Source organism: Cuculus canorus, chromosome 8 (genome assembly GCF_017976375.1).
Source record: "Cuculus canorus isolate bCucCan1 chromosome 8, bCucCan1.pri, whole genome shotgun sequence".
In the NCBI taxonomy this organism is placed as follows: Eukaryota; Metazoa; Chordata; class Aves; order Cuculiformes; family Cuculidae; genus Cuculus; species Cuculus canorus.
Genome location: NC_071408.1, coordinates 12,337,866 through 12,573,792, shown reverse-complemented (window position 1 = coordinate 12,573,792; position 235,927 = coordinate 12,337,866). Strand labels below are relative to the sequence as shown.

General features: G+C 43.5%; 8 protein-coding genes, 1 long non-coding RNA gene and 1 pseudogene across 22 annotated transcripts; 6 read left to right on the top strand and 4 right to left on the bottom strand.

Annotated features, from left to right (window-relative positions):
- The first annotated feature begins 4,592 nt into the window (after positions 1 to 4,592).
- On the top strand, positions 4,593 to 19,177 carry OLFML2B (olfactomedin like 2B). 4 transcript variants are annotated; one of them, XM_054072982.1, is made up of 9 exons: positions 4,593 to 4,856; positions 5,791 to 6,054; positions 9,343 to 9,450; positions 13,147 to 13,317; positions 14,982 to 15,210; positions 16,070 to 16,144; positions 16,244 to 16,594; positions 17,072 to 17,248; positions 17,575 to 19,177. In XM_054072982.1, exons 1-9 carry the CDS (start codon positions 4,713 to 4,715, stop codon positions 18,174 to 18,176), a joined length of 2,121 nt encoding a protein of 706 aa, XP_053928957.1. In that variant the 5' UTR covers positions 4,593 to 4,712; the 3' UTR covers positions 18,177 to 19,177. The 4 variants fall into 4 exon arrangements, with proteins under 4 accessions (XP_053928957.1, XP_053928956.1, XP_053928955.1 ...); XM_054072981.1 differs by having other exon boundaries at positions 16,067 to 16,144; XM_054072980.1 differs by having other exon boundaries at positions 4,594 to 4,856; positions 16,070 to 16,594.
- Positions 19,178 to 19,328: 151 nt separating this feature from the next.
- ATF6 (activating transcription factor 6) lies at positions 19,329 to 97,330 on the bottom strand. The gene is given in 19 exon segments (XM_054072983.1): positions 19,329 to 21,656; positions 37,155 to 37,239; positions 67,168 to 67,282; positions 72,810 to 72,874; positions 74,034 to 74,136; positions 75,034 to 75,147; positions 76,940 to 77,083; positions 85,169 to 85,260; positions 85,684 to 85,869; positions 91,155 to 91,371; positions 93,746 to 93,956; positions 94,205 to 94,304; positions 94,306 to 94,341; positions 94,832 to 94,876; positions 94,878 to 94,913; positions 95,264 to 95,362; positions 96,928 to 97,013; positions 97,115 to 97,127; positions 97,130 to 97,330. Coding segments are annotated over 19 exon segments (2,103 nt in total). The 5' UTR covers positions 97,277 to 97,330; the 3' UTR covers positions 19,329 to 21,447.
- Positions 97,331 to 97,395: 65 nt separating this feature from the next.
- Positions 97,396 to 107,996, bottom strand: SELP (selectin P). Of its 6 annotated transcripts, none has more exons than XM_009555806.2 (16): positions 107,810 to 107,940; positions 106,742 to 106,832; positions 104,252 to 104,641; positions 104,047 to 104,154; positions 103,752 to 103,934; positions 102,253 to 102,438; positions 101,348 to 101,533; positions 101,031 to 101,216; positions 100,710 to 100,895; positions 100,391 to 100,576; positions 100,072 to 100,257; positions 99,750 to 99,935; positions 98,946 to 99,131; positions 98,673 to 98,795; positions 98,254 to 98,284; positions 97,399 to 98,143 (listed from the first exon to the last, which is right to left on the bottom strand). In XM_009555806.2, the coding sequence occupies exons 1-16, from the start codon at positions 107,816 to 107,818 to the stop codon at positions 98,089 to 98,091; spliced, it is 2,478 nt and encodes an 825-aa protein (XP_009554101.2). In that variant the 5' UTR covers positions 107,819 to 107,940; the 3' UTR covers positions 97,399 to 98,088. The 6 variants fall into 6 exon arrangements, with proteins under 6 accessions (XP_053928951.1, XP_053928953.1, XP_053928948.1 ...); XM_054072974.1 differs by lacking the exon at positions 107,810 to 107,940 and adding an exon at positions 107,371 to 107,513; XM_054072976.1 differs by lacking the exon at positions 106,742 to 106,832 and having other exon boundaries at positions 97,396 to 98,143; positions 101,031 to 101,108; positions 107,810 to 107,996.
- LOC128852869 (uncharacterized) lies at positions 104,554 to 108,388 on the top strand. The gene is made up of 3 exons (XR_008450970.1): positions 104,554 to 105,449; positions 106,681 to 106,861; positions 108,030 to 108,388. It is a non-coding gene; the product is annotated as an uncharacterized LOC128852869 (long non-coding RNA).
- Positions 108,389 to 112,914: 4,526 nt separating this feature from the next.
- LOC128852886 (uncharacterized) lies at positions 112,915 to 114,870 on the bottom strand (annotated as a pseudogene).
- On the top strand, positions 113,460 to 117,326 carry HTATIP2 (HIV-1 Tat interactive protein 2). The gene is given in 8 exon segments (XM_054073175.1): positions 113,460 to 115,033; positions 115,098 to 115,160; positions 115,162 to 115,209; positions 115,313 to 115,450; positions 116,200 to 116,261; positions 116,832 to 116,950; positions 116,953 to 116,973; positions 116,976 to 117,326. Coding segments are annotated over 8 exon segments (696 nt in total). The 5' UTR covers positions 113,460 to 114,868; the 3' UTR covers positions 117,056 to 117,326.
- A 5,212-nt stretch (positions 117,327 to 122,538) lies between these two features.
- On the top strand, positions 122,539 to 135,040 carry RGS5 (regulator of G protein signaling 5). 2 transcript variants are annotated; one of them, XM_009555775.2, is made up of 5 exons: positions 122,539 to 122,691; positions 128,303 to 128,413; positions 130,297 to 130,358; positions 130,476 to 130,642; positions 131,137 to 135,040. In XM_009555775.2, the coding sequence occupies exons 1-5, from the start codon at positions 122,648 to 122,650 to the stop codon at positions 131,296 to 131,298; spliced, it is 546 nt and encodes a 181-aa protein (XP_009554070.1). In that variant the 5' UTR covers positions 122,539 to 122,647; the 3' UTR covers positions 131,299 to 135,040. The 2 variants fall into 2 exon arrangements, with proteins under 2 accessions (XP_009554070.1, XP_053929393.1); XM_054073418.1 differs by lacking the exon at positions 128,303 to 128,413 and having other exon boundaries at positions 122,552 to 122,691.
- A 784-nt stretch (positions 135,041 to 135,824) lies between these two features.
- On the bottom strand, positions 135,825 to 142,905 carry RGS4 (regulator of G protein signaling 4). Its single transcript, XM_054073414.1, is given in 7 exon segments — positions 135,825 to 137,643; positions 137,646 to 137,673; positions 137,675 to 137,704; positions 138,223 to 138,389; positions 139,074 to 139,135; positions 140,104 to 140,190; positions 142,653 to 142,905. Coding segments are annotated over 7 exon segments (609 nt in total). The 5' UTR covers positions 142,697 to 142,905; the 3' UTR covers positions 135,825 to 137,452.
- Positions 142,906 to 176,970: 34,065 nt separating this feature from the next.
- LOC104054725 (regulator of G protein signaling 18) lies at positions 176,971 to 223,579 on the top strand. 2 transcript variants are annotated; one of them, XM_054073419.1, is made up of 9 exons: positions 176,971 to 177,466; positions 178,125 to 178,225; positions 181,656 to 181,717; positions 182,689 to 182,857; positions 198,118 to 198,194; positions 199,422 to 199,588; positions 200,449 to 200,709; positions 219,572 to 219,673; positions 222,281 to 223,579. In XM_054073419.1, the coding sequence occupies exons 4-7, from the start codon at positions 182,793 to 182,795 to the stop codon at positions 200,650 to 200,652; spliced, it is 513 nt and encodes a 170-aa protein (XP_053929394.1). In that variant the 5' UTR covers positions 176,971 to 177,466; positions 178,125 to 178,225; positions 181,656 to 181,717; positions 182,689 to 182,792; the 3' UTR covers positions 200,653 to 200,709; positions 219,572 to 219,673; positions 222,281 to 223,579. The 2 variants fall into 2 exon arrangements, 1 of the variants encoding a protein (XP_053929394.1); XR_008451059.1 differs by lacking the exons at positions 198,118 to 198,194; positions 199,422 to 199,588; positions 200,449 to 200,709; positions 219,572 to 219,673; positions 222,281 to 223,579 and adding an exon at positions 185,302 to 185,439 and having other exon boundaries at positions 177,141 to 177,466.
- Positions 200,185 to 225,281, top strand: LOC104054754 (regulator of G protein signaling 1). 4 transcript variants are annotated; one of them, XM_054073416.1, is made up of 6 exons: positions 200,186 to 200,709; positions 219,572 to 219,673; positions 222,281 to 222,364; positions 222,989 to 223,050; positions 223,602 to 223,765; positions 224,533 to 225,281. In XM_054073416.1, the coding sequence occupies exons 2-6, from the start codon at positions 219,666 to 219,668 to the stop codon at positions 224,725 to 224,727; spliced, it is 513 nt and encodes a 170-aa protein (XP_053929391.1). In that variant the 5' UTR covers positions 200,186 to 200,709; positions 219,572 to 219,665; the 3' UTR covers positions 224,728 to 225,281. The 4 variants fall into 4 exon arrangements, with proteins under 4 accessions (XP_053929390.1, XP_053929391.1, XP_053929392.1 ...); XM_054073415.1 differs by lacking the exon at positions 219,572 to 219,673 and having other exon boundaries at positions 200,185 to 200,709; XM_054073417.1 differs by lacking the exon at positions 200,186 to 200,709 and having other exon boundaries at positions 209,802 to 219,673.
- The last annotated feature ends 10,646 nt before the right edge of the window (positions 225,282 to 235,927 follow it).

The window sequence follows — 235,927 nt, the reverse complement described above, 5'->3', positions numbered from 1 at the left end:
AGTCTGTGGGGGCTTTGCTGCCTCCACTGTACCGGTACCAGTGCCATCACATGGCAGGCACCCACACTGTGCAGGATACCTCAGGTGGGTGCAAAAATTCTCCGACACTAATGTCTGCTCCCAATGGGAAACTGCAAGGCCCCAAGGTGTGGCACTGCTTGGTGGAGGGGATAGCCTGGAAGCCATGAATGTCAGCAAAAATATGATTATAAAGCAGAACTTGTACAAAGCCAGGCTTTTCTTGTACTACAGTGATCTGGCCTAAGCTCAGTTTGGTGCAAACCCTCCAAAATCCAGCTTTAAGCTGCTCTCAGAAGCTCTTACCAGACTGACTAGACTTGCTTAGGAAGCCTGAGACTCAGTCCAGCCTGCTAGTCCATCTGACACTGTGCAGCTCTCCTGGCCTGCTTTGGAAAAACACTGTTTTAAATATCTTTCTCTAAAGCACTCTTGTAAATACATTTTTCATTGTTATTTTTAAGATGTATTTTTAAATATCTTCTATTCTGATGTAGACAAAGGTTCTCTGTCTCCCCAGGGCTTGCTGAAGGAGGCAAGCTGAAAGTCAGGCTTGATGCTGTCATGCCTCCCATAGGCAACATAGATTGGACAGGCTCAGAAAGTCCTGGTTTACGGGGCATGTGCCTATTCACCCAGATCTCATATGACCCACAGGCATAAACACAAGTGTCACTGCTGAGATCAGTAGCGAAGCCTCTCAAATTCCTGTGCAACTCGGGGGCACATCATGAGCTTTCCTGTCGAGTTGTGTTGCTCCATGAGATTTTTTTTTCTTCTTCAGCACATGCAGGTAGAAGAGAGTCTCCTCTGGGCACCTGCAGTGAAACTGCATAGTGGAGCTGATGCACGAGGGACTTTCACTACTTGCTGCAGTCCCTTGACAGCTGCACGGTTTCCTGCCATCCAAGTCCACCTCAATTCAAATACTTTGCTATGTCTCCTCTGGCCCTTGGCAACAGCAGAAGCATTGCCCGCATGAGCTCTTGGCTGCCGTTGGCAGCAGGCACTGAGCTGTAGAGCCCACGGGCATGATGGCATACTCTGCAACATCTGGAAGTCACAGCTAGACCAGTTTATAGTGTCTTGCAAAATCCAGCATTGGAATGCTAACAAGGAGACGTGCCTCCTGAAACTGATGTCTCTCAACAGGATGTGGCGCTGGCATCTGAGTCCACAGGACTAAAAGCCACAGGAGCTGAGGCCACAGGAAGGTGCTAGGAAGAGCTACAGCACATGCCAAGAATGTGCAAGGATCAGCCACAGCTGCTAGCTCACCTTGCTCATCTCTGGTCCAGACAACGAGGAAGATGATGTGTCCCACTGAGGATGCTAGGTATCTCTCAGCTCTTGGCCTGAAGTTAGCTGGGGTGTTTGCTGTGCAGGTGTGGGTCCCTTCCACCCTCACCACTGATACAAGAGTGGGAGGAGTGGCTGACACACCTCAGGATGGAGAAATGGGCTGGCAGGGACCTCATGCAGCTCAATGCAGGAAAGTACAAAGTAAGTCCTGCATCTGGGGAGGAACAACTCAATGCAGCAGTACATAATGGGGGCCATCCAGCTGGAAAACAGCTCTCCAAAAAAATACTCTGAGATTGCTGGTGGACACCAAGGTCAACACGAGCTAGCAATGTGCCTTTGCAGTGAAGAAGTAGAATTCTGGAGTGCATTAGCAGGACTGCTGCCAGCAAATGGAGGGAGGGATCTTTCCCCTCTGCTCGGTGCTAGTGAGCCCACACCTGGAGCGCTGTGTCTTTTTCTGAGCTCCCCAGTACAAGAGATACTTGAATGCACTGGAGCAAGTCTACTTGCTCTCTACAACTACCTGAAAGGAGGTTGTGGAGAGGAGGGAGCTGGCCTCTTCTCCCAAGTGACAGAGGACAGGACAAGAGGGAATGGCCTGAAGCTCCGCCAGGGGAGGTTCAGGTTGGATATCAGAAAAAAATTCTTCACAGTAAGAGTCATTGGCTACTGGAACAGGCTGCCCAGGGAGGTGGTCGAGTCACCTTCCCTGGAGGTGTTTAAGGAACGGGTGGATGAAGTGCTTAGGGACATGGTTTAGGGAGTGTTAGGAATGGTTGGACTCGATGATCCAATGGGTCCTTTCCAACCTTGTGATTCTGTGATTCTGTGATTCTGTGATTCTGTAAGTCCAGCGGAGGGATGCTAAGATGATGAAGGAACTGGACCACCTTTTCCGCGAGGACAGGGTGAGCTAGCTCAGACTGTTCAGCCGAGGGGCAGCTCCGGGAGAGTCTCGGGGAGGCCAGCACTGTCTTGCTGCCCACGCTGTGAACCACTTTAATTACAAAGAATTCTAACGAGTGAGAGCCCTGAGCACCCTGTTCTTCCGGGGGCGGCGCGGGGCTGCGATGCCGCGGGGTGGCGCTGCGGTCCCGCGGAGGGAACCGGCTCTCGGCCCCGAGCGCCCCCGGACAGCCGTGCCCGGGCGAGGGGAGCGCCTGGCCACCCCAGAGCCGCGGGTGGCCGTGATCGTCCTCGAAGGGCACGGTGCGCTGCCTCCCCTGGTCCTGCCACGTTCCGCATCCCCTAAAATCCCAATGAATGGCTCCCATTTGCACATAATCAATGGCACAGAGTGGGGACACTGGAGAATCCTGCTCAGGCCAGGGTCTAGGCCAGCCTTCTGCAGCAAGACAGAAAAGGCAGAGCCACACTTGCTTGCTCCACTTGCCTCCTCTATCTGTGAGTTGGTCTTGTTTTTCTCTTAAAGGAGGAATGTTGAGACTTTAGAGATGACCACAGTAAATCCAAACTGCCTGTCATGGTCTCTTCTTGCCCCCAAAGGACAGGCTTAAACTTGTCCTTAACCCAAGCTAACCACCACCAGAAAGGCATTCTTCCACTTATAAAGAAATCAGCAGAAGACGTCAGTGATATGTGAAATCCTGACATTGTCTTGAAACACTGTGGTTGATCTGTTTTCCTTCTTTTTCCAGCCTTTGAAAATGACAGAAAAAGGCTTTTAAAATTTTTAGGTGTTGCTTGCTGTGGGACCTCTCAGGGCTGCTCTCAGTGCTAACTCTGATGGTGGTACTTCTGCTTGGGCCCCAGCGTTCTGAGTCAGCTGAGATCTGCTGGAGGACCTGCAGGACATGAGCTGAGGCTCCAGGAACCCTGACCTTTCAGCCTGAGGATAGTCTGTGCTGACAGATGGAGTAGCTGCCCCTGGAGAAGCTCAGCTGTTGTCAGCACTAGGCAGTGGAAACAGAAATAAAGGAGCTAGTGCTTGAGGGACATTTTATCCTTGAGCGAGGCTGGTGGGGAAAAGATTTTAGAAATGCCTTTCCCCTCCTACTGCTTTCCAGTTGCCTAAATCTTGGCTGTCCTTGTCCTCCAGTCCTCTCTGGCTGCTCTGCCTCCTGCTCTGTTCTACTCAGGGAACCAGGGATCCCTGCCCCCTTTCTCCACAAGTTTTTCTTCCCAGGGAGGCTGGAAGAGAGAGAGGCATGATGCCATGCCACACAAAGCCTGAGGTCCTGGCCTTGGAGTCAGCAACTTCCACTGCCTCAGCTGCTTCCTTTCTCACACAAGATGTTTTCTTTGTGTCTGTCAGCTCCATCCCTGTGGTCTGTTCCTGAGAGAGAGAAATGAGACAGGAGAGCTGGAGCTCCCTTAGAAAGGTGCCTTGTCTCAGGTCCGCAGATACCAAATCTGGGTTGGTTTTGGGACACGTGCATTAAGGACTGGTGTCTTACTTCAGTGAGAGCTTCGCGTGGCCTTTTGTGCCACCCATGGTGTGTGCAGCTTCTCCCTCTGACCTGTGGGCAGGTTTTTGAGGCAAACACGAGCCTGTGACATACCTGGGGTGTGGTGCTTGCATGTCTTTGCTTGCTATTGATAAATTTATGAAGGAATCTCAGGTTTCATCATGAATTAGTGAGGCTCAGACACCCACATAGTGGAGGGTGCTGTGCTTGTGCTTTCCCTGGGAACAGCATGTCGAGGACATTTCCATTTGGCAGGAGGTGCAGAAGGATACAATACTGCCAGAGCACAGCCACTTCCCAATGGTGTCAGCCTATGTTTCAGTAGTACATGGCGGTTGGCACTCGTGGCTAGAAGCACTCTAGGCTAGAACACAAACACAAACTGCTTGTGTGACCCCAGAGCACGCAGCATTAGCAAGCTGCAGGCATGTTGTGCCATGCCGTGTCAGGATGGCTTCCCCACGACCCAAAGCACACAGAGGAAAAGAGCCAGGCTGTTACCAGAGACAGAAAAGGAGGCAAGTGAGGTACAATGATGGCTTTCCACCCCCGACGTGGCAAACTGCAGGGGTGTGACGCGTAGGTTCACTTGGTGCAGACAGGCAATGTGGGTTTTAAGGGTTGCAGCCCTCCAGAAAAGCCTCACGCGCAGGAGCTTCAGGCGACCGATGCCCAAGTGCCCTCCGACTCGAGCCTCGCCCCGGGATGAGAACCCACCGCTCCCCGCGGAGACGGCTGCCGCTCCGGGCCTGGCGGGCTGCAAGGAGCCCTCGACGCGGATGGGAAGCACCGCCCGGAGCGGCTCCGGTCCCGCCCCGCCCGCCCGGGGGCCCGGCCCGCCGCGGAGGGAGGGCGAGAGGGAGGCAGGGCCGAGGCGGGATCCCGGCCCCGCCCGCCTCCCCGCACCTGAGCGAGCAGCGGCGGCTCCGCGGCGGCTCCGGCCCCCTCCGCCGCCCGCCCATGGCTCGGCCGCTGCCGCTGCTCCTCTGCCTGGCCGCGCTAGGCGTCGGCTGCCGGGCAGGGTCTCCCCCCGCTGGCACGGCCGGGCCCTCCGTCGAGCCGCTGCAGGACGAGGCTGACAACCAGGAGAACATTCTCTCCCAGGTATCTGCTGGGAAGCGGGGCGTGCCGGGGACGCTGGGTACCTGCGGCGCGGGGCCGGGCGGTGCCAGGTCGTGCTGGGTTGCGCACGCTCGGCTCTGCTGCGCTTTGCTGGGCACTTGCCCGATGCTCGCCGGCGTTGATGGGTGAGGGCAGCTGCAGAATTTTATCACCTGGGGCACAGCGCGCTCCCTGAAGCCCAGTAAGGAGCACTTCTCAGCAGCAGTTATTTCCCAGAGGGGACTCAGAAAACAGGGAATTCATTGGGAGGAAAATTGGTGGAGCCTCTTTGTGTACTGAGGAGAGGGATCAGGATCCAGATTCTTTCCCTGCCAGCGGGATGCGGTGGAAATTTCTGTTAGATTTGGCTGATCAGACTATGTGCTATAATCTTCCCTCGGAAACGGCTAACGTAGAGACTATTGGAAACATACTGTCAGTTATTTTTGTGCTTCTGCTTTCAGAACCACTGTCTGCAAACATCTCTGAAGGAAATTCCTTGCATTGTATGGGACTAATCAGAAATACTGCTTCATTACCAGTTCATGCTGCTTATGGAATGGCTTTCAGTCACCCTTCTAGCACACCCGTACCCTATTTTCCTGTGTAAAATAAGTAAATAAAAAAGTCTTGCTCAGCATAGCAGGTGACTTATTTGGTCTACTGAACATGGAGCACTGAAAGATGGTGGATGGGGTTCATATGTAAAATTCATGTATTTAAAATTCACAGTAGCTAGGTCTATTTTACACAAAGAAGAAGGCAGTTTTTATGTCTGTTATAGGTAGGGATCAGATAGGTCATAACTCTCTAGAAAACTCCTTGGTCAGCAGAATTTGGAAGAGCCAGCCATTTTTTTCAAGGTTCAGAGTGTCCTTATCCCTTGCTGGCAAGCAGAGGCCAAAAAGTTTGCTAACTGCTGGTGACCTGTGCTCAGCTTCTAGGTGATTACGATAAAGTGAAGGCAGTGTCTGAAGGCTCCGACTGTCGGTGCAAATGCCTGGTCAGACCCCTGGGCCGTGGTGCTTGCCAAAGGATTAACGAAGGAGCTTTCAAAGCAGAGGACTTTTACACGGTGGAAACAATCACATCAGGACCCAGCTGCAAGTGTGCGTGTGTGGCCCCACCCTCAGCGCTCAATCCTTGTGAGGGAGACTTCAGGCTGAAGAAGCTGCGGGAGGCGGAGAGCAGTGACCTGAAGGTAGGAGAGCAGCTTGAATTTGGGGCTCTCTTGGCAGGAAGAGATCTTCTGAAACCATATATTTCTGAGCTTTTCCTCTAAAACTTTTTTCCTAAACTTTTTTTCTAAAAAAAATCCAATAGTTACTTTTATATCTGCATGTTTTACACAAAAATCAAGATCAGTTTACAGATTGCTTCAAGCAACTGCCAAAAGATGGTTTGGCTTTCACGGGCAGAAAGCCACTGATGTATAAGCATGAGATGTATTCCACAGTTGGCTGATGGCAGGATGAGTTTTATTGTTTTAAATGTTGACACTTTACTATTTAATATTTTATCTATTTAGTAATATGTAACTCTTTTCCAAATGTGGCAGTGTTTGTTTTAAGTACTTGTGGCTTTTACTGGATCCTTACTTTTGCTAGTTTAGTAGTTGGCACCAGACCCAGCTGAGTTTTTCAGATTGTTACCTGTGTAGAGCAGCAGAAATTTTTCCCAGAGGGCCCCTGGTATGGTCCAGGGGCCATATGGATGAGTCCCCAGAGCACTTCTAAGGTCCACTGTTGGTGGCACTCATGTGGGTGGTGATGGGATGTACCCTGGAGCAGTGCTGCTAGTCCCAACACGGGTGTGAACACAGATGGCGCACAGGGAAGTGGCCAGGCAGCCTCCTACCAGGGCCACCACAGTGGATTTATTCTAATTAATTTGGAGCTCAAGGATGTGTTTTGTCTTGTTGGACTGCAGACGGTTAGCAGCTTCTTGTCCAAGCTCCCCTGTGGCTAGAGAAGATGAACAGGCACAGGCACATCATTTCAGGGAAGGAGGAGTCTGGAGCTGCAGGACGTCTGCAGGAGAAGCCACAACGTCCCACTTGGCCTTAGATGAGGAGCTGTGAGCTCTTTGTGATTAGAGGAGGGGATACCCTGTAAGGTGACAGAGCCACCTTTGAAGTTCCTCACCCAAAGGCAGACAGAGCTCCTCCACCAGCAGTTCACATCTCTTGCCTTGTCCTCTCTGGAGCCAGTCAGCCTCCTGGAGGAGCAGAGTGGCTTGGCTAGTTGTGCCCTTGGCTGTGGCGCCTCTTCCCACTGGGGATCTGCTCAGAGCCAGCTGTGGTGTGAAAGCTTGTCCTCTAGGAACTGGCCCAGGCTTCCCTACTCATTTCACAAGAATCTATAGCCGAATGATTTCGCAAGGTTTATCCAAATATACACATGTGGGGCTTTTCTTTGCTGCAAAAGTCAAATCCCGGGAGCTGTGAAAACAGGCTTGCTCCCTCGCCAAGCACAGAGTCCCTCCTGGGGTCAGCCATGCTGGGAACAGCAACCTCTCATAGAAGAAGCAGAAGAGAACACAGCTCCAGTTCTTACATGACTCATGAGAAGCAGTTTCCACACTTTTCAGTGGGGGGCCAGGAGGGACAGGCTGAGCTACCTTGTTGCTCTTAATAGCCTCAGGGATTTTGCTTTCCTTGCTGGTCTGATAAGCATCATTCTTGCCTGGTCCAGCAGTGGGATGCCTGTGATTGTGCTCTATGTCTGTTGTGTTTTAGCAGGTTTTCCTATGCTCTGGAAAGGAAACCCTGGGTATTCTGTGGGTGGGGGAGCTGGAGGAAGTTCCCCAAAACGAGAGCCCTCCCTCACAACCAGTGGGCTGGAGGATACATCTCTGAGGGAATGGTGAGAAAGGGACAAGATAAGCCTAGGGAGGAAAAAAGTATGCTTGAGGCTCCCGAACCCAGCCGAATTGCTGTGGTGGGCATCCCAGCTGAAGGTCCTATCTTCGCCTCTAATAAAGTCCCGTGGAAATTCATAGACCATCAGACTAGGGAGAGCCGAAGTCCACAGTGGGTGAAGGGAAAGAAACCACAGGTTGGTGTGTGCATCAGTATGGTCCTTTGGGGAAGATCAGCTTGGTGTTGACTTCGAGGTAGCTAAATCTAAGATCTGTTTTTGTGACATCTCAGCATACTGCTCCTCTGCTTGTGGCCACAGCATGCAAAAAGGTCTCAAGTGCAGAGCCTGAGGAAGGACTCTGCATTCAGGAAGATTTGGAAGGTGGTTAAGTCTGCAGCCTTTGTGCATTGATGGAAATTATCCAGCCTGGAGGGAAAGTGTGTGTCTCTAGTGGCTGTCTGGCAGATTGCATGTGTTGTATTTGTTGTCTCTGTCCAGTTCATGGTGGAAAGTGGATGTGTAACCATAAAACAGTCCTTGTCTCTTAATGCTGCCATTTTGTCTGGTCCTAAAAATCTTTCCTTTGCTGTGAACTCCATGGGGAGACTGCAGAGGCTGCCGTGGAAACTCAGAGTGCTGCCAGCAGTGTTGCCTGTACTTCTCCCATGTTTATGGAGCTCTACAGACCAGTTTGTAGCTGCTGGGAGAACATGTTACTGCCATGTAGTAATTCCCATGCACTGAAAATACTTCTCAGCTCTTGGGGCTGTAAGGTCTGCAGTGCCATGCTCTACACATGGGAACATGTGGGGCTGGAAGGAGCAGGCACATGAGGAACTGGGTGCAGGGGATGGCCCAGGAGCTCTTTCCACCAGCCCCTGCCTGGGTGGGTGCTGTTCTCTGCACAGTGAGTACCAGGAACCATATGAAATGCAGAATGAGGGTAGTGCTGTCTAGATCCCCAGGACTGGTGAGCAGGGGCTGGTGCTGGGCAGGGTATGGGTATACAACCCTTCCTGCTGCAGGAATGGGGTGAATTAGATGCAGAGTATCTCTGAAATGGGTGATTGAAGGAGAAGGCAGCATCCCTCTCATAAAGCTGTTCTTCAGGGAAGCAAACTCTTAGCGGGCTGGCACTGAATTTCAGTTACTTCACTCTAGCATTTGTGAACATTTTAATTTTTTTTAACAAGTTTCTTGTTCCAGGGAAAAAGCATGGGATGGCACAAACTCAAAGTCTGATCTCAAACTTACTTTTATTTGAGCTGCCATTTACTTCTTGCTTCTTTTGTTGCCAGTCCAGTCCCTGGCAGAGTAGTTAAGCTGTTGGGCTTGTGAGGGAGCCTACCTAGAGCTGGCAAGAAGGACAGTGCTTCTCCTTGCTCTGCTTCCTAATCCCTGGCACCCAAAACATGCTCCTGGAGCTCTGCAGGTGTGGCACGTGTTGCTCTGCATGCAGCATTCTGACCGTGGCAGCAATGCAACACGGCTGTATAAGGAAAAACTTGGATTTTAATAAACTTCTTCCATTCAGATGCAAGCATTGCCCTTGACTTTTTCAGCTGTAGAAATCATGCAGGGTAATAACAAGTTCCTGAGACTGACGGTGATCTGCCTTTGCCTTGCAGCTGGCCTCTGTCATGGAGATGCTGGAGAGTGCCTTTTATGGCTTGGACCTTCTGAAGCTGCACTCAGTCACATCCAAGCTGGTGGGTCGGGTGGAAAAGCTCGAAGAGGTAAGATGAGTCCTGCTCTACTTCGAGGTTGTTGCCTTCGGTGGGACTTGCCTCAAATCAAGTTCTTGGTATATTTTGTTCTTTTAGAGCCTTATTCCTTCTGGAAGAAATGTTAACTATTTCTTTGGCTGAAACTAAGCTAGGCAGACTAGACTCTCCAGACTACAGTAGACTAGACTCTCCGCCACTCCTCTCAAGCAGTGCCCATCAGCCTCTCTTGACACTGCAGTTTCCGTAATCCCTTGTGGCCCAAACTGGATGTGGCCTCACCAGCATCTCCTTGGGGTCCGAAGGGCCTGCTGTTAAGTGTTGCCCTTGTTCAATTTTATAGCTGTGCTGGCCCAATAGTTGCTCTCAACCAGGTGCTTGTGAGCTATTTAATGTGGGAATGAGTTGTCCAGGGCTGGTGCTGGGACATGCTCATCAGGACGGCTGGTAGCCATGGAGGTAAAGTTCCTTAAGAACCAAGTTATATCTTGGCCTGTGTTTAAAAAAAGCTGAACCCTCAGCACTGCTAAAAAGCTAGATAAGCTATCTATCTTCCATTTTTTTTAGAGCAGATTTCCAGTGAAATAATTTTCATTTCCATACAATTTAATGTTTCTTTGGCTAGTACAGTGTAAGGTTTGCAGTTTATTGAGCTGCACTCAACTATGTAGCAACAGGTTGCCAGATTAAATACTGGAGTTTTCTCCCGTGGTCTGTGTCTGGAAGAGAAATTCCACATTCTTGTTGGAGTTGAGCAGTCCCGTTTGTCTGCGGCCAGGAGCCAAGAAGCAATAATTTATAAAGCCAATATTCCACTTGCAAAGTGTTTCAGGAAGGCACGGTGTGCTCCATCCTGGTGTCATGAAGGAGACAGCCGAGACAACTGTGCTTGCCTGGGAGACACTGGGTTTCCAAGCATGGTGATTGACCCAAAAGGGGGAAACAATGTTTTGAGTTCCAAAAATAACAAAGCACCGGTGTTCTCGTATGCAATCCCACCCTCTTCCTGTGCTTTAGCATATTCTCCAGTCGTTACTTAGGCTGCTGAGCCTTTGCTAATTAGGGGAGAGGAGTGTGGAAAGTGGGAGCTGTGCTGCCAACCTTGTGCTGCCTGTCCCTATTGGGAAGCTTCACCATGGTGGCACTGGTAGCCACAGGTCTGCTGGTGGGATGAGCGGTGTGGTGAGCTGCACTTGCCCAGGACAGGGGCTGCTGTGGTGAACACAACTGGTCCCATCGGGACAGGCTGGTGGTCTATTGCTGTTTAACATCCACTGTTAGTTGGATTAGGGGTGATGGAGGGGACAACCCTTGTTTTGTATCCTTTATGAATCTGTGGTTCATGATTTTATCTCACCCTGAAACTACTTAACTGAAAATGGTACTGTTAGGCATTGTCACCTTTTAATGAGTCAGACTAGAGTGACACAGCCTATCAGGTCAGTGAATGGGGAGTGCAGGTTCCTCAAAGACCTGAGGCGATAGTTGACTTGAAGGCTAAGATAAGGTAAGTGTTAGTAGTTTGGGTATTGACAAATAACACAAGTGATTACCTGTGTGTTATTCTTTGGTACCAGGATGGTCCTTTCTGCCAGCCAGTTCCTGCACAGTGGGTTCTGCATGAGTACTGCTGGTGGCACTTCTCTGGGCATGTCCTGAGGTGACCTTGCTTTTTTTCTGTTCTGCTCGCACTCTTTGCAGTGAGGCAGATGCTCGCACCTATTGCAGAAAGCTCAGTCTGGCTGAAGTAGTTTGGTCAGAGATGGAGCGTTGAAGGTGCGGGAGGGGAAAACTCACAGATTTGGGTCTTTAATTTCCCAGAAGCAGGGCTGCAGGATCGTGTAACAAGCAGCTGAAGCTGCCGACAGGCACTTGGGCAGGATGGAGGAAGATAGGAGAGGTCTTGGTTGGATGGAGATTCCTTGGTGCTGCTGAGGCAGGGCAGAGCTGGCGCAGGAAGTGCAGACAGCAGGTGTGAAATGCCTCCTGCTGCAGGCTTAGCACATAAAATCCTTTGGAGAGGAGGAGATGATGATCTCACCCTGTATCAGCCATGGGATCTGATACAATGGACAGCTTGAGATGCTGAACAAGAGCTTGGCATGGCTTCAAAGCATTGGCCTCCCAAGCGGATGTGCTTTTGGCAGCTTCTCATTGGCAAAGTAGCTGAGTGGCCTTGAGCAGCATCACAGGCTTGGCTTTGGTGGTGCCCCCTACTCAAAGGGAGGCAGATTTTATCCCTAAGCAGGTTGTAAACGGAACATTGCACAGAATAAGTGATAAGGACACAGTGCTGTTTGAATCAGCCATCCTCCCAAAAGGAGAAGGGTCTTGAAGCTGCTCCTGTTCCTGCACTGCTCCTAGGAAAGCATCATGAGATCTCTTGTTCCTTTTCTCACTACAGCAAAATGCTTGCTGAAAAGCCCCTGTGTTATTATCACTCAGCCTTAAAATTGCACGATAAAGCTGTGACTCACAATTCCTGGTTAAAGACTGGAAGTTCAGATACTCATGAAGGGGGATGGGAATTAACTGAGCTCAGCGTGGTATTTTTGCAGATATGAGAAGGAATTACGAGTTGTTTCCAGTGTAACAAGGTATTTTACACAAAGAGTGTCAGTCAAAGTAACAAAACTCCAAATACTTGGTCTGCAGAGATAGTGCCTTCTTTAGCAAGGCAGCTTCTCTGCTTTGTATTTAGCTTGCAGCTGTTGCATCAGCTGGCAATATTGAGGTCCCATATGGAGGTCATGGTGGGGTTTAGGAGAAATTAATGGCAGAACAGACTGAAAATGAAGGATCAGGGGAACCACTGCCCAGTCTCTGTGCAAAACTGCTTTGATTGATGTGCCATCTATTCAAAGCAGTTGCTATTTAAGATGTAAAAGACCAAGAAGAGACAAGCAGAGACTGCAGCAATCCCTTGGAGACAAGGTATACTTATGGATGGAGGACTGAAAAAGTCAGAGGGGTTTGCCTGCCTTGGGCTGGCCAACAAGCTGCAGCCAGCTCCCTCCCAGTCTGGGACAGCTCTCTGGGTTTCACTGGCTCTCTTTCTCTCCCCAAATTCTCCCTTTCCTCTGTGGGAGCAGAGAGCGGTGGGGAGGAGCGTTCTCTGAGTGCAGGTGCTGCATGGCCAGGCAGTAGGACAAGATGGGAAGAAGAGCCCAGCACCGTGTCCCACAGCCCCGCTTTGAGGAGTGTTTGGAGCCCTCAGACAGCTGGGAAAGCTGGTGCTTCTATAGCTCCAAACCAGACAAGTGGTATGCTGACCTTGAGGACTTGCCTTGGGGGTCCTGCAGGCAGTGGTTGGCCAGGATGGGACTCTACTAGGAAAGTGGAATTAGTAAATGGGAACTGAACTCACTATCACAGGCAAAGGATGCAAGGATGAGACTTAAGATGTCCTCTTCCTTCAATGGCGAGTATGGCCGAAGATGAGTATTGAAAAACTTAAAGACCACTCTCCTGCTTCATGGGACCTCATGGCAAAGAGAGTGGATGTGGGATGTGCATGCCAGGAATGGGGTTTCTGGGTCCCTCTGTGGTTAGGGACACCTTCTTGGCAGCTGAAGTGCCCAGCTCCGCGGAGAAGCCTGTCTGTAAGCCCAGGATGGGAGCATAGAGGTCACTGGCTCCTGGGTTGTGGTCGGGGAGCCACTGACCTTGTCTTTACGTGGGGTAAAGAGTCCTCTCTTGCATTTCTAGGGCATGTCCCGGAACTTCACACAGGAAGGCCACCAGGCAGGAGCCAATATGGAGGAGGGTCTGCAGGATCACCGGGCCAGGGAGAACTGCTCCAGCCTCCTCTCCAACAGCCTTGCTGACATTGAGGGCTCGCTGCAGCGGGATGCCGAAGCTGTCTATACCCCTACAGAGGTATGACTGCTCCAGCAAGTTGTGTGGCTTGAAGTCACTGCTGCTGTGCAAGCCAGCCCAGAGGGTGTCTTCTGGATGGGGACACCTGCCTGGGGTCAGTTTCTTCTCGACTCAGCCGACTCCTTTTCCATGCTCTGGCTCCAGCCTGCTACTCTCAGCAAAGCCCAGCTGCTGCTGAGATGTAGGAGGGAACAGGAGCAGGCTGCTTCCTGGGCCTCCCTCCTTCCTCCAGAGTTGTTGGTTTTCGAGGTCAGTGGGGGCTGTGCTGCTCGGAAAGAGTGATGTCATTTGCGGGGCCAGCTGGGAAGTGCTTGAAAGCAGAGTCTTTCATTATCAGGGCTTGGGGGCTGAGTCGCCCTTCCTCCTGAGCAATTACCCCAGCCAGCCTCTGCGCCTGGCAGGCACCAGGAAGAGGCTTGGGCATCCCACTGGCTCCAGCACCCATCTCCAGGCCACTGGGGACCCTGTGAGGTCTGCCCAGTGTGGGAATGTCCTCTGCTTGGGGCAGTGGCTTCTGTACAGCCCCAGAAAAGGGTGAGAGAGGTGCTTTATGGAGTGGCCTGCCTAGGGTGTCCTGACCCTTTTGCTGCTTTGGTGATGCAACTTATGGTGGCCTTGTGCTGCTCTGATCCATGCTGGGTAGCTACCGGAGCATCTTGCCTCTGCCCAGAGTCCCTTCTGCACATGGCGCCCCTGGCACCGAGAGCTGGCATTGTGGGTCCTCCGCAGGGGCAGGCTTCCTGAGACCTGGTGGGAAGAAGAGAGGGCTCCCACACATGCCACAGGGGTCGGCAGGTAGATGAAACCATGACTTGTCAGTGTGCCAGCACACTCTGCTCGGAAGGCTGTGCACTGCAGCACAGGGTGTCCAGCAGTGCTCCCAGCCCCTCTGTTTCCTGGGCCATAATCTGAGCAGGGGCTCTGCTGCTGCTGGAGAGGAGCCAGCCCCATCCAGGCTGGAGAGTGAAGCGTGTGCCTTTTATTTCCCCGAATGACCTCATTTCTCAATGTTCCTCTTTTCTCGCCATTGATTGCAACAGGGCTGTGAAGGAACCTGGGCCTGTCTTCTCAGCCAAATGGGCACCGCTTCAACCTTCAGGCTGTTTTTCTGATTTTCTTTAATGAGATTAAATCCTTGAGGCATGAAATACAGCAGCTGGTGGCTGCCTCTGCACAGGGTTCTCTGTTCCTGCCCCAGGAGGTTCCCAGTCCTGCTGGGAAGATGCCCTTCAGCCTATCTGCTCTGTCAAAGCTTAGTGTATGTTGTACAGTCTGTACAGATGCTGGAACTGGTCTCTGGTGTGCACGGAAGTGTCCATTGGGTGGACATGTGAGCAGTTGCAGCATGGGGTGTACCCTGCTAATGCCACCTTGGTGTCACCCCACTCTGTCCATATGTCCTGCAACCCGCAGCCTGTGCCTTATTGAGCACCAAGTGCTGTGGTTGCAGAGTGGCACCACGGTCAGGTAGAGGCAACACTGGTCTGCCAGCTGTGCTGTCTTATGAAGTGTTTCCCACAGCAGAAGAGATGGAGGGTGTTCCAGAGAAAGGAAGGAGGACAGAGCATTTTACCTGGCACTTAGTTGGTGATCCTGACTTGCCTGGTCCCCCAAAAGGTGTCTGCCTTGGCCCATCCTGTAACAACCTCCGGTGTCTCTAACAGGGCAAATATGAAGACAGATTCCTGAAAGATGAAACCATCTCGCAGCAGATCAACTCTGTTGAGTCCCTCCCAGAGCTGCACCTCTCTCCAGCAGATGAGAAGCCCAAGCAGCTTTTGCAGAGGAAACTGCACATGAGGAGCCGGTCTCCTTCCAAGCCCACCATTGTCCGAGGGGTCACCTACTACAAAGCCCAGTCCACTGAGTCAGAGAATGACATCGAGGAGCAGCGTGAGTTGGGTTTGCAGCCTTGTCTGGTGGGTTTGCTGGCTGCATCCTGTACTAAAGCCAGCATCTGTCCTGAGTCCTGCCTTTCCCCTGGGAACGTGTGGGCAAGGCATATGGAGTCACCACAGAGAGGAGGGTTTGGAGGCAGGAGGTAGGGTGATTGATACCTCACTGCAAGGCAGCATCCTGTCTTTGAGCCCTGTGCAAGAGAGCAGTGCAGTGTTGTTATTCCATGGAAAATCTCTGGTAGCTAAGGAAATAGGTCACTGCTATGTTTTAAAGCACCTGGCATCAACGCCTTTCCCGAAAGTAAATGCAGGTTTATTACTTATGTTAGTCTGGCAAATCCACCTGTCCAATGACATCCAAGGAGATTTCTGCAGTGCTCAGGATGTTGGGAGGTGGCTCAGCTGCTGACTGCCCCATGGCTCAGCAAGGTGCTGCTCAGGGCTCTGGCCACGGTGAAAGCAGGGAGCTGAACCCCCAAGGCCCAGCGGCATCTGGCAGCATGGGCAAACAAGGCAAATGCCTTTGCTGTGCAAAGCTGGCTCAGCAGCGAAGTCGGCCAGCTCAGCCATGCGGAGGCCTCAGAGATGTGGAGAAGCAAATGGCACCTGTGGTGGCTGGGGGGGTCCACATGGTGTCTGTGCTCTGGGTGAAGCACGTGCTTTGGCATCCTAGGTAGGATCTGGCTGTGTGCTCAAGCTGTCTCCATCTTGCCCCATCTCTGGCAGGGTTGAATCAGTCTGCATTACCTTCTGCTAAGCCTGAGGTGGTGGACATATGGGTGTGATGAGGTCTCACTGACTTCCTAAGGTGGGCTTGCTCTGGGGCTGATGTGTGTGCCTGTGTTTGACAGCAGATGAGCTGTTCAGTGGGGATAACACAGTGGACCTACTGATCGAAGACCAGCTCCTGAGGCCCAGCAGCTGGGCAGGTGAGAGTATGAGGAAGCCCTCCCCGGTTGAATGGCCATCCACCCGTGGCAGCAACCCCAGCACCCCACCAGCTGCTGACACTGCTGTGATGGCCACAGTGCCCCCTGCCACGTCCATGAGGCCCACACCAGACCCCACTACTGTGAGCCAGCTGACCCCTATCCCACAGACCACGACTGCTCCACCAGGGCTGGTGGAGGAGGGGACCCTGCAGCTACCAGTAGCCTTGGCCAGCACAGCGGTGGCCACAGACATGGAAAGCCTGCTCACACTTCACCCTGCTATGGCCACCACTGCCCAGACCTTGAGGGATGTGGAGATGAGCTCTGCCCTGGAGAGCAGCCCAGAAGCTTGGGGACAAGTGAGCACCCCTGCGATGCCAGTCAAGTCCACCAGCCCCACCACCCCAAAACAGGCCCTGGAGGAGGAGGACATCAGGAGCATCGTTGGTGAGTGCTTGTAGGTCCTGCACAGATCCAGCTGCACATGAGGTCTGGCTTGTGCCCACAGCGTGTCTTGCTAAGCACAGCATACCTGTATTTGGCCACGGGTTGGAGGTGTCACGGAGATGGTAGATGGATAGCACTTTACTGGGATGCCAGGTTTACTTGCTTGTTAACTCTGGAACGTACTGTAGTCTCGTGGTTTGAGGGGCTGGGCAGGGCAGAAAAACACCTCCCTGGTGAGGGACCTGAGACAGACACCAGCATCAGCTGGGGCAGGGACATGATGCGGAACTGTTTGCTGGATCTGGCCAGTGCTGCTGGGTCTCGTAAAGCTGAGCCCAAGCTGAGGCAGTGAGAGTACCTGGTGAGTGGGTAGGCAAGGGGCTAGAGTGATGGGTGATGCCTGCAGACCTGCAGCAGTAGCAGGGAGAGTGTGGCTGCCCTGCCTTGGGACTTGCGAACTTCTCTCTGCTTGTGCAGGGCGCTGCAAGGATACGCTGTCCACCATCTCGGGACCCATCACCCAGAACACTTACGGGCGCAATGAGGGGGCCTGGATGAAGGACCCCCTGGCCCAGGAGGAGCGTATCTATGTTACCAACTACTACTACGGGAACACACTGGTGGAGTTCAGGAACCTTGACAACTTCAAGCAAGGTGGGCTTATGCCATCCCCAGTGCTGTGCTGGCTGCTGCTTGGCTGGTCCAATAATTGTCCTCATTCCCTGGGATGCTGCACCACAGGGGGATGCTTTGCTTGGAGATTGTCCCCTCTTGGGCACTGGTACCGAGTGTGTGGGGTTCAGAGCACGGTTCAGGTCAGGCTGCCTGTGGTGACTGGAATTTCTTGTCACCACACCAGATGTGGCTGGGAGGGAGTGCAGGTAGGGCTAGGGGCAGAGGGTGCTGGTGGCTGCTGCGGCAGGGCCACCAACTGCAAAGAAAAGAGTGGGTCTCACCAGCAAGGTGTCTTTGCCCCACAGGGCGCTGGAGTAATTCCTACAAGCTCCCGTACAGCTGGATTGGGACAGGGCATGTTGTCTACAATGGGTCCTTCTACTACAACCGAGCCTTCACACGCAACATTATCAAGTATGACCTGAAGCAGCGGTATGTGGCTGCCTGGGCCATGCTGCATGATGTGGCCTATGAGGAGTCCACACCATGGCAGTGGCGAGGCCACTCAGAGGTGGACTTTGCCGTGGATGAGAACGGCCTGTGGGTCATCTACCCAGCCATCAGCTATGAAGGCTTCAACCAGGAGGTGATTGTGCTGAGCAAGCTGAATGCGGCTGACCTCAGCACCCAGAAAGAGACCACATGGCGGACAGGGCTACGGAAGAACTTCTACGGGAACTGCTTTGTCATCTGTGGGGTCCTGTATGCGGTCGATAGCTACAACAAGAGGAATGCAAACATCTCCTATGCCTTTGACACGCATACCAACACGCAGATCATCCCCCGACTGCTCTTTGAGAATGAGTATGCCTATACCACGCAGATAGACTATAACCCCAAGGACCGTCTGCTCTACGCCTGGGACAATGGGCACCAAGTCACCTACCATGTCATCTTTGCCTACTGAGTCAAACACACCCCTCCAGTGGGGCACTGCGAGCCAGGGACCACCAGCACCTTTTATTATTTTTATTATTATTATTATTATTATTATTATTTTGTACAAATCAAAGAGTACATGATGGTTTTTGTTTCAAGCTGTTTTTCATGGTGGATTGTAGATCGATCCCCACGCAAGAACCACCCCCTTCATCTTCGCTTGCTTCTGGTTTTCCTTCCCAAGGGAAGGGTCCCACCTTTGGAAAGACTGACATGGTTCTCCCACCTGTGGAGGAGGAGATGTAGATGCAGTCCTCCCGAAGAGGTTTTCACATAAAGAGGATCAGCGAGAGACCCAGAACCAGTGCAAGGCTGTCCTTTCTGCTGCAGGCACAAGGTCCCAGCATGATGCTGATGACTGCCTGCCCTGGTGGAGAAGGTGTGTATCCCATGGGATTATCCCATCTCTCAAGACCATCTTCCCAGCCAATTGGTGACCAGCAGGTCCTTTGGAGATACTGCTGCACAATGGGGCTGTGAGTGCAGTTCCAGCAGCCCTTGGTGCTGGCACTTATGCTGAAGACTGTCCCCTCCACCTGGGGCTCCATCCTTTGCAGCCTGCTCTGGGGGACTAGGAGTACCCTGAGCTGCAACTTGTGTCCAGAGTGAGCCAGCATTAGGAAGGGGACAACGTAAATATGTGTAGATGGCTTTTGTTTGGTCATTTTGTAACCTGAAATAGTCCCCTTTGGCATTTGCTGGATGAACACTGTTCTGCTGGGTACTGGGCTGCCTGGGTGGGGAGCTGCAGGTCTCGGGGAGACCTTGGACTGGGGAAGCTCTTGCTCCCCATCTTACTGCCGCTCTGTCTCCCATAGGGTCTCAGGCCTTATGTCCTCTCACTGCTGTGCTCGACTGGGTCCTGGCTGTTGGCCAGTGGGAGACTGTCAGAGGGCACTACCCTGGTCATTCTAGCCCGGCAGCATTTTGTATTTATCTGCTGTTAATAAATGATCAAGTACCTTTGCAGCTGTTTGGGGCTTTCTTTGGGTCTAGTTCACCATCTGGGCGTATGGAAACCCACAAAGTTTTTTTTGGGGTGGGTTCTGTTTGGTTTGGGGAGTGCCAGTGAGGGCCTTGGATGGATTCTAGGCTGCTTGGTCCTGGCACCATGGCTTGAGGGCGAGTCCTCATCCAGCCTGAAGAAGAGTTTGGCTCTGTCACAACTGCTATTACCTTCAGGTCACTGGAGCCACGCCCCCCGCTCCAGTTTCTTCTGCTTTCCCAGGCTCTAGATGAGTGGCCTGTGCACGTTGCCCCTTTCCCAGGTGCAGAAGGAGAGGGTCTGGGTGCATGTACCTTGGGCAGTGCCATTGCTGGGCCGAGCAGTTACACACTGCAGCTCAAGGGCCGGCAGAGACTCTTTTGCAAAAAAACAAACAAACAAAAAAAACCCGAACGATTTTATTGCCTTCAGTGCTGAGGACATGCTGCCACAGCAGCCCTTTCCCAATGTGTTGGACTGTGCCAAAGCTTGGCCGACACTGTCAGGTTCCCTTCCTGCCAGCAAAGGATCTCGAACAGCTGGCTACCCCTGCCTGGGGCTGTGGGGAGCTGTGTGCCTCTGCCTGGGGCGCCACTGGGGTTTTCATTTTTGACTATTCTGTGAGTTGGCCCACAGTCAGGTGGGACTAAGGCCAGGAAAACAGAACCGGTGCAAGGAGCACAGCCAAACCCCTTGCCAAGCCCGGCTGTTTCCTAGGAGTACACGTAGCAAGGGGATGGTGGGCCTGTGCATCTTGCGCTGACTACGTGGCAAAGGGCAAAGGTTTTCCATAGTGTCGCAAGGCACTTTACAGGGGTGTAATGCTCCTCAATCTCCTTCTTACCTGCTCCTAGCTGTTTGCCTTGCTGCAGGAACAACTGTTATTTCCTAACAGCTGCACACGCAAATAATAGTACACCCCCCCCCCCAGTCACTGGCTCAAACAATGAAGGAAAGGCAGTTGGTTGGCAAACTGAAGCCCATCATTATCTGTGCTAACTGCAAAGGGGAAAAAAATAATGTAACATACTGAAGTCATTAGGAAAGGCCAATGCTCTGCCGGCGTCTTGTTCTAGCTGAGCTCTGCAGTGCACTGCACACTGGAGCCCCTCAGCCTAGCTCTGGACCAGAACTTGGCTGACAAACTTGGAACCAGTTAATAGTGCTCTCATAATGGGCTTTGTAACAGCAGCAGTTGACTGCAGTAAGAGCCATGTCTAGTAGGTCAGTGCTCATGGACAACTGGGATGCTCCCCTGCTGTGCGCCAGGTAGCTGCCAAGGCAGAGAAGGAGTGTGAGTGTGAGTGTAAGCACACTTATGTCTGTATCTTTCTGTGTGTCTGTCTGCCAGAAAGAAGGTGCTGTGGGTGTGTCCCAGCAGGGCTAGTGCTGCTCTGTGAAAAGCATTAAACAGCACAGACACATTCCATCCCTCCACCCCCCTCCACTGCCTTCCAAACAAAAAAAGGTGCAAGGGAAATCCCAGCAATACAATTTTAGAAATGCACATGGTGCACTAAATCACCACCCTTGGACCAAGCCCCAGGCTTCTGACATGCAACTGTGTGGGTTGGGGAAGCCAGCAGCAGTGGGCAGGCAGCACACACAGGTGAAGATGTGCGCGTGTGTGCACTGCCTGGGAGGCAGCCCCTGGCCTCATACCGCCCACGGCACACGTATAGGAGTCCAGCCATGGGACCCCTCCTGCAGGGTGAGCCCTGGGAGGAAGACATGCTGTGTGGCAGTGCGGCTCATTCAGTTTGCAGTGCTTTAACTGGAAGTGCAGGTTCCCACTCTCTGCTAGTTGGCTGGGGCTGGACTGCCCCACAGTAGCACTGTAATCCCTGCCAACACCCACAGGAGATGTTTTTTTGTCCCCCCAAAAAAGCCACCACAATTTTGGACAGTGCATATGCAGTGCATAGCAAGGACAGCCTGTGCCAACCCTGGGCACCAGCTGCTGATTCTGACACCACAACTGGAGCAGAGTGCATCACCCACACCCCTTGCAATGGGCACTGCACACTGCATGGGTCCCCCCCAGGCCTGCATCGGTGAGGGCCCAGCTGTGCTGTGTAATCCTTGTGCAGGATGTAGCTGTTGGGTAGGGTCAGGCACAGGAATGGACTAAGTCAGGTCTGCTCTTGCTGTGCTGATGGAGGAGCCCTGGGGACCCTCCAGTGAAGGGGCTCCATCTGGCAGCACGATCTGCTGCATGCCAGAGGCATAGGCCATGCTGCTACCCTGCAGGAGCTTACTGCAGGGATTTGACAACAGCTCTCAGGGCATGGGGTGTCTCTGGGACGGAGGGAGTTCCACTGTAGAAGGTGTTGGTGTGATTTCTGTGCTGCTCTCGGAGGTATGGAGGGACAGATGAACTTTTGATGTGAAGGATCCTGGTGTCCATCACTTCACAGTCAATCTGCATCATCACCTCATAGTCCTGCCCATTGATCACATTCTCTGCAAAAGTAAGGAAAAATAATAAAAATTTAGAGTTAGTTCTGCAAGGGCTAACGGTATCAAAAGCAGACCTTTCTGGAGTAGGAGCTGGAGCGGGGGAAATCCTTTCCTTTTTGCAGCTCCACACAGTGCAGTCCCAGCTTGTGACACCTCAAGGACTTGGGCCATGCTTAGCATTCACATTTAGAAATTAACGGAAATCTTTTCTTTTCCACTTCTTCATCTATACATAATTACCAATGGTCTTTGCCTTCTATAACATCTATTATTGAACTATTTCTCTTGAGCCACTGAAGTGTAAGTGTGATTAAAGATAGCACTTATTTAAGAAAGCTGAATGTTGCACTTTTCTTTTACTGGTTTAAGAATACTGTAACTCTCCTTACATTGAGGATCGCAAGGAATTTCTTCACCAGATTATTAATGCTATCTTCTGAAAGAATTAGCTGCACCTTATTACTGTGTCAACCTGGCTGCTGACATCGTGGTGTGACATTGGATAAAGTCCAAAGACCCAGTGCAAGGGCATGCCAGGCTGCACCACCCCGGCGTGGTCCCAGATTAGGCACGTCTGCTGCTGCAGAAGTTCCTGAGCTTCTAGGCAGAGGCTGTGCACATGGCCAGCATCTGCTGCCTGGATTTAAAGGGAGGAGACTATTCCCCGTGCAGTGCACCCAGGAATGTGAGAGCAGAGATCAGATTTCCAGGCACAGCCAATGCTTGCCTTTCAGAGTCAGAAACGCTGACTTCCATCAGCAGGGTTTTCTTTCTGTGCTAAGGAGGGTGGAAGATCAGCTAATGGAAAGCGTATGGATGGGAGGAATGCAATATACATTACTAATTTTTATTGTTTTTCTGGATTAACTCTGACTCTGGATGACAGCTGACAACTGTGGCCAGACCCTCTTGTACCCTGCACCACCTGTAGAAGCCATTAGATTAAGTATGTCTGATATAGTAATGAAAAGCAGGAGCAAAATCTTGCTAATGGGGCTGAGAGCAAGGGAAATCAAAGCTCTCACCTGCGGAAATTAAATGGAAAAAAAGCTCCGTACGTGCCTCCAAGCAAAAAAGGCCTAGAGCTGTCACCTAAGTCTTTGTGCTGCTGACCCAAACACCCCAATGAGCGCTCTGTCTCTTCAGGCTGCAGTGCTGTTGTTAAAGCGCTGCCACAGATTCAGATTCTGTGTCCCTGGTCTGGGCCCTTTTAGAGGCCAACTCCCAGGTCTGTGTCACCCTTTCTCTAGTCCTTTTGATGTGCTCTCACTTCCTGTTCAGCAGGCTTGGCACCAGATGGCAGAGGAGGCTGTGTTGGTGGTGCTGCTCAGGACAGAGGCTGCACAGAGCAGCTGGGGACACACTGGAGAATCTGGGGGAGGATGTGCATAAGAGCCTAGCCTGGAGAGAACAAATTGGAACAGATTTGCTTCCTGCGATAACATTAAACTGTTTCATGATCCGGATAAGGAATAAAGAGCATACTTACAAGATTTCTGGAAGGTCCTAAACTGGAGAGATTTTAACCACCTCAGAGTATTGGATTAGATTGCAGTTTTGATAAAAGAGAGAAGCTGTCCAAATCTTCAGGATACATTTCAACCAAGGCCCAGAGCAAAGTACAACACTCAAGAGAACTGGAAAACCCAAGTACAAAGTGGAGTTGGGTAGAAGCACTGCAGAAAAAGCTTGACGACTGCAGACAATCACTGTGCATAAGCCAACAGCATGGCAGGACTAGAAATGATCAGACTGATTTCCAGAGAAACAGATTTGTCTTTGTTTCTAATGATAATGAAATATAAGCCCTGGAAGCTACCTGGTCCCTGGAAGCTACCTTGGGAGACCAGAGGGTCTTTGTGACTGGCAGTTTTCAAGGAAAGGCTGGACAATTGTCTGTCAGACAAGACCTAGGGAACCTCAACTGAGCTGTGCTGACTGTCTGCTCTTTGCTCAGGACAAAGACAAGGCAGTGCAATTTAGTCAAAGCCTTTTCAATGAGATTTGAGCTGATGTTTGCCACAGGGTAGCAATGCACACCTCCAGTCCCCATGATTCAGACAGCAGTGACAACTGTGCTGTGTTTCCTTGATGGTCAGTTTAAATAGCTACGTAGCTGGATGTGTTCATTTGTGCTATTCCTAATCCTTTGTCAGCAATTGGCAATATCTGGAGTAAAGTTGTGGGTTCTCCACAGCAACCCCACAGTCTGATGTCATCCACAGCATCGGCCAATAATTTTGCTGTATCAGATCTTTCAAAACAGATCCCCACACCTGTCAGGCTTTCTTTCCTTCCCCTTTCATGGGGCCTTCCAGCGGCACCATCATCCAGGAGACACCAGGGGAACACAAGGTAGGTTTTCCAGAGCGACCCTGATGAGCACTGAGGTAACAAGCTGCATGTGGCTGATGTCTGGAGGAGTCAGGGCATGTAATCAGTGCTTTCTTTCAATGCTCAGGTCAGTGTGTGCTGCACTGCCAGAGCATGCACCCACCACACCTCACAGGGAGGCAAAAACAGGCAGGAGTGTCTGTGAAGGCAGGACTGACAGCCCCAAGTTGCCGCCTGCTGCTGTTGCTCACTTGCTGGCTGGAAGGTCAGCATTGTCATTGAGCATTACACAGAATGTTTAATAACCCAAAGCACCACCAACACTGAATCAGTTCTAAAGTTTATTTTGTTGAATTACCTTTGACTGATGTTTTGTCGGATTACATAAGTGAAAACACAGGAACATATCTCCTATAAGGGTGTCTGGATTTATAAATAGATTTATTGCTCTTCTTTGAAGTTTAGAACGTACAACCTCTCACATGATATAGCCACAGGCTTAAAGGCTGTGATTCTGTGTACACTATTTGTTAACATGTTTAAATGCCATGCTTCAGATGCTAGAATATTTCAAATTAACAGCAAAGGTAATTGTACCAAGTGCTGCTGTTCTCTGACTGCACTTTTCTCAAAGAAGCTCTTGTGGGCTGTACCAAACTCCCAGCACGAGCTTGATCTAGGGAAACAGAAATCTAATTCCCTAGTGCTGCTCTCTAGGGTTTATGGCAGCTCCTCTTAAAACAAACAAGTTGCAAGATGCAGTTGATGAAAGCTGAAGTCTGCAGTCCAAGCGAAAAATGTTTGGAGAATAAGGCAAAGGGTAATAACTACTGTTACTACCAAAGATGATGGAAGATTATTTTCGTATTTGAAGCAGCAGACCTTCAAAATTGGCTTACTAGAAAGATCATAAAACCAAAGCTCTCCTTCTCCCCTTAATACCAACATGTATCAGTTGGTTGAATGTTCAAATACCCATCTTTGAGAGCAGGCATCTCCTTCTGTAAGAGACTTTGCCTTGGGGAAAAGGCAGAAGACAGGTGGAAGGCCTGAGACAGACAATGAACATCTGCAATAAATCAGAACAAATGGTGACGTCCACTGTCAATCTAGATTTAAACTCTGTACACGTGGCCCTATAAATGCATTCATAGGAAATGAACATGTTATTCTGGTAATTTACCCTTTCCCACTTACATACATCCTCCCTATAAAGCTTTGTTGTAGGAAAATGCCTGTCTTGAAAACCACACAGTTTGCAGAGCGGCAGAAACAGAGCTCCCCTGAAATATGTCCTGACTTTGTGAAGCGTTTCAAGACTGTGACCAAACAACAGTGAAAAGCAATGCAGCTTTCTCAAGATGTATGTGCTCATGCCTTAGGTACATCGATAGAGCCTTGTTCTACCAAATCAGCTAAGAATTTTATCTTACTCTGATCAGTCCCACAGAGTGCCAAAAAATATTCTGTGAGACCAATAAGGTACAATTCAGGGCCTAGGCTACGGAGTTGACATCTCCAATGCTCAGGCTCTTCAATAAGGCCCCAGCTGCCTTTGTAGTAGATAACCCATAATGGGTTATCCATCTACTACTGGCTGGTTTTGTATACGTGACTTGTAAAAGTGATCAGAACCTGCCCACCTCTATGCCCACTGTGCTCACTGAATACACAATTAAGCTGGTGTCAACCACATGGATTTGTACTACATGTCGTCACTTCTGATAAGATACAGGAAGGGAAATCACTTGCCCCACCTTTAATTACCTGTCTTTGTCAGCTAAAAAATCATCTCCTCCTTGTGGACGATAGCATTGAGTGAATTTGCTATCCATGGAATTTGTTTAGCTGATGGCAAATTAGGTGCCAAGGTAAGGTGCTGTGTAAGGTAATACAAAACCACCAACTTTTTATGACCATCTTTGTTGAAGAGCTACTCATGACCTCTATACTCTCCACAGCTCCTTTGAACAGGCAACTCTGCTTTGCCACACTTCATTCCAAACAGTCTCTTGCTCCTCCTGCAGCTCTTTCTTATCACACTGGCAGGAACAGAGGCAGCTTTCAACGAGCTACCCAATGAGTTCCAGCACCTGGTTGCCTTGTGCTAGCTGTGCCAAGCTGACAGTGCTAAATATTGTTTAAAGAATGATCTAACAACAAATTACCCAAATAATTTATATTGCAACCATCCCTGACCCCAAACAGAGCTTATATCTAGGGCAGCATGGAGTTCAGAAGAGTGTATGCTTCAGAAGACGATGAGGGCACCAGCTACACACAGGTCTGGGGCTGAACTGTTGAAAGGCTACAGCTGTCCCCTGACATAATTCAAGGGAGTTTCTTCACACTGTCACTTCTGCAATCTTGTGTCTAATCTACACTGAGCAGCCCTGACTGTCCTACCCAGCACATCTGGACAATGTTTCCATCTGAGGGGCTGGTATACACTACCAAATAAGTATATAAATGAAGCAGTGTTACTGTAACAGCTACAAAGACTAAAAATACACTCAGTGCAACAACACAGCAGAATTCCTTAAACGTTTACATATTCCTTTGCTAGACAGGAGTATTTGAGGCAAGGGAGAAAGCTATATTGTGCCACAAATAACTTCCCTTTTTAAAAGCAAATTCCTGCCTGGAACTATTTCCAAACAAACCAGTTGCAACAGTCTAACCTCTGTCCTCCACTGTCCACAGTCCCTGACACAGGTGAAGTAAGATCCTGGGCATTTCAAGTCTCAAGCAGGGGCCACGGTCAGAAATACTGGATCCACATAACCAAAGTCACTTTGATGACCCATTAGCTGACAGCAAAGAAACAAGGTCCCTTCCTAAGTTGTCTGAGCATTGCTGCCACAGTCTGTCCTAGAGGAATATACACAGGCATGAGGGGTAAGCAAGAAAACCGGAGGAAACAAGCTCTATGCAGCCTCCTAGGTAAATAACGGAAACATGGGTGACACTGGCACTGGTGTGGGTGAGGAGCACAATGTGCTCTTAACTTACACCACCATGTGATTTCTGGAAAAGGCAGGCGTCTGAGGGCAACATGGGCAGCAGATCTGTGCCAGATGGCACTTTTTAGCACGTGGTCCAGGCTTAGATGTCCCAGGGGGAGGCAAGGAAAATTAGCTTTTTTTCAAGAGACCATTTCCCACCTCATCTCTTCCCATCTTCTTTCATGGTGGTGTTGGGCTGACGGTTGACTTTGATGATCTTAGAGGTCCTTTCCAACCTTAATGATTCCATGATTTTATACTGCAGTCACTTTGCTCTAAGAGAAAGAGCTACAGAGGAGAGAGCCTGGAGTGGATCTACTGTGATTGCTCTTGTTTTGAAGAGTGTGCCGATGGCCATCTCAAGAAGAGAACATCAGAATCACCAGAGCTAACTTTCCCAGGCACATCATTTCAAGCTCCCTCAGGAAATTTCTCAGAAATACTGAGACATTTTTGACAGCACTGGCTGTGTATATGTGTGTTGTTGGCACGGTGTCATTGCTGCAGGATGGTCACATTTGAAACCTAAGGAGCTGTGGCAATGCTAATAACAAGGGAAAAAATGAAAACAAGATAAAGACAAAGAGCAAAGCAGTTCTGCTGCACAGAAGGCTCTCTTGGGAGTGAAGGACAGAGGCTGGAGAGAAAGCAACTCTGTTAGGGAAGCCATGACAGGCCTGCTTGGGAGGCACAAAGAGGATAAACAAACTCCCCACACAACCTGCAAATCCTGACATAACCACTTACAAGGCCAATAACCGCACACAGAAACTCTCCTGTGTACAGCCTAGAAAGGCACTCCAGCAGAGTCTTCTTTGAAGAACAAGGGCTGGAGAACTTGCCCCAGGATATCAGCAGAGAGTATAGCAGGGAGGGACCAGGAGGCATAGGCACAGTCCCTTTGGTCCCTACCATGGGTCTTACATCCTATAGATGCTGTTAGACCCAGAAAAGCTTTCCATCCCAAAGCAACATTTGTTTTTAAACAGCAGCAAGCTCCTCCTTTTCCTGCTCTGCTGGCAGACTGGTCACTCTCCTTTTCTAGCCATGGTACCTGCTTAAGGTAGGTAGTGTTCTGCACAGGCAGGAGAGAGAAGTCTTGGCAGCACAGTCCCTTCCCACCTGCACTTCTGTCACTAACAGTGACCAGCAGCAGAAGCAAAAGTCAGGGCAAGCACGTACTTTTGGTGATATGTGAAATAGTGAATAACTGCTTTCTAGCTACCTTATCTACCACTTTCATGGTTCTTCAGGTTCTGCTGTAATCATTCCCTCAACCATCAATGTCAAATTCAATAGCTGCTGTTGCAGGGAAGCTGTTAAACTCACTGTTCCACCCTGTTGCTTTTTTTCCTGCTTCTTCATTGTTCCATATATCTGTAAATACCTATGAACAAAAATGTAAAATATACTTACGATGGGGATTCAGCAGGGCTGTAAAGATGGTTCATGTTTTGTTTCCTAATTTCTCTTTAAATTATAAATAAATTATAGTGCTCTTCTTTCTTGGTGAAGTCAACACTTTCAGGGAAAGATGTGCAGTAGCTCCTCTGAGCACTAACACTTCGGCTAGAACCTGCCACAGAGTCTTTGGTCAGGAACGTTTTACCCATGCAAATTCTTTTGTATTTTTTTCACACCAAGTTTCATCTGCTAAACAGAGTTTCACTCCCTAGTAAGATCTTCCAGCCTGTGCCTGGAGATGCACGGTCATGCCCTCACCACAGACCTATGTGTGAGCTTGCCTTCTTTTAGCAGTGTCTGAAGAACTGTCTTTTTCCAAGTTCTTTGAAGAGTCAGATATGTTCTTGTGCTGAAGAGACCATCCTCATCTTCACACTCGTTATCCCTCTGAGGCTTTGATGAAGCATTATGGTAGGACGTTACTCGCTAGCTGTGCTAGCTCTTCCAACCCACCATTGTCCCCAGGCTCTCACAGATTGAGCCAACTTGTGCAAAAGTGAGACTTGATTTTTTACAGCTCCTGACGCTATTTTAAAAAAGTTTGCCTCATTTGATACTTGCCATTTTCCAGATGCTCATATAGCTTTAGTGGTTAACACTAGCACAAGAACCTTTTGCTCTCTCCTTCAACAGCACTGACTTCAACATTAAGTGCTCTTTTACACCTTGGCCTTCTATAGGCACTAGAGATTTCATGGCAGGCTTCCTCCAAAAAATGTTTTCATTAATTTTTTTATGCCTCAGGCATGCTGCTCCTCAATATCTTTTTCTGGCTTGACTTATGGTTTGACATTTAGTCTGCCAGAAATCATGCTCATTTTTCTATTCCCTCATTTGGCTACACTGTCTATTGTTTAAAAGATATCTTTTTACTTCTATGCATCTCCTTTAGCGTTTAACTTAAGGCTGCTGGATTTTTTAGGATACTTTCAAATCCTTTCAAATCTTCAAACTTTAAAAATACTAATTGTCACACCATTTGCCAGCATTTTACCCTATTGTTTGTTTGTTTTTTTTTTAGTATGTTCTCCTACTCTACTACTATTTAGCCCTTACCTTTGAACGGTAGCATGCATTTCACCATTTCAATTTGTAGGCACTGACTGATAAAATGAATTTAACTATTTGCCTTCATTTTTTTCCCAAGAGGTAGCATCACTTTTTCATTGACATGGACCTTCTCTTTCATGATGAGGGGCAGCTCAGGCTGGCAGTCATTTCAACACCCACCTTCCCCCAGAAGGCATTTGTGCTGTATAGGGATATGCCACAGTCTCTTCATCTGGGTCTACTACAGAATAAGACAGGATGGAGGCAGATGATTTACAATTGAGTGGTAGATGGCCAAAAATGTTCTTCAAACGCTCAGGATGCATTTTTCTGATGCTTTCCTACAGTAACCCTGCTACAAAGGATTAAGCCTGGAGAATACCCAGGAAGCACTTGAGGTAAGGTGTGCTGTATGAAGAGGGTCAGGAAAGGTGCAGAATGGAGGACTAGGCCTGGGATATGAGTAGAAGGCAAACGCCTCCTGCCCAGCTGGTGACAGTCTCCTTAGAGACTGCAATCCAAACACTGAAAGAGACCTGTGTTTTTATTAGTCTCTGGGTTTACTCCAGTGATGTCCTCAAGACAGAACTCATAAATGTGAACTTCCTCTACCAGCTCTGTCACTTTTTTTTAGGTTTTTACAGGCAGAGCTCATTATGGATAATTATGTTTCAGATCCCCGTGAAATAAACAACTACAAGTAATCAGAGTTGGCCTGTGTATCACATAAACATAAAACTGTGTTTGCCACCTATAATTTAACACTAGGAGGGATTATGTAACTGAATTTACAAGATTTGAAAATGTATTAAGGCAGATCAGCTGGGCTCGAGGCTAGAATTACAATGTGCTACACAAACACAGTTCTATGTAGATGAGATGGCAATTATAATCTCACAGACTGGGATGCAAATTTTCTCTTTGCTTTGCAGCACAGCTCTCAGCACAGTGAATCTTGGTGTGAGAACATGTCCAAACAGCAGTATCAGCATTCAGAACTACAAAACATCTAGAAGACAGGGTCTCTGCTTTGAGATGCATACTCATTCAGGTCTAAATTGACTTTGGCTCCTTTTGTAACTCTGTACCAGCCTCCATACTGGCAGCTAATGTAATGGATTTATTTTTTCTTCTACTTCGTGGATTTTATAGAAGTGTATCTTTTATATGGAAAAATCAATCTGGTGTAATAACTCGACACTGGGGCTGATACTAAATACGGACTGCAATTAATTTATGACTCATTCTCTTCCCTCTTCATGAACAGCTTGTTCCCAAGAAAATGCTATCTGTAGCATTGGTCCAGGCTATCCAGGGAAGACCAGCAGCACTGGGGTTTGGCCTGCCCTATTACACAAAACCCAAGAGATATTCTTTTTTGTGTCAATGAAGGGTCAAAAAGGCACAGAAGATCCTCTGAAATCATCTTCCTATTCTATTGAATACATAAAAATAGGCTACTAAATAGCAATTTAGGTAAATAGCCTGTTATGAAAAGTCACTGGGGAGTAAGTCTTATGATTTCATTTCTTGATCATTTCCTGTCCAACTAAATAAACATGAACTCAAGTGACACAGATTCTATTACTTTCATGCACAGATTCTTGACTGATTTCTTTCATACTTTTTCAAACAATTTAATCTTCTTCTTCCTGTCAAACACAACACATACTAACAGACAATGGTTGGGAAGAGCAATGTCTCTCAAAGACAACAAAATCTTTTCTCTTTTAATAGAAGTCGAATCTAGGCAATGATCGATTCTGACGTTCAAAGACATGACAGAAAGTGCGAGAGGAGTGTCCTGTTTTGATAAATTGCACTTTTACATCACTTTGAAAAGAGAACAAGAGTGAGAATAGATGCATCTTACAGTATGACTAAAATCTGTCATTAAAATTCCTTGATAAAATATCTTCTGCTGTGATTTTAATCCCGACCTCTACAACATAACTTTACATGAGCACAAGAGCTGAAGTACATCTGTGACACTAGCAAACCATCCCAGCTACGGCAGAACCACAGTAATGTGACATGCTGCTTTGTCTATGACTGCACACAGGACACGGCAGACTCTCTCTGTTTCTCAGTCCAGGCTCAGCTGTTGCGGTGAGATCTAACCAGCACAGCTTATCATAGCTCTGATTTTTTCCTTGTTGGGCTTCCTCAAACTACTTTTATTCCTCAACTGGCAGCTCAAGAAGCAGAAGGGTGGCATTTCCAGAACAGTTTGCAGACTTACAGTATAGGGACATTCTCAGATGTATTTTCCTACATCCTGGTTTAGAGGTTTTGACACTTTGAAGGACTCTTAATGACCTTCTGAAGAAATCTTAGGAGTCACCCTTCTTGCATCTCACAGATCAGTTGTAAATCCTACATACACAACTTTCAGAGCCTTATGCTCATACTCTATAGCTTGCAAGGCAGTTCTAAGCTCTCAGCAGTATCTGCTAAACCCAGAGACAAAAGTGGAAGCAGTTAAGAGAAGTATCTCTACAGATAATGATTCTGTAGCCAAGAGAGGAGTCCTCTGTACCTACTTAAGGGGCATGAGCTTCTCAGTGTGGAGGTCAAGGATAGCAGCTGTGAGACGGAGCCACAGGGACTAGGATTTGGATTCTAACATGAAGAGAAAAACAGTTAAGAGACAGCTGGGGCCATCAGTCTCTTGGAAACTGGTCTGAAGCTATTCAAAGTGAGAGAGAAGGCTATCCAAAATGTTAAGCAGCAATCTTCAGAGAAGTCAACTGCCCTAACCGGTTTTTGTTTAGACCTTCCTCACTGGCTGACTAGGAGTTCTGCTTCTTGCTCCAAAAGACGGAAATGACATTTTTTGTTTGCTTGACCTTGAAAGACAGAGGAAGTTGGACGCTTTATTTATTCAGCCCCAAGATATGGGAACTTAAAGAACATTGTCACTTCCCAAATAAATTTTGTTTTTATTTTCCTTCTCAGCCTGTGTGGGTTCTGGTTGCTTTATGGATTTCAGTTTGCTACCAGCCTTGGACATCTGTAAGTGACTTTTGCACGTGGCTGTCAGTTGAAAGAACATTCGTTGTAGCTGCATGCAAATAATTACGCAGCTTGATGGCAGAAATTCCTCCAGTTTTGATCAAAAAGCCTTACCACTAGATCTGTTATTGACCAAGAGAACGTATGTTATTTCAGAACACTTTTGAAGTCTGTTACATCAGTATGATGATGGATGCTAGGAAAGCAGGCTGAGGGAAGTGGCAGTGATCAGGAGCTGGCCGAGACAACAGAGCACACAGACTTTGCAAAACATTCAAATTTCTGCTTTTAGAAGACTATTTTGCTGTTGTGCTTCATTTAAAAAAACCCCAATATTTAAGAGACCAGGGCTCCTTAAGAACCAGGAACATGCAAATTATAGAGAGTCAGGCATACAAATGACTCTCTCAAAGGCAGACTGAAGACAAGTCCTGTTGTGTGAAATTATAGTAAAGACCTATCCAGAATATTTGTGCAAAATTCAAAACTAACTCTGACATGACTGCCAGTACCCAGAAAATGAGCCTCAGATCTCACCAGTAGCTTCCCCATCAGGTCTCTCACTTTTGTTTGGCTGACAGTGCAGGTAGCAAACCTCAATTTAGAGAGAGCAAGTGATGGAAGGACTTTCACGTATTGAACTATGAATGGGGAACTATTTTGCACAGGGATCCTAAGAGGAAAAAAGGCCTTTCTGGTCTTTGTACCACTACTAAGACCATTAGTACTCATGGAGAGTACTCACCCACACAGACGTTTACAGCTGCTCCTGCCAAGAGAAAGTACAAGCTACGAAAGTACTTAGCCTAATCCTAGGGAGAAATACATTAATGAAAGTGTCTTCTTGGCCTAAATGCTGAATGCTGTTTCCTACACTGAATAACTGTACATATGTTCTCACTTGTGTGTGCTGCGAGGACAGGACTACTGGTGGTGTGTGCTGTGCTGCAGGTGTCCTGCAAAGACAAAAGGCTTGCGCTTGGGGTAGGAAGAGTGGCTTAACTATGCTGCACTCTACAGATTATTTTGATCTACAGTTCGGTGTTATAACCCACTGCATTTTTTACAGCAGTTAAGTAAATACAAGGCTAATGGCAGATGTTTGCATTTAAACATCAAGAAAAGCATCACCTATATGTCAATTTGGAATCGGTGTAATGATCCAACAAGACTGAATTAAAATAAAAGCAAATTTAGGAATGAAATCTACTGGAGACTTAACTGGTCTCAAGCACATAGTTAGATTTCTAAAATAATAGCTTCAATCCAGCATAACAAACATGACTCACTTAAAAACAAAAGCCAGAATTTAACTGTAAATTGCAGTTAGCTTTCATTCCCATGAGAAACTGCACAATATTTCTTGGAATAACTTCTCAATAAAGCAACACCAAAGGTGCCCCCAAAACTGTGTACAGTGGGACTAGTACTAGCAAATTCTGCATGTTTCCCTCTAGCCTTAGCAATCCTAAAGCCCTTAGGTCTCATCAGATTTTCTGTGAGTACTACTTGTGTCTGCAAATGGTGGGGCTTTGTCATTGCAGAAGCAGGTCTAAACATGGACACGGCTGGCTGCAGGGGCAGATCCAGTAGGGAAATAGGCAAATGGTAAAGGGCTGTAAGCACATCCAGGAAGGACACAAATGGAGGAGCTGGCAGCAAGTAGTACCTGTAAATTGGGGGGTGGTCCAGCACACTTGGAAAGAGGCTTAGAACAGTGTAGGGGAGAAGAAATTTGAAAGAGGGTAGGGATTAACACGTACTAACATGTAACAAATTACTATATTTTAAAAAATCCACAAAAATATTTAACATACTTTAATAATTAAATATATTCCTACACACTTGCACAGAAACCCTAAGTGGAGACTTCGCTGGCTTATCCTCATGCTCACAGAGGTGCATGGGCAATTTAGGCTGTCCAGAAGGAGCACACAGGAGAAAGTCACAGAGTAATGGCCATTTTTACTCTCTTCTAGCATCTCACAACTAAATAGTTTTTCATCAAGCTTTCATCTTGAAAATATTAAGGTAGTGTTATCATGTTGTACACTACTGTTCTCTTAAATTTCCATTGTACTAAATGCAGACATGTGCACATACGTGTGCCCATCTTCTACAAAATTTTCTGTAGAGATTTGCCATTAGCTGCAAAGTTCGAGCACTGCCACTGGCCGGACTTAACCCAAGTCTTCCCTCCAAGAAAAAGTCTCCAAACTGTACATTTTATTCTGCTTTGTATATTGTTGAAAACTGCCAGACCAATCTTGCAGAACCATATCATTAACCTCCATGCACAGTCATATAGGACAGTGACTGAACTCCTTTTACTTCCTAAACTTTGTCCATACCTGTTCTCTGACCTGGCAGCTGGTAGTGGGAATGGCTCAAGCCAGCTAAAGAGAGTCAGTAGCAGAGCTCAGAAGGCACTCAAGCAATCAAAGTGCATTCATGACAGTCATGCTGTGAAGACTATCCAAGCAGTTCAAATGGTTCTCAACTGAACAGCATGCTGTTTCATGTTTGGAAACAGTGTCATGGATAAACTTTAGTACACAGACAAATAAAGATCCTGCAGAAGAAAACAAGTGAGAAAGTTCCCAAAAAGTTTCTAAGCAAAGGCCACTTCACTTGCACTCTTCTTCATTTCCCCTTCCAGGGCTACAGCAGCAAAAAGGACTGGCAAGTGGCAGTGGAAAATGTTTCCCTTCTTACACAGATAAATGGCTGAGGCACGAGAAAAGGCAGGAGGGGACCAGGTCTTCCACTGAAGCTTTTGCCCACTTCTCCCAGGTAGACTCAGCCTATTCTAGCAGCCAGTACTCTGCAGGTGGACCAAGAATTAAGGTGGGCTTAAAAGAAGAGCAGACAGCTGGGAGGAAAGCTTTGTTGTCAGCTAACTTCCAGATGCTTGTTCAGGATGTGCTCAGTTGCTGCAGAAGCATAAGAGAGCGGAGAAACAATGTTCTCAAAGGAGAAAAATTAATTATTCTCCAGTCAGAACTTTTCAGGTAATCATTTCCTCCAGGAAACCTACTAATTATCAAATTAAAAAATCAAGTCAAGTTACCTACTAGCTCTTGCGTATCTTGTATTATTTTTCCTAACACCTGTCTGAGTGTCACAGAGCAGGCAGTATTTGATGCCACTGTTTACTTAATGCTATCTTTGAGTCTCATCTATTTCAACATCTCTGCCCAAACCCCTGGACATTTTTTTTTATTTCCTGCATTAAGCTGATGTTCTGAATAAAAATCCCAAAGAACTGAAGTAACTTCACAATGTTTCATTATTAACAAAGGATAAGATTTGTTATGTATTCATTATAATTTCACAATGTTTCATTATTAACAAAGGATAAGATTTGTAACTGGCTTCTGACCTGTATTTTCCAAATTATATTTACTCCAACAACTGAAAAATTCCTTCAAATGAAACAAGACTCGGTAACATGTTAAGAAGAAATACTTCGTAATTTATAAATACAGTTTGGTCTCCAAGTGGTAAAGTGCCCTTTTGCATATGGTAATTCAGCTTAGCCAGAAATGGACTTTTCTAATGGACATGAAGTCCATTACAAAAAAATAGACTTTCAGACAGATAAATGCCACAAATAATTATGATACATCTAATGAAAATTCCCCTAAGATAGCTGCTTATAGATTATCACACTCAACTTAGTGTACTGTGTGAGAAAATGTAACTATCAAAATGTTGAAAATCTGAACTGATTTTCTTTTTTTCTTAGTTTATGGAAATTTGCATTGCCAAATACTAGTTTTGGCTTGAATTTAAGGAAAAAATTGGGTGTATGATTCATTTGTACTGTAAAATGCGTGAGTCTTTAAAAAGAAATTATGGTACAGATACATTCAGAAAATAATGTTACAGGGTTCGCTATGCGTTTCATGACTGTGACAGTGCTCCTGTGCTCCAAACACGTCCCAGCTTGGCAGTTCCTCACCATATCATTAACAATATATTTATACAGTTCATGTCTTGTCTCTCATGTGGGGCTAAAATGGGGACAAGGAAAATTTCTATTCACTAATAAGCCCATGCCCTTAGCACAAAGTTGTTTCCTCTGCTGTCCTGCAGCACTGCAACATGATTATTATTAATCCTGACCACGAAGGTCCCACTCACACTGAGTGTTGTATAACAAAGTTGTAAACAGCTGAGGAAGCCAATGGAAGACAGTCAGCATACTAACAAACCAGCAAGGCCAAGGAATTTGCCCTGCTAAGCAGGCACAGGAGGAACTGAAATAAGAAGAGGACAGTCTCCACACTCTTTGTAGCCACCAAGCTAAAGCAGCTAGATTGCATTCAAGGGGTGCATAAATCACCAGGACTGGGTGGCAACACCCCTGAGTCCTTGAAGGAGCTAGAATGAAATACTGCAGAACAGCTGGACAAGTCACACAGCCTCCTGTTACCCTCTCAGTGACCAGGTGCTGGTGATTTGCCAGAATCCAAGCTCCAGTGGGGAACCTAGCAACTACAGCCCAGTAACCACCAGTTTGATTTCTTTTTCAATGCTATGACAGACATTTGACCCAAGTTTCCACATACAAGTCAACAACATCTATTTGAAATTATGCTTGTCATTCTCTCTCATTTTTAGGACTTACCATTGATGCTTACAGCTGGCAAAACTATTGACATCTTTGGTCTTCTGGTCTTGTTATGTGTAGTGGCTGGCAATAACAGGTGGTCCTGGAAATAGGGAAAAAGATGTGTTAATTCTACCCTGTTTTACAGGCATTCCATATAAAACTATTCAGGACCGTTTAGTAAATTCAAGTTGTTGGGGAGTCTTCCAAAAGTCACAGCAATTGCTCATGTTGTGTAATGCAGAAGAAATCTCTTGCATGCAGCAGAATATAAAAAAGCCTTGATCATGCATAAAGAGATGGAAACTACAATTAGGCTCTCATTCAAGAGAGTACTTACGTATATGATTAAAATAATTTAACTTGACTTCAATGATATTTAAACATGGTTAAGGGCTTTGCTGAAATGGAGCCTCTGCTTGCAGTGCCGTCTGCTATCTTGCTGTATCTATTTCAAACTCTACACCACATGCCTCGTGCAGTAGGACTCTATCAGTCAGCGTTATGATGGAGTGTGAAATATGAGCTCTACAAGAAAACCTACAAGGGAGATTTCATGGCAAAGCTGTGAGTAGCTTATCTTTGCTGAGAGGTGGCTGGGTGCTGCCATAACACAGCAGTGTTCAAACTAACTATCCTGGGGTTTAGCAGGGGAAGATGCATCTACAGGAGACCTGACCTGCAAGGAAAAGTGCAGCCTTTCTTCAGTTTTTTTTTGCTGTTAGTGAACTCAAACTGCTCAACTTGCAGCCGGGAAATTACAGTTCTTTCCTTATCAACAGGAATAACAGAATATAAAGTGCCAGTCCAGGCACTTTATATTGTCCCATACCGTTGGACCACGCTGATCTTGATGGACCAAAGAAAGACCACTAAGGCTCAGGTAAGCTTTCCATGCCTTTCAACGCTTAGCTTCCCCGACAGAAAGTTGCTTCACTGTACCATCTCAGTACACAATGGGCATTGTCATATTTGCTCTCTCTTAATAATGAGGTGCAAAAGATAATGCTTATACAATTGATGATTGAGTTTATGTTTCTAACTCAGGCTCCAAGAGAAACAAAAGCAAACAGTAACTACAGGCCCCAAAGAATGAATGGAAAGGTTTACATTCCCAGTCCCAGTTTATATTTATATGCTCACCCCTCTCAATCCCAAATCCAATTCCAGTGTCTCTGGGAAGAACAAAAGCCAGCAGGTGCCACCATGTCAAACATGTGGAGACCAATTCATTAAGGAGTTTTTGCAACTGTCCTCAAACCAGATTTGAACATTTGCCTTTCACTTTGCAAGATCCAGTTATCTATCTTACATAGTTAAAAAGCAGAAACAAGTTCAATCCTCTCATCTCACATCATCTGAGGGTATTTTACAAACCCAGCACTAGGAAGCTTAACATTTTTTTTTTTTTTGTTTCCTGGTTTAACAGTCAGAACAGGCACACAAACACCTCATGCTTTTGCCCAAGGTTATCTTTTTGACAGACTGAATGAGACTTCCTTAGGACACTGTTCGAAACATCTTAATGTCAGGGTAACTATATTTTCCCTGTATATCAAAACAGTACATTGTTATGCCTAAGATTCAGGGGACTGAGTTACAAAGTTAGGTGTTAAATATCAAGATATTCTGTAGATACAATGCAACAACATCACTTTTTCCCCACCAAAAAGTCCCCCCAAAAACAAATGACTGATCACAAGAAGAAAACATTACATCAGCAATGACTGTAATTAAAAACATCCTGGTACCAACATCATAAAACCACTCTGGTATAATTCTCAGACTACATGTGTAATCCCCATTTCATTTACGAACCACTGAGATTAAGAGAACACTTAGTAAGACAATGAACTTTACAGAAAAAAATGTTCTTGAAATTCAGTGTTCCAAAGGGAATAGGCCAAAGATAAGATATTCATTAAAACCACATTTTGTGACATGTCCTTGTCATGACTTAACAACTATTTTTAACATCACTTAAAAAATCCTCATCCTGGCTTTTTTTTTTCCCAACCCTACTGAGAGTCCACAACATCATTACTTAGCAAAACACAAGTACTGCATAGATGATCATCTGTGAATCATTACAATTAACTGCTTTTTTTTGCTAACATATATGAAGATTGATCCACTGACGCTGGCTTAATTTTGCTTTTTTTTTTTTTTTTTGCTTTACTTACTGTATGTAAAAATTACACTCAGAATACCTCCTTACAAATAAAAGGCAGTGTTATGACAGAAATGCTGCATTTCTGGATAGCAACAAAATAGGTAAAAAATCCTCAGATACCTCCTATATCATCACCTTCTTTGTTGCACCACAGGAGGTTCAGATTGGACTTTCAGAAACAGTTTTTCACCCAGAGCTTGGTGCAACGCTGGAACAGGTCAGCAGAATGGCACAACAATCTCTGTCCTTGGAGATTTCCAAGGCCCAGTTATACAAAGCCATGGCTGCCCTTATCTACTGTCAGCAACAGTTACAATTAAGGTTGGGCTTGGCACCAACAATGACTTTCTCTGCCTGTTTCGATGATCCTAATGATCTGCAGTCCATTAGACAAGATATTGGAAGTACCAACTTCTCATGAGACTCCTATGTAATTACAGCGGCAGCACAAACACCTTAGACCTGGCCTTTACAAGCTCTGCATCTTCTCCATCATGGTTAAAATCAAAAACTTGGATCGGCCTGACACTGCAGTTAAAAAATTTCATTTGCATGACTGCAACGAAGCCAAGCGAAACACTAACACTGTTGGGCAGGTTCAGATTCCACCAAACTGAGCTGCTGGAAAAGTATACTTTTATTCTAAACCTTGTACTGAATATTAGATGTAAAATTCACCTTTCTTAGTTCTGCCTCACCTAGAAGTCTTTTTTACTTAAATACCGGGAATTAGATTTAATCACAATTAATTTTAGACTTCTGTGAATGATATTTCAAGATCTGCAGAGAAGTAATGAGCTATGTGCTCTCCTTCCTCATAACTCTGGCTTAAAACAAAAACACCAAGTCATATTTTAGTAGATCAGTCAACTGAAGTGGGTAATTCCAACAGGTGCTCTACACTAAGATAGCATGGGAGATGACAGGAGCTACAGAGATTACTGCAGCTCTCCAGCGACTATCATGAGAATGAGATCTAGTTCAGATCTGTCAACCAACACCCAAGCAGCTGAAGCTGTATTACATGAATCCCACCCAGACAGTCATCTTTCCCTGACTAAGAGAAATAAAAGGAGCATTGTTGTCTAAATCACAACTACAGTCACTCAAGATCAAAGGAATATAAGACAACAACAGATACATAAAATGCCAATATTATAATTCAATCTAACCTAACAAAGCGAACTTATTTTATACAAATCATAGCAGGCCCAACACATTCTGCTCAGCCATGCAAAATCCTGTCAGAGACAGAAACAGATATGATAAAAACTTTGATACGTATTATACATACATTGTTACTAGCGATCCCTCCAAACACAACCCAACATGATCAACTCACTAGGTTTGAAAGAAATTGCATAGAAAAACATTTTCAATGAAGCTGCTCTACTACCTAAGACATTAAAATTAACTCCTCATAATTACCCTCAATCTACATTGAAGGCAAAAGCAGCAGCAGGTGCTGCAGAGGACTAGAAATATTTTGCCTATGGTTTAGTCACCTACAATATTCACAAGCCTAAATTTTCAACTATTTTACAACACTTCTTTTTGAAGGCAATACTTAATTACTTACATGCAACATAAATAAGTGTACAGAGTAATAATTAGGAAAAAAGTAGACATTTAGAAACACTGTTAGAATGCCCTATACTGTTCTGAAGTATGCTGAATTGCATCCCAGAGGGCTGTGTGATGTAATTACTCAACCCTCATTTTAAACAATAGACAAAAACTAAATCTGAAATTAAAATGCTGTTTATGAAATTAACACATAGTATAAAACCAATAAAGAATAAAAACAAATCTTGCAAGTAGGCATCCGGCCTGTGAGCATGAATGTCAACCAGAGGCAGAATAAATCATAACTATTACCCAACGATGGATGGCCTTGGTGTTACACTGTGCTCCTGGCAACTGGTGTTAGGGCCCACCTCGACCTGCACAGAGGAAAAGTGAGGGGGAAAAGGGTTCTTTGGATACCTGTGTAGCAAATCGGAGACCGGCAATTCTCCTAGAGCAAATTCAAATGCAGAATTTATTTTGGTCACAGCCAAAATCACAAAACATACCAGGATGTACTCCGAGTCACAACTTCTCAAAGCTGCTAAAACAGATCCCAATCTGTTCAGGTCACAATCCGACACCTTGATAACAACTGAGGTCACTAAACAAACTGCAACACAACTCAGATTCGATTCGATAAACCATAGTGCTAAGAAAAAAGAAAGCATAATAAGATACATAAGAAAGAGAGAAAGAATTAGCAAGAGAAAAGGAAAACAGTCACCACTCCAGTGGGGAACGGTGGTTCTTCATGAATATGTGGTCCATCTGGCAGAAATTCCTCAACAGTGATTCTTTGGGAGCACGTGGTCCTGAAGCTCCTCCTCTCATTGTTAACAGAATGAGAGACACACAAATAGGAGTAGAGAAACATTGTTGCAGAACTTGGGTATTCAAGGCTCTGCAATCAGACAATGTTTGTGATACAACAAATACAAGTAAAGAAGCCAGTCTTTACACTTGGTTTGGGCCAAGATTTGCACCTAGATAAGATGATAATTTAAATAGATGATGCAGACCTGAGACTGCTGGCAGAATGACTGGAAAAATATCAGCCTGGAAAGACAATATTTCAAATGAGACCCTGGCTTCAGCATTCCCATTCTGCTTTTGATCATTGCTACAGTAAAGTGATCTTGAAGCCAGATGAGATGAACAGACAGATAAATACAGGTATAGATACAATTACTTGCATTACCTTGATTTAATAAGTTGGGATACAGAAACACATTTTTTTCCTGAGGGTTAATTCTGAAGCTGTTACTTGTTAAACTTCTGATTAATAATCACATTTATTAAAAACCCTTGCCACCACAAAACATTCAGGACACTATATGACTAGAGTATAATTACCAGAGTTCTAAACACTTAGAAATCAGGTGAGGCACTATAGAATTAATTTCCTCACTGAATCTTTTTACTCTGCTGGTTAATTCAGCGCCTGCTGATCTGCTTCTGAACATAAGATTGGCATTGTCAGGGCTCTAAACGGATTCAGCTTTGGAGCCCCATGTATCTCTAACCCCCAAAGCCAACTGGAAATGGAAATACTATTCCACTCTGCTAGAATACTCCAAAAGTGGCTGGTTCTGCCACTTCAGCCTGAGTCTCATGACATGTGGTTTGGTTTTCAAAGTCCCTACTACACAGATGCATGAAAACTTTTGGGCATCTTTGCTTTCGTTTAAAAAAAAATGAAATAATTGTTTCTACCTCTCATAGTTAAAGGACATAAAGAAAACATTATCACTGCATACCATGAAGTTTCATTAAAAAGACAGGAAACACAGTAGTCAAGAGTCTGTTTGATTTTTTATTTTTTAAAAAAGAAAAGCTATCGTCATTTCATAAGCCAGACTCTTGGCTTTTAAATTATTAGAATTGGCAATATTGCTTGCTTTGGCTTTTGCAATGCATGTCCTGTCAGGAACACTGCACTCAGCAACTGAGGCCTCCCTGGAAAGCAGTATGCTCCCTCACTACAAGCAATCGGTGGAGCTCCTCCTCCATTTCTATGCGTGTGAAAGAAACAGGAAGGAATTAATCCTTGCAGCATGCTCATAATGGAGGAAAATATTACCAGCGCTACAGGGATAGCTGAGAGGAGATGTGCATGCATTTGAGGATATTTGAGAGACACGAGACACAAAAGAAAAACTTTCCGAAACCTCCATGGCTCTGCACTCTCAGGTTGAGTGGTTTTTCCTTCTATTCCTGAGATTACTTACCTGTTAAATCCCCTAGATTTCACTTAGCTTCTTAGCTGCTATGCTTACATATGGATATTTTTCAAAAGCCTATTCTAGTGTCTTGGGCAAAAGCATTACTTACTAGAAAATAATTAATGTAACTTGATTTAAATGTGTTTTGTTACAGTGCATTTAACACATCTACTTATGTGGATAGTTCATCACCCTACTGAAGGGCAAGCCCCGCTCTGACCCTTCCCACAAAGTACCCTGTGAAGTACATATGTGATCCATGTGGCAGCTGTGACTCCACTCCTGCAAGACAGACTCTATTTCACTTCTCACAAAGACTTCATCAAGATGTCAAAATGAGACCCACTCTTCATTAAGAGACCCACCTCTGACGAACTAGGGATAATCTTTTTGAAAAAAAGCGATATTTGTTACTTTACAGGAATAAAAGCTTTAAGGAGAGTGGATTAAAATACCAAAGGATAAACTTAATGTGCTGTTCTCATAATTTGCCTTGATGAGATTTGATCTCTATCATTGCCTTGGAGACCAGCTATGTGCTAGAATATTGCAACCAACAAAGACAGCTGTCAGAGCAGAGGAGGCAGTGCCAGGCGCCTGGGGATGCCAAAGGGTACTCTGTCCAGGCAGCTTCAGAAGACTTCTTACAGCAAATAAACACTGTCACCGAGCCTTTTTTAATCTCTGTTCATGACTAAGCGATCTTCCAGGGCCTCAATCTTTTCCAGCCTGAATCTTCATGCTGTGATTCTAGGACTGCATTACAACCACTGCCAATACACCCCACTGAAGTGCTAGCAGCCTCCCAGTGTTGCTAGGGGTACCATTTCGCTTTAATAGCACTACTTTTGGTGGCATACAATATGTACTGACAGCTTAAAAGTTTACCTATTAACTATCCAGCCACATCTAGTGATCTCAAAATGAAGCAGACAAAAAACAAGTGGTTTTTTGACCATAATAAACTGTGCAACAAATCTATGTATTGCCTTTCAAACCTAATTTTTTTAACGTCTTCAGGAATTTTGGCTCACTGAGATGACACTGGACCTTCTTTACAGGTGTGCTTTTGGCCATACAAAGAGTGTTAAACAAAAAATGCACTTTCACAGGCCCAAAAAGCTGCATGGAACTTCAGAGCCCTCTGAGGAGCTGGACGTTATAAAACACTGGGCTGACAGAGCCCACAAGCCGGTTTTTCTTTCATAAACCAGGTTTCACACTTTCTGAAAATTACAAAATAATTGTTTCAGGCTGTCTGGCAGTTGTCAGAGATGTGATGTTTCTGTCCTGCTCTCCTACGCAGGCCACCATTCCTGCGCTGAGCAGTATCATAGCCTTCAGCATGCGCCTCTTAACTGGGAAATGGTACCTTGAAGCTGGAACTTCATTTTCAGGATAGCCAGGGCTGAATATCAGCAGTTTTCAGGACACATAAGGAGGCTGCTCTCCAGGGACCAGAACTTACTGCAATGCACTCATGGTCTAGGGGCTGATTCTCATTTACACCAGCAGCTCCAGGCACAGATTACAGTGTAAATGAGAATCAGATCTTGGCATATCTGTTTCTGGTTTATTCTGTCAGTATGAAGAGGACATGCAGGAAAGTTTACAAATTCATAGAGGATATGGCTGGATAATTTCACTACTGATTTGGTTGGGTGATGGCAACCACATGGTGTATTGAGGATACAGCACATTGGATACAGCATGTGTCCGTCTGAAAACACAGGAAGTTCCTGCAACATTGCTTTTGCAACCAGTGGACATTAAACAGGGCAGTAACTGCAGAGGGGAGGGTGCCTCAAACTACCACTATCCTACCATTTCAGTCTGATCCCTGTATTTGAAAAGCATGGGGAGAGTTTTAAGAGCAGAAAAAGGTGAGGAAACCAATTAAAACCTCTACACAAAATCTGTGACTCATAGCCACATTACTTCTTATACCATAAATTGTAAGCTGCCTTGTAGAAAGCTGATGTCTTTTTTGCTTTCATTTTTATTTTTTTTTAATAAAGGTAGACATTATGAATCCAAGTGGATTTACTCATCCCATGATGGATCCTTACAGGGAATCCATGACATGCAAAGATGAGTATGGGAGTGACTGAAAGATGAGATGAAGACTGCAAGGAATCCACAGAAAAGCCACAATAAAAATTCACAAGGTCTCAGCCTCTCTGTACTGGCTCTTGACAGCTCACCCTGGGAGGCCCCAGTAGCTTTACTACTTTCGGTTTAACAATAATCACTTAACTGAATTTGAAAGACGACAAGCTCTGCATATATTAAACTTGAGGCTAGCCAGCATATATTAACACAGTATGATTTTGCAGTATACTAAGAGTGTTTGTAATGAAGAATTCGATTCCCAATCCCTAATCACAGAATTTAAGTACTTCTCTAAGTTTTAAGCCTGTATTAAGGAGAAGACTCAAACTATCCCAATACAGAAAAGCTCCCAGAAGTGACGGGAATAGGGTTTCTTTTTCTACTTTTATTTTGGCTGAAAGTGCTCTTATTCACACCAATGCTGTTCCAATCCCAGTGTTTCTGTGCACAGCTGTTTTTTACAGTCTATACTTTACCCACAGCAACTAAGTGATGAGATACACTTTTTATTTATGCATTATACCAGAAATAGCTCAATCCTAGTCCATAAAATGTCTTGTAGTGTAAGACTACATCTTTCTGACATTCCCAGACATATTTGTATAAACAGCACCTAACTGCACTCTGGAACACTTTCTGATCACTGTCCCTGCAGAAGAGAGACTTGCTATCCAGTTTAGTTCCCACACAAGAGACCTTTTAATGAAGGATATAGTGATTTTTACTGTCAACTGTGCTACTACCAGATGTGATATGGCCTGGAGTCCAAAACTAAACTAACTGGAAAACACCACTCTGAGTCAGGGAGCCTTGTGAAAATCCCACAGACCTCAGAGGAATGGAAAGTCCATTGTCACAAGCCTCTTTTGAAGGAGTTTCTTCCATTTCCTCCAATGCAGCACTGCTGCTTGTGTATGAGCAGGATTCAGCTTAGGAGGTCAGCACTAAGCAGTTTCTCAGTGTAAGGGAGAACAAACAACAAAGGAGCTCTTTTGGATTAAGAACCAAAAAGGTTATGGAGGCTACTAAGGATATGGAGACCTGCTGTTGACTGTGTCCTTCTCAGCAGTTCACAGACAGAGACATCAAAAAAACGTAAAGCAGAAAGTACTTTTTGTCCCTTCTGCTTTTGGACTGAATTTATGTTACATCGCCTTAAGAACCAAAACAACTCAATGAAACAGAGGCTACATTAAAGTGACCTGGTTTAGATTTTTAAGTGGACTGCAAGTGTCTCAGGCTTAGACCTTTATTCAGATCATCTCTCCAGCTCTTGACTCCCAAAAGATCCAAAACCTAACAGCAGTCACCATATAATAGTATTTTAGAACAACAACAAAAAAATCCCTCCAGGTGTAAAAGCAAAGGGTCCAGGTTCACAATGACTTGAGGCACATTAAACTTTCCTGCTGCTGAAGATGCTCATGATTTCCTCTTCCTGCCTGTCTTGGGCTGGGCATTCCAGCTGCTGCGTGAGAGCTGTTGCTGACCTACTCTGATTCCAAGGAAAGCCAGCTTGTATTGCTAAGATGAAAACAAGCAGTGTGTACAGACAGCACACTTTCTCCTACCTGTCTTCCAGCCACTCATAATTTTCAATTACTGTTCTAGGGATTTTCTAACAAAGATATTACTTCTATATATTTAGTAGCTATAATAGATTTCTTTTCCATGAACTTTCCCGGTCCTCCCTTGAATCCACATAAACTTATAATACCTACAATGCATTTTGGCAAGAACCTCCATAAGTCTGCTTCTATCGTGTGAAATGTTTCTTTTCCTTGGGTTGAATCCATGTCCTCCTACCTTAATTTGCTGCCCTTTGTTTCATTTGGTATCCTATCCCGTTCCCTCTAGGCAGAACATCAAGGTTACAAATGAGAAAGCAAGAATAAAAATGCAAGAAAATTGCAGTACTCCATCAGGGTTTAGAAGACCAACACAACAGCTTTTTAGTATATAAGAGATTACAATGCAGAGAATTACTTAGATGCACCAAAGGCAGCTGCAAAGCAGATATGTATCATATAAAGGTGGAAAAAATTTATATACTATTCAGCTTTTCTCTTTTCATGGTTTACACTCCCTTTATTCAACTTCCAAGGCCGAAGAGGAGAAATTATGTCTCAAGATAACACTGAAATATGCTAGTAATTCATTATTTATTAGTCACACATGACAATCTACTCAGTGGCCTCTGAGACAGAATCTTGTCTCCCTTCAGAAATCCAAATACAAGCACAGTTCCCAAAGACATCTAATCTTCCATCCTACTAAAACATCTACCTCCATCCTGTTAACAAAGCGACACTAGCTGCAAAATTCCTCTGCACATCCCCTATTCTGGAATTTCCCAAGATGAACCTGCCTCATTTCCACTCAAGCTTTCTGAGTTTTGCTTTTGACTTGTAACACATACTAAACAAGAGGCACTAAATACATCAGCTTTCCCCTGTGAATAGGGTATACTCCAGGAAATGACAGTTAGGAGAAACTTGAGTGTTCATATGTTAATTAGGCACACCATGAGCCACAGCAAAGCCAGACTGATTGCAATGGAGAGAGAAATAAAGTGCCTTCACTTCAATCACAACTGTACTCTTCCTTGTAGTTTTGTCTTTTTTCCCTTTGTATAGGCAAGGAAAAATAAGGTCACGTGAACAAGGAGAGCATGGACAGAGACTGGACAGAAATCCAGCCAATTAAACTTGTCTGCAGAACTGCTTTGCAAGGCCTGAAAGTAAAGAACAATGCATGCATTTGCTATGATGTAATTTTGGTTTGCCGCAGATTAAAAAAATTCCTAAACGCAAAATAAGAGGATGTGAAGAACAGAAGTCTATGTTTAGGTAAACAGTTTTGGTTAAAATTGTATAAGAAGATTTTTAAGGACTTGAAAATGTTCTGATAATTTGCGCGTTATTTGTGGAAATTAGTTGAACTTCAAGATAAACTGGAGAAGATAAGCATATGAATAGTTGACTCAGTTCTGCACTTCTGTGAAGAGAAGAAGAATCCCAGCATCCCAGCTTCTACTGGTGGGAAGCCCTCCTGTTATGTTTGATGAGGATCAGATTTTCTTCCAAACGCTCTCTCAATCAAAAAATTAAAGAAGTTGGCCCAAAAATATTTGAAATTCTTCTCTGCCATTTTTCTGTCCTTCCCATGGGCTATATAAGCACAGAAATACAGTTCATCTGTAACTCCCAGTCAATTATCTTTGTAGATTTTAAAAAAACTGTAAGACCCAAAAGGAACAAATTGTTTTATTACTACTACCCATAAAAAGAAATTCCCCTCCTCCTCTAATTCACTGCAGCCGAGCTCTGCTTTTTACACAGCATCTGCAGGCTATTAGTTTTGCAATTGCAATCTGTAATTGCAAAAACATGTAATTTAGGTAGGGCATGTGAATAAGGTCCAGTAAAACCAAAAAGGCACACATTCTCTACTTCTCTAACAAAAATTTAACCCACGGTTTCTATATTGCCTTGCAAGACTTGAGTCTTCTATGCATGAGAAATTTTGGATTCCCAGAATTAATACCCGGCAGGAGACTGTCCCCAAAGAGCACACACAATACAAACTGGAGTGAGGTATATTATTAGGAATAAACACTTTTTTTCCACTGTTCTGCCTTTGCAGCCCTGCCACATAAGCAGAGAGCAAACCAACACAGAAAACCAATCTGGTTTCATGGCCACACTCCTTGGATCCTGTGGGGATTTCCAGAGCAAGCTCGAATATGTTGATGGAGTGAGAGCGGCCCTGGGAGATGGACACTCTTATGCTTGATGGAACAAAACCACGGGATGAGGAGGCAAGAATTCAGTACACACAACGAATCACATGGAGTATCGTGACATTGCTTAGATAAGTGTTTTAAATATGTAGCCGCTAGCTTTTAGAATGGGAAAGTTATCACTTATTGTGAAACTTGCCTTGCCTGCTGATAGTAGTGGGAAAGTACTAAAATGCTATGTTAACAGTAAATAGGCACATGATCAGCTAGTTGATTGGTTTATAGGTATATGCTAACAATTGCGATTGGACATAAGTTTTAGAGTTACTATATGATTCATATCAAGAAAAATACAAAAGGACTTGGGCTGAGAATAAAGTTGTCTCACTCTGCTTCCCAGAATGAGTCTGTGCAATTAGAAGATGCAACAAATGGCCCCCCGCTATGTGAGGCTTGAAGGCTAGCTGCCGATCCGATCCGGTTACATCAGACTCCAGTGATTTGCCACTGAAAGGAAGCAGATTTTGTGTGCGCACATCAATACCTCTTGAAAGGAGAGAGGTAAGCAGCTGGGAACTATGGGGTCACATTTGACAAAGGAACAAAAAGATGTCTTAGAAGTTTTTATAAGGACCCGAAACAACAAGCAAGAAAGTAGATGAGGAAGACCTACAAAAGACTCTTGCCTGGGCATGTAGGAATGACCCGTCTATAAATATTAAAAATGTTTATGACCCAGACAAGTGGGATCAAATTTGGGTCTAACTATGGGACAGCGCTACTTGCAGTGATAAGGCAGCTGCAAATTTATTGCTGCGTTGGCGAGTCATATTTGAGATTTTAAAATTGCACAAAGGACTGCAGGAAAATACAGAGGATGGAGCAACTGCTCCTACAGTCCCATCAGCTTCTCTATTGACTTGATTGTTGTCACTGAACCTCATAATGAAGCAAAAACCATATCCTGCTCCTAATACCTTTGCAGTATTACTACCTGATAAACTCAATGAAGATCTGGATAATTCTTTCAATCGAGGTCCTATTGATCCAGGAAAACAACTGGATTTATATCCTCCAGACCCACATGATAAATGTGCATGCATAAAGAAAGGTGCTAGACAAGCAGGAGACACAGGAATACTAAAAGCTTTTCTGGTTATCTATGCGCCAGATCAGGACCCGTGTTGGGAAGCTCTGTTGTACAACCTTATCAAAGACATAAGGCGTGCAGTAACAGACCATAGCCTTGGGGCTCCATATACTATTCATCTCATACAATCCCTTTGTGATACTTTAGTATTTACTCCCCAGCCTCTAAATTGGCTGCACTTGCCCCTGCACTCCCAGACGGGGATGATGACAATCCCTTTGATCTGGGTCTGGTAGACCCCAAGAAGGAGCTTGATTTATTTCCATCCTGCCTCAGGGAGAAAGTGCAGTGGCAGGGGAAACTTGAACTGTTATAAGCTTTTCCTGTGGAAAATGGGATGCCAGTCCTCGCTAGGAAACCAATTAGTTATAAAGTGATAGAACAGCAATGAAGCTGGTGAAGGGACTGGAGAACAAGTTTTACAAGAAATGGCTGAGGGAGCTGGGGTTGTTTGGTCTTGAGAAGAGGAGCATAAGGGGAGACCTTATTGCCCTCTACAACTGAGACGAGGTTGTAGAGAGGAGGGCGCTGGCCTCTTCTCCCAAGTGACAGGACAAGGGAGAATGGCCTCAAGCTGTGCCAGGGGAGGTTCAGATTAGATATCAGAAAAAAAATTTTCACAGAAAGCGTCATCGGGCACTGGAACAGCTGCTGCCCAAGGAGGTGGTTGAGTCACCATCCCTGGAGGTATTTAAAAGATGGGGAGACGAGGTGCTCAGGGACACGGTTTAGTGGCAGATAGGAATGGCTGGATTCAATGATCCAAGAGGTCTTTTCCAACCTGGTGATTCTATGATAGAGGAGATTCGAAAAGCTGTAAAAGAGAAGGTACCAACTGCGCCACTGCCAAGCTGCCAGTGCTCGCCCCGGGCCACCTGGCCAAGGTGGGGCACCGTCCCTGCCCAGAGTGTAGCTATAGCAGCCCTGGATAATTTGCAACACCCACAGAACAGTCCTTTGCGACAGAAGGACTGCGACAACTAATAGCTATAGTATTGAAGGCGTTTAGAAAAGTCCCTGATGCTGGGACTCATGTACAGTCTTTCGTTAATATTTGACAAGGAGCTACAGAACCATACATGAGCTTTTCAGACAAACTACAAAAAGCTCTAAATAAGCAGGTAGACAATACTGCCGCTAGAGAAACTTTGCTTAAACAAATAGACTCAGAGAATGTAAACGTAGACTGCCAGAAAATTTTACTGCCTTTAAAGAATAGAAACCCATCACAATGCAGTTCAGCTCATCCTTACCACAGTTAAGGGCCCCTTAGGAAACAAACTAAGCGCACTGTTAATTGGACGATCATCTGTCACAAAGCAAGGATTGTTTCACTGGGACCGACTGCTGCAGAACAAAGGGAAACAGCACACGAAGTCCAAAATAAAATTGTGCAAGCAGCATTAGCTGTAGGATGAAAAATTGCAGAAGACAAAATACAAGAAACTCCACCTTGGAGATATTTAGGATGGAAAACCTCCGACTACCTGATTCGACCACGATCAGTGACTCTGCGAATGGACATAAAAACTTTAAATGATCTCCAAAAATTTTAAGGATCAACTAGGTTCGCCCTTTCTACAGAAGACTTGCATCCTCTTTTTAAACTTTTAGAGTGAGATATAGGCTTAACATATGCAAGGACGCTTACTCCTCCCATGCGAGCTGCCCTTAAAAAAGTTGTTGAAAAATTAACTGGTCAGGCAGTTCAAAGGCAAAAATTGAATCATCCTATTAACCTTCTTGTTCTTTATTTTATTTTTCAACCTTAGGACCTGTTGGCACAATGGATACCACAGGATGCAGATCCATTAGTAGTTGTGGAGTGGGTATTTTTATCCCATAACTTTGGAAGAACTGTCACCACTGCTATTGATATGATTACAGTGGTCATTCAGAAGGGAAGGGAACGCTTCATGTTTTAAGATGGCACACAGCCTGATGTTATTTATTTATCAATTGACACTAAAAAATTAACCTTTTTGACTCACCAATCTTTTGTTTTTCAGTGTCCCCTGGCAGACTACACCGGACAGATAAGTATTCATCTTCCAGGTCACAGAGTCCTACAATTCTTGAACTCTCTCTCTCTATTACCTGTCTCTCATTTAAGCTTTACTCCAATACCTGATGCTCTCACAGTATTTACTGATGGCTCGGGTAAAACAGGGTGTGCCATGATACATTTTTTCAACAATGGGAAGTCTAACATATCACCAGTATTCCCCGTTCACAACAGGTCAAGCAATTATTGAGCAAGCTCATAGTACTCTCAAGAACAAGCTGCAGAAACAAAAAAGGGGGAACCTAGGGTTATCCCCACAGAAACGCATAGTAAAAGCCTGCTATGTATTGAATGTTTTAAATTGCTGGATGGAGGAAGGACCTCCTATATATTGACACTTTGGTTCACAGAACCAACCTAAAAGGTCAAGATAAGGCTCAAGTTATTGTTAAAAACTGCAGACGAATCAATGGGAAGGACCTTTTCCTTTAATAACTTGGGGTAGAGGATATGCTTGTGTTTCTAAAGATTCCAGCCCAAGAGGGATGCCTGCTCGATGGGTCAGGCTTTCATTGTCACAATCATCGCCATCATTAATGATGTGATAATGGCCACACCGCTATGGATTCCGCCTCAACCGAAAGCTAATATATAGGTAACTGTAGCCAATCAAACAGGACAGGACACACTGTGCCTATCACTATCCAATCTGGGAATCCTTTTACTACCTGCTTGGTAGGACAAACTGTCGACAACTGGTCTGTTCCCTCTGACAGATGGCAATTTGTAAACAACACCACTACTGCTATAGTTGATCAGTTCAGTAATTGGGCTGGATGGCTTCCAAAAATGAATATTGAACCACAAGAATTAGATTTATTAGGATCTGTGAAAATGGATTACTGAGCGATTTTAAATTACACAGAATTGTGGGCCTTATTTAAAGGATCAAGACCAGAGGACATAGATCACAAACCTCATACAATCCAGTGGGTAAATGTTACATTCTCTGTATATAGAAATGCCACTACATGGTGCAACCATACTCCCGCAAATCTAACATTATCTAGTAGATACCTGCACAAGTTGCCTCCTGGATTTTTTTTTAAGCTGAGGAGATCGCGCTTGGCCTGGTTTCCTCTCTCATGTATGTGGGGGGGGGGGGCACGTAACATCAGAAGACTAACACTATTGACACGCAATACCTCCATGATTGAAATTCATAGAAAACATCACAAATGTTTTACACATGCCTACCACTCCGATTGTAACAATAATACAAAGTTTTGGAACACTGGTGAAATTGTAGTGGTATCTTTATTTGCACCACTAGTGGCTGTGGGTAAATCTTTGGGGATGCTAAATAAGCTTATTTGTTGACTAGCAAAACAGACTAATATTACTTCCCTAGCACTGAGTGGATTATTGTTAGATGCTGATTTCTGCTAGACATGCTACACTTCAAAATAGAGCTGCCACAGATTTTTTGCTATTAGAGCAAGGTCACAGATGCCAAGATTTTGATGGACTTTGTTGCATGAATTTATCTGCTCATTCAGAGTCTATCCATAAGAGCATCGATAGTCTACAAGACGATGGTTTGTCATCATCTACAGCAAGATGATGGTTTTCTTTATAAACACAGAAGGAGAAGATGTGGGGATTTCCAGAGCAAGCTCAAATATGTCAATGGAGCGAGAGCAGCCCTGGGAGAAGGACTTTGTTATGCTTGATGGAACAAAACCGTGGGAAGAGGAGGCAAGAATTCAATACACACAACAAAGTGCACAGAGCATTGTGACACTGCTTAGATAAGTATTTTAAACAGGATCCAGTATCAAGAGATGGACTAGATTGTAAATCCTGATTTCTCTCTAGATCAGATTCCCCATGAAACAGAAGCTGGATGGATAAAAAGAGATTTATGTCAGGCTTTCTCCAAACGCTGCATCAACACAACACTGTGGTTCAAAATCCATTTGCTAATATGGCTGTGTTCTGCTTTCTCTTCCAGCTGAATTCAAAAGACAGTGAAGTACGAGAAGACACTGATCGCAATTCATGGTGAGATATCCATCCTTAGAGATCCACAGCCAACTTCATACAGTGCCGACAACCTTCCTTCACACAGGAGGTTAGACCAGAGGGTTCTTCTAACCAGCATTTCTAAGATCCATAAGGACTTCGACTCAAATTTGGAAAAGCCCGTCAAGGTTATACTTCTACCTTACCCTTTCCCTGCCTTACTAACCTGCAGACCACTCACGAAAAGACCGTATGAGAAAGGTGTTAATAGCAATCAGGACTGCACAGGAGAATGTTTAGGAATAGCTACAAAAGTCCATGAAAATCTGTGACTGAACTTTTGTAGCAAATAAAGGCAAGGACTCCATTTGGGGGTGACAAACAAAATTGCTTTAATGTGAAAAGGCAAAGGCTTATATAGTCCCTCTCTACCCAGCTAACAGCTACCCTGGTGAATTTCCACTTAGCAATGACTAATGCTGCAGCTGTGGTCATTATCTTCATATTGTGGTTTTCTACTTGGAGTTTCGTGTTCTTTTAATGATTCCAAGGTCTTCTAGCAAGCCTCAGGGCCTCAGCCGCTGGCTCTGTACTTGCTGGCGATACCACGGGTATGCTAAGGCATTGGCCGCTTGTGTTAGCATATGCGTGGTAGCGGAATCTTTTAAGCTCACAAACTCTCCTCTGCCAAAACACTTTCAAAGCAGAAGAAAGCATCCTTTCTTACGGAGGAAAAATGCCCACACATGCAGGTAGTCAGAAACACATATGAACTCTAAAATCCTAACCAGAAACACCTGTTGAGTCCAGATTTAAACTGTTTAAAATCAAGGCAGTTAATTTGATCAGTGTGTTCAAACCTACGACACATATGGAGCAAGAACCAGCCCTGGCTTGAAATCGTTGTCATTTTGCCTTCTGCAGCAACAGAAATAATTTACTTATAATTTACTCCTACTGAATCTCCACACTGTGCAAGATAGTTGCAAGGCAAGAAGTAGACCATCTGCAGTTGTCAGTGCAGCAGACTCATCTTGGACAGCTCAGCCAAAGAGCCAGAATTTAAACACAGATGCAGGATTCAGTCTGAAGGACAACTTTTATAAATTGGATCCAAAAGATGTTCTTGTGAAAAGCACAACTGTACTTATTACTGGTGTACAGGTGACTATACATTTGAAGTTTTGGATAAAAATACTGCCAGACTGCAAAACTCTGTTTTATAGAAGCTGCTAATTATTCTAAGAATTATGCACCTGGTCTGTGATACTGTACATAAGGACCAAACTGTTCACTAGCCTGAGTACTGAATGCAAGCAGATGCATTCTTAAGCTCAACATCTTGCATGGGGTTTATCTTAAAACATATTTTAGTGTCTGCAAAAAGAACATACATGTCCTTTGCAGCCAGGATGTCAGGTATTGGATTCAAATCTGGTTTGAGGGAACAAAATGACATTTGGCCAACAGCAACTTACATTTCACAGTCACCATGACTTTTTCCCTTTCTTGATCCATCCGTTGATCCGTGATTGTTGCGAACTGGCTGGCAATATGTTCACTGGGGAGGTTAACACATACAGAGAACTGAACAAAAATATTGAAAGCAACGAGTGGCAAAAAAACAGGAATAGTTTTCAAGGCTAATGACAGGAGAGAACAAAGTAATAGTCTGAATTAAATTCTAGGGCAAAATCAACGAAAGCCGAGGGTGCTCCTCTCTATTCTCCCTGTCCAGACAGCTGTAGCTTGCTGCTGTTTGCCCCTGACTGGCAGTGGCAGCCTGATTCTAATCTGCAGCCACAGAGATGCTGCTTCCAAGAGTGCAGTAGATTAGGAACAGGAATTTAGCAACAAATCTTTCTAATTGTGGAAGTTGTGTCAGCCACACAGACGTATATTAGAAGGATGGAAAGTCTCTGTTAGAAATACAAGCTATCTTTCAACTTTCTGGAAAAAGCAACCGACGATCAGTTAAGTCTCTGAGGACACTCTCCTCCTGCCCTGCATCCTTCAGCCTTATATGCTCAAGGTGCATGAATGTATCTCAGCTTCTCTAAGGGTAATTCCTCTTCACCTAGATGGAGGCGCAACCTCCCAGTAATGGCAAGATACAATGCTTTAGGTCACAGGCAGAAAGATGTTTTATAAATACAGACAATACTTTCAGTAAACTGCCGTTGACCAGGTTATAAAAATTTAAGTCGCATTCGCATTGTCAGTATCTGCTGGGTAAAGTGGCCTAAGAAACCCATAGCCAACTCTACAGATCTATTATTTTCCCTCCTCTGATTTCACTACAAAAAAATGTTTTTCCCCCTACTTCCACATTCTCCTGAAGTTGAATAAAAACATGCCTTCATATAAATATAAATTTCCCACAATGCAAATGCCACTGTGAAAATCACAAAATAAAGCAGCATGAGAGATACGGAAAGATACAACCAGATAACAAGGAAACAAATGCTCTTCTCAGTCAGCAGCGAGACTGCATTTTTGCCTGAATCTCTCAGATTTACCCAGAGGTTTGCAATGACTTCAGCTCAGACTTGGGTGGGTCTCTGTATGACTTGGCAGCAGGGACAGGCAAAGTTCCTAGGCCACTGACAGCTGAATGGTGGTCTGGCACACTCAGGCCAGGAACAGTGCTCCAAATGCAAGCTGCCTTTTGTTTTTCCCAAAATCCCAAATTCCCAAAATCCAAAATCCAATTCAGCCCGCTGCATCTTGGTATTAAAACCGCATTGACTCTGAACTCATTGTTCAGAGTCAATGCGGTTTTAATACCAAGATGCAGCGGGCTGAATTCAAATTTGACGGCAGTGTTTTAATCTGTGCAATGTGTATTGCATTACAGATCCTTGATGGAAAGATATTTCTCGTTCTGCAAATCCTAGGACATCTGTATGGCTAAGGATTCAGAAACTATTCATAGTTTCTTCTAATTAAAGAGATATTCAATATTCAATGTTAAAGAAATTGTCACTTCTGTTATTAATAACCTTATTTAAAACAAAAGACTACGAAGATGAAGTTTCCTTTCATTTCTTTGCCTGCGGGTTTGCATAACTCATAACTACCCCAGCCTGATGACTTCCTCTCTTCACATTTGTAGCTAAGTTTTACTACTAAATCTCAACTCTGAGTCCATTTTTTTTCGTAAGCGTCTGCTCCATTTGAATTTGCTGAGGAAGACGTAAATCAGTTCTAGAAACAGACTTCCTCTATAAAGGAAAAAATGTCTATAGTACCTAACGTTTTTTGCCCAGAAAAGAAACCTCTAATCTAAACAAGAAAACAACACAGTGGATGAGAAGTTCAACGTAAGCCAGCATGTGCACTTGCAGCCCAGAAAGCCAAACATATCCCATGCTACAACAAAAGTGTGACCAGCAGGTCGAGGAAGGTGATTCTGCCCCTCTACTTTACCCTCATGAGACCTCCTCTGGAATATTGTGTCCAGTTCTGGAGTCCTCAGCACAGGAAGGACAAGGATCTTCTAGAGTGAGTCCAGAGGAAGGCCATGAAGATCAACGGGATGGAGCACTTCCCATATGAGGACAGGCTGACAGAGTTGGGTTTTTCAGCCTAGAGAAGGGAAGGCTCTGGGAAGGAAGACCTTATAGTTGCCTTTCAGTACTGAAAGAGAGCCTACAAGAATGCTGTGGAGGGGCATTTTGTCAGGGAGTGCAGTGACAGGATGAGAGGGAATAGTTTTAAGCTGCAAGAAGGGAGATTTAGGCTAAATCTTAGGAAGAAATGTTTTCCTTTGAGGAGGGTGAGGCACTGGCACAAGTTGCCCAGAGAAGTCCCGGATGTCCCATCCCTGCAGGTGTTCACGGCCAGGTTGGATGAGGCTGTGAGCAACATGATGCAGTGGGAGGTGTCCCTTCACACAGCAGGGGAGTTGGAACTAGATGATCTTCAAGGTATCTTCTGACCCAACCATTCTATGATTCTATGAAAATGGTCTTAAAAGTCACAAATAAGTTACATGATTAACACAAAAAGGATCTTGGATGCCTGATACTGAGGATTCTTCCTTAACCACTCCTCATCTACCTTACAGAAGTGCATTTCAGAATGGCTGGGCATATCCTACATATGGCTGAGCAATCTGACCTCCATGGCTGCCAGAAATGGGAGGGTTCTGTCCTCGCACCTCTGCCAACCTCTGGAAAGCCAGACTCTTCTGCAAGTCCTTCGAACTCTTCAGGCTGTTTTTCTACCAATACAATAAAACAGCTCAAGGATGGATCCGACAAGAGCATGCACAATCAAGGAAATTCACAACAGGAACTAACATTTCTAGTGCTGGTTAATTGGCTCACTGATCGTAAAAGAGTCCAGGAAGCTGCTCAGGTAGCTAGGGAAGGGAAGAAATCATCCAATTTTATACAGTGTAAGTGCACAACTTAATAATCACTTATGCAAAACAATGCTTACTATGCAAATCAGACTCCAAGGGCAGAGGCCCATGGAATTTAACAGACAGGCCATTTCCTAGGAGTCTCATGGTGCACATGCTGTTTGAGTTGTTCACGTGTCCGGCCTGCCCCCCCCCCCCCCAGCTTTGCCTTCACTTGATAAGTATGTTCTACTGCCAGAATTATTCACAGGCACATTTGAATGTTCGTGATCCAAACATAAAGAGGATTTCCTGAACAGTGGTTTCCAGAATGAAAGACAGTTTCCATCAACTATGCTGGCAAAACTGCATTTTATCTAACTACACAGTTAGGAGCAAGCCAGACCAGGCATGAAGCAAAATAATCTAATTTTCAGACCCATCTTTCCACTTCAACTATCAGAAAAAGAAGCCCATTCTAACGGAAGTTGGCATGCAAGTATATTTTAAGAGAATTAAATGGTGAGAAGCTGCTTTGGACATGGGTATAACACACCTGTAAGGTTTTATCACAGCATTTAGCCATAGACTCATCCTGATGCTGTGATAAAACACAGTGAAAAAAGACTGCATTCTGGGGAAAAGGTCCTACTGCTTTTCAGGATTCATAGAGAGGAAACTTAGGTGCCAAAAAACATCTCCTAACATTTCTTAGCCCTTTATGAGAAGCAAGTGAATTTCTGCAGCTACTAGTCTGTCTGTCCACTAGCCATCCCATAGACAGGCCAAAAGCAACCACGAGTCCCAAAAGCACAGTTTTATGTTCCACTCTGAAACAATTTTAAAGGCAACTACAAGTTTCAAAGCCAGTTTAAAGATAAAAACGTACAGTTAATTTTATCATACTTGTCCTAGGAGTGCAAGTGATTTAAAAATAAAACCTGGAAGCCAAAAGTGTTCTGTTTGGTCCAGTGGGAGAGGATGATAATCTGTACACACCCATAATAGCACCTGGGCTCTTACTTCATAAAATAAGCTTTGTGTGCTGTCCAACTAAAAATCTGGCAAGAGGAATAATTCAAAAGTGTAAACAAATAATTTCTTCTGACCCGAATCAACTCTGAAAGTGTGCCTAAGATTTTAAATAATGCTTTTAAATGTAATACTACAATAATTAACATTCGCTGAAAGGTACGATTTCTATTGTGGACACAAACATCACATAATGAAACCAAAAACATCTAAATTCTGCCCATTTTAGTTTTATAAAGACTCTGTCCAGGGCTGTCAGATACAAAACTGAAAATGAACAGAAATAAAAATCAGTAATCTGCAGCTGTGAAAGCATTAAGTTCAACTAAGAAACCAAGCACAGTTATTCTGAAATAATCTGTGCGTATATTATCATTCAAAGCAAATGCAATACCATGAAGGCAATTTTTTCATACAGAAGCTCATTCCTACCAAACACAGCCTTACTGGCTACTGCAGCTGCAGCATTGAAGGTATCATTCACGTTCTATACAGCCAGGGCTCAGTCAGCATCAATTCCATAATTAAATACTGCTACAGTCCATAAGCAAGAGTCCATCATTCCATTCTGGGAACCATTCAGAATAATCTTAGGCAATTTTTTTTTAGTTAATACCATGCTATCATTAAAAAAGGCATTATTATGTGGCATTATTAAAATATTATTAATGCATTATTAAACTTGGGTTATTTCCTGAAGGAAAGGAAGCTTTTCAGAGTTTGCATTACCCCTGTCTGCTCTGCTTTAAGGCACATTACTTGTTTGTGGATGAGCTTGTGTTCCTGCTCATTTTGTTTTCACCAACTGTCTGTTCCCTCTTAATACTGCTGTCACTTCCTTTACTGAGACTATTCCCACTTTATAATTACATCTTCCTCCCACACTTCCTAATTACACTTCTCTAGTCTACATCCACACCAATCTCATAAGCAGTGGGTCTTTTACAGAGGCTTTCCAAAACCAATAATCTTTCTCTGTTTCTTGTGCACAATTCTTCATGCTGCATGCTTGACAGACATTTGAAATACATGTATGCTACTGGTCATGTCTGTCTGCAAACAGTTTAGGTTTTGGAGACATTTTTTGCAGTACGTTTTATTTTCACTATAATTATCTATAGTGTATATTGTCCTTCCAAATACTAGTTTAAAAAAAAACCAAAGTACTTGCTAGGTCTGTGACATATAAAGCTGAAAGAAATTCAGTGATGGAATTAATATGACTCATGAAGTTCCAGCAACCATACAGAAGACAAACGAACAAGACCATACACACAAAACTCAAGGGTATCTTTTGCTCTATGCCAGACATTCAAGTGACTTTTCTGTCCTTGCATACACATCTGTCCTCAACATCGCATTCATTCTCAATTTTATTTAAAGGTCAGTGGGGTTGAAAGGGATCCAAAGGAGATACAGATCACAATGACTAATACTTTGCTTCTAAAATGTCTTGGAGAGCTAGGAACAGAACAGACATTTCCAAAGGAAACAAATCCCAACTTGATGCCACACACATTGCCTCCCTCCTCAGAAAGGTGTTTTGCATGCTTGTTCAGTCCTTCCTAAGCACTGTTTGGCTGAACCAAACAGCTGCTACCCAGAAGAGGCTACACTGTAGCTGGTACCTGGCTGCTCCTCTTTGGCTTTCTGAAACTATGAATAGAAGTTGCCTCGTCGCTTGGCTCCTTCTCTTCTCCACTGAGCGTGCTTGCCTGGAATCTGCCCCTCTGAAGCACAGACAGAACCGCCTACTTCTTTACTCCTGAAAGTATGTTCTCACACAGGAACAAAAATTTTAGACAATGCAGAGTTACAACAGTAAGAAATAGCTAAGCAATCAGAGGCTTTGCTGGAAGATACTATAAGGTGTTGGTAGAGATACTTTTTAAAGAACTGCTGGCCTCTATCTGCAAACCTAAAAAAAAACTTATTTTGAGCTTCCTATTACCTAAACTCAGAGCTCTGTTGTCATATGCACGTATTCTGACAAATCCAGGATTAATGTAAGACCATTCATGCTTTACAGTCCAATACTTTTAGTTTTACATTATTAATTTCTCTGTGGAGTTTTTTAGACTACACAAGAACAGTTCTAAGATGTTACCAAAAGCAACATCATCCCCAACTGAGTATTTGTAAGACCACAAAAAACCCTTCTTCCCACCATTTCCTTGTACCTTTGACAGCCAGCTCTCCCTGCTCCCCACTTACGAGAAATATTCCACAACAGGAAGGATGACAGTTAGAGAAAGACCAGAAAGAAAACCTGCTTCACGCTTTTCATAGGAATACCAGGGCTCCAAGAGGCAAAAATTCTTTGGCACAGATTGAATCCACAGTTCAGGCAGAAAACAGTGAATTTGTAACAAAGAATGCAACAGGTCAGACTGCATTTTCACTAGTGACACCTGGATGGAAACAGGAGTGTTTCATAATGGATTTTCACATTTGAACGTCAAATGCAGCCATAATTTGACAGAAGCTGGACTGCTGAGCTTCAGGGCATGCTGAAGCATAGTCATGCACACTGTTTGCTTTCTCAAACTTTCCTAGGGCGGCAAAGGTTGGCCTCACAGAGAAGACAGACTAAAGGGTGACCTCTGCTTTGAAATTGATGGGTGGTTTTATCATGGATATTATGTCCTTACCTTCAATTATTCTCAGCATCTATACACAATATAGCACAAGATCTTAAAATTCTAGGATCCTGGGATAAAGTAATTTTTCCCTCTCAATAGCTAAGTTCAGGTTCCTCAAGGAGGAACTTGCAGCAGTTGCAAACCCACAGGGCTCAACATATAAGTCATCTACTGCGTCTTTAGCAGCAGCAGAATTATGTGATTCTAATTATTGTGTTTTCTCTGAAAGGAAGACCAAATTACACATCCCAGACTACAGAAATCTGCAACCAAAGTCAAGAGCAGTAAACATCATGTTCAGTAAAAGCCACCTTTTGTCAAGCGTAACAAAATAGGAGAAAAGAATACATTAAAACAGAATTTCCAGCTATGAAACATCACCTGAAGTTTTGCCTTTTTGTAGTTTTGTTACTTTTCCAAAGTAAATTGCAATGGATTTGTTTCCTCCAAAAATTTACTTAATTACCTTTCAAACTAAGCTACCTAGTCAAGTAATTTTAGAAACAATGTCAAGGTCTGAATGCTCCATGGCAAAACAGCTGGAAGACAGAACTGCTTGGATGCCAGGCTTACAAGAGAGCTGCAGTGGCAGCCAGGTGTCTATCTCCCTACTGATGGAGCACATTACATCAACTAACTTGAATTTTGCAGCCATGCTTGGCTGGGGTTTTAGAACAGATTAAGCAGACTTGGTATCAAAGAGCAGAAATCAAAGGTGTTGGCAGAGCAACAGACTCAGCTCTGCCTCTCAGACCTGGGAAAAACAGGGGGAAGGTTCAACGCCAACTGGAAACTCCAAGGTGCTTCAGTAGAGCTCAAGCCATTGTATCCTTTTCACAGAAGCATAGCAACTTGTTCTCGGTATCTGCTGCACAGACCTCTCAGCTCTGAATGTGTCCCCAAAACCCATCCAAACCTAGCCAACCTTGAGGCAAGCTGCAAAGACATAACTTCTAAGTGCTGAAGCACTTGGGGACAAGCAACAGGCTCCAGGTACAGAATCATAGAATGGTTTAGGTTGGAAAAGACCTTTCAGATCATCAAGTCCAACCATAGGTACATATCCTACTGAGAATGCACATCACATTACATTACCAGATGTCAGTTTCTGCAAGGCTAAATGTAGGCTGAAAACAACAGCTTTCTAAAAGTTATGCAGCAAGACAAAAGTAAAAGTAACAAGTTAACATCTCAAGAAATAAATGGTAGGAGCCCTGCCTACAAGGGAGGTTGGCTGCCAAGGCCCGGCAGAGCTGGCAGACAACACTGTCTCAGTTCAAGAATTCTTTACTCTGCTATCAGTTACATATTTCTTGTTTTAAAATGAAGTTACAGATTCCCTGGCAACAGCAGAAAATTAACTTGCCTAGGGTCCCAGATTGAAAGCCTAGCGTCTTGTATGTAGTGTAGGGAGGCTCTGCAAAGGGATCTGAACAGGCTGGACTGCTGGGCCGAGACCAATGGCATGAGGTTTAACAAGGCCAAATGCCGGGTCCTGCACTTGGGGCACAACAACCCTATGCAGCGCTACAGACTGGGGGAAGAATGGCTGGAGAGCTGCACGGAAGAGAAAGACCTGGGGGTGCTGGTTGACAGCCGACTGAACATGAGCCAGCAGTGTGCCCAGGTGGCCAAGAAGGCCAACGGCATCTTGGCTTGTATCAGAAATGGGGTCACCAGCAGGTCCAGGGAGGTTATTCTCCCTCTGTACTCGGCACTGGTGAGACCGCACCTTGAATACTGTGTTCAGTTCTGGACCCCTCACCACAAGAAGGATGTTGAGGCTCTGGAGCGCGTCCAGAGAAGAGCAACAAAACTGGTGAGGGGGCTGGAGAACAAGTCTTATGAGGAGCGGCTGAGAGAGCTGGGGTTGTTTAGCCTGGAGAAGAGGAGGCTGAGGGGAGACCTTATTACTCTCTACAACTACCTGAAAGGAGGTTGTGGAGAGGAGGGAGCTGGCCTCTTCTCCCAAGTGACAGGGGACAGGACTAGAGGGAATGGCCTGAAGCTCCGTCAGGGGAGGTTCAGGTTGGATATCAGAAAAAAATTCTTCACAGTAAGAGTCATTGGGTACTGGAACAGGCTGCCCAGGGAGGTGGTCGAGTCACCTTCCCTGGAGGTGTTTAAGGAACGGGTGGATGAAGTGCTTAGGGACATGGTTTAGGGAGTGTTAGGAATGGTTGGACTCGATGATCCAATGGGTCCTTTCCAACCTTGTGATTCTGTGATTCTGTATGGACTCAGTTGATCCAAATACTACTTTATTTCCCTCTCTCTCTCTCTCTCCCCTCCCTAAAAAAAAAAAAAAATTAAACTCCAACTGCAAGTGTACAAACACCCAAGCCTTCCATGGCAAAAGAAAGAAAATAAAGTTGAAAAGACCATAAGAAATTTGGTCTTACTGGTACTAAGCATCATCATCAGATGACAACACATATTGGTTTTGCCCCCCCACCTTGCACCTTTGAAGCCCTGGCGAAGTCCCACTACACGAGCGGCATGGGCAGCGCTAGTAAATACCATTTTTTAGAAAATCCAAGGAACTTAAGGCACAACTTCTGCAGTGTAAGTGAGAAAACACACACAAAAAAAATGTATTACATTTCAGCCCATGCATCCAGGAGAGATGCTGGAATATACGACACTGCACACAGAGGAGAAAGCATGTGAAAAGAGGATCCCAGAGACATCATATGGAAGGGATCTCTAGAGATCCTTAAGTCCTTAGAGCAGGATCATCACTGATACCAGAGCCATCCACTCCCTGGGACTCTCAGCTGCATGATTCCTATTTGTTTGCATACACCTTTTAATAGCTTATTAAGTGCCTGTGAGTGTCTGCATGGCAAACACTCAGAGAAGAGAACAAAACCTGTCATCTCCAGGCCTTGCTTTCTAACTTGGACAAGAGAGCAAGCAACATGAGTGAACTGTCCCATTACACTGAGGAGGAAATCAGTCCCATCCCTCAACTCCTAATCAAGAGTGAAAAGAGAATTGTGATCCAAAGAAAATTAATTCAGTGGTCCTCCCACGAAGGTGAAAGGGCACCTCCCTGGCTGGGGCCCTGCTGACGGCATCTCTTGGGCTGTGCAGGAGTCCTTTCTTCTGTGCTCACAAAAGAATCCAAGGAAGCCATTTAGAAGTGCCTCGGGCAGAGCTTGTCACTAGATCAGGCCTCCTCTGTTAAAATAATAAATAAGGTAATACATAAAACTGCCTTTGATTTGTGGACAGAAATACCAACAGCTTTGCAACCAAAATTTGTAATCTTCATAGATTGTTTAAAAAAGTCCCCACACCTCTCTTTGCAATAAGGCAAAGCCAAGCAGTAAGGATTCCATGGCACAAGACACACTCTGCTTTCAAGAACAGCTCTGCAAGTCCAAATGAGAGACGACAACTTCAAGGTCATTTATCTGACAGTGTAAACAGAACCTATGTACTATTACATGCTTTCAGATAGACTACAGCAACAGCTGAAAGTAAACTAGACAAGCACTATTCCATTTTTTGTTCTGAGTTTGCAGAAAAACTTTTATAATCAATTCTCCACTCTCTTATACTCATCCTCAGGATATGCGGGGCCTGGTGCCAGCTGTATTTTGTGTTGCTAGCTGAAAGAACAGCAGAACATGCCAAGTGTTCAATAACAAAATTCCAGCCTCGTGACACAATTCAGTAATCCCAAAGACTGGAAACTAACTTCATATTTCTACTCAGCATAAAACCCTAATCCTAACAAGAGCACCACTATTTATATTTTGCCTGACTCTTTCTGAAGACATGCATCTCAAACTAAGAAAGTTATCATAGACCAGGTCAAGCAGGGATGTATTACCTATGTAAATATGGTATCTACAGACTGGTAGAATTACAACACCACATAAACTACTAAAACTACTCATCTGTGTGCTTTTACACAGAACGGGTTGTAGCTGGATGAGCTGTTGTACTAGTAACTACTGGTTTCCCACCACCTTGGAATCCCTCTCAGGACACTCCTGTGTTGAGGAAACAAAAGCAGGGTCCTAGGAAAAACCATGGCTGGGCCTAAGCACGCATATAACAATTCTCATCTAATATCACAACTGCAAAACAGCAAGGCATGAGGCTTAGCAAGCCAAGACCCCAGGTTCAGGCCAGGAACAGATATGCATCATAGACATGTCTAAGGACCCCATCAAGACCGCTGCAAAAGGGAAGGAATAAACTCTCCCAGTCCTCAGTTGGTGTTTCAACCACTGTTTGCCTTGATCATTTCAATCACTTTCAATCACAGCTTCTCACCACTGCAGCTGTCCTGGCTTTGACATCACTCAGCCTTGCAGTACATAAAGTGCCACTGAACGTCTTGAATTCCATTTTAAAATAGCTTTTACTGCCACTAATTGCACTGCAGATGTGAGCGTGTGCCTGACAAAGCTGTAGCACAAGCCTATGCTGAGTCTCAGCATAGATAGCAGAACTGCTCATCTGTCGTGACTTACAAGTCACAAAACAAGAAAAAATTTGTGCCAGTGCAAAGTCCTGTATAGCCGCAATATGAAACACATGAAACTGCAAATGCAAGTGTTTTAGGGGTAGACAGAAATAATATTATGTTAAGCTAGTAAAAATAATTTGTGGACAGGGTACATATATTTGTGTACCCAGAAGTACAGAGAGTTTACCCACCTACTGAATAAATATCCCGTTAACTATTCTGACTATTGGACTGGTATCATGCATAAGTCTTTAACCACAAGGTTCGTGCAGTTTTGTGCTGTCTTGTCCTGGCACTTCAATATTTTCTGCAAAGCTCTCTTACGTAAATGTGATGGGTATATTTTGCAAAGACCATCACTCAGCAATATTATTGTAAAGGATATACAGAAGAATGACTTATAAAGACAAAAATTTAGCTTCGACCTTGACTAGGTCACCTTTTGTATTACAAGAAAAGACGGTCAGTGTTAGAAGTGGTCTTATGGATACATATAAAATGCCAGTATTGAACTACTGCACTCACTCTGCGAAATGACACCACGTAGAATGTATCTTCTCTTCTGCGAATAGCTTCAAAAAAATCTTGATAGCTCCTTGGAGAGGCATAGTACACTTGCAGCTCATTTCCTGAGTTCTTGCTGAAATAAAGAAGGGAAGAAGGTAATTATTCTAGACAAGAAAGCTAACTTCAGGGAGACCTGCTTTTCAAAAGAACAGAAGCTCTTCATCCACTGAGGAAAGCCTGAGGGACATTGAACACTGGTGAAGACAGTAAAATTACTGAGTATTTTTTGAAAGTTCAAAGTGATTTAAAGGTCTTGCTGCAGGAAACTTTGAGGCTTGATTTTATTAATGCATTTCAGCTTGCAAAAACCTGCTTGCTAGCTCAAGAGAAAAAAAGTTTCAAAAGTGTCTGAAAAATTAGTGTCTGAAAAATTGTTATGGTTTCTGAAAATAGATTCTGGCAAATTTTAGAATGAAATATCATTCCAAAATAGAATTTAGGGTTTTTTTTATTGCTAAAGATCCAAACTACTCAAATTGAAATAAGTGCAAAGTTTAGCAGAAACAGAGCTTTTCGCTTACTATCAAGTGACAACCCCACCTTCCCTCTCACCCATCACTTTTTTTTTTGGCATCTCTTTGGCCAACTGAAAGATTTGTTACTGGTTTTCAATTTAGACAGTTTAGCAAAAATAAGATATTCACATAATTCTGGCTTACCTTTTTCACAATTCTCATCTTAAATATATGAGACACGAGGAAAAGACTGTCTAAAATATTCTAAGCAAAAACAATGGTAAGTTACATAATCATGGTATTCATGCACTGCTTATCTTGGAAAGGTGAGAAATTCCCAGCACATATTGCTATCATGTATACTTCCCTAGCCCCATTAAAAAAAATAACATGTTTAATCAAATCAGAAAGCTGCACTTAGACAAACCATTAGCTGGACCTTCAACCACTCATTTTAATTCTTTCCCACTTTAATAGTACAGTGACTGTTTGCAGTATTTGTGGCAAAACAAGACCAAGCTACTCCTCCCAATCTGTCTTTTGCTGACACAGATTTTAAACAGTGGTGGCTCACTTAAGACAATTTTGGTTCTAAAATACGCATAACTATATGCACCCAAAAAAGGTACAAATCTATTAAGTGATTTTCCAGAGCAGCAGTAATAGTTGACTGTCATTATTTCCTCTCCTACCGCTAATACAGGCCCTACTGCAGTCAAAGGACTGCAGCTGCCAAGCCAGTTGCCCTTTAACAGGATTGGGGGTGTAAATCCTGGGGGATCAAGAGCAGGCAGTTCTACCTTCTATATCCTTTTTAGCAGAACTATCCAAGCGAGGAATCAGATCACATCCTTCACACACAGGAAACAGACTGGAGCTAATTTGAGCTTAATTACTCGTTCATAAAAACACATAAGCCCACCAAACTTATTGAGATTCAGTACTGAAGTTCTACTGTGATAAAAGGCATCACACCCACACACTGCTCAATAAAACACATCCTGAAAATTGAAACAGTTCCCACAGATCCGTTTGCTCGCCCACGCTCGAGAAGACACAGCTAGACCTAAAAAATAGCCTTTTATAATTCTAAATCCAGCCATGGGAGAAAGTTGTTCCAAAGCCCTAGGAAACCACTGGGCCTTTACAAAGTTTTCCTGGGTCCATGGAACAAGTCTATCACCATTTTAGAGTACCCACTACAGACTGTCCATGAAAGAGAGGGAGGAACTAAGATCGGAAAACAAGTGCAAAGCTACCAGTTGTTTTAGTAATACATTACAATATTGCAAGAAAGCATCATATTAAATTGTGTATATTAAAAGTTTGAAGGGCACTCTTTTATGAACCACAGAGTACTAGGATGTTGCACATACGCTTGTTTTAAGAAGGAAAGAGGTTGTGGACTCGGTGCTTTATGCACCAAGAACCACAATTTTAATAGTGCAAAACTTAGAAACAAAAAAATGCTCTTGAATGATTAACAAAAGCTTCAGGGCCACCTACAAACACATCAAGTATCAGAAAACCTAAAAGTAGTTTAGTTTTAGTTTTTGATTTTACCCATTTGTAGAGACAATGCTAGTTCATTAACAGTTCTCCACAGGCAATGCCACAGGGATAGCATCAATGACAAAATTGAATATATAGCACCTTTCCTACCTTCAAATCAGTGAGGCACAAGTGCTGCAGAAAGGGTCTGAGGTGCTGGCAGGCATGCGGAATGCAAGCCAGCAGGGCATCTTGGGGACAACTGAATACTGGGCTGCATTACAGTCAGGTCCTGGAGCACAGGATGTACAAAGAGAGATAGGAGACACAGGGAATTGGGCTTGTTCAGCCTGCAGAAGAGGCTGAGGGCACTTCTGCAATTCTGAGCTTCCTAATGGGGGTTACAAAGGGAAATGAAGACAGTCTTTCCTGATAAGAAACACAGAGTAAACCTTACGTTAAACCTTCTTTGAGTAGGAGGTTGGACTAGAGATCTCCAAAGGTTCTTTACAACCTAAACTACCCTGTGATTCTATGATTTCATGGAGCGTGTAACAGCTGATGGCTCTGTGAGGGACTGGAAATCTGTTCTATGTTCTTAGCAGTTCCAGGACAGTCACAGCATGCAGCTGTGACTCACTAGTCCTGCTCATTTAAACACCACTCATCCAAAAAGGTGATACTGTGATATTGCAGACCGTTTCTAATAGTCCAACCCCTTTTTCTCTTTCCTGTAGAACTAAAAAAGCCTTTTTCATTTTTTATTTATTAGTCAAGACATACCAGAATTTGGCAGCCTGGTTCCATAACATTTGCCTTCAGCTTGCTATTTTCTCCTAGGCTGATCATGCTTTCAAAATGGCAATGCAAATAGGAAGGTCACAGTGTCATGCTTTCAACAGCAATCTTTCAGGTGTTTTTGTCAACAAAAAGTCTACTTTACAGTTCATTCTGCTTGCTACTCTTGTCACTTCAAAGCAGAGAACCTTTGAAAAGCTGTCACAGAGAATTCAGGAGAGAATTTATGTTACCTTCTTAAACTTTTATCTCCAGTTCTTCCTGTACTCAGGGAAGAGAACAGGGTAGGTATATGGGATGGGGAGGCAGGAAGAATCTGAGAATTCTAATGTTCTAATCATTAAGGACAATCTGGAGATGAAGACAAACAATGCAAATAAGATGCTACGACACTTCAGCTTTGTCAAAATATTTTGGTAATAGGTATAATGACTTAATGACTCTAGTCTTGAACACAGTAATAGAAACCTTGCTCTTACCAGACTCTTTGAAACCTCCTTATGAACTACTGATGTTCCTCCAAATATTTCCAAGATAATTCCCCCTTTTTTATTCCCTAAAGATTCAAATCTGTTTAGGAGGGGACTCTGCGGAGTGAAGTAAAGGTTTTCTTAAGACTCATTGGTAGAAAGCCCCCAGAAGAACAGACCTGTGATACAGGGGTTTGTTTAAATGTAGTTTGAATCACTGGAAGCAGTTATTTGCCAAGGGACACAAATCATAGAATCACAGAATAGTTTGGGTTGGGAGGGACCTTAAAGATCATCTAGTCCCAACCCCCCTGCCATGGGCAGGAACATCCCACTAGATCAGGCTGTCGTAGGCCCCATCCAACCTGGCCCTGAACACACCTCCAGGGAACGGGCAACCACAACTTCCCTGGGCAACCTGTTCCAGTATCTCACCACTGTCACGGTGAAGAAATTTTTCAAGCCTAAATTTACCCCTTTCCAGTTTATACCCATTCCCCCTCGTTCTATCACTACAAGCGTTTGTGAACAGTTCCTCTCCAGCTTTCTTGTAGGCCCCTTTCACATACTGGAAGGTTGCTATAAGGCCTCCTCGGTGCCTTCTCTTCTCCAGGCTGAACAACCCCAAACTCAGTCTGTCCTCATGGGAGGTGCTCCAGCCCTCGGATCCATCTTTGTAGCCCTCCTCTGGACCCGTTCCAACAGCTCCATATCCTTCCTATGTTGGCGATTCCAGACCTGGACACTGTACTCCAGGTAGGCTCTCACAAGAGAGGAATAGAGAATCAGAATCGCCTCCCTGGTCCTGCTGGCCACGCTCCTTTTGATGCAGCCCAGGATACGCTTGGCCTTCTAGGCTGCGAGCACATATTGCTGGCTCACGTCAAGCTTCTCATCAACCAGCACCCCTAAGTCCTTCTCTGCAGGGCAGCTCTCAATCACATCATCTCCCATCATGTACTGAAATCGGGGACTGCCCTGACCCAGGTGTAGGATCTTGCTCTTGGCCTTGTTGAACCTCATGAGATTCACACAGGCCCACTTCTCCAGCCTGTCCAGGTGCTTCTGGATGACATCCCATCCTTCCAGTGTGGCAACTGCACCGCTCAGCTTGGTGTCATCTGCAAACTTGCTGAGGGTGCACTCAATCTCACTGTCAATATCATTGATAAAGATATTAAAACAGCACTGGTCCCAGTACAGACGCCTGAGGGACACCACTTGTCACAGATCTCCATCTGGACATTGAGCCACTGACCACTACTCTTTGAATACAACCATCCAACCAGTTTCTTATCCACTGAATAGTCCACCCATCAAATCCACATCTCTCCAATTTAGAGAGAAGGATGTTGTGGGGGACCATATCAAAGGCTTTACAGAAGTCCAGACATATCACATCCGTTGGTTTACCCTTGTCCACAGCTGCAGTTACTCCACCATAGAAAGCCCCTAGGATGGTCATAAAGGATTTGCCCCTGGTGAAGCCGTGCTGGCTGCCATTAATCACCTCCATGTGCTTTAGCATAGCTTCTACGAGGACCTGTTCCATGACCTTCCCAGGCACAGAGGTGAGGCTGACAGGGCGGTAGTTCCCAGGGTCATCTTTTCTACCCTTTTGAAAAACAGGCACAACGTTGCCCTTCTTCCAGTCACCAGGGACTTCTCCTGATTGCCATAACTTTTCAAATACCATGAAGAATGGCTCAGCTACCACATCAGCCAATTCCCTCATGACTCTGGGATGCATCTCATCAGGTTTCATAGACATATATGTTTCAGGTTCCTCAGGTGGTCACGAACCTGAGCCTCCTCTACCATGGGAAGGGGTTTACCCCAAGGTCACTATCTTGTTGTCCCACCACGCAGGAGGGGTGAGGAGAGCGGTTATCAGTGAAGACTGAGGCAAAAAAGTTGTTAAATACCTCAGCCTTCTCCTTGTCTGTTGATACAAGGTCACCATTTTCACTCATCAGTAGGGGTACGTTCTCTTTAACCTTCCTCTTCTGACTGACATACCTGTATAAGTCCTTCTTGTTAGTCTTCACCTCCCTCGCCATATTCAGCTCCAGCTGCTCCTTGGCCTTCCTGACCTCATCCCTACACGACTGGGCAGCATCCCTATACATTTTCTAGGTTACCTGTCCCTGTTTGCACTGCCTGTGCAGTTCCCTCTTCTTCTCTAGTTCGACTGGCAGGTCTCAATTCAGCCATGCTGGTCTCTTCCCTCTCCTGCCTGATTTTCTACATAAGGGGGCCAATAAATGCAGCTAGCACCTGGCCTATGAATCCTGACAACAAGGTGAAAACTGCCATTTTCTAGCAGGTGTTTGTGAAAAAACTAGGTTAAGTAGAAAGCAAAAACAAAGCAGTTGTTCCCCCTTACCTGAGGCTGGTGTCTGTGTAAGGCATGGCCATTAGCTGAGAATCTGCCTTCTCACTGAGAGAGCTCTGAAATAGGAAGAAAACAAAAAGATGACACAAAGTGTCAATAACCATTTGGTTGGTTTAGCACTACAGGTAAAACGTGAAGTACATCTAAAGCAGAAAGTGAATGTTAAGAGGTTGCAAAGATTAATCAGTGCCCTGAATGATAAATATGTTTTTTTCACTGGTGAAACATGAACAACTGAAATGTCCACTGTTTAAGCTGGAAACAGAAAACCCCGAGCTTTTTTAATACAGCCAAATTTGAAGGCACACAGTCAGAGACAAAGAAGGGATGCTATCACCACACAGTAGTTGCTCATATTTGTCATCCAAGTGCAAAATTTGCTCAGTGATGTCAGTTTTGCAGAATTCTTCTGAAGTCATATCCACTTTACACTACTGTCAAAATATACTACCCACAAAAACACTCCTGTTACTTTGAAACACTAAAAGCACCTGAACTTGCCCTGCTGAAATGTTCTACCATTCTCCTTTGGACACCAGCGGGATGAATCTTAAGTTTAGTATTTAATGATTTTTGTCTAGGATAGTGTGGTATTTCCCATGTTGTTAAATCAAATTCTTTTTAAGGCTGTTACTTAAACTAATAAAACAATTTAAAAAATCACAGCCTTAATTTCATCATCTCTATTGTATGCCATATAAATGAAAGGGATTTTAAAAAGTGAAAAAAGTATGAGAACAAATCTCATAATTCTGTAGTTTTACAAAAAAAATTATCCCCCTATCAAAAACATGAAAAAACAAAATAGAAATATTTAAACAAAACCAGTTGGCCCTTGTTCAGATGAATATGCTGTATGTTACGTTTCTCATATGTATGTTACATTAGTCAACTGTTTATTCTTATTCTTACACAAGTTTATACGGAAGTTGTTAAAGCCTTTTCAGAAAGCACTGAATGCATTTTGATGACTGCTAAAAGAAAATAAAAATCTTCAGCTTGAAATCAAGAGCAGTAATGGAAGAGCTTTGAGAACATAATAATTAACTAAACCTAGCAATTTAAAAAGGGAAATGTTTACGTTAGGCACCCTAATTACAGGCACCATTGCTACTTTGTCTATAATGACAAATGCAGACAAGTAAGAGAATATTTGGTTATGTTGTCTGAAATTATCTTCTCATTCTATTGACTTACCAGTATAAACCTGCCTACCTGCATAACCCGTGCTTTCTGCTGTTGGGTATTTGATAATCTTCTAGACCTTGTTCGTTCAACTTCATGTCTATGTACCCATCCTCGAAGTTCATGATTCAGCCTAGGAAAACCCACAGCATTAATAGATGTTTCAAAGAACAATGGCAGAATTTTTTGATTTAGAAAGCAGTTTAACTAGCTACTATAAAGACACTGCAGATTACTACTCTTTTACTTTATGATAACTTATTTCAATAATGGAGTAAGAAAATATAACTGTAAGATTAAATTTATGAGGGAATTTGTGAAATGTCTATAAATTATTTGGATCATGGATGTTTCAATATAAAGCAGACGCAGTACTCTCTTTTGCTCAATGAACAGTAATTCTGAAATTAGTGGAAGGACTACTGAAATTTGAAATCAAAAGTCGATCAATTCAAGACAAAATATTGGATAAGAAGACTGAAATATGGCAAATAGATCTGAGAGAAACAATGGACAAAGCATAATGAAGATAAGGTTAGTGATGCTCTCATATCTTCAGAAAAAGTGGAGCTAGGTGTTTTCTAATGCTTAGTAAAGCACATTTGCAACATTAGGTAAGGCTACTTGTAGCGGAAGCTGAACTGTAGGACACCACCCTTTACATACTTCAGATGGAACAGGCTTTTAGCTGGATTTGATTTCCTTATTCTACTTCTACAAATGAAATGATTTCTCTTTCAAGTCATGAAAAATCTCCAGGCAATCAGAAAATTGTTATGCAGTTATTGCTAAATTACCAGTGTGAAAACTGAGTGAAAATCATCACTAAAGACATCAAAAGAAGACAAAGATCTAAGTCAATCTCCAGTTTCCATGGTAGTAGACACTGGACAGTGCAGACAGAGCCACTGGTGAATGCTACAAATGGACATCACCCAGAGCTGACTGTCCAGCAGCACTCACCTGACACACAATTCATATTTAAACTCCTAATAGAAGCATAAATGCTCAGATAAAGTAGTTTGCTCACCTGAGTGACTCTGTCCTGTTGATCAGGGGCTGACAAGGTGGGGGTGAAATATATAACAGTGGTTCTTTTGAGACTATCATCAGTGCTTTGTTATCAGATACAGAGTGATCATATCTGGGGAAAAAAATAAAGATGACATCAAGAAATCCCTTAAAATACCTTTTAATGAACCTTTGATCAAATCCACAGATTAAGCACAACCATCTGCAAACACACAAAGATCACACCTACTCAATAAAGGTTTATATCAAATATCCAGTATTTTCAGTCAATTCCCCAAACGGGTCTAACACCACCTAACAGACAGTTGAGCATGGACAGATATTGGATCTCTTCCCAAACAGTCCAGACACAGAAAGAAAACGAAACCTTTAAAATATTCCTCATAAGATGTAAATTATGAGACTTTTGCAGAGGCAACTTCCTCTTTCATTCTAGAGTCATGCAAGATTTGCTAAAGAAATAATAAATTTATTAGCCATTAAAACCATTTAGAAGTAAAGACCATTAGCTATATGGCAATGGAGCAGCCACAAACCATAACACAAGCGAGTGGAGATCATTTACATCTCTGACAGTCTCTAAAATTTAGCTTGGCTTCAATAAAAAGTGAAAAAATTGTATTTCAACACAAAAATCCACAGCACTCCCAGCAACAAAGCAAACGCTAATATTAATGTCTCATGGTTATCTGTACCTCCTGAGGGGTTAACTACTTATCACCAAACACCTGTGATAATTTCCTGTCTTGATAGGGTAACAGCCTTAGTCCTATTAGTTTTGACAGAGACCTTTAGTACCTAAACCTCAATGCCTTTCTGAGAAATCAGCTGTAAGAGCTTCTGAAAGCTTTATTCACATTACCCTTCCTTTCCCAGCTTTCCCTTCATCTTCATGTCTGATAGTCCTGTTTACTGCATCTAGAACTGATAAAGGAGAATAGGCAGCAAAGAGCTCATTGGTGGCTGAAAACCAAGGAGAAAGAATAAAAGAAAAGGAGGAGGTACAGGCACTAGAATATCCTCCTAAGAGGACCACTCTACTACTACATGGCAGAAGTCATGGTCTGAAAGTCATGGTCTTTGTGTCCTATGTGATACAAAGACCTCACCATGGTTACAACCATAAATTGTTCTTGATTTATTGTCTTCTTTCTGCATGGCAAAATACATTAGGACTTTCTGCACATCTGTGCCTGGCTTTGTTCAACCAGCCAAAACACTACACTGGAAATGGACAATTTGATGAAATAAATCTTGTAAGGGGAATACATGAGTTGGATTAGCCAAACTTCAATCTGGAGACAGTTATACGTTCACTTATGCACTGAATGCTAGAGATCTAGGAAGCTTGAAATTAATTAGATAATTAAGTAATGGGTAAGCATAAGGATAGACTCAGAAATTTCCAAAAAAGTACAGTGCTAAGCTCAGTTATGTTCCCAGTCATGAACTTCCCTGGTCTTCTCTTGAGCAACTTTGAAGATAAATACTCCAGCTTAAAAATTAAGAAAAGTAACATGACAAATATCATAATTATGCAAACTAAAATAAGATCACAGGAAAAAAAGTCAAAACAGATGAAGACATACATTTGTTTATACGCTCTGTTCCATCAAACTCTCCCTAACACCATACAGGAAGACAAAACTAGCCACGTGTACTGAAGCTTTAAGTACTGGGCAATTTTGAGGATGAAACATATTCATTTGAAAAGCAACTTAGTAAACTTGGTTGAATAACAAAGCAAAACAGACTAGCTTTCAAAACACTGTGCTTGTAAGTGCAGTTGCTCTATAAAAGCAGCAATAACACTGACCGAAAAGGTCAGCAAATGGAAGGGCAATGAGGTTTAACAGCACCATTGCCTTCTGCCACTGAAAACGTGTTAAAGATTCTCATCTCACCTATTAGCCTTTCCAGGAATGACAGCACCAGGTACTTTCTGAGCTGTGCTGGACTCCTGGCTAGCTGAGAACTCCAGAAGATTTCTGGTCCAGTGGCTGGCACTCGCAATAGAATCAACTTCATTGGGATCCTTTTCAAATGCACTGGAAAACATAACAGACATATATAAATGGTCTGCAAGGCACTTTACTGTAAGATGTTACATATGCAGGTGTATAACTTTCTGGCTACTGCTACGTCACAAGGTTAAGGTTCATGCCATAGTTTGAATACAATATGTAAGGAAAATATAGCTACCAAGTACTGTGCAGCTGAGGGCTTGGAATATTATGCCAGGCATCTAACAAAAACCTACAAAAACGTATGAATGTTCAATTCTAAATGGATTTAGAGATATTGGCAGGGCTGACAACCCTATCTACATGGCAGCAGCGGGACATGGTCCCAGCTACCCAGCCATCCCAGTCTGTGCTTGCACTGAGGACCACTTGGAAACAAGCAACTAATACTAACATTAATAACAGAGAAAGGCAAGAACTATCAAGTAGGGCAGACTAAATACTCCACAATTAAGCAGAGCGCACAGAGACATAGTCATATAATAATCCTCTCTCTCTTGCCAACACACGTCCACTCCTGTTAGCAGTAACCCAGGTCTCCCTGTGAGTAATTGTGTCACGTTCTGCAGAACCACTGGAGCTAGGCAATTCCAGATCCAGGCTGATGTTGCTTGGATGGCCTCCTCTCCTTCATGTTTCCAGATAGCAGTACAGAATCAGGGCAGCAGAAATGCTACAAGCTCTGTTTTCACTAGTGACAGTGGGCAGAAAAGTATTTAAGTTTCCTTACTGTGTATGGACACTAGCATCCAAATGTCTCACTGCAGAGCATAGAAAGCCGTATGGTTTATTCAACAGCCTCACAGACCAGGCAACACCAGGCTATCCAATTTCACAGAAACAATCTCCACTATCTACTGTATTTTATGACATGATGTTTCTCCTCTTCCAATGAAAGCATCAGCACTGGTAACAGAATCTCAAGCCCAGAACCAGAGTTCAAAACTAAGGCCGATGCTTAAAGGGATGCCATATGTCCCAGCTGGAAGTCACTCATCTGTGAAATGTCCCTACTTTACCCAATTCGAAGCCATGACAGTTAGAAGTACGGAATTTATTAATGAAACCAAGAACATCCATCAGAAGTTCTGAAAGTCGTTAACTGTCCAGCAAACCACTTCCCCACACAGCCCAAAGTGTATCAGCCATCCAATGTGTTGATGGACCTCTCAAGTCAGACATTTTATCCTGTCCTACTTCTCTCCTTTCCTATTCAAAATGACACACCGAACCAGAGAAACTATCCATGTAATTTTTAGTTAAACCTGACAAAATCCTAACCAGTAGAATCATAATAAATCTGCATTTTCCATGATGGTTCCTCCTTCCTATTTGCCTTGCTCTGCAAAGGTGATTCTTGTTATTTCAGGTTCCAGCTTGGCGAGATCTCCTACTTTGAGATGAAGCACCACATGCAACAACATACTACTCCAGCTGACTCTAAACAAAAGCAGAGAAATCCAAACCAGGTCCATCAAGGATAAAGATCAGCACTGCTTTGCAATCAGAGCTAATCTTTAGGTTTTGTAATTTAGTTGTTTTAGCTGTACAGCCACTCAAAATCACAAACACCTTATCTGATTATATCAGCTTGAATAGAGAGTAAATGTTTATTTTTACTCTTCTCATGCTTAAAAAGATCTTGATCATTTCATCAAAATTAAAATTTCACTTTTGGCAGCAGATAAGTATAAGATGTTTCAAACTTAAAGAAGGTATCTTCAGCAGCAGCAAAAGACAAAGGAGGTGGTGAACAGAGTATGTTCGCCATACCCGTGCCTTCTACTTCTGAGAACATAGGCACCAACCTGAGGACAAAATATGGTATTATTCATAGTATATATTGCAATGCCCTTTCCTTTATCAGGATTGTTATTTTCCACAAAATGATTCTTCAGGACTAGCAGCAATTTCTGCCTTCAGGTACATGGGCTACATTTGCCTCCCCTTTTACCATTAACTTTTTTAGGATCTTGGAGATTACCAAAAGCTTCCCTCTCAAAGTCTCAAATATATCTAAAAAAATAAAATATTTTCCCCTTCCTCACTCCTTTGGTTTGTGGCAAACCTTTTCCTTTGTTTTTGACCAAAAACCAAACAAACTTTCAGTTTGGGTGAGGAAAACCCAGTTGAAATACTGCTCTGCCCCCATCTTGTAGTTACTCAGGGAGTTCTGTTAGTTTTTTCCCTCATCTCAACAGAAGATGATGTTGTTCTGTTGAATCATTTCTTCCCCTCTCTTTCTCTCATAAGAGGTCACTTGTGGAGTTTGTCTGTAAATAGGGCTCCATCTTCAGGTAACAGATAGGAGAGGACATGTAGGTAATGGTCTATATCCTCTTGACTTCTCACTCTCAAAGACCTTTCCTTGCCAAGTGGGCACATGAGAGTATGACATAGGATATCAAAAATATTCCTCTTTCGATATCTTAAATTGAAATTGGTGGGAATAGCATGACTTAGGAACAAAGAACACCTTTAGCAGCTGGGGTGAAGGATGGATCTCTCCTACAGAACTACATCTGGAAAAACCTGTCCACATGAGGCATACTGAACTAGGTAGGACAGCAATAATCCAAGCTGGAACAGAGCTCTACAGAGCAGTTCCCAACAACACAACACTGAAGATGAATGCAATATTGAGCATTTAGAACCATCAGGTAGCAAAGGCTAAAACCAGTGAAAAAGAAAGGTACACGATCCCATTCAGAGGCAAAAAAGCTTCTGAAAAATCTGTTTTCAGCTAAGATCGCAATAGTTGCTTAAAAAAAATAGTTTTAATATGATAGACGGCAAAGGCATGGCCAATTCTTTCATTCTGTTAGGCTACAAGATGAGAACTTGGAAAAGAGCAAGAACTTTGACATATCTGCCCTAAGCAAGTCCTACTACTTGCAGGAATTAAGTTACTGCCCTACATTAAAAGTCAAGAAAGGTGAAGGTGAGAAATAGCTTTACTGGACAAGATGAGGACACTTTTACTGGACACTTAAAAGCCGGAAACTTTTCTCTTTGGCCACACTTATATACCTGGGGTGTCTACCAAGGCTTTGCAACCTGCATTTGGGTGTCCCAGATACTGTGAGCACTAAAGTGTTTTCACACAGCCAAACACCCTGTCCAAGCTGGCTGAGCCATTGGCTTGTTTAAGATGCAAAATCGGATCCAAGGGAAAAAAGAAAGAACTGCTAAGTACTTCATGCAGTTGTTTGTTCAGAAGTGTAGATAAATCTGATTATAGGAGAGAAAGAAAAGCAACACCCCTGTCATGGTTTGTCCAGGCATTCAAGAGCACCTGATATTTTAGCTTTAGCTGTATTTTTACTTCTTTGGTTTAAATGTCAGTTTGATAAGCGTGAAAGCAATTCTTGCCAGGAACCCAAACTAAATTTCTTTTGTACTTCTAGCTGAACAAACTCTGTGCACTTTGAGTTTTGAATACTGACATTTAAGTTGTACAGTAATTTGCAGACAAAGGCCAAGATGATATAAAGTTTTCTGGAGACAGTACTATCTCTGAAAATGAGCTAGGATGTTTCCAATAGGCTAAAGTTGACATTGCAAGGAGACACCAACACAGGACCTTGTCCTCTTCCTAACTGATTTCAGACAAAGCTGCCACAGGGCCAAACATTCTCTGGAAAGTATTTCTCTCTTCCAATTCCTGATGAGGGCACCATTTGCTGACAGCAAGGCATCACCTTCTGCTAGGTTGCTCCAGAGCTACCCTCTGCAAGTGCAAAGCTCGTAAGAGCAGTCCAGCCTCTTTCCGCTGAGGAAATCAACTCAAACTAGGATGATATCTTTTTCTGTCTTATCTTGTGCTTTCTTTAAAAGGCAATTTATTTTTCAGAAAAGAAAGGAAGAAAGCAAGTATCAACATCCAAAACATTCATTTTTGCTTACAAAACTATATATTAATTGGAAGTTTTTACTGCCAAAGCTTGGGCAGTCATGATGCAAGCGGTCTCAACTGCCATGTTCATTCCGGGTAAAAGCTTTCTGTATCTCACTCCCAGCCCAGCAGATAACACAGAGAAAAGAGTATATTATCAGCAAGCGCATCTGGCATTCTGTGCAGGCTCTGCAACTGCACCAGCAGGACAAAGCAAGCCAGGCTGAGGCACAACTCTGCCAGGATCAACACGTGACTGTGATCAGAAAAGGAAGGAGGAAGGAATCACACTTCCTGCTCCTGCAGGTGTAGTTTGTAAGAAAATCAAAGCTATTGAATTTTGTTCAAGCACGAACCCATCAAGAGAAATCTGGAACCCAAATCCAAGCCAAATCCACCAACCTGTCCTCTTCCTCTCAGTTTCTCTATCTCTCTCTCTCTCTCTTCAAGCAGAAACTACAACACAAGACCAAAGTTGTGCTACAGAAGGAGGTAGCTTTGGCCCCCTCCAACAGAAATGTACACTCAACTCAGCATTGAAGTGTGTTCTTTCAGTGTCATGAACATTAAACTAAGTTTCTCATATCAGAACTGTTAAAAGCCACAAAAGTCTTCCAGACCTTCTGCTGTTTTCACTGAAACACTCACTGGGCTCCAGATTTCCTTGGGAGCCAGAAGGAGCTGGCTAATATGCCACTGTTGCACGCCTCTTGCACTCATCAAATACTTGTTTCTTCCCATTTCATCAGTTCACGTCTACTAGTGTGTAAAAAATTAATTGCCCTTTGACTGCCATCATTTCTATGTATGTTTGTTAGCTTCAGCAGTTGGCACTAGTTTAGACAACACTATCCAACCTGCAGCTGGAGGAAATCATGGGCCACAGCTACAATGCCTAATGCTCACCGTTCAGCACCACTCCCAAATCAGGCACTAGCTCAGCTGCGAGGTAGCAAAGGACAAGCAAGGAGCTTGGCCATGGAGCTCTTCCTCCATTACACTACAAGGCATCAGTGATTTCAATTAGCCTGGATGTCTTTGTACCACAATGGACTGAGGAAGGAGCGCACACACACAATCAGAACTGTTAAAGCAAGAGGAAAAAAAAAAAAAAAAAAAGATGACGTGTTTCAGTTGCAAGTCACTGTCCTTTTTTAGGCAGGTGCCAGACATGTGGCTTTAGTCACCTTAATACGTATTACTCAAGAGGATATTTGGTGTGTTTTCAAACATGCCATGACAATGCTGAATCTCACAATTGAGCTTGCCTCCTAGAGCAGCATGGTGGTGAGATCTAGACCATACTGAGACTCCACCAATATTTACAAACAGTTATCTTGGCTCAATACCAGCTTCCCTACCAGACTTCCATCCTCAGTCCACTATTCCCATGTTCAATGTCACAGATTACCCACACACAGAGTGTATTTGTCAGCATGAAAAAATCTCTCAGCAGAATAACGTTATCTGCTAGACTTGTTTGCCAAGAACTGCCACATCCCAGACTGCTTCTCATTTCACAATCTTAAAACAGCAGAACAGCAGAGGCTTAGAGTCCTCTGTGAAGCGCCACAAACATCTCACCACTTACATACACGGTCTACAAGACTTAAAACCAATAAACAAGATTATGCGTGAGCCAGTGCTAGTACAACACTTACCCACTAATGCAGAAGAAAATATAGAACTAACCACAGAGTCAACTCTCTAGATGCCTTTTTGTAGGATGCTGAATGCCCAAGCCCTGCATTGCATCTCTACCAACCTGCTGCTGGCCACGGAGGGTTTGTAGGACTGCCTGCCCTTCAGCTTCACATCCCTGTCCCCAAACCGCTCTACCGCTTCCATATCTTCTCCAATTTGATGGAAATAGGCAGCTAAAGCCTATGTATCTGTTCTTCTGTTTATCTCTAGCCTTCAAAGTATCCTATCACTTCCAATTAGCAAACTGAGAAGCATTTTACAGTAAGGCCAGCTATGGGAATTTCTGTCTGCTACAGAATTTAGGGGGTGAAAATCCTACATTTTTTGGGGGGAGGAGGTCGCTCTCCCTCACTGGTTTTAAACAATAAAATATTCACTGTGAAGACATTTGAACCAAAACACCATGTGCCTGAATGCTGTCATACCTCCATGCAGGTGTGCAAGTAAAATAATTTCCTACATAAAAGTAATGGCAACACTTTCACAAAGTTTCAAATCAGATTTATCTCCAGCTGACCACTGCCTAGAAATCAGATATCCCACAAACACCTGCATTTTGGGAAAAAAAGTACTTTTGCTGAACTATAAGCTAGCATGGATATTGTAACAAAAAATTATTTATTTCTGTAAGAAGTTGCAGGAACTGAAAAACATCATGTGTATCGGAAGCTTCTGTCATTAAGGACTAAGCAGAACAGCAATTACGACAATCACATTTGCGGAGCTATATTTTGTCACATTTTGTGACACCTCTATAAAAGGAAGGAGTGAAATCTTAGGTGACAGTTTGTATATCCCACATTCTGGGCCTTCCAAAAAGTATTGCACAATCAACATTCATGCCACCTTGCTACAGTCTAGTTTAATTGCAGTGCAAGCATTTATTCTGCAAGGAAGAAAAAAAAAAGCAAAAAGAGTAATTCCCTGCAAATTTGCCATTACATCCCTCCTCACCACCTAAATTCAGTACTGATGCAGACCACTCAGCTCAGTCATGACAATTACACTGGCTTGCTCAACCAGACACCCAAGAATTTTTTTGCTTTATTTTATTAAACAAAAAATCAGGCCAAAAAGCTAACCCTGCCACAGTTGTATAGTCACTGATTATTGTAAAGATATGAACATAAACTGACCTTTCAGTCTACTTTGAGAGCTGTTTCTTGCTGTCAAGCTGAACCCTTACCCATTCCTGGCAGTAAAGAAGCTGACACAAGAACTCTAGAGACTGTAGTAAAAGACTTCCCAAGCCTCTCAAAACTAACAAGAGCTTCATGCATTCCAACTGTAATGTGGATGCAACTAAAATTTCTCCCAGCTTCAGAAAGATTACTGGTTCTATTAGTACTCACGAAGTGTCTCTCAAATGAATGGTAATGTTTACAAATGGAGATGGGATGTACAAATCAGTTGCTTAGCACCTGGAAGCTGATTTTTCTGTCTGATAGTCAAGAATCCCAATACAAATCCTAAATGCACTAATGAATGGTCTAACTTCAAATAAACTACATCGAAGTAAAATTATCAGTTCTATTTATTTCACTGCATGAGACAAGCAATATTTGCACTTACTGCAAATACTTCAAAATTTCAGCTTTAGCAAATTTTCTAATATTATTAAAAATACAAACACCAACACTATAAAAGTTTATCATAGTCAGAAACAAAGTCTTCTTCCAGATTTATCCCATCCTATTCCTTTACTTTGACTGGAGTTTTGAGGACCAATTGAGACACTGCTGACTGGGAATCACCTGAAATATCTTCCCTTTTTGAAAAAGTGAACAGCTTCATATAAAAGGTCTTTATGTTCCAAAGTCAGGTTAAATAGACAGATATGAGCAAGATGTGCCCCTTTTTAGTCTCTTCTCTTCCACAGTGTCTGGGAAGTAATGCAGCATTTCATTCCTGCTCTCTGGTTCCTGTGCCCCACCCATACAGTTCAAACAAGAGAGGTTTTTGATTACCACATCAACAAATCAGGGAGAGAGAATAACTTTTTCATCAGACCTAGAAGTCAAGTAATACAGGGCTTACACTGTAAAAAGGAAGACTGCAGCAAGACACATCTAATGGACAGGATTGCAAAGCACTGGAACAAACAGTGCTGTTTCCTGCACTGGATACTAGAAGCAGCTTAAACCCACAGGTATTGAGATTAGCACAGGTTCAAACAAGCAGGTGAGCTCACAAGCTCTGTGACTTTCTCTCTAAAAAGAGTTCTCAACACAGCTCCTTCAGGTATAACTGGAGCAGACGAACTGCTGTACACTGCATTAACAAAAAGCCAAGCCAAGAGAAATTAGAAGCACAAGATTTAGGTCTTGTTGCCAGAAGGATTCGAAAAGGAACCATTACACAAAGGAGTCTCCCCTTGCACAAGAAGAAAGAAAAGGATGGAAGTCAGGTTCCAAGCTGACTTTAAGACACAGCACTGATTGCATTAAAGATTCAAACTAAAATCACAGGACAGCACACTGCTATGCAAAGAGGAATCCTAGGTATCTTACCCCAATGGACCATAATTCAACATTATGAAAGTCAGTATCACCATCACACACAAGGCCCTTCTCTTTGGCGATGATACTTTGAGCTTCTGATTCTAGACAGGAAAAATAGGGAAGACATGAAATAAAAAAGGGGCACAGACATGCAAAGGTGTTTCAGAAGCTAAATACATCAAATTATGTTTGCTTTTCAGATTTACATTTGCCTAATTATGTATGAATACAGGCCAGGAGTACTTAAAAATAAAACTCTTTTATTTGTACAGTATATTCAGCTTCTATTCAGTCTAACCATTCAGTCAAATCTTCAGAAGTATCATGAAATAAGGAATTAAAAGTCAACAAGGCAATGCAACAGCTGCCGTGACCTAGAATTGGTAAAAGTCCTCCTCAGAGTGGGAGGTTGGACTAGAAAGCCCGAAAGGTCTTCCAGTCAACATTTCTGTGGTTCTGTTCAAATGTCTTCCACCTGAGTAACTGACTTCATATAAAGTCGTATATTCTTCACAATCTCTTACCTCTAATACTACTTCATCCAGCTGCCTCTTCAATGTGCTGTTTTCTTTCTTGAGTTTCTCGTTCTCCAATAAGGCTGCTTCCAGCCTCGCCTCCAGTCCCAACATATATTCTTTCTTTTTCTTCCGTGACTGAAAAGCTGACTCCCTGTTTTTGATCATGCGCTGCTGTCTTCTCAAGACGCTAACCTAGAAAATACAAAGGCTTGTTAATGATCTGCATGTTAAGAGTCTCTATTCCATGCATAATTTCTGCTCCACTACTTTTTTAAAAGTCTGCATGAATAACTCCCTGCACTCTGCTTCAAATGAAGTGAAATGTTCAGCACAGAGGCAACTAGTAATACATCTCCGAGAGTTACAGCACGTGGATAATGAAAAAACAGGTGCTATCCTGCCTGTTTTCTCCTGCATTCTCAACCTTCTCCTACATGTAGGAGACACAATGTATATTCAAGCAGTAGTTTGACTCGATCAAACAAATCACAAAGACAGAAAATACATACCCAGAGGTCTGCAAGGTGTCAAGAATATCTGTCCCCTTCACTTTACCATGCCCGATTTTATAGGCTCCAATGAGTCTTAGCTTTTCTCAACTGGTAAGTCTCATGCTTTTTTAGCCTGTCCTGTATGGAAGCCATTTCCACACTTGATTACACCTGTTCCTGCACATTTTCCAGCTCTGCTATACAGTTTTTTCAGATGTTGAATGCTGTTGCTGACTTCAGATTGCACATTCTATGCATATGAAGCATTTCTATCACAGTTTAAATGCAGACTCTCGGTGCATCTATTTTAATTTAGATCAGGAGCATAGCACATCACAGAACAGTTACTGAGAGAGCACACAAAGTGGATTCCTTCCCGATGAAGCTAAACCAGAAAATATACTCCAATGTATTCAGTCTGCCAGACCAGACTGGGACAGATCAAAGCAACCCCCCTCATTCTCGAACAGTCTTGACTCTGATTTGTTTCCCAAGCAGGAATAGTCTATCTTTTTACCACTTACTCATTTCGTGGTTTATACTGAGTAGGATGATCTAGACTGAAAGCATCTTGCTGCTGACAATGATAATCAATACTGCAGAGCTATACAAAACTACTTGACATTTCAAGTTTACACACTACTCTGTTGATTTCCTTCTCACAGATTAGGAACAGCAACTCTGTGTTTATTAAAAACAGAAGACATTTACCACATTATAAGACTACATGGTAACATGGACATGCCATAATGATGTTTACACTGAAAGAGAAATGCATGTTGTCATCTCACACAGATTGCATTCACCAACACATGCGCTGGAGTAACCTTCATCTATTAGATCATGAAAGCTAAAGGAAAAAAACATGAGAACTATTCTAGAAGTATCAGTCTAGGAAAAAAAATTAACAAGTTACAGAGCAGTAACAAACACAGTGTGCTCCCATCAAGGTCTGGCTGTTTAAAGAACCCTAACCATAGCTTTCCGGCTCTCTCCCTGTACACGCTTACTGACAGACAATATGTTGCTCTAGCACTTTGTTGTTTGCAAGAAAAATTTGCTACAGACTGTTTGAAGTTATTTTTCATGATACTGCAGTCTGATGACAAAACCGGTAACAGAATATTCATCTCTTGGGCTGAATCCATGTTCATCTAATTGCTTGATATAAAGATAATTTACTATACCTCTAGTCAGCTGCCACAAAAGTCTGTGAAAGTGAAGCTGTTTGTACTTACTCTTGTTTCTCTCTTTAGGAGACAGTGGAAAAGGAAAAAAAATTAAAACATTTTCATTAACAACAAATTCAGGTCAAAGCTTTGTAAGTACTGCAATACTTGACATACGAAAAAGCCTACAGCTATAAAAATTTTGGAAAAAAAAAAAAAAAAGACTCAGGCTAGCCAAGGACTGCAGTGTATAGCACACACCGATTTAGGGCGAGGATCACTTCAGCTGTCCAGAGATGAAATAATAAAGCATGAGTTTTATGCAGCAGCTTTGGTTTGAGTTGTGCAATATTCCAAACAAGTAGTTACATTCCTATTTTTCAAAAGAGGTTTTGTATCATGAAGTTAAATAGAAAAGACCAAATTGTTTACATCCATTCTTGTTTGAAGACCAGGTCAGGATTATTTGCTACAGGACAGCTTTTGACTAAGTGCCTGGGACCTCTGGCAAATCTACCTGCTTCTGCGGAGAAAACAGAGTTAAAAACACCAGTGAACTCTCATATGCTAAGAGTACATCCTAAGGTACATCTATCGCTCTTTCAGACACGGCCAGCTATGTTTCATATGGTATTAATCTAGATTGAACTTTTTTACTAAGGTTCCCCAAGAGCTGTCAGTAACAGCAACTCTTCACAGTCCAAATCAAGGTACGCTCTGTAATAATTGCATTTCAGTCTACACCACACCAGTTTCACTTCCACTCATTTCTTAAGCTTGCTTAAATGAAACCAAACTATTCATGTCCTTGAGTTATTTTGTTTTAGTTGACAGTCCCTAAAACAGCTTAGGGTCCTTAGTCAACTCTCCAGCACTTTCCTGGCTTTTTTTGGGGAATAACCCACAACTGCACACCTGATCCTACCTAAATCTGACACAGGAAATGGAAAGAGTTGTGTGCATGAAATAGTGCAACAATGCTTAAATCTGGAAGGAGTATGGCACTAAGCATTACATAGCTGGCTTGGCATCAAGACAAACATGTCCCTTGCTTGAGCATTTCAATAATCAGAAGATAGAGGGGAACTAATTTATAGTGTCCGACTGCTTAAGCAACATTCCTTTGCACAAGTGCTGAACAAAGATTAAATGTAGCAAGCACCTCTGCTAGCTTCTTTTGCAGCCTTCCTCTTTGTAGGTTGCATGGTATTAATTTACCATTCCAGATAGTAAATTCCAGTTCTCAGAAAACAGATCCATAAAGGAAACACGCTAGCATTAAAATAAAACATTAATCAGTGATGCAACTTTTGCTTTTCAACTTTAAAAGCAACACCCCCACTAAAACACACAAGATGTTTTAAGTATGGAGAAGTGAAACGTTAATTGCAAAACCTTGCTTCACACAGTACTAACTAGATTCAGATTGCCATCTATCTTCAGAGTCTTTACAGAGTCATGCACTTTACAAATAAACACTGCTACCTCAAACCAGTCTTCCAAAACAAACTCAGTTCTGAACAAAATTTAACCTCCACTCCAACGCAAGCTGTATTTCTAGTGTGAGGTGGTAAGAATGTGTCTCACACTCCAGAGTTTTTGGTCCACACGCTGGGTAAGACAAAGAGTTGAAAGTGCAAACAATTTCAACTTTATGTTGGCTAGCCTCTTACCTCAGCTTATGAAAGCTGCTGTCTTTGAAGATGTACCTTCAAGGCCCTATAGGGAAAAGCTAAACTAGATTCCCTCACACACCTACCATTTATGCTCTTATATCATTTAATTGCAACAGGAAAGTTCATCTGTTTTTTTTTTTTACCTAAGGGCCTCTTTCCTTCAACCGAAAGAGTGGTTTGCTTAGGCAGCATTTCTTTTGTCCACTTTCCTAGTGGAAAAGTTCTTAACCAGTTTCCTAGTGAAGAGTGGCCATATTGAAAGCCTAGCACTTCCCCACAGGTGGCAAGCTGTGTAAACATGCACACCATAGGGTCCCACGTGTATCGCTTCCTATGAGCCAGTCTCAGTGTAAACCATTCGAAGGGCTGAGTGTTAAGCTAAAAATTTATCCCTCCTAAGCCTAAAAGAAAGTCCTGCAGTATTTCTTCTTCTTCATCTGTTCAGATGAATAAACAAAAACATGTTACAGAGGTCAAATGGCAGCTACATCTGTGCAGCTTTGAGCCCCACATATGGCATCTATGACAGTGGCACAATGTTTCGACCCTGCTGGTGCCACTTGTATCCCAAAACATTTGTTCTTTTCCAAAGTGCTATTTCACCAGCATGTGCCAAAGAGCAATTGCAACTTTTTTTCATGTTTCAATAAACACAGGCAAGACACTTAAGTGTTTAGGCAGATACTAAGTCAACTGCCTCCCTGAAACAGCCACAGGTGGAATTACCCACACAACCATTGTTCAAAACAAACAGCCATTCATTACCCCAGCTACATATTTGACTACTCTCACTGACGTACATGTTAACTTCTTGACGTGATATGAAATGTAAGGAAAATAAGGGGGGTTTGTCAATTAAATCTTACATTCAGACAATGGTGTCATGCTAGTCCTGATTACAGGGAGTCACAAACCTAATGACTGCTGATAGGTCTCTTCAGTCTGGCAATGCATAGCAGGCAACTATCATTTAAAAATGCAGCGCTCTTAACTGGTTTGCCTACTAACAGACCTCCGTTAGCATCTTGCAAATTCATGGTTAGGTTTGCATCGCACTCTGGCTGCTGAATTACTCATAACAAATAATTTTTCTTTTAAAAATGCAGCCTGCACACAAACACAAATAGTGAGGAAAATTTAGCATTAAGCATGAGTGGCAATTCTCAGACACTAGGAAACTGTACAATATCCCTCTAAGGAGTCCAGAAGGCACACGCCTTTAAGAAAGTGTTCTGTGCTGCTAATAAGCAAGTGACTATACTGTAAAATTTCTTGTGAAGGGACATAAATGTTTTCCTCTCACACTGAGAAATACAGTAGGATTCTTGGTTCATGACAATTGTTCTTAGAATACCACACTGGAGAATGACACCCTGAGAGATTAAAAGCCACAGAGAAGAAGCTTTGGTACTTTCCACAACAAAATGCAATCAAAGGAGCTCCAAACTACTAGGAACTAAATCAAGTTAATACCCAGCTTGCCAGCTAGTTAAGCTGTCAAAGCTGAAGAGAGGGAGGGAAAGTCCCACACATCAGAAGCTATTTCAGTTTGCACCTACTGCCTGTTGAGAGCTTATCCCTCTTCTATTCATTCAGTATACAATCAAAAGGGAGCCTAAAGAGATCAGGATCATATGAAACTCAATACCTGAAGTTTCTAAAAATCAGGAGTAAAATCTGGGAGATAAAAGGGATGGAAAAAGAATCAAGCCTACTGCTGACATTTCCAATTCATCTACTTCCAAAGGAATGTTTTTATTCTACAGATCACGGAAATGGTTTAGCACTAATGAAAAATCAGATACATCAAATCTTCTTGTATGTGAGAGAGTTCTAGCCATTGAGAACTTGCAGCTGAGAAGACGAGCAAAGGAAAAAAACCTATATATATCAGCACTGTCTTCTGCCACAACATTTGCATACTTGACCTGCAACTCCAGGCAGGCCAGCACATATCAAGCTCTGCCAAGCTGCTGAATTCCTGATTTACTGTTAGAAATCCTACTAGATGAATTCAACTACAGCTCTGTCTTCCTCAGACTCTAAAGTGACCTGGTTCTTCCATTATATGCCACCTGCAGGTAACTGAAAATTGTTTCCAAGCTTTGTTTATTACCTATCATCACACAGTCAGAACTTACATCCAGCCCTGTTGCTGGTGTGGTACTTTGAAGCAAGGGCCTAGTTACTGGTATTTTGGTAGTTGTTGAGCCGTTTCCAGGAGCTGGAGACAATACGTTCACCATATTATTATGAAGCTGTTGGTCCTCCAGTTGACAGCAATGACTGGCTTGGGATGCAGGAAGCACCCCAGAAGCCTGGAGCTGCACCACAGTGCGCTGGGGGGAGCACAATAGACTGACCTAGAACACAAGAACAAACAGGAGCGCTCAGCATCAATTTTTTCACATTAAAATATTCCACAGCACAGGAATGAAAGAAGAGAGAAATAGCTCAAAATTCTGCAGGGATCTTAATCCTCACTGCAAACAAGAACTACATATATTAAAAGAATCCAATAAAACAAGCTCTCTCCCAAAGGCTCATGAAATTTAATGTAAGTCAACACTTGTTAGAAACATTTCACATTACAGTATTGCTAGCACTTTAGGGCAACTTTTTCAAAGAACTTAGCCAGCTAACCTCAATCCTCCTTCTCCCTTTTGTCCATCCTGACTTTATTACTGTATTCAACAGAAAAACTTACCACATAGAAATGACTTATACTATAAAAACCAATTCAGAAACAGCATAAAGAGAGTCAATGAGAGAGAAAAACGCAAGCTATATTTTCAAAACATAAGTTAAAGCTTTAATTCACTCTAAGAGAAGACCAGTTATTTTAAAAAATCTCATGCAAGATATTTCATACATAAGCTGAACAGAGGTTAAAGAAAAGCAAACGGAAAAAAAATAGGTAATTTTGACAGTTTGAAACAGAGTCAAAACCACCTACTTCCAAGAAATTTCAGTCCAACAACTATATTTAACTCAAGCAGGTGCTCGAGTAATATTTTGTTGTCTGAAAACACTCGAATGTCTCTAATCCATTGAAACAGGATGTCCTCGCCAGCTTTCAGAAACAGCATGTTTCAGCTCAGCATTCCAACCAGAAGGCGTGACAATGTATTACAGCATTTACCCAATCTTCTGGAAGCTGAAATATGAAGTAATTTACCTAGTGCCAAGATCTTTTATGTACAACGTGTAGGATTAGATCTCATTTTTTTCCAGATACAATTTTGAAGACAGCATAAATTAGTACTACCCAAATTAAGAACCTCAATTGCTGAATTTGAGATTACTTCAACAGGGTTTTTTTAATGCATAAAGTATGCGATGCTCTAAGATGATAGTTTTTTTCTTTAAGCTTTCATGAAAGGGACTGTAAAAATATCATTCCTCATGTTCTTTTGAAAACAATAGCATATTTCAAACTGGTAGCTCCAGGGGATCTTTATTAACATAAAATATCCTTATGGGTTTGGTTATGGAAGTGGCACTAAAGAATTTTTAAACACACCATCAGTCAAAGTAAATACGCAGCACAGCCATACTTCACCAAAAGTATTTACTCTATAGTGCCTCACAGAAACTACTCTCTGACTTTTTCTTCAGGGAAAAAGAGAAGCCGATCCTCACAAAAAGCCCATATCCCCGACACTCCTTATTCCAGATGGTATTTTATCAGTTGGAACACCAGAAGGAATAAGAATTAGGTCATGCTGACTGTGCTGACCTGTGTTTTAAGCAACCCAATAACCTTAGGCACGTTGTAACAAATCAGCATCTCCAGCTTTGGCTTAACTCTGGACTGAGGAGTAATGAGTAATATAGACAAATTTTTCACTATTGCAATAATTTCTAGATACAAGCCCTTATATTTGACTCCTTTTTCTTCCACACCTCAGTGCCCGTACAGTCAGCCGCAAGAGTCTGCAGCCATCAACTGGCAGAAAATGAGTCAACTACACTTGGCAATTTCAGCAATGAAAGTAACATCTCTGCTGCCTAGCTGAAGAGTAAAAGAATGTTTGGGATTCAGGAATGAAAGCTCAAGCTACTTCAAAAAATCTGTTACAGGGCAACAGGAGGAATAAAGAATTACCATGGACAGGAAATCACTTGCCTCTTGTTAACATCAGTTTGCAGCTGTAGGTCACTACTCTAACATCCGACAAGGCTCTTCTAGCTGATTTCACAACATCCTACTTAATGCTGTTTAGTGAGATGAAAAGCCATAAACTCACGTTCCCACCATCCTGTGACAATTTCATGTGAATTAAAAAAAAAAGCTTTTATCACTCCTTATAAGCTTTAAAGTTTCATTCAAGTAATCCTAAGTGATTCTGCTGGATCTTCCTTTGGTTACAACGATAGTACTGTCACCACCTTATGCACCACTTGCCATTACAAGTGGAGCAAGGGTCCCTAGACATCCTTCCAAATCAGCAGTATGATCTCTCCACAACTGCTAGTGCTCTGTATAGTCTCTTTGGTTGTACTGTCTTCCATTCCACACCACGCTCAGGTGAGTGCTTTTTCTCATGACTACATAAGACGAGGAATAAGGCCATATTTTCAGCCTAAGCTTTTCAGCAAAGCATGGGAGGACCAGTCTTTACTTTCTTATCCTTCCAGCTTCGTCTGCCAAAGCTAACTTCATTCTAGCAACTATCCCAAACAGATACAGTGTTCACCCCCAAGATCTCGCCCAGTCAAAAAGATTCACTTACTTTTATCGGGTGCTGGCTGGATGTTAACAACCGGCTGATGCTTTGGTAGCGGCACAAGCGTGGGAAGAGTCTGAATAATGATGGTTTTAGCTGGGATACCAACACTAGTCTGAGACTCAGGTAGAGCAGGCAAAAGGGGTTTGGGTTGTATCAAAGGCCTAGATGCTGTCTGACCACATCTCTTCAAGGTCCTTGCAGAATGATTTGCTAGGAAAGAAAAAGGAGTCCGATTTGGACCAGAAGTTATAAAATACAGAATTCAAGCAGTAATAACATGGTGTGGTTTTGGGGTTTTTTTTGTTTCACCTAACTACAATATTTGTTTAAAATAGACATATCTGATCACAATCTCAATCAGAAACGAAAGGTATATACTAATATCTGTTAGTTAAGCATCTGCATGCGAGACAACACACATACGATCTGGAGGAAATTAAAGTTATTTAATCTTTCACACCAGTATCGAGAAAGTGATGCTGACAGCAGGCTTCTTCCCCCTCCATTTCCTTCAGGAACACAGGGCTTCTGTAGCTCTTGTCTGTAGAGGGAGATAGGAGGACATCTGGGAGCTACAGCTGAGGTCCACATCATCCTGCAGACAGAAAGTACATGTGATTAATGCTTCAGAAAACACATAAAAGTGCCTACTAGCAGTTCAGACTACAACAACCTTCCATCACATCTCTGTTGCTGCTTCAGCAAACAGGAGAAAGATTTTGTTCTGCAGTTTTATTCTGGTTAATGCTAAGTACTACTGAAAAAGAAGTACCTCTCCCCTATAAGCAGAATGAAATGGGGCAAAGACCAGCAACTGCTAGACTTCAGAAGATATTCTGTTTAACAAGCAGATCCATACACACAACCTGAGGAGAGAGAACTGAACATGCTCTTTTTAGAATGGGCCACCAGCAGGAGTGGAATGAAAAGATCAAAGGAAGTTGTTTTTGTAAGGGCTGGAAAAATAATGCTGTTTCCTCTTATGCCTGAAGCTGGTCAGACAGTAAATCATTAGGCTTTTTGTTTGTCACAGCTGGTTCTAAATGACTGCTGCTACTCAGTGTCACATGGAGGCTTCTGCATACAGGCACATTCTGCACTGGAGACTCCACAGATGATGGGGAAGGGAGCCGAGCAATTTGAAGTGGATGGTGATAAGGGTTCCATCTTCAACACTTGTATCTGAAAGAAGCAGGTAAAAAAAAATTAATGCACAAGCATTTAACAACAAAGATCAGCAAAGAACACACTGCTTTGTACAGCTATTTAATCCTGAAGCAAGGCACAGCAGAAAATATAGCAGATTCAAGACACTAAACCAGTTTAGCTTGTAGGGCAGTCCTCACCAGCTGTACCCATCCTACAGAAACACGGCATGACTTCTCACCACAGAGCTAAACACTGCAGAACATCAAACAGTTCCACATAAGTTACCTCTATCCTAAAGTTATAACAGCTTGCTCTTGTGGACTGGGGGAGGGAGGGGGTGGGGAACAGTCACACATGCAAAATACAACAGTTAAATTACCAGCATGAGCGTGGCCTGTAATATTCCAAAGATTGGAGTCCCAAGACATCAAATCCAAATCAAAATGAAAGTTATAGAGATCACTTGCCTGAAATGACAGTTTAGAAAAAGAAACAATACAAAAAGACAATACATATTGAAACCATCAAACACTATGTGTATATGATTACAGCTCCGGAAAACAAAGCAAAACTATCACTTCAGTTGCTTTAAGGTATAAGATAAAAGCCCTTAAAAGGGAAATTCTCAACTAGAATACACGATACAAGGCTTCTTTTAAAACTTAGAGCTGTAGGAAAGGAGAATACCGCCTAAGACACAAGTAATACTGTTATCAGCAAAGTGAAAGTTCTAAGCCCAGTCACTGGACCCACCTTATATAAAACCCAAGTTTTAGGAACTTGTTGACATCTTTCTCCTTTCATCTTAATTGAAAGACTTACTTAATGCCCTTCAATCGTCAGATCTCAAACCACTTTATAAATAAAGCAGTGTCAGTTCAGTTTACAGGCAAGGAAACAGAGACACACACAAGGACTTGATTTGCTTAAGAACTGATGAATAGCATTGTATTAGGTACCCTATACTTGAATAAACCGTTACCATCATCTTCTAAAGCCAGGGACACTAGTTACCTTTTCCAACAGAAAAAACAGAAATTAAAATCACTTCATGTACATCATTTATTGTACGACCTTAAAACACTGATCAAGCTTTTGCTCATGCAACTGTAAGTCAGTTCGCTACTGAAACATAACAACTTATGAGCATTTTGTCTGAAAAAATTAAATATTACCTACCCAATTTACACAGCAAGATTTTCTGCTGAAAAACATCCTGAAATGTATCACTCCTTATGTTCTCCACTTGACTCACAAAACGAGGCTCAGTAAAGTCCGCCAGACTTCACAGAAATTACTATTTGCAAACTACGACAAACAAAAATCTTACCAGAGCATACTTATAGGAAGGAAAACCAAATCCCACAGCCTGAGCTGTGCAGCAGGAGCCTCCACATAGCTAACTAACGCTGAGCTGCAGATGACCAATGCCTGCCCTTGTACAATGCAGTGGTTCCCAGATCTTCTCTAGCACCAGGCTCCACAATGCCTGTAGAAATGCTTTTAGTTACCTGAGGTTTATGCTGGATACCCAGGGGCTGTGCTGAAGGCGAGTTAGGACACAGTGAGAAGTAGAAAGAACAGAGGGTAGAGAAGCCATGACCAGAACCACCCTGGGCCAGAAAAAGCGGTATATATGGCGGGAGAGTGAAAACATAGGGATTAATGCATGAGGCTGCAGACAAAGGATTTAGGAGAAATCTGAAAACAGATAAGAAACCAGAAAGCCATCTCATGCGCCAGATGAAGAAGCACAGCACAAATGGACAAAGGTATAGCATATGCATGCTTCTCCACACCTCTCTCCCAGAAACCCAGAAACGAGCCCTCCCGCCAGCCCTACCCCACAGGGGCGCTGCCTTCACCCACCAATAAGGCCGCTCTCCTGTACCCTCGACGTTTCGGGTCGGGCTCTGAGAGCGACGAGTCCTGAGCAGACGACCCCATCCAGCCCCTCGACGCTAGGGGGCGGCCAGGGGAAGCACGGGCCCCCTGCCCGGTGTCCGACCGGCCTCCCCCGCCCCGTACTCACGTCGGGCTCGGGCTCGTCCTCGGGGCCCGCCGCATCTCCGCAGGCGAGCCCAAGCAGCTCGTCCAGCTCCTCGCCCAGCACCGCTTCTACGGGAGGGAGAGACAGCGGCTTCAGCGCCAGCGCAGTCAGAGGGCGCGGGCGCGGCCGCGGCCCCGGCCCCGGCCCCGGCCCCGGCCCCGGCCCTCACCCCAGTCAAGGCCGCTCCCCCGGAGCCGGCAGAAGCCCCCGCCGGCTCCCAGTCGGCCTCCTCGGCCACCGCCGCCATCGTTTCCACTTTCCTCCCGAAATCCACGTCTAGTTCCGGGCAGCGCCCCGCCCCGCGGTACGGCGGCTGCCAGCGAACATGCATTGTCCCGCGGCCGCTCCGCACCTCTGGCCCCACCCCCAGGCACGCGGAGGCGGCTCAGCCCGAGCAGGAGGCAGCTCCGCGAGGGGGTGGTGCAGAACGGCAGAACGGGCACTCTCGCCAGCGGCGCGCGCGGGGAGGAGAAGCTTCCGTTACAAAAAGTGCAATATCTTTTATTTAAGCTGAAGTAAAGTTTCGTGTAAGTAATTGTGTTCTTTGAAAGTTAAACAGAATGTTCTTCTGATAGCGTGTTTTCTTCTAAAACGGTGTTTTTTCCACACACTGTTCATTCTTTGAAGATGATAACATCTTGTGTGAAGTGCAATCCGCGCTGAACAGATATGTCTGTTTTCTAATTGCCTCTGTTTGCAGTATTTCTCTATCTCTAAGTCAAGGCAGAGCAGAGAGCTGAAGCCAACTCCAAACAAGCAAGAGTTTCCGCTGTTGCGAAGTTTCATAACATTAAAATTAGACCTTGGAAAGCAATAGAATATGCATAAGATTTCTGGGAAAATTTATACATAGTCACGTCAGTGGGAAATATGTTCTGTAACCAGCTTTTCTTCTCCTTGCACATGATGGAGATCACTCCTGCGTGTTGCCCAGGCCTGATAAAGGATGCTTGCTTTCTAAAACTCCAAAACAAGTCTGGGAGAGTTTTACCATTATTTCTGGTAGCGGAGACATGGTGTGTCTGGGCCGTGACCGCTCCCTCCTCCTTATTGGGTGACCCCACCTGGGGGCACGTGACCCCCAGCAGAAGCTGAGATGAATGCTGGAATGGAGAGTGCAAGGTGTTGGGACCGTCTTGCACCTTACAGGTTGGAGTCGTAAGCTGCATTGGTGAAGATACCTGGCGATCCTAAGTCACTGGGAAACAGACGGTAGGGAGTCACCTCGGGGAGAGGGCTCACACTGCCTATAGATCAGCCTCAGGTGGGCAGGGGCAGAGTAGTCCTCTTGCAGAGCACAGCTCTCACCTGGTAGGGTTCAGTAGCTTCTTCTTCTCCTCTGTTAATGGCATGAAAATGTCCGCATGGGTAGTGCAGATAGAAAAGAAAGAACCAGAACAGTTAGTGAAGGATTTGAGTGAGAAGCTGCAGCAGCATCATCTGAAATGGAACCAAGTTTGACAACCAGAGGGTGGAATGGGAAGAGGAAACTGAAACAATTGCCTTCTGCCCCTTGCAATTAAAGTGTTTTTCTGGCTCTACTCTCCAAACCTGGCTGTTGACACAGCTGGACAGACTGCCAAGGAGGTGCTGCCAGACCAAAGTGACTTGCAGCAAATAAAATACACAGTCACACTGATAAACTCTACTGATCATCCCACCCTCCCCATGGACTGTAACCCCATGGTCTGAGAGCCCCTGGCCAAAGAGACAGTGGGCTCCTGTACCTCTGTTGCTGAGCCGCTTGACGAGGATGGCAATGAGCGTCCCTGAGAGCACAACACCAACTACTGCCAGAGCCGTGCCGCTGCTGTAAGCCAGGACTTGCTTTAAGAACGGGGCGCTGTACTCTGAAATAAACCGACAAACCCACAATTTAGGAAGTTACCACAAGGACTTCATGGCACCCAAGCTGCTGGGGTAGTCCTCACCACATTCAAGATGTGCTGCAGGAAGTTGGACACCCCGCAGTGCTACAGGAACAGGGGGTCCCACTGTACCTGCACACAGAGGGGGATGCCTGGTCCAGTTCCCTGTGGCTGTGCAGAAGAGCACCTCTGCTCCCATCCGAACAAACCCCTCCTCACAGGAAAACACGCATGTGGCATTGTATGTAAAGTTCCCATACACGTGAGAGCAGCTCAGCTTGCCTCTGCTGGGGGGGTCCAGCACCGGGCAGCTGATGGCTGGAGATAAAGCATAGTGGTAGCATCAGTAGGACAGGACTGATGATGGTGGGATAGGGATGTGTTGTGGGCTATGAAGCCAGAGGATGAGCTGTCATGGACTAGGGGTAGTAAGGGATAGGGATGTGTGGGCTATGAAGCCAGAGGATGAGCTGCCATGGACTAGGGATAGTAAGGGAAAGGGGATGCGGGGGAAAGCAGTCTGCGACAACAGAGCACTTGCAGACACCTATAACACTTGGACTAGATGATCTTGGAGGTCTTTTACAGACTTAATGATTCTATACTTGATTGTATGCAATCAGAAGATCTACCTTTGCATCGCAGGGTATCCCCAGTCCAGGTCCCCATGGCCATGCACTCATGGCTCTCTGACCCCTGTCAGCACAAACCCCATCTGGCAGGACAATGCACACACTGAGCCATAGTCCCCATGGAGGTGGGAGCAGGCAGCCTAGCAGCACCCTTGGGGGTGGCTGAGCATTTGATGGCTACAAGGGTGAAGAGGCATGCTTTGAATAGGAGCCTGGAAGGGTACACTGTTGGAATCAAAAGACTGGGGACATCGTAGTGGCATCCCAAGGTCAATGACACCCCGAGCTCTAGCAGTGGTTCTACCTTCACAATGTGGGGCATCTCCAGTCCAGGTCCCTGTGGCCGTGCACTCAGGGCTCTCCATTCCCATCAGTGCAAACCCCATCTGGCAGGAGAAGGTACATGTGGAGCCAAAGTTGAAGTTCCCGTGGAGGTGGGAGCAGTTCAGTTCTCCCCGATCTGGAGCACTGAGCACTGGGCAGGCAATAGCTGCAGGGATAGACATACACTTCAAGAAGAAGCTTGGGGACTACATGGCTAAATGGTTGGGACAAGATGACCAAGACAGCAGAGAACAGCCCAGGGTCCACCCCACAGCCAGTGACACCTTGAGTAGCTGGTCTACCTTTGCATTGTGGGGCATCCCCAGTCCAGGTCCCTGTGGCTGTGCACTCACGGTTCTCTGGCCCCATCAGTGCAAACCCTGTCTGGCAGGAGAAGGTACATGTGGAGCCAAAGGTGAAGTATCCATGGAGGTGGGAGCAGTTCAGCTCTCCTCGGTCTGGAGCACTGAGCACTGGGCAGGTGATAGCTGCAGGGTAAACACGCACACTTCAAGCAGAAGCCTGTGGACTATGAAGCTAAACCAAGATGAGAGAATCAAGACACTGGAGAACATCCCAGGGTCATCCTGAGACCTGTAGTGCCTCAAGCAGCAACTCTACCTTCACATCGTGGAGCATCCCCAGACCAGGTCCCTGTGGCCGTGCACTCACGGCTCTCTGGCCCCATCAGCAGAAACCCTGTCTGGCAGGTGAAGGCACATGTAGAGCCAAAGGCAAAGTCCATGTGGAGGTGGGAGCAGTTCATCTGTCCTCGGTCTGGAGCACTGAGCACCGGGCAAGTAATGGCTGTAGAGGTAGACACACAATCCAAGCAGGAGCCTGGGGACTGCGAGGCTAAACTGCTGGAACCAAGAAGCTGGGATGACACTAGAATATTCCCCAAGATCAGTGACACCCCGAGCTCTAGCAGTGGTTCTACCTTCACAGCATGGTGTGTTTCCACTCCATGTCCCTGTGGCCATGCACTCACGACTCTCTGACCCCACTAGTGCAAACCCAGTCTGGCAGGAGAAGGTGCATGTGGAGCCAAAGGCAAAATCCCCATGGAGGTGGGAGCAGTTCAGCTCTCCCCGATCTGGGGCACTGAGCGCTGGGCAGGTAATGGCTGCAAGGATAGAGATATACTTCAGGCAGAAGCCTGGAGGCTACGAGGCTAAACTGTTGGAATGAAAGGACCAAGACCCCTGAGAACATCACGGGGTCAGCTCAAGGCCTCTGACACCTTGAGCAGCAACTTTACCTTCGCAGTGTGGGGAGTCCCCAGTCCAGGTCCCTGTGGCTGTGCACTCACGGCTTTCCGGACCCATCAGTGCAAACCCTGTCCGGCAGGAAAAGGCACATGTGGAGCCAAAGCTGAAGTCCCAGTGGAGGTGGGAGCAGTTCAGCTGTCCTTGGTCTGGCACGCTGAGCACTGGGCAGGTGATTGCTGTGGAGCAAAAAGGCACACTTCAAGCAGGAGCTTGGGGACTGGACTAAACTGCTGGGACCAAGAGACTGGGGAACATCATAGTTTCACTCCACAGCTAGTGACACCCTGAGCTCCAGCAGCAGCTCTACCTTCACAGCGTGGGGTATCTCCTGTCCAGGTCCTTGTGGCTGTGCACTCACGGTTCTGTGGCCCCATCAATGCAAACCCAGTCTGGCAGAGGAAGGTACATGTGGAGCCAAAGGTGAAATCCCCATGGAGGTGGGAGCAGTTCAGCTCTCCCCAGTCTGGGGCACTGAGCACTGGGCAGGTAATGGCTGCAACAGGAAAGCAAGTCTCAGACACTGGATAGATTAGGTTAAACCTAGTGATTAGGGCTGAATCAAAATCAAACAAAACCAAATCTATGGTGATGTCTTTAATTTACCTCTCTCACCCAGACAGGTTTCACGGTACAATGATTTTTCTGGCACACGAGTGATTTCCGGGGAGGAGGTGGGAAGGGGAGGGGGAAGCTGTTGCTGTTCTGCCAGAGCCCTGTTTGTCCTCTGCACTACCCCAGGATGCAGCCCCTGACACAAAGGACCATGGCTGCTGCAGTCCTACTTGCCTCCTTCCCTGGAAGGGAGCAGAGACTTGGCTCCATTCTTGTCACAGCAGCAGAGGGAAGGACACTCAGATGGTCTTTGGGCCGAAGTGGTCCAGGATAGGATGACTGTGATGGCTATAGTGGTTGTGTGCCAGCCTCTCCAGGCTGTGCTTTGCTGCATGCTAGGGCAGCACCCAGCATCTGCTGGGGCAAGTGGCTCCACTGCCTGCGGGACATCAAACATTACCACCACCCAGCCTGGGTGAAACAGACCCATTCCCTACACCTTCTCTTTTCAGACTGACACCAAACACTTTCCTTGGTAGACTATTCCTTTCATAGCTAGTTTACAGGCCAGACTAGTTTCCCCCAGAATCCCCAGAGGTGTCTTTCAGGGCCCCAAACCCCAGAGCTGAGGCATGCCCCACAAGGCAGCCCACGCTCTACCTTTGCAGCGTGGAGGGGGCCCGGTCCAGACACCGCCAGCTGTGCACTGCAGCCTCTGTGCTCCCGTCAGCTCAAAGCCCTCCTGGCAGGAGAAGGCACATGTGGAATTGAAGGTGAAGATGCCAAGTGGGTGGGAGCAATTGACTTGGCCGTTTTCCGGGGCAGCCAGCTGGGGACATATGACAGCTGCAGGCAGAGACATGGTAGGGTGCATGAGGTCATGGCGGGCAGCCTTGTCCCTCACAGTGATCACAGCACTGTTAGCTACACAGCAGCAGAAACCTCTGCTCTTTTTCGGAGTTAACCCAACTGACACTTGCTGATTCCACTTCGTTATCAGCAAAGGTGACCAACTGACTCATCTGATTCTTCACAAAAATTACATCAGTCATACATACAGTCAGCAGAAAAAAGCAATGAGTTGAGAAAGCAAGCCTTTGGAAACTTGAAAAGCCTGGAGTAGGCAGGTTCAGACCAGCTTGCCTGCGAGGACTTCCACAAAACTAGGAGCCAGCTCCTGACCCCGCCATGGCTGGGGATGCTGGCCATGGGGGACACACATCACACCTCCATGCCCATTTTCCTTAACTGCAGAAAGCTTTGCTGGTCTCAGCTGTCTAAAACAAGGACTGGGTTGGACCACAGGCCAACCCAGCGCAGGCATCAGCAGCAGCACTAACTTCAAGGAAGTGTTTTTTAAAATACATATACACAGAGATCCTGCCCACACCCTGACCCCTCCCTGCTGGGTTTCCCAATACTGAGGGTCCCCATTTGTGTCCTGTGTCCACTTCAGTCATTGACTTATCCCATCGAACCATGCAGTGGCACAGGGAAGGTTGGAGCAGGCCTCTAAAACCCTGCAAAAAAGCCCAGCACTCCTCTGGGGCACCCAGGGCCTGGCTGCAAACCCTCAAGCTGCTGACAGGAAGACTTTCTCTGTCCCTGCAGTGTAACATACCGCAGCTTTCTCTCCTTTGCAGCTTCCTGCCCTGTTCTGTCCCTCTCAGCTCATATCTAACCTCATCTCATGAGTCCTTACCCCTGCTCAAGGGGGCCCAGCCCAGGTTCCCCTGGGCACAGAATGGCAGCCCCTCTTCACTCTTCTCTGATGACACCCAAGATACAGAACATCTTCCTACGGTGGATCAGGGTGGGCTCAGGCAGGTGTAGATGGTGCCACTAGGGTGATGGAGGTGCCAAGACACTGTCTTGGCCTTAGAGCATGCTTAGAGCATGCAGGGTGCTTGTGTGTGGGTGGGATTCAGGACAGCAAACGAGTACTGGGCAGATGGGGAGAGCAGGGGGCTTATCCAGAGCTCACAGAACCCTTGCCCATGGCAGCCTCACTGGGGAACTGCTCCCCACATACACCACCAGGAGGTGCTTCCCCAAAGGGCCAGGGCACTGCTTGTCTGAGCAGTGCTGGGCATGCAGGGCTGGCCCCATAAAAGTCTCAGAGCTGCATCCCTGAGACCTATAGTCCTTGCAGGCCCTACCTGTGCACATGGGTGTGTCTGCTGACCACTGCTGGGAAGCCAGGCACCGCAGTGTGCCCTCCCCTTGTTGCTTGAACCCCTCCTGGCACCTGAACACACAGGTGGAGTTGTAGCTGAAGTCTCCGTAGGGATGGCTGCAGTTCATGTGCATTCCCTTGGGCTCGAGCTTGGTGCACTGCACAACTGGGAGAGACATGGCACCACCAGCCCATTAGGAGCATAACGAACTTGCCTGCTTTGCCACTGAGAGTCAGGCTCTCCAGGAGCGAGGGAGTGATGGGAATGGTTGGCTCACCGTCCTCACACTCACGGCCATGGAAGCCGGGGTAGCACTCGCAGCGGTAGCTCCCAATGGTCTCCACACACTCGCCATGCTGGCTGCACAGGAGGGGCTGGCAGGAAGCTGCACACACAGAAGATGGTCATCAGGAGCCACTGGCCACACTGCCAAGGTCCCTAGCCCACCTGATCCAGGTCCTTGTTGTGGTCTCCCTGCTTACCCAGGTAGCACAATGCCTTTTTCCTCCGGTTGCAGGGCTCATCATTCCACTTGCCTGACTCCCGCTGTCGCTTGATATAGATCTCCACGCAGTCCTGGTTGGAGCGGCGGTTGTTGGGCTCCCCAGCTGCCCAGTTCTCTGCCTCTTTTGTCAGCACTTTCTTGGTGCCCACCCAGGTCCAGGTGCCACCCAGTTTGCGGATGCCTATCCAGTAGTAGCGCCCATGGAAGGGCAGGCTCTTGTTGAGGTACTCGATCTCCTGCTTGTTCTGGATTGCCACCAGGTCAGTGAAGAAAGTCTGGCAGTAGTTCCTGGCCTGCTCCCACACGTAGTCCCCTTGATTACTGTAGTGGTACGTCCAGGCACCCACCTCCACCTGTGTCACCACACCTTTCAGAGAGGATGAGGTACAGGATTGGGAAAGTGAGGTCTGGGATGGAGTCCTTTGGGTGGGCTAGGGATGGAAATAGCGCTAAGAGATGCCAGTGACCAGCTGTGGGAAGGGTAAGTGTGTGTGAGAATGGGGCTCTAAGAGTGCACAGTGATGTGGGTGGATTAGGTGTGGCAGAAGGAGCTACCGTGAGACAGTGGGGGAAATGGGATGAAGTCTGAGACAAAGGTCAGCACGGGGTGGGGCAGTTAGAGCACAGGTGGCAAAAGAGCCCCAAACAGTGATGTCAACCTCTCCTCCAGCACAACAGGTGAAAGCCCAGCCCCACAGCCCCGTTCTCCTGCACAGAAATGTTTCCCAATGGGGACAAACCAACATCCAGATTGTTTCTTAAACATTGTTCCTACCTGGAGTGCAGAAGTGTACCACTTCTGTATTCTTGCTTTACACTTCTACGTGAGAGTCAGCTCGGAGCAAGGGACAGCAACGAGCCTGCCCTCACCCCAAAAGCATTTGGATCCTGAGCCACCCATCTAAGACAGAGATGGTCTGAAGACTCTTGTAAACTCAGTACTGCAAAACATCTTGCAAAAGTCAGGTTCACATCCTGGCCACGCCTACCAGGCAGGGCAAAGCCAGAGATTAACTGGAACCCACACCCAGAAGTAAAGGTCACTTTGCTGAAACCCTACTCTTATTTACAGCATTTCAAACCACAACTTGATGCAATCAAAGGATTTTAGCCACCAAAAAAGAAAAGGATTCCTCCCTCCTCTCCAGAAGCAGACAACTCCACAACTGCAGAAGGTGAGATAGGGATCAGAGTTTGTTCCAAACAACCAGCCCTGCGTCTCAGGAGAGTGTATCACACTGTGGTCATGCAGGCAAAAGTCTGGGCATTGCCAATTACGTGCAAATCTAGGGCTCCCCAGTCTAATTAGGGCTCTGATTTTGTCAATAATTACACATTTTTCTAAGCAAAATTCCCATAATTTGTCTGTTTTCCCTTGTGAAAGAGCGAACTATCCACTTTATTCCACAAAACTGAAGCCAAGGAAAATATGGCCTTCAACAACAGCCCTCCTGTTCACCCCTTGGGAATTTGGGGCTGCAAGACAGAAGCTCAGAGCACCTCCTGGGAGCCTGCCCCATCCTCAGCTCCCACCACCTGCCTTTCAGCCCTTGCTACCTCCCCAGCACAGCTCAGGGCAGCCACCCCCTTACTCTCATACTTCCCATCCCCAGACTGAGAGGGACTATGGGAGCCCATTTGCTACATGCTGTCCTGCCTCTTTCCTCCAGCTCCACCAGCAACCTCTCGGTAGCATAGTTCATGGTTCCTTCCCTTCAGCTGTGTGTTACGTTTCCCTGCCCCACCTGGAGCTGAACCCGTTTGCCTGTGTTTTGACACCTCAGCTCTCCTGGCAACTCCTAATGCCTCCCTCCAGGGAGGTGCTCATCACCCACTGCGCTTGGGGTACCTTTGCATTTTTGTTTTCACCTCAGAGGTAAATTTAAGGCTTCTCCTTACACTTCAGCTTTTGCATTTGTTCCTTAGCTCAGTCACAAAAGGTTCTTTGGAAACCAACCAGGCTCATGAAGGATCTCTAGGGTCAGACCAGGCACTGGCAGTTTTTGCTCTGTGCAATGCCAATGCATGAAGGATATATCCTACGTGCATCAAACCCAAATTAGGTACTGATTTCTTCTCTTGATATCAATTAACAGCTTTTAACTCTGCATGATGCTGTTCCCAACTCTTGCACCTGTGGGTCCTGAGAGTAGAGCTGCTGCTGCCTTAGTCCAGTTTATAGTACAATGCGCTGCATGCTACATTTGGGGAACCAGAAACCCCCATGAACCCTACGTGTGGCCTGGCCCTGCCTGGGAGGGCATGGTCCTGTTTCAGGTCTGGCTGGAGGGAGCTGGCTCAGGCAGGTGCAGACCCCTCCCAGCCAAAAAAGATCCAATCCTGGGGCTGGCAGTCATGGGTGCGTAACTGATAAGTTCCCAAAATAACATTGCTGCCCTTTTCCAGTTTCCCAGCCCTGGAGGCTCCTCAGCAGCTGTGTCATGCTGGGCTTACTTGAGTGGCTTACCCCATGTGATGGCAGCGATGCCCAAATAGCAGATGCCACGAGATCCCAGAGCCCATGTCCTCCCAGCAGACCACAGTGCCTCAGCAGTACCCTGCATGCCAGAGAGGGAGCTCTGAGCAGGTACATTCCACAGGGACTCATGCACCCAGCCATGCACCCACACCACCATCACGCAGTCCTGGTAGCCACACGGGCACATTGCTTCTGCCAGCTTGCATGCAGGCATGCATGCTGCTGCTGGCCAGGTATGGCTCTGCTGCAGAAAGGGTCTCTCCAGTAAGGCAGTTTTGGGGCTGCTGTGCCCACAGCACAGATGAGCACTGGGGGAGGCTGTTACAGTAGTGTTACTCAGAGGCAGTTACAGCCTCTGAGTGCAGGGCATGCCCTGTGTCCCCCAACCATCCCTGCCCACCTGGGGCTGGCATTGTCTCTGCAGCAGCAATGCCCCGTGCACTTGGCATAGCCTTGCTGCCTGGAGCAGTCTCTCTCCAGGGCAGCCTGGGTCCATCCCACAGGTCCCCGGCACTGGGACTAGTTCCTGGCAGTGCCGTCCCATAGTCTTGCCCTCTCCTAACCCCCTTTGCAGAGCCCAGTCCTGACTCATCCCCAAGGAAAGAAGTGAGACCTACCATGTTGGTGCTGCAGATGCACCTTGCTCAGCTGCCGACAGCTTGGAGCTGTCTCGCCCTTGGTGGGCAGCAGTGCTTACACTTCCTCTGAGCATGCAGAGCATCGTTCCCTGCCCTTGGCTTCTTCCCGTCCCACCCCAGCCCTGCTGCCAGACCACATCCTGCCCTGTTCCCCCGCCTCCCCAGCTGCAGGGTTCTCCTACCCAAAGAGACCCTGCTTCCAGCTCCAGGCTGGAGGGTAACAGCAAGTTCTGTCCTGGCCATGGCCCTGACAAGACTCAGCTTGTCACCTGCCCCATAGCATGGCAGTCAGGTGCATCCCCATGCTGCCATGGGAGCCAACCCTTAATGAGCCAGGCTTGCCTGAGACCCCCAGGAGGTGTAGAAGGGTTCTGCTCCAGCCCCCAGTGCCCAAAGTGTGGATATCTTTCCAACTCACCATGCCCATGTTGCAGTGCCCACGCTGGTGGTAGGGGGTGGAGGAGGGATAAGGGGTGATGAGCTCCCAGACAGGCTGAATGGGAGCGTGGCTCACAGCCTCCCAGATCCTGCACCAGATGCTCTCCTCGCTCGCAGGCTATTTGCTCTGGCCGTGAATCTTCACATACCATTTATAAACAATCACTTACACAATGTATTTTCCTGTCTTTGCCTTTAAGCCTCCATGAGAAAGGTTGAAGAACATGCCAGAGGAACTTCCCCCGAGTTGGTAATATCCTTTATGAACTTCCACCAATGCTTCAGAACCATCTCATTGTGCCCACGTTCCCTTGGATCATTCTCAAACCATCATAAATCTTTCCTTGTCCCATTCTGCTTCTAAGGAAATCTGCCTTGGCAGGAATTACTCTGCTAACTTCCAGCTAAAGCCAAAGTGAGAGCCACTGCAGGTCACATGGATTTTCCATATCCAGAGAAACTGATGCTGCTCCAAGGGGACTCATGCTAGACAAAAGGAAGAGCCCATCCCACAAAAGCCATAACCCACTACAATGACTTTATACTTGGCCAATGTAAATTAAACTCAGTTCCTGTCTCTGGATACCTTCTTGCAAAATGTTTTACTGTAATTGTCTGTTTTCATGGAATTGCTGAGGATAAGCCTGTATGTCCAGTAATTCATGAGCACTTTCTAGCAGCGCACGTGCAGAGGGTACACAGTTATGGCAAGGGAAGAAGCAGCCAGGATGGCAGAGAGGCTGAGGAGCTGCTGCTGAGGCAGTAGAGCCAAATGCTGAGGGTTTCATTCCCAATCATGGCAGACCCACTGGGATTCAGAGGGGTGCTCGAGAGTGCATGGCCCTGGAGGGGAGCAGGCTGTACCTCTTCCATTTTCACTTCTGCTGAGACCTGACATGGTAGGGCAGAGCAGTAGAAAAAAATATTCCCACCTTTATTTTTGTAACTACAAAAATTTTCCGGTATTGTTTTAAAAACAGAAGCAAGATGGCTGAGACCCACAAATTGCCAATGCAAAGGGCAGAACACGTACAAGTTCAAAGCTGTTTGTGGAGTGCAGGTATCCCATGCCTGTAGGTACCTGGGCTTTAAGACGTGATCCTGCACAGCAGGACCAGTACCGAGGGTTGCTTTACAGGTAGTGGAAAAATGTACATATGATGGGAGGATGAGAAGATTTGAATCAGCTCTGCAGCTCTCCTGGGAGTCTCAGGTGGTTTCCAAGGCTGGCTACCCAGGAAGGACTAAGGATGCTGCAGGTCACATACTCCCTGTTGGGTTCCCGCTGCCCTGTTTACCAAGAAAGGGCCCGTTCCAGCCTTACAGGCTGAGCAGCATAGAGATTTCCTAGGTGGTGGGATGGTAAATTCTGTCACTCTGGCTACCCCTCCAAGGGCTCAGCACAAACTGCAAGCCAGCACTTTGCTCAGTATGGACTAGAGGGAGCAGGTACAAATACACTCTCCTATGTCACCTCCTCACTGTCCCTCTGGACTCTTCAGGGATCTGGAGTGGAAATCTGCCTCCTTTGCTGTGCCCTGGTCCTGAGCCACAGACAGAGGTCTCCTCTGAGAACCCTGCTGTGGACTGTTTCAGTGGGGAAGGGGGCACAGGTGCTGCACTCCCACCTGGAGACCACTGCCAAGGGTGCTGTATAGGCGGCCAGGTTGGACAACTCACCCACAGGCTGTGACCACAAGGCTCACTGGGGGAAGCAGCTGAGCGGCTGCAGCCATCACTGCCTGCTCAAACTGATGCTTTGTGCCCTCTCCGCATGCCTCAGCCATGCTGTGGGCAGGGGGTCATGCGCAGGGTTAGGGTGTGATGCCTGCACAAGTATCCTGATAGTGCTGGGAGCATCCAGGTGTGGATGGGACCCACGGTGCCAGGGGCTGTACATGTTGCAAGGTGGGCACTGGCAGAGCTGGGCAGATGCCCCAGATCTAAAACTTTGCAGAACCCCAGGGCCAAGTCCAGACTGTGCTCCACAATATGACCCCAGGGAGTGCACAGGACCTGGTAGAGTGAGATCCTGGGGAAAAGTGGTGCAAGGGGCAATCCCATCACCACCACACCCCTACCCCATGCAGAGCAACACTTGTGTTGTTCTGGGCAGAGGCTCCCGCCCCACAACAGCATAGCCTGTTCTGCTCCTTGTGCAATGTCCCCCAGAAAACCACAGAGGAACCAAGACACCCTGACACAGTTTGCCTGCCGCAGCTGCCACTGGCAATACAGCAGGCATCTTCCTGGGGAGCCTTCCTTGCCCTAGCCACCAGGCAGTGCTCAGCAGCCCACAGCTAACAGGCATCTGGCAGCCCCCTGGCAGGAATGTGGCATGGTCCATGCCACCCTGCCATGGTGTAGCCTGGCTGCTGCCATCCTGGTTACCAAGGTGGTTCTCACTGAGACTTTAGAAGCACCTCCTGAGTGTGGGTGGGGGATGGCTCCTCCTCACCACAGGTGCCCAAGGGATGTTTGATCCAAAGGGTGCCCCTGAGCTGCAGGGTGCATTTGGGCATCTCCCAGCACAACTCCTGGCCTGCAGCCCAAGCAGCTGTACACTTGTCTGGCAGCCCTGGAGGAAAGCAGCAGCTGGTAGAATCTTTCTCACAATTTGAGTTTTTGGCCACAGGAAGATTCATTATCCGAGTGCCATCCTGGCTTGGAGGGGGTGAGATAGTTGCAAGGATGAGCCAGGACCAGAAGGACAGGGATGCTATCAAGACAGTCCATGGGCTATGCTCTCCCCACCCAAACCTAAAGGGATCTCATGGTGCTGGGGCAGTCCTGGGTATGGGATATGGGGATAGTTTTGAGCAAATCATTACTGCACACCCTACCCCGTCCCTTTCAGAGATGTTTCTTTGATTTCAGCTGTAGGACAGCTTTCTGCTTCATGCCTTTCCCCTGCTACATGGGTGATGGAAACCCTTTTCACTGGGCACTGCTGCAAGATGGGTACCCCTTGTCTGTACTGCCTGCCAGCTCCCTGGTGCCTGGCAGCAGCAACATGTGCATGACAGATAAGAGTTCACCAAACAGGATGCTGTGGGTGTAGATAATATTGAAGTTATCTCACTGCTTGTGTGGTAGGGAGTAAACAAGTGGCTCTGCCCACCCAGGGAATCCTGGGCAGAGCCTCCGCCATGCCAGTGAGCCGGGGCACAGGGTGGATATGGAGTGCTGGGGTGCAGCTCTGGGGATGTGCTGCACCAGGGGAAGCCCCACAGCCATGCAGGCAGCCCTTGTCCTAAGTGAGAGCAGAACCACCTACCCTGCAGAGCTGATCTTGGGAACTATGATTGCTCTGCCTGAACCCTGCCCAGCTTCCCACTGCTCTGTGCACCCCTGGAAGGCCAGGATGGACCACTGACCCACCTGGCCCTCTCTTGATGGCACCAATCTTCCCAGCATGAAAGCAATATCCAGAGCTGTCATGCTGACTTGGTGCAGCGGCAACCCCAGCAGTGGAGGCACAGGCAGCTAATAGAGCAGGTCACTGGCATCCCAGACAACACCAGTGCTTTTGTCACATATTTAGTTTAATGCAGAATTGTCTATCTCATAAAACAAGCCCAGAGACAGAGTCCTCTGTTTGTCACTTCCATCATCCCATATGCTCTATTGCCTGCTCCCCTCCCATTTGGCTTTTTGCAGCAAGGGCTCTGTTGTCCCCTGCTCTCTGGTCAGAGCTGCTGCAGCACTCTCAGGGCCAGTGGATGAACAAACTTAGCACCAAAAGCCATGTTTTCAGGCAGAGCCAGCCCCCGTGGAACAAACAATGTTCTCTCTTGAGCCAGGAAATCCTGTGGCATCCCCCCAGCAGGCACTGACCCCAGCTGTGCTTTCCCCGAGAAGCATTCTTGAGGACATTCTTCATCTTCTGGCAGGCCAAGGCTGAGCCATCCTCTCCTCTTCCTTTTCTCTCTGCCTCAGCGCAGCCAGCAGTTTGATGCCTTGTCTTCTGGGATTTCGGTTATCTTTCTGCTCCAAGGAGCTACTGTGTCCTGTGACTTGCCAGTCTATTTCAATTGCTGATTTTGGCACATTGTGCATTTTCAGGTCTTTTTTAAGTCTCAGCCACTTTGTTTTTGTGGATCTACAAACTACCTTGTCCACCCTCCCTGTGCTGTTGCAATCTGCTTTGCACTGTGCAGCATCTCCCAGCTGTGTGACCCTGGGGATGGGGTAGCCCCCGTGCGAATCACTGCCATCATCTGCGAATCATCTGGCCATCCAGGGCAGAGGATCAGTGGTGCTAGCTAAAGTTGCCTTTCTTCAACAGTCCTGACTTTTGGGGCAAGACCCTGCAAAAAAAACCTCAAACAAACAGGCTATTATAAAATAACGGGAAGGATATTCCTAACTATTTGTTATCAATTTTGAAATGAGCTCCTCCTCCTCTGACCTCTCACACCTCTGCTTTAACAGCAAGCTGGTTACAAACACCAATTTATCTGTGCTTCAGCCATGGGTACAGGTATACAGGCTCTCTCCCAGCTGAGCAGCAAAAGCAAAGGTCTTTTCTGTGCTCTTCTGCTAGGAAATGGCAAAGCAACTTAGGGAGTGCTTTCCTAGCTTATTTTTATTTTTATTTATCCTTAAAAAGAAAGCACTGTTTTGCAGAGGCAAAAACAGGTGCAAAACCACCAAAAAGGTGCGCTCACCAACCCCAGAGGATGCAAGGTCGGATTCTTCCTCCATCCGACCCCGCTGTTCTGCTGAGGACTCAGCTGGCCAGCCCATGCTGGGATTGTATTTGGCTCCTCAGGGGAAAGTAGTGTGTGGGGTGTGACTCCCCAAGCTGCCTGGTCTCAACTGCATCTGCCAGTCCTCCTCTGCCACTATCACACCATCGTCACTGGCTTCCTGATGCCCAGTACAGCTAGAATCCCGCTTTTTGCTCCATGGATGTGGATGTCCTTGGCAGAGGCGTGGGGCTGGGAGCAATGTCCATCCTAATTGACACCAGCATGGGCAGTGTGCAGAGCTGCACAAGCTGTGGTACCCATTCCCTTTGTTGCAGGGGTGCCATGGGGATGCCATGGGGGTGCCAGGGGCTACCATGATGTGTCCACTGGCTCACGGGGCTTTGCTCTCCACAACGAGCTGGAGGAGCCCTGCCCCAGGGAAGTCCATGATGAACACCCCCCAGCACATGGGCTGCTTGCTCCAGCATTGCAGGTGCAGGTAGCAGCAGGGGTTCATGAAGCAGGCCACCTTCTCAGGGCAGGTGAGAAATCCACTGTCAGAGCAGAAGGTGAGGTACATGGTTGTGGGGTCTCTGCTAGCTGCCTTCTCCAGATGCCCCCAGGCCCAGGCCCACTTGCACTCCAGCAAGAGCACATTCCAGGCATTGCTGATGCTCAGCTGCTCACAGGAGATGCCCAGCACCTCCTGTACCAGCGCCTCCAGCAACACGATCTTCCCCTGGACCTGGCTCAGCATTGGCACCTATTCCCGGCACCACACAGAGACGGCCCTGTCCCTCTTCCAGCAAGCAGCAGTGCAGCTGGGTGGCAAAGCCAGGTTGGCAGAAGATGGGCAGCTCCCCCTTGATGCGCATGAGCACGGACTCACTGGGGTAGGTGTGGAGGAAGTGCAAGGTGTGGTGCAGAACCCCCCACAGGCTGGCCTGCTGGAAAGTCGTGGAGCTCACCTTACACCAGCTTGCAGTGCACATCCAGGAAGTGGATGCCAGCTGCCAACTAGGCCTCCAGACCCCTTCTCTGACCTAGCAGATTCTGGTCACCAAACAGGCTGGGGCAGTCATGGGTGCCAGGAATGGAGAGGCAGGAGAAGGGCAGGGTATTAGGGAGTCTCACCGTCCAGTTGGGACAGAAAGATGCTGGCTGGGGTGTACGTTGCACACCTCCATGCCACCAGGACAGTGGATGCCTCAGTGCCTGGCTGGCACCACCAAGCCTTGCTGCAAAGAAAGAGGGCCCATGAGTGGCAGGAATCCTGCATGGCCCCAGGCATCCCCACCATGCCCTGCACCCCACAGGCGTTCCTGCCAATACCTCATGCTGTTGTACTGGTTATATTGTACTGTTGCTCTCCCGCTCAAGCAGTTCCCTGTGCTCCTTGCCCAGCCCAGGCTGTGCCATCCTGCTGCCCTCAAACTCTGGCATATTCCATCCTCCCCCTCCTGCATCCACTTGAGTTTGCCTGTAGCAGTGGGATGCAGCCTGCCAGAAGAGATGAGTAGCCGTGGGTGCTGGCAGCATGCTGGCAGGTGAAGCAAGATGCTGGCCATTAATCCAGGATGGTCACAATGTGCATCCTGCCTCACACATGGCACGTGTGCCGGGCGTTCATCCTCAGCCCTTGGCCAAGGAGAGCGCTTGCTGCACCAGAAAACTGCCTGGTTGATCCTAAAAGCAGCTATTCAGACCTCTGCACTTCCCTTCCCTGGAATGAGGACAAACGGGATCAGGGTGCCCTGGGGCCTCTTGACGCTGCCTGTGGAAGCGGCTGTGCAGGGTGCCCAGGGGCCCACTCCAGAACCATGCACCAGGTTGACTCCCATGGGACCTGCTCCCTCCCCTGCGAGTGATGACTGCCATTGTTCCTGTCAGACGGACAACATCCAGGCAGGGATCTGAAGTGGGGTGGGAAGTGGGTAGGAGGGGTGACCCCTGCCCGGCGGTGACTCTCGCTGCTCGGGGGGGGCATGGCACCAGCGCACACCGAGCCTGTGGCTGTAGGGGAAGAGCCGCTGCGCAGGTCACAGACCTCCCTTCCAGCAAAGAAGGGGAGCACAGAGACCCTCCGGGAACGCATTCTGCCGTGGGCTCCGCCACGGCAAGGACACCAGGAGGAGGGACACCAACAGCCGTCTTTCCTTGCGTCTTTTTCCACAAGGCACTCCGGAGGAGCCGCCTGCTCGGGGGGCAGAGAGCCCCTGCATCCTCCCCAGGCAGCCACCCGCAGACCCTAGCTCGCCCCACTCGCGTTTGACTCGTGCCCGCCCGCGCCCCGCGGCGCCCGGCCCGGCTCTCCCGGGGCGGAGGAGTGGTGCCGTTCCCTCGGCATGGCGGCAGCAGGCGGCGGCGGTGGGTCATGCTTCGTGCTGGGCGCCTCGGGGCAGACGGGTCGGGCGCTGCTGCGGGAGCTGCTGGCGCGACGGCTCTTCGCCAGGGTGACGCTGGTCGGGCGGCGCCGGCTGAGCCTGGGCGAGAAGGAGGAAGCGGCCGTGGTGCGGGGGACCCGGGGCGCGTGGGCGCCGGGGCTGGCGCGCTAACCCCCTGGCGTCCCCGCAGGAGCAGGCGGTGGTGGACTTCGAAGCTGCTGAGGCGAGCACGGCCGCCGCCTTCCAGGGACACAGATGTCGGCTTCTGCTGCAGGGCAACCACCAGGGCCGAGGCTGGCGCGGTGAGTGGGGCGGTGCAGGGGGGCAGCGGTCCTGTTTGGCTGCCGCTCTGACTGCCCCGCTCACCGCCACGCTCGCCCGTGTCTCCTCTTTCTTCACCCGCAGGCCGGCTTTGTCCGCGTGGACCAGGACTACGTCGTGCAGGCAGCGGAGCTTGCGCGGGCGGGGGGCTGCAGGCACTTTGTCCTGCAGTCCTCGTGGGGGGTGAACCAGCACAGTCGCTTCTTCTACCGTCGCGTGAAGGTGAGGGGGCAGCCGGGGTGGGCACCTGGTGTGCGCGCGGGAGTTGCAAAATGCTGATGTGTTCGAGAGGTCTCCAGAGATGCCAATGGCTCTGGGGCTTCTAGTGGCGCTGGGGCACAAGCAGACAAGGGAAAGGAGCTGGGTGGACAGCTGTGCAACTGGCTTCATCCGAAGTAGTGTGACACCTGCATGCGGTGTCCATCTCCATCTTCAAATGACAGAAGGACCTGCTGGAGTCTCCAGCCCAACCCTGGCTCCACAGTTCAAAGTTGGGATGGCTTCACAGCTAGGTGGGGAGGCACAGGGGTGCGTCCAGTTAAGATGTGAACTCTCCAGGGGTCTTGGGTGGCACCATGCCAGTTGCAAAAGTTTTCTTCCGCATGTGTTGTGTGCTGCAGCCCCCAGCATCTGCAGGGCTGCTGTTGGCCAGTGTCTTGTGCTGGAACCCCCAGGCTGGACGTGGTGTCCAGATGCTGCCTCTGGAGTGTCCAGTTGCAGTTAGCATGATGGTTGCAAGAGTGCGCTGCTGACTTACTGTCACTATGTCCGCTGTGGACACTCACCCTGGTGCTGCCTTTTCCTGGAGAGCTGTTGCTGCCCAGACGGTGCCTGGCCTGTACCAGCTTTGCCTTGGCATTAGTGTCATCCTGCCCATAGCTCAGCAACTCTCTCATGCCAGTTCACAGAGTGGCAGGGATGTTGTCCCAGTTATCCTTGTCTCCTTTCTTCCTGCCCAACTGTTCTGACAGGGAGAAGTGGAGAACCTGGTTCAGGCTGTTGGTTTTTATCGTTGTACCATTTTCTGTCCAGCGTGAGTAGCAGTGAAGGAGGCAGGGCACAAGACTTGGGTGGAGGGTTTGCCAGGGCAGAGGGCTGGGAGATGGAGAAAGGGAGGAAGAATGCTTAAGGGGAGGGAAGTAGAGAAAACCACCAGGTGCAAACATAGCTCGTGTCCCAGCACACTGCTCCCCAGTGCTGCAGCTACAGCATCCCATGGCCCATCTCAACGCTAGTGGCATGTGCCAAGCAAGGAGAAGAGGCTTGGGTAAGAGCAGAGTTTGGGAGGCACAGCTCAAAGCTTATCTACTGCACAGACCTTGACCTTGTGGTGGGGGAACACTCACTGGTATCCTATCAGCCGTAGTATGCTCTTGCTGCTTGGGAAAAACTGCCATCCTGCTTTTGGTAGCTCGTGCGAGGAAAGGAGTTTAGTGTCCTAGGGCTCGACTCAGTCACATGTTGGGACCCTGACAAAGCCCTATGTCCCCCATGTGGGTTCAGAAAGCTGGGCTGGGCCCCCAATTTCAGCTTGGATGGCCCAGTCTCTGGCTTTGCCTCGGGGACGGTTTCAGCCGACCCAACTTGCCTCCTCATCCTGCAGGGTGCTGCTGTGCAAACGCCAGGAGTCCCAGCCTGTGGAGTGGGTGGCCCAGCAGTTTCTGAGTGTTGTGGAACGGGTCTTCCCCACTGCTTACTCGGTGCCTGTTGAAATGGTAGCCAGGCTATGGTGGCCAGCGTGCTGCATCAGGTGAAGGAAGGTGGAAAGTGCTGGAGAACGGGACGATCCATGAGCTGGGAAAGGCAGTGCCACAGCAGGGCACGTAGAGCAAAAGGAAAGGCAGGAAAAGAGCTTGATTTGCCCTTCAGATGCTCTTCTGGGTCAAGCATCGATGCACGTGTGGGAGAGGAACGGGATACTTGCATGGCTGATGTGGAGATAGAGGTGCAGTTCTTTGCATTCTGTCAAGTGATCAAAAAATGCAGGTACTGGCTGGTGGGTATGGAGAAACAGTCCTGCTCTGCTGCCTTGATCCAGCATGCTATCTGGGTAAAAATGGTGTAATCAGACAATTTCTTGAATTCAGCCTTAAATAAAATCCTATGACTGGTCTGTTTTGTTGATTTTGTGTTGGAATTGTGTTTGTCTCCTGCACATTGCCAACCCAACAACATCTGTTCAGATTGTCTTTTGGTGACACTTTGAGGAATGCATCAGGCAGATGGCCTTGCTGTAGATGACAGAGGAAAACAGAGACAGGGAGCAGCTACGGATGCTGATGCTGTGTCCCACAGAGCACATGGTGGCACAGTGCTGCTTGGGATTGCACAGCTCCTGGAAGCTCAGAGCAGTTAGTTACTGATACCTTCACTTGGCCTGCAGTAGGTCTCTGCAAACGCACAGCTTGTGCCTTGTCCTTGCTGATCCTGCTCTGTGTGCAGAGAGGCTGCTTTAGGATACTGCTGTTCCAGATACAGGCTGTTCACTTTAGTACCTATAGTAGCATAAACGCACGCAGATCTCAAGTTGACTTGAAAATGCCTGTCACTGCTGACTCCTCTGGGCTTCCTTATGGACTATTAAGTGAAGCAGAGCTCAGCCCTGTTTCCAGAGGTACTCTGTGTATGCAAGAGGTGAGGCTACCCATGCACACAGTCTCAGGATGGGCTTGCTTCTGCCCTGTGCTGCCTGGTGCTGGAAGGGGAGCAGTTTTTCCTGCTGTGGGCACAGAGCAGGCACAAGGAGCAGTGCCATGGCCCCCAGCCCATTCTCAGGCCTTGTGCTAGGGGGTCGAGAACTCCACAGCTGGGTTGCGGGACTTACGTGACTCCCAAATTCCAGCTGGCCAGAGTCCCAGTGCTGCAGATAATGCTGCTTTTCCAGGGCTTTCTCCTCTTAGACCTCATCCGTGGCTCCTGTGTCAGTGACTTGGATGCAGCAAGCAGATGGAAACAGGATCCCATGTCTCCTTTCTTCTACACAAGCATTTTAATCATCAGGCTGGACCTCAGAATCTTGGTGGAGGCAGTGGGGTGGGTGTAACCCCACACTGTGTGTTACTCAAGTTTACTCCTGAACCATGCAGAGGGCTTAGTTCAAAGGTAAAAAATGAGGGGCCATGGAGCCATAGTTTACTTGTTCAAACTGTCCTGGTAAGAGCAAAAGCAGTAACTTTCAAGTAATATTTAATGGCAAAAGGGAATGAGGAGTACACTGGCCTTAAAAAAGGTGATGTGCTTGTACAGGGAAATGAACACATGAAGTGCCAACACCTTGAAAGAAGTGAAAATTGCATACATATAGGAGAGTAAAAGAATATAAACTCTGGAAAGGTGCAAGTGAAAGGCAGGCCACAGGAGGTTTGAGGAAGGCATCCTAAAGGGGAAGCATAAAAATTAATCATGACTGTGTGAGAAGCAGAAAGGTCTTCAGAGAGCCATCGGGACAGGATGTGATGATGCTGTATGAGAAGGAAAGGGGTATAATGGAAAAGCCTGGTGACTTACTTGCTTTAGCCTTTGCTGTGAAGGAACTCACACTAGGTTCATTCCTTAGGGGACATGCATTTGCATGATCCAAGGCACTAGGGAGAGAAAGATTTTTAAGCGCCATTTTTAGAATACATGGTTAAAAATCTACCAGCAGGAGTGCTCAGATGAACTGCCAAATACTTGCCTGGGTGAGGAATTACAGTGATCTCTCTACCAAAAAGGTCAATGTTGTTAAAAATTATGCTAATTTTTAAAAAGTTCTGGTGGGAACCAGGAAACTGCAAAGCAGCAAGGCTGCCTTCTATAAAAAGCAAATTGTCAGAAAGAATAATAAAGTCTTGAAATAACAGAGCCCAGGATAGATCGGGTGTAATGGGAGATTCCATGGTGGTTTTTGAAGGGGGCACTTGCAAGGCACAAACCTAGAGCACTCTTGGAGGAAACCAGTCATTGTATACACCAGACAATCTGGTCCTTGGAGTACACTTGTGTCTCCAAAAAGCTCTCCCAGAAGGGCTCTTAAAGAAATTAAGCTGTCATGGGAAGAAAAGGAAGATCTGGGTAGCTTCTTATTGGAAATATTTTCTTAGCACTCTGAAGTCTGGAGGTACACAAACCAAACATTTCTTACTGGACAATGATCGGTGGAAAATAGAAAGCAATTTCTGATGTAACCATTGTTTCTGCTCAAAGGTATATGGTTTTCTTTTCACTGTTTCAGATAAGTCACTGCTAAAATGCACAACTACAATTCCAACACCACAGTGTACGCTTCCTTATGACCCTCTTTCATGAAGCTTCATCACATTTTGGACCTCAGTTTCCCAACCTTGCTCTGTGTGTTCATTAAACCCCCACTTTAGGGCTGTGGAAGAGTATAGAGCATTGGTCACTGAAATATGGCAGAGCCACAGGACTAGGGGATTTGCTCACCTGGGACTTAAAGTAGGTAAAAGTCCTTACGGGACAGACCCAGTTCCTCCTAGATGTCTCATGGGGCAAAGCTCTGGGCTCCTCTAGGCAGCAGGAAGTCTAGCATAGCTGGAGCCATACCGCTGGCGTGCCTGGAGAGGCTGTCTGCTTTCCAGAGGTGCGTGGCCCTGGATGCAGCTGGATGAAGAGCACGTAAGAGTGCTTGGTGTCTGCTGGACAGCCTTCACACAAATTGCCTGATCCTACAGATCTGAGTTCTCCTGGGTTTTCCTATGCTGACTTTATTACTGAGGATTAGTGAGAAAAAATAACTGCATTCCCAATGGGTCGGCAGCTGAGTGCGAAGCTGCAGGGGTTTACCATGCGGTCCCATGGCCCCCACTGCCCTTCCCAGTCCCAGACCTGTGAGAACCTCCAGCATTTCTTGCCCACCCGTCACTGCACTGCTCTTCTCTGTGCTAGGGGATGCCCAGCCTGCAAAGTATCGTGCAAACAGCACCTCATCTTCAAAGCTTTTCAAAGCAGCCATAGAGCTGACAGGCGCTGCACTGGCACTTGGGATACCCTGTTGACATCCCTTCTGGCAAACTAATAGCCCTGACAACTCTGTCCTGACGCAACTGGCATAAGCCCAACAGACCCCACAGTGCTTGCCAGGCTAAGCTGCTAGGAGATGGGTATTTGGGCTCTGGGCTATCCCCAAAATGGGGCAAGACACTTTCATGCCAATAACGAAGCCTCCCCTCAAGTTGTCTGTATAAAGGGGCAAAATGACAGCAAACTGCCAAGGAGTGAAGTAACCCATCCTCTGTGGCTCCTGTTGTTTCCTTCCCACCTCTGTGAGGCACAAGGAGGACTGGTGGCATGCCAATGCCATGGCAGAAGGAAGGGGCAGCCCCGTCTGGTCTTGCACGCCAGCTTGGGTGCATCTGAGACTGTCTAATCAGCACAAACCCAGGGAAAGGTCATTCAAGCAGCTCATCCTCTGAAATTTTAGAATGTAAATTTTTTTCATTCAGTTTCCATTACAAACCAGTAAAAAGCTAACCCAGGCTCCCAAGGGAGGCATGGTTTCTGTTAATAGCAGACTTCTAGCTTTTTTTTTTTTCAGTTACTGCAACTTGCACACTGAAATGCAGACTCTGGTTTACTGCAAAAATCCCAGAACAGCAGGAGACAGGATTGCAAAAACCAGTCCAAATTCCATCCAGGAGCCAGAGCCAGGCCACACCTTCTGACACTGCACAGGAAGAGGGAAAAAGAAGGAAGAAGGCTGAGTTTAAATATATCCCCAGGTTTAGGGAGACAGGTGGGGCTCGGTCACAGGAATTGAGGCCATTAGTGTCCTTCGGCATCCTGGACAGCCAGGTTGGGAGCAAGGTCCTCCTATCCCTAGGCTGTCGAGCTGTGGGTGTTAAAGCACTCGATGCACATTTTCAAAGTCACCCAGGCAATTTGCAGTCAAGAGACAAGCATGTGTGCCGATTTTCAAGGTGACACTGAAAATCAACCATCTTGAGCAAGGATGCCTTGGGGATGCCCTGCCTGGGGTAGAGCAAGAGGTAGAGGCAGAGCAGAGCCACACACCCTCTGTGTATCTGTGCTGGAATGGGTATAATGGCACTCGTGTGGGGTGGCAAAGACCCTAGTGAGTGTAAGTTCTGCTACAGAAACTGCAAAAAAAGTTGGTGCTGAGATCCCCATAGTCACCCCATGTATGTTTGAGGGCTTTCCCCTTCTTCTGGCTCTAGTCTGGACATGCAGAGCCAGGCAATGAGCTATGTCCAGGTAACCCTGCTGAGAATGGGCTGTCACATCCCACTTGGAAGCCAGGAGGGAAATGTTTGGGATGGCTGTCATTACAACTCTCCACTCCAAGCACTGCTAAGCACTATTAAGAGTGACTCCACTGCACCTGCTGGCTGCAGCTCATCCTCCCCGTGAGCAGCTATGGGGACCCACCAAGTCTGGACTTCAGCTACAGGGCCCCTCAGAGCTGTGTTTGCCATGATTTGCCACTCAGCAATCAGCTTCACTCTTGGGTTGCACCTGCACTGTGTTGAGGTGTCTGACTGAGGCTGGGAGGAACTTGTGCCGTGGATGTCATGACCGTAGGCAGGCACTGGCTGTGCATTGGTGAGCAATCAGAGCTATTACCCGAGCAAACAGAAACACCATGGTCCAGTGCAGCACCCAAGCTTTAGGTGAGCAAGGGGCTGTGCCCCAGTGGGTCAGCAATGGGGCAGAGCCATACAGGGGGAGACAGGGACCAGTCTCTGTGAAGCCCTGCATCCCAAGTTACAGGGGGCTCTGTGCTCTACTGTTCTGAAAGGGAATAGAAAAAGGGTCCAAGCTTTCCATACAATAATTCTGTACTGGAATCCTTTTTTGCGTTATTGAAGCATCACTGTCAGATAAAACTGGAACATTTGCTATAGTTAATATTTCTTTTTTTATGCTTACATAAAAATGAATTTGTTCTAGAACAAAAGTCACCGTTACTCACCAGCTCATAACTGTGGATATTTTTATGTTAGCCACAGCTTTTGAATCAATGGCAAGACTTCTTTGAACCACTTTTATTTTGATGAAAGTGACATTTTTCATTTAAAAACCTTACTTGAATGAAACATTTTTACCTGGCTCTTCTAAACACTGAGCTGGAGCCTGATGCATCAATCAGGAAACCCTGTGGTCTTCCTGAAAGCCCCCTCAACAGCAGATTGGTCCTTCCAATTTGATTACTTGATCTCACCGCAGGAAAAAACACATTTCCCCCCATGTGAGCCTAGAGAGAAGAAAACAAAATCCAGAAGCTGCTGGGGCCAAGGCCAGCTGCGGCAGGATGGACGGCATTGGTTACAGCACTGGCAAGGGTCCAGACCTCGGTGCTATATAGGAGGGCGAGGGGGGGAGCCAGGCTACAGACTGTTGCTGCCTGCTTTAGCTGTTGCTCACCCTTCTTACAGCTGAGGAAAACTACAGCCTACCAAGATGTGCAAAGGATTAGCAGCGCTGCCCCACACATGCCTGGAGAGGTGAAGAAGGGCCAGCCGGCGTGGGATGCTGGGGGCTGAGAGGCTCCTTCCTCTGGCATAGGCCCCACGATGGGCTTATTTCATGGGACTAGGATTGCCCAGCTCTGAAATGGGAAGGGATGGAGGGATTGCTGGTTGGGGCTCAGGCAGGATGCTACAAAGTGACTGGGGCACTGTGGGAGAACAAGCACTGATCTAGCCCCAAACCTCCCTATCTGGTTTGGGAACCTCTCTGCTGGGTAAGTCCAGGCTTCCCTAAACCCAGCCCTTAAGCTCAATAGCTGTGTGGACCTGGAGCACGAGTGCATTTTCCTTAGACCTTAATGTTGCAAAACACGGTGAGGGAGGAAATAAGTAGGAAAGCAGTTGCCTTTTTGAGGCAAAAACATCTTTGGCTCCAAAGTGTCTCAAAATCCTCTTTAACTGCCTGCACCTCCTTCACACACTGATTAGCCAGCCCTGGCCCCTCTCATGAGGGCAGGTCAGGTCTGTGCAGAGCACCCCCTCTGCCCCAGTCATGGTGCCCATATTTGTCCTTACCCTCATCTGCCCCAACATGTGCCTCAAAGTCTGCCTGCAGTCATGGTAGTGCTTCCCAGGCTGCTCTCACCTCTAAGACCCCAGCAGGCTCCAGTCCTCGGCCGTTACTACCTCGACCAGAACCTGCCCACTTCTGTGGGAGCTGGAGCTGGTATGAAGTGGAGGGGTCTCCCTGTGGCAGTGGGATTCTGGATCCTTCCCTTAAGGAGGAAACTTTACATATTAATTGCCCAGTGGGGATTTACTTGCAAGTGCAAATACCTTTAGTGCTGTTTTTTCAGATGAGAGCAAGGGTGGCATTCACTGCCCTGGGGGTAGCTCCAGGAGAAGAATCCCTTCATCAACTCAACCTGTGCCACGTGAGGCTGATGCCACTTGCCTGAAACCAAGGCAAATTCCCATTACAGGCGCAAATGGGAATGTGGGACTGACAGTTTCTTTGTTTGAAATGTGCCCCTCAGCCATCCTCATTGCATACCTTGCCTGGTCTCCTGCAGCCTCTTGCACCATGGGCAGCTGAGCAGCACTCTTAAAGATGTATGTAGGTGAACCACCCATTTCTGCTCTGCAATCGTCTTTATTGTCACTCTGCTACTTTCTAATAGTAAATTAATTTTTCATTACTGCTACACTGATGGTTTCATTGACCTTTGCTATACTCTCAACACCTCACTCTCAAAATGCTGCTTTGCTTACAGTTCACCATTTTATACTTAGGGCAGGGTTTGTCCCTTGTGAATCATTTTGTATTGCTTAACAAGGAATTTCAACAGCAGCTTCATTGCCAGTTTCATGAGAGCTCCTGCCATTCCTCACAACTGGTCCCCAAGTGTTGTACTTGGGTAGTGCAACACTGGCTCCTTGAACATTAACCAGTTCTCTGGATGGATGTGATATATTTAACAGCATGGTCCCAGTCCACATTCCCCTAGGGCTCACCTTTCCTCACCACTGAGGAAAACTTCATGTCCCCTACGCGTTGTGTCCTACCTTTCCCACGCTGTCTTCCATGAGATGACCTTTCCTGCTGCAGCTGCCTGGGGTCTGGAGAGCCCATCCAAGGTCTCTGACAGACCCGAGAGGCCCGTTGACTCTTTCCAAAGCTTGTGCTCCCTGGCCTCTTCAGAAGGGGGTGATATGTTTGAAGGAATCACTTCGTACTGCCTGAGCTGACTTGACTCCTCTCCAATAGACCATATTTGTCCATATATCCACCATGGCTTTCTGATACAGTTGTGGCTGACATGCCCATACAGCACCACACTTGCAGTGTTTTATAGCTCCTGGAGCCATTTTATCCCCCCTGAAGTAGGTTTTTTTTTCCCCCTCAAAGGGCAGGTTACCTCCAGCACTTTGCTGCCTTGGGCACAGCAGTAGCTTTAGCATTCACCTTTAACTTCTAGCTTCTTCTTTTGTTTTGTTTTCAAAGCTGGAGTCACTCCTGACCTTCCCCAGCAGCCTTCTAGCTCTCAATGTGTTTTACAGAGCCCATATTTTCTTTTAATGCTTCTTGGAAGCCTATTTTCGCAGACAACTTGCTTGCTCCCACGTGTTCTCACATTTTAACCTTCCTACAGTTTTATGATTCTCTTGCTTTTTTTCTCCACTCCGACTGTAGGCTTTGGGGTTTTTAAAGATCCCTTTTTGTTTATCACTGACGTTTTAACCCTGCTGTTTAGCCTTTGCTGAAGTCTAAATTGAAAGCTTGTAATACTATTTTCTGGAGGATGCAAGTTATTTCTAAATAGGCCTTCCCTCCCACAAGCCTGCCAACCGCTCAGTCTGTTTGGCTGTCCTTTCAACAAGCTTTCTCTGCTGCAGCCTCCCGTATTTCAATAGGCCAGGACTGCTCGAGGTGGGGAGGTTCTTGCTGCTGTCCCCGTATAGGGCTTCAGCAGAGATGGCCCATCAACAACCCTATAGGACAGAGCCAGTCGGAATGGAGTCACCCAGTGAGCTCTGTTGGGAGCTGCAGGTGGTAGAGCTGCAAGATAGGCATAACGTTGATCTAGGAGACTAGGCTGGGGAGAAGCTCACCTGCAGCACGACCACTTTTTAAGCTCAGACCTCAGGAAGTGGCCCGGGGTCTGAGCTTCAATGGAGGCAAGATGTGGGACTCAGCTGTGACTGATCAGGAACATTAAGGCCCATTAGTGACCTCTGAGCCTGACAAATGCTGTCCTTAAGTCGGTGGGAAAGAGAACAAGATTTTGCACCAGGTCTGAGAGTTATTCAGGGCAGTGCTTCCTGCTGTGTGAAGCTGACATTGATTGCATCCAAATCTTGCACTTGTGTTGGCCCCACCTGTGCCAGAGTAGTGAGGTCCCCAGGTCTTGCTTGGACAGCAACAGTCTTGGTCCTATCTTCCCACCTCCTTAGGCCATCGTGTGTTAGATCTCAGTGCCCCTGCTCCCAGCACATTCAGTGTTTTCCCCTCTCTTGTTCGAGACCCTCTGTCCTCACTGCAGAGGTTGGGAAGTCTCTTTCCCCTTGCTCTTCACCCCTGCTCCTGCCAGATGAAAACCTCATAATCAGGCACGTGGTCCAATTGCCTGGAGGCACAGCTGTGCCCTGGCTGGGCCCTGGTAGTGGGTGCTGCCAAAGCAGCATCACAGGTTCTGCCCTCCCAAGCATGTGGTGGTGTCAGGGAGAGGGACGAGGTGGCAGATGGCATTTCTGCTCAGCCCCTCTTTGAGAGGTGTTCCCCAAGGTCTCCTTCCCTGCAGGACGCAGTGGCCACAAGCACAGACATCTGGGAAAGCAGAGCTGGGCCAGGGGGAAGCTGTCATACCCCACCAGTTTTCCTGGGGCACCGTCTGCACCCACCTGTTGCTTCAGTGCTAATGAGGCTGCAGCTCCTGTTGCCTTCACCTGCTCTTCCTTGCTGCAGTTGGGCCATCCATGTAGGCTGGGACTGTGCTGTGAGAGTGCCAGCCTGTGGAGCTCACAGGAGAGCCAGCCCTAGGCTCTAGGCATCAGGAGACAGCTCTGCCTTGGAGCATGTATCCACATTTTATTTATTCATTAGAGGGACTGGAATGGACTGTGCACAGCAACATCCCTGTCCTAGAGACATCTCAGTGCAGGGAGCATGAGGACCTCATCACCCTTGACCCAAGATCCTGCTCTTTCCAGGCAAAGTTCAACTTGTCTTGGAAACATGAGCAACGGAATCTGTTCCTGTAGCTGCTGACATTTTCCATGAAAACAGTTGGATTACTGGGTCTGCTCTGACAGCTGTACATGGGCTGCAGGTGGTCCATGCTGACCCAGATTGGCTGCTCACTCCAGCTGGCCCTGCTGACTCCTCCTGCGCTACCAGCATTGGTCTTGCTGGCCCCTGCCTGCTCCCATGCAAGGGTGGCTGTTGGAAGCAGGTTTCTGCAGCAGAAGTGGGAAGCAGCTGGGAGGGGAACAGTGCCTGACTGGGTCTCGAAAAGTCACCCATGTAGGGTGGCAGGTGGGCAAAGAAAAAGAAAGAAATAAATAAAGAAAGTTTTACAAGGAGGGAAAAAAATGAAGGAATGGAAATAAAAGAGCAGACATAGCAAGGGAGTAATTGTCCACAGAGGGCTTGTGAAAATAAACAGCAAAGAGAAGCGCAATGAGCCCTGAAGTTGAGGAGCTGCAGTCTGGCTTTGGTGGGCATCCTGTAGCAAAGACACTTAGCTCAGCCTGTGGGGAAGTGGTGTGTCCCCTTGTGCTCGTCCACCTTCTATGCCAGTTAGTCTGGAAGTCACCAAATGTTGCTGTGCCAGGGAAGAATACTGGCCTGCAAAGATGGGGTTGGGAAAGTCCATATGCACTCCTTTATTCATCCAGTCTTGTGCAGTCCACTTTAGTTTTCTCTGCAAAATGACAGCTTGCTCATGCTACCAACAGTGAGCTGCAGCAGAGGGGAGTCTCCATGGTGGCTTTGTATGCTTAGGACCATATTGCAAGTTGTATTGCACAAGAGGGAATATTATGGGAGACATCTGGACCTGCTGTTAAGGCCCAGGCCCTCTTGTCTATGTATAAAAATAGATGAAGGGTGGAACTCCTCTGACAGTCAGACTACTTCACCTCCTGAAACCCTTCTTCCCCCTCTGCCCAGGGAAAGCAGCACCTAGAAGTTACCTGTTTCCAAGACCCTTACCTTTGCAGACATGAGGCTTGTATATTACTTAGGAGTGAGCAGAGAATGTGCAAACACTAGCAGGAAGTGTGGTGGGCTCTGTCAGCATGCATTGCTGGTGGTCCCCAAGAGAGCAATAGAAGAATAACATAATCCTAATAAGAGATCCTAGAAAGGAGGAAGCCCCTGGCTGTGAATGCTTGGGAAGGTCAAGGGTGGGCACAGAGCCCAATGAAGAATGTTTCATCCTGATTTTGGCAAGTATAGCAGTGTGTGCTAATGTATGTGTTAACAATAGCATCCCCCAGGACAGGGAGGATTTTGGCTGCTTGGTGCCAGGGTGTGGGGCTGCACTGTGCATCATTGGAGACAGAGGCAGTGACATCAAAAAGCTCAGGGGACAGCAACACACCAGTGTCCTGCTTCCTCTCACTGCAGACCAGGACCTGGGAAGGGCACCCTCTTTCAGAGGCCGTTGGTGTTGTGGGGCTGGTGGGTGCAATGCAGGATGGGGCTCAGCATGGAGCAGGCACCACCGTGCAACTCAGCCCAGCCTTCTCTCGAAGGGAGCTCCTTCATCTCCTAGCCAGCATTTCCTCGGGGCACATCACTATAGAAACTGAGTGCTGCACACACATCCCCTAATTCATCCTCAGAGGAGCCCCTCAGTTCCACTGATAGAATTATCCCAGCTACAGATGGGGACGAAGCAAAGAGAATGAGATCAAGAGCTGCTGCTAATTCTGAGTGCCCAGCTTGAATGCATCGAACAGGCACCTTTACAACATTAGGATCCATTTGCCTGTAATTAATTACACAGCTTTCTACCTTGCCAGCAGCAGTGCTAGGGTTTATGTCAAAGTCTGCGCCAGGGTCCATGTAGGAGCAGAGCAGGGTTCAACCCTGCTGCCCTATCCCTCCACCTGACCTGCCTCTGTTCACCCCCTCCTGCAGGGCCAAGGAGATCAAGACCAAGCTGGGCACACTGCTGCAGAAGCCTGACTCGGTCATTGACTTTGTCATCCCCTACCCAGAAAAGCTGGAGAAGCCACCCAAGGCCCAAAAGTGAGTACCATTCATGCTCAAGTGGCCATGTCACTACTAAAACCAGGAGAGGCGCATGCCCACTCTTTACAAGGGTCGGACTTCTATTTCCACTTTAAATCATGACTTATTATTTTACACCAATCCCTCTCCCCATGTTCTCCTTCGGGCCATGCAATGTTACACTAAACTGGTAACCAAGGGATCGCTAAAACCCCCAAACAAGCCCCCAAACCAAGCCCAATGTGCAGATGACCATACTGCTTATCTTGACATGAGCCCATAGAGAACTGCAGTCAATTTGTTGGCTGCAGTCTGCAGGGATGCTTGCCAGCACAGTGCCTGCCTGCTGCAGTGCTGCCCTACAAGAGCTGCCCAGGGCAGGCAGAACCCCAAAAGACAACAGATTTTGCATGCAGCCACCGATGTGCCTTGGATGCCTCTATGAAGGAGACATATTTGCCCCCATTAGCTGTCCCTGCCAAAAGCTGGAGAACATTTTCACTCCTCACTGGCTGGAGGAGTTGTTTTCTCCTGCGTGGCACTGTTGTGCATCTTCGGTATCACCCATCAGCATCTCACTCACAGTTAATATCATCCCTGGGACATTCAGCTAATGGGAAAGTGAATTTAGCAGATTCCAGGAAATCTGGAATGCATTTGGTCACTGCAGTAATGCTCCCCCTCACCTGGAGGGCAGGGACACACCTAGAAGGAACATGAAGGCAGGGGGAGCTTTTGATCCTTCCTAGCAAGTGCAAATGCAATTTGAGGTCCAGAAAGCAAATAATAAGAGCTCCCATCAAGGTCGTTACTGCTGGGTGCTAGTGGTTTGATGACAAGTGAGGGCTGCATATCTAGCCTGAGCAAGCCTTGCATTTCTGCCCTTCTCCTCTTCCCCCAGGAACCACCTGGGCAGGATCACCTGCACTTTCAGCAGCCCCACCACTGAAGAACAAGGCCCCCAGGAGCAGCAGGTTGTCCTGCCTCCTTCTCCTTCCCTCTCTCCAGGGATGCTCTGCTCACGCTGAGGGTTTCAGCCCTGACATGTACCTCAGTGGCAGCAGAACAAGACTGAGCTGCAGCTCTGACTGCAAGGAGTGGGGATGGTCTGCAGCAAGCTCAGCAGCATGGATGTACTTCCTTTCTCCTCCAGCATTAGGCACTGTCTCTGGCAGGCAGCAGGGAGTGCAGGAGGCCTTGTGCCCCTATGGCCACTCGGTCAAACTCCTTGGAGCTTGAAAACCCCGCAAAACCACAACTAATAAAAACACCCAACCCTTTTTAGTCACATTACAGGCAAAGCATTTTTTTAAAAAAATGAGGAAAAGCCATGCACATGAAAACAGAAAGTTTTCACTGGGGAATGAGGGAGCTGAGGTTGGCATCCTGCCCCACTGCGGAGTGTAGGAATGGGGTGGGCAAGCTGTGGGAGTGGAAGGGTGCTGATTCCAGGCCCAGCAGTATAGGGCTGGCAGGATCTGGCCCCCTCTGCCCCTCCCCAGCCAGGAGCATCCTTCCCCATCCGAGCAGAAAAATATAAGGAAGCTTTCCAGCTGCCTGCAGAGCTTCTACTCTGCCCTCCCATACATAGGCGCTGAGGCAAGGAAGGGACCCACAGGTGTAGAGGGACTTGCTTTGTGGTTCAGCCACATCTCTGCTCAAAACACCAGAGAATTAAAGTCCTCACCACCCCTAGCCCTTGGCTCTTCCTGTCATGAGTATGCTCATGCAGTGATACAGCACCATCTCCATTGCTTGACAATTACCTGTGTTCTACAACACTTTCCACAGCTCGTTACTCTGTTCCTCCCCATTTTTAAAGGAATTATTTAAAAACCTGGATCTCTGGTGGAAACCGTCAGATGAACATGAACTACCTGGGCTTTCTTTACTCCTTTCAGGCCAACACCAGAGGAGGCTTTGCAGTGGCGTGATTCCCTGGAGAAGCTCCTGCAAAATCCCTGTAAGTTCACATCCCTCTGTGGTTGTGTTCTCCTTGTCCCATCCCCACACTGGTGCTCAGTAAGGGCTCAGCCACTGGGACCCCCTGGCATACAGTGAGGGCACATCCCCCCTGCAGATGGGCTTGCCAGCTTCCACAGCTTCCTGCGCTCTGAGTTCAGTGAGGAGAATGCTGAGTTTTGGGTGGCCTGTGAGGACTACAAGAAAACCAAGTCCCCTGTGAAGATGGCAGAGAAGGCAAAGAAGATTTACGAGGAGTTCATCCAGACCGAGGCACCCAAAGAGGTCAGTGGCTGCAGGGCAGGAGACGGTGGGAGGAAGGATGAGACTACTGCCCAGGTGGCCTCCATCCCAAAGGAGGGTGATGGCTCAGGGGCTTAGAGGACTGTACTCTCTGCAAGGGGCAGCCACATCCCTGTAGGCTGCTTTCCCATCCTTCAAAGCCCTAGTGGCTCTGTTTGAGCTCTCAGCCTCTTCTGAGCTTCTTCCTACCATGGGTACCTCCAGCATTCATCTGCACTTCTCTGCCCACAGGGGGATTATGTTAATCGTAAGAGATGACAAGGTAGCCCTCTCTCCAGAGTTACCTCTGCTGCAGGATAGACCTCATCCTTCATTGCAGATTTACCACCAATAATTCCCCCAGATAAATGAACCTATTTCAGTCTCTCCCCATAGCCTCTGTGTGGTTGTTGTTGGGACAGGGCAAGTGAAGGGAGTTACCATCACCCACCCCACAGAGAGGCAGGGTCCCCATCACTCTTACACTCCCATTGCAGGTGAACATCGACCACTTCACTAAGGCTGTGACCGTGAAGAACCTGGTGGAACCATCGCCAAGCAGCTTTGACACGGCCCAGAAGAGGATCTTTGTCCTGATGGAGAAAGACTCGCTGCCCAGATTTGTGCGGTCGGAGTTTTATCAGGAGTTAATCAAGTAGCAACGTGGTAGGGCTGTGCAAAGCATTCCCTGTGAGTGGCCACACTGCTTCTTTCTAAACACCTGCCCCCTCTCTTGCAGCTTATTTGCTTCCTTATACCACTCTAGAAGAGCACCCAGGGGTGTTGCTAAACATCTACCGCTGTTCTTTAGACTGTCAGATGCCCTGATGTTTCCTCTTACAGTCTCTTTCCCACAAAAGACCAATTAGCAGAAACCTCTGGTGATCCTGGGTTTGGGACCTGGAAGGGTGGTGGAGCAACCCCAGCTCTTCAGTGACCAGAAGCACCTCAGGCAGCTGGTATGTCCCTGGCACTGTGGGACTCAGCATTAGTCAGAGGCTCTGAGGTGATGCCTCTGCCATCTTAGGATATGACAACATTTCTCTGGTTTTTTTCCCCATATTGATGGTTTTGTCCAGGCTCCTGGACTCCTCCTGGCTTCCCAGGGTGTTGCTGAGGCTGCATGGGGTGCCCTGTGGGTGCCCCCCTCCCTGGCCAAGACCAGCATGACTGTAGCCCTGGGATGCTGGGTAAGGCATGCCCACTGCGAGATCGGCATCACCTTGTTTTCAGAAGCAGCAGACACAGTGACAGCTCTATGGCAGAGATGGCTGTAGGGCAGATCCAGGATCAGTACATCCATGTGCTGCACTGCGCAGCTGGCTGTCACAAGGGGTGGGCAGAGCAAGCGTGTAGCACCACTTCACCAGTGACTCCACTTGGAGTCAGCTGTGACATACCCCGTTTGCTTCACACTAAAGACATTAAAGAGGATAAAACAAGATCTGTTTGTTCAAAACACTGAGACTGTTTAGCAACCCAGACCTCCTGCTCACTCAAACCACATGCATGATGTACTGAGCTCACAGTCTGCAGCCTGTGCCCATGTCCCTACTGCCTATGTGCAGCCCTCAGCAGTACTGGTGGCTGGTGGTGGGCTTGGATTTGCAGCTTTGGGGGTGTTGCCACAGTGGTTTCTTGCTCCAATTGCTTCCCTCTGCAGTAAATACGCCAAAGCAATCCTTCTATACAAACTCAATTGAGGGGCATTGATTAGAGCAGGGAGGAAAATCCAGCTGGGGAGGTAAAAGCTGCAATTGCATTTGTTGAGATCCAACCAAAAAATCCAAACCAGACCTTGTAAACCAGACCCAAACACAAAACCGTTATTGAACATGTGAAAAATAAACCTCTGTCTTCTTGAAGAGGTGGCAAACTCTGCTGAGTTTGTGTAATCTGCCTCTTGCTCTCCTGGCTCCTCTTGTCTGTCCAGGACGTGTGTTGCCATAAAGCTGTCTCTTAAAAAGGACAGCTCATTTCAAATGATTCAAAGCCAGCCAACTGCTTGCTAGCAGAATAAATCATGGGACAAGGGCATACATGAAAGGTGGCTGGGGTCTCATTTCAGCCTTGAGGTGAATACAATGAACTCCTGCTCCATGGGGCCTGGACATTTCATTCCTGCAGCATCCACAGCACCATGGCTTGCAATGAGCACATTGCGGGGATCGACCTGCCCAGCCGGCAACCCAAGAGATGTGGGCAAAATAACAAGCAACCGTGCTCCCAACAGGTATCTCAGACCAACTGCCTCCCTCAGACTGCTCAGCCTCAATTGCAAGTCATGAGACTCCATCTGAACATAAACAGTGGATTTGCCAGCCTCTTCAAGACATTTAAAATCTGATCAAAACCCCACTGGCCCCAAATATTTACATGTTGTCATGGTGATGAAGAAAAATATATCATGAGCTGTAGAAAGTGGGCTGCGTTCTCCAGGCAGGGATGGGGACGCAGGGGAAGGATGAAGGCCATCAGAAATATGACTTTTTCTAACTCTGGAGCAAACAGCCTGGGAAAGTCAGTGCTGTAGGAGCGGGTGTGATGTTCATGGGGCATACCCCTGGGGTGAGCATGGGGGAAGGTGGCTTGCGCGGGCCCAAAGAGCCGCAAGGGAGTCCATGAGCAACCAAAAGGGTGCAGGATCCCCTGGCAATGTCCACTGCCCAGAACCAGTGGGCAACAAGGGGGAGCCAGGAACAGCACTGGGCACAGGAGGGGGCCTTGGCCAGCCTTTCTGCTGCAGGATGCTCCCACCATGTCTACCCCTGCATACTCCCTGCATCCTCTTAAAGTCTCTGTGCACTGATGTCAGAATAACTGGGTTCAGCATGTTTAAGCTCCCTGCTCACAGTATGACTCACAGAAATGCAAAACCAATCAGGTTTCGCTCATGAAAAAGCCCAGATCTTTCATTTTTTTCTTAATCCTTTGCCAGCTATTTCCAGATACCCTCACATGTTTCACAGATAAATGCCAACACTGGGATGCTTCTGAAGGCTGGCTTGCTAGGTGCAGTCACAAGCTGAAATGTCACTAGTTGCAGTGATGTGTAGGGCAGAGAGTAGCTGTCTAGGTATGTACGTGCCAAAAAGAGAGGTGGAGGCTGGATTCAGGAGAGATGAAACAGCTTTATTAAAAATCTCTCCCAGGCTCATTTCTGCTAAAATGCTGGAAGGCCACTTTAGGGGGTGATGAACAGGTGTCAGTGAGCTCTCAGGTGGACATAAAAAGTGGCCCCTGCAGTGTTTTGGAACTCTTGGGAAGTTGTGTTTGTGTAGAAGGGTTGTTTGGCTAATAAGTTGGCAGGCTTACCCCCAAAAAGCAGCAAAGCCTGTACCCACCTCACAGCCAAGCTTTCTGCAGGCTCAGTGGTATTTACTGTTGAGCTGATATCAGCCATCGTATTTCTGGTAGGAAATACTCCATGTATTTTATCACTCTTACTCTCATGAAATTTGGCATACTTATGAGCACTACACATGTGACATTGTACATCTGTATTCCTTCAGGCATTTACAACTATACACACACACATATATACATACTCCTAATGTGGGCATCTGGATCCTCAGTGGGTCAGAGAGTCAAAAAGCAGAATTTTTGGATAGTGTGCTTGGGGTCTGTTGCAGAGATGAATATGCATGGGTTTATTGCAGTCCCAGACCTCATTCAGGGAAACCTTGGCCATCCACATGAGAGAACATGAAGGTGCATCTTCCCAAACACCATCTGAAATCACCTTGTGCCTGTGGTCGCTGGGTGCCCACAGCCCTAGTGCATCCTGGAGCCGAAGCCAGTGCAGGAGGCAAGTCTCATGCTCCTTGATGGACACCTCATGCTGCAGCCAGGGTCCCCAGGCACTAGGCACTGCTTCTGTGTGTCCCTGGTGCCTGCTCCCACAATGCAGCCATGCAGAGGAGGGCTCCCTCCAGCTACAACCTTCAATTAACAGTGAAGAAACATTTTGCTGTGGCATTTTGTGTTACTTCAATGACGCAGACCCTTGCACCTTACCAGCCATGGTGTGGAATTGCCCATCTCTCCTCTGCATGTCAAGGCAGGGCTCTGCTGGTGCTGCCCAGTCCAAGCCCAGAAGGACTGCTGAAGCCTACAAGTCAGTTGGTGGGAGATACCCACTGGCTCATGGAGGACTAGGCTTGTCTAAGCACTCCCCGTTCCTGGTCACTCCTTGGAGGGTGTTGAGTGCTGTGGCTAAGGGCTGGAGGAGGGATTGGCTCCTCACAACCATGGGCTGCAGGTTTTCAATCTGATATTCTCCATGTGATTTCCGTTAGAGATCTTCACACGGGATGATGTGCACTGAGGAACTGGTTGCTTTAACTTGTATTCTTGTACCACTCAGTAATCCACACATAAACGTGTATTTCTGCTACTGTCTCAATGGACTACTTTTTTGTCTCTTTGCACCAAAGGCACAGCATTTCCTTACCCTCTGCAGAGAACTCCCAAAACTTGTGCCAAAGCCTTGGCAAGAAAAAAGGCCTCTGAGAGCCTCTGCTGGCAACAGATGTTATGGTTTTCTCAGAAACTGAGAAGGCAATAGAACTGTCACCCAGGATGCTGGTCCAGAGGAAACTCACTGGAGCAAGGGTGGCATAGGCACCCCTCCTCCCCATGCCCTTCCCCCAACCCCTCCCCCGAGTCCTGTCACACAGTACTGCCTTTGGCTTCAGCTCACAAGAGTTGGCTCCACTCCTGTGGCAGCCAGAGTGCCTCTGCAAGGACAGGGGCTGAGCAAGAACCAGCCCTACTCAGTCCAGGCCATGTGCTCTGCACTTGCAATGGTTTGGGCCAGGGACGGGTTGAGGTCCAGTGACGAGATGCTCCTTTACATTCCCCCATTCAAGGCTGTCCAGGGGGCCTCATGCTCACCTCAGCCCCTTAGCCATGATGGGTTATCCCGTGCTGAGCTCACTGTCCAGGCACAGCATGGACCCCAAAAAAGCCAGCTTCCCCAGATCCTGGTACTGAGGGGTAACTGAAGAGGATACATCTGTTTCATCTTTCCATAATTTAAATAATCTCTGAGTGGAAGCCATTTGTAAAATGACTTTTTAGAGTACCCTTGGCCAATGAATTGCATCTCCATACATTTTCTTGGTTCACAGAATGGCATTTTAGAAGGTACTAAGCAAACATTTTATTTATAATGTATTCATCATTATTTAAATACCAATACAGTTTTTTTGCAGAGTTATCAAGTGTTCCTAGTACCAGGGCAACCTAAAACATAGCCACATGCTTAGCCATGTTCAGAGCTTTTAGCAAGCCTCTCCATGTCTCAGCTGAACATGCAGGGATGGTGTAAGTACAATCTAATAAATACAAAATAAAGCAAATGTCAAAATAGATAATTGTCTGTGCATCTAGACACGCCTGCTGGAGAACTGCAGCCTCCTCCTGCTATGTCAAAAACCCCAATGTGAGAACTGTTGACTGGACTGGGATGCAGAGTGAGGAATACACGGTTGTCAGAGCATCATATCCAACTGAGGAGAGACTGAGGGTAGGGGAAAGTTTCACTGACAGCCATTGGACTTCTCAGAGTGGGCTGTCCCAGCTGGCTGGTAGTGAGACCCAGTACTGCAGCCCTAGGCACCAAGCCCTGCATCTGTTCCTCGTGCCTCCAGCTGCAGGTCAGTGTCAGTCCCAAAGTCTCCATGTCTAACTGCAGTGATTAAAAAGCAAGCTGCCTTCTGGCAAAGTCTGGACCAGTAATGACATTGACACATTCCTGCTACCATTTTCAGGAGGAAAGTGAGTCATGCTACTACTGAAATACAAAACCCATATAAATAAAATTAAAAGAAAAAAAGACATTTTTCAAGTATTCCCAGGCAGGAGTGGGAGTACTTGTACCTCCCCAGCTGTGGTGGTAGTGTTCCTATTCCATCACAACCTGCTCCATACAAGCCAGGGCAGGCGAACTTGAATTCAGATGGCACTCCCAGAGTCAGTAATACACATTTGCCTCTCTGTGAGAGAAGGAACATGTTTCTGTTCTCTTAGCTATGGTATTTAACCTGGAAGCATGAAGGACACAATAAATGACATATGAAATAATGGAACCTCTCCCCCCTAAACAGCTCTGTACAGCCCTAAGAAAGGTCCCTGGCCAGCACAAACCTAGATGCTACAGAGGGAGAAGTGGCCAGAAGGGACAGCTTCCCTGCAATTGTGGCTGTGATGATTGAGAGAGGCTGTTTGTCTGAAAAGATTTGATTTCCCTTCAAAAAAGAGAAGGAAGTCTTCCTATGTCCGGTGACCATAATGCAGCACAGCCTGAGTTCTGAACAAATGCTACCGAGCCTAGATATTTGGGAGCTTTACAAACAGCTACGGATGAGAGCAAGTCCTTTCCAGCTAAGCTTTTGCCCATGAGAAAGCGGAGATCACAGTCCCCAACACTTCCCTGGGCTGCTTCTTTCCCCTGCTTCTTGCTAGGTGTCATACTGCAGCACTGGGCCCTCGGTGGGGACCACTGGGTCTGAGTGAGTGTTCTCCTACTGCCCTTGCAGGGCTTGCCAGAAATGCAGAGGAGACGTAATGATTCCATCCAGCTTTTCTGTCAGACAGACTCCAGGGCTTCTACACCAATGGAGTCAGAGGAGGGTTTGCTTACACAAACTGAACCTGGCTTGGGTTACAAATGCTGGCTGTTGCATGACATGGGATACAACTAGGACATTAGACAGCTCTTGGAGACAGCTTTGTTGCTTCATGACAATGAATGCTTTTGCTGCTATATATTATTGCAAGAGCCCAACCTGCTCCTGGCTTGCTGCAGGTTCAGGCACACTGAGAAATGATGTTGGAGTTGCAGTCTAAGGTGTGAGCATGGCTTCTTTTGCAGTTTTTGGGCCCGCAGCCAGCACCAGGTGGGCTGACCAAGTTGAGGTAGTAGGGGGACTTGAGGAAACGGCGGTAAGAATCCTTTTCCATGAGGGTAAATATTTTTCTCTGAGCCTCATCAAAGCAGTCAGTGTAGGCTCCAGGATATTGTGGCTTGTACTTCTCTCGTGTGCACGAATCCAGGTTCACCTATAGGTCAAAAGGACAGTGTAAGTAGAATCTGTCAGAAGTGGCTAGCAGAAGTAAGGGAAAGTCCAAGCATCTATCCACCAAGTGTGCGTCAGCTGTCTTTGGTGAGCAGTTGTTTGAAATGGCTGTTCATAGCCTTGGCAGAATCTGTGCAGCTGCATACGATCTGTCATACAAACTGTAGAGGAGACTGACACATATTCATCTGGGATGTGGACAGCCAGGAACCTCAAACAGCTGTATGGGAAGCAGCTGGGAACACTGGGAATCATAGTCCTCTCAGTCTTCCCCCATTTGAGTGTGCACATGGGATGGCCACGTGGTTGTAGCTAAACCAACTTTCTCTCTATCAAAGTTTAATACAAAAGCAATAAAAATGACACCATTACCTTGATAATTATCAGAGAAGCAGCACTCTTCAACATTTGTGAAACTACTGATCTCTACTTTCCTGTGCTGCTGGCCTGGTGCAGAATTTAGGGCTATACCTTCACCCAAGAAATGTTCTGTGCACATACCTCTTTTGTTGCCTGCACTGAGATGAACTCATCATAGATCTTTCTGGCCTTGGGGCTGAGCTTGGCTGGTGACTTGGTTTTCTTGTAGTCTTCGCAGGTGATCCAGAATTCGATGTTTTCCTCACTGTACTCAGATTTGAGAAAAGCACGGAAAGCAGCCAGTCCTCCTATAGATTATTTAGAGGAAAACCAGATCAGGTAAGTGTGTTGGTTCCTGGTTCCATAACTGTGAACCTCAGCAAACAGCAATTCCAGGTTCGCCTTCTCAGAGCTGAATGAACATCTCCCCTGGGTCTAGCAGTGGGGGTGGCTGCCTGCCTCCACAGCCATCACTCCTGCATACTGAGGGAGGCTGGAATTCAGATAGGCCCCATGGGAATGTCACACATGGGTCCTCAGCTGGTTGCTCACCCACTGTGACCTTCAATGTTGCACAACTCGTGTTCCCAGGAGGCCCTGAGGAGACATCCAACATGCACCACAGAGTCTCAGGCCATGGGAACAGTGAGAAGGAAACCTCAAGGACATTAGTGTAGCCTGGAACTGATGGAAAGAATGAAGTCTCCCATGGGCTCAGCTGCAAAGAGTTTTCCAGTTTTCGGTTCTCGTTTAACCCACTGTTCGTGTGCTGCAATCTTGCCCTCCCCTTTCACTGAACCTAAGACAAAGCCTCACCCATGATACATTGGGATTGTGCCTTGGATATGACCAAGAGGACCACCTTTCTCAGAGGTCTGTGTGAGGCCAAAAGTACTAGTGTGTGGTGTCAAGGGATAACATCCCATGTCCTGTCCAGGGTCTGCTCACAGCACACATATGCTGCAGGCAGCAGAAGGGCCCTCTTTACTTACTGTCATTATGGATCAAGTTTTCCAAAGAGACTGCCCACTTTCTGACTTCTTCTTGGCTAAGTCTATAAAGAGACAAAGGGAGAAACATAGGGACAATTCAAGGGGAGTACACGAACGACAAATCTGTTTTTTTGCTTAGCACCATTAGAAATTTTTCTTCTGAATGTTAGACCATAAAAAAGAGACAAAGAAAGAAATGTGTGCTTGCTTTATAGACACCCCTGTGGATTCCAGATCTAATCTACAGACATTCCAGTTTGCAATTCCTGTCACCAGCCATAGGCTGGAAAGGAGTTTTCCTGGAAAAAATTGTTGGGCTCTTTGTGTTTATTTTTTGACTGGCTGCATCTCTTACTGGGGCATGGAGCTGGGATCTCTCTTAAGGGTCCTGTCAGCTAACTCCAAAGGGCTTATTTCTTTAGCCTGTCATGGGTAGCAGTAGCTATATGGAAGAGAGAGGAACATGGGAACTAGAAACACATGGGAATGTGGGAAACATCCTGCATTCAATCCTCCTACCAAGCCAGAATGTCATAGGGCTCACCTATTCCAGGAACATAACTTCGCCTTTGGAGTTCTCCTTGGACAGGATACCATTTATTTGCACCTCAGTGAGAGCAGTCATACCCTGACAGGCTGCTCTCCATTTTCTGTGCACACCTCTATGCAGCTGTGTGGCCCATTGCACAAATCCAAAGAGTCAGTGATGCTGATTCTGCAATATATTAAGTCGCACAGGGTCTTGTGATAGCATTATTCCACTGTGCAGGAGCCTGAACAAGTCTTTCCATGTGCGCATGCATATATTGAATCATGGAAGTGCTGGCAGAAAGGAAGCTCTATTTCAGCCTTCTTCATGGAAAGGGACTATCAATACCTGAGGATTATTGCCACACTAGATTCAAACACAGATGTTCAGGAGGTACTGGGAAACAGCAGAAGAAACAGTAAAGAAGTTCATCTCAGTGAATGAGTAAACAACACTTTGCAGCCAGCCCGGGCTTAACTACATGGCAGCATCTGTTCTTACCTCTCCTTCTTGTCCTGGGAAGAGCTGTAGTCACAGGATTCTGACCTCTGCAGAAAGAAGCCCAGACGATGCTTCATATCTTTGGCACTGGAAGAAACAATTCAAGAATGACATTAAGATAATGCCTTACAACTCCCTCTGCAACTCCTCACTCACAATAAGCACTTTCACCATTACTCAGTGACACGAATGCAGGTCCCTGCTGGTGATACAGTGCTGACTTTCCACTCTTCACATAACACACATTTCTGTTGCTAGACATATACAGCAAAGTCAAAGAATTTTTCATATTCAACAGTACCATTTTCTTGCTGAGAAGGTCATTAGTCTTGAGGCAGGCCTGGTAAAGAGGGAGAAGCTGCTATTTTCCTACTCTTTATCTATAGTTAAAATATTGTGATAGAAAGGCATCACTGTGTTGTATGTGTCTTCCTTCTCCCTAAACTGATTTGCTCAGCTATCAGTGTTCGGTTCTTATATCCTTACTAATGCTTTCCTGCAGACCTTGCCATTTCCTGACCTCACCACCCAGCTACAGGAACAGTGGCGTAATGCCAGGCCACCTCACCAAGCAGCTGCCCATGGCAAAGGGAAGGGAGGAAGCAAAAGGCTAGGCACAGGACCATGGGGTGAAATCAAGAGATGAGCCAGGAGCTTTACCACAACCAGCCCATGCTGACTGCAAGCTGCTGCCTTCCTCCATGGAAAGCAGCTATGAGAATACATGCTTAATTTTGTTCTGCTTCCCAGTGGGCTCAGGACAACTGCTGCTTGACAACAGCATCTAGATAAGCAGTTGATATTTCCCTCAGCATATCTCTGGATTTCCTTCCAGTTTAAGGACGAGGGAGGCAGGCAAATCAGTCCTGCTTGCTCACAGACGCAAGCTCTCTCCTACTGCAGGGTGCAATGACAGCATAAGCAGGAAATTATTCTCCTGCTCCTCAGATCAGGGTCTGGAAAAAAGCAGCAAGTTGTGCTGCAGGGATGAGCTCTAATAGCTGCTCAGACTCCCAGCACTCCTCTTTGCTCCAGCCAGAGCACCTGTCAGCAGTCCTAGCCATATCTTGTCTCACTGCTTTCTTGTGATCATAAATGTTTCCTTAACAACTCCGGCACTAAGGAGAGAGCAAAGGAAGCTCATAGCTTGGAGTGGAGTGTGTGAGACCAGGGCCAAGCCCCAGGCTCTGCCCAGGCAGATAGAGGCTGCTCTGTGCTGCCATGCTATGTGCCCCCAGAAGGAGACTGCTTGGGTCTGCAGGAAGGCAGCAGCAGGAGAAAACAAAGTACTGTGGTTTGCAGTTAGTCCCAGAGGTTTCTAGGAGAGAATGATTTTCTTGAGAATCCTGGACAGAGTTGGTAAATAATTTGAAATTCCTTTTCATTTTTTCAAATGTTATTTTCTTATCTCCGCCAAATGTTCATGCAAACTAAGGGGGAGGTTGTTAATATTTTTTCCTGACATTTTCAGCCCTCATTTTCATATCCACTATGTGCAGGGAGCAGGCTGAGTCTCAGTTTGTACTTTGCCAACCCTCTGCCATAGCACAGCCACTGGGAAGCAGCCTCAGGAGAGCTCCTGAGTGCATGAGTGCCCAGGAAGGTAGCACTACACCATCAGACGTACAAATTTGCACAGGCTGGATAGGCAGGGAGGTTTGTGGGGTTGATGCCATTCTACAGGCCTCATAGTATCTGGAAGGGAGGGACATCTTCACAAGAGGGCTTGTGGCCAACTTACAGGCATACAGAACCGCTCATGCTGGGCTGTGGGGCAGGCCATGCTGCTGAGGGCATGCTTGGGGGCGCACAGACTCCACTCTGCCAGGACTGGGATACCTGGCTGGTACTGCACACCAGGATGCAGCCAGATCCTGCACCCATGGCAGGGGTACAGCTCAGCCCATCCTGACTGGCACCATCCAGTGCAGGTATGGCAGACTAACTCCACATTGGCCCCAGAGTGCTGTGCACCAGAGTACAGGCTGTCCTGGTCCCTCACCATCAGTACACACCCAGGCTGATACCACACTGGCTGGTGCTGCACCCAGAGCTGCAGTGCCCTGAGCTGGCTCACATCCCTTCCTTGCCTGCTGGCAACTGAGTCTCTGGTCCTGCCAGGCAGGGTTTCTGCATCTGGTATGCATTTTGAGAAACGAATGTCAAATTTTTGATACCTTGTTTGCCTTGCGTTGTCCTCAGGAGATCAAGAAAAGAAAATTCAGCAGAGAAAGAGGATTCAAAGAAGAAAAAGGGTGCAAAGCTTGCAGCAATGGCAGATGGCAGGAACAGCAAAATGCTAAAAGCTGCTTGTTTTGCTGTTTGGAAGGATGGGTTTAGAGTTCCCATAGGTCCTACAAAATCTTTATGCAATTCTGCTTCTGATTAACAGAAAAAAAATTAAATCCTGTAAGCAATCATTTGTATCTCATCTTACAAAAGAATCGGAGCCAAATCTCTATGCAATTCTGCTTCAGACACAAAGTGTAATACATCAGCATATCTCCAGACTAAGAAGACTATTAACAGATACTTAGAAAAAACAGTACCTTTTTAAGCAAGTGGCTGGCAGTGCAGCAAGTCCCTTGCACATCTTGCTGTAAGGTCGGTCCTGTATTCCAGGAAAAACAACAACACAAGAGGAGATATGGGCTGCGTGAGAGTCCTTCACCGCCTGCAGAATTCAGTCTTGTTTCTAAAGCCAGCTGCGCTGCTTTGGCTCTGTTTTATAGCCTAGCCCAGCCAGCCCAGCAGCATTCAGTGACCCAGTCAGAAGTCAGCACAGCGTCAGCAACCATCCCCTTTTTGCCCACCCAAGAGGAAGAGGGTGATGTATAAGATAAGACAAAGGAGTAAGTGGGATTGAAAACCTTACCAGAAATGAAGCTTGGTGTCTGGCTGCAGAGGTGTGTGCTTTTAAAAGGGCGCAAAAACCTTCAGGGGCTTTCCTCTATTGCAAATAGTGGAACGGTGCAGATAAAAGCTGGAGGAGATTTTCAGGGGTGGTGAAAAGGGTCAGAGAATCATTTCTGAGAAGTGAGATGAGCTTTGCTGGTTCCTCTGTTCATTTCCCCCTTCTATTTAAAGCAACCTGGGGAAAACAAGGGACAAGAATTTTAAAACAAAAGGACCCCATAATCCGAACAAATGCAGAAACCAGAGCTATAAGGAAAGAAGAAGGAAAGAAGAAGGTAAATTTACCAGGAAACTACCAGACTGTCCTCTTTTGTTCTAGAGACAGTGGATATATGCCTTTAGTGAGGTTGAAATAAAAAAGCTCTGAGTGGCATATCACTATTGAAATATAAAGCATGTGCATCCTGGCACACACAGATATTTGGGTACAGCTCAAGTACATGTGTAGGAAAAACACATGTATGACACAGCTGCCTTAGGTATATAGGTATCACATTGCTTCTTCATCTGACTTTGTCCTTAATCAAAAGGCAGACCTTGGAACTCACCAGTCCCTGAGTCCCCAGGGGAAGATGATTAATTAAAACAATAGGCATAACTGTGTCTGCCTAGAGAGGACTTTGTGGAAGCATTGAGGCTATCTGTGCTAAAGGATGAATCCGTGAAACACCTGGCTGTGGGGTTCGGTGGTGACACCTGGCTCTGCTGTAGTTCCATGGGACAGCAGAATGACTCTAGCTATACCACTTGGCTCTTGGAAGGTGCAGAAGGCAGCTGTCCCTCTGGAGAGAGGGAATTGTTTGATATTTATTGAGTCATTGCTCAGCACAGCCTGTACCATCATTATAAAAGAGAGGCAAGGTATGTGCAGATGGACATACGCATGGTCTGCTCCACTTGAAGTCTTGCTCCTGCTATGAATTAAAGAAGCTTCAGTTCAGCAGCAGCAGTCTTTCTGCCTACACTACCCACTGCTGTGTTCCCTCTCCCCAAAGACCTTTAAATACTTTGCCCGTGGCCTGCAGAAGTCACAGCTTTTCCCTCCTGTGTCCCTAGCGCCTACAACCAGCAGTACAGAAGACCCAAATGCCAGAGTAGTTTAGCTGCCTTGGCATACGGCATGGTCTTGGATTGTTAACTGTGCTGAAAAACAATGCTCTAATTAGCTTTATAATGCTTTTGTATGAATGTGACTATCCTGTTGCCAAACCAGAGGCAACATGCCTGCAAGTCCTGCACTGTTTGGACCAACAATCCATTCCAGGGCAGTGTAAAACTTCAGCGGAGTGAATCCCCTAGTGGTTTTAGTGTTGGTGAATTTACAGTGCTTGGGTGGATATGTAGGAAGTGACTGAGCACTTGCAGAATTGGTGCCAAAGCTCTCTGATATCTTCTCTTTGGGAGGAGAGAAGCCAAAGGGCAGAATATGGCCAAGGCGAAAACTTTAACAAATTAATTATTAATTTCTAAATATTTTAATTAATTAATTTAATTTTAATCTCAGTCTTGTGCAATGCCAATGCTGTTCATGAGCAACTGCAGCACATTCATCCCAGCTCTTCAAGAATTCAGCCAGACAATGTGGTCAAGGTGTGTGTAAGCTCTCACCCTGACCCCAACTGCAGCAGCCAGAGCCTGACCTCCTGGCTTAGGAAGCTCCCAAAGGCTACTTGCTAGGGCAGGGAACCTCTGTACAGAATACAGAAATTCTCCAGTTTCTCTGCAGATTGATGTGTAACCAGATTTAGGACTGTCACACTGCACTGTGGATTGTAAGCATATTTGCTGCGCAGCTTTAATGACCCTCAAATGAATGCTGATGCTGTCAACATCAAATCACCTTCTGGATATTCCAACTTCTGTGTGAATAGGGTGGGATAAGAAATTTCTAACTCTGGCATCACAACAGCCATCCTGAAGAGATTTACAATTAAGACCATTTTCCCTGGACTGGGCACGCGGATACCCAGAAATGGTGCAGCTGAAGTTTCCCATTTTCCAGTACATGAACATACACTGATTCAATCTGGCCCCCATGAGAGGAGATTGCATTTGTGTACTGTTTCTCCTCTAAACTGTGTTTCCCAGCTGTTGCAGATCAGTATCCTCTTAGCTTCCCATCTCTTATCCTCATAGTCAGGCCTCTTCTTCCATGGCACAGACTGTGCTGTGCTCAACATCAAAATCTCCTCCTCATTGCCAAATAGAGAAGTGGCAGCTCATACCACTTTTGTGCCTGTCACATCACTTCTGGCTCACTTCACCTGCGGCACAGGAAAATTAGCAGTGAGAATGGGCTGGGAGTGCAAGGCTGGGAGTAGGGGAGTGTCTGGCCAATACATCTCTTGGCTCTGAAGTGCTTTGAAGGTACCCAGGGGTTCACAACAGACAGCTCAATAGTAAACATCTGCAGTTCCCACTGTGCTATCCCTCACCCCTCACCCACTTGTCCCTGCTGCATCCTCTACCCTGCCTCTCCAAGCAGCTGGAGGCAAGGCTATGCAACGAAGCTTTTCCCCCCACCATTACTGCTAGGGAAAAACATCACGTGTGCTCACCCCCATATGCAAGTACATGTGGCATGTATCCCTCTGCTCAGCACATCCAGGCTGTGGGAGGAAGAAGGGACCATGGGGAATGCTGGTTCAGCGATCATTACACAGAACTGAGCTACCACAGGCTTGCCCTCCTGACAGCACGGAGTATACTATGGAATGCATGAGTGCATGAGGAAGAAAGCTGCTTTGCATCACTGGAAATGAATGGCATGACATGGGAGCTGTGAGGATGTGTTACTGGGACAGAGCCTCTCCTGTCACTGCTCCCTTCCCCGGTCTGCCTTGCAGAGGTTAACAGTGTCCTGCTTTTCCTCCTCCTCCTTATGCAAAGCCAGCCAAGTGCCTTGTGACCATGTTAGCAAATTGCCTGGGTGCCCATCTTTCTCATAGGCAGAGCACTGCCCATCTTTCTTATAGGCATCCCCACCCAGTGCATTTCTGGCCACTGACCTGCTCTGCAGACAGCACTGGTGAGGGGCCGGAGCAGATGGTACACCCTTGAGAAGAACTAACCTGAGTGGCACTGGTCCCCAAGGCCCCAGGCTGCAGAAGCGCTGCAGGAGCAGCTGCCTCAGAGCTGAGCCTTTCTAAGGGGAGAGGGCCTGGAGTTGTGCTGAACTCACTGATTTGCTTCTCACCAAAGCACTCTGCACTAAATCTCTTCCAGTGCAACCTCCCACTATTGATTTCCACACCAGTACATCTGTTAGTGGGCAAGATTTCCTTCCAGTAATGAGGTCTGCATCCTTCTCCACACACTTGTGTGCTTTGATTGAGTCACAGCTAATGAGCTGGGAGCAGAGAGCCTTGGAAGGATGGTTTGGATCAATCAGCTTAGTGTGTGCCTGCGCCTGCACCTACCACTGCATGCAGCCACATTTCCTGTTCCAGGGCAGTGACTATGGCCTGACCTCTCTAAAGGACAAATGCAGAGGCCATGCTAGTCCCCATAGGGTTGTCTTGTCAGCACTGGGATTCCCAGAAATGCTGTCCCATAGCATACACTGAGGAAATCATTCTTTCCCATGTCTCTGCAATGTACAGTGTGACTTCATGCGTGACCACAGCCATGACCCTTACAACCAGCCTTGTGGGGCAGCCTTTTAACTCTGACAAAAAGGATGACTTATTGTTCTTCCACGGAGTTGATTTGCTGCTCACACAGAATCCTTATCAAGTGGATGTACCTCCAGGGTGACCCAGTCACCTTTCTGCTTCTCTTGGGTGAGGCAAAGACAAACTTTTACACAGCTTTGTTTTGTTGTCATAGATTCTTACTCGGCCTCCTACTTCCTGAAATGATGCTCTGTTAGAGCAGTCATCTGGCAGGTCGCTCAGCTCTGACTTCACACAACTCATGTAACCAAACATACAATTTGTACAGACTTCCCATGGTCTGCCATGTTTTCTACTTATGTATGCAGCTATAACATCAGGAGATTTTTGTGATTTCTAAGTGCTTGGGAGTTCATAAAAATTTGGAGGGTTTTGGTAGGGTTTTTCTTTGCTTCACCCTTCATCTTGTGGGCTGACTGCTTCTCCTGTTACTACCTACAAGAAAATATTTCATCTTGTATCAAATGAATAATTTTTTTCAGCTCAAATTTTTTTCTCCTGGTTTGAGTTTGCTGAAGAAATAATTGTGGGTTGTTTTTTGTTTCATTATTGTTCTTGTTTGTGGGCACCAGACAACAGAAAAAGTTATAACTTGAGTAATTTTCTGTCCAGTTTCCCAAATTGCTATCTTATTACCCATTTTGATTACCATCCCCCTAAACATTTCTTCTCAACCACTAAGAAAGTTTTCGGTAACACTGGGCCACAAACCAAGCCAACACATGCCCGTTCACTGATGCTTTCCCAACACTAAAATCACTCTGAAATGTATCATTTAGCCACTTTTCATCCATTTAACACGGTTCCTATGACATTTTAAGTCAAATATTGGTAGCAAGTCATATTCATTTATAATTCTATTTCACCACCACAACCCCCTCATAAAAGCACTATTAAGCTCATTAGAAAAGGCCTGCTTTTCCATTATATCACCTCAGCTGGTATCAACTGTATCACCACCTTTTCAAATGAGCCTGCTATTGTCCATACTGGTAATGCTCCTGCACTCATCAAAAGGCTAATAGCTCTGTGACTACACAGCTCACCCCCTCTCAGAGCACGGCTTTCTTCCAGTCTCCTTTTATTCTACAACACATTAAAATAGAACACTTTTTGTCCTGAGAGCTCTGTAGCCCATTTCTCCAAGAATCTCAGTGCAAGCCAGAGCTGTGCAGCCCCCAGGTAGGGGCACACTCACTGGACCTTTGCCAGGGACACTGACTGGACACCTGCACTTTATCTCAGCTCTTCCTCTGGAAGTCTTCCAGTGCCAGACCCCAACACTGCCTTTGCCTTTTCTGTCTCTGGGGTGTGAAGCAGCTGGTTTTGTCCTGTCTACATGTTGCCAGCCCCTCCTCAGCCCACACATCCTGGCTGACACACAGCACCCAAGAACTGGGTGCTGCTCCCACTAAGCAAAGGTGGCTTTAGTGAGACACACACTGTAGATTTCTTACAGTGCATGATTTCACCCTTGACAGCAACCAGGTCTAAGTAGTTTTGTTGGAAAACGTTAATTTAGCTGAAGAATCAGGGCTCAATTAAAATAAAATTAAAATTATAGGTTATGTATATTCTATTTAGCATTTGATATATATTGTGTTTAGCATTTAATTTTGTTGATCTTTATAGTTAAGTATGTGCAGACTTTGTGTCTGTCTCTGCAGACAGTGACGGTTTTCTCACAAACCACATATAACCTTCACAAATATGATATTAAGGAGTGCTTAGAAAGTATGTACTAACAACCTTATCTGAGCAGAGCCTACACTTTTACTAATGACCTTATCTGAACACAGCCTACATTTGTGAAGGCCAGAAGCATACCAAGGGTAGTCAAGTGAAAATAAGGAAATGCTGGTGTCCACACAAATGATGAGACAATCCTCAAATACATATGCATGAAGAAATGATGTAATCTGTTGAATATACATTAGATTGCGAAACACTTAAGGGTTAAATTGCGGACGAGCCGGGATGGTCTTGGAACCTGATTTGGGTGTGCATACCCCTGGTTCCCGGGGCCTCGAAATAAAGCACCACATATAACCTTCCTGGAATGGTTATGTGTTTGTCTCTACGCCAACAGTTTCACTCCATATTTTGACCTGATATATAACGTAACAGGAATTTAGCTGCTGTTTATTTAATGGACACAACTCTGTGTTCCTTCATGTTCTTCTTTGCAAACTCTTTGCACTTACTATTTGAAGCTTACTGAGACACCTCCTAATGATATAGGAACTGTGGTGGGCAATGGTGGCACAGCTCAGTTTGGCCTCTGTGGGCCTACCATTGTATCAACTAACAGTCAGTGGTTTGTGCACACCTCACCTGGAAATTTCTCAATTTCTCGCTTGTGGGCTGATTGCTTTATCTGAACATGCCCTAAGGTACAGGGGAGGAGAAGGCATAAAGGAAGAGGGCCGAAGCATCAGAAATTGAAATGCCTTTATGTGCAGTGTAAAATAAAAATGCTCCTGACGTCTTCTGCACTTTAGCAACCCAGCTGTACAGTGATTTCTTTTCTATGGGTTTGAAAAGTCCAACTTTTTAATGCTATTGAGCTATCTTCTGCCTAGGCAATTACTAGAGGATGATTCATAGAATCATAGAATCACCAGGTTGGAAAGGACCCACTGGATCATCGAGTCCAACCATTCCTAACACTCCCTTAAACCTTGTCCTTAAGCACTTCATCCATCCGTTCCTTAAACACCTCCAGGGAAGGCAACTCAACCACCTCCCTGGGCAGCCAGTTCCAGTGCCCGATGACTCTTTCCCTGAAGAACTTTTTTCTGATATCCAGACTGAACCTCCCCTGGCGGACTGTCAGGCCATTCCCCCTTGTCCTGTCCTCTGTCACTTGGGAGAAGAGGCCAGCTCCCTCCTCTCCACAACCTCCTTTCAGGTAGTTGTAGAGAGTAATAAGGTCTCCCCTCAGCCTCCTCTTCTCCAGGCTAAACAACTCCAGCTCCCTCAGCTGCTCCTCATAAGACTTGTTCTCCATGCCCCTCACCAGCTTTGTTGCTCTTCTCTGGACATGCTCCAGAGCCTCAACATCCTTCTTGTGGTGAGGGGCCCATAACTGAACACAGTACTCAAGGTGCAGTGTCATCAGTGCAGAGTGCAGAGGGAGAATAACCTCCCTGGACCTGCTGGTCACATCGTACTGTCTTAACCTTAGATGGACCTTCCTTCCTTCCTTCCTTCCTTCCTTCCTTCCTTCCTTCCTTCCTTCCTTCCTTCCTTCCTTCCTTCCTTCCTTCCTTCCTTCCTTCCTTCCTTCCTTCCTTCCTTCCTTCCTTCCTTCCTTCCTTCCTTCCTTCCTTCCTTCCTTCCTTCCTTCCTTCCTTCCTTCCCTCTTATCTTTCCAGTGGCAGATCAGCAGGATTAGAGCTGCCATACCAAAAGGGCCCATGCAGGGGAAAAACCATCTACAGCTTTATTCAGAAATGCGAAGCCCAGGGGACATTTAGTTTATTGGGTGGTGGCTCAAGATCCAAAGTACCTTGCTTTACTGCTCTGCTCACAGTTTAGTTGTTTAATTCTCTAAGTCCACTTACAAAAGGAAGCTGGAAGCAGCAAGTATCCCTCGATGTCTGCCTCAAGGCTATGGCAGTTATTTAAAAGACAATGTCTGACAAGTCTGTGGATGAGGTGGCAGAGCATCATGATTGCAGGCTAAAGAAATACAAAAGCAAGGACAAGCACCTACAGCAGAGAAACAACATTTGTTAGAAAGCACAGTGTGATGCCAGCCTGCTACATACAATAGCTGAGTTGACTGCAGGTAGAAATGCCCTTGATGTGGTGGCAGACTGAAGGGCAATTCTAAAAGGTTCCAGTTATTCGATGGATCAGTCATCCCAGCAAGTTTAGAAATCACAAAAAGGAATCAGCAAAAGGCACTGCACTGAAAAAAATTGATGCTAGCCTGAAGTTCCTCAAGCTCTGTCTTGGAGGTGAATTGGACAGAATGAAACTGCAAGTGGCAAACATCCAGTGTAATAAAGATGTGGAATTACTACACTGGGAAAAAAGTCACTTTCTGCAGAGGTGAGTTCTGTTTTGCCAAGACCTCTTTCTATTTAAAATTTACCTTGCAACATTGCTGAAAATTCCAGCAGACCTGAGCTACAGACCTGAGCCAGCAGTGTGCCCAGGTGGCCAAGAAGGCCAAGAACAACTTGGCTAGTGTTAGAAACAGCCTGACCAGCAGGGCCAGGGAAATGATTCTGCCTCTGTACTCAGTACTGGTGAGGCCGCACCTCGAACACTATGTTCAGTTTTGGGTCCCTCACTACAAGAAAGACTTTGAGGTCCTGGAGTGTGTCCAGAGAAGAGCAGCGAAGCTCATGAAGGGGCTGGAGAACAAGTCTTACGGGGAGTGACTGAGGGAACTGATGTTGTTTAGCGAACAGAAGAGGAGGTTAAGGGGAGCCTTTGGCACTGTCTACAACTACCTGAAAGGAGGTTGTAGAGAGGTGGGTGTTGGTCTCTTCACCCAAGTGGTAGGCAATAGGATGAGAGGGAATGGCCTCAAGTTGATTCACGGGAGGTTCAAATTGGATGTTGGAAAAGCTTCTTCACTGAAAGTGTTATCAAGCACTGGAACAGGCTGCCCAGGGGAGTGGTTGAGTTACCATCCCTGGAGGTATTTAAAAGACGGGTAGATTAAGTGCTTAGGGATGTGACTTGGTAGAGGACAGGTACGGTTGGACTTAGTGATCTCAAAAGTTTTTTCCAACCTAGGTTTTCTATGATTCTATGAAAGTACCTGAAACAAAATACAGCAAGGTGCATGCCCTCGACACAAACAGGAATTTCTTATTGATGGGGTCACTGGAAGAGGGTGACAAGGAAACCAGTGCATGATCTGGCTGTAGATAGTACAGATTCTTCAGAAACCACAACACACACTAATGTTGTGTGAGCCGGTGCTAGATAAGAGTATCCTCCTCATTCTCAGCATGGATCAAAGGGTACTCTGATATCCATGATCTTTAAACTGAGAGTTCATGGTCTGAGTCAAGGGGTCCGGACTTGCTCCCCAGGCAAGAAAGTTCATGTGGTGGCATGTGTCTGAGGTGAGCGGGTGTCTGGTGAACCAGACAGCAAATCTGAGGGTACCAGACAGGCCTGGCTCACATGTGAGCTCTCCTGTAACTCACAAGGTAGATCATCAGGGAATGCGAGCTGCAAGCTCCAACCTGAAGTCCGAGTAACAATCAAAACAGGGTTTGTGCAGACGTGTGGGCTACTCAGCTGTCCCACCAGGAGACACAGCGGAGCTCAACTCAACAGAGTGTCAACTCTCACTAGCTCAACTTTTGCTGGCTGCAGGTCCAGCCCCACTCACAGAGAGAGTTCTACACCTTAGGGGAAACCTTATGGATGTGACTAAATTACCTCCAGAAAAGAAATACAGCATGATAACGAAAAGGAGACAAGTACAAGCAGTAAGAAAAGCAGGGCCAGGGAGCCCAGTTTGCTTGCTCTTGGTCACAGCTAGCCCAGTCAAAGTAACTATTTACAAGCAGCAGCAAACGATGGAGCATGGCTTTCCACCACCTGCTCACTACAGGAAACACAGTGGCAAGAACACTGTTTTTATAACCCTGATGGTGTCCATAGCTATGCCATTCCCTCAGGTGGTATTTCTTCAGCCTGTGCCCCGCCACTGCCCACTGGGGCAAGCCCAGAGGCAGAGCACTGCCCTGTTCGATGGCAGAGGATGACAGCCTTGTAGTGTGGTGCGTTGGTGGGCCCAGCTCAGAAGGGTGCTTGGAGATGAGGTGGTGCTGGGGCCTTCATGGGGGGCAGAGACCTCCAGGCCACCATGTCGTAGCTGCCACATGCTGGGAGATGGAGCCTCACTCATGGCCATTCCCCACCTGTCAGAGCTTTCACTGCTCTTCCTCCAGCAAACATGACCCTGAAGCTCAAGCCACATTGTGTACCATTCTGCTGAATGGCACCTGGCCACCCACTGTTGTGGTGGAGGAAAAGGCTCTGTGTCTCTTGCTGGTGGGCCCTGGTGGGGAGCCAAGGCCATTGCCCTCCCTCAGCCTGTGCCCCACACTGGAAATGGGCCTGGGAAAAGAACAAATATCTCCTTTCACCAGAGAATCACCTAGGCAAAACCCAATGGAAGTGATCTGTCTGGACTTCTGTAAAGCCTTTGACATAGTCCCCACAATACCCTCTCTAAATTGGAGAGAGATGAATTTGATGGGTGGACTGTTCAGTGGATAAGAAATTGGTTGGATGGTTGCATTCAGAGAGTGGTGGTGAGAGAGTTCAATGTCAAGATGGAGATCTGTGACAAGTGGTGTTCCTCAGGGGTCTGTACTGGGACCAGTGCTGTTTAATATCTTCATCAATGATACAGACAGCAAGATTGAGTGCACCCTCAGCGAGTTTGCGGATGACACCAAGCTGAGTGGTGCAGTTGCCACACTGGAAGGACGGGATGTCATCCAGAAGCACCTGGACAGGCTGGAGAAGTGGGCCTGTGTGAATCTCATGAGGTTCAACAAGGCCAAGTGCAAGATCCTACACCTGGGTCAGGGCAGTCCCCGATTTCAGTACATGATGGGAGATGATGTGATTGAGAGCTGCCCTGCAGAGAAGGACTTAGGGGTGCTGGTTGATGGGAAGCTTGACGTGAGCCAGCAATATGTGCTCGCAGCCTAGAAGGCCAACCGTATCCTGGGCTGCATCAAAAGAAGCGTGGCCAGCAGGACCAGGGAGGCGATTCTGATTCTCTATTCCTTTCTTGTGAGAGCCTACCTGGAGTACAGTGTCCAGTTCTGGAATCCTCAACACGGGAAGGATATGGAGCTGTTGGAATGGGTCCAGAGGAGGGCCACAAAGATGATTAGAGGGCTGGAGTACCTCCCATATGAGGACAGGCTGAGAGAGTTGGGGTTGTTCAGCCTGGAGAAGAGAAGGCACCGAGGAGACCTTATAGCAACCTTCCAGTACCTGAAGGGGCTACAAGAAGGTTGGAGAGGCACTGTTTATAAAGGCTTGTAGTGAGAGGATGAGGGGAAATGGCTATAAATTGGAGGGGAAAAGATTTAGACTAGACATAAGGAGGAATTACTTCACAACGAGGGTGATGAGGCACTGGAACAGGTTGCCCAGGGAAGCTGTGGATGCCCCATCCCTGGAGGTGTTCAAGGCCAGGTTGGATGGGGCCTTAAGCAGCCTAGTCTAGTGGGAGATGTCCCTGCCCATGGCAGGGGGGTTGGAATGAGATGATGTTTAAGGTCCCTTCCAACTCTCAAACATTCTATGGTTCTATGATTCTATTATTCTATGATCTTACTGATTTTTTTTCAGACCTGAAAAATGTATTGTTCTGTATATTGCTACTCCAAACTGAACCAAACCCAAGCAAGCCCCTCTCACCCGGGCCGCATTTTTGGGGAAGGAAGAAGGGAGGAAAGGAGGATGCCTGCCACAGAAGGGTGTACACAGCACTTGCATACAACTCTCTTGGATATATCTGATTGGAAAACACTTGGGATGTTCATTTCCAAGCGGGGCTGTTTGTGTTCTTTTTTAAAGGAAAGGAGAAAGGACATGTCAGAATTTTTCCAATAGAGGGAGTAGCGGGACAGATGTGGCCTTTGCAGTGTCAGCTCCATCACCTAGATTTGGTGGCTACCACAACATCAAAATTACTTGAAGTTTTATGTTTATCAAATTGACAGTGTAACCTTATAAATGATTACCCAGTTTTACTCAACAGAGAGAGACTAGAATAGCTTGCTTCCTGGTGTGCACATTAAAAGTGCAATTATCCTCTCTTTTGCGGAACTGTTTTTGGCAAGCTTTGCAAAACTTATTTTTGTGATTCCAATTATTCTAGCTGTGACAGAGAAAGTCAGATGAGAAATGCAGGAGCAGCAGACTGGACCTGATGAGAATCTGTTTTAGATGCTGTTATGAAAACCAGAGCTTGCCAAGGTCAACACTTGCAAAAGTCAAGGACTGTGTCAAATCAAAACCGTAATAACGAAGCACATCATGATTCAACCTAAAAGCCAGACAAATCTGAGAAATGGATAGTGCCCAAATGGCAAGGTCTTTTGTCATGACATGACACCAAAATTGACCGTGAGGAATCCATAAAATGCATACTGCTGCCTGGAGTGCAAAATGAAGAGTGGGTTCAGTTAGTTACTACGTTGCTGCTCATATCTGCTGCAACTCAAAATGTCACCAGTTTTAGCAAGATCACATAGCCTCTAATTCAATCTCTTGGGAAAAAAACAGGTTATAATGCGGGGGAATCGCTCTGGGTTTCTGTAAGATAGAAATAAATGCAGTAGTGTGTGACTCCAGTAGGATATTTTGAGCAGAATTTATAGTACATTCCTGCCTTAAACATTTCCTGTGAATATCACACTAAAACCCCACATTTTAAATTGCATGTGAGTTTCCTAGGTGAGCACTTTGGAAGCTGGTCATTAAACCACAATTGCTAATGAGCACTGATGTCAGTGCTATACACTTGTGGAGAGCTAGTTGTAAACATTGAGGGGTTTAACCAAGAAACCAGCTTCCTGTAGATTAACAGTGGCAGTGCTGTATGCAGTATGTAAATAGAACTAATCAGAGATGTCAGCCATGTAACTATGGGGTGGGCAGGAAACGAATACAGCTGAGAACTTTGCAGACTCACTTTTTTTATTTTGACCTTTCTAAAGACCAAATAAATTAATTTAGTTTAGCAGGGATGTAAACATTTTCTACAGCAGAAGTTCTGCAGAAACCAAAAAGATTCCCAAGCCTGCAACGAGCTTAACTTTTCATCATGGATGACTTACAAAACTCTTTTGAGATCTGTCCTGACTGACAGGATCTACAGACCCCAAATACAAAGCGCTAGGTTCCTATGGTCAGGAATCCATATCTGAAGCAATGCAATTTTGTTTCCTTCCTTTTAAACAGCAGCAAAAAAAAGGGGGTTTCCTAATGTGAACTATGCATAGGCAATATCATGCACCTGTTCCACTAACTCTGAAGTATCCCACATGCCAAGGTCTTCCACTAGGATGAATCTTTTCAGTGCACCACTAAAGAAATGAACTGAAGTACCAGGCTGCAAGCTCCTCTACTTGAGATTTAAATTAAAACTATTTTCCTTTGGCATTGCTTCATGATGATTTTTTTTTTTAATCTGAAGATAAAAAAAGCAACCATATATTAGGTCATATAATTATTAAACTACAGGTCTAATTCTGGTTCCCAATAAGGATTAAACAAGATAAATATTGAGGAGTGATAAATTCTCAATGTTAGCGAAGAACAGCAGAATTATTTATTAAAGACAAATTAATTCAAAACATGTAATTTTAATTATCCACTCTTCAGCTTTCCACAGGAAAAAGAAAGAGAAATGTGAAAATACATCTTTTCAGCCCAGGCTCTTCAGTGAAGTTTATTTCCACGCTTTTTCTTCACAGGACAGTGAAGAGACTGTGTTGTTGTTTTCTTTCTTCTGACAAAGGTGAACATCACTTCTCTTCAGCAGAAACTAAAGCAAACATAACTCCACAAAAGTCATGCTGGTGACATTGGGTTTGAATAAGAAGAATGGTGGAGCTCGGTTGTGGAGAAGCCCGGGCAATGCTAGAATATGAGCGTGGACATGAAGGAGGCAAAGTTTACTCTGAACTGGGCAAGTAAAAAAAAAATAGCTCCTACATGTGTTTTGAATCAGACCTCCAGTATCCATAACTGGCTCATCTAACACAAGACCACTTCAATCACTCAGGAATCTGAACAAGAACTATTGCACCCATCCTTGAACTGTCATCCGCAGAGGACTTGTGGTCCTAAGAATGTAATACAAGAATCAAAGGAAATGCCGCCTTGGATAATCTCAGATGTGGAGCCACAAAGATACATAATGGACCTGGACACATCAAGTACATTGAGATGCAGGGTACCATTTCTGATCACTGGAGAGACAAGCTAGCTCAGAAGACAAGCATGGCTCTGAAAGGAGTTGTACTGTTCGGCATTATCATGGTATAAATTGACTGCCATCATGTACAAAGTGCTTGATATTCCGTAAGTACAGTGTTTATCTTATTTGTGTTTCGTAGGAAATTACAAGCCTCTTTTGAGGGTAGTACTGATCGATTGTGTCTCCTCATTTTGTGAAATAATGCTGCAGCCCCAGTCAGTCCTGCTAAACTCCACCCACAAATCCCTCACATGAGATTGCCACCTAGCCCGATTTCATGGGCTTGTCCCACCTGCAAGTATTTGCCAGGCATGGACCCTGGTTTGTTACAAAGCACACTAGATGCCCATAAAAACATGCCAAACATGCCATTAGCCAGCAAGTCCTCCCTGGGCATTGTATATTCTCTCTCTCTATCACTGAGACAGCCTTATGCCATAATCACACTGCACTCTCTATTTGCCCCCACTCCGTGAAATGGGTCCTACCTTTTTGCTGTCATCAGACCCTTGGCCCATGAGCACCAGCATGTTGGGGTTCCTGTGGAGGGAAGGCCAGGCTGAGGAATAGGATGGAGCCATGGTGGCAAGAAATGGGAAAGTCTGAGGTCATGAGAGCTGGAAAGAAGGAGAGCAGGAGGGCAAAAAGTGGTCAATGACGTACAGAGAAGGCAGGAAGCTATGTGAGGAGGGGCCCCAGAGAGTAGCTGTGGGAAGGAGGAGGACACATCTCATGGCATCTGATCAAGACGATCCTTTGGAACAGTGTCTGGCAGCCAAGGATCTCCAGGGAGACTTGGCTGTCTCTGGAGGGAGGACGTGCATGCACTAAGTGGCCTTGCTGCCCTGCAAGGAAAGTCACAGAGCTGAAACCAGTGCTCTAGTGCTTTGGGACAGTGTGGTGGAATCGCTGGGAGCTGTGCCGGGCATAGGCCTCCAGCATGAACCTTCTGCTCGGCATCATCCTGAACTGTCTTTATGATATTATGTTTGAGATTCATAAAGGAGAATCACTTAAGTACTGAGTAATAGCAGCTAAAATAGTGCAAATATAACAATGAGACATGAATTTACAAAGAGGAGCAAGAAAGCCCAGAAGCTCCTCATAGTCATTATACACTCCCATAGCTTTCAGATGTGCTTTCAACAGCAAATGTTGTTGTTGTTTGTTAGGTCGAGAATGAAATTGCCTAAGACAGCATCAGATGCCTGGAAGCCTTCATATTAGAGTGACTTCTTTTTGCTCCCTGTCTCTTCAACATTCCCCACTGCTATCCACCCAGTAATCCTGCTTCCTTCAACTAAAATATGTGGGCCTTAGTTGTCAACAGGTGTGCAGAGCATCTGGTAAGGTATCACCTTGCACTGGAAGAGAACACAGTGGTCATCTGTCATTCTCTACGTCAACATTAAGCTTCAATGAGGCATTTTTTCCTTGTAAGAGACAGACACTGCCAAAAACAGCTATGGCTCTTTTTGGGCTCACCCTCAGTTGGGGTACTGCAATTTCTGCCCTCTGCAGAGGGTCTGCCCCCTCTCATGTGGGCTAGTGCATCTGCAGATCAACCTTTGAATAAGCACTACAAATTTGTAAAAAATTTAAGAACTTGCTGATGAAAGAATGACAGAAGGCTCAGAAGGGAAAACAGCCAAGAACTCAGACTACTGTCACACCTGGATCTCTGGTGCTCACACTCCTTTGGATGGTGAGGCAGGTACTCTTGATTGCACAGTGGCCCAGCTTCAGAAGGAAGGGGGGGACAAAGACAGAAATCTAGTTGCACTTCACCTGACTAGCTGCCCATGTACCTCTTGTAAACTGCAGGAACTCTGAGTTTAAGCCTTATCATAAGCAAATAGGCCATTGCCCCTTCAGAGTTCAGCCTTCTGAATCAAAGGGCCAGGATGACACCCTGTCCTGGTGCTGTCTCTCACCTGTCTTGCAAGCACACTGGCTCTAACTGTGCTCACCATGGAGCCCTGCACAGACCCTGAGCAATCTCTGCCCAGCTGTGAGGCTAATGCAGAGGAAGTTGATAATTTAAACTCTCCCATTCATTCTAGAGGCTTTTGGGGGTGCTTACCTTTCTTATTCTCATAGATGAGGGCTCCAGGGAATCTACCTTGAAGTCTGAAATGTATTTAGAGTGACAGGCAGCTGATGCACAACAGGGTCAAAGGCAGTTAGGGATAGAGAGAGGCATAGCTCACCCCTCCCCATGGCTGAAATAAAGTGTTTGAACTGTCCCTTCTCTGCTCTTGCTCACGTTCCTGCTCCCTCTGTGATTCATATTATGCAACTGATTGACTTTGCAAGATATGAGAACAAAGTGTTTCCTTGCCCTGGTCCCAGATGTGCATTAAGTGGTTTAGATTGGAAGGTTGAAGCAGAAATCAAAGCAAGCCCTCAAGCCTGGTTTCTCTACTAATCACTGGTGCTCATCCTTGTTACACTGAGCCACTCTATGCTACTGTAATCTAAATGCACCATCATGGGCATGTTTCCATTGGTCTGAAGAGCTGTTCTCTTACAGCTTCCCTATGAGGATTGTGATGTACTCTGTATCCAGAAAAGTCTGTGCTCCAAACGAATCTTCTTTTTGAGGGTTAATGAGAAATGCTTGAAGCAACTCTTGAAGCAGCCTGTGATTGATGAGTTATGAAGGAAGTAAGCCAGAAGGCACAGAAGCCAGCTGTCTTGCCATCTGCATTCCAATTACAAAAAGTAACAAAAGTAATGGAGAAAGGAATGGGACCAAGGACATCACCTGCTCAAGCAATGCCATAACACCTGAATGCGTGGCTCAAGGTATTTCTCATGATAGCTCAGACTGCTCCTGCTCAAGATCTCACTGTCAGATCTCACTGTCCTAGGACCAGCATAATTCCATCTTAGCATCTTTGGCCTGGTGCCCCATCCCCAGAGGCATTGGTCTGTCAAAATACTTCATGCCACGATGCTCATACTTGGAGTGAACAGATCCTGTCAACAGATGACACCCACAACATGTACTTTCATAGCCAAGGTACAACAACGTGATAGTGCTGAGCTGAACAGTTAGCCCACTGCATGAAATCTGGTGTTGACTTGGAGAGGTTTCTGTTTCTGTTTTTCTCCATTTTCCTGCTGTGGATTGCCTTTACTTATGAATCCTGCAGAATAGAGACTGAACCCCACTGTGCTGTTTTACTGCTTTTAAAATTCTCAAATATTGCCACTTTGTCCAAATCACATCAGTTCTGTAGGGAGGCAGCTTAGGCTCTGTGAGCAGAAAGACCAAAGTGGGCTCAAATTTTAAAAGAAAATAGCTCTAAAATCCTGCTCATCATTCTTTTGGATTAGTCACGCAAGGCATCATGTACCAGAGGCTGGAAGGGGAATGGGGACAGGTTTAAGAGTGGAAGGATTATTCCCCCCCTCCCCCCCGGCTTCAATTTCCCTTTTTATATATTTATGGACCTGTTCAGGAGAGAGTGAGGGGAAGATATCCCACAGCCTGAGATCAACAGAGCCTTACAGCAAAACATTCAGTCTAACAATATCTGCTTGATATCACAACAGAAAAAGAGCACAACCTGACCTGAACCTCAAACTGACCTATAGTACATGATTAGGTGTTATTATGTAGGAACATGGAAGTCCCTAGCCAAGAATCCATCCAGTTTTTATCCAGCCCTATTCAGCATTCTGCTGCTGCTAATGTATTTTCACAAAACCTGTTTCAGTACTGGTGCTGAATCAAGACTTTCTCAAACAGCCTCCACTGCTGAATTAACTAGTCCAACTCTTGAGAGTTTACAATCCAGTGAAGAAAATACTTCATTAGCTACAAGTACATCAGATCAGACCTCCAAGCAGCTTGTGGGGGAGACACACTCTGCCTTTCTACTCAGTCCAGAATCTCCAAACATTCAGCCATGGAAGAACAGTGCTGAATCTGGTATGTACAGTGCTCAGAAGCAGTGTAAATACAGACTTGGCAATGAGGGAAAAGCATGGAGAATTGTAACGTGAAAAATCCTATGGGCATAAAAGATTCCACTGCCCTGTGTATACTAACGCAAGCAGCCAATGCCTTAGTATAACTGTGGTATCACCAGCAGGCACAGAACCAGCGGCCGAGGCCCTGAAACTTGCTAGAAGACCTTGGAATCTTAAAAGAATGCGTAACTCCAAGTAGAAAACCAAAACACGAAGATAAGGACCACAGCTGCAGCATTAGTCATTGCTAAGTGGAAATTGGGGTAGCTGTTAGCTGGGTAGAGAGGGACTATGTAAGCCTTTGCCTTTTCACATTAAAGTGATTTCGTTTGTCACCCCCAAATGGAGTCCATGCCTTTATTCGCTACACAATCCTGCTCAGGGAAAGAAGGGAGGAAGACCAGAGTGTGCTATCCACATAGACAGCCTGCTGCAGATCAGCACACAATGCATTGATGAAATCCACTGCTTGGTTAAACAGATAAAGTTTTTTCCCAGGAGGCAAAAGGCCACCAGCCTGGCACCAATATACAGTGAGAAGCAGGGCTAGAACTATGCAGCTGAAAGCATGGAACAACAGGTAGATGTGAACTTGTGACAGCTTGGGGGAAAATCAGAGGCAGCTGAGATGCAGCAGCAGAATTAGTTTTGCAAGACAAACAAGAAAGATGACACACTGCAGGAGAGGAGCAACAGAGACCAAAGAACAAAAGACCTGGAAGTACAGACAGGAGAACAGCAAAGCCTGGTGTTACTGGAAAAATGGAAGGGAAAGTTTGCTGAGGGCCGAGCAAGGTGTAGGAGATGCAGAAAGCCAGACACATCAGCTTGAAGCTGTACTCAGTGCCCTTCTTGCTACCAGCAGCGTGGGCCTAAACTTTTCAGATTTGAGAATGATCTGCTTCTCCTAGTCTGGGCATGTTTGTTTTCCTAGTGGTTGTCAGGAAATGCAATGGTATGTGAATTCCTTCAACATCAATGCCATTCTCTGGCACGTGGGGTCCTCTGCTGAAGACTTGTGTGTGCTGTGACCTTACCAGAGCACGGGACTTCTGGTCATGCCATCAACATATTATTCAAATTTACAAGCAGGAATGTCATCCCTCGAACCCAGTTCTGGGAAGAGTGCTCAACACTATCAACATAGGTCACTCCTTTAATCCTTATTCTGTTGTTTTTCCCTCATTGTTCACCTACACATATTTCAATTCAGACTTCACTTCAGCCTTGATATTTCTGTTACAAACCTCTTATGTCTGTATTTGTTGGACAATCAATACACTCTCCATCATTCAGATATTCAGTCTAATGAATGTCCAACCAAGAGGTTGGAAGATGGGCATTCCTCTTCAAGAAGCTGTGGGCCAGCTGGAGAGAGCCCAGATCACAGACCTATAAGGCAAGATAGAAGAACGAGGGTTTATTCACTCTAAAAGTTAACAGACCAAAGGGATGCAGGGTAGTGATACATGATGTACCTAAATGCCACATCCATAAAAGGCTCCAGTTACAGACAGAAAACCAATAAACTGTTCAGTGTGTCTATGCTGGTTAAGGACAAGAAATATTTCTCCTGAATTACAGTCAGTAGGGACCAGGTTAAACAGCAGACAAGATTTTTCCATCTGTAAGATCATGAAATACTAGACTGGATCACTTGGAGGAGGCCAAGCTCAGCTTCATCATTAAAACTATTCACTTTTTTTTTTTTTTTTTTTTTTTTTTGAGCCAAATGGATTTTCACCTACTCTGCAACCTTAGAGAAAAGGAAGTTGATTTTATGGCTAGAGAAAGCAGCACACAGTGACCAGTCCCAAGGGAAAATATGCTATCAGTGTTTCTGAGTTTCCAGTTAATTGTGTTTACTGAAGGATACATAACGTTAGAGTGTCTTGAGCCTTGGCCAAGTTTGTAAAAGTAAATAAAGTCAATTCCAGTCTAATGTTAGAAAACTGACCGTTCGATTATTTCTGAGCTCATTTCTTTCAGCAGTCAGGACAAATCCTGATGTGTATGATGTGAAATAAGGAGAATTGTACTCATACCTTATTATTTCAACAAATAAACGTGTTTGACTGTGGTAGTTAGTAGGCATCTCTCCTCAAGATGACAGGCCACAAGACAGAAGAGCAACTTCTTCCTTCTACGGCTTGTCTGGTGACGCATTTGCAGCTCATCAGACTTTCAGTCACTTTCCCAGGAAGACCCACTGCAAAACAGGCTGTGTTAGGAAGCAGCAGAACAGGAGATGTTCCATAAGTGGGGACAAGCCAGCAGATAAGGATGACCCTAGCACAGGCTGTGCCTTCACTGAGGGGCATCATCCTGCAGCACTGGAGCAGGGCAGGTTGTACACGGACCAACTAATGGTCCGTCTTTGACCTCCTCAGGAAGAGCTGCTCAGTGCTGCTCATCCAAGAGAGGAAGGCAACCTTTGAATGTTGCCCAGTTCCTCTCTGGTCCTTTTACAGCCTTAGCTCTCTACTGCCTCTCTTTCTCCCTGGCTGTGTGGTGTCAGCTGGGGTTTTGCTCACTCCTCTGATGCTTTATTAGCACAACTTGCAAATTGTTCACAACAATCCTAAAAAAATCTTTTCTGCCCAGTGCAGTCCCATTAGCCAGAAAGTCTCACTTCACAATCTCTAATGATTGAAACCGCAAAGCCATTCATCATGGTACATCTTCTCTGCCTGTGAGTAAAAGTCAGTTAGTGTTTTCAGCTTTGGTCTGCAATAGCCCTGGCTAATTCTTGCTTCTTTATGCCATCAGGAAATCATCTACAATAACGACTTCTTTGGATGTCTAGTACTGTGTTGAGGTGAATTTCAGGCTCTCTAAATAATTTTCCTCTCTGTGTACCAAAAGCCTTAACCTGGAGGCACATTTTGCTGACAGAAATTCTGAGATTATTTAGGTTTTCAACATGTAATTTTTTTAAATTTAATTTTTATTTTTTATGCTCAAGAGAATAATTATTATTTTTCCTACCAAACCTATTTCCTGTCTTAAACACCTGAAACTAATTTTCTTAATCCCATCTTAGTAAAGGAAAAAACTCTTGAAAGAGCAAATGCTCCAAAAGGTCTGTGGGATGTGACCTGATGATCGACCCAGTCCCAAGCATGTGCAAAAAATGCAGGTGTTCCTGTGGCCATCAGTGAGTTCTGGTAGCCTGTTGCCCCTGGAGGCCCTTGCCATGACTGGGCACTGTCATACAGGTCTGGCCTAGGCTTTCTTTGAAGTGTCTGGCTGCAGCCATGCCCAGAACCACGTTTGTGAGAGGCTTGAATCAGAACGCTGTTGCACTCAGAAGCAAATCAGCTTCAAACACAAGCTGCTGGGAGTTTACATGAATTTTGTTTCCATTAGTCAGTGTTAGGATGCAATAAGGCAATAAAACTTGATTACTGTGTAATAATTGTATTAGAGCTTGCAAGCTTTAAATTAAAATAGAGTGATGTTTGTAAATGAAAAGTTAAATACTAGTGCTTTCTATCCTATTGATATTTTAATTTGAAGTACAGATATTACTCAGTGCAAATTAAAATTAAATAGCTTTTTTATTAAATTATTTAATTGCCTGGCCATTTTTAATTAAAGGATAAGAAATTCAATTATTAAATACAATCATATGTACTTAGGTTCATTCCTAGTCAGCAATGAATCTACATATTTGCTTAGATTTAATTTATCATATATATTTTCTAACCATAGCCTGAGAGAATGGGCTTGAGAAGGAGGAGGCAGAATGTGGGCCTCCTCCAGCAATGGCTGTCAGTCGTCTGCTGATAATGGCCTCTATTTTTCAGCAAGAGCCTCAGAGAATGGGCAACTTTTCTTCTGCCAGTGTGATATGACACACATTTTCTTTGGATGTTGCCTCTGCACTTTCTCCCAAGAGAAAAAGTCCCATCTTTCCTTAAGAACTCCAGAAACAGCTCCTGAACAGAGATGTCCAGCCTGCAGTGAGGTGGTACCTCTCCATTTGGATAGTGGGAGAAGACGTGGTTCACATCACACCTCTACCTCAACCACAGTGAGAAGTGCCTTGTACAGTAGGTTTTCCACACCACTTTCTGAGAGTAGTGTGAATGGCATCCCCGAGCACCTTGCTTAAAAATGGTGGCTGAGATTTCCTACCTTACTTGTCAGTGTCCCCCCTTCCACACAGTGTGAATACACAGAGCTGTGGATTTAACAAGTCCTTCCATTTGTAAATCTTCCCTCCCTGGCTGTTCATACTGTATCATTTGCCTCAAAGAATCCATGGAATAATTTCTGGTTTGTGGCTTGTCTACAAGCAGAAATGTGGGCTGGCCTTTGATTTCCATGGCATCCTTTCTGGTACCTTGTGGGGTAAGCCAGGTCCCTAGTGCTCTGGCAAGTATGTTTTCTACCATCCACAGCTTCTGACTATGTGGGGCTTACCTTGGGAAGCAACACAAGGGGCATACATAAAATCTGAGTCAGCTTTGGGGAGAACGCACACTGCTTAGATGCGACTGAACATGTGAAGAGTGAAGTGTTCATTTTGCTCACCCCTGATGCAGCCTAGGAAGCAGCCTGGTAAATTCACTCAGCCTGGCTTCAGCCCAGCTCACACCGTTAGAAAAGTATTAGCTGAACTTAATGGGAAAATCAACAGAGAGGAGCTGGTGCAGTTGTTGGGACAACGCAGTGTTTCTCGCTGGCAGAAGCCCAGGCTAATGGAGGGTTTCCAGCATACAGAGCAGCCTCCAAATGAAGGCTTCATTGGTGGTTGAAGCCACTCATATTATTACAAACACTTGTAATAAAGCATGAAAAATACAAGAGCCCAAGACTGTGACATGGAGGGCAGAAATGATCTCATCTGTCTCAGAAAATAAATCCAAGCTCCTTTACTCTCTTCCTTACATTGAACCCTTCTGCTCCTATCTGGCCTGCAGACACTACTCAGATGCTAATTCCCAGGACAAGCACTAAGACCAGGAGGAATCTATTTTCTAACAAAAGGCAATACTTCTGCATCCCCTGGCGGCTGGGAACACCTTTCCAGCCTCCTACCCTCTGTGCAGGTTGGACACTGTGTGGACACTAGAATGGACTTGACTGCCCACTGCTGGTGTGCACAACACAGCCCTGCCAGCAGCAAAACATCTGCTTTGGTGAATGCTTTATATTTTGATTCTGCTTTAACTTTAGCTAAATTACCATCTATGATTTCTGTTCAACAGCTGCTCCCTAAAACATGCTTCTCTGCTGATTACTCAGACACAGAAGCAGCATCTGTAGCACCTGGTCCAGGGCAGAGCTGTGTACTTTCCCCCCTCATAATAAGGAACTGCAATCCCTGGAAAGTGTGTCTTAGAGCAAACTGGCAGGGGGTACTCAATCGCTATGCTGGATGGAGCCAAAGATCAATGGAGTTTGTGCTGCTTGTTGCACTACAATTTTCTAGTTCACTGGGGACAATTTGATAACTTGTTTGCATTGGGGGAGACTCTTGAGTACTTCAGTGAGTTCAGAATCACAGAGTAACTGATTCTGGAAGGGAGTCAGGACTCATCTGGTCCAACACTGACACAAAGAAAGGACGGCTTTGGCATCCCGTATTCTTTCAATCGATCAGGTGGCATTTGGTCCCACTAAAAGGAAATATCAATGAAACGTGTTAGGAAGGACCTAGAAGTACTTCGTCTTAAATCAAGAAATCTTCCTCCCTGCACATACCAGCAAAATGTGTGCCAGCACCTCATCCAGTTAGCCATGCCATTACCCTGGTAATTATCCAACTAAGAGCTTTGCAAAGCCACACTGTCAGTTCAGATGACACTGGATCACTTCACCTCACACTTGTTTACAATGTTGATCACTAGGGCCGAAGACAGGAGCTTGTGCACATCCATCACCCATACCTGTATTCCCGAAGTTCACAGCTGCTAATGCAGGGAGAAAAAAATTTCAGGATAAAAATTCTGATATCTACTAAGGAAGCATAAGGCATAGCACGACTGCCATTGCTTGCCAGCAACTTAGATTCAAGAGTTGAGACCTGTGTTGGCCTGGCTGTGTCAAGAAATACCATAGAACAGTCTCACATCTATCATGTATGATCTTAGGATGCACCAGCTAGTCTGTTGAAGCAGGAGGTATTCAAGCAAGGGTGGATGAGCATCCTCTCCCACCTAGGAAGGAAATGATTATCAAACTACAGCTTCCCTGGCACATTCTGAGCATGGCCAGGCTCAAAGCCAAGAGTTTTTCCTTTCTTGTACTGGTTTTGTGTAATTTTACAGTTAAAGTGTTAAAATATGATCAAAATCGTGCTTAGCTAAAGTGAAACTCAACGTGAGCTTAACTGCCCTCAAGTGATGACTTGCAGAAAGTGTAGATCAAAACCTAGCCTGAACAGAAGCACGTTTTACAGGAGCCTGAGTGAAATTTCAGAGATGCTCACCTGTGCGCAAGAGGCAACCTCTTGTAGGCTCAAGCCTGGGGTTTTACTTTGAAGTGTCTGCCCTGACTCTGCCTCAAGGGCTTGCTGGATCCCTGTTAACAGCTCTGCTCAGATAACCATCACAGTCACTCTGCTAAATGAATACAGCATGACAAGCACAAAGACAAAGCAGTGACAAATGATTCTTCAACAGCCAGGGAAGGACCCAAGCTCACAGTCCATCTGGATTTTGCAATGGAGATTATGCAGTTTACTGCACACACTTGGTTAATAATGATCCCAGGTGCTAACATCAAGAAAGCAGTTGTGTATTTTGCCACGTCAGCACAGCACAGCCACAAAAAATAAAATTGAACTTAGATTGGCCAATTCTGTGAAAGATAATAAAAAAAAATCTCTCTGCAAATACAACAGCAACAAAAGGATGCCCAAAGAGAATCTCCATGCTTTACTGGATGCAGGGGGAACATTAGTGACCAATGATGAGGATAAGGCTGAGGTACTTAAAGCCTTCTTTGCCTCAGTCTTTAATAGTAAGATGTTCTTTGGGTACTCAGCCTCCTGAGCCAGAAGACAGAGAGGGAGAACAGAACAAAGCTTCCATGATCCACGAGGAAATGATTAAAGAACGGCTTGGCCAATTAGACAATCACAAGTCTATTTGGGCCAGATGGGATCCAGCCAAGGCTATTAAGGGAGTGGTGGCAGTACTTGCCAACTCCCTTTTCCATCATCTACCAGGCTGACTGGGGAAGTTCCTCTTCACTAGAGGCTGGAAGATGTTACACCCAATTACAAGAAGGGCCAGAGGGAGGATCCAGGAAACTACAGGCTTGTCAGTCTGACCTCAGTCCCAGGGAAGATCATGGAACAGGTCATCTTGGGCGCTATCACACAGCACATGCAAGATAACCAGGTGGTCAGACCCAGTCAGCATGGGTTTGTGAAAGGCAGATCCTGCTAAACTAACCTGGTTACCTTCTATTACAAGGAGACCCACTTGATGGATGAGGGAAAGGCTATGGATATAGTGTACTTGGACTTCAGTAAAGCCTTTGACACCATTTCTCACAGTATCCTACTTGAGAAACTGGCTTCCACTGGACTGGACAGGCATGCCCTTTGCTGGGTAAAAATCTGTCTGGATTGCTGGGCCCAAAGAGTGGCGGTGAATGGAGTTAAATCCAGTTGGAGGCCAATCACAGATGGTGCTCCCCACGGCTCAGTGGTGGGTCCAGTTCTGTTCAATATCTTTATCAATGACCTGGATGAGGGGACTGAATGTGCCCTTAGTAAGATCATGGATGACACTAAGCTGGGAGGAAGTGTTGATCTGCTTGAGGGTAGGGAGGCTCTGCAAAGGAATCTGAACAGGCTGGATCAATGGGCTGAGGTCAATGGGATGAGGTTTAATAAGGCCAAAGTGCAGAGTCCTGCACTTGAGACACAACAACCCTGTGCAGCCCTACGGGATTGGGGAAGAGTGGCCAGAAAGATGCCTGGCGGAGAAAGATGTGGGGGTGTTGGTTGACAGCTGACTGAACATGAGCCAGCAGTGTGCCCAGGTGGCCAAGAAGGCCAAGAACAACTTGGCTAGTGTTAGAAACAGCCTGACCAGCAGGGCCAGGGAAATGATTCTGCCTCTGTACTCAGTACTGGTGAGGCCGCACCTCGAACACTATGTTCCAGTTTTGGGTCCCTCACTACAAGAAAGGACTTTGAGGTCCTGGAGTGTGTCCAGAGAAGAGCAGTGAAGCTCATGAAGGGGCTGGAGAACAAGTCTTACGGGGAGTGACTGAGGGAACTGATGTTGTTTAGCGAACAGAAGAGGAGGTTAAGGGGAGCCTTTGGCACTGTCTACAACTACTTGAAAGGAGGTTGTAGAGAGGTGGGTGTTGGTCTCTTCACCCAAGTGGTAGGCAATAGGATGAGAGGGAATGGCCTCAAGTTGATTCACGGGAGGTTCAAATTGGATGTTGGAAAAGCTTCTTCACTGAAAGTGTTATCAAGCACTGGAACAGGCTGCCCAGGGGGGTGGTTGAGTTACCATCCCTGGAGGTATTTAAAAGACGGGTAGATTAAGTGCTTAGGGATGTGACTTGGTAGAGGACAGGTACGGTTGGACTTGGTGATCTCAAAAGTTTTTTCCAACCTAGGTTTTCTATGATTCTATGAAAGTACCTGAAACAAAATACAGCAAGGTGCATGCCCTCGACACAAACAGGAATTTTCTTATTGATGGGGTCACTGGAAGAGGGTGACAAGGAAACCAGTGCATGATCTGGCCTGTAGATAGTACAGATTCTTCAGAAACCACAACACACACTAATGTTGTGTGAGCCGGTGCTAGATAAGAGTATCCTCCTCATTCTCAGCATGGATCAAAGGGTACTCTGATATCCATGATCTTTAAACTGAGAGTTCATGGTCTGAGTCAAGGGGTCCGGACTTGCTCCCCAGGCAAGAAAGTTCATGTGGTGGCATGTGTCTGAGGTGAGCGGGTTGTCTGGTGAACCAGACAGCAAATCTGAGGGTACCAGACAGGCCTGGCTCACATGTGAGCTCTCCTGTAACTCACAAGGTAGATCATCAGGGAATGCGAGCTGCAAGCTCCAACCTGAAGTCCGAGTAACAATCAAAACAGGGTTTGTGCAGACGTGTGGGCTACTCAGCTGTCCCACCAGGAGACACAGCGGAGCTCAACTCAACAGAGTGTCAACTCTCACTAGCTCAACTTTTGCTGGCTGCAGGTCCAGCCCCACTCACAGAGAGAGTTCTACACCTTAGGGGAAACCTTATGGATGTGACTAAATTACCTCCAGAAAAGAAATACAGCATGATAACGAAAAGGAGACAAGTACAAGCAGTAAGAAAAGCAGGGCCAGGGAGCCCAGTTTGCTTGCTCTTGGTCACAGCTAGCCCAGTCAAAGTAACTATTTACAAGCAGCAGCAAACGATGGAGCATGGCTTTCCACCACCTGCTCACTACAGGAAACACAGTGGCAAGAACACTGTTTTTATAACCCTGATGGTGTCCCATAGCTATGCCATTCCCTCAGGTGGTATTTCTTCAGCCTGTGCCCCGCCACTGCCCACTGGGGCCAAGCCCAGAGGCAGAGCACTGCCCTGTTCGATGGCAGAGGATGACAGCCTTGTAGTGTGGTGCGTTGGTGGGCCCAGCTCAGAAGGGTGCTTGGAGATGAGGTGGTGCTGGGGCCTTCATGGGGGGCAGAGACCTCAGGCCACCATGTCGTAGCTGCCACATGCTGGGAGATGGAGCCTCACTCATGGCCATTCCCCACCTGTCAGAGCTTTCACTGCTCTTCCTCCAGCAAACATGACCCTGAAGCTCAAGCCACATTGTGTACCATTCTGCTGAATGGCACCTGGCCACCCACTGTTGTGGTGGAGGAAAAGGCTCTGTGTCTCTTGCTGGTGGGCCCTGGTGGGGAGCCAAGGCCATTGCCCTCCCTCAGCCTGTGCCCCACACTGGAAATGGGGCCTGGGAAAAGAACAAATATTCTCCTTTCACCAGAGAATCACCTAGGCAAAACCCAATGGAGTGATCTGTCTGGACTTCTGTAAAGCCTTGACATAGTCCCCACAATACCCTCTCTAAATTGGAGAGAGATGAATTTGATGGGTGGACTGTTCAGTGGATAAGAAATTGGTTGGATGGTTGCATTCAGAGAGTGGTTGGTGAGAGAGTTCAATGTCAAGATGGAGATCTGTGACAAGTGGTGTTTCCTCAGGGGTCTGTACTGGGACCAGTGCTGTTTAATATCTTCATCAATGATACAGACAGCAAGATTGAGTGCACCCTCAGCGAGGTTTGCGGATGACACCAAGCTGAGTGGTGCAGTTGCCCACACTGGAAGGACGGGATGTCATCCAGAAGCACCTGGACAGGCTGGAGAAGTGGGCCTGTGTGAATCCATGAGGTTCAACAAGGCCAAGTGCAAGATCCTACACCTGGGTCAGGGCAGTCCCCGATTTCAGTACATGATGGGAGATGATGTGATTGAGAGCTGCCCTGCAGAGAAGGGACTTAGGGGTGCTGGTTGATGGGAAGCTGACGTGAGCCAGCAATATGTGCTCGCAGCCTTAGAAGGCCAACCGTATCCTGGGCTGCATCAAAGAAGCGTGGCCAGCAGGACCAGGGAGGCGATTCTGATTCTCTATTCCCTTCTTGTAGAGAGCCTACCTGGAGTACAGTGTCCAGTTCTGGAATCCTCAACACGGGAAGGATATGGAGCTGTTGGAATGGGTCCAGAGGAGGGCCACAAGATGATTAGAGGGCTGGAGTACCTCCCATATGAGGACAGGCTGAGAGAGTTGGGGTTGTTCAGCCTGGAGAAGAGAAGGGCACCGAGGAGACCTTATAGCAACCTTCCAGTACCTGAAGGGGCTACAAGAAGGTTGGAGAGGGCACTGTTTATAAAGGCTTGTAGTGAGAGGATGAGGGGAAATGGGCTATAAATTGGAGGGGAAAAGATTTAGGACTAGACATAAGGAGGAATTACTTCACAACGAGGGTGATGAGGCACTGGAACAGCGTCTTGCCCAGGGAAGCTGTGGACTGCCCCATCCCTGGAGGTGTTCAAGGCCAGGTTGGATGGGGCCCTTAAGCAGCCTAGTCTAGTGGGAGATGTCCCTGCCCATGGCAGGGGGTTGGAATGAGATGATGTTTAAGGTCCCTTCCAACTCTCAAACATTCTATGGTTCTATGATTCTATTATTCTATGATCTTACTGATTTTTTTTCAGACCTGAAAATGTATTGTTCTGTATATTGCTACTCCAAACTGAACCAAACCCAAGCAAGCCCCTCTCACCCGGGCCGCATTTTTGGGGAAGGAAGAAGGGAGGAAAGGAGGATGCCTGCCACAGAAGGGGTGTACACAGCACTTGCATACAACTCTCTTGGATATATCTGATTGGAAAACACTTGGGATGTTCATTTCCAAGCGGGGCTGTTTGTGTTCTTTTTTAAAGGAAAGGAGAAAGGACATGTCAGAATTTTTCCAATAGAGGGAGTAGCGGGACAGATGTGGCCTTTGCAGTTGTCAGCTCCATCACCTAGATTTGGTGGCTACCACAACATCAAAATTACTTGAAGTTTATGTTTATCAAATTGACAGTGTAACCTTATAAATGATTACCCAGTTTTACTCAACAGAGAGAGACTAGAATAGCTTGCTTCCTGGTGTGCACATATAAAAGGCAATTATCCTCTCTTTTGCGGGAACTGTTTTTGGCAAGCTTTGCAAAACTTATTTTTGTGATCTCCAATTATTCTAGCTGTGACAGAGAAAGTCAGATGAGAAATGAGGAGCAGCAGACTGGACCTGATGAGAATCCTGTTTTAGATGCTGTTATGAAAACCAGAGCTTGCCAAGGTCAACACTTGCAAATGTCAAGGGACTGTGTCAAATCAAAAACCGTAATAACGAAGCACATCATGATTCAAACCCTAAAAGCCAGACAAATCTGAGAAATGGATAGTGCTCAAATGGCAAGGTCTTTTTGTCATGACATGAACAAAATTGACCGTGAGGAATCCATAAAATGCATACTGCTGCCTGGAGTGCAAAATGAAGAGTGGGTTCAGTTAGTTACTACGTTGCTGCTCATATCTGCTGCAACTCAAAATGTCACCAGTTTTAGCAAGATCACATAGCCTCTAATTCAATCTCTTGGGAAAAAAACAGGTTATAATGCGGGGGAATCGCTCTGGGTTTCTGTAAGATAGAAATAAATGCAGTAGTGTGTGACTCCAGTAGGATATTTTGAGCAGAATTTATAGTACATTCCTGCCTTAAACATTTCCTGTGAATATCACACTAAAACCCCACATTTTAAATTGCATGTGAGTTTCCTAGGTGAGCACTTTGGAAGCTGGTCATTAAACCACAATTGCTAATGAGCACTGATGTCAGTGCTATACACTTGTGGAGAGCTAGTTGTAAACATTGAGGGGTTTAACCAAGAAACCAGCTTCCTGTAGATTAACAGTGGCAGTGCTGTATGCAGTATGTAAATAGAACTAATCAGAGATGTCAGCCATGTAACTATGGGGTGGGCAGGAAACGAATACAGCTGAGAACTTTGCAGACTCACTTTTTTTTATTTTGACCTTTCTAAAGACCAAATAAATTAATTTAGCTTTAGCAGGGATGTAAACATTTTCTTACAGCAGAAGTTCTGCAGAAACCAAAAGATTCCCAAGCCTGCAACGAGCTTAACTTTTCATCATGGATGACTTACAAAACTCTTTGAGATCTGTCCTGACTGACAGGATCTACAGACCCCCAAATACAAAGCGCTAGGTTCCTATGGTCAAGGAATCCATATCTGAAGCAATGCAATTTTTTGTTTCTTCCTTTTTAAACAGCAGCAAAAAAAAGGGGGTTCCTAATGGAACTATGCATAGGCAATATCATGCACCTGTTCACTAACTCTGAAGTATCCCACATGCCAAGGTCTTCCACTAGGATGAATCTTTTCAGTGCACCACTAAAGAAATGAACTGAAGTACCAGGCTGCAAGCTCCTCTACTTGAGATTTAAATTAAAACTATTTTCCTTTGGCATCTTGCTTTCATGATGATTTTTTTTTTTAATCTGAAGATAAAAAAACGCAACCATATATTAGGTCACTAATTATTAAACTACAGGTCTAATTCTGGTTCCCAATAAGGATTTAAACAAGATAAATATTGAGGAGTGATAAATTCTCAATGTTAGCGAAGAACAGCAGAATTATTTATTAAAGACAAATTAATTCAAACATGTAATTTTAATTATCCACTCTTCAGCTTTCCACAGGAAAAAGAAAGAGAAATGTGAAAATACATCTTTTTCAGCCCAGGCTCTTCAGTGAAGTTTATTTCCACGCTTTTTTCTTCAACAGGAAGTGAAGAGACTGTGTTGTTGTTTTCTTTCTTCTGACAAAGGTGAAACAATCACTCTCTTCAGCAGAAACTAAAGCAAACATAACTCCACAAAAGTCATGCTGGTGACATTGGGTTTGAATAAGAAGAATGGTGGAGCTCGGTTGTGGAGAAGCCCGGGCAATGCTAGAATGATGAGCTGTGGACATGAAGGAGGCAAAGTTTACTCTGAACTGGGCAAGTAAAAAAAAATAGCTTGAAGAAGGATGAGGAGGAATTGCTGACAAAAGAGAGCTTCACATTGTATTCTGCTTCTTTGTGCTGAGCTGAACCAGAACTTCACTTCTATTCAGCTGATTAGGAAGTCTGAATCTTTCAGTGCTTACCTTTGAAAACAGAATGTGACATACTCAGCGTACAATACAATGTCATTATTGCTAATGGTATCAGTCAGCATTTATTTCGCAGTGAGTGATTCCCAATAAGGAATAAACAACATAAATACTGAGGTAGTGAGTAGCTTGTCAACAAGTACGGAAGAGCAGCAGAATTATTTGTTAAAGCCAATTGTAGTTCTACACAAGCCAAGTATGACTTTACACATGAGCTGTGGTAGGACCTTATCCAAATACTAACAGAAGCAGTGTGGACACTTTTCAGTGAGGAACCGGCCGAAAGGGATGAGGACATCATGTCAAGGGACTTCCTGCACTTAATGATGTGTTCAATTTTGCCTTTTTTTTTGTCATGGAAGGATTGTTTTGAAAACGTATATTGTCTTGAAAAATGTATATGGTCTTTTTTACAAGTAATAATTAATTGATTCAATATTGCTCTCACTTTGCAGAGCTTATCTTGATTTGAGGGCTCTAGTACCACTAGTCGCCTTCCCAAAAGACTTGCAAATACATCTTAGTGGTTACAGAAATGGCATATTTGACATTTTAGAGTAGGATGTTTTGTTCTCATCCCAAATCTCTTTAGAGCTTTCTACATCTCTAGTTGTGCCATCAACACAGTACTCTGGGTCTGCTTTTTCTGGCTTGTAATAACTTGTTCATTTTTCCATATCATCATTTTGCATATACGAAACAGCCCAGGAACATTTACAGGGTCATTAATACCGTTGCTATAACTACTGTAGCCTGCAGTGCAAAACAAAAGTACTTATTAGCACCAGTACCATTGCTGACAAAACATGGACTGACTTTGATGCAATTTGGCTACTTCAGGGCCTTAATTTAATATTAGCTTTCTAATAATGGAAAAAAAGTAGGGGAAAAAATTGAGATTGTTTGTAATTATCGCCTTCCCCCCTTTTCCCAACTTTCCAAATGATTTCTCAGGAGATGCACAGTACACTGTTCCATTTGGGAGTGATACTATTGTCACAGTATGCTACAGTAATATTTCGAACATCTAAGAAATAGCACTCATTGCTTTAGAGTAATTTAAGAGTGGATTGGACAAGCCATTCACATAAGTGCTGGGGAGACCCTGTTGCTGGTGGACGCTGAAAGAGACAGATCATTTTCATCTAGAAGTTACATGGCATGGTGGCAAGGACACCATAATTCACTTCTGAGTGATATTTCATGCTACAAATCTTACTGAAATCAGCTTATAGAAACTATTTGAGTCTACAATTATAATAGGTAAAAAAAAAAAAGCTCATGGGCTAACACTGTTGCAGAAAAATGAAATAAAATAAAGCATTCCATAATTTTTACATATTGGTATAACACAGAATATGTTATTAAAGGCAGCTGTGGTTAAAGCCAGTTTAAAATAAGCAGGATGTGATATGTAAGCTTACTCTGAAACCAAAAGCACAGTTTATAATCATAATTCTGCTTCTTAAAGGTCTTTGGGTGACAAAAGACAGGTTTGCACTGAATATTTTCCATTCAGCCTCATTTTAAAATTTGTATCACACATTAATACACATGAATTTTCTTCCATTTTTTATCTCTTAAAAAATCACAATAGAGAACATCTTTTTTGGAGTGTTTCAGGAATTGAGAGTCCCAGCCAAGGGGTGTTTGGTTTTTTTAGCTCTTTTGAATATTTGAACCTCTCATCCATCTCAGATCCATAAGCCACAAGGAAAGGACTGTGGTGGGACTTTCACCAAAACTTACCGAAGTTGCATAATTGCACAGAAGTGGACAAAATTTTGGGAAGCTGATAAAGCCATTTCTTCCCCCCAAGGCTTAGTGACTTACCCGAATAACCAAAAGGAGGCACTACTATTAAAAAAAAAAAAAAAAAAGAGGATTATTTAATTTTTAATCAATTAACTACTGCATAGTTTTTAATCTTTGTGCAAGCCCTTCATTCAGCTAACATTGAAGGGGTTTCTTTAATAGTTGTTTTGTTCCTATGACATTTCCAACACATATTGTGCTTCAAAATAAGCAACTTAATTGACGCGAAGCTTGTATGTGGTAGAGGTAATTTGTGCTGATCAGCCTAAAAATTGAATTCATTTTACATATGCAAAACTGAAATGAGAAATTTGGTAGTTATTGTAAAAAAAAATCACAAATTTTTGTGCTGAACTGAAGACTTTTTATCCTGTTAGGGAGATTGTAAATGAAAATAAAGCCACAGATATAAAAGATAAAGGAGGAGCTTTAAAGGAACAAACTTGAAATTGGAAGTAGGGTGCTTATTATTTCTGAAAAAATGTGCAAAAAAAATTAAATCTCCACTTCCAAAATATCTAGTTGACCAGAGCTTTATGGCTTTTGCAGTAACCTCTGAGAAACACCAGATTTCAAGTTAGCATACCACATATAGAAACATGATGGGGTGTTCGGCATAGAGCACTTCAGGTTGTAGAGGGCAGCTAAGGTCAATTCGAAATTCTAAGAGCTTAAGACAATGTTGTATGTTTTATTTTATGCAAAAATATTCTCATTAAAGTTTTGTTTTAGAGAAAACTATGTACACTTCTCACAGGGGTTTGGGGAAAATGATGGCTTTGTCCTAAGTCTAGTAACATAGCAAGCTCTGCAAGCAGAAACCCGGGAGTGGCTCTCTACTGGTATCTGTGTTTTGTCTGCATGATCAACCGCCATTTTGCAAAGTTGCAGTCTCAACTTCCCCTAAATGACGACTGTAAAACCAGAACTCCAATTCCTGTGTACGTGCAGCTGCAGTGCAGTGAAGGTGGAGAACCTCCCTTCTTCCAGCTACCTGCCTCTGGAAACTGCTCAAGAGCCAACTGGGGGCAACCCCAGACACCCAGTACAGCATGTGAGAGGCTTCTGAGCACACCAGTTATGCCCGACTAACTGCTATTATGAAGTAAAAGAAACATTTTCTGAAACTGGGAAGCTTTTATAGAGGCAGATGGAGAACCCACTTCTTTTATTCTCCCAGCTAAACATTTCTGTTCAAAGGATATAATCCTGTTACAAAGTCATGAAATCATGATTAAAGAAGAGCCACATAAGCAAGCAAGCCTGGGTAGTTTCAAGGTCATGCTGATGCTGTTCTGCTACACAGAGGATTCTGCTAGTATAGCTTGTGCGATATGAATTTAGGGCACAGATAATTTTATATTTTACTTACGTATATGAAAACTCATGAACTACAATCTTAGAAATTCTATACATAAAATATTAATTCATCATGGAAATATTTTCTTTTTAAGAACACAAACAAATCAAATGATAAATAAACTAAGGAAACAGAAGAGGGATATTTCAGGAATTTCTGAAAAATACTTCTTTAAAACCTGGATATGAACTGGGAAAGTTTCTTTTTGAAAATTCAAATGACAGGAAACAATACTTCCCTTTTTTCTTTGTGAAAACCTTAAAAGTAGAAGATGCTGAGCCAACTGTTCATGTTCTCTAACAGGAAATTTCACTCCCTCATCTTTTAAAATAAATGGACTGCTCCATACTGAATATGGAAAGATTTTAAATTTCTCTCTTTGCCAGCACTTCAGTATATGAATTTTTTGAATTATATATGTAGGAGAAATAATATAAACTTTAGTGTAAGTGAACACAGGGGGATCTATGGTGCAGAAGCAGAAATATTAGTCAAAGGAAATGTTTTAAGAAAAAAAAATCTTTCAACAAAGTTGCTTTGAAAAGCTACGCTAATTCTGTTGTAGAGCTAAGCAGAAGAGAAATAGGCTGAGCCTTTTCCTGCAGAACCTGAATTCCATGAAGCTGATCAGCTTGGTAAAACTGGAAACTTGACAAAAGCAGCAAGGTAAGCATTATAAAAGACTGTGTCAATGGGGATTCCTTTCCGGAAGTCCCTGTGTGACTCAGAAGGTTTCTCCTGCATTTGTATATATGCAGTCAGGTCTTGGTAGAGAGTAACACTTCCAAGATCTATCTAATATAATATTAGCATCTAGCCTAAAGCATACAAACATTACAGAATTCTCTGACATGCATCAAGGTAGCTCACCACCAGTGTTTCACACCACGAAGTGTAGATGATCTCCATACTGATTTGCAGACACATTTAAATCTTTAATAATGTCAAGAAACGTTTTCATTAGTCCACCGCCCCATATTGACCAAGCATCGAACTCAGAAACGTACAAAGTACTGCTTACAGTGAGATCATACAACTCCTTAGAAAACAGATTTTCCAAAGAATTCTGTGATGTACAAATGCCAGATGCATGCCGAGTTCTGTATTGCACACTTCCCAATAAACTGCCATGATTGTTTGAACACTCTTGTCTCCAAAATTCAGATACTGACATTTAAATGCCATTGAAAATATTGCTCACTTCTTGTACTATTTCTCATAAAGATATAGGGTGAAATCTTGGTTTTGTTGACTTCAACAAGAGCTTAGTTCCTGACTTCAATGGGGTACCAAGATCATCACTCATTAAGAATTGTATTTGTAATTCTTGACTGAAAAGAAGGAATAGGTGGCCTAAAAAAATTGTCACCCCTTTCCCATTACAGATCACTTCAGAACAGTTCTGTGCTTCCTGTGCTGTTTTGTCTTGTTAAGCCTGAGGAATTTCTTTTAAGCAGTTGCTATCTTTGGGGGTCAAGATGCCTGCTTTGACCAGAAACTGCTTCTACTTAAACCTTACTAACTGTGGAACTCATGATAGAAACTGCATAAAGGCCCCAAACACTGTTTCTAGAACCCACAAAAAAGTGGCCTGAGAAGTGAGTATCTAAACCACTTGCTCCTATGTGTCTGGCATGACCAGGCGATATTTGTTGCTCACATGTCCAAATATCATGCCTATCAAATGCTGGGACATACTCATGATCTGCAACTCTTTCCACACCAGGCTCATGGAGGGTTTCCTTACTTTCTTTTATTCTCTGTCTTTATTCCTTGTTTTGCTGCTGGCAGAAGCCTTAATTCAAACAGTTCACTCAGAAATACAAGACGTGACAATGATGAACAAAGGTAAAACAGTATTGATAATATCCTTTTTCTTTTTCCCAGACATGTAAAACCATGCTAAGACTGCATCTAAAAGGAGAAAGCTCAGCCTCCATGCCACCTGTATGCAGATAGTATTGAGTGGCTGATTACCCTTGGGTGTTTCATAAAAGTACACAGATGTCAATGGATTCATGAAAAGATGCTTTCAGAGGCAGACAATAGTAATAAATAATTCTCTGAAGAATTTCCGTCTTTGAATAGATTACAGTTTCCTTATTCAGCCAACTGCCTTTTACAGAGTTACTCTCAGTCAGGTGCCTGATTATCAGGGATTCCGCTGTTCCTACTGTATAGAAGTGAAAATGGTATTGCTATTTTTTTTCTCTGTGTAGATGCTAGAGTGAAAGAGATTTAGATACCAAATGAAAAAAAAAAAGGCAAAAGAAAAAAAAAAGAGAGAAAATCCCATTTTTCAAATAATAAAGTGAGATAACAATATGGGATTTATTATTTTAATGCTTTACTTAAGTTTTTATTATTTCCATTCTACACATAGAGATACTACCTAACATAAACTAAGTAGAAAGTGAACTTAGTGACCTGCTAACTGTTTTTTTTTTTCTATCTTAGAAAGTGAAAAACCTAAAACAAGTCTAGATTTCTGTCTTTTACTGCAGTATTTCATTGATTCCCCAGCTCGTTGCTACACCCAGCTCTTGGGATCTGTAAGACTAAAGGTTAATGCAGTTTCTGAAAGAAAATCAGAAATTCACACCAGAAGTTTCCCAGAACCAGCAAAGAACCTGTCCAGCATTTCATGCCAATTATGGACTGTGTATATTTTCTGAAGCCATCAGAGGTTTATCTTGCACTATGACCAAGCTAGTTTCTGTAGCTATAGGAAGTCACTGTTCCTGGATATACAAGTCCACACCAGTTTAGAGAACTGCACTTTTATGCAGTTCTTTTTATAATTAAAAAATTCTAACAGACTGAGGTCTCATTTCACTAACTCCACAATCTCTTCCCACTACTTTAGGCACCTATGTTTATTTCTTGAATTTTAGTTCTCCAGCATTTGTAACTCTCAAGAACTGTCTGTCTCTCTCTAGTTAAAATTCTAATTCTTATAAGCAATTACTTCAACTAGGAGAGATGTGACAGCTACTAAAAACTTTTCAGAAATTCTCCTTTTAAATTTTGTGTGAAACCGAGATCATTATTGGCTGAAAATCCATCCCAAAGTGATTGAAATTTCACTTTATCTAAACCTCATGTGCCTATAGATTTTACCAATCACACCCAAAGTAAGTATGGCAGGCCTTAAGTAAGATTCCACAAGGAAGGCAGAATCCTTTTTAAGAAGTTGTTCTAACCAGCTAATTCCTGGACAAGTTGCTTATTGATAATTTCAGTACACTATATTTTGCCCTCAAATGACAATGGTCCCTAAATATTAATATTCAAAAAGCATCAGATAAAAACTGACTTAGGACTCAAAACCCTAGTTGTAGTATGAGCAGTTCATCTCCAGGCTTGTTCTACAAAAATCTGTCTACCACCCAAAAAGGATGTTTGTGGAAAACTGTGAACAAAGTAATTTTGTTCTTTCTTTCTCTTTTTCCTTTCTGCATTGTTCTTTAAGGCCAAATATTTGAAATTAAAGTAAATGCATTCAATTTGACATGAAGAATTGTGTGACGTTTATGAAACGGCGCACAGTGTCTCAGAATAACATGAACATTTGAAACAAGTTAGTAAACAAACCAGGCAACATATGCTATTACCACCTAAACCATGTTGCTACAACTTTGTCTTTCATCTGTAGGACTTCCTGTATTTCATTAGAAATAGGCTGTAGTAACACATTCAAAACCACACCTCTGTGAAAATACTTTTTAAGTTTAAATATGTGACTGACTTGGTTCCCTTATGAGTTTTACCATACTGCATGATCTGAATTCCCTTAAAGATGAGTAGTGCAACACAACCACTGAAGAGGAAAATGTCTGTTCTGATGTTTTTTTAAACAGGGGAGGTGGGGAAGGGAAAAAGATTTTCTGCAGGAAAAATGTCAGAAAAAAACCAAAACAAAGTATTTCTGTAGCAGCTAAGAGAATGAGTTCCTTTAGTTAGGTGATCTCACCAAAGGCTTTGTGAAACAATCGCAGGCAGATTAACATATGTAACAGATTACACATGCCAACAACAGCTTTGTAAGTACAACATAGACAAAATTTTTCAAAACCAGTTTCTGTTTCTTATACAGTGTGGCTCCCGAAGAAGCAGTGAAATGGGGAGAATCTTTTGAAAAACTGCTTTCTGAGAAAGGTTAGTAGTTTTTTTCCTCTCCATGCAGCTTGTTAGGATGGAAAATTGGTGGAAAATTATAGTATCCAGTGTGCTCTTAATTAGATTTGGCAGTTACCTAAACTACGTATGATAGGGTCATTTTATAGCAGCATATATGTTTCTGCCTCTCCTTGTGTGCTTACGCTGCAGCATGCTGTCAGCTACTGAAAACAGTTGAAAATATTTAAGGTTTGCATATTATTGAACTGACTATATAATAGACAACATAAAGTTTCTTTCAATAAACACTAGAACGTCATTTGAATATTGCTCCTGATTGCAAGACCAAACTTTAAAAATTTAAAACATGTTCTGTGTACTTAAGGAAAGACTTTGTCATTCGACATTGTTTCTAAAACAGTGTTAGGAACAAAAGTGGTCCATCATTGGAAGGGCCTTTTACTTACATCAACAAGTACACAATACATCTCTACCTCCTACTTTGGAGGGACACACACATGATCCAGCTACAGTGCTGGACACCACGTACTTTTCAGGTCTGTTCTTAGAACAGTTGACATCAATACAAGAATTACCATGGATAAAGCATGCTTGGGAAAGAAAATAATTGTCTGCATAATAACAATAGGGATAAAACAAATTGTACAGATGCTAGAAGCCATTCATTTTTAAATTGTTACTAGATAACCTCTCACTTATGAGCAAGGTAAGCCCATGTTTTGATTGCTTCCATTCCTAAATTAATGAGATCTTGGTAATGGATTTTTACACATACTGAGAATTCTGTGACAGGAGTTTCAGCATTCAGATCATGATTGAAAACTTCACTTATTTTTAGAATCTCTATGTATTTAAAAATAATATCTATAACATTGGTGTAATTCAAAAGGACCACAACCTATTTTGTTAGCTTGCACAGACTGTGTGAAAAGAGGAACTATCTGATAAGGTTATATATTTTTAATGCAATGCAACATCCCCTTTTGCAGCTGGATTGGATGCCTTTACAAAGTTTCTGAAAACTGAGTTCAGCGAGGAGAACATTGAATTCTGTGATTGCTTGTGAGGACTACAAGAAAAAGCAAAACTACACATGAACTCTTGCCAAAAGCTAGGAACATTTATGAAACCTTCATACAGAAAGATGCTCCAAAAGAGGTACAGTTCTTCATTGTACAGAGTACTTGACACAACTGCATGTGATGAAATCTGGTTTTAAGAAGTGCATGCTCAGAAGCAATGTAGTCACTGGTGTAAGAGGATTGTATCTTAAATGTCGAAGGTCTGGAAGGAAGTTTGAAAGCAACTGCATAGATTATTCTCATTGTCCTCCACACCCCTTTCAATACCCTCTCTTCTAAGTGTGGAGCATGAGTTTAAGTATTATACGACAGGAAACAGAGATTCCTAGTGGTCTGTAAAGGCAGGATATATATATATATACACATATATACCCACATTTATGGAGTCTATATGAGAAGAAATAGGCATGTTAAGTGTTACAGGCATGTTAAAAGAGACTTATGAGTGAGCATTTGTGAAAAAGTATTATCCGCCTTATTTAAAGCTACCTCCAAACCAACAGACTAATTCTCTCTTTCTCTCATACTAGTAATTATCTATTAAATTACTACATAAATGAAATTCAGAAACTTTATTTAAATGAGCCAAAACCTCTAAAAGAGACTGCAAGGAGCTACTAAATTAAGCATCTCCTTTACCATAATAATCATAAGCATAGGCTTTTCCTTGATTAAGCTTTCTTCCCTTTTTGCCACCCCAGCTCTAATTGTGTATTCTCGGGGGTTTTACTGTCAGCCTCTACAGAAAAATGTGTTGGGTGTTGGTCCTCACTGATACTAGGGCCTTTTTTTATTACCTTAATAGGGCAACAAAGTTTTCATATTTAGAATTTCTTAATGTTACTGTAATAATGTTACAAAGGATTCATAAATGAGCAAAAGGAATTATTTTTTCCTGCGTCTAGGACAGAAGGTGAATGTGTTGAGAGATTATGAACTCTTACTGAAACCACAATCAGCCTCTTCAATAGGTCTTTTGAACTTTGAATTTCCCGTAATTCTGTCAAGTTTGAGCAGATCGAATATGTCACTTGACAGTGCTCCTTTTCCCTGCACTTTTCTTATTTGTCAGGATAGCAAGTTAAACACTAACTACTACTTCCTCTGTAATGAGGGCAAAACCACTCTTAATTCTGCTTTTGAGATGGATTGCAGTGTTGTGCAATTTCCACATTTAGGTCCTTATATAGTATGCCTAAAATTCAGATCTGCTTTTTCCGAGGAAAATGTCCAGCTTTCAAAGACTTATGTCCGTTTTATTTTATTTCCCTGCTGCAAGTCCTTCGGAGTGGACCCTTACATAAATATTAACACCCCTGCATTGACAACTGATCAATCAATAAGCAGTATGGTAGGGCATCAAACGTTGATACTATCAAGGTTTATGAGACTTGACATAAGTGAAAGGATGAACAGGAGAAAGCTAGAGAGAGGGTAGGGTGTGGAAGTCATGGTCTGACTAATAGCAAAGCAGCAATTTCTTTATCTGTCATATTTTTTATTTGGTGCATGCAGCATGGATGATGGTGTTCACCTTAAGCAGTTGGCTTTGGTGAGACTACCTTCCTTGGGTTCAACGGAGCAGCTGAGATGAGCCAAGAGAATCTCATTCCAGACCACACAACTCTGGAATTTGCACCTTCTCTCTAATTTCTTGTCCAGCAGAGCACTTTTACAAAAATTGCTTGAGTGTGCCATTCGGTAGGATTGTAAAATCTTAGGTTTGATGAGCAGCCTATCATCATTAATTACTTTTCCATTGTTAGATCTAAAGTATTTGCTTTAACTAGCTTTATGGAACTAACAAATGTATGTAAAGTGGATGACACTTATGAGAGAAGTCACTTTTTGACTGTATCAACAGGTTTTTTTCGTATATTCTATCTTATTTTTCAAAATAGCATTCTTAAATCAGTGTCTGACACTTTAATAAAATTCTAATGCTAATTAAATCTTTCCACAATGAATCCAATGGTGCATGGAGTAGATGATCATTTTGATATGCTTTCCCATCTAAAGACACCGAGAATTTGTTTAAAATAATTTCTATAATTTTATTATCAGTTTTCTTACCTTCCTACTACCAAAACTCTAGAGAAACCAGAATTTTAAATTTCTACTAACAATCCTAGTCAGACACAGTTCTACATGAATCCTAAGTAAGAATGGAAAGAGTTCTGTATTAGTCTGGTGCTGCAAAAGCTGAACAGCTGCAACTATTCCAAGAACAATATTAGAAAAACTACTTTTAGTCAAACATCAATCTTTAATCTCTATTTCATTGCTTTTTCCATTATACTAACGACACCATCTGTGAAGACTTTCTGACAGCCATTAGTGAACTTGAACACACTGAATAATTCTGTGGGATTAATAACAAGTTCTATCAGGAATTCAAAAGCCCTCTTATCAGAAAATACTTTCAACAAAGCACAGTATCATTGCTATGGATAACAACACAGGAAATGCATGAATATCCAGAATATCCATTAAAGAAATATACTTCTCCTCATTCTCCAGGTCAATTTGGACTTTCAGACCAAAGAACTCACAAGTCAGAATATTGATCAGCCCCTCATCACCACCTTTGATGCAGCACAAAACACAGTCTACAGGCTGATGGAACAAGACAGCTACCCACGCTTCCTAAGATCTGAAAGTTATTTAAGTTTGGTTAGGGAGAAATATCCCAGGCGTCCTACCCTTCGGAGACGATCACGGTCTTTTACTGTAAATGATTTCCAGAGGTGTAGTACGACCAGACTTTACTGTCTGGTAACAGGGAAACTCACATGTATGTGTTTTAAACCTGTATGTGTTTTAAAATCCAGATTCTTAGGAGGCGTAAATGAATGGAAAGCAAAGCTACATGCACTCATACTACGTCAGAGTTCTGTAGCTGGTGATTCATCTCTTTCATCATAGAGGAGTAGGCAACATTTGGCAAGACACAGCTTGTAGAGGTCTTGTACAGGTATGTCTTTTTTAACTCAAGCAAGAGCTGTAATTGTAGTTGGAGGAAAAATGTAACTTTCCTGCACGAAAATGTATAAAATGCCACTTGTTTATATCTACCTTGTATCCTGAGCCTGCATTATTTAGGACAGTTTCATCACAGTTAGAAACTATATACTTAACCTTCGCACATATTTATGTTTCTGCAATACTTCCTAAACTAAGCACCAAGTATTTGTAGTATTTTCTCATACTGCAAAACACATAGGAACATTAGTAAGTATAATGTATCATTACAAGAATTATAACTACAGCCACTGCATAATTAAAATTTAGCTATTACTTATTTTAAGAGGAACATAAGAATACTTATTTACTTTTTTGGGGGTACATTTTGTACTGTTTTCTTCTTACATGTGTCTGTCCTCTGCATCTAAGTTATGCTGTATAGATTAGCTTTGCCATCAAATGCTTGTATTCTCATTTTTTTGCAACCAAATGAGCAGACACATAGGGCCAAGAATGCTGTTTTAACGCAATGAGAGTGGTTAAAGATCAAGTCATGTGTATGTGTACATATATAAAAATATTTCTAGTTTTATTAGTAAATATCCACGGTATACCAACTTTGTTACTGAACTTTGCTCTGTTTTTTTTTCCTGCCTTTTACTTTGAAAAAGGATCTGAAGATTAATAGCTCTTGGACTCATAGAATAACCCCAGTTCTACTTGTCAGTAGTATGGTTACAGAGGAGGAAGGAGAAATCTCCCCTTTTATTTCTTTACTACTGAAATCATGCAATATCTTTCTTGTAGTCAGTATATATACTTATCTTGTCCTTTTCTTTCAGAACTCATGCAGATGTACCTTAAAGCATGGGACAGTTCTTAAAATCTTAAACATTGGTTCAGTTTAGCATGTGGCTGCAGGATTTACTTGTAACTGTGACTTGTATACTCAGTTACTTTGTATGGAATTTAAGCTTTTCTACCCCGTTCAATAGGAGATCAAAGTGAAGAGGTGCTGTTTCTAAGGGTGGGACTTATTGTTCATTATTAATTCAGGGTATATGTGAATCGTGCTTGATCTGAGGGTTTCTGTGTCTGCTTTACTAGCTTTTTATACAATTGAAGTTGATCTACCCAAAACAGTTGTTCAGGATTCAGTTTATCACCAATATATTGATGAGTTAAACCTGAAGACTTCACATATAATTCTGTAATCATTCCCATTTCAGCCAAAAGTGTGTTGTGTACAACAGAGACCAGAATTTCACGCAGCAAAGGCTGCTGAGGTTGACAATGACCTGGGAATAATCTCCAAGCTCTTGGCATGTACCTGGGAAGTAGACAGGGAACATTCGTAACTATTAGGAATATGATCCTTACTGGTTTATTCCATTATTTTCCCCTAATACCAAAGATCCAGGCATGTGCTATTTCTAACTGTGTAAGGCAATCAGAACCTGGGCTTAGCAATTCAGGAATAAGTGTGTTTCTTAGCAGCACCAATACTGCTTCCTTCACTGGTCTCTTTCTCGATACTGAAATTTAGCTTTGGATCTTGCCAGCCTATAATTTTTTTAAGAACTTCCAGTTGGTTTTGTCACAGCTGTCACGTGAATGAATGAATGCATTGAAAGGCAACTTTCTAATTAAATTTTATTGCTGAAGTCACTATCTTTTTCTGGGTGGATTATTTACACTTGTTTTTTGTCCATATCTGTCCATTGAACAGGGATCAGTTCTGCCAGAAATGATCCTATTTCTGATTAGGGAATCTCTAATATCACTAACAATGTCCTGATGCAACAATTCTCAGATATTTAAAATATGCGTGTCCGATCTTTTGTGTTACTAACTTTGTTAGAGAAAGGGAACGGCTTTGAGAACAGACTCTTCTGAACCTTAACAGGGAGTCTGTTGCAACACAGGCACTTACACATTTGCAGCTAGATTCTCCCTTGGTGTAATTACGTTCCTTTAAACTGAGAATCCCCACCTTTACTCTTGCCATGGACTAAATAAATGCAAAAAAAATATATTAAATATACATATACTGTTCCAAAACCCAAATGACAAAGGTAGTACCTTGAGTAAGACTTTTTCTTCTTAACAAAAACAAGCTCTTAATCAAAAGGATCTGTAATGATAAATATAGATTAGGAGGCACCCTTTCTTTCATTTCACAGACATATGGAAAATTTTGCTTATCTCCAGGGAGCCCCTCCTCAAAAACATCACTCTGTGGTACTGACAGTGCCAGTCCCTCTTATGAGTTTTATAATGAAAAAAAACCAAATAAGATATTTCTGGTTTATACATGTATGTTTTTCAAAGATAATTATGAGCCATAGTTGAATTTGCAGCAGACTAATGCAATGGGAACTGCTGTAAGAAAAATTCAAGATAAATTCAGAGAAAGGAAGGCAAAGGGCACAAAGATAAATTATAATGACACAATTATCTGGCAAAGGGGTTTTTCCTAGGAGAGGCTTTAGTGAAAGAAAATGACTGCTCTGTTATTTAATGTTCTACTGTAATTCTGGAAGATGACCTAAGCATAGATTTAGTATAAGTCTGTGATGCTGTTCCAGGACTGAGTTTGACGGAATGGATCAGACTAAGGACTAGACCTGCATAGGTGTATTTATAGTATAAACCTTAGAGTAGTTCCAGAAAACATAGTTGGGCTTCTCAAATTTAGACAGTATCAATGTCACAGTTATGTAAATCCTCTTGTTTAGCTGATATACTGCAAACACTACACGCACAAAACCTATCAGGCACATATTTTTTTAGTGGGCATTATTTTTTGTAGCAGCTTTTTAGATTTGTATGTGTCATTCAGCATTCAGTAAGAGCTCTCAAAAACAAAGAGCTCTCTTACCAACACAATAACATCCTCTACATAAACACTTCACTTTATTCCTTAGATAAAGCAAAGTGTTCAGATCCAAAGTACAAAGAAAATTCAGCATGACTTATATAGCCACAAAAGTTTTGCCTCCTGTTGCAAATACTTAGATCTAATTAGATGCTTTAAATTAGCTCTGAATTATTATCTGCTATTAAACTTGATTGAGATGGGAATACACATATATGGTTGACTTCTTTGGCTTTTGGAGTTTGTTATTGTGTGTGAAAGGACAGCTTGGCTAATTTTTGAACTGGCAAGAAACAAGAGGAATGAAATCTAAGATAAAGAATCTCAAGAAAAAGACAGATCTCCTTCTTCCACTAATGTGGGCAATGGTAATATGGCTCTTAAATGCATTTACATGCTACAACTTATAAGTGACCCACAAAGGGCAGTTAATTTTTCTCTCATTTTTGTGCACTCAGCTGCTCACGCCTGCTTTAATTATCCACTGCTTTGAATGTAGTTTCCTCTCCTTTCTACGCACACTGTCAGAAGGCTTCAACTGAAAAATAAATTCCATAAAATCATCTTCCTCTCTTCAGTGATTCATATGCTCATAAATTTATGCCTTGGTCAGATGCCTATCTAGATTCAGCTCTGTGTCTTTGCATTTTTAGTCAAATGCCTCAATCTTTTTATAACGCCCTTTAATCTCCTGCGTGGCTCTGTGCCAAATGATAAAAATATATTTCTTCCATACATCATCTAGCTTGCTTCCTATTTCTACATTTTTCTTGCAAATTGTCATGTATCATCTTCCATTTTCTGTAATCTGATCATTTAGGGCTGGGTTGTCGTAAAAGCTTCCTCTGGTTTTCTACCACAAAGCTTTATATCTCTCCTCTCCTAAATGACATCTGTTCGCATAATGTTGCTCATAAGGCTCTATTACAAGAGATTATCTAGACACCAAGATTGTACAGTCTAGAACAAACTATCTTTGCCTTCTCCATGAAAAGTATCTAAAAATTAACTACCCATAAAATATAATCCTATGGAAGTCAATTTAGAGTTTTCAGACAGGGCAGAAGTTTAAGCTGAAGCCTAATGTAAGGACAACCCTATACTGTTCCTTCTTCATTATGCAATTGGTTGGTACTTCAAGAAAACTCTAGTTTCTCCAGTTTTATTTTAAATTTCTGCAGTTAATGCTGCTCCGCTTTTCCCTTAAGGAAGAGAAGGCTTCTAAGAATTTAAATCCTTGTGTAGACTGTCTCGCTGGTGGGGGACTGGGTAGGAGTTCTCCCTATATCATATACACATATTGTGCCCATGGTACTTGAGTGTAGTGCACATTTAAAGAAGTCAGAAGTACACTTCCAATAATCCTTTACAGTAAAGAGGCAACCGAGAACACCGAGTATATTGATTTTCCCCTTTCATTCAGACACCTAGAAACTGCTTGGGCTGTGTGATGGACAGCTGAATAGCACTACTCAGAGAGAAAACTGACATAGGGAATTACAGGTTAAGAGCTTTCTGAGGCATAATGCCAGCCTCTCAGTAAATTCTTGTGTTGGTGCGAATTTATACCTGTGTGCAAGAACAAGATGATTACAATATTGAACTCTATATGTCTGCATTATATATGTAAATATGAAGTTTTGTGAAGTTGATGTCGTGTAATAATAGCCTGTTTATTCAGGCCAGGACATGAGCTGTTCCAAACACCGCTGGTTAACACTAAATGAGAATCTTCAAGTCGTGGCAAGTTTTTGAGATTTGTTTCCAATTTTCTCTTCTAACATAGCTTTGTGTTTGTGTAGTACTTAGAAATCCAGCTTAGAGAGCTCCAGAATGTTGTTTAAAACATTTGGAAAAGTAGATCTTGAAATCAGAACATTTTAAACTGAAGGGCACACTTTGCTTGGGTGGAAAATACAGCTTATTTTCTTATGCAAAACAGCTCTGTGGTGTACTGAATACACATAGATTTATTTATATGTAAAAAGAAGGGCATTTGTGCGAGTCCACCATGCAGTGCAGTGCTTTGGAAGGTAAGCCATTTACATAGTCGCTGTGATTAAAATATATTTGCATCCCCTATGACAGGACTTTGCTAGTCATGATAGCAGTGCTCAGATCATCTATGGGCTTATCCTAACATAAGAAATGCAGTCACGTCTCCATATTGCTTGAAATTTCTTGTACCAGCAGAACATTAACTTTCTTCTGCTGAGGTTGCATGGTACAAGAAACACTATCCAAGCAAACCTGGGTATGGGATGGATTTAACAGAGGCAAGTGCTGAAAAGGCATCAGTAACATATTGAACCTCATCCGGGGAAACGCCAGCACACCTATAACAGCTATTGGGAGAGTGTGACCTTTTCTCAGATTGCACTCAGGTGAGTACAAGGTAGCTCTTTTAGGAACATACAAAAATGAAAGTGATTTTTTTTTTAGCTAATAAATCAATAGTTTGGACATAAAGAGTTGGTTTACACTGTCTATTGAGATTAGTATTGAAATGATGATGTGGGTCAGAAAGAACAAAAGATGGCATGCATTATTCCCACTAAACAGCCAATAAGCTTTTCATTAAGGAAGGCAACACAGTGAATATAATGCTTAAAAATAGCTTAAAAAATGAGAAGAAGAGTTTTCAGAAAAAAAGTCAGGCAGTAAGCCTAAAAGTTTGGGAGATTTAAATATTTAATAAATCAGTAGTCCTTTGCAAGTAATACTGGCAAAGGAGGAAACATTCAATCAAAAGATCTGCATTTCCTTTCCTACAGTTCTAGTTCTCCTGTGGCCTGTCAAAGGCAAGAAATTCATAGAATCATAGAATGATTTGGGTTGGAAAGGACCTTAACCTTAATTCAGAACAAAATCTATAGCACACTCAGAAGAGTTATGGAAATGTCAAGGTAGCTGCCTCAGATAAAGCTTTTGAAATATACTGAAATTAGCTGAGCAAATAAGGGCCTGAGGTACTCTGCAAGTCCAGCCCGGTTTCTTAGTGAACTCAAGCTGCAGACATCAGCAGTGTCAGCTGGATCCACATTTCCAAAAAGTTTAGAAATAATTCTACATGCAATTTCCAGCCTATCTCTTACATGTTAATATGTTTTTGGGTTTTTTTTGATGCTGTTATGAACAGCTAATACATTTTCACAAGCAGCTGATACATTTGTTTTAATACTAAGATCACTTTCCCTCCTTATGAATTCTCAGTAAAATACTAGAGTTTCTTTCCAGAATATTTTAAGTTCCAAACAGAGAAAATAATATTACCAGCTTCTTCTTATGAGAAAAGGTGACTGTGCTTAACTTTGATTAGAGTACCTGTGATATTTATACTGGGGTAATAATAATAATAACAACAACCACATTATTACCTGCTGCATACCTGAAATACAATCTGATTATGTAGACTCAGCAGTCACTCAACAGCATGTTACACTGTTGAAATTCCCTCATAGCTTTTTGTGGCTTTGTGAATTGTGTTCGGTACCCCATGAAACACAAGCAGGAGACAGATTGCCTCTGTTTAATTATTCCTGGGTTTTAGCATCCTTCTGTGGCTTCTAATACTGACATAAAAATACTTATCAGCACTGATAATCTTCAAGGGATGGTCATGTCTGTATCATTCAGACATCACCAATTAGAAAATAAAAAAATGCATCTGTTGCACTGATTGGCTTTTTTTTTGATAAAACAATGTGTGTCATAGATGATTATAAAAAACCCCAAAGGCACAGATCCTGCAACCCTTCCTCTCATAAGGAGTCTCACGGGAGTTAACGTGATTATTATGAATCAACAATTGTATTACTACTTCACAAACACAAAACTAGTCAATTTATAATCGCTGTTATAAGGTTGGTGAATAGTGCAATTATTAGTATTAGACACAAAGGTAAACATCACAAAAGAAATAGACTCATCCAAGAATGTTGTGTTGCTTGATAGAATCATAGAGTCTTTTAAGTTGGAAAAGGCCTTTAAAATCATCAAGACCAACTGTAAACCTAACACTGTGAAGTTAACTGCTAAGCCATGTCCCTAAGCACCTCATCAGCACGTCTCTTAGATACTGCCAGGGATGATGACTCAACCACTTCTACTTGGGCAGCCTCTTCCAACCCTTTCGGTGAAGTAATCACTGCTAATAAATTTGGTGTCATCTCTGTCCTCGTAACAGCGCTGACTTTACTGGCATTACGCTAAGAAAGCTAGAGGAAATTTGCATTAGACCTTTAGAACTTTGTTACTTGGCTGAAAACTCAGCACCTGTTTTGAACTGTTCCTAAATCTCGGCCATGTCTCAGTGAGAACTTAGGGTAAGTAAAAGTAAAACTCCTTTCCTAAAAATACCAAGACATAGTAATCCATCTAAAGTGCATGTACAGCTTTGCAAGAACCTCCTGTTTTTCTACCTGAGAAGGGCAGACCATGCAATCACAAACCAGAACACTAGAAACAAACTGTCGGACCAGTGACAGTCCCACTGCTGGAAAATTCAAGTTGTAGCTATTTAGAGTCTGGCAGATCAGAATTTCTACAAATAAATTTTTGCTTGGATTTTGTACTATAGTTTATCCTCTTTATGAAAGCTCAAAGACTGGGAGAGAATTGATCACAAAGTATATTTAATGTAAATGTAGATGTTGAAAGCTTTTTCTCCACCTGTAAGATGTTGAAGTTGCGAGTCTTACTGGGCAACAGCACATGGAAAGCTTTTTGTTCTGTCTGGCACAATGTTACTGTCCACCGTGTACATTCTGTGGAAATAAGAGACAATGACTGATTAAGGGAAGCAAAAAGCACTGCAGACAATCAAGAAGTCAATTCATATTTATCTCCTTCTATTATGACTTTCTGAAGCAAGTTAATCAAAGATAAGAATTTGCAGACAGCATCTGTATTTTGCTGCCAGGAATCTTTTTTAATATTATGTAGGTCTGCAGGAGGCTTGGTTTCATCATCTCTAGTTTCCTGTTATCGCAGTGCAACAATTAAAACAATCTCATTCATAAATACATGAAGCACTATCTTTGAAGCACAGAGGAGTAGAAGGGACAAAAATTCTACCGAGGGACTGTTAAAACCAACAGTTTTTCCACAGCCTCCTTTTGTTTTCCACCCTAAACTTATTCACTAGCTGTTTATTTACGTTTATTCTTTTGCCAATATGATTTCTAAAGTAAATTTTTTTTCCTCTCTCGTTACCCCTCCATATCCAGAGAGCAATCATAGCTCCTCTTTGCTTTCATTTAACAGGCAAACTGAAGTCTTTTACTCTCCTCCTACAAGACAGTTTCATTTTCCTGATCACCCCAATAACCCACCTCGATATCTGTTCCCATCTGATTCCAACTTTCTGGAGCTCTGTTGACCAGAGTCGCTACATTTTGTTCCATATGAAGGTCATAAAATAGTTTGACCTGAAACTGCTTTTAGAGACCCACAAAAGGTGAGGATGAAGAAGAACCCCCTAACACTGAGAATGTGGCATGTTGTGTTTGGCTTTTTCATTCTTAGATTAGAAGACAGACATAGCTAAATTAAGACTGTGTCCTCAGTCAGGGAGAAGACAGCTTTTCTTGTGACTATAATATACAGGAAAATGAGACTTAACTCTTGAGGCTGCTGTGTTTGATGCAAAATATTTCAACTGAGAAGACAAAAGTCCCTTACTCTACAGGTTCGGAAAGCTGGGTCCTGGTTCCAGAACCACAGGAAGCTTTTTTGTGTGTCAAGTGACGATGCTGAGAATAAGGAAGGTTGAGGAAGGTCTTAGGCAGCAGGACAAGATTTAGAGAGAGGCAAGAAGCCAGTCAATAAGCTTGCTTGTTCAGGATATTGATGGACAGTGAACAACATACAAAGAAACAAATGAGTTGGAGAGGAAAGAATCAAGGGAAAAAGACAGAATTATATGAAAAGATTTTTAGGGCAGAATGATGCTCCTAGAAGATGACACATAGAATGAATTATCAATAAGAGTAGAAAAAAACCACTGCATTAGAAGTATCATACACTGTGTGATCCCAGTATTCGTAACAGCACCAATGTGCAAATGATGACCACCCTAACACTCTTTGGTCCCATTTTGATAAGTCCTGTGTGAACAAACAAAAGAGGCAATTAGTCAAGGGCCTTAGACCTTCAAGATATGTAAAGTGATGGATAAGCTTTGCAGATACAATATGAGTAACTACTGATAACCAAGTATTTTCTAGCTATGTGTACTGAGCCCGTTTTCCTTTTTAATTTTCCACAGTCAGTAAACCAAAGGGTCAGTAAGAAAAAAATTACAATATTATTTCTTTTTTAAGATATCATCAGAGATATTTGCATATAAATGATGTATAATTAAATTTAGTTTTAGTAGATTAAGTTAGAATGACCACTGATAAAAAATTACCCATGTTTCTGAGAGAGAAATTATTTTATAGGAAGCGTTAAGAACAGTTTGTCAATTTGCATTGTTCTGTTTGGATATTCACATACTAATTATATTGTTCCTACTGTCACATTACCTTCAGCTTGAAGATCAGTCAGAAAAAGAAATTCTACTCTACCTGTGAGAGTCAGACAGTGGAACAAAAAATGCCAGTGAAGTGAGTTACAGTTTATGGCTATTTTACTCATAGGATATTTATGGGATGAGATGGTCAACTTTTGAGTAATCTGGACAGCTTTTTATTTTCCTACCCCATTTACGGTAGATATGATTGTTTTTATTCCTTGTCAGTTCTGCTTGTGTTCCCATTCAAACACATTTCATGATGTCAATGAAAGCATTCTCTGAGTGAGAAGTAAACATTAAATTAAATAATATTACCCATGAGAAAGAGAATCAGAATTAGGTTCATGTGGTTTGTTCTATCCTGGTCTTTCATTTTGTTTTTTTGTTTGACAAGAAAGCCAGTAAATAATTACTGAACAATCTGAAAATTTGTTGTTTTTCATGAAATTTTATTACACTTATTAAAACAAATTCTCTGCTGATTATTTCCATCAACATACAATGGTTCGCAAAATATTACATAATACTACGTTTAGTTTTCATTTGTATTTTCAGTACAGACTGATGAGATTTGCATTCCACTTTCCCATATGTATGTGTGTATATATTTCTAAATAAACATAGTTTTATTCTTCTTGGTTAAATTTAGTTTTGTGCAGTCTGGATACAAGTAAAATGACAGCTACAAAAAAAGCTTGCCTGTCAAAGGCATCAATACCACAATCTGTTATAATTATACCTGCAGTTATGTAATACAATGACACTATCATATGAACTTTTAATAAATTTATAATTAGAAAATGCTGTTACTGGTGATGCTGACAAGTGGTGGTGGAATACAGCTCTCAAACTAACCTCTATACTTCAGAGTAGGGCTTTGACAGTCAAGCTGTTGGAATTTCCTTAGGAATACTAAATAGTTTTTAAGAATTCTAAGGTAGGGGGCTTGTAAATTTTAAAAAAACAAACCCAATATTTTGTACAGAACTAAATTTTGTTCATTTATCAGACTACAGATCCTTTCAGCTCCTAAAATACCTATTTTTTAAGTTAGTATGTAGAGCAGCAGAAAGGCAACAGTCAGCATAAAGGTCTTTCCATAGATGAGACTTCAGGAACCTGTTGTCTAAATAGATAAAGGCACAGTGAACTTCACATCAAAGGTTATTTAAAATGCTCTCCTGATAGATGAGCAGCTCATCCAGATGAGCTGGTCAACCTTGAGAATACATGCTTTTATAATACTAGAGAAAGGGCAGTGCAGTATGTGCAGGCTGGTGTTGCGTTTCAGCAGATCCTTTTCTGCCCTGTTTTACACTCATCCCGATTTCCCACCTTTCAGCATCATGGACAGTGTCTGTGGCTTGTGATGCTTAGCCAAGAATGACCAGCTCTGCTTTTATTTAGGATGAATAAATGTCCTCCCTAAGGAATGTGAACATAAGACCTAGGAATGAGGTAGGAAAGAATTACACCCCATGAGACTGATACCAGAAAAACCAACTGAGGAACACATTCCAGTTCAGAATGACTAACCTCCATGAAAATTAAGTTTTGAGTTTTTTTCAAATGAGAATGGTGTAGTCAGAAAACAACATTTTTGATTCTATTAAAAATCCTGGAATTTGTTTTGATTTTGCACTGAAATAATACAAAATGTTTCCCATTCTTTTTCACTTTCCCTTTTTTTTACCGTGAAATGAGAAAGTGTATGCACACAAATCATTCCAGAGCTGTCAAAAGTCAAGTGACCATTGTATTCATATAGAGTGTAGATTACATTTCAAATCCCCTACCTGCCATAACCTACACAAGGTACATAACCAAAAGAGCAGAAGGTTGCTTTCTTCTCTCTTCTTCTGGTTAATACATTTCTAATATTTATATAAAATATAACAGTTTCAACAAAAGCAACATGAGATATCAATCTATTTAATTGTTACCTACCTATTTGGTTTTTTTAAAAATTTTCCTTAAGAAAACCTATTTTTTAAAAATTTTGTTTACAAACCACTGAGCCAAGTTTTATTGAAAAAGTATGCTCCTCATTCTAAAACAAAATATGAGCTAGATGACTGAACATTCCTGCTTATTGCGAAATGGTAGAAATGAGACTAGTGTTCATTTGGGGATGACTGAGGCTGCAAACTGACAGGCTGCCAAGAATCTGAGAAAATAAAACTGAAAAACTGGCATGTAGGAAAGCCAGTAGGCATTTGCTGTCATGTCCACACAGCTCTTTGACATTTCTACAAAAAGTTTCAGTTTCAAGAAACCATATTCTTCTGAGATTTCATCACAGAAAATGCAAGTAATAATAATGCTGGTAAAGAGGTTTCTTTTTCTCTGCTGGATGTTTAAATTAAAAACTCATACAATGGTAATTTTGCTTAAAATGTAATTTTACATGAATGAAAGAAATTGCTTTTTATCTGTGCATTCATGGACTAAATGGAATATGATCATCTTTCCCAAATTACAAGAATAAAATATTCTACACACTTAGTATGCAGCCCCTTATACAACATCTTTTTGCCTCTTAGATCATGCAGCTGTTCTCTGTTAGCCTGCACACTAAACCTTGCTTCTGAACCAACCTGAACATCTTCAGAGCACCCATGCTTTGCTAGAGCAACAGTCCATTTAGTTGTGTCTCATTTCTATCAGAAGCTTGCAGCAAGTTACAAAGAGACAAAACTGTGAATTCACTCATTTTTATTTTTTTTTAAATGAATTGCAAGTATTACTGCTGTTGCTTGGATAATTAATCAAGTTGCCAATCTCAAATAATGCTGTAATTTAGGAGTCTGTGTGGGTCTTTACACTCTAAAAAAAAAAAAGCATCACAGTTTTTTGTTGACTTTAAGTTATTCAGTGCATAGGATAATTACTCAACCTGCTTGCTCAAGGAGATAGGCAGAGAGTAGCTACCATAGACTGCACAGGCAAAAGATCATGATGTTACTTTCAAGGATAGTTGTTGTTTCCACAGGTCAAATGCTGAGGAAACAATGGCCTGGTCTGAGTCTGTGGATACACTACTAGCTAATAAAGGTAAGAATTAAGTGACAAATACATTTTAAAAAATGTATTTCAACCCAGTTCACAAATAGTGCTGTCAGGTTTTCACACTGCTTTTCAGCCCAGCTCTCTTATTTGAGCCACAGAGCACTACTGCTGGAGGCTTGTGAGCTGCTGTGCTGAAAGGCAGAGAGAGCATGTGTTACAAGCTGCAATAACAATATGTATTCTGGTCAAAGCTTAGAGGACACTGAGGAAGGCAGAAGTCTCTGAAAAGAGTTTCATTTTATGAAGACAATAGTTGTCAAACTTTACATACTATGGTTCTGGTTTTCCTGTTTTTGAAAATAAAAAACCCACAAACCTTTTCTTAACTATGCCTGTTACAAAGAAATATACCTATTTTGTATTTCCTATCAGTCAAACAAAAAAATTAATATTTCCAAAACATCCAAAGTAACTTCTCTAAGAGTTACCTTAAGCTCCAAATCTTGTGGAACTGTCAAAAAACTCCTTGCACCATATTCCAGCTGCAACTTTTTGTCTTGGACCCTGGGATGGCTCCACACAGTTTCTACATAGTATTAATTTGACTAGCACAAACACTTTGGGTGATGTCAGCTTTCTTTTCTAAGAGCTTGTAATATGGAGTATTTAAAAAAAAAAATCCAAAGAGCCTTTCTTTATTTCATTTTCTTTCTCTTAAAAGTGCAAAAAGTGTTGACCAAAGAAGTAAGGAAGAGTCCTTCTCTTCACACCAAGTCTTATCATTACACAAGGCGTGTAAGTGTTATTTAGCCAGGCTAATGTGAGGTCTGAGAGAAAGTGTGCTACTACAGCATGACCTATTTTTCTACGTGCTTCATAGACCATGGATCTGCCTCAAATCCCTAAGTTCCTAGGCACTATAAATCATTGAGGACCAAAATATCCAAGATTTCCTTTTGACTAGTGTATCAATGATAGAGAGATCAAAGCACAGCAGGTGGATATTGGAAGTATTCCTCAATAAGTACCTTTCCAAAAATTCCTTCAGTCACCTTACCATGACTATAGTTCTATCTCCAATTTGTTTCCTCCTTAACAGACTCTTAGGGCTGTCTGCTGGCTGATTGGCAAACAATACCAAACACATAGTTGCACTATACATACTGGGTATATATGTGTATATACACACATAGACACGTGTATGCTTATACGTATAATCTGCATTGGGTTTCCAGTTTTTTCCTACTCATTGTCTAATCCATTCTCCCCTAGATGGCTTGGCAGCTTTTAGGACGTTTTTGAAGTCAGAATTCAGTGAGGAGAATGTGGAGTTCTGGCTGGCCTGCGAGGACTTCAAGAAAACCAAGTCCTCCACTAAGATTGCCTCAAAAGCCCAAAAGATTTATTCTGATTTTATACAAGCCGAATGCTCCAAAGAGGTAAATACGTTTTTTAGCATGTTCTTTGAGTAATGATGGGAAAAAAAAGTGCAAAGTTCAGATGTAAACCTCCAGGAATGACATAAAATGCAATTTGATGTGGCAGTACTTTTATTTTTAGGTCAAAAAAGATCTGTTCTTCACACAGAGCGTGGTTTTATCTCACATTCTCTAAAATTTAACCTTAATATTTAAGGAAATATATGTTTTAATGTAATTTGGTTTCTCTAACTATTTTATAATGCAATAAGAATATTCTCCTCTTTATTTTAGGTACCAGTTTCTTGAATGTCAATGACTGATTTTTTTTTTTTTATTAGAGGTGGTTTTGACATATTAAAATGCAAAATTGAAAAGATTTCCATCACATCATTCAATTTTATCATTATTAAAAAAATGCTTACTCGGAAAGAACTAATTGTTTACATTCTGCTCGGTAACGAACATTTACAGCTGATGCTTTCACCTTTGATAGTGAGCTTTGCATATTCCCATATGTTTAAAAATGATTGAAATCCCATTTTATTAGTATTAAACCAGAAAATCTTACAAAATACATAGGGTCAAAACCTAAACCAATGATGAGTAACTTTGTCTCTTATTTATTCTTTGGTAATCAGTATGTCATACAATTTAGCTTGGCAAATAGTAGAGAACTATAAGCAAGGGTGATGCAATCTTTTTCAGTCAAATAAAATAAGGAAATTGGTATGCTAGAAAAACGGAGGGATGACCAATGCTTATTTGCATCAGCTGGGGTATTTAGGAAGAAATTTAAATGCGGACTGTCCTGTACACAAAAAACCGTCAGCTTTCCAAGTCAAATCGTCAGTGGTTTTATGCCTCTTTTCTTCCTGCAGATTAACATTGACTTCCATACCAAAACTCACATCTCTCAGAATATCTCTGAGCCTAACCTCAGCTGCTTTGATGATGCTCAGAGGTTAATCTACAGTCTCATGGCAAAGGACTCTTTTCCCAGGTTCCTAAGGTCAGAAGCATACAAGGAACTAGCAAAGAAGCAACAGAATGGAAATCAGAAGAAATGGTTCCCATTTTTGTGAGAAAATACACTGAGGGGATTATGAATTTGTACACGTTGCCATGGCAATCGAGTACAGGTAATATTTTATTGATATGAATGTACAAACTAGACCTAAGAATTGCCTTTTCCAAGCTTGTTTCTAAGTAGAACATGCACAATGTATCTTCTAAGAACACTGGAGAAATATTCAAGAAACAGGATGGAATACTTTAAGACATCTGGATACCTTTTTAGCAAAGAAGTTTGCCATTGATATTTTTTCCAGTGCTTGTTTTATTTGTCAAATTATTTTCACATTTTCAAGAATGTTCTGGGTTTCTGTTGATTTTTCTTTAGAAGTATGCCTCAGAAAATGAATTCCCTTCAGAGGACCTAAATATCTTTACTCATTCATTCATTCATTTCTTTCATCATCGTATTTGTAATTTGTAAAAAAATTAAATCCTCTTATAAACATATTTTATACCAATTTCAAAACAGGAGATGTAGAAATACACCTATTTAATAAATAGGCAGCTGCTTTGTAACAAATAATCCTGGCATTTGGAGCAAATTAATGTTTCATAATAGAGCTATCTTCAATGCCTTCAATTTTCATTGTATTTCATTTAAATTCTTGTTGAAAAGTCTCATTTATTAATTGTTTAGGCATTTTGGAAAAAGCCTGAGTAAATCTTCCTTTGCATTTTTCAGATAATAATGAATTTTCTTCGCTTTTCCAAATGTATCAGTAATACTGTCCCCATGCACTCATGAAGAAGTAAGGTCAATAATTATTACCATTTTCCAATGAAATGCAGATAAGTAGAAATGTAGGCATCAGAGAACGACTTTTAGGCAAGTAAGGATGTAAATCGAAATTTATTCGTGGTGCTATTTTTCAAAAAAGCAAGATATGATAGGAGTTCAAGTGCAAGTCTTTGGGTTTCTCTAAATGCCACACACTGATCTGTTCATTTCTAGTTAGAGGATTTATATGCATATATCTAGGTGAAAGAAGGAACTGTGGCATAGTATTGAAGAAAAAAATATTTTAATCCATATGTGGCAGAAAGAATTTCATTATGGAAAGCATAATTCTAAATAAAGAAACAGTGATACTCTTTTTCTAAAAATAGACAAAAAACATTCATTATATGTGAATTTGATCCTTTTGATTCTTTTGCTTTTGAGCTGCTTTAAATATCCAGGAATCTCCCTGTTTGGATTTCTGTTCATGACTTCTATATGCCATCACATCCTCCATGCAAAAGACCCCCTCTATTTTATCAAACAGTAAGGAAAAAATTCATTTAGACAATAAAAGCTATCAAGTAGTCTGAAAGCCCCATTTTTACTGCCTTTGGTTTTGTACTTAGGTTAATGTCCTGCCACAGTTTATATAGGGACATGTAGTGTAAAATGACTATTCTTTTGATTACGCATCATTCTAGTAGGACTTGTCCCTGCCCATCATAGGGGGGTTGAAACTAGGTCATCTTTAGGGTCCCTTCCAGCCAAAACTGTTCTATGATTCTATGATTCTGTGATCATCTTTTATATCAGCTAGCTTCTCTTCTTGATGTTTGCATTTCTTCTTCTTTTCTTCCTTGCCCAGTACCAGTGGTTAACAGAGAAATCAATACAATCACTGAGGTTGAGCTACAAGGACGATGTGGGTTGTTTGCAGTCCCACAGTACCTTTCGTTTTGCAATGATGCTTCAGTGGAAAATTGCAACTTCCTCCTGCAGCACAGCCTTGGTGTCTTTTGTGCACCGGGGGATTTCTGATGGGTAAAGTCACAGCAGGGACAGCAAGCAGAATTGTTGAAATTACATCATTTATTCAAAAATGTGGCAAGTCATTTTCTCTTCTTATAAATACAATTCTCATTTTCAGAAGAGAAAATTCTCACATATAGGAAGAAGTGAGATCATGTCACATTTCTTAGTAGAAAGCCAAAAAAATTCTGTTCTACCCATCATTTGGGACTCAAGGATAAAAAAAATTCTTTGAAAATAGATGTCTGATCATGAAAGCACACAGCGCTCTCTCTGCTTCTTTAAAACTTGTACACTTCTGACTTTACTCCATTCCAAGTAGAGCTGGAAAGTAGTAGAAAGATGGCTGCCAGGAATCTCTAATTCCTGACTGTTAGGAAACACAGCATAAAGAGAAGTTAAAAGTATACATATGAAAGTTAAACTTGATAAAAATAATGTATGCTATTGTTCTGATGACTATATAAAAACATTAGGAGGAAACATTATGACCACAACTGCCTGATTCTCTATGACCAAGAGCATAATTATTGTCATTCAAAAGAATAGATCATTCTCACCATTTTAGCATTTGACATTCATTTTAATACTTACATAACAAAGTTTTAACACGTGTAACACATTTTCAATTAATTTAGAATGTTTTAAGAGAAAAGTACAATAACTGCACTTTTAGAGGTTTTCGCAGACTCAAGTGTGAATTAGGAGTATTAATCCTAATAATAATAACCCCCTAATTAGAACTATGCTAGTTTTAGTTCACTAACAAAGTTAACTAAACTTAAGTTGTTGATCAAGTCTTTCAATGTTTTTATTAATTAATGTTTCAGATGCTTAAATATGAGATGAAACTTTGCAAAGTTTAAGTAAATTATCACTATAAATTCATATGTATCAAAAAATAATTGGATGCACATTCACAATTAATTCTTAAAAACCTTAGAGCACTCTCTGGCTATATCATATGCAATTAAACAAAAGAATCTGCAGTGTGTTGAAGTGGTTTGGAATCTAACAATCAAATTTCTGAAAGCTTCTATAATATAACTTACTACTAAAGCATTATTAAAAATCCATCACAGAAAACATCCTGATCTGAAAGGTGGGAGACAGTAGTCTTTGTGTCTCTCTCTCTCTCTTTTTTTTTTTTTTTTTTTTTAATGTATAAAACTAATGCTTCCTACTTCTACAATGCCCAAAAATGTCACGGACTAGCATCCAAACTCTGATGATTTGATGTAGGAAAAGGTAAGGCACTGAAGTGTGATTTAGAAGATTTAGGCTGAACTTTGCCAAAATCCTAGAGCTTCTATGGGCTTCCAGCATGAGCTTCACCCAACTGTATAACTCATTGCGCAGCGGCTATGTAATTGAGAAGTAACCTCCATTTTCCATCAAAATATAGTATGTTTATGCCCTTTAATATCTAGGATCTATGTTCAGATTTCAGAGTAAAGGCACTTACCACCGGAGTATTTTAATATCAAAGCCACTAAAGTTTGAAAAACTTGTATATAAATTTTTTGAAGAGGAGGCACAACTACTCTTATAAGTTTGAACATCACCTATTCCTGTGGTGATAACACATGAACGGAAATATTTATCCTAATAAGAGCTCTGAGTTATGACGCGAAGACAAAAACACAGTGCTGCTAATACTGACTATTACGCGTTCAATCTTACAGAAGGCATAGTGGAATTTTTAGGAAGGTTTTGTTAATGCTTTTTTTGCTAGCCTGTAATAAAAAGAGGAAGAAAATACTGTTGCAGCTAAATAGAAAACACTCATAAAAAGTTGCATTAGAAACCAGGTTTGCATTCCAAGTCTCCAAATTGTTTCACTAAAACCCAAAAAGTAGCTATTTGCCATACCCCATGGCAAATGTTCCACACACCCCTCCCCCCTCGTTTACAAGTCCAGGAGAGGCAAACCCCTGGATTCTGAGAATAATTTTTCTTGAATAATTTTTCTTTTCTCTTTCAGTACAAAAAAATAGGCTTGAAAAAATATTCGACCAAATAGGAATGGTAGAAATAAATGCAAAGTTATTTCTTAAAGCAAAACAAAAAAGCCAACTCAATTCCTTCATGCAGTTCCAATCCTAAAGCTTCAACAGCATCTGGGCTCACAGACCCCATCAGATCCATCATGCTTACATCACAACAGGACTGGTCCAGATTAAAATTAAGACATTATATTATAATAATAAAATATATAAGTATAAAATAATAAGCATATAAATAAATATAATAAATACATAACCATAATGCTCAACTCAGGACTGATATCAGGATCCCAAAACTATAGACAGTATTTCCAGTGGCAGACAGGACTTTGCAAGATAAGCCAGAGGAAGGTCCCCTCGTCAACTATGTGGCTGTTAGATTGATGCAAGATAATACAACTCACTAAGTGAACTAGAAATATAAAATATCCAGAAGTTCTGAAGACTACAGGCAAAAATCAGCCAATTTTTACTAGAAAAACTCCCTGAATTTTAGGGAAGCCTACCTGCTATGTCTGAACTTCACTGCTGTGTCTAAGAAAAGGAATCCTACAACACATAATTTACCTCTGCAAAGGATAGCCAAGTAGATTAAATTAATGAGATCAGTATAACATCTTTATTTCTGAATGACAATTACACCTGTATTGCTGATGAACTTTAAAGAAGTTTTTTAATCTTCTTTAAAGAAGATTATGGATCTGCAAAATGAAGTGTGCATTCTGCCTTTCAGTATACAGAAAAACAAGGGGAGAAAACCACATGAAAAAAGGCATTGTCACATTTGTTGACACTGGTTAAAGGTCTCATGTAGCTCAAGAATATTTTCCATGTTTGTTAAGGAAGAATGAAACTGAGTAATGAAAATGAGATCTGCATGCATATTCTCCTTCATTCAGTAAATACAGCATGATGTGCTGTCTCTGCGCTGTCTAGGAACAGTAATTGTTTGATATTATAATTTTGAAATAACTTAATTTGAAATACTCATTTAGCAATGGAAAGTATGTTGAAGAAATGACAAGTAAAACTAAAGTTATCACTAAAAGCTCTACTTTGAATATCCTTAAGCTGTACATTTTCAGAGAAAATATTTCCCAGAAAGGTTTCTTTTCCTTACGCCTTGGAAATTAGATATATGTATTCTCACACATTTCAGAGGAGACACTGAGTACTTTGACTTGCAGTGAGAAGAATGGGGCGATACTAGAGGCGAACGATTCTCTGCCTTTTTTTTATATTGTTGCTATGGTTTCTAGCTGACATTTTAATTTCTCTGTCCTAAATGAGACATTACCTTGTATTTTTTTTCTATACTGCATGAGTTTAGTTATTTGCATATAAAATGAGTAGTGCTGGATTTATCTCTCAATCCATATCTGTTTCCCCATCGCTTTGCATGTAGGTTATTTTTAGTTCCATGATTTTTTTCCCTACTGTGTTTGGCAGTCCTGGAAAGTCAAACAAAAGCATGTACTCCATAAAAACTCTAGGGAAATAATTTTTTTCTAATACAGTGGTTATAACTTAAAGGCTTATAAACCAGAAAAGAAAGGGGGAAAATATAAATCTTTAAATAAGTTATGTTTCTTGAATAGTTTCAAATATACTATGCTGTTTTCTAAATATAATGTTTTAGCACAGAGAAGAGGGCAGGAAGTAAAGAAATCATGAAGAAATACAATTTAATATTTGGGATAAAAATCTGCTTGTTCTTATCCGTGTTGGCAGCAACATCTCCATACTTGCACAAGGGATATAGCAAGGCAGGATAGAAAGAGATTACACGGCTCAGTTACCCACATTGGTCAATCATCCCTAGGTCAAAGCTTCTTTGGTGAGCTGCACTGTGTTTACATTTCAATTCCCTACTGAATTCCAGTGTCAAAAAAACTCCTATTAAAACTGTATTTACTTTACCCTCTGAAAATAACTGTATTATGTTAACTTCTGGCTGCGGAGTCTCTAGTGTTTAAACTACTACCACATCTAAATAATGTTATTAATAGTTCTAATCTAGTTACAGATATTTCTGCCACTAACCTAAGCAAGTACCCAACAGCCAGGGCCTTTGCTTCTGAACAGATAAAAGATAAAGATTGTAAGGAAGCATAAATATTGCAAACTCAAGAAAGCTCATTCTTCATATAAAATAACAGAGGAAGCTCCTTTGAAAGGCTGAACTAGTCTGATATTTAAAACATCATGTTCAACAGAGAAAATGCATAGGCAAATTCAGACTGAATGGATAGACAACAGAAAACCCCTGAAATGTTCTTGACACTGTAAAACAGCACTGCATAAACTAAGAGGTATCAGCTAAAATGCCTATCACCATTAAGTACTTTATCCTCTAAAAATGCAGTTTCAGGTCCACTGTATCTATGGATTTAACAATTACAAAAATAAAACCTTTTATTTCCTTCTTAAGAGAGGGATTTTGTTTGTTTTTCCCTTCTAGGACATATGGAATAGAATTAATTTATATGTTACGGTCCTCTCTGAAAAGAGATTTTTATTCGTTGAAGTTCATCAGGCAGTTCCTAGGAGTTGTTGCTTACCAAACAGCTTACAGGAGCATTGCAATCTGTGCTACAAAATTACCTGGTTTTATTTTTTATCAAAGTTGTATCTTACATCTTCTTTTGTAATAAATTTCAATATTGTTTTGGTATTATTTTAATGTCAATTATATATTTAAAATTATCCCATGAAACAATCTTCTGTTGTCAGTGGATATGGAAAAAGAGAAATGACAAGAGGAATTACAGCCCCTTAGAGATCTTCTTTGAGTTCTTCAATTATATAAAAGAGAGAGAAATTAATATGCAAATTAATATGCACTGCAGAGACACAGCAGAATAATGACAGAAAATATATATGAGATTCAGCTTCATAAATGCTCACCTAATCTATTTAACGGAAGAGAGTTTGAAAGGCAGCCCTTTGGGCAAGATATATCCAGCAATATTGGAGGACATTATGCAGCTTCGTATAAGCGCTTGTTTATTTAAATGTATGTATTAGCTTATCGAAAAACACCTTTCAAAGATCTGAACCAATGGAAAACCTTCATATAATTCCCTTTAGGCTTTGGCTATGATGAGGAGAATAGAAATTTAATTCCATGGGCATGGCTTGGCTTCAAAGACTGAATGCAATGCATATGGATCTGAATATACAGATATATAAGCAGTTCTAGATATATAAGCATGTCTTAACAGGTTACAGTCTGGAACCATTTAGGGCTCATTTTTTTTCAAAATACTGTTAGTGTTCACAAGGCAGAGAACCATTGCTCTGCAAAATTTTCCTACACTGGCATTTTGAAATTGGAGGCACCTAACTTATATCAAAGATATTAGTGAATGGTGAGAAATTCAGTGACTAGAAAATTAGGACAACAGACGTTTGATTTATGAAGAAATATTAAAGAGATGATCATAAACACAGTGTCCCAGTCAAGGAGATGTGAACCATATGTGTTAAAGCAGCATAAAAGCAGAAAACATAGAGCTTGATTCAAGGAATGAGAGTGATGGATACAAAATACAGATTGAGACTTCATCCTTGTTTATCCTGAGGGAAAGGACAGAATTCCCCTGAAGTGGGACATTCACTGGAATAACAAACAGATAATGGACCAGAAAAGAAATGTTCACTGGCACAGCAGATGGGCTTCTCCACTAAATATTTCTTTCTGCCCATATTTGAGTTCAAGCCAGGCACCACAGCAGACACTGAACACAAAGTTGGTGCTCAATTCCCATAGAGCAAAACTGCCCAGGTTTCTTGCTCCCTTGACTCCTAAGTATTGTGGCGTTTTCAGGGAAATATCTTTATTCAACTGTCCTTACCGAAGAACTGGAAAATATTGCAGTGGCTAATATATGTGAGAGGGAAGGTGAAAAATCAAGACAGATATGAAGATTAATTTGCATATTTAAGCAGTAGTTTAGGAGGATGTTTAATCTGCTTAACTTTCAGCAGAGTATCTTGAGTTTATGGCAGGAATGCATGTTGTAAACATCAATGTCTGTTGAAGCTGCGTAGGCAGACAGACCTAACTGCTTGTGCATTTATAGGGGCAATTCAAAATTCTGCTGAGATCATCTCTGCAGCACTACGGTGCGTTATCTTGAAAAAGAGGCATGTTTTATATCCACATCTATTTTACGTTACACCTATATTAAGAAAGTAGTTGCTTTGATACAGTAATTTCAACATCTTAACAAAACACCGTGGTACCACCTTGTGGCAGTTTTTTAGATAGTGCTGTTTAGATAGTGTGTTTAGATAGGGTTAAGACTGAATGATTTTTAAAAATTAAGTCATAACAACTAGCATTTGCTCTGATTAGAGTTTTGAGCTATGTTCAGAGGCATCTTCATCCTCTTAGCAGTTAAGAATACATTATGGATTTATAGGTCTCTGTATTATGAAATATTCAAAGTAAATTTCAAATGTATTTCAGTGGAAGCTGGATATCAGTATTCTAACATTATCAGAAAATCATTTTTTGTGTGTGTATATATATATATATATATAAAATATAATATATGTAATACATATATATAAGAACTCACCTGTTAAATTTTTCTAGTCCAGAGTTATGCATGTAGTCAAATACTGTCAAAGCTGGGAAGCAAAAGGACATTACCAAGGGAATTTCCTGACTCCATTGAGGCTGTCAGATCAGTGACAGCGTTTCTATCTCTGGGCTTCAGAAATAAAACCAGAACTCTTTTGAGGCATAGCAATGGGAGAAGCCACCAGGTAGATGTCTCAGGTGGGACTGAGTGACAGCTCCTGTAACCACATCCCTGTCAGTGCAAACTCAGGAGGTTGCTGAGAGGATGGGGATCAGCACAACACAAGAGGGAATTAACAGACATGGAGGAGTTAAAAAGTAGCTTGGAGATTAGGCATGAAAGACCCAATTTGAAGCAAGGGCTTTTGGCTCTGTGAGGTCTACTGCTCTTCCAACATCCTGCTTTCCAGCTGAAAACCAAAGGGAAAAGCATGAGAATTACTTGTTACGCCTATTGATTAAGGTTTGCAATGAAACATGATCAGGTGTTTAGGTCAAACTGAGGAGAAAGCATAAGGCTAAAATATAAAGAAATACAAAATGCAAACAAAGGCTCTTGCACCTTCTCAAGAACACACTCCCTTTGCATATCTTCCTGTCACAATTATCTAATCTCTCCAACCCAATGTCTTTGTTCTCTCTAACTCAGAATCATATTAAAAAAAGATCATAAAAAGAATGCCCATCTCGTGATTAGGGGAGCACAAAGACTTTCTCCTGAAGCAGTCTGATGGTTACTAGTTTCTGACAGAATAATCAGATATATACTTTTACTATTTTCTTCATTTTTAAGAGGTAACCTTTAAAAGCCCACACCACTATGTTGTCAGTGAGCTTCACCGCTTGTTACTATAGTAAAACATTTTTCCACTAAGTGGGCACTTATGTAACTGGGACATTTGTTTTCCGAACTTTCTTATGCCTACTCTATGAGGCAATCGTTGATTCTAACTTGTCAAATAATCTTTGCAAATACACATCATTTATGGTAGCCCATGCCTTGATGTTTTATTAAAAAAGTCGTAACTCATGACAAGAGAAGTAGTAGAAAGGGGAGATATATTAAGCTTATTAAAGGAAGGCTTCTTAAACAGTTTCTTTAACCTTAACATATTAAGCTCCCATTTATCATTTTATGCTGTATACTTGTAATGGACCACATCACACGTCATCTCCTCAAGAAAGAAGGCCAGTTCAGAAAGTAGACACATCTTCACCTCAGAGCTTCTGAGCAGAAAGTCAAGTGCCTGACTGTGAAGAAATCTGAGGAAGAGAAGGGACATTATCAGAAAACACGGGTATGACTGCCTAAAGAAAACAGCAACATAATGAAGCACAACAGAATCATAGATTACTTTTGAAACCATCTTAGAAATCAGTTTAGATTTATGAAAGGAGATAAGCATAAACACTATTTCCTTCATTTGTGCTCCCACAACTACAGGATTAGTGATAGGGTTATGATCACAACTGTAGGTATCCACTTGTGCACATGGAACTGGAACTGAAAACTGTGAAGGCTCAGTAAGAAACTCTGACACAGGTCTCAAATACTTCCTTCTGCTTTTTTTTTTTTTTCTTCCTACAATATGGAGGACTGGGTAAGGGCACTGTAAACTGCCATACAAAAACCATTGGCAAAATAGAGCATAGAAAAGTGACAGAAACACAAAACTGGAGGAGGCTTTCATCGGATGCACCTGTAACAGTGAACATTTTTTGTTGCTAACTTATTTGTACCTCATTCCTCAGTTTTGTATGCAAGATCCTTTCAATTTTGGATCTTGCAATCTATGCACAAATGAATAGTCCATAAATCTCTGCTTCAATATGTCATGTGATTTAATTTGGTCAAGATTTTTCAACAAAGCTTTTTTGATGGGAAAATTCCAAGCGAACACCCCAGATTTTCTTAAGAAAGAATGTTTCAAAAAGGGTTATCAGGAGATTTTCTTGGGACAAGATTGAAGGAGAAAGAAGGAAAAACTTTTCTTTATCATCCCAACATTTTCTCTCTCTTTTGAAGAGAACCAGTGTTTTACAAGCTAGGTTGGGACATACAGAGGCACATGCAGAGCACAGGGCACATATCTCCCTCACTTCAGAGACTTCTTGCCTTGTGACTAGGGACTGCCCGTCTGACTGGTGTGGGTTCTTCTGTAAAAGCAGTAGTTTCAGTTCTATAATGAAGTTACTGCTCATTGTTTTTTCTTAAAGTCAGATCCTTTGTTCCTAATTCCCATCCCCTCCTTTGCCTTTTGATTCTTGAGGTTCTGACGATGTGATCCTTCTGTCTGTCTACCCACAAAAAACTAAATGCTACTCAGTGTAGGGGTGATCTTTATGGCCTTCTGTGTTTTTTTTGTTTGTCTGGCTTGTGGGAGGAGGATGGAGAGAGCACACTGGCACACATTTGAGCCTCTTAATCTAGATCTATATAGATATATATCTACACAAAAAAAAAAACTCAGAGAGAAGGTGGTGGCTTGCAAGGGAGGTATCTACCAACTTGCCCACCTACTAATACATGTCTGAGACAGCCCTCTGTATTCTCCTCCTTGCCACTACTGAATTGTCATCCTGGCCAAGTCTGGTACACGATCCCCCTTTCCACTCAAAGACAATTCTTTCTTAGACCGAGAAGTAAAAATCTAGCTATGGCATTTGCAACTGCATCTTTTTAAGAGAACACCGAAATAACTGAAACCTGTTTTCCTTATGGAAACATGTCTTCTACTCTCAGTGTAACAAAGTCTTGCCTTGCTGTAGCCTACCATCTCACCCTTATGTAAGACTCCATTCCTTACACCCACAACCCTTATGTTTCACCCTCTCCTGTAGACCTCTGGGAAGTCAAGCAACAGTAAAAGCATCATGTGGTTCAGAGATACTGCATTTTCTTTGTCAGCAGTGTATCAAACCCGTCCTCCTCTACCTTTCAGAAAGCCAGAAGAACCATACATGCATCCATCTGTAAAGTTCACTTACAATAAGCTCCAAGCTTAAAGAATTACTATGCCATGTGGCCAGGCAGGTAGAAGATAACATGACAACTAGGATTCCTTGACTTGGGAACCAAGTTTGATAATTCATTAGTCTCGTTCTTCATGAAGAATAAGATCATCCAGGAACAGAACCTGGATTCAGTCCTGTTCGCCTGGTTACATACAGCAGCTGATACTGGCAGAACCAGCATCTTTGAGGACTCTGCCTCAATGACTCAAATCACTCAAGCACAGGCACAAAAATAAAACAAAGAAATGCATGCTTTACCAAGGTTTAAAGGGACAAAAATAACAGTAGTTTGGAGTAAAGTGGGCTCAGACAAGACTCTGTAAGAGGTGTTTTACCTCTGGAATCCATCTTAAAGGTCTTCTCCAATCTAAATGATTCTGTTTCAAAAATTAAAGTTTATTTTAGCTACCAGCAGGGGACAGCAAGGCTTTATACATACACGGAGATTTATCTGCTTTTCTGCTTCTGAGTTATGTTCAGTCTTTAAATATCATTGAGCAAAGGCTTCTGAAAAGGAAGAGTCGTGAGAGCTAAAATTTAGCCAGAACTATAGGATACTAATGATACGGGCCCAAAGGCTGTATCACAAGGCTTAATCTTAGATTAAAAATGCAATGACCATCACCCTATTTTACTCACCAAAATATCCAGGGAGAGATTGTAAAATGAATATACTTAGTGGTATTTTAAATGCTGCCTGGAGTCCTACTTGCCCTTAGTTGATGTTTCAGAAGAGCAGAGACCTGTACATTCAATATCATAGCTGACAGTCTTACACCTTCAATATTTTAGGGCACCTACAGTGATAGTAGACACTAGTAATTAGGCAGCTGGCTCATACTCTCTGCCTCTTTGGACAGAGAAAATGTTTAGAAATGCATGAAATAATTTTTGATCACAGCTGTCCTTCCATGATTTCATTTCCGCAAGATTTGATGACACTTTTATCACGAAGGAATGGCAATGTTTCTACTGCCTCCATCACAAACTGACAAAAGGCTGCACTGACTATGTGTCCTAAAATCAGGACAAGAGACTCCTTATTTAAAGGTGTAGTGAAAATTAAGGAGTCTTCTTGTCAACTTTAGCACGTAAGAAAAAGAGTCCTTTCTGAAAAAATATTGATAAAACATTTTCAGTTTGTTAAAAATATTCTCAAAAAACATGCACTACGCTGTAAAATCTCCAAAATGAATGGGACCATCTCCAATTAGCTATCAACATAAGCACACACTGTGGATAACAAAACTGCAGTATCCTTTGCAGAATTAAAAAAGGAAAACTACTCCTGCTCTTCATGTACAAAACCGCCTTCTTTCTAATCCATGAGCTGTTCACGTGTCACCCACAGTGAGTAGATACCAGACAAACAGACTGTAACTCAATAATCCATATTATGTTAAAAATGCATATTATATACACACACACATATTCTCTGCATTCCAAATGTGATTTGGGAGTTCATTTTTGTACTTTGATTATTCACACAAAGAAGTATTAATGTCCTTGCATATAAAGTATGCAATAAATACCATCCCATACATCCCTACCATTTCCAAATTTAAAGAGCTTATAGAAAGAACAAGTGTTGAGGTCCAGCAATCTTCTTTCTAGTAAAAGAACAAAGATTTTCAATTTTTTTAATCAGCCAAGGAACAAATCAACATATAACTTAATCACAGCTTACAACTGAAATAAAAATACAAAAGCAAGACAAGTTCAAACTAGAACGAGACACACTTTTAACGACACCAGCACGTTAAGATATGTTAGGCTTAAATATTAAATCAAAGCCGGACAGCATTCTAAAGAATGTTCCTCTTGCATATGATGCTGAAGTCTTTATTTGCAGCATTTCAAACTGGGTCATCAAGGTCTTTAGGGGGTTGAAAACCTCTCAATCTATTGCATGAATTTCTTTTGCAAGTATTTAAGCCCTGTATAATCTTATCATTACCTCTGTGATCTGACATTTAGAATTACTGCGCTACTATAAATTTCATGAACCTCGTAACTACTCACTTGGACTTCAGAAACATCAGAATTAGTTGTTGGTTTATTGCCATTCAAGATGCAAGGTGTGATCTTAACATTAATCAAATAATGCTCAAAAAGAGAAAATGCAGAGCACTCTGGTTATTGGACATTTATTCTATGATATACAGTGTTTACTGTTAACAGTTAGAAACAGTCTTAATCTTCTGGCAGTTGTATTGTTTTGTTGTCAACACGATTTACAATGACTTGAAAAATCACACGAATGATTGAGTAACTTGATTAAGGAGCATTCCTAGACTTACACTTCTACAGAACCCAGTGAAGACAGCTGAAGTTCTGACAGCTGAACAACTACGTGAACATAACTATGTCATATTACTAAGGTATTTTTTTTGTTACAGACTTTACCTTTGCCTTACTATCTGCAATGAGAAAATAAACTCCGGTTTTAATATAAAGCTGTATAAAGATGAACTGGCTATGGTATACTTAATATGGAAAAGAATGCATATGAATGCTTGCACAGGATTTTAATTTCACCTACAATTGGAGTTGTAGCTCTTTTAGACAGGACAGACTTGTCCCCATTGTGTCTAATTAAAAAAAAAACAAACAAAGCAACACATCAGTAAAGACTGTAAAGACTGTTTGACATTTGAATTAGGCTTTTATGTAGTCTTATCCAAGGCAAAGGTTAGTAAACTAAAGAGTGTTTATAGACATGTCAATAAGACTAAAACCCATACCAGTTTTGTATACTGATCATCTTTTCTATTTTCCTAGACATCAGGATTATCAGAAGGTCACAAGTATTTCTGCCACTCTGCATGTGTAGCTGTGTATGTAGGAAATGCTTTATGCCCTTCCCTAGACAGCAAGAGGTTTGGTACATGGCAAATATTACACAGAGAGAAAGGAGAGGAAATCTAAGGCCTTTGTGACTCAGTGAAAACCTATTTTCTTATCTTCCAGTAATTCTGTGGGGAGGGAGACAGGAGAAACTTAGGAGGGAGGCATTAACTTTGGATACAGCAGTGTGATTTGTGACTCGTTCTTCTTTTTCTTGAAGTTATTGATTTGTATAGAAACTCAAAATGTATCTTTCAGTCTAAAATATTTCCTTTTATAGTCTTGTATAAATATTCCCCAAATGATCTCACCTCTTTCAGAAAATAAGTGTAGATGGAAGCAGATGGAGATCAGTAGATGGAGGACTTTATGGGGCAGTGGCCAACATTTGCTTCATTTTGTGGTGGGAATTGAATTCCCTTTATCCTCTGCCTTCAGATTTTCTATACTTTTTCATCAACTGTTTTTATCAAAATATTTAATCCAACCAAACGTTTTTCCCACACTGAAATGGTGTTAGGGGGACTTCATGAATTGTTGCAAATTTTAGTCTGGTAAAAAGCCAAGCTAAACCAAACCTCCTAAACTGCCTCATCCTCTCCATGCTCTAAACAGGCACAAGTTACATCTCAAGACACAAATAAATGTCTTATACAAATAATTTCAAATTGAAATTATAAAAGTTTAGTTTAAACTAAAAATTGATCAGTTATGCTTTTTTTTTATATCCTACCTTTTATGTTCATGAATCACAACTACGTGATTGAGCTTAGCGGTATAATAATAAGAATATAATGGACGCATTTTACAGAAATGCAATTTAAATATATTGAAAACATTTCTTTCAATGTCAGGCTTAAAATCTTTTTCATCATTTGATCCAAATGCTAGAATAACTGAATTAAAAAATTCATTTGACCAGGTCTAACATACGTAGAGCATAACCTCACGGTTAACTGTAATTTGTTAAAGTCAGTCAGGGATAGTATTTTCTTTAAAAATCAGACTACATGTACTGAAAATACACACACTGGTTGCTTTAATATCTCACTTGAACTACATCCCATCACACTATAAATAAACAGAAAAACATTCTTTTTAGAAAATTACATTTAATGTAATTGGAAAAAATAGTGCCAAAAGATGCAATAAAAGTCTATTAAATATGTTGATTTATTCATATGAGGAGACTGCGTAAGAGCAGACTTGTGTCTGTCCAGCAAGAGCATGTGGTTATGTGGGACATATGTCTTGAACGTAGTTTTTCAGACTACTTGTAGCCAATTTCCTTTTTTACGTTTGATCTCCTCTGTAGTGTGGCTCTGGGTGGAAGTCTTCTGCTTCCGTTTTAAAAGACTGACTAATCAGTCAGCACTCATATTACTCATTTCACTCAATTTTTGTAATCTGATAATGAAAATAATAGTAATAAAAAAAACTGTGTAGGCAGAAGACATTCAGGACCTATCTGATATTCTATTTTAATGATGGGACATTTTAAGAGTATTGAGGAAGAATAATCTCCCTACATTCACCTTTTAAGTGAAAGAGCAGAGATAATAAATAAGGAAAGCAGTAAATGTAGTCATGTTATGTGTATCTAAAGCTGTAGAAAAGGACGTAAGGAAGAAAAAAAGACTTTTGGTTTTAATTATGTGAGGAGCAATAAAGCAAAAAGAGAAAACACATTTTAAATGATGACCAGTACCTTGGAATGGAGAAAGGTATCACAAGAATTTGGTACATCCACCTTTACTTACCTATTGGTGGTAAGTAACTATCACTATGCTTGATAGTGTTGGATCAAAGCCTATGTCCCAGGTTTTATGACAATAAAGGCGACCAAATTGAGCAGATTTACCTCTTCTTTCACAGATGTTTGCTACTTCCTTCATTCTGAAGTGTTTTCCTTTTGCTAACCCCTAGGGATAGCAGCTGCAGATGCCCTGGTGGCCACAACTGCTTCAGGGGGTTTTGAGAGTGAAGCGCTATGCTTCAGATTAGGTGAAAAAGGAGAGAGGAATGCTTTACAGCTTTGATATTAACACTAGAACAAATAGGTTTGTGCAGGCTAAGTTTTCTGTAGTTTCACCACTCCTAGAGCCAATGTATAGTAACAAGTAGGTCTCGCTATGACCCTCAAAAGACTGAGAAGTTTAAAACTAGAAGTCATCTGTTTCTAAAATCTCACTTTATGTATCTTCGGCAAGTTTTACATTTGGGACAGTGCGGACTTACTTCACTGATTTCATGGAAATCTTCTGTCAATGTGAGGAAATTTCAGTCTAAACTCTGCTATCAAGTTTAGAGAGAAAATGAACGTAACAGCTTCTTCCTTGTCTCACCGATGTCTGTTGACCTGAGAAAGTAGAGGGTATGGACTTATTCACAGCACAGCTGCAGGATGTAAGGAAAAAGTACATTCTCACACTTTCATTCCATTTTTTGTTCTTTCTTACCAGCTACTTTTTTCAGTCACCTGTTACCACTACCTCACCCACAGTCCTTTTGCATAGTGCCATATTACTCAAGTTCACATGCAGTAATAATATGATAGGAAGGCTGAGCTGAATAGATCTCTCCAGCACTGAAGAGATCCAGGGTGATACATATGTAAAAATGTTTTTTTAGATAATTATATTATTTGCTTCTTTGTCTTTGCATCAGCCCTCACTTTATTCCTTGAAAATGCAGGAAGCAAATACTGTAGTATTTAGTATATACAGTATATTATACACTGCAGTATGTAGATTTAATTCAGCAGTATTGAATTAAATCTTGTGGTTGTTTGTCTTTGGAGAAGAAATCCTCAAAGAGATTCTTTTATAGTGCAAGTGCTCTTACTTCTTTATGAATACAAAGTATAACAGAAGTTAAGCAAATAGAAAATAGATATGTGTAAGAGCCACTGAAAGCAAGAAAGTAAATTCACAGAAATAACATTTGCGAAATAGAAGAATAGTCTGAAAAGCTGTCTGGTCTTGAACTGAGCCTGCCAAATGATAGATTGGCATCCTCATTCAAAAATATAACCACGAGCTTTGTAAACTATATATTCCAAGTGTTGTAATGTTCTGAGATTTGTAATAGCTTCTTAGGTTCTGAAGTCATATTTTTCCAATTGTTTTGCTTTGTGACTGGAAACCACATGGTGCCCTAGGCTCTGTTATACAGCAGCTCCCTAATATTTAGAGTGTTCCATAGCAACACACAGTGAGATTTAACCATATGACAAGTGAAAGTGCTGCTGGTTATTCAATGAACATGAGAAGAATCGAAAAGTAAGAGGTTGACTTGTAAAAAAGAAATCTTTCTACAATAGGAGACAAAAACAAGTTAAAAAAGAGAACAAAATGCAAACAATATTCTTCAAATGGTGCAAGTAAATGTTAGGTCTCTCTCTTTTATTATGACCTCATTTTAGAGGTGGATGTGGATGAAACATAGAGAAACAAAAGTATTAATAAGAAACATATGTATTAAATATTCAAGGTTCACTATTTCTTTCTTTTTAGTATATTCTGCTTATGTCATCTGCAATGACCAAAGTCAGAGTGACCATGACAAGTAGATTATGCATTTTTCCCTCAGCAGTAATAAGACACCATTATTTCACCATTTTCAAAGCAGCAACATTTTTTTGTGAAGGGGAACCTGCCATATTTGAGATCCTAAGCAAAATTTAACGAAGCAAAATCATGGAACAGATTGCCAAGGGAGGTGATTGAGTCACCGTCCCCAGAGGTACTTAAAAGACAAGTAGATGAAGTGCTTAGGGATATGATTTAGTAGTGGACAGGTACGGTTGGACTTGATGATCTCAAAGGTCTTTTCCAAACCAGGGATCCTATGATTCTATGATTACAATAGGAACAAAATTTCCATAGGAAAAAATCCATGAAAAATTTTTTCATAACCAATAATCATCTGAAAAATTAGTGGCACGACATGGAAATTCACTAGAGGAAGACAAACATAAATTAGGAAAAATCCTGCCAATTTCCACTGGTAGGAGGAATTTTATCAACAATCTTCCACTATTTATCTGTGCCCTCTGTTGCAGATGGAGACTGTTATTTACCATTCAATTCAGAAATTAGCTTTCTTATTTGCTGACTTGTCATCTTTACTTATTTTTGTCCTTAGGTCTCAATATGTATGTTAAAAAGTCCAGGACACCTTTGCTCCACTTTCTTCTGCCTTTTAACAGAGAAAAAACCCCACCACTATACATTTTTTACTGAGTTTCTTCCTTCTGAATAATAGTAATAAGAGGAACTAACTGACAACTAAAAAGAAAGAAAAAGCTTCCAAGCTAGGGAAGTGTCTTTTACCATTACAATTAAGGGGCAGATTTTCAACATCAGTCTTGCTCCACTGATTTTAATTCAAACTGCATTATTACCTGACTTGATTTTTTCTCATTAAAAACATTTTTTCTCATTAATTAGGTAGGGGCACTATTCTGCAGTTTCTATAAGAACAAATGCAGCAAGTGTTAGTATTTCAAGGGCATGAACAAACATGAAAAAAAAGAGAAAGTCATACATGAGAAATCTAAGTAATTTCATTTTCTCCATGTGAATATTCCTACATTAACCGAGTTTATAGTAAAAGTGAAGAATGTAATCAGGTCCTAAACAATTCTAAAAATTAGACCTGTGCTTCTATAGGTAATAATAATAATCTGCTACGTCACTCTTATTTTCTGGTTGTAGGACCAACAGTGCTTTTGTATCACTAAATACAGCTTGTTCTTCAGTGTTAAAGATGGCAGGCAAGATTTGAATGAAAAACAAGAAGTGTCTTTGAATGGACTTGTAAGTTGCAAAGGTGCTTTCAAGAAATACTAATAATAAAACACATGAAAAGTTCTACAAATATTTACTAACAGCTATGTTTGCAAACTGCTGCAAACAGTTTGATGTTGTATATCACAGGCAGAAAAAGAGAGCTATTCTACTTACATTACCTCTGATATCCTTTTAGAACTGAAGTTATAAATACACATATATTTCCACATGTTTTTACAAATATCTTACACTCAAGAGAGAAAATATCAAAAAAAGTATTTTTTACTTCCTTTTACATTGCCTAGGCAGCGCCAATCAAGAGAAGAGCTATCTTTATAAGACAGTTGTTATTCTGCTAACTCAGATCAGCACAAAAAAGTTCGGCAGTTAAGAGCAAAACTATCATTGTCATGAAACTCAGAAGGTTTCATTTCCTGATGGTCTTGTGAAACCTTCCCTCTAGATTTGGTTATCTTGTTTTGCCCACTGAATTTTCTTCTGTTCATCTTCAAATTCATTTAAAAAATGAAGGGAATTTTTCACGTATTAAAACTCACCTGGTTTTCAGTACTGCCATACCAACATGTACAGCATACAGTCGATGGGGAATTCCAGAGCTACCAGCATAGAGCCCAAATTGCAGAAACAGCAGCTTTAATCATCTATGGAAGTCACAGAAACAAGGCTGAAATAATCAGCTTTCACCACTGGTGGGACATAGTAGTTATGCTGTTTTTCAATAATGACCTATTTGAGGAAAATCCATTCTGAGGCTGTGACAGTTCCTCTTTAGAACAAAGATTATATTCGGTACCCATACCAGCCAAGATCTGTAGACTTCCAAACAGATAATTAGTGAAAAACTGTACAGTGGTTTTGAATGACAAGGGTCCACCTTTCTATGTCCTGTAATTTAGATGTGAATAGAGTTGTTTCCCACACGCTTTAGAGATGAGACAAGTACTTAGGGACCCAAAGAGGCAGATATGCATTTCAGTAAAACCACAGGCACCTGCATAAGCTCTGTTCCTAAATCTGAAAGGAAAAGGCATGTGAAGGACAGATTAGGCTGTTCTTAATTAAACTCATGCACCAAGGACTTTGCTAAGCACTCAGACTGACATCCTGAATGATACATGCCTGAAAACTGGTTCCAAACATGGGCACTGGTAGCATTTGGAATACATTCATGAATATTTGTCTTGTCAAACATAAAACAAATAGTATAAACAAATTTGTTCATTACAAACAACTTGTTTTACCTAAAAAGTATATGATCAAAAAGGAGTTCAGTTTTCAAAGAAATGTAGTAGACTTGCATTATGAAAATATATTTCTCCCAAACACATTTTAGTGTTCACATTATCTTTACAAACAACAGTTCTTTAAGTTAAATCAAGTTAATTGCTTAAGATTATGGAGGCATTCCTGCAATATAACAGTGTGTTTCCAAATAATCTGACTAGGTAAAACTAAGCAAAATTAAATAAGTTTTTGCTCTTTCAAAACCCTTTTCCATAAAGTTAACTTTTAAACATTTTCACAGCACATGGATCTAAGCAAATCAGATTCCTCCATATGACACAGCATTGTAGAGCAACTGGTGACTTTCAAATAGCTTGATACGTATAGAATATTAATACTAGTATATCTTGAAGTACTATATTCCAATATTCCACTGAGCCCATCAAATCAATTGTAAAGTATGTAATTTCAGAACACAGGCATGTGGCACGTGAATTTTATCAAGATAAATCTGCAGTATTTGCAGCCGATTTGATAAAACCAAGAAGTACCAGTCAGAAAGGGACAAGAATTCAAAGTTCTAGAGGGGATTTTTTTTTTTTTTATTGGTTACACAGACATACACAGACACACAAAACAAACCCAAAGTAATTCAGCCTCATCCGGTTTAACCTCAACCACGAGACACTGCTGTCTGTTTTCTTTCTCAAAAGACTCACGTCACTGTGCACTGAAAAAGGGAACTTCCACAGTTTGTGGTGAGGATACACGATAAACAGATCTGTTCACACCAAATAACAGGGCTGTGTGCGTCAATAAAAGGAGGTAGCAGAGTCAGTGAACTGGCATTTTGTGCTTGGAGGATTAACGTTGCAGAAGTCACCTCACACTAAAGTTAATTAAGATGCCAGGATTTTTTTTTCCTCACAACAACATGACTGAATTAAATGAAAAAGGCGACTGCAAGCTTGCAGAAGGCAAAATCCATAAAAAGAAGCAAAAGGCTTTGTAAGTATATACATCTTATTAGGAACTCTAATGCGTTAGAAGTGAAAATAGCACTAGAGTCTTGGAGATTAAGAATTAGCACCGTGTTTCAAGCTAAATGACAGCAAAGCCTGCTCATAGACTAGGCCTATATAGCATTATTAAAAATAATGAGCTGATGCATACCAATGAATTGATTCCCTTAGGCAATCAGGAGCAGATTTTGAATACACTGGGAGCCTCTTAGACTTCTGACTAAGTTACTTGGATATGTAACTTCCTAGAGTTCAGACACAGGATGGAGCTGTTAGCCTCTGTTTATAAGTTTTAAGAAATTTAAGTAGAATTGAAATGCAACTGCAATTTTAATGGATTACAAAAATGTCTGTTTATTAATTTCAGTGGTGCAGATATCAAAAATTATTTGAGATGCATGGTACCGCATATCGAATCTGGGATCAAGACTTCTAACTCCAGAAATATCATGTAAGTACAGAGATACACCAAGTTACAACAAAATGTAAGTATAGCAAAATTACTATCTTAAGCTATCTTAATTTTTAAACTACTTTTAGAACAGATATTGTAAGAATGCCTAGAATTTCCAAAGTGCAAAAAAGGAAAAGTAGAAACCATTCATGGAGTTAGAAGTATTTCTTAGTGATATCTACATCCAACAGTAAAGTAGAAGACACTTCAATTAATTCTATTTCCTTCAAAGGAAAATTTTATCTATTGTCTAAAGATTTACAAGGAATGATGCTTCATACTTAAGTGAAGAGCAGTGGTATTATCACTCATATTTCAGGATTATGGAAACAAGTACAAACACAAAATTATTTGGCCATAGTTACAGTAAAAAATCCTCTTGCAGGGAACTGAATATAGGATAAAATCATATTCCTTGATTTTCCATCTGTCTGATTATTTTTCTCAATATGGGCTCACCTCCAAAGTCTCAGATTATGAGAAAGCCATAAGTTCAATAAATACCTGGTACATATTCCTAGAATAGAATAATAATAAACTACAGAGTGTGTCTCCTTTAAGCATGCAAATAACACCACATAGTTTCTTACCTAAAGTCTTTCATTTTTTTTGTTACCATAGGCTTTCTGCAGAGGAAGTGTTACAGTGGTCCCAGTCTTTGGAAAAGCTTTTGGCCAACCAAAGTAAGTCATTACTTTCTTATTACTTCATTATAACTTTGTTCTTATTCCAAGGCCAAAATTTAATCTACTCTCACCTTGTAGGCAAAACTGTAGCATTCTGCAAACACCACCAACCAATGGCCAGTTGCATTTCAGTAAGCTACAGCTTCAGTGTAACATGGCTACTCAGTTTTGCTTCCAAGTTCATTATTTGTCTTTCCATTTCCTATTCCCAGTATAGCAAATAAGCCCCAAATAGCTTAATTCAGTGCTTTTTTTTGTCAGTCTTCTGTCCTTGCATAACGCACCAGTCTAACTTGGAATTTTCTCTCCACTTATACCATAATATGATCCATTTGCGGAGCACTAGAATCTATTGACACATTTTGGTACCCAAGTTCTCGATCTAAACCCCAATGAACGTAATTAGGAAGACTCCCATCATCCTTACTATTGGTGTATTTTGGCAAGATTTTCTAACACATGCTTCAATATTACTCCTGCTATTTATTTTATCCTCTCTGGTCACAACTATCATATTATAAATGACAATATGTTTATGTTGGCTTTAGGTGGTCAAGGTGTCTTTCGGGAGTTCCTGAAGTCAGAGTTCAGTGAGGAAAACATTGAGTTCTGGTTGGCTTGTGAGGATTACAAGAAAACCAAGTCTGATCACTTACATGGCAAAGCAGAGAGGATTTATGAGGAGTTTGTTCAGTCAGATGCTATTAAACAGGTATGTACAAAATTAATCTGTCTAGTGTTGCAGTACAAGGATTCTGGAAAAAGAAGTACATTTCACTGAGACGCTTATACATTCATTCAGTTATACAGGAAGAAGACATAGCCATGTTTTCATGAGCATACTTGCATCATTACTGTCTTCAGCTGGGACATTATCAGATCTCACAAGTAGAGTCACACGATACAGGCCAGTACTTGGGAACACCACTAGCAGAAGCTCAGCAGAGCTGTTCTGCTGTTCTCAAGTACTGCCCTGCACAGCTGCTCATCACATGATACTGTTCCGAGTCAGCCCAGTTTGAACTACTGCTGGTGATTGGAGTCAGATACTTAGAGAGAGCTTTGCTAGTAGGAGAGCATTGGACTATTTGTTGTGTATTAAAAAGATGTGGACATTCTGGAGAATTAAAAGTTGTGTATGTTAATCTTATTTCAGACTGGAGACTCTATTCTACACAAGGTCTCCTAATGCTTTAATTTGAAGTTAAATTGGAAGTTGTTCCTTTACTTACTCCTTTCTTGAGCTGTATTACTTTTGACTCCACAAGAAACTGCATTTCTATAGTAAGTAGCAATTTTTATGCAGATAAAGAGAGAGATTTTATGGAGATAAATATTATGATACCCCAGTTTTGCAGTTCTGATATTGAACTACCACAAGTCCTAAGGTTGCAAATTTGTTTATTGACAAAACAGTGATAGATACAAAAAGAGAGTATATTTTCAAGGTGTGAGAGGCATTTGTTTTTCACTTTGCAGATCAACATTGGCTATCAGATGAGAGAAGCAACAGCCAAACGGGCTCAAGATCCAACATACACAAGTTTTGATGAAGCCCAGAAAACTGTGTACATCCTCATGGAAAGGGATTCATACCCCAGGTTTTTGAAATCCAAAGCCTACCTGAACCTTTTGAATGAGCTGCAAACCAGCACTTCAAAAGGAAGTGTCTGAGGCAGTGAAGAGACAAGTAGAATCTATGTCAAATATCCTGTGGAAAGATCCTTCACGGTGGTTGGATCTTGGCAATGAAAACCCCTGCCTTGGGAGGTGTATGAGGGAGATTCAAACAGCTCTACAGCCAACAGAATGCAGTATGAAAGCTGGCAAAACCATTACAAATGTGAGCAGCACAGGGAGAAAATCCTCTCCTCCTACATGCCATGGAATCAAAAGAAGATAGGAGTACTATTTATTGTTTGAACTACACTGTGAACATTGAACCAAGTCTTATATCCCAAAGAACTGATGATTATTAGGAAGTGCAAGACTAATAAGCTGAGCATTGGGAAAAAATTATCAAGTACAGAGGAAAAATAAGGATGATTGACAATTTTGTGCATAACAAGAAAATGCCCAGCCAAGACTGATTAATGTTTTTTTTTTTTAATTTGTGAAGCATTAATATGTGTGTGTGCAGCTCCGTGATGCTGTTGTGCTATGCAAATATAATATAAATTGACACGTTTTAAACTGTGTGTATATTAAATTATTTAAGAATTACATAAGCTGTTCTTTCACTGGGTTTGTATTCAGAAAGGTATGAAGCATCTTTCCTGTTTAATTTATTGCAAAATAACAAGCAACTCTTCAGTCAAATCTAATTTAAAGTGAAGTATTATTGTCATTTTACATCTTATTTCTGTGATTTTCCCGTCATAATTACTGAAATATTGAAACACATGGCTCCCTTTTGTCCCACCGCGCCACCAATATTTGCATAAGGAGATGAAAAGTAATTTCCCACACAACTTTTTCTCTTTTTGTACCCATTTTATACAACCATAATCTTGGTTATCTAGAATAGGTGATCCTGACCTAGATAGACCTATCCTCACAACCCCAAAAAAGAAAACAGAACAAATAGAACCCCTGAAGCAGATCTAAATTTCCTTCCTATTTTCCATAATCTTCTAGCCACCAGTACCTGAATCAAATCTCAAATACGGAAACCATTTCATCATCGACCCCACAATTCAATTCATTTCAATACTGATGATGTGCTGAGCACAGCAGATCACCCACGCTTGCATCAGAGAGAGACAGTAACTGGTGAGACTCACCAGCAGCTACATTCCTTGTGATATTAGTACTACTCAACATAATGTTGGCAAGATCCAGCCTCTAATTTACAATATCAGTGCTAGCAAAGGAAATTTCACTGCAAACGTTGCTTTAAATTTACTCTGCAAGATATGCAATTTTATGAATAGCCTATACTGCAGTATGTACTGATGAGAACTAAATCAAAGAAGAAAAGTTACCATTAGACTTGAACTATGTAGGCACAAACATGAGCACTACCAAAGCTGAAGTTTTTAGCATTTTGTGACATTAGAGTTCAGAATGAAAATAAATCAAAGTGCACCTTGGTCTTGAGTTTTCATCATGAGACAGCTATCGCATGAGTGGAATACAAGATTTTACCTCACCCTTGCAGATTTTCCATTTTCCAAAATAACATTAACTTAGTAATGCACACTGCATCATTCTGTACCAAGTGGAGAAGCTGCAAATCTACAGACATCATCTCATGAGCACAGCAGATTTGGTTCATACTGCCACCCTTTGAGGATCTTTTATGCTCCCTTGTACGTCCCTATCTTCAGTGCTAGAGGCAAAATTCTACTAGAAGAAACATAACTAGGTGGCAGTTGCTGCCAGCTTCCACTGTCACCTACTATTTCAGCTGGAAGCCTCTGCAAATTACATCTTCCTACTCTAAAGACCAGCAAATGCAGAACAAAAGAATATAGTCTTGCAGTATTATTTTCCTTTGTTAATTCTGTATAGCTGAGGGAGTCTTTGACTGAATGCTCCCAAAACAATGTAAACCAGTCTCCAACTGGCTCTCATACATGAATTAATTTTCCATGATCAGTAGGAACTGCTGTAACCTTTTTATTTTAGCATGTATAGATGTGGAGTGATCAGACAGGTTCAAGCAGCACATTCCTTCAAACTCCTCACATCCATGGCCTTGTGCCAAGAGCAAGAAATCTATGGCAGCTCTATCTTGTAACACTGCATGATTGACGCTTTGTACATCACTTGTGAGCATATCCAGAACTTCCGATGTCATGTTCAATTCGTCTTTTTGCCCAACAACCCAATTGTTTTGCTAAATTCATTGCCTTATTAGCTGCAGCTCCAGGGAGGATGGTCGCAATTGCTACCTGTTTGAATTCACTCCAAAATGTAGGGTCTCCTATCTGATTGCAGTCTAGTTCATGTACACTGCGTTTTCTCCTGCTCGTTTTTTGGCTCCACTGCATGATCAAAGATACATTGGGGTGAAACAGTGATAGTCTGCCAAGATAATAAGGCCCTCCTTGTGGTTGTGCCGGTATGCCATTCCATGCTCTATCTCCACAAATCAAGAAGATGCCTTTCGGTAGCCTTTTTGGGGTATCAATTTTGCTGGCATTGCATTTATCAAATGTTTGGTCGAAAACACTAAACCAATCTAAATTAGAATCCAAAGTAGCCCAAGTACCCCTGTATTTTAACCACGGTCGAGGTGCCACATCACTTACAGGAGTAAAATCAACCCATCCTCCTAAATTGTTTCTTGACAGACTGGCATTAGCGCTCCCAAGAAGGTCTAACTCTTCAGGGGGTGATTGCAAGGTGGTGTTAAGTGACAGTATTGACACTGCCGATAGGCATCATGAAGTGGTGGAGTTCCATTAATCGCTCCATCTAAAACCTTAACCGCAGATAGATTTCAACACAATGTTTCATTGCTCACTAAACCATAAAACTCCTCAGGCTTCCACACTGGTAGACCTATTAAACAAGTTCGAAAAGGATTAGTCACTCCTCCTAAGCTAAGACAAAGCGAAGACTGGTTCAACTGATTTGCAAATGTTACCCAAATATTGTCCCTTGGTTGATTGAAGCGCGTTATTCCTAAAAGAGCAGTTAATAGTACACCAAGCCATATAATGTGATTAAAGTTTGCAAACATGATTACAAATCTTCTCTTGTAATTGCTTCATACAATTTCCTCTTTAAATTTCCCTTGATAGGACCAAACAGTGAATGTCTTGTAAATGATACTTTCTTGGAACAACAATAGGTTAAAATTTTTGAACTTAACTGAGCCTGAATTCTTCTTACACAGGCCTCAGTCTCAAAACGATAAAAGGCCAATATTTTTTGTTCTGGTGATTCAAATAAGGCTATGGAAATGGACAAAGGTAATTTAGTTTGTCTCCGCAGCTCTCTCTGCCAATTATAAAAACCAAATTTAAATTCACAAGTTGAACACCATAGTGCTCTCAAAAATTTTTGCCTTATCCAAAATATTTCTTTACACATTCCACATTGTAAAGCTACCCATGCTGCATTGTGGTTTTTTGCAATCAAGACAGTCCTGTTCAGCTGGCCCCTTGACTTTAAATGTTGCTAACTCTTCTATCCCGTTTACAATATTCTCAAAAGATGTGCAACTTTCAACTATGTCGTCAATCTCTTTTTGATAGTCTCTTAAACTCTCAATAATAGGTTTTACAATCAACAAGAGTTTGTCATTGACCCTCTCCTTGTCTTCTTCCGTCAGAAGAAACAATCTGTCGGTCATTGACTTCTTGAGTTATTGCTGCTTTGGTCCATTTACTGGGAATCCATTTAGGACCTGTGGGAGTAAGTACACACATGTACCCTTTTCCCGTGTATTTTACTTCAGCTGGTCCCATCCAGGTTCCCGTTGTTAGATCTCTGTACATAACAAACATTGGTGGATTCTTTTGCTCATCACTATCATGACTATGGATCCATGCTGATGGTTCTTTCTGATCTCCAAATATACATAGATGGTTTAAAACAAAGAGAGTCTTTGCTAATCGTTCTTGAACATCAGATAGATCCATAAATTTTTGAAGATATTGCTTTAGGGTTTGATGAGCCCTTTCAATAATAGCTTGACCTGTGGGGGAGTGTGGAATACCAGTAGTATGCCGTACTCCCCATGTTTGTAAAAATCGTCGAAATCTCATGCTAGTATGTGCTGGACCATTATCCGTTTTTATCACCTGAGGCACTTCCATAATGGCAAAACATTGTGTTAAGTGTCTTATAACATGGAGTGCCTTTTCACCCGTTTGCGCAGAGGCCCATATATATTTGCTATAAGTGTCTATGGTGACATGTACATATTTCCATCTGCTAAATGCAGCAAAATGGGTCATGTCCATTTGCCATAATTTTTGAGATTTGAGACCTCTTGGATTTACACCTAACCCTAAACCAGGTCCATGATAACTGCATGTAGGGCAGGTGCGGACAATTCCTTTTGCTTCCTCCATTGTAATGTTGAATTGTCGATGTAGTCCTCGTGCATTTTGGTGAAAGGCATTATGTGCTTCTTGTGCCTTCACAAAATCACTCAGTGGTGCAGCCAAAGATACGAGTTGATCTGCTCCATAATTTCCTTCTCCAAGTCCTTCCGTCCACATATGACTTCTAATATGTACTATGCAAAAAGGGCACGTTCGTTGTCGGATAGCTGATTGTAGTTGTTGAATTAAATCAAACAAGCGTTGATTGTATATTTCTTTTATTCGAGCATCTTCTACACGATTCACTATATTGGCAACATTTGGGATCGCTCTTGGAGAATTGTAAGGTCCACAGGCAAGTTGGGATCTATACGGTCCACTGTGCGGTCGACAAGAGTTTCACTAAGGCGTTGTATCATTTGTCGTCGTTCGATTGTTAAAGTAATTTTCCGTGCTGGATCAGTTCCTTTTAAAAGAGGACGCAAAACATCTAGTTCATCGTTGGTGATTCCTGCTATAGGTCACAACCATTGCAGGTCTCCTAAAAGTTGTTGAGCATCATTAACTGTTGTAAGCGAGGTGCAAAAGGTTAATTTTTGTGGTTGTACTTGAGAATTCGTTATGTTCTATCCTAGATATTTCCAAACAGGGGAACGTTGAATTTTTTCCATTGCTATAATCAATTTACGTGTGGTTAGTTGTGTCTCCAAATATTTCTCTTGTTGAGTGGTAAATGGCTGGTTCTGTGCAAAAAGAATATCGTCCATATAGTGATAGATCATGGTTTGTGGCCATGCACGCCTTATTTCTCTTAAAGCATTATCCACAAACAACTGACACAAAGTGGGGCTATTTTTCATGCCCTGCGGCAATACTGTCCACTCAAAGCCCAAATCAGGTCCTTCCCTATGGATTGTGGGTAAAGTGAATGCAAAGCTTTGAGTGTCATTAGGATGTAACTGAATAGTGAAGAAACAGTCCTTTAAGTCTATGATCAGCAAATGCCTGACACAGAATAACAAAAACATACGTATTGGATGACCATCAAGTCGACTATGAACTTATTCTCTGAGTAATGGCTTTTCCAATTTTGCTCAAAGTTTGTTGTGCATCACTCCTAAAAGTACGAGGTGCTGTTAAAGCCATGTCCTCCCTTAAGAAGATCAAATAATGGACTTAGTTCTGCATTAGTTATACCCAAATAAGGTTTAACTCGATTGATTGTTTCTAGGAGCTTTTGTAAGTTGTTTTGACTACTATTTGCAATTTGGCTTGCTGGGGTTCAATTGTGGCATTCAAAATTTTCCACTCAAAATATTTCCAGGTTTGAATTTTTTTTTTTTTTCCAGGTGCGACTTGAAGGTCTATTTTCTCTAATACAATCTTTGAAATGGTATTAATTGAGTAATACAACTGCTTTGGGTGATATACACAGGTGGGAAAGGAATATAAACCATAGCTTGTATTTGTCCAGTAAAAGCAGAATTAATAACACCAGGTTACACAAAAAGACTTTGCAAAGTGACACTCGAATGACCTACTAACCAAAACACTTAAACCGTTACCAATAAGACCAAAAGCTTGGAGCAAAACCTTGTGTGCTTTTCAATCTCTTCTTACTGAGGAGACTGTGAAGAAGATCCAAGCAGGAGCATTTACTGTTGTCACACGTCTCCGCTGCATGCTGGGTTGCTGGTTTCCTTGGTTCTTTAACGTTAACGGTTTACCCTTCTTTTATCTGTTTTAACCTGTATGGGAATTCTCAAGGCTGCAAATGCATTAACTTTTCTATTCTTTTGTAATTTTTTACTCTCAGAGGATACTCCTTTTGGACTCTTAAATCATGTCTTCATTAGTGTCTGGCTAAAATTCCCTTTACGGTTGTCTGCACTAGGACCCAGCAGTTGCTGATCTGATAAGCGACACTGGAATGCAGAGTGTTCTTCATAAACTGTTACTCCCCTAGAGATAGATAGAAACTCCCAGGCTGAAATAAGACAAAAAACCTTACAGGAGTAAGAGGGGGGGCGATGGTGGGGGGGGGGGGAAACTCACACACAGCCATAGGGCTGAGGTTTTTTCCATTTTTGTTTTGTTTTGTTTTGTTTTCTACGTTCTTTTTTCTATTTTTCTATTTTTTCTTTTTCCATTTTCTTTTCTATTTTTCTTTCTGTATTTCATATTTTCTTTCTTTTTTCTATTTTTTTTCTATGTATTTTAAAATCTTGTCCTCTGCAGCCTTTCACTTCAAAGGTCCCAGGTAAATCTACCTGTTTGCCGGCTTAAGTGGACGTTTGAGATTGAAAGGTTTCAGAGTTGCATTTTAAAGATTAATCAAAACAGAGGCTCAATATAACCAAAACCCAATTTGCAAGTCTTACAAATGTTTAAAGCGCTTTAAACACACACACACACACACAGAGAACCACTCTTTTGAGAGCTGGATTAATATACCTATACAATATTGTTTACGACCGGTCAGTAAGAACAGCATGATGGTATGAATATTTAAACTACACACGGCACCGAACACATACAACACTAAAAACATGCACATATATCACAAAATAAGGCTTGTATCAATTGTTTAACAGGTAACAGTCCTTGGTTGTTACAGCATTTTCGTGGCATCTTCTTCCTCCTCTGATTCCTCGCTACCTTTTTACCTTGTAACGTTTTATACAATTTGTAATCTCTTTCCAAGCTTTAGTTAGTCTCTTTGCAGTTTTATCATCATCTATAGGTGCCTCCCACGGGATGTTCCCAAATTTGCGCCATTCACTTTCCTCAAATATCTCATTCGGATCCTTAAAACATCCCTTGGTTTTTCCTAAGGTAATGAGTCCCGCAAGTTGTTTGAGATATTGTGAGTCAAGTCCTCGCTTCTCTAAGAAACTTTGTAATATTTCATAAGCCACTTCTCTATCCATTTCTGGTCAGAGAAAAAAAAAAAACCTTATAAATTTATAAAGTCTTATGTGTAGCCCTGTTCTGTCTTATCTCTCCAAAGCCTTATGATGTCGGGCGACGGATCCCTTTTGACGATTCAGGCGTTCAGACTAGAGTGCAACGATCCCTAACGAAATCATAAGCTCTTAATTTTCGCCTTCCGGTCGCTGTATCCTGGCACTTTTCCCGACTTTTACAAACAATCTCCATAATTTCTCCACTCGTCTATTAAGTCCTTAATCGGACCTGCTCCCAGCTTTTCTAAAAAGCGTAAAATTTCAAGTGCTACCTCCCGCTCCATTGCGCGCGCTTACGGACCCTCTTATGTTAGCCGGTCCGGACCCTCTTATGTTAGCCGGTCATTAAAAAAGGTGCAGCCTTACGTATCGCGAGTCAGGTAGTCTTCTTACTCGGCCGGCGAACCCCCTTTTTTGTTATCCGGGTTCAGGCGCGGATCGTAAGTACTGATTCAGTGTTGCCGATCTTCCGCCCCCTGGTCGCTGCTACCAGTGCTTCGCCGAGCTCGCCGTCCGGTGGAAACAGGGATTGGGGGTCCCTGTTCTTTTCATGTCCCTGTTCTTTACAGGTCCCTGTTCTTTACAGTTCCCTGTTCGGGCGCCACTTGCGACGGGCGAGGGAAGCAAGCGGACGACTCAATATGAGTGATAAAGCAAGCTTCGACTTTATTCAAAATCAGCCCGGATTATATACCCTAACATTCAAAAGATGCTTTGTGCTTTGTGCTTTGTGCTTTATGCTTTGTTACAACTTATACATGATTAGTTACTTAAAACTATTTGCTCTTTATTAATTCATTGTCCCTTCTTAATTCATTATTGCTATGTTGCTACTTCGAGTTCCGTTTATTTTCTTGCAGTTACAATTACAGTTGCAGTTGGGCTCGGTGCTCCATCCTGTTCCTTTGGGAAAGATTCGCTTGTCCTTCAGAAGTTTCTTCTTAGAGATTCCTCCTTGCATGCCTTCTTGTTCTTTTAGTCCATATCCACACTCAGAGTTTAACAAAGTTTCCATTTATACAATACGTGTCTCACAAAGCTTTTCTATTGAATCATGTCCTTTTTCACGTAACCATTTCCCAACAGGAATAAATCTAATCTCCATAAAGTAGGAGGGGGCATCCTTTAATTTATCTAAAAACAGTTAACAGGGACAAAATACCTTTGCATAGCTTCAATCTCACAGAAGACATGAGGGAACTATGAAATATAAGCAACTCTCTAAACAGACATTGCCTTCGTGTAACGTTATTCTTTTGACTAAATACCTTAAATTAATATGGACCTGGTCTTCATTTACTCCCACCTGCAGTTTCACAATTTTGCCATGATTTAGAAAAACAGCTGTATGAAATATCTGACTAAAATAATATTTCATAGTATGGCTAGTTAGGATTTTGGTTTTGATGGCTCCTTGCTGCCAGAGAAATCTGTTTATCAGAAGCAATTCTGTCTACTGTTGAGGAGTCTGCTGGGTGGGGTAATGGATGGATGTGGGTTTCCAACTCAGCATAGGTCTCAGAGGCTGGTATAATGAAAAGGAGATTCTGGAGTCATGCTACAGTTTTGGGTGCTGCAGCAGCCACTACTCACTTCAAGAGAGAACCAACGTTGCTGCCTGTAACCACTGACCTCTGAATTTCCATTTGGCAAAGCAAACCTTTTCACTGAGTGCAATCACCACAGCTGCTCAGGTACTCACAAATGCTGCCTGGCACCCTGTATCTTGAGGCAGAGTCACCAGGTCTGCCCTTATAGGAAAGAGTTAGAAAGTGACATTATACATGCTGGTTAGAAGCCTCTAAAAATAAACTAAATCTATCCATAGAGGAGAGTAACACAGCTCTCAGGGAGCACACTAGCCACTTGTAATATGTAGAGTTAGTATAGACCAGAATATTTGAAGAGAGAAGACAAAGGGACTTTTCACTCTTTTCCACAAGAATGTTTCATGATTTGTTACAGTGCAAGAATGGAAAGCGTCTTTTTCAAAAAGAAACTGTTCTGCTTCTTAGAAATTTGTCAAGGTCACATTGTAAGTCTTTCACCTCATTTGCAGTAGGAACCTGAAAACAACTACAAAGGCCAATGACACAGGTTGTTAATTCCAGAGATATTTCCAGCCCACTCCAGTGTTCCTTGCAACATGACCATACTTCAAGAAGCAATAAACAATGTAGCAGAAATTCAGAGCTGTCTCTGGGGTACTGTTATAAGCCTAGTATATTTTATCTTTTGCTATAGCAGGGCTCTACAAAGCTGGTTGTTTAAACAAGGTCCAAGAAATCTGGAAATATTTTATGGCAATTTGTAGTCCCATCCATACTAATCTGCTTTATAGAAGGAAGAAGCTATAACTAAGTAATAGATCAGTGGTACAACTGAAACAATTTTTAATGTTTTAAAACACTTAACAATACTTACATGCTTTAAAATAGTCCAAAGACAGGTATTTTTATTATTTCTTCAAAATGTTCTTTTTCAAAATGTGGTATACAATGCCTATTTTGCAGTGATATCTCTTTTTTGAAATATTGCCTAAATGGAAGTTCTTTGCACTAAAAAAAAAACAGTAGAGCATACAAATCTAAAGGATTAAGGATTCAGTATTTTTCTGTGACCATTTGTTCTTTCACAAGACACATGCACCATATCAAGTTCATTTGCGATTTCCTACTCACCTCCTTCCCTTCTCCTCCATGCACACAAATAGCCGCTGTACTGCTGATTGGTTTCACAGCCTGGCAAACTCATCCAAAATAGGACATGCTACACATTGAATAGAAAAGGAAACTTCCCCTATTCAAAGGCAAAACTTGTGAACACCAACTCTATTTACTATCAGTGGGCAACTATGGGGAACTGTCCTTTTCCATACGCTAGACAGAGATAATTATCAGTTAACCTCTAAAACTTTCCAGAACAAACAGGCTCTGACTGTCATTCAACACTTACTAAAATATTTAATATGTATGTCAAACAGCTTGCTGGTTGGTTGGTTTTGTTTTTTTTTTTAAAACTACACCTAGTTTTCCTTTCCTAGGAAAAAGAAATATATAAAGTAAGAGAATGTAAATTTTCTGTTCCACTCATGGTCTCTAAGAAAAATGGTTGAATCAGATTTGCCATCAGCTACAGATAGGTGTAGGAAAACAGTATGCAGTACATGGAAAAGACTTGACAGTAGTGACTCAAAGTTTTCTTTAAGTGTCCTACTCTACCCCTGAAGGAAATATTTTCATTGACAGTGTTTCAGTATTTAAAAAAAAATTAAAAAAAATCAATCATACTGCCTTCAGATACTTTTGAGTTGAACTAACTTCTCCCTGCTGCAGAGAGAAGTTTTCTTTATAGGAGGACACAAGAGTCCCGCAGATCCTGAATGAGAACGTAAAAGACCAACCTCTCCAACCCGAGGAATCTTAGTTAGTAGAGACATCCTATCATTATGCGCAGTGAAGGAAAAAGGAAAGATGAAATGGTGATGAAGAGTACAAATTCATCATCTTAGATGCTTAAGCGCCTACTGCCTCTGTCTACACTCTGAAGTAACAGGCTTTCTGGATGTCATCTCCTTTATGGTTGAGAAACAAACTAGATGACTATAGGTGGAAAAATTAGATGGTCTTATGTTCTGTTCAGAGATGTGGGCTGATTGTGTCAGAGAGCATCATGCGGCCAAGTGAAGCTTTGGGAAATTAAGTCTTCAGTCATTAAAGACAGCCAGAAAATGCAAAACAAGTTCTTGCTTAATATTCATGGAAAGACTTTAATATTTTGTAGATGCTTAGAAACAGAGTTAGAGAGGCTGGATGAAACAGCCTCAAGGGGTTTAGTTGCAAAAAGGAGATTTACACGAACCAAGAACGGATGTGCTTATTTTGGAAGTAAGCTCATTCCCCCGAT

What these genes read in the sequence shown, in the direction of transcription:
- OLFML2B (XM_054072979.1), top strand. Translation starts at nt 4,713, where the DNA reads ATGGCTCGGCCGCTGCCGCTGCTCCTCTGCCTGGCCGCGCTAGGCGTC. An exon ending in CGGAGAGCAGTGACCTGAAG is followed by an intron (nt 6,055 to 9,342) that starts GTAGGAGAGCAG and finishes TTTGCCTTGCAG; the next exon opens with CTGGCCTCTGTCATGGAGAT. An exon ending in GAATGACATCGAGGAGCAGC is followed by an intron (nt 15,211 to 16,066) that starts GTGAGTTGGGTT and finishes TGTGTTTGACAG; the next exon opens with CAGATGAGCTGTTCAGTGGG.
- SELP (XM_054072973.1), bottom strand. Translation starts at nt 107,981, where the DNA reads ATGGTATGTGAAGATTCACGGCCAGAGCAAATAGCCTGCGAGCGAGGA. An exon ending in TGGCCGTGAGTGTGAGGACG is followed by an intron (nt 103,935 to 104,046) that starts GTGAGCCAACCA and finishes TGTCTCTCCCAG; the next exon opens with TTGTGCAGTGCACCAAGCTC. An exon ending in GGATGCTCCACGATGTGAAG is followed by an intron (nt 100,258 to 100,390) that starts GTAGAGTTGCTG and finishes TTTACCCTGCAG; the next exon opens with CTATCACCTGCCCAGTGCTC.
- RGS5 (XM_009555775.2), top strand. Translation starts at nt 122,648, where the DNA reads ATGTGCAAAGGATTAGCAGCGCTGCCCCACACATGCCTGGAGAG. An exon ending in CCCCACACATGCCTGGAGAG is followed by an intron (nt 122,692 to 128,302) that starts GTGAAGAAGGGC and finishes CCCCTCCTGCAG; the next exon opens with GGCCAAGGAGATCAAGACCA. An exon ending in GAAGCTCCTGCAAAATCCCT is followed by an intron (nt 130,359 to 130,475) that starts GTAAGTTCACAT and finishes TCCCCCCTGCAG; the next exon opens with ATGGGCTTGCCAGCTTCCAC.
- LOC104054725 (XM_054073419.1), top strand. Translation starts at nt 182,793, where the DNA reads ATGAACTCTTGCCAAAAGCTAGGAACATTTATGAAACCTTCATACAGA. An exon ending in TACACTACTAGCTAATAAAG is followed by an intron (nt 198,195 to 199,421) that starts GTAAGAATTAAG and finishes ATTCTCCCCTAG; the next exon opens with ATGGCTTGGCAGCTTTTAGG. An exon ending in AAGCCGAATGCTCCAAAGAG is followed by an intron (nt 199,589 to 200,448) that starts GTAAATACGTTT and finishes TTCTTCCTGCAG; the next exon opens with ATTAACATTGACTTCCATAC.
- LOC104054754 (XM_009555809.2), top strand. Translation starts at nt 221,796, where the DNA reads ATGCCAGGATTTTTTTTTCCTCACAACAACATGACTGAATTAAATGAA. An exon ending in AAAAAGAAGCAAAAGGCTTT is followed by an intron (nt 221,900 to 222,280) that starts GTAAGTATATAC and finishes TATTAATTTCAG; the next exon opens with TGGTGCAGATATCAAAAATT. An exon ending in TCTAACTCCAGAAATATCAT is followed by an intron (nt 222,365 to 222,988) that starts GTAAGTACAGAG and finishes TTGTTACCATAG; the next exon opens with GCTTTCTGCAGAGGAAGTGT.